General features: G+C 45.2%; 9 protein-coding genes, 1 long non-coding RNA gene and 3 pseudogenes across 45 annotated transcripts in view; 8 read left to right on the top strand and 5 right to left on the bottom strand.

Moving 5' to 3' along the window:
• The first annotated feature begins 13,715 nt into the window (after nucleotides 1-13,715).
• FMNL3 (formin like 3) lies at nucleotides 13,716-63,659 on the top strand. Of its 11 annotated transcripts, none has more exons than XM_081061411.1 (27): nucleotides 13,734-14,127; nucleotides 42,132-42,215; nucleotides 44,184-44,264; nucleotides 44,542-44,618; nucleotides 47,793-47,876; nucleotides 50,515-50,667; nucleotides 51,866-51,974; nucleotides 52,151-52,227; nucleotides 52,570-52,663; nucleotides 53,766-53,840; nucleotides 54,432-54,542; nucleotides 54,842-54,991; nucleotides 55,399-55,500; nucleotides 56,456-56,735; nucleotides 57,197-57,265; nucleotides 57,355-57,479; nucleotides 57,679-57,881; nucleotides 58,603-58,837; nucleotides 58,972-59,040; nucleotides 59,165-59,245; nucleotides 59,346-59,475; nucleotides 60,100-60,260; nucleotides 60,577-60,678; nucleotides 61,016-61,108; nucleotides 61,396-61,519; nucleotides 61,646-61,762; nucleotides 62,401-63,659. In XM_081061411.1, the coding sequence occupies exons 2-26, from the start codon at nucleotides 42,138-42,140 to the stop codon at nucleotides 61,735-61,737; spliced, it is 2,955 nt and encodes a 984-aa protein (XP_080917537.1). In that variant the 5' UTR covers nucleotides 13,734-14,127; nucleotides 42,132-42,137; the 3' UTR covers nucleotides 61,738-61,762; nucleotides 62,401-63,659. The 11 variants fall into 11 exon arrangements, with proteins under 11 accessions (XP_080917541.1, XP_080917537.1, XP_080917532.1 ...); XM_081061406.1 differs by having other exon boundaries at nucleotides 13,737-14,143; XM_081061409.1 differs by having other exon boundaries at nucleotides 13,765-14,143; nucleotides 54,845-54,991.
• Nucleotides 63,600-83,900, bottom strand: PRPF40B (pre-mRNA processing factor 40 homolog B). Of its 16 annotated transcripts, none has more exons than XM_081061421.1 (26): nucleotides 83,539-83,702; nucleotides 77,468-77,548; nucleotides 76,562-76,705; nucleotides 76,217-76,282; nucleotides 75,526-75,553; nucleotides 75,276-75,301; nucleotides 75,032-75,142; nucleotides 74,626-74,746; nucleotides 74,521-74,545; nucleotides 74,131-74,313; nucleotides 73,771-73,900; nucleotides 73,623-73,687; nucleotides 72,912-73,076; nucleotides 72,729-72,837; nucleotides 72,250-72,400; nucleotides 71,425-71,558; nucleotides 70,670-70,784; nucleotides 70,431-70,522; nucleotides 66,214-66,330; nucleotides 65,851-65,988; nucleotides 65,557-65,652; nucleotides 65,223-65,309; nucleotides 64,831-65,008; nucleotides 64,515-64,576; nucleotides 64,263-64,406; nucleotides 63,600-64,166 (listed from the first exon to the last, which is right to left on the bottom strand). In XM_081061421.1, exons 1-26 carry the CDS (start codon nucleotides 83,539-83,541, stop codon nucleotides 64,074-64,076), a joined length of 2,664 nt encoding a protein of 887 aa, XP_080917547.1. In that variant the 5' UTR covers nucleotides 83,542-83,702; the 3' UTR covers nucleotides 63,600-64,073. The 16 variants fall into 16 exon arrangements, with proteins under 16 accessions (XP_080917547.1, XP_080917548.1, XP_080917558.1 ...); XM_081061422.1 differs by having other exon boundaries at nucleotides 65,566-65,652; XM_081061432.1 differs by having other exon boundaries at nucleotides 70,431-70,784; nucleotides 83,539-83,729.
• A 7,189-nt stretch (nucleotides 83,901-91,089) lies between these two features.
• FAM186B (family with sequence similarity 186 member B) lies at nucleotides 91,090-104,750 on the top strand. The gene is made up of 8 exons (XM_081061433.1): nucleotides 91,090-91,308; nucleotides 92,178-92,403; nucleotides 94,814-94,996; nucleotides 97,047-98,709; nucleotides 99,137-99,329; nucleotides 100,766-100,944; nucleotides 101,674-101,859; nucleotides 104,485-104,750. The coding sequence occupies exons 1-8, from the start codon at nucleotides 91,213-91,215 to the stop codon at nucleotides 104,627-104,629; spliced, it is 2,871 nt and encodes a 956-aa protein (XP_080917559.1). The 5' UTR covers nucleotides 91,090-91,212; the 3' UTR covers nucleotides 104,630-104,750.
• LOC308502888 lies at nucleotides 95,747-116,578 on the bottom strand. Its single transcript, XR_013994105.1, has 3 exons — nucleotides 116,163-116,578; nucleotides 97,700-97,808; nucleotides 95,747-97,330 (listed from the first exon to the last, which is right to left on the bottom strand). It is a non-coding gene; the product is annotated as an uncharacterized lncRNA (long non-coding RNA).
• Nucleotides 116,579-116,855: 277 nt separating this feature from the next.
• On the top strand, nucleotides 116,856-125,582 carry MCRS1 (microspherule protein 1). Of its 2 annotated transcripts, XM_081061435.1 has the most exons (15): nucleotides 116,856-116,876; nucleotides 118,039-118,158; nucleotides 118,678-118,816; nucleotides 119,131-119,269; nucleotides 119,838-119,996; nucleotides 120,145-120,254; nucleotides 121,129-121,237; nucleotides 121,515-121,653; nucleotides 123,580-123,655; nucleotides 124,011-124,039; nucleotides 124,155-124,247; nucleotides 124,446-124,528; nucleotides 124,677-124,764; nucleotides 124,997-125,124; nucleotides 125,239-125,582. In XM_081061435.1, exons 2-15 carry the CDS (start codon nucleotides 118,149-118,151, stop codon nucleotides 125,323-125,325), a joined length of 1,389 nt encoding a protein of 462 aa, XP_080917561.1. In that variant the 5' UTR covers nucleotides 116,856-116,876; nucleotides 118,039-118,148; the 3' UTR covers nucleotides 125,326-125,582. The 2 variants fall into 2 exon arrangements, with proteins under 2 accessions (XP_080917561.1, XP_080917560.1); XM_081061434.1 differs by lacking the exon at nucleotides 116,856-116,876 and having other exon boundaries at nucleotides 118,039-118,488.
• Nucleotides 125,576-143,216, bottom strand: KCNH3 (potassium voltage-gated channel subfamily H member 3). Of its 5 annotated transcripts, none has more exons than XM_081061401.1 (15): nucleotides 143,082-143,216; nucleotides 141,041-141,274; nucleotides 140,435-140,569; nucleotides 139,364-139,497; nucleotides 138,678-138,921; nucleotides 138,152-138,309; nucleotides 137,862-138,069; nucleotides 133,692-133,964; nucleotides 133,230-133,429; nucleotides 132,641-132,890; nucleotides 129,206-129,423; nucleotides 128,168-128,499; nucleotides 127,716-127,822; nucleotides 126,614-126,690; nucleotides 125,576-126,515 (listed from the first exon to the last, which is right to left on the bottom strand). In XM_081061401.1, exons 2-15 carry the CDS (start codon nucleotides 141,168-141,170, stop codon nucleotides 125,919-125,921), a joined length of 3,063 nt encoding a protein of 1,020 aa, XP_080917527.1. In that variant the 5' UTR covers nucleotides 141,171-141,274; nucleotides 143,082-143,216; the 3' UTR covers nucleotides 125,576-125,918. The 5 variants fall into 5 exon arrangements, with proteins under 5 accessions (XP_080917527.1, XP_080917528.1, XP_080917529.1 ...); XM_081061402.1 differs by lacking the exon at nucleotides 143,082-143,216 and adding an exon at nucleotides 142,730-142,956; XM_081061403.1 differs by lacking the exon at nucleotides 143,082-143,216 and adding an exon at nucleotides 142,730-142,854 and having other exon boundaries at nucleotides 141,041-141,270.
• On the top strand, nucleotides 142,694-144,606 carry LOC308501879 (uncharacterized protein; the record flags this gene model as incomplete). The annotated part of the gene is made up of 3 exons (XM_081058963.1): nucleotides 142,694-143,243; nucleotides 143,963-144,051; nucleotides 144,301-144,606. The coding sequence occupies exons 1-3, from the start codon at nucleotides 142,832-142,834 to the stop codon at nucleotides 144,604-144,606; spliced, it is 807 nt and encodes a 268-aa protein (XP_080915089.1). The 5' UTR covers nucleotides 142,694-142,831.
• Nucleotides 144,607-150,031: 5,425 nt separating this feature from the next.
• SPATS2 (spermatogenesis associated serine rich 2) lies at nucleotides 150,032-250,168 on the bottom strand. 2 transcript variants are annotated; one of them, XM_081061034.1, is made up of 13 exons: nucleotides 249,855-250,156; nucleotides 199,943-200,208; nucleotides 187,162-187,241; nucleotides 183,852-183,960; nucleotides 182,682-182,731; nucleotides 174,761-175,022; nucleotides 173,415-173,582; nucleotides 170,874-171,009; nucleotides 161,146-161,204; nucleotides 157,532-157,641; nucleotides 154,761-154,863; nucleotides 153,216-153,430; nucleotides 150,032-152,168 (listed from the first exon to the last, which is right to left on the bottom strand). In XM_081061034.1, the coding sequence occupies exons 2-13, from the start codon at nucleotides 199,965-199,967 to the stop codon at nucleotides 151,857-151,859; spliced, it is 1,629 nt and encodes a 542-aa protein (XP_080917160.1). In that variant the 5' UTR covers nucleotides 199,968-200,208; nucleotides 249,855-250,156; the 3' UTR covers nucleotides 150,032-151,856. The 2 variants fall into 2 exon arrangements, with proteins under 2 accessions (XP_080917160.1, XP_080917161.1); XM_081061035.1 differs by having other exon boundaries at nucleotides 150,942-152,034; nucleotides 249,855-250,168.
• Nucleotides 178,532-178,920, top strand: LOC308502559 (large ribosomal subunit protein uL29-like; annotated as a pseudogene). The gene has a single exon. The product of its transcript is annotated as a large ribosomal subunit protein uL29-like (transcript).
• LOC308502318 (coiled-coil domain-containing protein 90B, mitochondrial-like) lies at nucleotides 224,475-225,238 on the top strand (annotated as a pseudogene). Its single transcript has one exon. The product of its transcript is annotated as a coiled-coil domain-containing protein 90B, mitochondrial-like (transcript).
• LOC308502428 (stathmin-2) lies at nucleotides 229,026-229,792 on the top strand. The gene has a single exon (XM_081060251.1). The coding sequence runs from the start codon at nucleotides 229,109-229,111 to the stop codon at nucleotides 229,646-229,648; it is 540 nt and encodes a 179-aa protein (XP_080916377.1). The 5' UTR covers nucleotides 229,026-229,108; the 3' UTR covers nucleotides 229,649-229,792.
• Nucleotides 250,169-258,657: 8,489 nt separating the features above from the next.
• Nucleotides 258,658-259,924, top strand: LOC308502770 (zinc finger CCCH domain-containing protein 15-like; annotated as a pseudogene). Its single transcript has one exon. The product of its transcript is annotated as a zinc finger CCCH domain-containing protein 15-like (transcript).
• A 3,583-nt stretch (nucleotides 259,925-263,507) lies between these two features.
• Nucleotides 263,508-263,831, bottom strand: part of DNAJC22 (DnaJ heat shock protein family (Hsp40) member C22) — a 3,225-nt gene continuing 2,901 nt past the window's right edge. The window contains exon 2 of one of the 2 annotated variants that reach the window (XM_081061036.1): nucleotides 263,508-263,831. This exon is cut by the window's right edge and continues 154 nt beyond it. In XM_081061036.1, the coding sequence (XP_080917162.1) occupies nucleotides 263,806-263,831 (26 nt within the window). In that variant the 3' untranslated portion in view covers nucleotides 263,508-263,805. The other variant, XM_081061037.1, reaches the window with a different exon arrangement.

Below are 263,831 nucleotides of genomic sequence, written 5' to 3'. Positions count from 1 at the left end.
GTTCCTTCCGTGAGGAATCTTACTCATCATTGGCTGACCAGCCATCTTTCTGGGGCCAAACAGGGAGACATAAAGTGCAAACACAAAGGTGAAGCAAAGTCCCTGAAAGGATCCGTCTCACAGACTCTCCTTTCTTTGGGGGCAAGTACAAGGAGACAAATGGTTAGGCTGCTGCGTGGCCACAACCTATAAATGTGTGTGAGTATTTAACATTCAGTGTAAGATTCAGGAGGACTATTCGGCAGTAAGAAAAGATGATATAGGAGCATTTGTGACAACATGGATGGATCTTGAGAGTATAATGCTAAGTGAAATAAATCAGATAGAAAAAGCAGAGAACCCTATGATTTCACTGATATGTGGTATATAAACCAAAAACAACAAAAGAACAAGACAAACAAATGAGAAAGAAAAACTCATAGACACAGACAATAATTTAGTGGTTACCAGAGGGTAAGAGGGTGGGGGGTAGGTGATGAGGGTAAGGGGGATCAAATATATGGTGATGGAAGAACTGACTCTGGATGGTGAACACACAATGGGATTTATAGATGATGTAATAAAGAATTGTACACCTGAAATCTATGTAAATTTACTAACAGTTGTCACCCCAATAAATTTAATAATAAAAAAAAAAAGATTCAGGAGGAGACTTTTTCACTTCCCAGATCTCATTTCCATATTGACATCTAAAGGACAGGAGTGAAGAAAATTGAGCTTCCCCTCCTCCAATCACAGGGCTATTATTACTGAAGAGTGACAGGAGGAAAAAAATGTACAACTTGCAGTATTTTTTAATATCAACTCAGCCCCTTTTAACTTTTCAGAGTGCAGTGACAACAACAACAAAAGTATTATTATATAGAAGAATGTTTTACTGTTTTCAAAGTCATGTTCCATCTCTTATTTCACTTTATCTGCATAACAACTCAGTGGAGAAGGTAATGCAGACATTATCAGTCCCATTTTACAGATGAGGAACCTGAAACTCAAATAGATTAAGTTCGTTTTCCTGAAGAGCTATCCTAGATGCTTCATTCTTGGAAGTAATTAGCTCTTTCCATATAACTGTGAAACTTCAGTCTGAATTTCAGATCCGATGCCTCAGAATTTCATATACTTCAGTATTTCTCAGCAGTCTAACGTCTACGCTCTTCTATCACCATTTCCAAGCTCCAAACACTTCGTCTGCTCTCCTTGTCCCGCCTCTGTCGTGTAGAGCAGGTTGAAAAGGCATCACACTTGTATAACCATTCACTTACTGCGCTGACTCCCTGTTTTCCTCTTCATAAGTGATGATCCAAATCTCGGATATATCTTTTTCCTATGATGGTTTTAAAATAGGTCCACAAATTCTCTGAGACTCCTCCCTTCAAGAGTTGGAGACTAATTCTCTTCCCCTTAAGTGTGAGGTGGGTTTCATGATTTGCTCCTAATAAGTAGAATAAAATGGAAAGGATGAAGCCCAGGGAGACTAGGTCAGAAAAACGCTGCCGCTTCCTCTCTGCTCTCTCGGATCACTCATGGCCAGCTGCCATGTAAGGAGGACGCTCAAACAGCCCTGTGGAAAGGTCCAGGTGCTGAGGAACTTTGCCAACAACTGGCAAGGAACAGAGGTATCCTGCCAACAGCCATGTGAGTGAAGCGTCTAAAAAGCAATCAGGCCGTCAGATGACTGCAGCCTCAGCCAATAGCTTTATTGCCACCTCCTAAGAGACCCCGAGTAAGAAGCATCCAGCTAAGCCTCTCCCAGATTTCTGATTCTCAGAAGCTGTAAGATAATAAATGCTTTTCTGTTGCTGTTCTTGTTTTTATTGTTGCTGTTTCAAGCCTTAAAGTTTTGGGGTAATTTGATGTGCAGAAATATATGACTAAAACTGTTACTCAGATTCCTCTCCTGATTCCGGCTGTGACAAATGTTAAGGGTTCCACAGCTTGAGCACATTAGGGCGCTAACCATTGGGGTAAAAAGGGGAACTAAATTACAAGAAGATTCCGTGGAAGAACTAGACACATGACTGGATTAGTGTTTTAAAACAATCATTCTAAGCTGATTTGTGGCAAATGAATTGTAAGAGAACAAGTGTGGCATCCGAGAAAGAAGTTGAGCTATTAGAACAAGTGAAAGAGAATGAGGGCTTAGGCTAGAATGGCAACTTGTGAGGGTGAAGCAAAGTAAATGGACACTTTAACTGTATGGGGATGTGTTGTGTTCTTTGTACAGGGAAGACTGGGGACAACCTGGCTTCAGTTTGAAATCACTTTCTTTGGGGCACCAATGACTTCTACTTGCTAAATCTAAAAATCCAATGGCCTTTTTCTAATCCTTTTTCTCCTTCATTCTACCATTTCCTTTGGCTCTACTGGCACCTTACTACCTGGTTTTCCTTCACCCTCTTGGACTGTTCTATCCCTGCCTTTCCTTCGGATTCCTCCCTGTCTATCAATAGCAATATGATCTCTCTTTTACTCAGGGTTAAAATTTGGAGTTATTCTCAACTCTTCTCTCTTTTCTTCAACATATATTTGTCATGTCCCTAATATGCACCAGCTTGTATGTTAAACATGAGAGATACGTGAATGCAAATAGGCATGGCCCCAGCTTTATGCAGTTTTTACTCTAGTGAGAAAGATAGACATCAAACAATCACATAAGTGAATATACACACAAGGAGTATAGGGTTTGTTTGTTTTCTCCCCCCAATCCAAATGTCTCTGCTTTACTCTAATTTTTAAATTATTTAAGAATAATGACATATAATAAACTGCACATATTTAAAGTGTACAATTTCACGAGTTTTGCCATGATACCATCATCATAATCAAGATAATGAATACATTCACGTCCCTTTGTAATCTCTTTTACCTTTACCCTCTATATCCCCAAGGCAACCATGGACCTGCTTTCCAGCACTATAGTTTGAATGTTCTAGAATTTTATATAAGTGAAATCATACAGTATGGGTTCTTTCTTTGTTTGGCTTATTTTACTCAGCATAAATTTGAGATTCATCCATTGTTGCACTATCATGGTTCATTTCTTTTTATTTCTGAGAAGTAAATCATCCATCCCCATTGTATGGATGATCATAATACATTTATCCATTCACCTGGTGATGAACTTCGGGATTGTTTCCAGTTTTTTGCTATTATAAAGTATTAAGAACATTTGTGTAGAAGTCTTTGTGGGCCCATATGTTCCTTTTTGGATAGATATTTAGGAATCGAATGACAGAACCACATGGTAGGTGTATGTTTAACATTTTGAGTAACTGCCAAACTGTTTCCCAAAGTGGTTGTACCTTTACACTCCCACCAGCAGTATATGAGAGATCCAGTTTCTCCACATCCTCACCAATACCCAGATCAGACTTTTCAATTTTAGGTGTGTAATGGTATTTCATGGTGGTTTCAGTTTGCATTTCCTTAATGACTAATGATGTTGAACATCTTTTCGTGTGTTTATTTATCATCCATACATCTTCTTTGGTGAACTATCTGTTCAAATCTTTTGGCTATTTTTAAATGGGGTTGCTTGTTATTATTCATCTTTGAGTGTTACTTATATGTCTGGATCCAAGTCTTTAGTCAGATATGTGATTTGCAATATTTTCTCCTAGTCGGTGGCTTGATTTTAGTTCTCTTAACAATGCCTTTCAAAGAGCATTAGTTTTTAATTTTGATGAAGTCCAATATATACATCTGTTCTTTTAAGGACTGTGGTTTTGGAATCATAGCTAAGAAATTTTGCGTCACCCCAGTCACAGAAAAGGGCAAACTGTAGCCTGAAGGAGCAGACTATAGAGACCAAGACCAACCAGGGCCCTGGGCAAGAGAGACAAGGGAGGAGGAAGAAACCCATTTGCAAATGATAGACTGCAAATGTAGATGTCAGACAAGCAGAGTGGCAGATCTGGTTAGTTAGCATTCAGCATATATTCCCGTCTCCTTCTAGTGTGCTTCCCTATGCTGAAGAGGCTGAAAAGCTAAGGATTATATTTCTTAGAATACCTTGCAGCCAGTCAGATATACTCAGGTGAGATTTAGAAGGCAGAAATGAGACAAAGGCTATTGTACTGCTACTTGGCTATTTCTCCTGGCAGGCAAGGTCACAGAGATATGATACATTTTTACAGCAGTAATCCAGTGACGTCTCTAGTTTTGCAAATATTGAGAGGTGGTTGCATCAGAGTGTTGCAGCAGCAATGTCCTGATCATAGTTTCCAGACTCTGGGTCAGAACTGTAGCTACTGGTTCTTAAACGCAGTCCTCAGTGAAGATATCAGGGGCCGCACCCTCCCTGACTGTGGCAGAGGTAGCAGCTTCCCTGGCAGAGCACTCTCCGTGCTCTGGAGGTCATTCCTGGAGTTTCAGCCCAGAGTGGGCCTCTGGACTTTCCATTTGGTTTTGTAAACATCTGTGTCCTTGTATCCTTAAACTACTTGGAAGTGTTTTTGTTTCCTGCATTGAGTCCTGAGTGATAAGAGCAGTCAGATTGAATCTGGGAGGAATGATAAAGAAGAAAAGGACTTCCACTGTGTGGGAAGAATGTGACAATATATGAAGTCATTTGTTAGTTCAACGAGCATGTACCAGACATGAAGGGGGTATTATTTCGAGATACTAGGAATATCTACTTGCCCTGAAGGAGTTTACACAATCTGATGATTTCATGGGATGACGATGCAGATATGTTGAGACTCTGTGCTCACAGACGTGGAAAAGACATGAAAGAGGTGATCTGTAAGCTTGGTTTTAGTGGATGAGTAGAAATTAGTCAGCAAAGAGGAAGGGGAAGGACATTCTATTTGTAATAGGGTAAATTATTACAAAAAACTTTTAAATAGCTCTGTTCACGTTTCTCCCGCCTTCCCAGGAAAGAGGAAGTGCGTGTTTCTGAAGACCTTAGAAGAGGAAGCTAGGGATAATGTAGGAGCTTCCTGGGTGGGGAGGGCACCGGTGGAGGCAGGAGTTTGAAAGTGTTTTGAATAAGGAGGTGGAAGCAGTTGACCTAAGAGAGATTCTGGGCTCCTCTAGAGACTAACGGGAAGGCATCCTCAAGCTGCCTTTAACTTTTCAGTCTTCTTTATTCCCTTACCTCTCATAAGAGAATTACAATGGCATAGGATTACCAGGCCAAGGCCAGGTTCAGTGCCAGGGTCACCACTTACTAGCAAATGGCCTTGGACATATTGTTTAACTTCTTTTAGTTTGTTTACTAACCTATATAATGAGAATGATAATATTTCCCTCCTACTGTTGTAAAGGTCAAATCAGATAACGGATGTGAAAAAAAGTGTAAATTATGAAGCACTGTAAAAATATTATCCACTAGATAATAATAAGTCACTATTATCCAATAGGTAACTAAGTCTTGTTGATTCTGTCTCAGATATATCTCTGTGATGGGCTGAATTGTGTCCTTCTCAAATTCATATGTTGAAACCCTAACCCCCAATGTGACTGTATTTAGTGACAGGGCCTCTAAGGAATTGATTAAGGTTAAAGAAGGTCATAAGTGTGGGACCCTAGTCTGATAATACTGATGTCCTTATAAGACAAGGAAGAGACTCTAGAGCCCTTGTCTTCCCAGTGTGCACAGAGGATATGTCCTGGAGGGCACAGGGAGAAGGTGGCCATCTATAAGCCAGGAAGAAAGGTCTCACCAGAAACCAACCCGGATGGTGCCTTGACCTTTAACTTCTAGCTTCCAGGACTGTGAGAACATAATTTCTGCTGTTTAAGACACCCAGTCTGTGGTATTTTATTATGTCAGCCCCAGCAGACTAATCATTCCCCCAACTTTACTTCTCTTCATCCCCCCCTACCCTGATTTGGTTCAAGCACTTATCTTCTCCATATCGTCTCTGCAGACCTACTTGTATTCTCAAATGCTGCTAAAGGAATCTTTCCAAAGAGCATAGTAAAAAACTGTCTAGGACATAGAGCTATTTACAGCAGAAAAGGGCAAACTTCTCAGCTGAGCGCGAGACTCCTCTTGAACTTGATTCAAACTGCCTTTCTAGCTTTGTCTCCTGTCCTTCCATGACACACTTTATGCTTCGGCCTAACTGAAATTCTTCCTGTTGTTCAGACATTCTACGCTCTTTTACAGTTCCCCGTTTCCACCTGTACTGTTCTTTCTACCCGAAATGCCTTTTGCCATTCCTGATCTTTCCATCACACTGTCTCACTTTTTCCTCTGGCACATCTCTTCATCCTTCAGTCCTGGTTCAAGTGTCATCTACTCCCTAGAGCCCTCCTTTACGGCTCCGTCCTCAGGTCTTTTGACAGCACTTTGTACACCCCTCTATTATGACACTTACCACACTGTTTTGTAAACATTATTTTGAGAGTCTTCCCTACTAGATAGTAAGCACCTAAAAGAAAGACACCTATTCATTATGGAATCTTCCTTTGTATTTGAAACAAAGGAGGTACTGGATATGTATGTCTTAAACAAACAAACAAAAATCCCGCAGTCCAGACAAGACGTACACAACAAATTAAACAACAACAGGCAGTAGAGGACCCATGAGTTATGTATCTGGGTATTCTCTACGGCACCTAGTACAAAGTCTTGTATGTAGTAGATTCTCAGTAAATGTTGTTAAATTAAGTTCTAAATGAAAAGTGAAGAAAATAAGAGTCATGATCATTTAAATATGGGAGAACTCCAGGACAGGTTTTTTCTTTTTTTAAATTTATTTATTGGGGAAGGGGAACAGGACTTTATTGGGGAACACTGTGTACTTCCAGGACGTTTTTCCAAGTCAAGTTGTTGTCCTTTCGATCTTAGTTGTGGAGGGTGCCGTTCAGCTTCAAGTTGTTGTCCTTTCAGTCTTAGTTGTGGAGGGCGCAGCTCAACTCCAGGTCCAGTTACCGGCAACCTTGTGGTTGAGAGGATGCGCTCCAACCAACTGAGCCATCCCGGAGGCAGCTCAGCTCAAGGTGCCGTGTTCAATCTTAGTTGCAGGGGCTCTGCCCACCATCCCTTGCGGGACTCGAGGAATCAAACTGGCAACCTTGTGGCTGAGAGCCCACTGGCCCATGTGGGAATCGAACCGGCAGCCTTCGGAGTTAGGAGCATGGAGCTTTAACCGCCTGACCCACCGGGCTGGCCCCCAGGATCGGTTTTAAAAGCTGATATCCACCAATATAACACCAATGATCCCATCTGGTGCCTTTAAACTTGGTTCATACTCCTCTTCCTCCTCTCTACTTTGCCTTCCCTGCTCCAGACTGTGAGGGCTTTTGAAGTTGCGAGGTCTCTTAGTCATCTTTGTAGCTTGTGTTTTTTATCTACTGGTCTCCAGCCAGATGCTTTACACATGATATGCATCCAATAAGTGTTTGTTGCATTTTGTTAAAAACTAAAGATTATGCTTAGCCTGGGTGGGATTTGAATCGGCTGCATAGAAGAAAGCAGAAGTCCAGGTCAGGGACCCAGCAGAAGTGTATTTGCTTCCTAGTGCTGTGCTAACAAATTACCACAAACTTGGTGGCATAAAACAACACAGATTTATTATCTTACAGTGCTAGAAGTTAGAAGCCTGAAAATTGGTCTTACAGGGCTAAAATTAAAGTGTAAACAAGGTTATGTTCCTGCTAAAGACTGTGGGGACAATCTGTTTCCCTGTCTTTTCCAGTTTCTAGAGGATGCTGCATTCCTAGGCTTGTGGCTCTGTATCACTGACCTCTGCTTCTGTTGTCACACCTCCTTCTCTCATTCTGACCCTTCTACCTCCCTTTTATAAGGACCCTTGTGATTACATTGAGCCCACCTGGATGTTCCAGGATAATCTTCCCATCTCAAGATCCTGAATCATATCTGCAAAGTTCCTTTTGCCATTTAAAATAACGTATTCACAGGTTCTGGGCATTAGGACAAGGGCACTTTGGAGAGCCACTATTCTGTCTACCCCTAGGAGCAAATCTGAAGACATAAGAATGCATACCTAATGGTTGGAGATGGACCCTTCGAGCTGAAGCAAAGTGTTCATGAAATATTAGAGCTGGGTAAAATAGGAACAGTAGATTAAAGAGGCACTGGGGTTTGTAGATTGAATACCAGTCTAAGTTTTGGCTTTATCCTGTATAAAGAAAGCTTTGAAGGTGGGTGAGCAGAGAGTCAACAATGAAAGCAGTAATCTAGAAGACTCCAGAAGACTCTAGATTATGGAAATCTGGTGGTAAAGCAAAATGAAAAATAAAAGATATGGGACCAAGAGACCACACAAGGCAAATACACTGCTGTTTACTGTCTTATCAAATTTCTTCTTTCTGCTAGATGTTCCTTGAGTGTCTATAATAAATAACTGATGAATTATTTCCCTTCATGGGTTCTCAATTTTTTGTCTAGTAGAAATCTTCAGTAATGTTATAACTCCTCTGCCCCAGAAGAATCTGCTATAGCAGTTGGGAAAGTGTGTGTTTGGAGTAGGGGGTAGGAAAAGATGTGAGATGGTTGGTTTGTCTAACTGATTTGGAAGAGGCTGAGCTTCTTGGGAGAGAGTTTCAATTGTCTGGAAAGACAAGGACTTCACTTTTTGGTTGTAAACAATAGAAACCCAACTCAGACTGACTTAGAAAAAAGTAGAATTTACCAGCTTTAAAAGCATTGATATGCTGATGATTTCCAAATCGACGTTGCTAGCCTGGATTTCCTGTCTCATATATATCCAATTACCTATTGGCTACCTCTACTTGGATGTCCAATCAGCAAGTCAAACTCAACATGGCCAAAACTGCGTTCCTGATTTTCCCTTTCTGTCTCTCCCTCAATAAATCTACTCTTCTCACAATCTTTCTCCATGTCAGTTAATGCAATTTCCACACTCCCAATTGCTCAGGCCAAATGCTTTGGTATGCTCTTTCATTCACCCTCCACATTCAAACTGGCAAGCAATTCTATTGGCAGTATTTTCAAATCTACCAACAATCTGGCCATCTGGGGGCTTCTGGTTCAAGACGGTGGCATAGGGAGGTCCTGAACTCCCCTCCTCCCATGGACACATTGAATTTATGCCTACAGACAGAGCAAATCCCCCTGAAGAAGAACTGCGAGGGGACTGAACAGCTTCTGCACAAATGAGAGACCACACAGGAACAGGCAGGACAGCTGGAGGCACAGCACTGCGGGAACGCCAACTCGACGTACCCCCCGCAGCTGCGAGATCACAGCGGGGCCCACACACTTTTGTCCGCCCTGGGGTACTGGGACACAACAGTGGTTTAAAGGACACGTGGGCTACATGGGAAGGAAATCCATTTACTAACCCTAGAGCATTTGCCAAGCCAGAGGAGAGCTTTGGGAACTCTCTCCAGGCTCCAAGGCATCAGAGCATCATTTGTGGCCTCGTCCCCTTGATCACAAGGCAGGTGCTGGATCCAGGTACTCTAACCACAGGCTAACGCCATCCCAGTGCGCCTCATGCCCTAAGCCCATAGCAGCTCCGCTGCTTCTCCCTTGGACTCCCTGAGGACTCCCTCGCCTGTTTTATCCACAGCTCTGGGTCTGTGTGGCTTTTCCGTGGGCCTCCCTGTGAGCTGCTCTAGCTCTAGCTTCCAGCCAGCCTGCCAAGGCACCCCTGCACCACTTGTCCCCAGAACTCTCCTCGGCTCTCACCTGCCCTAGCTACAGCTCCCAACCAAGTGTGGCTTGTCCCCTAGACTCCCTGAAGACCACCTCCACTTCAGCTGCTTAACCCTGGGAATCCGTGAAGCTCTCAGCTGCTCCAGGCTCAGTTCCAGGCCCCAGGGACTTCCCGAAGCCTGAGCCCAGTCCAGCTACAACTCCCACCAACCTGCCAAGGCGGTCCTTGGTGCAGCTTGCCGGTGGGACTTCCCTCCACCAGTGCCCACTCCAGCTATAGCTTCAGGCCCCAGTGAGGCTTGCCCCTAGAATGCCCTGCAGCCCATGCATGCTTCAGCTCCATGGTGTTTTGCCTAATTCACAGAAAAAAACACAGAGAGACAGCTAAAATGAGACAAAGAAATGTGTTCCACACGAAAGACCAGGACGAAACTCCAAAAAAATAACTAAATGAAACAGAGACAAGCAATCTGTCAGCTAGAGTTAAAAACATTGCTTATCAGGATGCTTAATGAACTTAGGGGAAGAATAGATACATTCTGAGAACTTCAACAAAGGCATGGAAAATATAAAAAAGAACTTGTCAGAATGGAAGAACACAATAACTAAAATGAAAACTACAACAGCAGATTAGTTGATGCAGAAGAATGAATTAGAGAGCTGGAAGACAGGGAAGAGGAAATCAGAAAAGCAAAAAGAAAAAAGAATTTAAAAAAATGAGAACAATTTAAGGGACTTCTGGGACAGCATCAAGTATACCAACATTCGAATCATAGGGGTCTCAGAAGGGGAAAAGAGAAAGAAAGGGACAGAAAACCCATTTAAAGAAATAATGACTGAAAACTTCCCCAACCTGGTGAAAGAAAGACATTCAGGTCCAGGAAGCACAGAGAGCCCCAAACAAGGTGAACCCAAGGAGGACCCCACCAAGACACATCATAATTAAAACACCAAAAGTTAAATCAACAAGAATTTGGTTTTTCACTTCCAAGTTGGAAATAAACAGACACAAATAAACAGCTATATTTTAAATGGGTAACAACCAGATTAAAGAAAATAAAAAGAAAGAATCCAAGTAAGTTAGCTATAGTATGTTTACTACCCTCAGTCTGAAGATCAAAGGACCAAAAGAACTGCAAAGAAAACTTAAATTTGACTTAATAGGTTAGTAGGTTTATTGTTAATAGTGGTGTGGGTATAGTAATTCTGAAACAAGTTTATGTGTATTGAGCAAAGGAGTAAATATATCTATCGATCTTATTAGGAACCAGGCTTTTCACAGTGAGAGAAAGGAGCTACAAATATAAAATGGTGAAAGGCAAGAATGATATGTAATGGCTATTTCTCCAGTCTGTCCACTGAAAGGACATGAGCAAAGACACCTCAGTGGCAATGAGCACACCTAGTTTCCAGATCTTGGGTTCTAATATCACTCCCCACTATAAAGAACCAGGGGTCCTTAGCAAAATGGCTGAGTCGAGGGCTGGCACTGGGAGAGTAATCCTGAATCATTTTGTGCCAGACTAAGAATGTGCTCAAAGAATGACAGGCACAGAAGCCAGCTTGAAGGAGCTCCCACGGGACAAATCTGGGATAATCTGAGCACCAAAATAAGTAATGATAGTGATGGATTATAACCCATTGAAAAAAATCAGAATCCTTGGATCCATAGTGACAGAAGTAAATAAATAAATAAGGGAGAAGGGAAGACCCTTACAGTAAAATGTTAATTAATAAATGCAGAAAGAATGATAGAGTTTATAAATCACCATTTGGCAATCATTATAATAATTTGATTCACACAAGAGCCATCAATATAAGGAACAGGATGTTCACATGGCTTCAGATAATGTCCCTACAGTCTAGTTATTAATTACAAAGAGGAAAATAGTAACTAAGTAGAGAAAATTGGAGGACATGTTCAGGACTTGGTGATCAAAGTTAATCACCAATATGGGAACAAGTCACAATTGCCTGCCACCTGACAGGATCAATGAGAAGACCATAGCATCACTTCTGGGTGTTCCTGCCACCTGTGCATAACTTGAATCTAATGAAGTATCAGATGAATCCAAATTGAGGAACATTCTACAAAATAACTGGGCCCATCTCTTCGAAATGTCAAAGTTGAGAAGGACAAAGAAAGACGGAATTAAGACCGATCCAGATGAAGGAAGGCTGAAGAGACATGACAACTGAAATGCAACAGGTGATCCTGGATTGGACCCTGGACTTGAAAAATTCTTAGTACAGAGGAAAAAAAGAAGAATCTGACTATTTCTCTCTGCCTGTACAGCTACTGTCCTACTCCAAACCACCATCATCTCTCACCTGTATTATTTTATTATAATAGCCTCCTCACTGGTCTCCCTGCCCAGGCCTCTATTTAGTTTGTTTTCAATGTAAGAGCCAGAACGAGCCTTTAAAACATAAATTAGATCATGTCACTCCTCTGCTCAAAATCCTCCAATGGCTACTTAACCTACTTAGAGAATAACCAAAGTCCTTACAGTATCCTACAATGCCATGCATAATATGTCTTCTGGTTACTTTTCTGACCTCATCTGTTACTACTCTGTCCCTTGCTCGTTACCCTCCAGCCACAATGGCCTCCTTGCTGTTTCTCTAACACATCAGCCATAGCATGCACTTGCCATTCCCTCTGCCTGGATCATTCTTCCCCCAGAGTCCACATGGCTTACTCCCTCACTTTCTTCAGATTTTTATCCAAATGTTATCTTATTAGTGAGGCCTTCTCTGATTACCCTATTTAAAATTTCAATTCCCCCACCTCTATTCCCTTTATTTTTATTAACGTTGATAACTAACATCTGTACATTTTACTTATTTAGTGTCCACTTCTTTTCCTACCCAGAATGTAAATTCCAGGAGGGCAAGATGTATGCGTCTTTGTATCTTCAATGCCTAAAACAATATTTCACACATGATGAGCTTTTCAGTAAATATTTGTTGGATAAGTGAATGAAAAGGTAAGGAGAGAACTTCGGGCATGGTTGGATTTCGATTTTCAGTCCATTACTAGAACTCTGTCTTTATCTCTTAGCTTTGCTTTCCTCTGCATTGGCTTCATTCTCAAGCAGGCTTGACTGTGTGATGGCACCACCGACACCAGCCGCTCCAGATTTACAGTCTAACAATTTAGCTGCTCTAATGGAAATAGAGTACCTCTTTCCTGATTGCTCCAACGAAAGCCTTAGAAATGAGTCATATTCTGGGCGTTGGTCAAGTGCCAGTCCCTAAAACAATCTCTGAAGGGAAAGGCAGAAAATCCTGTGACTGGTCAGGCCTGGGTCACGGGGGCTCCTTGGAATGGGAGTAAAGTTCAGCTCTACATGGACTGAGAATAGGGAAACGGTGGCTCCCTAAAAGGAAATGGGGTGCTATCACTTGAAGAAGGGATGGAGGCTAAGCTGGCAGAAACAACAGATGTCCATCACGATCATCAATGATTAGCCACCAGCAGACCTAGCCCAGAACAGCATTCTTCATCCTGCCCGTCCATTTTCACACCCAGACAGATCAGCCTCTGAACTTTAAAAGGTCCTCTCCCTCTAAGTGCCTTTCACCTGTCTCTGTCAGTTAAGGCCTTCCTCATTCCTCCACGCCAGGTTCAAACATGATCTCCCTTTTGATGACTCTTAACAGATGTAGTCTCTCTCCCTCTTCTGAGCGTCCTAGTAATTTCTACTTCTCTTGTAGTTATTTTTCACACTTTGCCCCATATTTGACTTATTGGTATACATTGTGAGCTCCTGGTGGGAAAGGGCCAGATCCATATTTCCTGGCAGTGCAAGCCGACAGCTCACACTCACCGCAAGCGCGGTGAAAAGATGCACACTAGGGCCGCCAGGGCGCGCCAGGCGCCAGGCGCGAGGCCGCCGGGGGCGGGAGGCGCGGTGATTGGTAGTTGTGGTCGTCAATCGGGCGTGGGAGGGGGCGGGACGGCCGCCCGGGAGGTTTGTGGGCGGGAGGCGGGGCCTGCATGAATGGGGAGCCCCGCGAGCGGGCTGCAGTCGGCGCAGGCGGGGGGAAGCGGGAGTCCCGGCGGGGAGTGGGAGGGAGGGAGGAAGCGAAGTGGGGGTGGGGGGAGAGGGAAAGAGAGCGCGGGGCGGGGAGGGGCAGTGCCGGGGCGGCGCGCGGAGAGCCGCGAGGCGCGGGCGTGAGCGAGAGCCGTGGCTGCCGTGCCGGTCGTTTCTGTGCCACTGGCCGCTGCGCCTCCTCCGCCGGCGCCGAGCGCCATCGCCTGCGGGACCCCCGAGGAGTCCCCGGCGCCCCCGACCGGGCGGAGGAGTCAGGACTGGGAAAGCCGGCGCTGAGAGAGGAGCCGGGTCCGAGCGGCCGAGCCTAAAGCCCCCGGGCGTGGCGGTGGGGGGCTGAGGCCCCCGAGGGGGCCCCGCGGCGATGGGCAACCTGGAGAGCGCCGAGGGGGGAGCAGGCGAACCGCCCTCTGTCTCCCTGCTGCCGCCGCCCGGCAAGATGCCGATGCCTGAGCCCTGTGAGCTGGAAGAGAGGTTCGCCCTGGTGCTGGTGAGAGCGGAGCCCAGTCTCTCCCCCCCCCGCCCCCCAGGTCCCAGGCTCCGTGGGGGGCTTGGCCTCAGTTCCCCCGCGCGGCCCACCCCTTCACTCAGGGCTTCCGACAGACCCCGGCCTCCAGTGCCTTTCCGGGAACCCCTGAGCGGACGCCGGCCGGCGGGACAGCCCTATCCGGGACCTCCCGGCCGACGCTTCAACCGCTGGACGCTTGGGAGGAAGGTCCCCCGCTCGGGAGCGCCCCGGGATCCAGACTTCTTCTCCCCATGCCCGCTTTCTGCTGCCCTGCTCACGTCTCCCCACTCCCCGACAGTCTCCCCGGGCCCCTAGAATTCTCATTCCTGAGCCTCGCGCCGGTGGGGGGAATTCGGAAGCTTGGGGCCGGCCCACTCCTCTGCCTCAGCCAGGGCTGACTGGGGAGACCGCCTCTCGTGTTAACATGCAGGCTTTCCAGGGAGTGGGTCCCACTCCCAGCCCCGACCAGATGTTTGGGGGAGCGAAGGGGGAATGGGGAGGGGGCCGGCAGCTCTTGGAGGGGGTGGAATAAAGAGTGATGCCATTCTACTTATTTTCAGAACGGCCCTGCAGGCATCCTGCAAAGTTATAGTGGGATTTGCCTAAAAGGGCTGAACATGTGGATAAGCCATTTCACTAGTGTATTTTTCCAATTGAAACAACACACAAACCAACCCGCCCTCCTCCCCTTTTATGTCAAGCCTTAGTGGCTGGTCGGTGTTCCTTGCTTGTGCCTTTTTTAAAAGTCGTTTGTAGGTAACCAAATGATCTGTACAGATGAGTTTTTACTGCTGACTTTGGGATTCTCCTTTGGCGTGGGAATTGGACTTTTGATGTCCGTGGCTGTGAATAGAGAGGGTCTGAGCTGATATCACTGGGATGGAGCCTAAGAATATGTTGGAGCTAAAAATGAAGCTTTGGAGAAAGAAAGTGAACTAAGTGATGGAATATTTGCTAACACAGTAACAGACTTGGGGAAATAGTTCCTAGTTCCTCAATGCTGCCATTATTGTTGGTATGGCCTGCAGGGCTGGCTTTGCCTTTGCCCACGAGGAGGGATAAGTTGTGGACTTAGCAGCCTTCTTGGATTTCATCTGCCTTGGAATAGGGAGATTAGATCTGTTGGCATCAGTGGAGCTGTCGAGAGATCCTGGCCTCTGATGGTGGAGAGCCTGACATCGGCCCACTGGTACCACAGCCAAAGCAGAGAGGATCCATGGGGGTCCAAGGGGAAGCAGTGTTACTGGCAGCTCTCTGCCCACCAGCGCAGCGAAGGACCAGAGCGATCTGGGCCACACATCCTGTGCCCCTCTGAATTTCCCCTAGCCTCCGCAGGGGGAATGGAGTGAGTCAGTGATTACTAATGTGCTGTGGCCATCTCAGAGGCTGAGGAGGAGAGCCTGGGATTCTGTGCTCTTGAGAACAAGAGCTCAACTGTTGGGAAAACGAGTGGGAGGGAATCTGCACTCCAGTGGGGGTATGAAAACCCCCAGTGAGCTGGCACAAGGTAGCGTCAGAAATTGGAGAGAAAGGGATGGTGGACTCGGGTGGCCTGGGGCGGGGGCTACCTTAGGTAAGGGCTGCCAGACCATTTGTTGTGAGAACTCATAACCGGAGTCGGTCATGTCTTCGTTGGAGCTTGGTTGATACATTTGTTTAGTTGGCGAATTGATGGCTTAATATCCATGAAATGCACGTGGTATCCCGATGACTAGCCAGAGCACCCAGAGAGCCTAGGTTAAGCAGGGGACCAGACCACCCACTTGCAAACCTTCCTTTCTATATAAAGTTTTGATTTGTTTCCTTGTGGCTTTTGTTTTGGTCTTGTTTCTGTGTGCCTGAGCTGCTGCTGCTGGGGGGTTGGAACAGGGCAGGCCAGGGCTAGTTAGCTGTCTTAGGAGAGAAGGGGATTTTACCTCAACTTTTCCAATACAGGGAAATCATGCTTTCTTGGGCATTTGAGTTCTTCTCTGGGGGCTCTTCAAGATCACTTTTCCTCTGGTCCTGAAATGTGCCCTTCCTGCTATCCTTTGGGAACTGTGCTGGCTGTTGGATGTTTGACCCTGGAACAGGCTCAGGTATATTTCTTGAACAGTCAGTGAGAAGCAGAGTGTAATAGAAAAAGCAAGGGCTCAGTCCTAGCCATTGCCTTAACCCCTCTGAGTGTCATCTATAAATGTTATAAATTTACTGATCTGTAAATTGGGGCTAGTAATACCTATCCTGATGGGACTGTGAGAATTAGGTGAGTCGTGTGTAAGGCGATTGGCACCCAATATAGTACTCAATATAGATTAGCTGCTTTCCTTGATTGTGTGAAGGAGTCAGACAAGTTGCTCCTTTTTCACCCATTTCTTTCCCAGATTGTCAGCTTCACTATAATTGGTTTGCTTTCAGAAAAAGCCAAATAGTGTTTGGGGGTTTTGTTGAGATGTCATGCAGGTGTCCTGGTTAAACATAGAGACTTTCAAGTCAAAATGGGCTCACATAGTGGCTTTCCACAGTGTCCAGTTAGAAAAGTGTTTGACCTCAAGCAAGTTATTTAATCTCTTTGAGTCCCAGTTTCCTCTTATAAATGGGGATAATAATAGCATTTGCCACATGAGGTTGTCGTGTGGACTTAATGAAACTGGAAATCAAGTACTTAGTTAGCGGAGTCTGGCTTCTACTATGTGCTCAGTAAATGGTAGCCTTTACATTTGTAGCTCTTAGCAATGACTCAGACCTGAGACCACTTGTTTTCCTAAAAAGGGATTTTAAGTTTTGAAATCTGATGAAATCAATTACCCCATTTTATATAGCCAGTCTCTGGGTTATGTCTGTTGCTGTCAGATGGAGGGCTTCCCCAGTTCCAATGTATCTATGGAAACCCCCTTGAAAAGCACCCGTGGTTGGGGAAGTTGTATCATTGCTGAGTCAAGACCACCGGCTCTGAGATTTCTGGTGCAGACACATGATCTGACCCATGGCCTGTCAGCCGAGGTTGGAGAGCTCGAGGTCTGGGGCCATGAGGTGATTTGTTCAGTACGTTGATCCCAAGAGTCCTAACCCAGCCCAGTGCCCTAATCCAGGGCTTCCCTCCTGGTGTGCTGGGATACGGATCCCCTCATCCCTGGGGGCAGCTGAGGTCGCTGATTAGTCCCCTCTGACTGGGATCTGCTTTCACCACACCCCATGTACTGTACAAATAGTATTATTTTCTAGGTGTGCCCTCATATGAAAAAGGTTCCGAAGCTACCGTTATGCTGTTTCCTTGGAATCCTTCCTTACCTCCCTGTCTGAGCCGCAGCTCCCATTCTGTTGAGTATTGAGACGTTTAGGGATGGACAGTTATTGGGGGTCCTCTTTATTAAAACCAGAATGAGAGCTGATTTCTGGTCTGATAAAGGCCCAGTCTGTGTTTTGGTCCTAACTAGGTTACTGTCTATGCTCAGTTACTCTGAAGCTAGCACTCCGGCCAGTACTAGCCTTTCCTTCGATAGAAAGGGGAAGCAGAGGACTTTCAGGGCTTTGAAAAGATAGCCGTCTGCCTTTGCTGTGTTTCCACCCTGATTTTTCTCTTTGCTGACTTATTGTAGACTTGAAATGGAGTCTGAAGGTTCTGATGCCAGAAAAAGCCCTGGCTATCCCTCAGGAGGAGGCTTTCAGGGCACGAGGGTGGGGTTGTGTGACAGGCTGTCCCTGCCTTGGCTCCTCCTCTCATATTTCCCTGGTGATGACTGATGACTTGGGGGTTTGCTGTAAGTGTAACATTGATGTAGGAGCTAAGCCGGCCTGGGTGCTAGTTGTCTTAGAGGCTTTGAGGGGCCTCCTTGGACACAGAAAGGGGCTGGGAAAAAGTTGGACTCAATATCAAGTTCCAAATAGCCATCGTGGAATTTTTTCTCTAGCTCTGGAGATTTTAGTGAATTAGTTCAGGCTGGAATAGCACTTGGGGGAAGGAAAGGGCCCTTGACAACAGCAGCTGGTCAGAGGAACCCACTCTTGTTCAGAGACCCCACTGAGAAGACTTTAGGCCACAGAGAGAGGATCCTCATTCCCTTGCCCGTCCCCTATGACCTTGCCTTAGACTGGGGCAGTGTGTATATGTGTGTGTGGGGATGGTCTGATGGAATGGACCCCTTGTCATTTGGGAATGTTTCCATTGCTCAGAGGGAGATTTAGGGTTTTTGTCCTTTCTCTCTTAAAGTAATACTCATTCTTTAATAAAAGTATGAGCGATTTAGAAAGAAGAAAAGATTGAAGATTTAGATTGAAGAACATCCATTGTTTTCTTTAGTTCTTTTACCAAATGGAGCCAATGTGTTTTAAAAATCCAGTTTTTAAAAATTTTATTAGTTTTCCCATGCTAATCATTGTAAGCATTTTAAAATGCTGTCCAGTGTATAATGGTCCATCAAGTAAATATACCGTTATTTACTTAACTACCCCCCACTGTTGCACATTTAGGTTGTTTGCTTCTGTTTGCTTAGGATAGAAACCCAAAATTGAACATGCCAGTTTGTAGGATACGTTTTTAGGTTCCTAAATACACATTTCCAAATGGTTTTCTAAAAAAAGGAGTAATGCATATGAGTATCCTCAAAGGGAGGGAGGAGGATTGAGAATAGCTTCTTTTCTACTGATGACGAAATAATACATGTTTATTAAGCAAATTTGGAAGTTAAACATAGAAAAATGTATAACATATATAGAAGCGTATAAAGAAGAGAATTAAAATCACCTTTAATCTATCTACTATTGACGTTTTGATATACATATATATTCTAACGGGATTATACGGTGCATATTGTTGCGTAAACTGATTTTTACTATTTTAAGCATTTTCTCATTTGTTTAAATATTCTTCAGTATCATGATTTCATGGCTGCATAGTACTCCATAATATATTTTATTACTGTCTTGTATTTCTCTTGCGCGCTCGCTACTATGAATAACTCTGTGATGAATATTCTGTGCATAACTATTTGTGTGTAGTTCTGATTATTTCCTTAGGATAAATGACTAGAAGTCAAGTTATCAGGTCAAAGGGTGTATGCTTTTCAAAGGCCTTTGAGAAATATGCCTTCTAAAAAAGTTGTACTAGTTGGCTTTTCCACCTGTCGTGTGTCTTCCTTTCTCTATAAGCTAACCATTACTGGAGGATTTAATTTTTTAAAAACCGTTGTCAATTTCCTGAATGAGACATGGTGTCTTGTTTTACTTTGCATTTCTTATGTAACTATTATGTAAGATTAAAATCATAATAAGATGGACACCGGTATATCCACTGTGTGTTCTTAAAATTACTTCCTGCCTCTTAAAATTTCTTCTCCCTGCTGTCTTTTCTGGAATGAAAAAGCCCTTCAGCTCAGGACTCGCTGGGTCTGTTTCTGCAGCTGGGACAGCCCAGGTGGCAGCCGCACCAGTGCTTCGTAGCCCTGTCTGCGGGGAAACAACTACAGCTGGTGAGAACAGGAACTGGTCGTGGTGGAAATAGCTAATCTTCAGTGAAGTGAGAAAAGAAGCCAAGGAGGAGAGGAAATGAGACCACAGAGCCTCCCCTGCCCCGAGGTGGCCTGGGAAGGCTGACGAAAGCCAGGGCCCTGATTCTGTGGTCAAGACTAGAACTGGCCTAGACCAGAACTGGCTGCAGGGGGCCCAGGGGACAGCAGCACTGGTTGCCCGAAATCCATATTATCTGGTCACCTTCATTCTGGGGAAACATTTCTCTCAAGTCTGAGCTGAGCTGAAGCAGTGCCAGGGAAAGGCCGGGGGTTCATTCCAGTTCGGAAGTGCACTTCAGAGAAGAGGAAGGACCTTTTTCTTTGAAGATAAGAGAGGGTGCTGTTGCCACACAGCTCCCCCACCCCACCCCGAATCCCTCTGGGCACTATAAGGCTCCCTCTTGGAATAGCACCAGATGGGAACTTAAGGGTTTTACGGTTGTCATCCGTGAAGAGAAGGGGGTTCCAGAATAGAGATGAACTAATTGGGTGGCTAGAATTCCCGAATTCCTGTTTCCAGTCTCTCTCTTGCCTCCATTGGCAGAATCACATCTTTTTATCTCTTTTCCTCCTGCATCGGAGAATAAGCACCTCCAAGAAAGAGGTGGAGGTGTCAGGCTGCCTCTCTGTCCTCGAGAGGCTCTGGTTGCTTTGCCGCCCGCCTTCCTCTCTACTTTTTTTCAACTTTCAGAATCCTCTTTCCAGATTCTCTTACCTTTTCTGTCTTCCATCACCTCACAACAGAGTTGTGGGGTGGGAGTTTGTGTGTTGGGTCGTAGAGGGTCTGGATTGGGTTTGTTGGGAGGAGTCTTCCCCGACCCCTAGCTTTACAAATGTGCATATTCGTCTCAGTTTATAAAGTATTTTGAGGTCCTTGAAAGGTGTTCTAAATAATGTTCAGCAACCGTGGTGCTACCAGCACCACGCTCTAACCGACTGAGCTAACTGGCCAGCCCCTCTTCCCCATTTCTTTTACCACCTTGCCACCTCAGCCAGCATTGTTGCCTGGGCTGGAATTGCTCTGGTGGCCTTGCCTAGGGTCCCTAAAAATATTAACAGGGAAGGTATGTATTGTCTTCCTCTCCTGCTTGCTCATTTCTGCTCGGCTCTAGACTAGAGAATATGACACCCTCCTTCAATTGCTCAGCCCCTGTCTAAGTAAGAGCTGAGGATGAGCTCGGTGTTTGGGTATTTTAGGAGATGGTTATCCTGTTTTAAGAACTACCTACAGCTTAGAGCAGAATTAGTTTCTGCTCAGTTTTTACCAGCTTCCTTGCTGCAGGGAGTTGAGGAGCCAATCACTAGATCTTCCGAGTGTTTGCCCTGCAACCTGGGGGGGGGGGGAGTCCGTTCTGGGTGGAAGTAGGTGGTCTGAGACTCTTGGCTGAGGATGGTTTGAAAGAAAGAGCATCAGTTTGGAGTCCAAAGACTTGGGCTCTGATCCAGCTTTGTAGCCTTTTCTTTTTTTCCAGACGAATGACCCTGGGCAAAACCTAGAACTTTTCTGAGCTAATTTCATCTTTTATGAAATGGGTGATGATAATACCTACCTTATAAGGTTTTGAGGACGTTCAAAGTAGACAACATAATGAAAATACTTTGTAATCTATCGAGGTTCTACAGGTACATGTTTGTGGCATATACGGTACCCACTACGCCACCTCTGTTCCCAGAAGGCAAAGTGGTTTTCAGCTGGGGGAGGTATTGTCCCAGCAGGGGGTTTGGGGAAACAAGTGCTGATGTTTTGCTTATCACACTGGCTGGGGACGCTCCTGGCACTTAGTGATATTAACCCGGGATATTAACCACCCTGAGGACGAAGGGCAGCCTCGCGCAATGAAGAGCCATCACAGAGCTCACAGCACTCCCGGTGAGAATCCTCCCCTACAGTCTGCACCTCCATTGCCTTGTGCCCCAGTTGGGGATGGAGCTTCAAGAGCAGTAACAGTGAAGGCAAAGCAGTAGTTTTTCGTGCCCTCTTGATTTTCCCATTTCCTCTTACACCTTCAGGCTAGCGATGGACCTCTTTTTATTACCTCTCTCTGTAGGTTTAATGCCTGATTCCCTTTGTTCTGTTGGTTCTAAAGCTTTTTTGTTAGATATTTTGTTCATGCTAAAAGGACTACGAGAAATACAACTTCTAAAAGATGCTTAATCCTTGATTATAAACATATATATAGATATGAAAATGCATAGAAAAATTTCTGGGACAATACAAATAAAACTGATAACAATAGGGACCCTAAAACTTATCAGGGAGCAGCGTGGGGTGTACATACTTCACTGCTGACTTTTGCCTGCCTACCTCCTGGTTAGCTCCTCAAACAGGGTGAAAGTTCTTTTAGTTTGGGAATAGGTTTGAGAAGACCTTTCAACAGTGCTTCTGAATCTGTTAGGTAACAGATGCTTTTTAAAATCTGATTAAACTTGTGACCCCTAATTCTCCCTCCCCCCACGCATATGTGCACACACATAGTATTTTGGGGGTTTAAAGCTCATTCTTGGATCTGCTGGCATCCCTGGCTTTGAGGCTAGAGGAATGGGAAGGTAGAGATGGTGAGGAGAAGCCACGGCAGGAGCTGCTTGATACAAACAGTGCTCTTGATGTTTCGTAGGAAGAAGGAGCCCTGGTTATCAGTTCAGATACAATGATGCCTCTTGGTGGTTCCGAAACAGAGAGCTTATTGAAACTTGGCTGATCCCCATTCAGGGGGAGATAGTCCAACTTCTGGACATTTTGATTTAACTTTGATGAAGGATGCTTTGTGGTGGGGTCTGCCCCTTTGAACTAGACCCTCAACCTCCAGGAACATCTAGGAGGGATGACAGGATGTGCTTTGACAAGCCAGGGGAACCAGTGGCATCCTTGCAGTGAGGCCCAAAGGTTAGGTCATATCCTGTGTTTGGAGGTATGGCCCGTTTAAAGCTGCAGCCTCATCAGGCCTAAGGGCTGTGGGAATATCCAGGCTTCCCAGGGCGTGCCTGAGAGGGGACTGCGAACATCCAGTCTCAAGCCCAGTCTCAAGCCGTTACTTCTCTGCTGAAATCCTCTCTCTGCCTTACAAAAGCCAAACAGCAACAACAACAACAACACCTGACACTTTTAACTGCTCAGAATATTTCATACTAACATTTTTGAAGCAAAATTCAAATCTTTGGGGGCCTTATTTATTATGAAACAAAGTTTTTTTCAGGACAACATTAAAAGAGTTTTTTGCTGGGTGGAGTCTCCCATCTCATTCTTTTAGGAATGGCTTAGTTTCTTGTCTCCACCAAATGCCTGGATTTAACTTGTTTACATTAAGGAAAGAGAACATTTGTTGAGTATATGCCACATGCTTTTATACTTAACTTGACAACACCTTAACCTAACTTGGAGAAGGTCTCAGCATAACTGTCACTTACTTAGAGAGGCTTTAAGCAAAACTTTTCGGTTAGATATTTTGTTCATGGTAAAAGGACTGCTAGAAATACAATTTCTGAAAGATACTTAATCCTTGATTATATATGTAGATTTGAAAATGCATAGAAAATTTTCTGGAAGGATATAAATAAAATGGATAACAATAGTTAGCTCTGGGGTGCAGGGAGGGAACCATAATGGGAGGAAAAGAGAGTCAAAGGGAATTTAGCTTTATACTGTTTATATTTTTTTTACAAGGAGAATGTGCTTATATGTTAGTTATATAATTAAAAGTTAAAGAAGAGAAAAACTTCGTAACCTCACTAGAAATCAAGGAAATGAACATTTAAATGATAAACTTTTTATACTGATTATCTGGGTGAAATTTTAAAGATTGACAATGTCCATGGTTGTCATTAATGGTACATTAATACACTATTAATGGTAGGGTAATTTGGTATCGACATTAGAAGGCATTTTATAGGGTCTATCAATTTCAAATGTGCACACTGCTTAACCCAGCCATCCTACTTCCAGCAAACTGCACTACAGAACTGTTTACATATGTCCATGAAGGCACACGGAAAGGATCCTCAGAGCTGCATTTTAAAAGTAAAAAACTGGAAATAACTTGATTGTCCTTTTCCTGCCCAAATCTCCTTCCTTTCCATTCATCTAGTTACTCAAAGCAAATACTGGGAGTTACCTTAATTTTTCTTTCTCCCTTCCCCATACTCAGTATGTCAGCAAGCCTTGACAATTCTATCTCCAAAAATATATCTTGATCTACCCATCTCTCTATCTCTACTGCCACGGCCTCTTGGAGCCGATATTCCAAACCAATATTGGCTCTTCCTTGTATTACATCCAACCAACTGGCCTCCAGTTCTCTCTACTGCCCCTTTCTCCATCCTCCCATCCATCCTCCACAAAGCAGCCAAATTTAACATATAAATCAAATAGCATCATCCCCCTGCCTAAAAACCTTTGGTGGCTTCCCTTTGTACTAAAAAAACAGCAAAGTTCTGACCTTGGCCCTTGGCTGCATCACGGGGCTCCTGCTGCCCTCTTCATCTTTACTTGCCCTCCTGTTTACCAAGCTCCACATTAGCTTTCAGTTCAGGACAAGCTCCTTTCTGTCTCAGGGACTTTGCACAAGCTGTTTCCCCTCCTAGAAGGCCCTTTCCCTGGGTCTTTAAATAGCTCGCTCCAGCTTATACTTCAGGTCTCAGTTTAAAAAATGCCACCTCTCAGAGAGATCTCCCTCCCTTCTTATTCTCTGTCTTAGCATTCTATTCATTTCTTTTGTATTTTTTATTTTGAAATTATTTGTTTGATTACTTGTTTATATTGTCTGTCTTCCCAGACTGTTGACTCCATGAGGGTGGAGACTTGACAAATGCTTATCACTGTACAGCCGAATACCTGGCACCGGGTAGGCACCCAATGAATGGCTGTGGCTGATGGGAATCTTGACGATATGTGTCTGTGTGTATAAATATAATCATCTGAAAAGGCAATTAAAAGAAGACTATATATAATGCTTTATAAGGCCACATGTGTTTATCTGTAAATGTATAGAAAAAAGGCCCAGAAGAATTAACACCAAGCTAGTAACTGTGGTGACCTATGGAGGGGGATGAATAGGGTTGGGGATTGAACCGTGACTCTTTTTTTTCCTTCAAGCTCTTGAGTTCATTGATTTATTTAAAAAAAATTTTTTTTTTTTTACAATATGTACTCATACATTTTATTCCTTCTGTAAGGGAAAAAGAGGAATAAAAATAGGAGAGGAGGACTCAGCTCTTATGGCCAAAAAGAAAGTTCCTCTTATTCTCTGCACTAAGGCAAAAGAAGAGAGCAAGAGGGAGAAAGGCCACCAGTGGACTCAGCAGCTGGCCACAGCCCTTTCCCTGCCCTGTGCTGAGCTTGGCACTCGTTCTCAGAGTAGAAAGAATCCTAAGGGGTGCTCTTCTGCCCTGAGGCTATATTTCAAATTCTTAAATGTAGACATGATCCCCCAGACAAGCCAGGCTGTGTATTTTTAGCCTCTTTCATTTCCGGGCCAGTGAGAGCTAACTGTACCTTTTGCCTTAGCAGAGCCGTAGCAGGTGAAGTCAGCAGAGAGAATACACATGAGCTCTGGGCTTTGAGGCGGCTAAGCTTCTCCAAGCCAAGTCAGTTCAGCAGCCCTGACCCCGTGGAAGCCACGTTCTCTAGATTCTTGTCTCCCCAGAATACGGATAGCTAATCATTTTAATAGCTGACATTTACTGAGTGCTAATCTCACACCAGGCACCATGCAAAGCTCTTTGTACACATTATCTCATTTAATTATCACAGCCCTGTGAAGTGGTTATTGTCATCTCCATTTTGTAGGTGTGGAAACTGAGGTCCAGGGAGCTCAAAGCGCCCCTTCAGGAGCACGCTGTTAGGTGGTGCTGTCAGGTGATGGGTGTCACACAGCTACAGGCACCGTAGGGCTGGAGAGTTAGCAAAGGGTCACTAATCAGGCAGTGCTCTAAGGAGGGCATGGACTGTAAGCTGGGGTTTTTTGTGTGTGTGTGTGTGTTTTTAATTTAACTTTTTTTTGTTGGGGAATATTGGGGGACTGTGTTTCTTTAGGGCTCATCATCTCCAAGTCGTCCTTCAATCTAGTTGTGGTCTTAAAGGTGACAGGTATGGATCCCAAGAAAGGCCGCTGTTGTAGGCCAGAGCATATGGGAGGGGATTACAGAGGAAGAATGAGCCAGCTGTACGTCGGGCAGCCAGGAACTCTGCCTGCTGCAATAGAGGAGTCCTGTTACAGACAGACAGGGGAGCTTGGATCAGAACGGACACTCAATTCTCAAGAGTTTTGTCTGAAAAGCCCCTGATTGTTAGAAAAGTCTGTGAGGGCCTTCCTGCCCGGCTTTCAGCAGGGAATAGAGATTAATTGGTAAATGGTTCCTGGCCATGCATGGGTTTGTTTGTTAATGTTGAATGATTGCAATATATGAGAAATAAATGCTTAATCCTTAAAGGTTAGAGAATCAGAATAATTTGCTTTAAGTAAAACTGGTTAGAAGATGACCCCACAGGTTACCTCGGAACTGCACAAGTCCAAAAATGTAGAAGCTTCCATTTCTAGTCACCAAGTTTTGGTCTAATCCTGTCCTTTGCCAAATCTGTCTTGCCTCGCGTTAGAGTAAAATGTCTTGTAGTAAATAATTTGTGTGATTAACAATTTGTTCGGGTAGCTGCTCAATATATTTCATTGCATACTAACAGTTCCAATGTTTGTGAGCAACTTCCTACCTGCCAGTGTTTTCTTGCACGCTGTATTGGGGGGATGGCCCCCTCGCCCAGTTAGTCATCCAGGCCAGACACCTGGGCGTCGCTCTGGGCTCCTTCTCCTCTCACCCGCCCCATATATACTATTACTGCTCTACTTGTCCTCATCACTTGCCCAGTCTGCTGTAATAGACACCTTAGTGGTCTCTCTACTCCAGTCTTGCAGACCCAGCCATCCCAATTCATGGTCATAGCCACATGTAAAGAGCTGGGGGTAGGGTTTTCTAGGAAGAGGGAACAACCCGTGTAAGCCTTGGGGTGGAAAAGAACTTTGCTCATTGGAGAAACTGAAGGAATGCCAGACTAGTTGACAAGGACGCTAAGGAGATGTCTGACAAAGCAGAAGAAAGGTGAGTGGGGCCCAGGCTACGCGGACCTCATCAGCCCTGGGACGGAGTTTGAATATCAGTGGTAGGGGGTTGACCTGCTCTGCTTTTTCGTTGTAAGAGCTCACTGTGGCTGCTTGTGGAGAGCCCTGCATCTGGCTGTGCTCTGGGCAGTCTGTTGGCCTGAGTGAGAGCAGGCTCCTCACTCTGCTCTGCCCAGCACAGCTGTCATGCCCTCTGCCCTTTCAGGTTTGACTGGTGCTCAGCCCTCACTCCTATACCCCCACTCAGGCTAGAAAGGGCAGTGCCACTGCTAGGCTAGTCCCAGTGTTTGGCGTGCCTCCCGGTGGCCTGAGCCTATAATTTGGTGGATTGGCTGGTTACAAAAATAAAAAGTGCGACCTATAACTAAAGCTGAGTGGATTCAGTAAAGAGGGAGCTTTTAATTTGCCGAGGTCCTGGACTGTATTTAACTGGAAGAGAAATGTGTCTCCTCCCTAGGCGCTGCTCCATTTTCTCCATTTAGTGCCTACTGGGGGCAGGTTAGGGTGTGTGAGCCTAGGGGTGAAGTGAGGGGGAGATATTTGGAAGCATGCTAGGGTCCGATGACAGGTTGGCTGGGGCTGCCCTGGGAGTCGGTGTTATTCAGTCTTCTTACATAGCCCACTGGGATGGAAGTAGAGTTTTTAAATGTTTGATTGCGTGATCACTCAGTTAGTCAACACAATTTTATTGAGTCTTCACTCTACATTTTAGACATTAGGGATCCCATAGTGAAAAAAGACAAAGAGACCTGCCCCGGAGAGTTCACGTTGTTGGGGAGAACAATAAACAAATATACAGGTGTGTAATATAATGTTAAGTAGCAGGAAGCGCCATGAAGGAAAAGAAGGGAAGGGATGATAGAGAGTAATGGGGGCAATATTTTAGATAAGGAGACAAGACAAATTTTGGAGTTGAGGTCCAAGAGAAAAGTGAAATAGTGAGGGGTAACTCTGTGGACTCTGGATCCTGGTCCCCAACGTTTCTCTGAGGAAGGGGCTCCCCATGGTGACCCAGCCAGTCTGGGCAGGGGTCAGATCAGTGCTCATGTGGGGGCCCAGGTGGGCCCCAGTCAGAGCCTGTGGTTGCCTCTTCCCGGCTCCACTTGTCAGAACTGTCTGCAGGGCTGGGCAGGGTGCTGATTAACTGTAAATAGATACTTGTGTTTCCAGAGCTCCTCAAGCCTGATTCTCTCAAGATTTCCTGAAGTCACTCTGTGTGTTCTTGGCTGGAGAAGGAAGTCTGGCCTGGGAAACTGCAGGGAGCGCAGGGATTCCTCCAGCCTGTGACTGGGTGCTCAGCCCGGCCTTTTGCAAGAGCTTTGGGGCTCCATGGATTGGCATTTGAATCCTGGCCATGCCGTTTATTAGCTCTGTGACCTTGGGCCAGGGCCTCAGTTTTTTTATCTGTATAATCAGGATAATACTACTTAGCTTCTAAGGATTTTGTGAGGGTTAAATAGCATATGTAAAGGATCTAGGGCAGAGTCTGGCAGAGTGGGTGCTCAATAAATTTTAAGTAGAAATTTTCTAAGACCACTAGTGAAATCAGGGATTTGATATTTAGGAGCCCACTGAGAATATTTAAGAAATGTAAATTACTGTTGTTGGGTAGAGACTGGTTCTTTGTACCTCAGAGTTGTAAAATCACTAACCTGCTCACCACACATCAGTGCCACCTTGCCATCCTACTTGATGATATTGGACTCGTCATGACCTCTCCATACATCTTAGGACTTCCAGGAACCGGTGTAGCCCTTGGCCTGCGCGTTTCATCTCTGGTACAGCCATAGAAGGATCGGACTGTAAGAGCCTCCTGGACTGGGGCATTTTCCAAGGCCAGCACAGCCAGCACAGGCCAGCCAAGGCTGAGACCTGTACTCCTGGAACTGCACGGAACTCTGGGCTGGTAGAGGCCCCTGATGCATGAGCTCGTTTGCAGATTGGAGGTCACACACTCCCCTCCGCTCAATGCCAGCCTTAGAGTGAGGCCCAGACAATGTCCTCGAATGGATGGATGACAGCTAGCGAACCGGGAAGGAGCATCTTTGTATGAACCTTCTGTGTCCGGAGTACGCTTGGGCCCCTTCTTTGGACAGACTTCTTGTTTGTGGTTGTGGTAGTTTGTTTTTACTTGCCGCTCAGCAGAATCAGCATCACGCAAGCACTCATTATCCTCTGGCCCTGGCAGTCAGGGCACTTGGTGAATCCCTTGTAAAGTGCTCAAGTCTGCACATTATTTTCTGATGCATCTGGCATGAGTTCCAGACTTATGGGCCAGTGGCAGTTATTAGTTACTCTTTGGGCTTGGCTAATTACCGCTGGCATCCTGGGTGACTAAGGAATTAGGAATCTTGTGCATTTATGGGGCAACAGGTCCTGGTGAGCTCCCAAAGCATTTATGTCATTTCCTCAGAATATCCTTGTTAAAAGCTGTGAGTCTCACCTCGGGAGTTGAGGGGTAGCCAGCTAGACAGTGTCTGGTGACATCTGGTTCTCAGTCGATTCCCTCCATGAATTGTAAAGAAACCACCTAGTACTTGTTGCCTGTAGATGCCCAAGGAAATGTCAGGATGGTGCCATAGCCTTGCAAAAGCAGTACCAGCTGCCTCTGGTTGTCTTAGAGGCAAGAGGGCAGAGAGCTTCCTCCAGCCTCACCCTAGGGCAGGCCAGGTGAGATTCGCATCAGTACCCTGCTAGTGTGGAGGGCCTCCGGGCGGAGTACTGAGAATGCTTACGGTGTCATCTTCCCTGCCTGGAGACTGCAGAGGGACCGACACCAGCTCTCACAGACTTGCCAAGTGCAGCCTGCTGTTCATTCACTCAACAAGCATTTATGGAGCACTTAGAATTGTGTTAAGTGCCAGAGAAGTAAAATGACTAAGATATTGTCTGCCCCAGGAGTTCAGCCCAGAGGGAGGCCAGCCCATGAAACATATCACTGCAATATACAGATTAGGAAGTTGAACGGGGAAGATCCGCAGAGGCTTGGGGAGCAGAGGGGAGAGGTGGAGCCAAGGGAATACTGCCTGTAGGAGGAAATCTCTGCTGGCTCCAGGGATAATTAGGAGTTGGAGAAGTGTGGGAGACGAAGCATTCCAGGTAGAGGGGCCAGCATGGGCCGTGACATGGGGGTGAGACAGAGAATGATGTGTTCAGAGAATCCTCATGCAGCTGCTTGGGGCTGTTAATGTGTGAGGTGGAAGGAAGGCAGAGAGTGGGGGGAGCAGAGGCTGGAGGGATAAGGAAGGAGGGCTGTGAACGCCACGTGGAAGGGACTGTGCTTCATGCTATTCATTGAGTGGTGTGGGCAGGTCAGTCTGGCAGCTGTGGGAGAGAATCAGAATTGGGGGTGGGCAGCTTGAGGGGGTGGGGGCTGGCAGTGTGATGCGAATGAGAGCCTCACCCAGGGCCGGTTTGCATGGTGGAAATGATGGGACAGTGGCAAGAAGTACTTAAGAAGATTACATTTTGAGGACTTGATGACTGATTACATTTGACATTGGGAAGGTAGAGATAAGGGGAAAAGGAGGAATTCAGAATGACTTCCAAATGTCTAGCTTGCTAAATTAGTTAGATGGAGGTCCCACTAGTTAAGAGAACACAGGAATAAAAACAATGGAGAAGGGTCAGTGACGAGGCCAGTTGGAGACGTGAGGTGGCAGAGCCTGTAGACGTCTGGACAGAAGCTCTGATGGGCGATTGGATAGTTAAAGCTAAAGCTCACAGAAGTCTGGGATACAAATACATATTTGAGAGTCACCGGTGTCTGCTGGTCGATTAAAATTGGAGGCGGAAAGATTCTCACGCCTTTCTCTATATTCCCATGGATAGCACAGCCCTTCAATGACTGGGAGGGACAACTCCCAGGACTGACGCAGGGCCACAGGGAGAGAAGCAGAGCTGTTGAGAACAGTAAATCAGCTGAGGAGGCCCAAAACAGACATTTGTAGCAGAATCAGGCCTCAGGTTTACAGAGCGCAGTTTTGGCTTGAGGAAGTTGCGAGATAGTGGGGAAGTGAGGGATTTGAGATAAGGTAGAACATGAAAGACAGTTTAGCAAAGTCTCCTCCAGAATGTTAGAGGAGTTCTCCCCGAGCACTCAGCAGAGTGCCTTAGTCAGTGACTCAATTCTGTCTCCCCAAGTCTGGTCCCAGCTTTTCTGTGAATACTCTGGGTGGCTGTTGGTGTCTCAGTCTTACCTGTCAAAGGGTGTGTGTACAATGGCTCGAACCAGAGAAGTAATAAACATATACATATATTTAACCGATACTGGTCACCTATCTCTATATACGTATGTGTTGTAAAGTATGTTTTGCCTATGTGCTTAAAAAGCTAACTGGAGTCGGCTGCAACTCCGGGAGTAGCTCCTCCAGTTACCATCACAGAGCCCGTCTCCTGTGCCAGGCACTGTGCAGAGTCCTTCCCATTCATTCATCCCTTCACTAAATTCTTGTAAGAGGTAGATATTATCACCCACATTTTATAGATGAAGAAACAGATTCAGAGAAGTTCAGTGATTTTCCCACAGTCTCATGAAAAGTACCAGGATTCAGATCTAGGTCATCCCTGATTCCAAAGCCCATGCCGTTATCTGTAGCATTCTGAATGTTTGAAATGCCATTCAGAGATGAGGGAATTGTCACCATGTGATGTCCAAGAGGACAGTTCCCTTGTCTCTTTGCTCTGCCTGGTCACCCTTTTTCTCTGAGACAGAAGCCTTGAACTTCAGGTGTCCGGCACACATGCTGTGTTCCGCTGGTTCCACCCCAGTTACATTGCACAGGGAAGTGCTGTTTAATGATCAGCCAAAGCCTGTCAGACAAATCCGGGTGGGCCTTCTACAGTCAGACATGGAAATTCGTTTTCTTTGTAAGCAAATGGCAGGACCTGGTAGAAAAAGCCACGTCCTGGCAAAAGTTATGTTAGAGGACACATATCTGGGTTTGTATTTGGGTTCTGCCACTCTACTGTGAGACCCCAAGCCACTTGGTCCGAGATTCTTAATTCTCTCCCCAGTTAAACAGGCATCCTAACATTTATCTCCGGTGGGTATTGAGAGCAGTGAGATCCTGTGAGAAAAGTGCCTGGTACGGAAGAGACGTTCAGTAATGTTTTCTTCCCCCTCCATGGCCCTGAGTGAATATGCCACTTCGGACACCAGACATTGTGAGAAGCAGAGAAGATACGGGGTCTCTTTGGTTCAGGAGGCGGGAAGTCTCAGAAGACTAACTCCAAAGAGGTGTTTTTGACTACTTGGGAAATCAGATGAGATGGGAAAAGGCTGGGACACTCAAAGATGGAGTTGGGGTGTATGCAGCTATGACCTCTGTTGTCAAGCTCTGGCTTTAAAACACGTGAGGGGGACAATGTCGTGAGGACAGCTCATGGATCAAGAGCAGGCTGGGGTCATTATGATTCCTCCCCAAAGAGGACAGGATCATTGAGGCTCAGGGTGGACCCCCATTTGCGAGCAATTGAAATAACCAGGAGATACGGAAGACTTACAGTGCCTCTCCCCAGCTGTTATGACTTGTGACAGATGTGTGCCTATTCTGGGCCTCAGTTTACCCTTCCATAAAGCAGGAGTCATGCCCCTCCCACATGTAGTCTGGAGGTAGGAAGGGATTCATTAAGTTTTATGGTTTGATAATAAGCTCATGGACTTATAGTGAGACTCCTGGAAAGCCAGAGCTGGGTGCCCAGTCGGTGCACTGGGTGCAATGGAGTGCTGCCCCCGCCAGCCTCTGCTGCTCACGTGAACAGCCACAGCGTCTGTGGAACTCCGTGTACCTGACATCCGGGTCCAGGAACAAGTGTGTTGTTCAAAGTCAACACGGAGCTTACGGTCTAGATCAGGAAATTGTACAGAATGTGAAAGGTGAATAACAACATGAGAGAGAAGTGAATCGTCCACAAAATGTTGTAATTAAAGGGTCTAGCACGGTGACCGAGCCAGAGTAGATGGTTATAAGCCATAGTTTCCCCTTTCTCTATACATACGCAAGAGCTACCACAAGGCAAAACAAGTCTTCCAGTTGGCACAGCGCGTGATACATCAAAGACACGAGTGATCGAATATGATGGTGAGCAGGAGGCGGTTCAGAGGAAGGAGTGTGAGGTTTGCGTTGTTTGCGGAGGTTTCACGAGGAAGGTGGAGTGCATTGGTCTGAAGGATGCGTACAATTTGAACAGACAGACTGGGGCTAATCGAACTCATTGTTTCAGAGGAGGCATTGTGTGGGGATACAAGCTCAACGTCAGGGTCAGACCTGGGTTCAAATCCCAGCTCGGCCACATACCGACTCTGTGACCCTGGGCAAGTTCCTCGGCCTTTCAAAACCTTTGTTTCCTCACCTATAAAGTGGAAATAATCATAGTCCCAGCTTCATGGGGTTGTTGTGAGAATTAAATAATATAATTCATATAGAGCTCTTACCATAGTTCTCTCAATAAATGGTAACTTTTGTCATTATTACTATTTTTGTTTTGGTGGCAGCAACACTATTATTCTACTCAGGCCCACCTCCTCGCCTTAGCTCCTAAGAGCTTTTGTCATCTGGCTGTTCCTTGCCTGCTGTAATGTCCTCATAGGACACTTTTCATTCCATTACCATGGATCACTTAGAGACTCCCGGGCCTTTTGTGGTGTTTTGTGCTTCCACATGTTTATAAATGCTGTTGCCTTACCTAGCTTATCACCCTCTCCCTCCTTCATTACCTTTACTTGACTCTCCTGCTTGATATTTAGGGTTATATCCTGTAGTGGTTCTTTCTGGGAAGCCTTCCCTGACCCCTCTGTCCAATTAGATGTCGCCTCCTGGAATGCCACCGTGCCACCTGGGTCTCTCACATGTGCTGTCTACCCTCGCCCCTGGTTTGCTTCTCTACCTTGCCTCCTGGGTATAAACTATTGGAATGTAGGGATCTTGCCCTATTTATTTTTACGTCTCCAGCTCCTAGCTTAGTGCTTGGCTTACAGTTGTTTTCCAGCTAAATGTTGAATTAAAAATTCAAACCAAAAAATTTTTTAAAAAAAATCTAGCATTATGTATAACATTTACTACCTAGGTTCTGATTTAAATGTGTTACATATATTAATTTAGTTATCATAGCAACCCTATGAACTAGGTACTGTTTCTACCTCCATTTATAGATGAGGAAACTGAAGCTCATAGAGGTTAAATAACTCTCCCAAGGCCACACAACTAGTAAGTGGTGGCCAGGATTCATAACAGGGCAGTGTGGCTCCTCATTCAGTGCTTTAACCACACTGTGAGATTTGTGATAGGATATTTATTGACCGTCCAATAAAAGGTAGAGACGTTAGCCATAAATCACAACTCCGTGAACGCATTTTAAAGGTGTTAGTAAATGTGTGGAGAGGCTTTTTGGGGGTAGAAGGGAGGTAGATCTTATCACTCTCATTTATGAAACATTTGCTAGAGAAGGTGGGATTTCACCTCTTGTGAACTGATGGAGGGGCATGGCAGGCAATTGGGCAGAAGATGATCTCCCCGGGGTATAATGGAGTAGAGAACTTAAGGACAGGAGGATAGAGGAGTATATTATGGGGAAATTCAACTTGCCCAATCGTTATTGAACACCTGCTACGGGGGTAAGTAAGCTGGTGGTGATCCCTGGGCCCTCTAGTCTCACAGGCTATAAGAAGATGAGTCTGGTTAAAGAGTAGTGGCTTAGATTTATGGTATGAAGTAAAGGACAGAGTTGACACTCAGAATGAGAAGTCTTGGAGTTTGCTGAGGGAGAAGCAGCATGTAAAGAAAGTGATTTGGGCTGTAGAACATACAGTCGATTAAAGGAGAGAGAGCCCAGAAATAGTAGGACAATGGTGAAAAGTTGGATCATCCCCTCTAAAAATAACCAGGAGCTGAACAAAAGACGTGGCGGTGGGAGAGGTAGTAGCAGGATCAGTTATTTAGTAAGCACCTGCACATGAGTCAAAGAGGGATGACCTCTATCCTCAAGGAGTTCATGTTCTAATTGTGAATAGAGGACGCACACACATGAAAAGACTCTGTATGGAACACATTCAATGCATGCTAAGGTCCATGATATCAGTGCAGTGACCAGGTTATTTTTTTTTCTTGTTGCTTCACCCACCTGGAATCCCATTTTCAGGGTTACCTCATGGTCCAGAATAGCTGCTGAAGTTCCAGCCATGACCTCTGCATTCCAACTAGCTAGAAGCAGAAAAGAGAAAAGGAAGGTATACTCCCTCCCTTTAATGACACTTCTCAGAGTTGTACACACTGCTTCTACTTGCATCCTATGTGGTCACATAGCCACACTTAAATGTCAGGGGAGATGAGAAATATATTAATTCTGGGCTGCCAAGTGCTCAACTGAATATTGGTGGAAGATGAAGAGGGGACGTTGGGGATAACAAGCAGGTCTCTGCATATCATTCTTCAATAGGACGATGCTTTGAAGCTCAGAAGAGGGGCTAATTATTTTAGGTTGGGTAGTCAGTCACAGACCTGTTGGATTTTGAGTTAGGTAATAAGAGGAAGGGATTCAGAAGATTGGGGAAACATTGGTTACAAGCAAATGCTATAAGAGTGGATGTTCCAGGAGGGAGAATTTCTCCAGAAGGGGATAAGGCTGATCAGAGATGCTGGGACCAGCCTGGGGAGAATCTTACCTCTGAAGCTCTTACTTTAAGATGCTAAGAACAGCAGGCCAAGGAGTTCATGTTTGTGTAAATGATAAGGAGTCAGAGAAGGTTTCTGAACTGAGAAGAAACATAATTTATATGCTGGGAAATTTAGAAATTTCATCCACGTACAGGTTGGGTGGTGGGTGGAGGCTGAAAATAGGGATGCCAGCTAGGAGGTTATCCCAGAGGGTCAGGCGTGACCAGTAAGGGCCCATCTGGTGGTGACAGTGGGAATGGAAGGGAAGGTATGTGAAGGAGATGCACTGGGTCTCAGTGAGTGAGTGGTCTGGAGAGAGCGGAAATTGCCCTTTATGGGATGTCACTCCAGGAATACTGTGTCCTCGGAGAGGTGGTGCTGCCTATTAGGGTTCCCCAGGCGGAGGGCAGAATATCATGAAGAGAAGAGAGGACCTTGGTTGGCTGCAGGGAGAATGTGAGGCTCTGCCCCAAGACTCCTTGGCTTTGGAACGCCGGCTGCCCCCAGCAGAATAGTTTCCATTCTGCGTAACTGGGGAGCGTGGGTCTGGCTCACCGCGAGGAGGGGCTGAGGAGCCAGCAGACAGATCAAGTTGCTGTGGCAGTGGCTTTTTTGCTAGGGCCTGGGGTCTCAGGGCTAATAAGAATTCTTCTATGTGAGATTGTGTACTTCTGGACTGTGTAGGCCAGAAAGGGGTGTCCTCAGCCATAATTGGGGGACCAGGTGACTAGCAGAGGTTACCTGACACCAGGTGTGAGGCTGACAGTATGGCAGAAGGTAGAGCAGGGCCTTTGCTGGCATTGGGACGTGGCCAACTTCCTTTGCCTTCTCGCAGTCCAATGGAGGAGTCCCCCAAGGTGAAGAACGGGCTTCTGGGGCAGTGGTATTTGGGCAAAGCCATCTCTGTATTTATTGATGCTGTCCTTCTGGGACCTCGCCTTCATCTGACTTCCCTGGTGTGAGTGGCAGAGCTCAGCCTGAGACATCTGGTGAACCCATCCCTTTTTCCTCCAGGCTGCTCAACGACCTGGCCTGTAACTGCTCAGCAAGTCATTTCTGGTTCTAGAGTCATCAGGGATCACAGAAGCACGTTCTCCAGACAGGGCTCCGAGCCTGTGAAAGCTGGCTTTTCTTTGGCAGCTTGTCCCCAAAGTGATAGCTTCAATTAAACAAAAATAGAAAGCCAGACTTAAGCCGCTACTGACGCTTAAGTCGTGGAGCGCTCACTTTTCTGATGTCTTTTGTCATGAGGTACCTCCAGCAGTTTTCCCATAAGTCTAAGAGGGCAGCTCAGGCCTAGAGCAAAATGTGTGTGTGGAGCGTTGTGTTGCACCCATGAGCTCTTGTGCACAGGGTGACAAATGGAGGGAGATGAGGGGCAGAGGGGGAGCTGCACTGTCGACTGTGGAGTTTGGAGCACCCGGGCTGGAGGCCTGCAGCTCGGGGAGGTGACTGCTGCCGCCCACCCTTTCCTATTGAACTCTCCAGTGTGTAGGGGGCTGGTTGAAGCGTTCACCCCCATCCATCATGGGGCGTGGTACCTCTCCCTCCAGCCAAGTGTCATGAACTGTTCCTGTGATTTCCTTTCTGCCACAGGATATGATTCTTCTCCCAGAACTTTTCACAGTTGTCTCAGGCTCATTCCAGGCTGTCTGTGTCAAGTTCTTTTCTCCAAACCTGAGCTCTGAAAAGGATGGGAGAGAGGCAGGCGAGGAGAGCAGTCTTGAGCTTCGTCCTGCGGGTTGGCAGCAAAGCCAGGCTCGGCCTTGGTCCGTGGGGGCTGCCGTGAGATCTGGCCACTGGTCCATTCCGCTTCCTCCCCTGCACTACGCCCACCAGTCACGGGGCTGAGGAAGAGTGTGGGTGTTTGGAGGGGCTGCTGTGCTTCCCATGTACGCACCTCTTAATTTTAGCTTTTGGATCTTTGCTCAAACTCTCTGATGTTTTGGTTTCCTTTTGATAGGATTGTAGTTTTGGGGGGGACTTAGGAGCGGTGCTGAAACGATGAGATAAACAAACAGTGCCGCGGAGGCAGCAGCAGCAGCGTAGGCAATGGGCTGGGCCTGCCTGCCATCTGGGCGGCTGGGTGGAGGAGGACTCCCGCCCTGCTCACTGGCCAGCTGGCTTGTGTTAAAGCGCTGGCTGAAAATAACTCTCATTGTCTGGGAGCTGCTACTGCGGCAGGGCCGGCTGTGGCCGCCAAGGGGCTGAGGCAGCAGGAGCTGGTACCTCCCACCTCCTTGGGCCCTTGCCCTTTGGGACCAGTGCCCAGCTGGCCACAGCTGTGCCTACTGCCCACCAGTAGAGACACGTGGAGGGCAGGCTGGGCTGCTCCTACCACTCTGTCCTTTTGTTGGCCGGGGATAGGCCTCCGTGTTGCCCTGGACTCCCAAACTTTGTGCCTCCTCACTACATTCCGATTCTGCCCATCTGTACAATGGGCTGATGTGTGAATGCTCGAGAGGCTTTGCTAGCAGCTGTGGCTGGGGCTCAGCAACATGTGGTACCCAGGACAGAGCCTCATTTCATCTCTGGGGCAGTTCTAGGTTCAGCTTCCTAGGCCTCCCCACCCCAGTGGACTGAGCCTGGGGGCTGGCGCTACCACACTTGGGGTACCACAGCCACAGGGGACTTGGTAAGAGGTAGTTCTGAGAGGGAAAACATTAAGAAAACCACCAACTCACATTCTGTATTTGCTCAAAATAAACATCCCCTGCTGGCCTTCCCTACAGCCTCCAGAATCCCCTTTGCAGGAAAGTTTCAGACATTTCGCTCCTTGCCTCTCAAAGGAGCTATGCCATTTTTGTCTTTCTTCCTAAGATTTCTCATGATTGACTGGGACCAACAGAAACAGCTGGGAGTTTCTGGTGGTTCCTATTTCTGTGTTGGGTTTTCCCCAGGCCTGGCCCAAGGAGACCGACAAATCAGGGGTGAGTCCCAAACCAAGGGCCCACAGCTGAAGGAAACCCCAACCCCACCGGCATTTCCCTCTCTGTAATGGGAAGGAAACGAGGAGGGGCTAACTGTCTGGGGGTGCAGAGCAGGAAAGGGAAGGGAACCTCTACGACCAGAGCTGCCTCCCTCCTCCTCCGCCTCACAGCGGGGACAGGGTCAGCTGGGGAGTAAAGAAGCCTTGCTCCTGCAGAACCCAGGAGGGGGTTGGCCGCTGAGCAGGGCACTGCCTGGCCTCAAACTGGCAGTCAACCAGAGTAACCTCTCTGGAGAAGCATCAGATCCTCCCCTTTGTGCTTTTTCACGTTACAGCTTTTTATTATTAGACTCCTCGCTGGTTCCGTCTGATTTAAGACTCAGTTCCAGAGTTGCTTTCCCTTTGCGTTCATCTTCCCCTTCTTGTCCCATCTCCCTGGGGTCTCCCTGTGCCTCCACAAGGATGGTGGTATTTCAGTGCCTCCTCATCTTAGAGGAGACCAGAGAGAGATCAAAGGAAGGGTAAAGGATTGCTTTGTCCTCCGAGTGAGGAGACGCAGTTGCTGAAGGAGGGACAGAGGCCGAGACAGACAGACAGACAGCCCAGAAGCCCGAGGGAGGGTCCCCATGTGTCACCACATTACACAGGCTTGTCAGGAGGAAGGGGAAGGGGGCTGCATTGAACACCCACAGTGTTCCAGACACATACAGACATAAAACGTGTATCGTTTAATCCTCCTAAAACCCAGGGAAGTAGCAAGATTATCTTCGTTGTACGGATTTGCTCACTGAGGTTCAGCATCTCTGAAGGGCCCAGAGCTGCCCTTGCACTGACTCTGCATTCAGGGCCCTCTGCTCTGAGACAGCTGCGCCTCCTTCCAGTTCAGCAAGAGTCTCAGCAAGGAGGCCACGAGAACTTAGCCCCGCTTCTGACTTCTGAGAGTCCGCAGTCCCTGTGGAACTGCTGAAGGAAAACGTCAAGGAAACAAACTTTTGACTGAGACCGGAACCTCGTCAGGTTTGCTCCCTGGCTGTCCCCGGAACTCAGGAAGTTGTCCTTCCTTAGGGCAGAGTGGCTTCCTCAGGACATTGGAGCCCTGCTGGACTCACGCACGTTATCGGGTGGAGGCAGAAGCCCCGACGCCCTTGTCTGGCAGGGAGAGAACTGGCCCAGCCTGGCCTTGGTCCTGCCCGCAGGGCCAGTGGTTCCCACCCCACAGCCAGCGACCAATTTCGTGGGGGAGTGCTGCAGGCTGGGGGAATTCCCCCTCCTCACCTTCCTCTGCATCACACTTCAGCCCCAAAGAAACAGAGGAGACTGGTACCACAGACTGGAAAGTGCCACCCAGAGCTCCAGACTGGAGGATGGGGGCCCGTACGCCAGAGCTGATTTGTGCTTCTGCTACCTTTTTCCTTCCTCTGGGGATCCTTTCTTCTGAGCATCTGAAGTGTGACCACGTCCCTGATAGGCCTCTTCCATGCTCTCAGCCTCGGGTTCTGAGAGGGGGTGACTTTGCTCTGTATTTGAAGCCCGAGACACCAAACGAACTGGTGAGGAAATGCGAGGCCACAGCAGCTGGCAGTGGGCGGCTGAGGGAAGAAGTTGGTGTAGACAGGAAGTGATGTCAGCTACAGTAGCACCGGGCGCCCCCCACATGCTCCCCACTGGCTTTCTTCCATCGGGGACAATAGAAAACTGTTTTCATGATACAAACTTGGGAGAAATGGGCCGATGACAGTGATGTGCTTAGGATGTGTTCAGAGTCAGAACCAGGCCCGAGGACTCTTTCTGCTCCTGTCTCACGTGGGTTCACCTGGCTGCGGCCTGGCCCTGGTTAGGAGGGAGACCTTGCTCCCGGCTCACCTTTGACCTTTGGGTCCCTGTTTGGTTGTGGCCTCCTGCCCCTGTCCTGCTATCCACACAGACATGCCAAGATTGGCCCTTAACAAAGGAGTTCCAGAGAGAACATTCAGGGTTGTATTGGTACCGCCTCCCCCACCCCCACCCCCACCATCCATATTATATCCGCAGTGGGAGGATTCAGTTGGGGAAGTTCAGGCAGATTCACGGGACAGCAGAAACCATGGGGAAGGAGGTGTGATGTTGTGGTGTCTTCCCCTTTTCTTCTCTGTCCTGCCCCACCTCTGTATTCCTAAATGCTACCATTTCTAAATGCTGACCAGAGATCCCAACCCTACTTCCTTTTTGAGCCATAGTGACCTTGTTTCCAGCCAGGAGCTGAGCCCATAGGCCAGACTGGGACGTCTTAACCATAGGTTTACCAGCAACTTCATCTCCACTAGGTGCCTTCAGTTTTAGACATTATTGGGGGTTAGAGACCATAGGAATAGACTGTCCTTTTAGGGACTAGATGAGTGTACAGCTGGTTTAATAACACGTGTGTAAATGAATGCATAATAGATATGTGTGATAGAAATAACGTTTAAGGATTTTCTTTCAGTTTCCTGAAAACTGAAGAGGTCCCACTCTCAAGATACTCCTGCTTCTTCTGGAGTAATGCAGGGCCTGTGTAACTCCTCAGTGCACACAATTCATGTCCCCAGGGAAGAGGGTGTCAGGGAGTGAGCAGAGGTAAACCAAGTGGTCATGCTTGGGTTACCGGAGCGTTAGAGCTGAACTTGGAGCAGTCGGTAAAGGAGAGAAAGATGAGAGGAAGGCGCTCCAGGTGGCCTGCAGTGGGCTGGGGAAGACGCCGGATTTGTGGCAAGTCATGCGGGTTATCAGACAGCTCTGATACTTCAGGTAGGAGATCGTGTTTGATTCAGGAGGAATGGGGGGTGGGCAGGTACGGTGATCTGCCTTTAGAGGCAAGGGACGTGACCTGCGGCAGGCAGCTGGACTGGTTAGCAGAGAGCTTGCTGGGATGGGGATAAAGGCCGCTGGCCTGGGTGCAGCCAGGTGGTGGATGCCTTGGGCTTCACTCACTCACCTGCACTTTTATTCATTTATTCAGCAGCGAACAAAATAAAATGATCCCTGGTCTGTCCTTCTGTATTCTAGGTTAGTGTCTCAACAAGGGGTCAGGACACTTTACTGTGTCTTCATTGGGAGGTGTGTGTGTGTGTCTATCTGTATGTGTCGTAAGTAACTTGCTACTGATAGTTAAAGTATTCAAGTTTTGTAAGTTACTTCCTAAAAATGTTCTGAGCAGTTATCTTTATGCTAATGTCCTTTTCATTCACTCGTGTTCTGATGGGGGCAAAGAGATAGCGCATCTACACGGGCTCTGGGTGGTTCAGGATTCTCCCCTGCTGGTGCATAGTACAGGAAGGCCACCCATCTCTCAGGCCACGGGGGAAAAGCAGATCAAAAGTTTCTGCTTTCAACTGGTGGCTTTCAAACTTTTCTGACCTGTCCCATGTGAAGAAACACATTTCACAGCATGACCCGTGTGTGTGTATATGTATACGCGTATACATAAACGTAATAAAAGAAACAGAGCTTTATGAAAGCTTCATTATTTATACTTTCTACTCACAATGAATCCTGGTGTCGTCTGTCCTATTCTATTTTAACCTGTTCATTTTCATTTAAAATGAAGACAATCTTGACTCACTAAATTGATTCCACGATGTATAGTTTAGAAAACATTGTTCAAGCAAACTGAACTAAATGTGAAGGGGAGGCAGGAGGTCGGCCCCGCCACTTCCTTACCAGTGACAGAGTGCCAGGGTGAACTGAAGGTCCCGGAGGGGAGACATGTGTGAAGTCTCGCTGTTCTCTCCTCCAGGTGGGGGGAGCGTCCAACCCCATTGACTCAGGTTCTCTCCTCAGAGCTCCATGAACCTGCCTCCCGACAAGGCCCGGCTTCTGCGGCAGTATGACAATGAGAAGAAGTGGGATCTGATCTGTGACCAGGTAAGGGGTGAGGGGCGAGGCTGGGAGGCGGGCATTGCGTCTTGGGCTGGTCGAGGCAACAGGCCAAAGGCAAGGACTGTCACCCTTGAGGAAGTTAGGTCTGGACTCGGCCTCAGTCCATGCTCAGGTCCTGCGCCAGGAGGACTGCTCACAGAGACAGGCTGGGAGGCTGAGTTCCCCTCTCGCTCCCGCAAAGAGTTGTCTTGATTTCTTCCCAATGGGTAGTAGCCTGAAGGAGGTTTGTATAGGTCTGGGGTGTAGGGTCAGCTGTGGCGGAGTTTGGTAGTTTTCCAGTAGAGCCTGTTTCTTCTGCCTTTCCCCAGAGTGAGGGCTGTGCCTGGCAAGGTACTAATCCAAAGGACTGTATGCCTCTCACTCTGCCCCAGAGGTGGCAAGTAGCAGGATTTTTCTCATGATTTACAGGCCTTTATGAATGAGACGGCTCTGTCCCCTAATCTTCTGTCCCCAGATCTCAGAACACGATGATTGGAAGCTCTTGCCACATGAATAGTATTTTGAACTGGAAGAGAATATAGAGATTATTACTTAGCTCAGAACCAAGAACTAACACCTACCACCTGGCCTTTTCCCCTGCAGACATTTGAAGGTCAAAGTCATGAGGCTGTGAACTCGGGCAGGCCTGCCTGTAGGGCTAGGAGCACTGGCTTCTACTGCCTCCTCTGGCACAGTGCACGCAGTGTGTTTGCCCAGCACTTTGCCAAGGAGCCTAGCATGAACCATTTTATTATTTCTTTTCAAGCACTGAACAAAATCATAATCGCCAACATTTACTGAGTGCTTATTATGGACCAAGCACTTTACATATATTTAAATTTCTCAATCCTCACAAAAACCCTGTGAGGAAGGCACTGTTATATTTTATACATGAAGAACCCTGGCAGATGATGGAGTCAGGGTGATGGAGCCAGGGTGATGGAGCCAAGGCTCAGACACGGTAACCATGAGGCTCCTGCCTCCCAATTCACGCCGCTCGCCCTAAGGTAGGAGTATGCCTCCGAGAGCCTCGTCCAGCTCTCTCCCTCTCCGGCCCATTTGCTTGTATTCTGCATTAAGAGGAGATAGTGAGCATGGTGAACATGGGCTTGAGATTGGAAGAACAGCAGCTCTTTGGTACTGAGTTTCTTTCATTGATAATCTCTCAGTCTTTTCTAGCTCACATAATTTCAGCTCATTCTCAACCCTTTTTTTTTTTCTTTCATTTTTGTTTTAGGTCTTATTTCCTAACATTGTATCATTCTCCTGGACCCTTTCCAGCCCCTTCACCCCCCACTCTTCAGATGTCTCAGTCGTGAATACCCTTTCTAGGATCAGAATGCCTAAGAGTTTTCCCTGAGTTTCCCCTGGGCCAGATGAGGGGGTTGGGCCCAAATGGGGAGGGCATGGTCCTGTGCCCTGTGTGGAAGCAGATGGAGGGATGACCTGGCTGGAAGCAGTCTTCAGCACTGAGGATGCTTTGGGTGTGGGGTCTGGGGCCTGGGCAAGGGGTAGAAAGTGTGTTGGCAGCCCTGAGCTGTGGCAATGCTGCAAAACCAGTCTAGCCCCAACTTCTGGATTCAGAGCTGAGAAAGTTGGACTCTACAAAGATTGGCTCCCCTTGCCTTGGTTGGCCAGGCAGTGAACATTTCCCAATCGTATCTTTATTATTTTGGGTGCTGTTCAGTGCAGCGAACTCTGCATCTTTGTAGCAAGAGCAGGCTCTTAATTCTGACATAGAAAGATCTAAGCTCAGGGAACACTAATTGGAGGAAGGGAAGATGGCAATAGCAGGGAAGCACCTGAGGATAAGTCAAGGAAGGGCATCTACTACAGTTAAGGGCCATGTCACAGGCCAGGTTACAGGTCTACGAGGCTGGGTCCCCTCATATTGAACACAAGGAGTGTTCTGCTCCCTCAGCATGCTCCCCGGGCTTCCAGGCATCTGTGTACACACGTGTGTTTCTCTTACAGGAACGATTCCAGGTGAAGAACCCTCCCCACACTTACATCCAGAAACTTCAGAGCTTCTTGGACCCCAGCGTAACTCGGAAGGTGAAGTGAGGCAGGAAGGCCCTGTCTTGCTGCCCTTTATAGTCCTGTGGGGTTTGGGGGCAAACCCTTTGACTTAGTGTGGGTCACGTGCTTCTGAGCAGTGGGGCTTGGCTGTCTAGGTTCTGCATCCACGGGCCTGGAGTGGCTGGCTGATGACAGAAGGCAGGCTCATAACTGCCCTCTTGTAGCCCTTCCTCTTCCTTTTCTGCCCCTTTGGTTTGTACTGTGAAGTCAGATTGGGGGCCTCCATCAGTGACAGAAAATTCCATGTTTACAGAAGTTTAGGAGGAGAGTGCAGGAGTCAACCAAAGTACTGAGGGAGCTGGAGATCTCGCTTCGTACCAACCACATTGGGTGAGTCAGATTTGGCTGTCAGAGCCTTTTCACCTGGTCCCTCAGGATCTGGTGTCTTCTGAGGATGGTTTGCCTGTTGTCTCCCTGCCAGGCGGCAGAGTGCCCCTTGAATGGCTTTGGTTCCCCAGCGCTCAGACTGTTCCTTTCCTGGCTTTTTTCCCCCACAGTTCTGCCAGCTGCTGACAAGCTCGGGGCCTCTCCTGGGGTCTTCCGCCTGTGGCTTTGAGTAGAAGACATTCCCATAGCAGCTGAGTCTGGAGTCTGCCTGTGGCCTGGTGCTGGGCCAGAAAGCCCAGAGAAAGCAGGGGGTGGGGGAGCACTTTGCACTGGGTAGCTGAGACCTCGTTTCTGGACTGTTTGGTGCCCAGAAGATTATTTGCTTCATTTTGAGACAATCTTTAAATGAGCAGAAATTTCTTGAAGTATCAGGAAAATAGATCTAAGGCAGTGGGGCCACGAGTTGAATGTGTTCTGTATGAATGGACCCTGGTACTGCCAACTAATCCATTGACAAGGCCCCTAGGAACTGTGTGAGTCTTTTTTTCTAGTCTCTGATGGGGAACCTGACTTGCTGAGCAGCAGAGGGCTAAGGCATGAGGTACAGTGAATGAGGGCAGTGGGCTCAGTTTTATAAAACCAAAACCAGACGCAGTGTCTCTCTCTCTTGAGAGAGAGAGAGACCATATATATATGTGTATATATATATACATATATATATACACACACACACACACACACATATATATATATATGTATACACATATATATATGGAGAGAGAGAGAGAGAGAGAGAGAGAGAACAGAGGACAGTGAGGGACTCGTGACACAGAGCGGCAGGCAGGGCTACGGTCCTGAACAAGGGGCCTGGTACAAATGTTGAGAGCTTACATGAGTGAGAAGTCGAGCCAGGGCTGGGGGTGGGGGTCGCTGGGCAGGTGCCAGCCCCAGGGTCCTGGGCTTCCTGAGAGCAGTGATGGAAAGAGCCAAATGACATCATCTGCCTTCCCCTCTGGTCCGTGTCAGCCACCCACTTGTCCACACCCAGGCTGAGCCCACCGGGTCTCTTGTAGAGGCTACCTGTATGTAGCCAGCTGCTGCAGCAGTCACAGGGTAAGTGGCCCAGGAACGAACAGGAAAGGGAGAGTTCCTGGCCTCGGTAGTTGTGCTTGCTGGCCAGAGTTGGCTTCTACGTCTCATCTATGAAGCAGGCATCAAAAGCCAACCCACTAGGAAATGTATAATGAAGCCTCCACCTTTATTTGGTGACGCCTCAGAGAAGGAAGAACAGGCAGGGCCTCTTCAGCTACCATGCGTGTGAGAGCAAGAGTGACACAGATGGCAGCTCAGAACATCACCCACTGCCCCCCTCCCCCTCCTCCTTCCTGTCTTTCTTATGAAGTCTTGCTGCACGGTGATGGGGGCCACAGAGCAGTGTGTGCCAGTCCCTTCTGCCCTCCCCTTCTACCTGGTGCCTGTCCTTCTGGCCACGGGCCAGGAGCTGGGGCCAGAGCAGCATGGTTCCCAGGCCTGGGGCCTCTCTGCAGTTGGCACACAAGTTAGAGGTCTGGAGCCGGTCCTTGGTTCCCAGGGAACAGCTTCGTGTCTGGCATTTTAGGAGCTCCTGTCATCTGAACTGTAGCTTCTCCGGGTAGTCATATAGGAGGGCCAGATCTTTCCGGGATTTCTGGGCAGGAAGAGTTTGTCAGGCTGTCCAGCTAGGGTGTGGGTGCTCCTGGGCGGTTGTAGCCCAGGGCAAGGTAGGGAGAGGAGGATCCTGCCTCAGTCAGAGCCTGATTAACCCAGTGCCTGTGGAAGCTGGGTGTGCAGGGGCAGCCCAATGGGAACGCAGACCCTGGAGCGGGGTGGGCTGGGAGGTGGGATTCCAGAATCTCTGCCACTCCCCCTCTCCTGGCTTTGTATTGGTTTCTCAGCCTTGCCTAAGTGCCCTTTAACCTCTCCTCAAAGTGTCAAGATCCCGAAAATAGCAGTGTAGACTCAGACAGGAAATGAGAAGGGGGTGGGGAGCTGGAGAGCAGACAGACAGGAAACGGGAGGCCTGTTGGCCCCCAGAGAGGAAGCTAACTTCAGGCAGCTCCAGTGTCAGTCAGCCTCAGCCAGAGCCTGCTGCCAGATCTCAGCCAGGCCTGGTGCTCTGGCCCAGACGCTCTGTAGATCGGGGTGTGGCCGGCAAACATGGCGCTGGTGTCCCAGCTGTGGGGGTGAAGTGGCCCTGCAGGGCTGTAGGGCACAGCTGGCCTATAAAGACTCCCAGACATTCCTAGGGAATAGAGCACTCAGGAGAGTCAGGGTTTCATCCTGAGAGCTTTATGTGTCTCTGTGCTGTGCTATATAACCTGTCCTATAACAGCCCTCCTGGGACACACTCTTCACTTCCCTTCCAGGGATATCTCAGCCCAAAAGGCCTGAAGGCAGAATAGTAGAACTGCTCTGGTCTGCCATCATCTTTAGGGAGTCCTGTTGTCTACCCTCTTGCCTTCCTGGCTGAACAGTCTCAACTCCTCAGCCTGGATGAGTGTTCACAGCCATTCTGGAGTTACTTGAGTTCCTGACTATTCCCCCATCCTTTTCCCATTCTGCCAAACAGAACTCCCTCATATCCCTCTTTGTTCAGTACTTTACAAAATACCTTTCCTTGAACTTGGTGGAGAACGCTTAGTCTCAATATGCCTCTGTTCCAGAGCTCTCTTTGATCCTTCCTGCCTGTCTTTTCACTGAGACTTTGGTCAAATCAGGGACCCGCTGGTCTCTGTCAGGCACAGCTCTGCAGTAAATGCTGTTGTTAACTCCCCCAATTCTTCCAACAAACATTGTGCAAAGACAGTGCACCCAGCCTGTGCTAGACACCAGGGACACAGAAAACGATTGAGCCAGGGCCCTGGTCCTTGAAGAAGGGGCGTACTGAAGGCTTGTTTGCCTGACGTGGTCTTAGAAAGCTTGTACCTTTCCCTACCCCTGGCTTCCCAGCCTAGGGGAGGTCTAGGCTGATGACATGGCCTGTGGGGGGGGGGTGTCTGCCGTGGGTTCTGATCTTCCGAATGTTCCCAGCCTGATGTTAAGTTTTGGGGGATCCATGAGGGACTATTGTTGGATCAGAGGCCATTTCCCCTCACCCCACTTTAACAGACCCCTCCACTATGTTTTCTTTATCTGCAGGTGGGTGCGGGAGTTTCTGAATGATGAAAACAAAGGCCTTGATGTGTTGGTGGATTACCTGTCCTTTGCCCAATGTTCTGTCATGTGAGTACCACCCTAGGATTGGGGGTGGGGACCCGTGTGGGAGGACAGAGGACACAGTCCCATTCTGATTAAATGAGGAAGGTGAGATTGCAATGGTGAAGATGGCAATGGGGATCCCAGGCCAGAAGGGAGCGGCCAAGAGAGTGGAGGGGAGTGGACGGGCAGCCAAGCGAAGACTGCCAGGTGGCTGCAGCAGAAGGTGTGTTTTAGGGAGCAGGAGGAGAGAGATGTGGAAAGGGAGCTCAGAATCGGAACCTAAAGTATCCAGACTCCAGGCTGGGAACAGTCCAAGGAAATGTCCTGGATTCTGGGAGATGCCCTGGTGGGGTTCATTCATTTGCTTTTGGAGAGCAGAGTCTTCAAGAAGCTCCTTTGAGTCACCAGTTGTAAGAAGATTACTCCAGGTCACCCCAGACTGAAAACGAAGCATTCAGGAGTCTTTTTCAAGCAGGTTGGGGGCTCAGAACTGAATTAGCACAGGTGAGAAGGTAGTGTGGGGCCGTGGAAGGAACAGGAGGCCTTTTAGTAAGACGGAGCTGGTTGTGGGTCTCCATTGTTTACCATCTGCGTTTACCAGCTCAGGCGAGTGCGCGTCTGCTTCTGTCAGGGGGGATCCACAGTCCAGTGTTGTTGTAAGGATTAGATGATACATGATCATGTGTATAAAGCACTTTGCAGTGTTTGGAGCACAGTCTATACTGTCACTGCTGCTTTATTGTTAATTGCTAATATTCAAGGTGCTGTACCCTATGTAATTACCCAAATATGTGCAAACGAGTCACAGTGATTATTCACTGGAAGACCAACACATTCAGACTAATACCCAAGATTTAAGGGTGACCAATAGCCCGGTTTGCCTGTGACTTGCCCCAGTTGAAGCCGTGAAAGTCCCCAGTCCTGGGGAATTCCTCACTCCGGGGACTCCGCCCTCGCCTCCACTTTCACTTTTCTTGCTACTGTCTTTGTCCCCTTGGCTATTCTCCTTTGTCATCCAGCAAGTCTTCTGTCTCATCTCCTCAGGGTTTCAAACTACTGCCTCTCCTAGGTTTGGCCTCTCTGTCACCTTTTCCAGGTCACCCTCTGTTAAAACCAAGCATTGCCCACTCCCCATTCCCATCCTGCAGCAGTAATGCCTCGTGACCCTCCTATCCCTTTAAAAAACACTCTTTTTATAGAAAGAAATGGAAAACATTTGCTGAAGTGATTAAAAAAAAACACACACACACACAAAACCAGAGCTTTTATAGTAAAAAGATGTAGATCATTTTTCCAAATAAGCCTATCTCGTTTGAAAAGCAAACAAACCCCAGCTGCTCTAAACCAAAATACACTGGGACCTCAGGATTGTAGTGTCCATGGTGGTGCCTCTGACTCTGTTTTTAAAAGACAGACGCAGGGCAGGCATGGGGAGGTGGAGGAGAGAGAGTGTAAAGTGCACGTACCAGTGTAGGGAAAGCTGTCAGTGACAGAGGAAGCCACTGCCAAGCTGCTTCCCTGTCAGCGAGACTCCTCTACTTGAAAGCCCCATGAAGCGTCTCCCGACCGTCAGGACGCCGAGCCCGCTCCTGCTTCCTTTGGAACATTCAGGCGTCTGTAGATGTCGCTTTCGATTTCAGCGAGCCTCGGCCTCTGTGCCACGATCCCAGGGCCGTGCATGGCTGAACAGAAGGCTCCTTGGGGAAGAGCCTGTAGAAGAGACTCGCTCAGTCCTCAGTGACCTGCGAGGGGCAGGGTGCGGAGGACAGGAAGGAGGAGTGGGCCTTCTTCTCAGAGCATGTATATCCTGATGTGGGGACATGGAAGGGAGAAGACCTCGTGACCTCGAGCTGTCCTCCTCGCCTGGCCACACTGCTGATGGTGGGAAACATCTGGTCCCAGAGCAGGAAGTGACAGAGAAACCCAACTCCTGTAGGGACTAACGACACCAGTCCACAGCTTACACCTAAGATTTCTTCCCCCAGGGAAGCTGAGGCCCAAGGAGCCTTTATTACCAGAAAAACCTAGAAGCCTCACGTAGAACCACAGAAAACCCTGTCATTCAAACCCAGTGATAGTATGGGGCCACGGTTTCCTCCTAAATATAGAAGACTTCCCCTCTCTGGTGCCAGGATCCCTATTCCTTTCCATCCTGACCTACCCTCGTAAGCCCAACCCAGAGCCAGGTGGACTCCCTCAGGCACTCAGAGGCTCCTTCAGCTGCTGTCATTGGACAACCAGCAAGCCCCTCAGTTGGCCTGTTCCCCACCACCCGTGGTAGGGCTGATTCTCTTTTGGGGCCACAGCTTCTCTGAGATGTCCCATCTGAGACTAGGGGTACAGAAAGTCTGCCAGCTCCTGTGTCCCTTGGGCCTATGCGGCAGTCACTTGTCCTGGAGTTGCCTGGCCAGACGGGGCGGCGGCTAGCCTCCATCAGCGTTTCGGCTCCTCAGACCCCCGATTGCTGCCTGTGCCTGCTCTGCCGTCCTGTGCCGGTGGCTCTCCTGACGGCGGTTGGGTCTCTGCGGCCCAATCCCACTTTCTCTTCTGGCTGCCTCGCTTCTTGTCGCCATAGGAGTCTACAGGGCAGGGAAGGGCTCGCCAGAGGGCTTGGCACTGAATTTGTCCTGTGTGTGCGCATGTGTGTCCTTTCCTGCTCCAGGTTTGACTTTGAGGGTCTGGAGAGTGGTGACGATGGTGCGTTTGACAAGCTCCGGTCCTGGAGCAGGTCCATCGAGGACCTGCAGCCACCCAGCGCCCTGTCAGCCCCCTTCACCAACAGCCTCGCTCGCTCTGCGCGCCAGTCTGTGCTCCGGTATGTGTGCTCTCGCTCCGCCCGCCTGCCTCCCCCAGCCCCCGTCCAGGTCCCGGGTAACTAAGCGGTGAGTGCTCACGCTCCACTCTTGCTTCCAGGCTCAGCTCTCTTGCCCTCTGCCTGCCAGTCTGTCTCTGGTCTGTCCTCTCTGTCTCCTTGACTCTGCCCAGCGATCTGTCCTGGGTAAGTACATCGCCCTCGGCTGTGCCCACCCCATCTGGGGTTCCAGCTCTCCCCTCCTCCCCCCCTCTCTGGGGGCCCCTCCATTCCTCATTCTCACTCTGCCATTCCTCCCGGCCTCTCAGGCAGGGCTTGTCCTCACCCAGCTCCCTCACCTTCACTGGGGGCTCCAGCCCTCCTGTCTGTTTCCCTCTGGCTCCGCACTCTGTCCCATCAGCTGCTCGGAGACCAGCTCCCACCCATCCTGCCCGCTGCTCACCTTCCCTTCACCTCTTCCTGTAGGCCTTTTCTCGCCAAGGCTGCAAGGTGTTCATTTGTCTGCAGTATCTTAAGAGCTGTCCTGCCGGGAGGCAGGTGGATGGACCTGAAGACTGAGCCCCTCCTACTCAGGAAGGCTTTCCTTTGGGTCCTGTGGCCCTTTCTGTGGTCTCTCTCTCTCGTGGCTGTGCTTTTTGCCTGGTCTCCTTTGGGTTTTGCCCTCTGACACTGCTCATCATTCTCGTCATGCATAAGCAGATACCATTGGTGCTTCCCCTTTTTCCATGAAACATCACTGGGGAGGGGGCAAAGTCAGATGTAGCCCCCCGTGCTCCTAAAGCCTTTGGGGTCTGTGCTGCCTTTTCTGGGACATAGAAGTATGATGGGAGCCAAAGGATCCTGCCCCAGGGAATGTGTGGAAGATTCAGCAACTGGAAGGAGGAGGAGGGAAGGTGCAAATGAACGTCTCCCTGGACCCATCTTCAGGACTAGGAAGGCTACACACCTACTGCTGTATTTTGGAGGACTGCTGGGCTAGGACGGTTTGGGCACAGATTATAGAGCTGGGCTCCTGGGTAGTTAGCAACCGAGGCCTGTTCTAGAAGGTGAGACAGCTGACGCCCTGCCCCCTGTCCCTGTCTCTCTGGGCTGGCGGTGCAAGGTCCTCTTTCTCCCTTTTCTGCTGCTGCGAAGGGACAGCCTGCTGTCTGGGTGACGGTGAGCACTCCTAGACCCTCGCCAACAGCCGCCTCTCCCCCAGGTACAGCACGCTTCCTGGGCGCAGGGCTCTGAAGAACTCGCGGCTGGTGAGCCAGAAGGATGACGTCCACGTCTGCATTCTGTGTCTCAGAGCCATCATGAACTATCAGGTAAGGGCAGCACCGGCCAGGGCGCTCCGCCTCTTCTGCCTCGTCTGCCAGACCAGGAGCGCTGGGAGGGCACCAGCTTTAAAAGACAGGCTTGCTGGTGGGACCCTGCGTCAAGGAGTCAAGGATGTGCCTTCCCCACCAGCAGTCTCCCTTCCTGTCTTTTCCCCTGGCTACAGTACGGATTCAACCTGGTCATGTCCCACCCCCACGCTGTCAACGAGATTGCTCTCAGTCTCAACAACAAGAATCCAAGGTGAGCCCCTCCCCTCCCCTTTCCTTCCCCCCTGCCCAGGACTCGGGACATGTGGGCTCCACTTATCCCCGACAAGAAGTCCTGCCAGGCCTTGGTGTGCTGTGGCCTGCGTCAGTGCCCTGCTTCGGCTGCCTCACCTCTGTTGGAGGAGGAGCAGCGTCCCTGGCTTCCCGCTGGTCGGCACAGCTTAATGAGGGAGCAAGCCTGCCTCCCCCTGTCCTCTTTCCCAAACCCAGCCTCTCGCCTCACCCCGGAGGCTGTCTCCTCTCTGAAAGGACTCACCCAGCTGTGGAAGTGAGCTGTGTGGCGTGAGGGTGTTAATCTTCCTTCTTCTCCCCTCAGGACCAAAGCCCTTGTCTTAGAGCTCCTGGCGGCTGTGTGTTTGGTGCGGGGCGGTCACGAAATCATTCTGGCTGCCTTTGACAATTTCAAAGAGGTCAGTCTCCTGCATTCGTGTGTGTGTGTGTGTGTGTGTGTGTGTGTGTGGTGGGAGCCAGGTAGGTAGGTACCCTTTCCCGTACCCTATACATCCCAGCGATTTTTAAACCCGAGTGCTTACCTAAGTAGCCTTCCACCCTACCCCCGCCCCCCCCCCTTTTTTTTTTAACAAAACCAGAACTTTAGTCTCACAAGATCGTGCGCCAGGAAAGTTTCTGATTGGCCAGCTGAGGACGCCCACGGCTATCTAGCGCTCTAGTCCCAGGGTCCTGACCTGGCCTGGCCTTAGAATACCTGAAGAGCTTGTGAAACAAACAGATCCCTGGGAGGCCTGGCTATCTGTGCTTTTACAGGCTCCCCAGGTGGGTCTGAGGCAGTGGACCCACTGGTGGAACCCATGGCAGATGTCTTTGCAGTGGGAGGAAAAAGCAAGCAAGGATCCTCCTGGGTTGATGGCTATTACTGGTGAGGGGAAAGGGAGCTTCTGCTTGGAATTTCCCCAACTCTGGGCCTGGCTCTGAAACCCCCATCTGCTTGAACATAGAATTCCTCGACACCCAGCCACAGCGACTGGTCCCACCCCTTCCTCCTCTGTGGGCCGCTTCCCTGACATCCATTGTTCCAGCCAGGAAATGGCTCTTCCTCCTTGAAGCCAGAGCTCGGAGTAATCTTGAGACCCCTCTCAGCACAGGGGCTTTCCTGCACCCTGGCCTCTCCCCCATGTGCCCACAAGGACCTCAGCCTCCTGTCTCAGCCATGGCCTCCAACCTTCCTCCTTGCTTCCTCCTTCCTTCAGTAACTTGGCCACAACAGACCCCATGTTTCTTCTTGGCCTACCCCCAGAGGGAACAAAAGCCGAAACTAAGGGCATGGGCTTTACTGAGCTCCCTCAGCAAGTTAGTGGGGGACCAGGGACCCAGGGCAGGTGCCAGATCCCAGGCTTTCTTCCGTCGTGTCCCGAATGGCCCATTGCATAGAGATAGCAGTGGTTAAACTCGGTCTGCACCAGTCCCTTTGCTGTGATGTTTCTGGGAGCCAGGGTTCAGGGCCTTGGGCTCTGCTTAGGACAGGTCCTTTCGCTGAGAAGTCTGCTTGTTCAGGTTTGCAAGGAGCTGCACCGCTTTGAGAAGCTGATGGAGTATTTCCGGAACGAGGACAGCAACATCGACTTCATGGTAAGGAGCTGGGCCGGGGTCAGGTGCACGCCTAGCAGGGCCGCCTGCTGCTTTCTCAGGGGCCAGGCTGACCGCGGATGTTGACACTCTGTGTAGAACCTAGAATGATTTTCTCTACCCAGGATGCCCCTGGTCCCTTCGCCCACCCCAGAGAGCTGTTAGAAAAGTCAGGACAATGTCATTTGGGTGTCTCAGGTCTGCCTCCTTTCCCACTTTTGCAGGCCTTCCCGTCCCTGAGAACTGCGTTCCCTTTGCTGAGATCTCCCTCCCGCTTCTCTGTCCTTCAGTCTAGTGTCTTCAGCTAAGCAGGGCTGTCTCACGGACCCCCTGCTGGGTGCAGAGGAAACCAGAGATCTGTACCGTCCTTTACATCTGTTTCCCATGTAATCCACTTGTCTTCGTACACTGAATATTAAGTTTGACACTTTTTTTAGTTAAAATACTCTTTCACTCCCAGAAAGACTGACCTTTTATATTCACTGCTTTTGATTACGCCCCTAACGATGCTGGTTCTAACCACCGCCTGCCCTCCCTGTTTCTCGCTCTCTCCTGCGTCCTTGTGTCTGCCCATCGGGGCCACTCCTTCCCCAGGTGGCCTGCATGCAGTTTATCAACATTGTGGTGCACTCAGTGGAGGATATGAACTTCCGGGTCCACCTGCAGTACGAGTTCACTAAGCTGGGGCTGGAGGACTTCTTGCAGGTGAGCTGGGCTCGAGTCTGCACAGGGCGAGGCACGTCGGGGCAGAGGGCCAGCTTAGCCATGTTACCAGGGTGTCGCTGTTACATGCTCCCGGAACCCCGCCTGTCTCCTGTGGCCAGGGACTTAGGCCCTCCCGCCCACGGAGGGCGCCCCAGTCAGGCAGCTCCATGGGGCAAGAATCTGGCACGGCCACAGGAGCACCTGGGTCTCCTGCTCCAGGACGCAGCCATGGAGGGCGCTGAGAACTGTCTTGCTCAGGAGACTCCCCAACCACTTACTACTCACCCTGCTCTCCCTAGAAGTCAAGGCACACAGAGAGCGAGAAGCTGCAGGTGCAGATCCAGGCGTACCTAGACAACGTGTTTGACGTGGGGGGTTTGTTGGAGGACGCCGAGACCAAAAATGTGGCCCTGGAGAAGGTGGAAGAACTGGAGGAGCATGTGTCCCACGTAGGTGGCCGTCCTGTGCCCCCAGAACCACTGCTGAGGGCGGGCGGGGTGGGGACATCTGAGTTCCGGAATCCTGAGCTTGCTCACTTGCCTCCAGATTGAGGCCAGGGCCATCTTAGCACACACCGGGGCTTTGGGCACCCTCTGGCTGAGGCACTGGATTGTCCCCAGATCAGAACTCACGCTCACCTGAGGACTGGGCGTGAGGTGGCCTCTGGCTCGGGAGAGGCAGATGTGACCCTTTGCCTTGTACTGTTTCACGTGGTCTGAGACCCTGGGCTCCCAGGAGCAATGCAGGGAAGCCACGAGGCCAGGCTGCCTTTGAGGCCCAGGTCCTGATTGGAGTTAGGTTGTGCTGTGTGCCCAGACTTTAGAGCCAGCCCCGAACCTGCCCTCCCATCCTGCAGCTCACGGAGAAGCTTCTGGACCTCGAGAACGAGAACATGATGCGGGTGGCAGAGCTAGAGAAGCAGCTGCTGCAGCGGGAGAAGGAACTAGAGAGCATCAAGGTACCCAGTCACTAGGGGAAGGGAGTTCCTGGCTGGTACTGGACGCCACGGCGTAGGGATCTTTGTTTTTCTTTCCCGACTCATGTCAGGTCCTCGAGAATCCAGATCTTGATTCATGACCTTGAGACACTCGGATGAGGGTGGGCTGATGATTTCACCCCGTGTTTTGGTTGGAGAAGGAAGCTGAAGCCCGAGTAGGCTAGACACACACAAAAGAGGGTGGGAGCAGACCGGGTAGCAGGGGTGCGTCTGGGCTCTCCTCCTACCAGCCCAGCCGCTGCTTTCCCTCCCTGCACCCCCAGTGCTTTCCCCAGCCCTGCGTCATGAGCAGGCTCAGAGGAGCCCAGGTCCTGGGGCTCTTATTAGGATACCTGCCAGGTCTCCTAAATCGGGAGAGCAGGGGTCCTCATATTTCAGTGTCTTCTCTGTCCCCTCAGCTAACTTTCAGTTTATAAAAATCAATGCTCCAACCAACCTTTTCTTCCAGAGGAATAGTGATGCTGGCTCTGTTGAGCTCAGTATGTATCTGCTGAGCCCCTACTAAGAGTGGGAAGTGTATCGGGAGTATGGAGGGAGGACAGGGAGATGGCTCAGGCAGGGTCTTGTCCGCAGGGGCTCCCAATAGAGCGAGTACACGAGGCCAAAGGGAATGAGCAGTGACCAGCACAGCGCTGAGCCGCAGAGCAGGCCTCAGTTACCCAGGGGCACCTTCTCCCTGGTCCTTCGGGGACCAGTGAGACTACCGCTGGAGCGAAGGACACCACAGGGCGCTTGTGCCCACCTTTTGTTCTGCTGCATTCATTTCCCCTGGTTCTCACCAGGGCCTCTCCGTGCTGCCCCTGGGCACCCTCCCAGAAACCCTAGCTGGGAAACCCTTGGGTGGGCAGTCTCACTCCTGGGGCAGTGACTGCTGCGCCCTCAGCTCTCTCTTCTGGACTGTGCGTCCGCCCAACAGGAGACGTATGAGAACACCAGCCACCAGGTGCACACCTTGCGGAGGCTCATTAAAGAGAAGGAGGAGGCCTTCCAGCGCCGATGCCACTTGGAGCCCAGTGCCCGCGGCCTGGAGTCTGTGGGCAGTGAGGCCCTGGCCCGGCTGGGCCCTGCGGAGCTGAGCGAGGGCGCGCCGCGCTCGGACCTGGACCTGCTGGCGCCAGCCCCGCCCCCGGAGGAGGCCCTCCCTCTGCCTCCGCCGCCCGCTCCTCCCTTGCCCCCGCCCCCTCCCCCGTTACCAGGTAAGGAGGACCCCGGGAGGGGCGGGGCAGCCTCACTGTGGGGCCAGACTAAACCCCAGGCTGCAGTCTCTTCTTCAGGGAGAAACTGGGGGCGTGGCTGGAAGGATGTAAAGGCAGGTGGGACAGGGCTGAGGAGGGCCTAGAATCTGAGGGAGGCTCCGTTACTAAAGGAAAGGATGTCTAAAGGCAGACATGGGTCTGTTGTAAGGATCACAAAGCTGCTATTCCTGATTCCTCGGAAGACAGCCAAGGAGAGGGCTTAGAGCAAAGCAGAAGACAGGGGGTCAGACTAGCAAGACCTGCCCCAGTCAGAGCTAAGACCCCTGGGAGCCACTTGAGCAGGGAGTTCATGTAGCTGCCTTCCCCGAGAGTCTAACTTAGGCCAGGGTGGGCGGGCAGACGGACGGGGACCTCTGCAAATCTCCTGGCCCCTGGGCCATTACACCGTTCTTCTTCCCCAGACAAATGTCCCCCAGCCCCACCTCTCCCTGGCGCTGCTCCCTCTGTGGTGTTGACAGTAGGCCTGTCAGGTGAGTGTCCCCAGGGCTCCGGGCAGGGCTCAGTGGACCAAGGGAGTGAATCCTTGGTCCCTGTCTTACTGACCCTCCTTCCACATTAGCCATTCGCATCAAGAAGCCTATCAAGACCAAGTTCCGGCTGCCTGTCTTCAACTGGACGGCACTGAAGCCCAACCAGATCAGCGGCACTGTCTTCAGTGAACTTGATGACGAGAAGATCTTGGAGGTAGCAGGGCCCGGGGCCCTGAAGGGGAAGTGGGGGGCTGGGAATCATGTTGCCCTTTGAACCCAATCTCCTGGCCTTGGAAAAGCCCTCCGACTCAGCCCTCCGTGACGCAGGCTGAGCCCATGCTGCTGGGAGGGCTGCCAGGGCTCCTCCAGTCGTAAGAGGCCACAGCCTTTTCCTTCTCATGAACCTCTGCCAGGACCTGGACCTGGACAAATTTGAAGAACTGTTCAAGACGAAAGCCCAGGGCCCTGCCCTTGACCTCATCTGCTCCAAGAACAAGACAGCGCAAAAGGCCGCCAGCAAGGTGACCCTGTTGGAAGCCAATCGTGCCAAGAACCTGGCCATCACCCTACGCAAGGCTGGCCGCTCCGCTGAGGAGATCTGCAGGGCTATCCACACGTGAGGCTCCCACTGACCTGGCCCTGGCCCCCAGCCAGTTGTTAACCCAGTTCTCTACCTGGGAGCCTAGCCTTCCCTGGATTTCAGGACCTTGGCAGAACTGCCTCACACCCCTCAGTCATCCAGACTTGGCCAGAACGTAACTGCATCTGTGCTGGGTGCCAGGCACTGTGTGAGATGCTGGGGATTCAGCCCAGACCTTCACTCAAGGAACTCCCAGTGCAATGGAACAGTCCAGTAACATTGGGTGATAACCACCAACATGACAGAGGTATAGGCAGCTTTGGGAGAATAGGGAGCGCCAGGTAGCTGGGCTGGGAAATCAGGGAAGGCTTCCCAGAGGAGGTGTTTCATCTACAGCCTGAAAGAAGTGTATGAAGTCCAGTTCAGGGTCTGGAGGGAGAAGCATGGTGCCTTGGGTACTGAAAATTGGCTGTGGCTTTAGTGTAACGATGGGAGTGGGAGAGATAGGGTAGAAAGATGGGCAGAAATCTTACAGGCTGAGCCTCCTAAGCCATGCTCAGGTGTTAAGGCTTCTCCCTAGGAATGGAGAGAGGATATTGAAGGGTTTCTAAGGAACGTCCTCTTAGGACGGTCCTCTGCCTCTGACTGTGTCCTGCTCACAGACTCCACCCTCCGTCTTTGCAGGAGCTGGAGAATGAAGGGATGATGGATAATGTGGGCAAATGTGAAACCTGAGGGGTTCCTCCCTCCTACACAGGTTCGACCTCCAGACACTACCGGTGGACTTCGTGGAGTGCCTGATGCGCTTCCTGCCCACGGAGGCAGAGGTGAAGCTGCTGCGGCAGTATGAGCGGGAGCGGCAGCCCCTGGAGGAGCTGGCAGCCGAGGACCGTTTCATGCTGCTCTTCAGCAAGGTGGAGCGGCTGACCCAGCGAATGGCTGGCATGGCTTTCCTGGGCAACTTCCAGGACAACCTGCAGATGCTCACGCCGGTAGGACCCCCAGCCACGTCCCAGCTCCCTCTGCGCTGTCCACCGGCTAGTCGTCACTTCCCGTCGTCCCGGCCCCTCGCGGACTTTGCCCCGTCCCAGCCTGGGGTCACTCAGCTCTTCTTCCTGCTTTTCAGCAACTCAATGCCATCATCGCAGCCTCCGCCTCTGTAAAGTCCTCACAGAAGCTGAAGCAGATGTTAGAGGTGGGGAGAGGTTGTGATGGGGTGGCCGGTGGGGCCCCGGTCCTGGGTGGGGGCCTGGAGTACACAGAGAAGAGGAAGGGGCCCTCAGGGCTTGGCCTGAGGTCCCCGCACGTCTTTCGGACAGATCATCCTTGCGCTGGGGAACTACATGAACAGCAGCAAGCGGGGAGCTGTGTACGGCTTCAAGCTCCAGAGCCTGGATCTGGTAAGATGGTGGGGGCACCACGGGGCCAGGACGCCCGAGGGGCAGCGGCTGTGGAGCCAGGGTGTCAGCCTTGTCGCGTTGTCCCCTGCCCGTCTCTCAGCTGCTGGACACCAAATCCACTGACAGGAAGATGACACTGCTGCATTTCATTGCCTTGACGGTGAAGGAGAAATACCCAGACCTGGCGAACTTCTGGCACGAGCTGCACTTTGTGGAGAAGGCTGCAGCAGGTGAGGGGGTCTGAGCCAGCGAGCCTGCCGCCGTCAGCCCAGGACAATCCCAGGAGGCTCTGAGCAGAAGGAACGCTCGGTCCCTTTGTTTCTGGCTTTTGTTTTCTTTTCTCTGACCACTTCAAAGTATTCCGCTGGGGCCATGGGCAGGGGCCACCTCAGAGGGAGCCTTCCTGCAGCCACCAGGCCAGGCTTTCCCGCCTGGATGCGGTGGCAGCAGGTGGCTCTCACTCCCAAAGCCTTCAGGCTGGTCCCCGAGACTGCATTTCTCTATGATGGATGGGAAGTGCTTAGAAAAACCATAAAGCCCCCTCAGACGCAAGGGAGCTGTTATTTCGGCCCCATTCGTGAAAACTGGGGCAGGCCTGAGGCAGCTGTGTGTTGGAGACCAGCATCTCTCTGGCTTGCTTGCCGTTGCTACCTTGCTGTTTGGGGTCGTGAGCTCCCAGCCTCCACTCCTCTTCCTTGCCCGTGAGAGCCCCCCTAGTGTCTACCTGGAAGGGTCAGGAAGCCGGAGCATGAGAACCTGAGGGGCTTCTCCTGAGCCTGTGCTGTAGCCCTGGGCTGGGAGGTGGGCATGTCAGGCCCTTGGGCGGGCCTCAGCCTGGGCTCTGGTGACCACAGTGTCCCTGGAGAACGTGCTGCTAGATGTGAAGGAGCTGGGCCGGGGCATGGAGCTGATTCGACGGGAGTGCAGCATACATGACAACAGTGTCCTTCGGAACTTCCTCAGCACCAATGAAGGCAAACTGGACAAGCTCCAGCGCGATGCCAAGACGGCTGAAGTGAGCGCAGGGTGGAGGCAGGCGGGGCAGCCAGGGCCAAGGCACTGGGCCCCCCTAGCTGGGCTTAGTTCTGGTTCTTGGATCAAAGAACTTTTATCAAGCGACTGGCTTGGCTGGCTTCATGTGGGGGGAAGAGGGCACAGGGAGAGGCAGCTCCAGCTGCTTCTGGAGACACAAACTCTAGGAAGCTGTGGGAGCCCAGGTTCTTTTCCAGGCCGCAGGGTTGGGCACTGCTTTCTTTGGGCCTCCTGTCCCTGGTGGGGAGCTGGCTGCTCCTTCCCCACCAGGCTGACCCCTCCTGCCCACCCTTCCCCAGGAGGCCTACAATGCAGTTGTACGCTACTTCGGTGAGAGTCCCAAGACCACGCCTCCTTCTGTATTCTTCCCAGTATTTGTCCGATTCATTCGTTCTTACAAGGTGAGCAGGAGAGAGGCTTTGAAAGAAAAGACAGAGAAAACTGGTGTATGGGGAAAGAGGGCTGGGCTTCAAGTCTGGGCCTTTTCCGTCTCCTCCTCTGAGTCCTGGGAGGGAGCGAGGGAAGCTGGCCACAGGCCTCTTAGCTGTGAACTGGTGGGCAGGGTGGGGGCCCAGGCCCTTCCTGTCATTGTTTGGGGCAGGAAGTGCCCCTCCAGGGTGGCCACCTGGGGTTGCTGGTCCCACTGCCACCCACTCTCCACCCTCAGTGTCAGCCCCTCCCCTCACAGCCTGTGTGAGCCTCACCCCCGCTCCCCACCCCCACCACCACGGTTCTTAGGAAGCAGAACAGGAGAATGAAGCCCGCAAGAAGCAGGAGGAAGTAATGCGGGAGAAGCAGCTGGCTCAGGAAGCCAAGAAACTGGATGCCAAGGTGGGTGGGACGAGCTCAGGGCCCGGAGGAGACCAGGGGGAGGATTGGGGTGGAGCAAATGGAGGGGGAGGAGATGGAAAACTGGAGTCCAGACCACCCAGAGGGCCTGGGGCTGGCGTCCAATGGGATGGGGAGAGGGGCTTTGGGGGGGGGGTTCTCAGGCAGGGATGGGGGCTGGGCTGCAACGCATGGTTCAGGACACGCTGACTGCACCTCGGGGCAGGAGGGGCAGGAGCGTCCCCTGGTAGGTTAGTGGTGACACCTGCCCTTCAAATGCTTGCCTCTAGACCCCATCCCAGCGGAACAAGTGGCAACAGCAGGAGCTAATTGCAGAGTTGAGGCGGCGCCAGGCCAAGGAGCACCGGCCTGTGTACGAGGGGAAGGATGGGACTATTGAGGACATCATCACAGGTGGGGCCCTTTTCCTTCCTGGGGCCTGGGCACGGGGTCCAGCTCCGCCAACCAACTGTGCACCCTGGACCCTCCTCCCACCCCACCCCCACGGGGCCTGACCACGGTGTCTCTCTCCTGGGCCAGTGCTGAAGAGTGTCCCTTTCACGGCCCGCACTGCCAAGCGGGGCTCACGCTTCTTCTGCGATGCAGCCCACCATGATGAGTCAAACTGTTAGCCCCCAAGGCTGGGGCCCTTGACAGGTACTGGGCAGCACAGCTGCCCTCTGCATGCCCCCCTCCCAGAATGCTCCTGCTGAGGCCCCCGGGCAGCCCCCTCTGCATGGCGTGGTACCGTTCTCTGGCTGCCTCCTGGTGACGGGGACACAGACTTGCCTCCCGCATGCCCCATGCTCTGAGAAGCGTGGCTTATGTCCTGCATGTGCCCTCAGGGAAGTGGTGTCTCTCCCTGTCCTAGCTTCTAATGCTGTCCTAGCTTCTACTAAGGGATAGAAGACGCAGGGAGCTCCCAGAGTGGCTGGGACCAGGCCACGGCCTCTGATGGCTTGAGCCTTCGGCTCCGTTGCTGGGCCAGGCGTCGTGTTCTTGCTTCTCCTTGCGGCCCCTCCTCATGAGAGCTCTGGCCGTGGCTTCTACCACAGGGGCATCCGATTCGCTGGACCCATTTCCCACTAGCTAGTCCATGTGGAGTCTCTTCCCAAATTCTGGCTCTTGCGGAGGCGACCTTATTTCTGCCACTGCCCAGTGGCCTCCAGTCACCCTCACCAGAACCTCTGAAAACAGAGCCCCAAGCAGCTTGTGGGCTGCTCCTGAACGGGCTGTCCCACCCGGGTGGGCCTCGCCTGGCTGCCTGCCTGTTCACGGGCCTGTCTCCCCCACAGGCCTCCACTGCCAGCCCATTGTCGTTCGCCACCTAGCCAGGAGTGCCACACCACCCAGTGGCCCCCCTCGGGCTCCAGGCCCCCACTGAGACCCTCCAGGAGGCAGAAGCACTTCTACCCTGAGTCTTGCCAGTGGACCTGGAGCCCTGGAATCCGCCAAGGGCCCAGCAGAGGGCTATGCTGCTCCCAACCCAGTGTCTACCCAGCTGTCGAAGCTGCATCTCGCCTGCCGCCAACTGGGCACCAGGTCTTTTGGGGCCTGGCATGGCCCTGGTGCCTGCAGTACTGCACTTTGCCCCCAAGGTCTTCAACTTCATTTCCCAAAGGGTCACCAAGGGTCAGCCCAGGGTGGAGAAACCATTTCCAGCTTTAGCCTACATTGGGGCATCTAGGCCCCTCTGTCATTAGAGCCAGAGGGACGAGAGAAAGCAACTCTCCCTTGTTTTTCTCCCTTCCTTTTCACAGCCCTATGGTCAACTGCGGTCTAGGAATGTCCCGACTTGGGGAGCCCTGGGACCCTGCCAATCTCAGATCATCTTTTACCAGGAGCAAGGCCCTCGTAAGCCTGTGCCTCTTGCTCAGCCGTGCCCTGGTCATAAGGGTAGAGGAGAGATGCCACGCTCGCTGCCCTTTCCATTCCAGCTGACTCTGTCCTTGCCGAGGTGGGCAAAGGGGTTTTCTCTGCCCCAGCCCTAAGACAGCTAGAGAAAGGGTGTGCCAACAGCATCTTCACCTCCTTTCCTCAGCTTTTATTTTGGGGGGCGGGGACATGGTGGTCTTAGTTGGCTATTTTCTCAGTCCCCTGGAAGTTTCTTAGGTCCTGGAAGGGAATGCAGGAGCCCAATCGTTTTTGTACATGTACCATCTCCCTACTCTCTTGTACATAAACCCTAGCCCTTCTTTCAACAAAGGCTTGAAGCACCAGGCCTCTGTCTTCTCTTTCTGAGTGTGGAGGGTTAGGGTGGCCATTTAGCCTCATCGGAGCCACAGGGATAGAAAGGAGGCTGGGCAGAGCTGCCATCTGCTTGGGGGAGGTGAGCGCAGAAGCCTGGAGAAGGGAACCAGGCTGGGTGCCCTCCAACCACACAAAGGGAGGCAGGCCTGCCACGAGACGCTGGTGCCCTCTGCTGGCCATGGGGGGACCTGCCTAGTCCCCAGCGGGTCCCAGTTGCAAATGGGGAAGACAAAAGAGCCACTGGTCATGTTATAAATATTGTTATTTAAAAAACAAAAACAAAATAAAACACACATCCACTGGGTCCCAGGGTTGGAGGAAGGAGTGGTTGAGCCCTAGGGCCCAGGCAGGCAGAAGCAGGCACCGATGCTAGAGGGTAGGACCCCACCCTCTGCCACCCAGGTTGTGTCCACCAGCCTGTCCCTCTTCCCTGGAGGCCCCTTGTCACATTTTTCCTACTGGCACCACCCACCCCGCGTGCCATACACCACCAAGCTCTGGTCTGGGGCTGAGGGCAAGGACTGCGCTACTTGTCCGGGAAGTGGGGGGCCCTTCAACACCACCAGCAACCTGGGGAGGTACCAGCAGTGGTGTGTCGGGGGTGGGGTTACTTGAGAAAAGGTGGATGCACACCAGCCTAAGGAAGGCGTCTGGCAGACGGTGAGGGTGTCGTGGAGCCACAGCCTCACACAGACCCGAGGCTGCGCAGCTTGTGGGGTCACTGGTGGTCATCTAGCTGCTGCAGGAGTGTCCGCCGCCGCCTTTCCAGCTCACCCTCGCTCAGCTCGCTTTCTGACGTGTCCCAGCCCGTCTGGAACAAAGGCACAGCTCACCCAGCGCCTCCCCTGAGGGCTGCGGACGCCCGGACAGAGCACTACGTGGGCCGGGCCGTGGACCTGCCTCTCACCTTCTCCTTCTTGATTCCAAAACCTGGGGAGCGGTTAGGGAGCTCGACCAGCCGGAGCTCCCTGTCCTTGTCCTGTTCCGGCTCTTTTTCCTCACTCTCCTTGCCAGGTTTCTCCTCAGGGTCTGTCTCGCTCTCAGGACTGTTCTGTAAGACCCCAGAGCCGCCTCAGTTCCTGTGAAGGGCAGCCCGGAGGCGGGTGGAAGAGGTCTCACACAATAGCCGGGCCGTGGGCAGAAGCTCTTCTTTACGCACCGACTTGTGTCTTCTCTTCTTAGTTTTCTTTTTTGGTTTCTTGGCTTTCCGAAGGCCATGATCTGGAGATAGAGAACCCCCCCGTCTAAGTGCCATGGGAGAAGGCAGGACTCACCCTTTCCTCTGCCACAGTCCATCCGTCTGTCTGCTCACTCCTGAGACGGGCCTGCCTGAGGTCTCAGTCGTTTTCCTCCCTTCTCCCTGGGCAGGCATGGGAATTTCTTCCTACCCTCCCTCTCCACTCTCCCCTCTGGGACGGGGGCTCCCCAGGGCTTCCTCTTGGTCTGAGTCAACTTCTCTAGCTCTCAACTCTTACCTGATCCAAGGAGAAGGCGGGAGGATGGGGAGCTCCGTCCTCCAAGGGCAGTACCCCCACTTTCAACTGACTCAAGTGAGGAAGAGGGCTCAGAGCCAGACTCAGAAGGGTTCCGCCGCCTCCGTTTGGGGGGCCGGAGAGACGGTGGAGGCAATTCCTCCTCTTCTGACTCAGAGCCCTGGGCAGATAAGCAGAAACATGTCAGCATGGAGGTTCCCTGGCCTTCAGACGCCCTCAAGTCTGGGAGTTGGGGGCAAAGAGCAGGATCCAGGGCCAAAGGAATCCTTAAATCTCCTTCCACGGGAGGTGATGTCGGGAAAAAGTAAGAAAAGTAGTTCTGATTTCCCCAAGACAGTCCAGCCTCACCCACCTCCCTCTACCTGCCAACTCACTGAGGGCGAGTGGGAACGCTTGCGATGGTGCTTCTTGCCCTTTCTGCCGTGCTTTCGGCCTTTGGTGTGAAGGTGCTGGCATTCAGTCTGGTACGGGCAAAGCGAGGGGTGAGGAAGGCACCAGGGTTAGACTCAGCAAGGGCCCTGCAACCTAAGAGCTGTTTCGCCTCCGAGGCTCAAGACTTAGGCCTACCCAGGGCATCTAGGAGCCGCCCCCCTTAAGTTGCCCAGAAAGGAGAGCTGCAGGGCTGGAAAACGGTGCGGCTGGCCTTGGGTGTTCGAGCGCCCGGCTCTGCCTCGCCGCGGGCCTTTAAGCGGACCAGGTGTGCCTCACCTCTAGTACCTGCAGGAACTCCCGGAAGAGCCGGATCCGTTCCGACTCCAGGGTGATCTGCTCAAAGGCTGAGTCGCACACAAAGCGCTCACGGACCTTGAACGGGAGAGCACGGCTGATGAGACCGGCCCCGGCACGGCCTGGGCGCCGCCGTGAGCGCAGGGCAGGGCTAGGGCGGAGGAAGGAAGGGAGCCGGAGCCGAAGCCAGCTGTGCGGACCGGGGTGAGCCACCAGTGGTGGAGCAGCAAGGCTGCCCTCAGGACGGGCGGCGTGGCGCCCGGCTGCAGCCCTGACCTCTTCCCAGGCGGTGCCCAGCTCCAGGGCCGGCACGGCCTGCCTCAGCATGCTTCGAAAGGCAGCCTCCCTGCGCCGCAGCCTGCGTGCCTCCTCCTTCTCCCGCTCTCGCTCCCGCGCCTCTGCTTTCTCCAGCAGCTGAGGGCAGAAAGCACACAGAACAGGGTCAACCAGGAGGGTGGGTGCCCGGGCCCCTCTCAGGTATACTTTAGGAGGTGGGAAGTTGGGGTCTGGGCTCCTACCATCATCCCCTGAACTGGGGGTGGTTATACGGGGACAGTGAGCGAGAAGGAATGGAACAAGACACAGGGGTGAGTCTGAGCAGGCGCCCTGGCTGCAGCCCCGCCCCGCCTGACCCCTCACACTATTGAAGGTCAGCTTGATGTTGCCTGCGTCCAGCGCGGCAGCCCTCTTGTCAAAGCTTATGACGTGGGCGAAGTCCTCAAAGGCTGTGTTCACGTCCACACAGAAGCCCCGGTCCTGTGGGCACAGCAGCGCATGAAGCCAGGGGCACCTCCAGGGCAGGCATAGGGGTCCGACTGCGGGATGCTCACGAAGTCCCCTCCCCAGGAGACGCACGGACTGGGGTGCGCTCAGAGTCCTGTCCCGAGTCCTCACCTTCCGATGATTAAGCCTCTGGGCCTACCCTGGTGTCACAGTTGCTGGAGGGTTGGATCACACAGGGAGGGCGGGGAGGGGTGTGTGTGTGTGTGTGTGATGTCTGCTGATCGATGCCTGACTTTTTCACAATTAGTTCTTTGTTCCTTTGGCTTCAAGCCTGGGCCCCTGCTGGACCCTTCTGCTGCTCAGTCACTTCCTTGCACGCTCAGCCAGCCTCTGCTGGTCCCTCCCTTTGGCTGTATTATTGAGTGCTTACTATGTACCAGCTACCACGCTGAGTGCTTCACACACATTATCTCATTGAATCCTCACCTGTCAAAATTGAAACACAAATTCTAGTCTCCTACTTTTACGTGGAAGAGAAAAACCACGGTTTGGAGAAACTAGAGAACTTGCCCAGTCTCACAGCTCATTAGCAGACGGCTGAGCGAGAACTCTACCCCAGCTCTTTTGAACGCCAAAGCCCGTACTTAGAGGCACTACACCCACAGGTGACATGGTCCACGGGAGAAACAGGCCAACCAGGTGCACAACCCCCAAACAATATTAAAAACACCTCACATTCTCCAAGCACCATAGGCCAGGCTCTGTACTTCTCCTTTCATCCGCACAAACCCCAATGAAGCAGAGCTTTAGGCAAGTTATCTCACTCGGCCAAGACAACTCGGTGGGAAGTGGAGCCGCTGGAGTTCGCAGCCTGGCTTTCCAGTCCGCCGGGGCATGGGCCCAGCCTCTCCCTCTCCCTCAACACAGCTGGAACTGGTTCCAGCCTTCCTGCTGAGAGCAAAGGCATGCTCTTGCTCCTGCGTAGAGGACTTCCTCAACCCACGCTCTCCAGCCCTTCTCAAACATATCAATCTCTTGTGGGGAAGTGAAGCTTCAATCTCATCTCTTCACTGGCTCCTTCCATTAAGCACATACCTCACTTAACCTGGAACTTCCTTGCCACCCTGCTCTTACCTTCCTTAAGCTCACAACCTCTGCCTCTTTTCCTTTGCTTCAAAATCTTTAAATGCAGCACAAAGAAAAATGAATATTGAGTCTATCATAAGCAAGACACTACCAAATGTTATTAAATTCTCACAACCTTGCACATAAGTTATCCCCATTTTACAGATGAGGAAAGTGAGGCTCAGAGCCACTGGTTGGGAGGTCTCTACCAATAAATAGCCAGGAGTTATCTGACTCTAAAGCGTGTGCTGCACCCACCCTACCCTCTTCATGGACACTATTCCCCCAAAGGTTGCTCATGTCCCAATAGGGCCCCTTCTCGGTCCTCGCTCAGCTCACCTGGTTCTCAGCACCTCTGCTATTCATGTCTTCACTGCTCCCCTCACCAGGGTCCCCTCCTGTCTCTCTGACCTCTTTTACTATCTCTCTTATATGCACTTGTGCCCTGAACAGCACTTAGTCTTTGCAATCTGCACTGTCCCTAGGAATTTCATTTCCTACCTCTCATGTTCAGACCCATACTAGACTGGATATTTAATAGACACTTCAATTCAGCAGATCCCCCCAAACAATCATTTCCCGTGAGCACCTCTCCCCAGTCCCACGCCCCCATGGATCTCCCAGGCCCAGATCTTCTGTCTGCCAGCGCTTCCAAGTCCGGGGCTCTTGGCATTATCCTGTGGGATGAGAGACACCAGCGCAGCCCGCCTGACTGGGGTGCCATGGGAACTCCCGGCTCACCGGCCTTCCGCAGGCAGGAGCCCAAGCAGGGGAACTGTCTAAGGAAGCTTCTTTCTCTGGAGGAGTGAAGAGACAGGACTCGGCGAGGACAGGCCTCCTGCAGGCCCGTCGGCAGTACCAGCCCCTCGCTGGCTAAAAGTCAGATGTCCAATAAAATTTAGCTCTCCTGGGATTAGATATGTCTACTTTGTATGATTAGTCTATTGAATATATGCTACATACTTTATTCCTCCCTGCTCCAGGTTGTTTCTGAGAATAATTCCCCCAATGGAATTCCTGTTTTCTCCAGCCCAGTTCTTCCTGCTTAATTGTCACCAATGGCGCCATCATCCCCTCCTACCAACTCCAACTCACTTCTTCCTTTCCCTCAATCACACACACACACACACACACACCCCTGTCAATGAGTGACTATCGTGCTGGTTTAAAACTTCCTTTTAACAGCAGAAACATTTCTGTCAATAAAAATATCATGCAGAACCTCGAAGTAGAGAAGATAAGCAAGCTGCTGTACTTGCGAACAGGAAGGAGCGTAACTCCCTCCTGCTCGTCCGAAGGCACCGCTGAGGAAACCTAGGGAGTCTCAGAAACAGCTGGGACGCCACAGCTCTTTCCTCATCTGCCACCCCCGTGCCCAGCCCATGCTCACGTCCCACCTGGTTCACTGCACAGCCTCCTGACTGGCCTCCCTCCCCACCTCCCACACCTCTGACCCAGCCTCAAGAGGCCAGGGCCACTCAGACTTTTCTACCAAATGGCCCCCCAACGGGGCACAGGTCTGGGAGGGAGTCAGAACAGGATGACTCAAGCTCAACATTTATTTGAATTACTTGCCACTATCGCTGTCCGTAGTATTGAGGCTGCAGGTACTAACCACCTAGTATCACCTGCTCCTCAGTATGCGGTACCACTCCACACGCTCACCAGGGCTTTTCCAAGACGTCATCTGATCATTTCATTCCCCAGCTCCCCATTACTTACAAGATAAAAATTCAACCTGCTTGTTTTCGCATTCAAGGAATTTTACACACAGGGCTCTACTTCCAAACTGGGACATGTGGTTCCAGAGAACAGAGGAAGCCACAGGACAGACAATACATGTCTTACCTGAGGTCAGTAATTTTAAAATATTAAGTTTGTGTTAGGCAGAGAAGTAACATGGTATTAGAATACAACACCTGCGTGAATTTGTAGGGCAGAACACAGGACTTCAAAGAAATGCTGTGTGTGCAGTGGGGTGTTTCTAGCTTTCTTCTCAGACCCCTCTCGCCTTACAGGCGCCACGTTATTACTACCCCTCTCCGTAAGCAGGCACACTTTGGTGGAAAACTCTCATTTTTCAGACGAGGAAACTGCGGCTCAGATAGGTTAAACACAGTGTGCTCAAGGTCACACCACCAGTACGTGGTTAAGCTCTTTTAGCCCAGGCAGTCTGCCTCCATGGTCCTGCTCCTCACAAATGTGCATACCGCCTCCTCAAATGCATTAGAATGTTCTTCCCTTCCTCAAAGAAATAAGCTTTCTGTTTTTTTCATCTGAAACACAAGTCCATCGCTCCCTTTTCCATCTTTGATAGGCATGGAGATTGAGAACTACTTCTCCAGTGTAAGGAAAGCAACATGCAGTGCGACTGCGATGGTAAATGGCAGCTGAACTCACTGCCACCACAGGGAAGTGATAAGAAGTAGTGAAGATAAGAATGACGTGCCTCTTCTAAAATGCAGTGGCATCTCAGGGGGGGTGTCCCTGAATGCCTTGCAAAACCAGCCCAGTGCTTCTAGATAATCCAAATTCCCAAGAGAAGCTGTAGATCCAGATTTTTATGTGCTATCTCCTGATCTTAAAATGTGACAAAAATTCCAAACTTTTCTAAAACGCTGTACGGATCAGGAGGAACATATCTGTGAGCTACCAGTTTAAGATTAGCTATGCTCCTGGCTCCTCGAACCTGCCATTCCCTGTCCCACCCCACTTTCGCTCCTGTAGTCCCCTGTGCCCAGGACCTCCACCAACTCAAATGTCAATTCTTCTGATTCTCGTCTTTGTAATAACACTTGCCCCTCTGTGTAACAATTGTGACGTCTACCTTCCTATTAGGCTGCGAGCTCCTTATGAGCAGAAATGGTATCTTATTCATTTCTGTGTCCCCAGTGCAGGTAAAGTATCACAGCAGGTATCTGCTGAAGTGAGCTGCAATGCTCCTGCCAAACTGGGGAGTACGCTCTGTCCCCAGCCTGCATCCATTCACAAGCCCACGTCTCCCTCACCTTAAGGATGTCCTTAATGATCTTCTTCTCATCATGGAATCGTGCCTTCAACTCCTCCACATAGAACTTGAACAAGTCCAGAGGGGTGGAGCCTGTGGGGGAGGGAGGGAGGGGGGCCTGGCGGGCGGCAGCTTCCCAAGGCCTGGGGGTGGGGTCGAGGACAGGACCCAGGAGTGGGAGTGCAGAGAGCCCAGCAGGGCAGGAAGCCAGGCCAGAGAAGGGGAGCCCGGCTGCCTTACCCGGCTGGCCCAGCATGTTGGCAAAGCGGACATCAGTGCTGACTGCTGGGTACAGCTCCATCCAGGTGGACATAGAGTGCAGCTGCCCTGTCTCGTGCAGCTCGTCCAGGAAGGTCTGAGCAGGGAGAGTCCAGTGATAGGGAGAGTGAGACAGGGAGGGAGGCAGAGCCAAAGACTGGGGAGGAAAAGAGGAACGGCAGGAGGGGCAGGGACAATCCAGATTGAGGAAATGCAGGCCAGGGAGACAGAGATGAAGAGATACAGATGGGGAAGCAGAGAGCAATGCGAAAGGAAAGAATGTAAATACAGAGAGGGACAGACTAAAACACGAGAGTGAGCCAGGCTGGGAGGCAAAGAACAGAAACTTGCCTGCAGCACAACCTTCCCATGACTTGGTTTCAACTTCCCCATGTGTTACGGTTAAGTAACCCTCACTACTACCACCTCCAAGCTGGCAAAAAGCTATGCCTGTCTGGCTCCCCACCAAAGAGACATAAACTTGGCCCAGCTGCCAGGCTGTGCCTTTAGGGTGCTCTCTGCTGGCAGTTTCTGGGTGGCACACACATCTCGTCTCCCTCGAGGAGCAGGGCTGAGTTGAGGGGACATGGCAGGGGCAGACAGCGGGCACCAAGAGGCCTGGTGGGGCTGGGGCAGGGCTGGGCACAGAGAAACAGTGGGCCTGGCGGAGGAGGCAGGGCACAGTGGGAGGCCACGATGCAGGCAGAGCTGAGCTCTGATCGGGGTGGCAAACATACCTGGAAGGCCTCCCGGTTCTTGCGTTGCTGGCGCCGCTCCCGGAGGCGGGCCCGCTCCCGCTCTTCCTCCTCCTCCCTCTCTAAAGCTCGGATGTGCTCCTCGAAGCAGATCAGTGCGTCTTCCTTGTCCATGTCTAACCGCAGGGAGGAGATTCAGTGGGCACCGCCCCAGGGGACACCCTCAACCCCAGCACCCCCACTGCTTCAAGGATGCTGTCCCCGTAGGTACCGGGGAGAGCCAGGATGACAGAGGGCTCTGTGGCAGACGCCACCGGAATGGGGTTCTTGGGGAGGGATCACTAATTAATTGTATGAAAAAAAATTAGGCAAGAATTTAGCTCTTATACATTTAGTTACTGGAAGTCATCATGTTTATGAAATCAGTTCTCTTGAGATCTGAGGTTTCATGGTTTATGGAACCAGGAACCAAATGAGCTTTGATGCAACTTCAGAAGGTGAATTTCTGATGTAGCCAGTCATCACCGGGCAGAAACAGCATATGGTAACATGCGTGACCAGTTTGTGCCAACACTGCCATGACAATCTAAGACAATCTTCACATCAGCTATAAAAACCATCATCTCCAGGCCTTCTGATTCCTACCCCACAGCTCTTCCTCCGAGGACACATCATCTCCAGGTCAACAGTGGACCCCATGGGGGAGAGAGTGTCCCGAGCATTCCGGCCGCTCCCGAGTCCAGAGACGGACAGGGACTCCTGGCCGTCCAGGAGGGCAGGAGGTGCAGGGGAGCTGTGTGCGGCGGCCCTGGAGGCCCGTCAGTGAGCAAGGGGAAGGGACAGGTGGGAGTGGGGCCCCAGGCTTACTCTGAAGCTGATGGTCCTGAGCAAAGCTGGGGTTGTCCATGAGGTACTGCTGGGCCTGGGACCACGTGGTCTGGAAGGTGACGCTGCTCATCCCATCCAGGATACCCTTCAGGGCCTGGATGTTGCGGCGCCGGAGCTGCTTGGCCTGTTCCTGGGGAGCCACAGGATGGGGTGAGGCAGGGCAGCCAAAAGTGCCCAAGTGGGCCTGGCCAGAGAGGACTGGGGAAAGGCAGGCAGCTAGGGGACCCCAGGAGGGCCAGGCACAAGGCCTTCATGTCCCCAGCAAGGGGAAGGAGCACAGGGGACTCCTTCCTGCTGCCACGCCCAGGGTTGGAGGCCCAGAGCGGAGGTAAAGATGTGTAAGTGCCGCACCAGCTTCCAAGTAAGAAGCGGGGACCCCGGGGCATTTGGAGAAATGAACGGCCAGGGTCTGTAAGGAAGCAAAAACTGGAAGTCTGAGACTTCCCAGTGACTGTTACCTTCTCCTTCTTGGCCAGGAAGAAGAGGACGTCATCATAAACCTCTTTTCGATCCCTCTCGGGGACCACCGCCCAGACCTCCAGCTCCCCAAAGGTCTGTTCTGCCCGCCTGTGGAGCATATGGACTGTGGGTAGGCAGGCCGAGCAGAGAGACCCCGGGCCACCCCAGCCCAGGTCCCTGACCGGTAGCGGGTGGTGGAGGTCATGCGCTCGTGCTGCTCCAGGAAGTGCTGCAAGGTCTGCTTGGCCTCCTTGGCCCTTAGCCGGGCCTCTTCCTTCTCCTCCTTCTCCCGCTGCGCCTTGTACGCATTGAATGCCTGCTTTTTCTCACTCAGTTTGGGCAAGGCACTGGGGTGGGAGTTGGGGGGAGGGGGGAACAGAGGAGTCAGCCTGAATCACCCTGCAGAGCCCACAAAGCAGGATCATGGCACACGGGGGACAGGTCTCCACAGCACTGAGAGAGGGGTCCATGCATGGGCACAGCAGGCTGCAGGGGCTCCAGGGTACAAGGAGGCAAGACAGGTCTCTGAGAGGTGGGAGGGGGAGAGGCAGTGAGGGGAAGCGATGGGCTCCAGGACGCTGCTACTGCTTGGCCCTTGCGCTTTGGGGTACGCAAACTGCAGTTGGGGCTCTGCCCTATCCTGCCCCTTTTCCCCCATTAACTCAATTCAAATCAATTCAATTCAACAAGCATTTATTGAATGTTTCACGTCTGATTCCTCCCCTTCCTCTTGGAGGACCTCCGTAGCTTCTCTTCCCCTCAAACCCTCCCGTCTACCATGCTCCTGACTCTGGCCCCTTGGGGCCTCTGAGCTAGGGCTTCTCAGGGAGTCGCTCGCCCAGTCGCTCTATGAACGGGCTCTAGAGGGCCTGGCTCCCTCTGCCCAGGCCTACCTGTACCGGGGGTCGGTAACCACCATCTTCATGGCCTGTTCCCATGAGGCGTTGGAGGGGACAGCCTGGAATGGAGCAGGTGGGGGTCAAGAGGCCTGGCCCCCTCCAGCCCCCTCCAGGCCTGCCCTGGGAGCGCCCCCCTCAGCACCTTGTCCCTCAGCAGCTCCTTAAAGGCCTGCTTTGCCTTCTCACGGTTGCTCCAACTGAGGCCAGACCGCTCTGGTTCTGGCTTTGCCTCCTCTTCCTCCTGCTGTAGTGGCTGCTGCTGTCCAGCAGAACTGGGAGGCACAGGGGGCTCAGAACCCGCACCCTGTCCCCGGAGGCTGCAGTGCCCTGCATGATCCGCAGCAAACCCCCTCCTGCCTCCCCAGAGCAGCCCTCTTCTGCCCTTGAGGTCATGTCCAAACCTCCACACCCTTCCTGACAGGCCTAGTGGAAGTCAAGGGTTGAACCAGGCTGGGAGCCTGCCTAAGGCCAGCATCCAGAAGGCCGTGTGGGGGGCCCTCACCTGCTGGGGCCCTCCTCCGGCTGCTGCAGGAAGCCCTGCTCCAGGGGCTGGGCCGCGTCTGACACATCACAATCTTCACTCCCACCTGGCTCGGGTTCTAGGAGGCCCATGGGCATGGGGGTGGGGCCAGGAGGCGCAGGTGGGGGGTCGGGCTGTGGCTGAGGAGGCGGCTGCTGCTGTTTCCTGCAGGTGAGCCAGAAGGGCAGTGTCCAGAAGTAGAGCAGGGACAGAGGTGATCAGGGGCCGGAGAAGGATGCACCAGAGCAGACCACTCCGCAAGGAGACTGAGAGCTGGCTCTTCCTCCCGCGGAGCAGAGGTCATGGGGATGGAGTCCACTCCCGCCCCTCAGGTAGCCCCGAGTACAGACAGACAGGCGGCAAGTCACTCACCCTACGGCCTCTTGTTTGACTAGAGCTGCAATGGGAAAGGGAACAGGGTCACAAGCTAGCAAGGGCCCCTCCCAGAGCCCCTGCCTGAGCCCACCCCGTCCTCACCCTCCAGGTCAGCCAGGTCCTTGGGCCGGGTCCAGCGGGACTCCTTACTCTGGTTGTTATAGTAGTAAGGTTTGCCTGTGTCTGACTTATACTCTTTCCAGGGACACTGGGACAGCAGCAACTGCAAGAGAATGGGTCAGAGGACATCAGTGGGCTGGGTATGCCCTCCAGCCACAGTTGGGGGGCTACGGGGACCCAGGGAATAGGGGACACAGCGGTTTTTAGCTACCACCTGGCCTGGCTCAACATGGGGAAAGGTGGACTTCCTAAGCTCCTAGGGAGATTGAGGTGCTCAGGGATCTCGGGCTCAGAGAAAGCACAGTGTGTACGGTCAGAGACTCGGGAGAGCAAGCACTTGGAAGGGTCGGGGCAGCTGACAGAAGGGCCAGAAAGCCCCGCTCAGGACCTCCGCCTTGGACTTGAGCACGCTGGGCTTCTCCCACACGGACTGCTTGTCGTCAGCATTGTAGTAGTAGATGCGCCCATCAGGGGCCACATGCTCACTCCACAGGGCCCTCTGGGGGAGGGGGGCACAGAATGGTGGTCAAGACCCCTTTCCCAAAGGTTCTTCTCCGCACCCCAAAGATTGAACCATTAGCCCCCCACTTTCAGCCTTTCTACCCAGAGACCCCTGAGCTGGAAGAACTCACCGGAGGGCCTGTCCCAGGCACAGCAGCTAGAAAAAAAGCCAAAGGAAAGACGCTAAGTCCTTGCACCAACACCCCTCTCATCCCCACCTATTCCTCCCTTACTCCAACCCCAATATGTACCCCCTAGTCCCATCAAAATCCCAGGCCCCCTGGCATCCCAACAGGCATGATCCAGGGTGGGCTCTAGTCCCCTCTCCCCTATACCCCCCAACCTCCGAGCCTGGGGGGAACAGACCCCCAGAAGACTCACAGCTGGCGGTGTCCGCACCCGGAGCCGTCTGCCGAAGAAAGAGGAGGGGGAAGGGTTGGGGCCAAGCCCAGTGGCCCCCAGGACCCAGGCCATGGGGGACAGAGAAGCAGGCCAGGCCAGGATCCATGTGTCCTGCTCCCAGGGATCTCTGCTCCCTAACAAGCTTCCCCCACCCTTTAGGGCCGTGGCTCTAAGACCCCAAGGGAACTCGCACAACAGCTCCTTTCTTCGTTTTCCTCAAGCCAGAGTGTTTTGTTGAGCCCACCTCGGAGGCCCACGCCTTCCACAGTGGATGCCCAATTCTATGTCCTACCCAGACTCTACTACACCGTGCAGCGGCACAAGAAGGTGCTGGTGTTTCCTCCAGAGACAATGAAGATGTGAAGAGGGACCGTATTTACGTGTGCAGAGAGCTAGCTCTGTGAGGGTGAGCAGTAGCTGGCATGAGTGTGTCCCTTGAGGGAGATGGGCACAGTGGTGAGTAACAAGAGAATTTATACGCCTTTGGGAACGAGTGAGAAACGAGAAGAGCTGAGTACATGGCTGAGAGGAGGACTGTGTGGAGAGTGCTGCCAGGGACCCAGGTACATCCGATGAAAAGAGGCAAAGCATGGAGCCAAGTCCCTGAACTCCAAGTCACATCCGGAGTGCTGCAGGTCAGAGCCTGCTTCCTGCCGGCCCCAGTGCTTACCGCTGCGGTGACGGGCACCGCTGGCATCAGCATTCCCGGCATCATGGGAGGTACCATCCCGGGGATCTATGGATACAAAGAAGACAAAGAAGACAAAGAAGCACAGGCTGAGCAGGGTCCTGAGCAAGACGGCTGGGGCTGTGACCCTCACACGGACACCTTCTCAGGCAACCCCGAGGGATTCTGGGGTTTCCTCCAGTCATTCCGCAGACGAACCCACATGGGCCTGGCCTGAAGCTCCTTCCTTCCCTCCCCCGTTTCTGAAGTCCAGACGCCCACTCTCATCTCCACCCCCAGCTAAACTGACAGGGTTCTCTGAGGCCCTGGTGCAAGGGAGAGGATTACCTGTGTGATTGGTGGTGGCGCCCCCATGGGTGGCAGCATTGGGGGCATGATGCCCGGGGGGATGGGGGGGATGGCTGGTGGTCTCTGACTCATGGGAGGTAGTCCCATTGGAGGAAAGGGTGGGGGGATTCCTGGAGGGGGCATCTGCAAATGAGGAAAAAAAAGACATACTAGCCAAGAAGACACAGCCTGGGACCTGGCAGGAAACATCCACTTGTCTCCCACCTGAGCCTTCCACCTTAGCTCTGAGGCAATTCCACGGCTTTAGTTTGAGATGCACAAAGCATGACACTGCCTCCTTCCTCACCACTGGGATAGACTGATAACTGGGGGTGGTGAGGGGGTGGGGTGGGGGTCCTCTGGGTCTAACAAGCAAGCACACAGCTTCTTGAGAGGTAGAGAGGGAAGAGGGAAAAGGGAAGTGTAACCACCAGACAGCGGCTGGAAGGCTTCAGCTCTTCAGCAACTCTCCCCAAAGAGGCCCGAAGGCAGGTGTCCAGGTACCCAATCCGCAGTCCCCTGCGTCCCACCCCTTTTTCTCCAACTTGATGACCACCAGCTGCTAGTCCAGCTGACTTGCGTGGCATATGTAAATACAGATAAGGAGTAGTGAAAGAGAAAGACAGTCCCACCCCGCCCTTACAACTAGTGGGGTCTTCTCCCTTCCACTTCCATTCTACCCCAGCCCGTGTGTCCCAAGGACAAAAAGTCAAAGAGGGAACTGTTAACGTTATGGATGGAGAGGGGAACCCCAGCTTCTCCTACCCCAATACTCCAGCAAGACCGTCCCTCTTCCAAGGGCAGCAGAGGGCGTTTTTACACAAAAACCGTGCAGCAGTGCTAGGGACTGGGGAGCTAGGGGTATAGGCTGGAAAAGCCAAGCCCAGGGAAAGACACAAAACTTACGAAGGGTGGTGGCATCATGGGGGGCCCCGGTGGGAAGGGGGCAGGCGCTGCTGGGGGCCGGGGACCAGAATCGGGAACCGACTGTTGAGGGAGAGAAAAGTCATAGGACCCAGGATGGGCAAGGATGGGCTTTTGCAAAAGGTACGCATAGGGGTGAGGGTGAAAAAGGAGAACAAAGTTCCGAGGAAGGGTCTCCAAGCCCAATTTCCTGCTCACCCCCAGCTCTGAGCCCTGGGTAGGTCTGCTCTTCTCTTCCACCAGCACAGAGCCAGCTGGCCGTGCCTCTTCGACGTCAACTTTATTTTAGAAGTTTCCATTTTGCCAAAGCCACAGAAAAGATGGAGGAAGCTGTGCTACAAGCACAGATCTGGCTCTGCCTAATGCTTTTCATCCCCTCTCCTGCTTGTGGGCAAGGTTGTGCCTCCTCAAACCAGTTAAACAGAGGCCTCTCATTCCCATAGTAACCAGGAAGGCAGTGGCCTCTTTTCCTGTTCCCCCACCTGAATTCACTCAGGTACAGAGACTCAATCCCAAAGCCCTCTAAACACAGTCACTCGTCCTTCATAAATACTAGTCTCCCTAACTCTCCTCTCTGCACTCCCAGCGCCCTCCCCTAACTGGCCTCATCTTTAGTTCCTTGCTCTCTGACCTTTTCCACTTCCAATTACCTAGCTCACTCTTTAGCTCTGTTCCTCCTCCCCTCCAGATCCTGAACTCCTCTCTCTCTGGGTGAAGCTTTATCAGCCTAGGTCTCCACATTCTACACCTAATGGGATGCTGGCCGCATCCCATCCTTTAGTTCTTAGCTTAAATATCGCTTGCTCTAAGAAGCCTTCCTGACTCTACCTAAAGCAGGTCCTTCCTATTCATTCTCTGTCTGGTCCCCTTTTTAGTTTCCTCATGCACACAACTTTGTAATTACGTTTCCCCTTAACAGAGTGTAATAACATTCCATGAGGATTGGGATCATATCTAGCTTGTTGACAGCTGGATTCCTGGCACCTGCCAGTATCTGGCACATGATGGGTACTCAATAAGTATTGAATGAATGAATGAAAAATGAAGGTACAAATACACTTTATATAGAAATTTCCAATTCGAAAAGTTTACCCTGTAGATAAAGCCCCATATGGCCAAAATGATGTCTGTACAAGATTTCGAGTTCAGTATTATTTGTAAAAACATAAGATTAGAATCAGCCTAAATATCCATCAGTAAGAAACTATGAATTTATACACAAACACAAAGTGAAACACTATGCGGTTATAAAAAAGAATGAAGACGCTCACCGTCTTGATATGAAACAACCTCAAAGATAAATTAACAAGTAGGAAAAAATGCAAAGTGCTGTCAAGTTTTATCACTGTATGAAAATCATAGACAAATGATACACAAGAAATCGGTGGAAGGGGAACTGAGGTGGAAAGGAGACTTCTCACTAATATGCCTTTTTGTAACTTTTGAATATGTGCCCATCTGACTATATTACCCATTCAAAAAAATTTTTTAACTGAACTGAGGTGTGGGGATGCAGCTACAAGGCTCTGCCCTTCCCCCTTTGCTTAAAAGGTGAGGGGTGGTTGAGAAGAGGCCCAGGGAAAGGTGGTAGCTGGCTGAGGAGCCACCTCGCTACTGCCTGATTTCCCGTCCTCAATAATCCTTACGTTGAGAAGGCTCAGCATTTAAAAATGCTTTCTAGCCTCTGCCTTCAGCAAGATCTGTGCTACCTCTCTTCCCAACCATCTTGTCCTAAGGAGAGAAGGAGATAAGACAAACCACTCCCACTTGAATCACCCTGACTCAGTGTTCAACTCCTCTAGCCTTGTATCACACCTGCTCCTGTCCCCGAAACTTTCCTCGGCGTGGGAAGTCGGAAACTAATCAATATGGGGGAAATCCAATTCTCTATACCACACTTTCCCACCTCAAGCTGCCTTAAGATCCTCTCTCTCCTCCCACATGCTACGTATGTAACCATCTTTGGGTCCTACCGGGCTCCAGGTGGCCCATGTCAGAGAATGGTGCACCATCCACACAGTTGTCCAAGACAAAAACATGAGTCATTCTCCACAACTTCCCTCTTCCTTGTCAATACGTCACTGAGTCCTGTTAATGTTGCCTCCTAAAGAGTTCTTGAATCCATCTACTCCTATTTCCTCCTCCACGCCCACCAACTCCTTTCATCTGATCTCTCCACATCCACTCCAAACGGCAGCCGTAACAAGCTCACCAAAACGCACCTAAGACCATGTTACTTCCCTGCTTAAAACTTGTCAATGGCATTCCCACTGCTCTTAGGGTAAAGACCAAAACCCGCGAGGGCCTGGGATGCTGGGTCTCACCTTCTTTCAGTTCTCCACCTCAACATCCCCTTTTGCCTGGGGTAATTTTCCTCCCAACCCACACCTCACCCACATATCCTTCACATCTAGCAGTCATCATTTCCTCAGGAAAGCCTCCCTCCCAACCCAGGGGACCAGCCAGTGCCCTCCTCTACATGCTTGTACACCACGTACCTTTCCCTTCAGAAACTGTCCATTGGAATTTTACAGTTATTTGTACAGTTCTGATTGTACTAATATGTGGCACTAATAAAAACAAATGCTGCCAATTAAATCATGATACTCCACTGATTTTAAGATAAATCTTGACTTCAGAAATGTTAAATAGTGAGTCTCAGAATCAATGAAATCACTATTGCCTCCACTAGGCTGAAAACTCTAAGGGGCAGGGGCTTTGCTTTTGCTCACCCCGATATCCTATCCCCACTATATTTTCCTAACCTGCTACTAGCACACAGTAGGTGCTAACAAATATTTGTTCACTTAATGACTGAGTGGTCTTGACAGGCCTCACAAAACAAAGCTACTGGTAAGGCCTGGTAGTTATTCAGGGAATACAGGATGTCAGAGATGGAGGGGACTCTGGCAACCACCCAGTGTAGCCCCCTTTTTTTCAGATGAGAAAACTAAGGGGGAATAATGGGTCCAAGATCCTACGGCTGGTTAGGGGCAAAGTCAGGACTGGATCTAATCTGCCCTCCAGCCCTACCCCTTGAAAGCAGTCCTTGCATGTGAAGCACGTCTGTTTTTTCACTCCAGTATGTCCCCTGCTTTCAATGCCATGGATTCCCTGCAATCCATGGTTAAATCAGCAAGGATCCAACATTTTCTTCCTTGAGAACCAGTGGTGGCCCCCTATTGCCCACTCTATAGAATCTCTCATCTAACATTCAAAATTCAAAGCCTTTCAACAAGGCCCATGCCACAACTCTTCTTGGCTCCTGACTCAATGGCTTCCCTCCTCTTTGCACATAGATTACTCCATGTGTTTTTTACTCCACTTTGTCTCTCCCTTTGTTTACAATGATCCAATATTCACCTCTTTCAGGTTACCTTTATGACTATCCTCTATAGATACACACTCCTACCTGTGTTCCCTCAGGATAAATGCCACACTACTTTGCAACAAGTGACCTGCTCCTCTAGATGTTTGCTGGGTGTTTCACGTGGGACTGCCTGTCTCCTCACTCCGACATTCAGGGACTGAGTTTTCTTTTAAGTCTCCTCTGAGTGTCTAGGCAAGGCCCTGCACACAAAATACTGTCATGAAACGCAGACTCATCCTTAACCTTATTAGATGTTTGCATACTAGAATATACTAAAGGAGGCAAACGTGTGCATGTGTGCACATTTGCCCAGGTACTTTTGTATAAATTATCTGGGTAAAGACTGCGATGAGACAGAGAGGCAGCTTGGCAGAGATCTATGTAGCCGGGGAAAAGGAACTGGAATCAAATACTGGCTTGGGAAAACCTAAACAATAAAAAAACTAACTGTATACGACCATCTTTAACTTGGAATGGAAACCCCTGGCAAGGATTTAGATACTGGTATGCTTTGGACAGAGGGCAGAGCAATGGAATGAACATAAATTTCTATGGAACTTCCAAAGCCCTCCTTTCCCTAAGCCTCCCCTGAGCGGTGCATATACTTTCTTTCCTGAAACACCTCTTCCCCTATTTCACTTGCTGTAGTGCCTGTACAACTTTGGATCTTATTATACTTCTGGGTGAGAATCTCAAGAAGTAGCTCGTGTGAGAAGGATATAGGAAAGAGGCCTGAAAAAGAAGCAGATCCTGTACCTTCCCTGGAACAAAAATGCATTTGTGGGATAGGAGAGAAGATGAAGAGAGAAGATCATCTGATCTTCATGTGTGGACCAGCGGAAGGACCCCCAAGATGCAATCAATTCTTTTCAGCCTCCATATCTAAGGGGCATCTCAGAATTGAAGATGCAGAAGAAAGAACAAAAGGAAAAAAGGACAAAAATGGTGAAACAGAAGAGAATGGAAAGAGTGAATGATAAGAGCTAACAGCTAATATTTATTGAGTGCTTATCATGAGCCAGATACCATGACACTCATTTACTCCTCGCAACCATCTTAGAGGTTATTATCCCCATTTTATCAATAAACCAACTGAGGTTCAAAGAAATTAAGTAACTTGACCAAGGTTCTAAGAGATTAAATGGCCAAGGCAGGTTTAGAATCCAAGCAGTCTGACCCCAAAGCCTGTGCTTTCAATCCACAAAGTTTCCTTGCAGCAAGGATGATGGTACCACAGGTGTTTCTCACACTTAAATTCATTCCTGTTTCCTTGTCACCCCAATCCTCACACAATCCTGAAATCTTTAGACAGAAAGGCGATCCCCAGGTTGACCTGGTCTGACTCACTCCTTGAGGAGACTTGTGTTGGTAAATGAAGGCTGGAAGGCATGTCTGTCAGAAAGAGGTAGCCATTGCCAAAAAGAATCATGGAGGCTGAGACCAGCTAATTATCCTGTGGACTATCGACCTGCTGCCCTTCTTCAGCTACCCCACACAGCACCGACCCTCCCTCCCTGTTTTCAAGACCATCCTAGCCCCCACTCTCTTGTACCAGCCTTATTATTCCTCCTGCTCCCCAAAGGAACTATCTTCCTAGAAAATATCTTCCGTTGCTTCTCTGGGCTCCTGCCATCTTATTCTCCCTCTGAAGAACAGAATGTTACTTCTGGTCTTCATCTTTATTGGGTTAGGTTTCAACCTCCTCCTCCTCCACTTAAGAGTTCTTCCATCCCTCCAACGGGATTCCAGAGGCCCTGGTTGGCCTGTCCCGGCCTTGCAGGCTTTGTGCCTACCCTCCCCCCACATCCCTAGGGATTTTCTGCACCAGCCCAAGGTCTCATCTTCAACCCCCCTTTTTTTTTTTTTTTTTTTTTTGCTTCCCCGCGTTCTAGAACCCGTTGTCTTGAACTCTCTCAAGCACCACTCCATTTTGGAGCTGGAAGGGATCTGGGTTATCATTCTTATGCATTCTCTCCTTTTTCAAGTAATCGATGGGACATCTGAGGCCCAAAGGCAGGTAGTGACTTGCCCAAGGTCACACAAAGTTGTTACATAGTTTGAGGACCGCAGAGCCAGGGTTGGGACCAAGTGCCCTCTGCTCTCCCATTTCTTGGGCTGTCCAGCACTGGGTGGGGGCCGGAAGCCTCTCTTTCCTCAGGAGACAGTGCCCCCTCCTCCTCTCAGGAGACAATGCGGGGGAAGTGAAGGAGGAGGTCTCCAAGAGGTCTTAAGGGGCATCCACGGCTTCCAAAGGGAACAAGCACTGGGGGAGGGGCATGTCGCACGCCAAATATCCCAGGAGGGGAAACTGTGGCCCCCAGCTCTCCCTTAGTCCCGTGGTTCCCACATCTCCTGCCCCCTCTTCTTTCCCGACCTTTTTCCACAAACCCACCCTTCACTTCTTCCCCTTCTTCTCCACACCCAGTCCCGCAACTCTCATTCCCTTCAACACCACCCCACCCCCCGCCATCCTCCATCATGGCCTCCCCCACCCTTTCTCCCCAAATCCCCGCCCCATCCCCCCTCCTGGGCTCCTCTCCCTAACCGCTCATGCCCCTCGCCCTCCCCGCCCCGGGGTCCCGGGTACGCCCGGCGACCTCCCCGGCCCCCCGGCCCCGGCCCGGGCCGCGGGGGGCGCTGTGGGACCGCCCCGGGCCCCTCCACCCCCGCGCGGGGACGTTACCATGCCAGAACCTCGGAGCAGCTGGGCCGGCTCGGCCCACCCGCCAGTAAAAGCCACTCTGATTGGCCGAGCCGCAGCCGGGAGGGCGGGGCCAGTGGGGGGTCGCACCCCTTGGTGGCCGGGGCTCCGGTCGTTCCCGTCAACCAGCCGGGCCCACACCGGGCCGGATCGCCCGGGTCCGGCCCCGCCCCCGGCGCGGAGACCCAGGCCCCGCCCCTGCGCCGCCGGGTCCAGGGCCCGCCCACCGGGGGGCGGGGCGCACCTACTTAGGGCTCTGACCGACGGCCCCGGCGGCAGACGCCGGGCGGCACAAAGCAGCCACGTCGTGCGTCCCTGGCCGGCTCTTCGTGAACCTGCAACTCTCTTGTCTTCGCGCCCTTCCCGCCGGCCGCCTCCAGACCTTTGCCAGCAGTTTCCCGGCTTTCGCGGCTCGGCTGGCGCGTCCGCCCCTCACAGCTCTCAGCGGCTGGGTCCCATGCGCTCGCTCCCACGACCAGGGGCTGCACTGAAGTATTCGAGTACAGGGGTATCTTTGCACGTAGCAAAGCGTGTTTTTTCATTCGATGCGTAGTTATTTTTAGCGCTTTTTAATTAATGCATCCAACAATTATTGGTTGAGCACCTGTTATGTGCCAGGAACTGTTCCAGGTACTGGGCATACAACAACCGAAAGAAAAAATATCCCCGAAATCCCTGCTCTCATGGGACCTACGTGTGCTTCTCACGTTACCCTGAAGTTAACTTATTTTTGAGATTTGGAGCAAGGACCCCATCTTTTATAGGTATTAAAGATGTGAGATGTGTTGTTTAGATAAGGAATTATATGTAACTCAAAGCAATTTTTAATGAATACGCTGACGCTCAGGGCCAGTAACTGACAAGGCCCCAAGCATACAGATGCAGAAAGGATCCAACACTTTCCCTCCAAAGCCTGGAAAAAGATGCTTCCGTTTTCCTTTATCCATCAACACTTAGCTGAGCCTTTACTCTGTGCTGGGTACTGTGCTAGGTTCTAGAAATACGAAGAATTCTGAGCCGCGTGTCTGCTTGCAAGGCGCTTAGAGTCTAGACTGGGAGAGGTAGGGAAAAAACCAATACGAAGTAGAAGTCCTAAATTAAGGGTCACAGATGGGAGGAGAGGAAGAGGGATTCATTCTTGGGGGCCACAGTAGAGGGAAACTTCATTGTAGTTTTTTTTTTTTCCATTGTAGTTTTCATCACAATACCTAGACAGCCTCATATGAGGCTGTGGCTTTCAAACTTCATTACTGAGACCTCCAGGCATAGCAGAAGTGGTTTAGGGGTTTAAAGTTTTTCTTTTTTCAATGAGGTATTTCTTGGAATACAGAGACGCCTATTTTAAAGAGTCAAATACTTGTATAAGATTTGTTAAAAACAGCAGAGCCCTGCCTCCATCATCTCTCCCTTGTGGGAGGCAGCCATTTTCAGCTCTTTCAAGAGGTTTCTTCATATCTCTGGCCCTCCTGCAGCTGCGTCCCCCCCCCCAGGGCCTGAGGAGTCCAAGGGGATCTGCCCATCCAAAGACCACTTACCCCTTAGAGGCATTCTGAATACCAGGGACCCTGGAATTCCATGTCCGGCTTGCTTCCTGGGCATGAAGCAGCTTCTTCCTTGGATCTCTCCTCCCCAGGGAGACCTTGCTGATGGTGTGGGCATCCCTAGGACTGAGGGGTAGCCATGGGGCAGCTTTTTGCAGCAAGAGGTGTGAGCCAGCAGTGGCATCCACAGGACATATTTTACAAATAAACCTCTCTCAATGCAGGACAGAGGCAAAGGCAGAAGGGAAGGCCGTGTGTGTTGGGGGGGGAGTGTGGGGGGAAGGGGCGGAAGCTGCTATTTTCTAGTGTTAGAACTCTGAGGATTCTAAAAATTCTAATTTAGAACCTGGTTTTCCACATCCCTTGGACTCCTCAGCCCCTGGAGAGGGACGCAGCTGCAGGAGGGCCAGAGATATGAAGAAACCTCTTGAAAGAGCTGAAAATGGCTGCCTCCCACAAGGGAGAGATGATGGAGGCAGGGCTCTGCTGTTTTTAACAAATCTTATACAAGTATTTGACTCTTTAAAATAGGCGTCTCTGTATTCCAAGAAATACCTCATTGAAAAAAGAAAAACTTTAAACCCCTAAACCACTTCTGCTATGCCTGGAGATCTCAGTAATGAAGTTTGAAAACCACAGCCTCATATGAGGCTGTCTAGGTATTGTGATGAAAACTACAATGAAGTTTCCCTCTACTGTGGTCCCCAGAATGAATCCTTCCCTCCCATGCCCCTCTCATCTGGTTTTTCAGGTCCTTATGAAGGTATATTTGTAAAATGAGGAGTTTAGCAGGTATTTTATTTAACAATTTGTTCGCTTACTTTATCACATTAAAATATTTAGTATATGAGTCTCCATTATAGTCTTGCATCAGCCCCCACAAATAATGGGGGCAGATTTGAGGATTTAACTCTTTTTCCCTTCCTCTCTCCCCACCACTTATACCTCATTCTTAGTTCCCATCTGCCAAATTTAATTAGATAATTTTTGTTAGTTCAATTTTTAGTTCTTACAACACTGTGACTACATCTGCCATTCAGAGTTGAGCCATGTAGAAAGCTGATTATTCTTCCTTTGCTGCATAACTTTTTTCTTTTTCCTGGAATTGATAATTATTTTTTTCATTTGTTTAGTTTTCTATGTATTTGTCACAAAATCTGCCTCAAAATCTTCCCCTTGTTGGCTAAATCTCCTCTCAGAATATCTAAATACAGCAGATACTCTATCAAGTTCACCTTTTTTTCCCCTGAATGTCCAACATTAATTAGGTTTTATTAATTCTAGACAGTATGGACAATGTATTAATATACTTATTTAAATGACTAACTAATCAGGACTCTTAACTCTTAAACATTATGACTCATTTCTCTGAAATATGTGAAGAGCTATGCATTGACAAAAAGAATTTTTCTTTATCATGGGGAAGTATCACTAATGTGTGTTAATAGGAATTATATATTATTGAATTGGATTCAATACATACTCATTCATAAAGCAAAATCACAGGCCCCATAACTTGAAAGGAAAATATCCGCTAAGAATTTAACAGGCAGGGTTTTTTTTTTTAAAGTTATTAGGATTTCCCTTCGACCATGTTTAAGAAGTAACTAATTCCTGACAGTGCTTATTAACACAGTTTATACCTTCCACAAGATGGATATATTTCTTGTTATTATTTAAGTGGGAAGTACTAGCAAGTCTAACTTTAATCTCAATGACTTACATTTTCACTGTGTGCTTTTTCCTCTTCTCACCATACACATTACTTCCAATTGGATCTCAGTTGAAAAGGAGAACATATCAGTGGTATCAATATTCATCGTGATGGCGAGAGGGGTCTAATCACAGGTTTCCATCATGATCACCAGCTTCATCAGGCAGAGACACTGTCATCACAGGAGATGATATGAGAGGAAAACAAGATGACCCTGGGCTCTGTGGGAGGGACAGGACAACGACCTGGGAGGTGCCAGAGATACAAAGGGAGAGACCAAGCTGCAGGGCCCCAGGGCGAGGACCGCAGGGACAGCCAGCATCCTCCTGGTGCAGAATCTCCACCAGCCCCACCCCCCTGCCAAGCCCTCCCTCCCAGGGCTGGAACTCAGGTTCACCACCTTCTGCAGGAGCCTCTGACCTGCTCTAATCTGAGTGTTGATCCTTGCTGCACACCTGGCAACCTGGCATCTCCTTTCTCATCCCCCTGGGCATTTTCTTTGCCTCCTTTGTTGGGTCTTTTATTTGCCATAGTCCATGTCTTTCTCTTTCTTGACTTATTCCCTATTTTTGGAGACCATCTTCTAGAAACTTCCTGAGAAAGGAGGTAAATTGTCTCTAAACTTTGCATATTTGACATTGCCATTTTTCTACTCTGACCTGGATTGATTGACTGGGAATAGAATTTCTTGGGAATTATGAAGACCTTGTGACATTACCGTTTAGCTTTCATCATTGTGCTTTAGACGTCTGAAGCCTTTTAACTCCTTATCCCTCGTGACTTTCTCCCCCTCTCTGAACCTCTCCTTGTCTCCCGTGTTCTGAAATGACAGTGATATGTCTTGGTGAGAGGTTGTTTGTTGTGCTGGCTACTCAATGCCCCCTCACTTCTGGGAAATAATCTTGAATCATCCCATTGATGATTTCTTCCCTTCTGTTTTCTGTTTTCTTTTTTGGAACTCCTGTAATTCAAACAATGGATCTGCTGGACTGGTCCTTCTAATTTATTTTTCTCTCCTACTTTCCATCTTTTTACTTTGCCTTCTTGGAGATTTCCTCAGTTTTATCTTCCCATTCTTCTCTTGAGAAAACGTCTACTGAGTTTTTCAATATTTTAAAGATTTTTATTATTCTCACATTGTTTTTATTCTCTGAATATTCTTTTTGTAGCATCTTTTTTTTTCAGAGTTGCAGTAGCTTATCTTATCTCTGAAGCTATTAATGATAGTTTTGTTTACATTTTCTTCTTTCTGCATAATCTCTGTTTGCTCTACATTTCTTTTTCTGTTGTTTTGGTCTCTTTCATGTTAGAGTCTTTTCTTGCAGATTTTATAATACTTAGTTTTATGTTCACATTTAAGGATGGGTTACCAAAAAGCCGATTGGAAGCGTTTGTGCTGTGTGGGCTCAGGTACATGAGTGGGACTTGTTGGCCATAAGTTTCACTGCAGGGAACTTCTGATGTTTAGGGACCTCCTTCTCAGGGTGGTAAGCCATCTGCCACAACCAATTCTGTTTTGCCATATGGTTGCCCCACTGCTACCTAAGGATCCATCCTTTTCTAAGTCAGGAACCACTCATCCACATACTTTTCAGCTTCCTAAAGTATTTAGCTCTTGTCTCCTGTCCTGTTCCCCTGTCCTTGTGGATTTATGCCTTAAAAAAAAAAATCCCTTGCAATAATTTTAGTATATTTTCAGTAGAATAAAATTAGATACATGTGTTCACTCTACCATTTTTACCCAGAAACTTTATATATATTTTAACTGTTTTTGAAACAGTTTAAAAATATATACACTCAAATCTCCTACATATCAAAGTTTTTGGTTCATCAGACAGACTTGTTGACATTGAATGAGCGATATCATGAAGTTGAACTTATAAATATATTCTAATAAGATATTGTTTTTATCTGTTTTAGTGAGGTTCTATAAAAAGCTTTGCTTGGAAAGGGGGTTGGCTACATTTTTTCAAAAAGTTTATAAACCTCTCTCCTGGGCTAGTGATCACCTCAGTGTGGCCTGGAACTGTGGTGAAAGTGTAGTTACTGGCCACAGAGCTGCATGGGAGAGGAACTTGCAAGAGGGATCATCCTAACCTCAAAGAGAAAGGGAATGAAAGTAGAGAAGAGTTGCCACCTGAGAAAGAAGAAAGGATTATTTCCTTACACCCTCCAATACTCTCCTGACTAATTTCACAGTCTTGGGCATTATAAAACATTAGTTTTTAAAATTGGCTTTATTGAGGTATAATGTACATATAATAAAATTCACCAATTTTAAGTGTACAATACTATGCATTTTCACAAATGTATATTGTCATATAACCACTACATAATCATGACAGAAAACATTTCCTTCACTCAGGAACTTTCTTTGTGCCCTTTTGCATTCTGTCTCTTCCTCCTCATACGGTTCCTGGCATTTACTGATCTGTTTTCTGTCATTATAGCTTTGCCTTTCTAGAATTTCATATAAGTGGAATCATACATTTGTAGTAGTTTGTGTCTGGCTTCTTTCACGTAGTATAATGCTGTTGAGATTATCCAAGTTGTTGCATGTTATCAGTTCATTCCTTTTTAATATAAAGTAGTATATTTCATTGCATGGACATACTACAATTTGTTTATCCATTCACCAGTTGATGGACATTTAGGTTGTTTGCAGGTTCGTGCTATAACAAATAGAGCTGCTTATGAATATTTCTGTATAGGTCTTTGTGTGGCCATGTTTTCATTACTTAGGAGTGGGATTTCTGGATTGTATGGTAACTATATACTTAACTTTAAAAAAAACTGCCAAACTTTTTTCCAAAGTGCTCTATCATTTTACATTCTCACCAGTAATATATGAGGTTTTACTTTCCCAACATCCTCCTCAACACTTAGGATTGTCACACTTTTTAGTATATGTGCTGTCGAAGCGAGCACAAGTCACACTTTTTATTGTCTGACTCATCTTTGCCAGATTTTGTATCTCATTGTGGTTTTAACTTGCTTTTCCCTAAGAACTAATGATGTTGAGAATCTTTTCATGTGCTTTTTTACCATTTGTGTATCTTCTTATACCCATTTTAAAAACTGGATTATTTTTCTTTTTGTTATTGAGTTGTAGTGGTTCTTTATATATGCTGGACACATCCTTTATCGAACATATATTTTGCAAATATTTTTTTTTCCAATCAGAGGCTTCCATTTCATTTCATGTCCATGTTTGTAAAGGATACTGGGTTTTTTTTCCCTTATATATTTTTGTCTGGTTTTGGTAGCAAGGTAATGCTAACCTCATAAAATAAGAAGTGTTCCTTCCTGTTCTTTACCGTTCATTCACTTACTCAGTTTCTTTCATTGCTTCATTCAGTCAACAAACACTGGTAACATTCTGTGCGCCAGGCATGGGGCTAGGTGTTAGAAATACTGAAAACAAGTGAGGCCTAGATCTCTCTGAGGTGCTCATACCCTGGTTTATGTATAGTTGTCTATTTATATATACGTCTGGCAGTGAATGGTCCTTTAATCCCTTATGATTTCAGAGCATGTTGTAGTTTATAAATAACTTATTCATCCTTAGAAACATGTGCAAGTTATGGCTCAGTGGAGTTAGGAGATTTACTTAGTTACAGAGCTGGGAGGTACAGAGTAGAAACTTAAACCTGGTTTCCTGACTCCCAATCTAGGGTCCTTCCCTCTTTTTTTTTTTTTTTTTTTTAATCCCTTTCTCCTTCCCTACTCCCTCCCTGATCCCTGGTGCAAATACAAACGTATTTCCATTAGTTACTGATTGGCTCTAATTTATTAAAAAGTTCTCATTGGGAAAATAACTTTTTCTGATTGTTTTTTCCTATTTTGGCCATTAACATTTAGTATGGGAGCAAAACATTTAATGTTTTTTAAAAAGCAACATGTTAATATATGCTGTGTTTCCCAGAAAGTAAGACCTAGCCAGACCATCAGCTCTAATGCATCTTTTGGAGCAAAAATTAATATAAGACCCGGTTTTTAAATAATTTTTATTATATTAAAATATAATATAATAAGACTGGGTCTTATTAAAATAAAATATAATATATAAATATAATATAATGTAATATAATACTGGGTCTTATATTAATTTTTGCTCCAAAGGATGCATTAGAGTGTCAGGGAAACATGGTATTAGAAACATATACACATATATTCATGCAGATAGATGATAGGGAGTCATTCTTCCAACCAAACTGATGATGTCACTGGAGAAGAGAAGGTCAGTTGGAACCTGCCGTCTGGCAGTTACAGGGAGCTGTGGCTAGGCATAGGGTACTCAGGAGCTGCCCCAGAGCACTTAGCCCCAAAGCAGCCAACACTACATGTCCTGGCTTGTGTACTAGAGAAACAGGACATCTTTGTGACTGACAGTGATCCAAAATGGAGAAAGACAAGCCCCCACAGTTGGTGACCCCCACATCAGTGACAGCCATCATCTCGAGGATTGAGGCTGCCAAGCTAACTCGGGCTCAGGAGGTAATCCCTGAGATGAGGGGGTTTGATGTGGACGTTGGGGACTGATCCCAGATTTGGGTAAGATTCCAGCTCTGGACCCTCGGGGTTCCTGGGATCCTCAGTAAGCCAGGTTTGCAGATAGATTGGTGAAAAATATCCACCTCCTAGACTTGGCTTCTGCAGGGCGAGCTGGAGTCAAAGCACCACCCAACTCCCTCACCCCCTCCCTTGCTGTCCCCCCAAGGTTGGGCAGGACCCAGGAAGAGAATAGCCCACAGAAACCCCAGGATGACCCTGACACACAGAGGAGTGGATCCTAGCAGGGTAGGAGGAAGGGCCCAGAGTTCATGATTTGGGAGTGTGTTCTTCACAACCTATCAGAATTCCCCAAGCTGAGTCCTAGAAGCTCACAGGGAAATGGCCAAAGGCTGGAATCACCCTGCTCTTGAGCCTCTAGTGCATTTTTTTATGGGAGACTCTGATCCTGAGGGTTTCTTGGGGCCTCATTTTTCCCGTCTGTTGCCTGTGCCTCCTTGTGAGGAGAGATGTCCAAAAGTCCCCAGCAAATTCTGAAATTCTGAAGACACGTTTGCTGTGGATTTTCAGTATTCCTTCCCTGACCTGATCTTAATCATTAAAATGACAGTAATAAGAGCTACTTATTTTTCATTTTATGTGCCAGGCACTATCCCAAGTGCTTTACAAATATTAATTCATTTAATCTTTACAAAACCCTGTGACACAGGTACTATAGTGATCCCCATTTTACAAATAAGAAAACTGAGACCCCAAGAGGTTACATGACTTGTCTGAGATCACTCTACTAGGACACGGCATCTGGCTCCAGAGCTCACACCTCTAAATATTACCATCTGCTATCTTCCATACAGGATATTTCTTCCCAGCTCTCAGATATCTTGGACAATGTCAATTGTGTCATCAACCGCTTCCAGGAAGAACTGGGATATGATTTAAAAGAAAAGGCAAAATCTCACCAGATGGAGCAAAAGGGCAAGAACAGATTCATCTTGCGAGAGAAAATTGCCTCCTTCTCCAAAGATGCTAAGACTAAAGAGAAGCACTTGTACGAAATTCTCCACTGGCTGGGTGACTGGGGTGAGTCTGCAGGCTGGGTGCTGTCCTGAGGGCAGGTGCCTTTCCCACATCCTCACCAATAGTTAGCTCTCATGTTTTTCATAATAGCCATTCTAAAAGGTATGAAGTAATATCTCATTGTGATTTTGATTTGCATTTCCCTGATTAGTGATGTTGAACACCCTTTCATGTACTTTTTGGCCATTTGTATATCTTCTTTAGAAAAATGTCCATTCAGATCCTTTGCCATTTATAAATTGGATTGGCTTTTACTATTGAGACATGAGTTTCTTATATATTTTGGATGTTAGCCCCTTATCAGATACATGGTTTGCAAATATTTTCTCCCATTCTGTAGATTGCCTTTGCATTTTGCTGATTTCTTTCACTGCAGGAATTTTTTAGTATGATGTCATCCCACTTGTTTTTGTTGTTGTTGTCGTCCAAAAAACATCAGCAAGACCAATGTCAAGCTTTTTTCCTATGTTTTCCTCTGGGAGTTTTATGGTTTCAGGTCTTACATTTAAGTCTTCAATCCATTTCAAGTTAATTTTTGTGAGTGGTGTTAAGATCAGGGTTCAATTTCATTCTTTTGCATGCGAATGTCTAGATTTACCAATACTGCTTATTGAAGTGACTATCCTTTACCAATGTGTATTCTTGGCTCCCTCGTCAAATATTAGTTGAATATATATGCATGGGTTTATTTCTGGGCTCTTGATTCTATTCCATGGGTCTGTATGTCTGTTTTTATGCCAGTACCATACTGTTTTGATTACTATAGTTTTGTAATATAGTTTGAAATCAGGTAGTGAGGTGTTTTGTTTTTCTTTCTCAAGATTGCTTTGACTATTTGGGGTCTTGTATGGTTCTATATAAATTTGAGAATTTTTTTTGTATTTCTGTGAAAAATGCCAATGGTGTATTTCATTGAAGCTATACGTGGTTTTGAGTAGTATGGACATTTTAACAATATTAATTCTTCCAATCCATGAACATTGGGTATCTTTTCATTTACATGTGTCTTCAATTTCTTTCATCAGTGTCTTATAATTTCCCGTGTAGAGATCCTTCACCTCCCTGGTTAAATTTATTCCTAAGTATTTTATTGTTTTTGATGCTATTGTGAGTGAGGTTGTTTTCTTTATTTCTTTTTCAGATAGTTCATTGTTAGTGTATAGAAATGCAACTGATCTCTATATGTTGATTTTGTGTCCTGCAACTTTACTGAATTTGTTTATTAGTCCTCATAGTTTTTTGGTGGAACACGCTAACTATTTTATAGAGGAACCCAAGGGTGATATTCACAGCACTGAATGACCCTTACTGCGTGGTTACTGGTCCAAACAACACTGATGCCAGCTGTAAGAAACTGGTATATTGGGGCCGGCCAGGTGGTTCAGGCGGTTGGCACCCCATGCTCCTAACTCAAAAGGCTGCCGGTTCGATTCCCACATGGGCCAGTGGGCTCTCAACCACAAGGTTGCCGGTTCGATTCCTCGAGTCCCACAAGGGATGGTGGGCAGCGTCCCCTGCAACTAAGATTGAACACGGCACCTTGAGCTGAGCTGCGCTGAGCTCCCGGATGGCTCAGTTGGTTGGAGCGCATCCTCTCAACCACAAGTCGATCCTCTCATCCGGCGGTTCGACTCCCACAAGGGATGGTGGGCTGCGCCCCCTGCAACTAGCAACGGCAACTGGACCTGGAGCTGAGCTGCGCCCTCCACAACTAAGACTGAAAGGACAACAGCTTGACTTGGGAAAAAGTCCTGGAAGTACACTCTGTTCCCCAATAAAGTCCTGTTCCCCTTCCCCAATAAAATTAAAAAAAAAAAAGAAACTGGTATAGCCATGTGGGTGTGGACGAGCTGCATGTCGCCCTGGAGCCAGGTGCCACCCCCATTACGATCAGCTATCCTATCACGAGACCTCAGTCTGCTGTGAGGTGTGGTGGATACTGCAATGTTGGAGGAAGGTGCTATAGGGATGTACCCCAGCCCCCTCACACTGCCCTGCCCCTGATGAGCTCTCGGTTTAATAGTCCTTCAGCTGCCCCCAAGAACTAAGCAGGGCTGTTGATTCCACTAAATTCATTTAATTGTCCAGATATTGGACTAGGCTATGGAGATAGAGCAATAATAAGGCAGACACATCCCTGGCCTTAATGTACAACAATACTATTTAACGTCTATTACATATTTTCAACATGGCAGGACTCATGTTGATCATTTCACATGTATTATCTCATTCGATCTTCACTCAATCCTTTTACAAGCAAGGATACAGAGGTTCAAGGGAATAAGTGGCCCAATATCACATAGCTAGCAGGAAGTGAAACCAGTCTGGCCTCAAGGACTGCTGGTATCACCCTTGTGCTATAGGGCTGCTTAGGGGCTCCTTAGAAGCCTAACCCCCTCCCTTCCCTCTCCAGGTGACAGTCTGACATATGAGATCAGGAACAGGAAGAGTGAGGAGGAAGAGGAAGGCCTGGATGAATGGATTGAGGTGATGGAGAAGGTGTTACCTCTCTCCCTCATCACCACCAAAGGAGGCATCGAGTCTCTCATTTCCCTTTGCTCCACTCTCATTGAAGGACAAAAGAAAAGCATACAAAGTAGGTTCCAGGAGTACCTGGGTGGGAGGCTGGGTGGGGTGGATGCCATCTCGGGGTAAGAAGGCACACACCAGAATCTGTGGGGGTTTTTCTGACTCTCCTCCATAACAAAAGCTGTACCTGAGATGGATGGGCAGTGGTGAGGGGTTTGGGTGTTGATCCCAAGCTGGGCACTGAGCAGTTCTGAGTTGTCCCTCAGGACTGGAGGAAGGCGTGATGTGGACACAGCTTCCTGTAGGTGCTCCCTGTAGGAGCTTGTCGCTAGAGTCCGGAGAATATCTTTTCTTACTCCAAACCCAGCTACAGAGACAAAAGTCTGGTGAGACTCAGCCAAAGGTTCCAGAACATTCTCAGTTGTGGCTTCTCCAGAAGTGGTCAGTCAAGAACAAGGTTCAACCTTGAAATTTTACTCCTATCAGCACTAGAAGGGACCTGCAATGATCTAACTCTTATATTTTGTAGATGAGAACGTTGAAGTTCAAAGAAGAGGAGGGACCACAAAGAAAGCTTGTGGCAAAACCAGGCCCCATGCTTAGAATTTCTGGCTTCTTAATCTTACTCAAAAGCATGGGCTTTAGAGTCAGACAGACCTGAGTTTGAATCCCATATGCCATTTTTTGGCTGTGTGGCTTTGGGCAGGTTACTTCAGCTTTCTGATCCTCACTTTACTCATACACAAAATGAGGACACTGCCCTCTTGCAGGGTTCCACTTGGTACAAGACATCTGGCAAAACACGTAGAACACGCTTAGGGCTTAATAAACAATATTTACCAGTAGCATTTTATCACTGACTCTCATGGCCAGGTTCCTTGTCATCAAGCAAGGTCCATAGTTGGGGGAGGGAGGGAGCAGGGAAAGGTGGATGAAAAGGAGACACACTCTCCTACACTCCTTACCATATTCTCCAAATATAGTTGTTTGTACACTTGACTTATTTCCTTGCTAGATTATAAACTCGAGGACAAAGGTTGTGTCTTATTCATTTCTTTTTAGGGATTAGTTATTGAGCACTTACTAGGTACCTGATACTGTGCTCGGCACGAAACATGATTTAAGTTAAGTACTATGAAGTATATACTATGATTATCCCCATTTTTCAGAAACAGAGGCACTGAGTAGTTAGGAAACTTGCCTAAAGCAAGTGGTAAGTAAGGATGGGATCAGCCCAAGTTACCTGATTCCAGAATGCAAGCTCTGAACCACTAAGGCCATACAGCCTCTCTGACAATATTAGATTGATGCTAGCTTGACTTCAATGTCATTTCATTGATATATTTCCTTTAGCCCACATCCAAAGTTAGCCAATGTTTTTTCTGCCAGTGATGTTCATTGAATGAGCAAATGAAACGAATGGGTGTTCCAAGAGAATCACTCCAGCAGCCTTACACATGGCAGATGTGACCCGGCCCTGACGCGCCGAGGTCTATGAATTGGTTTGAACACAGAGTGTACAATCTGTGTTTATGTGCATTTTCCTGGGGAGAAGGTCTCCTGCTTTCATCAAAGTATCAAAGGAGTTTATAACCCCCCCAAATGGGAAAGGACATTAGTCATTAAAAACAAAAACATGTGGACAGCTACAGGACCATGTGATAAATTCTCTACAAACACGGTCCAGTGACAACAAGAAAGGGAAATAAAGCTTCCCTGGTGATCTGGAATCTAAGTACCAGGTAGGCTTGTAGAGTTTGGATAATTGGCACACACAGATATTGAGGCTGGGCAGTAGCGTGATTAGAAAAACAACTCTGCTCTAGGGAAATATGGAAGATCAAGAGTACGTGGAATTGAGTTGAACTGGATGGAATAGTTCCAGTTCTGGTGCTATGGAGCTGGCAGGCCCTGACAGGTAAGTCCTCGGCAAGCTCTGAGCCTAGTAGAGCACTCTCCTGCCTTTTCCCCTGGCCCCCCGCACAGCCTCAGCTCCTTGTTCTTGCCAAAGCCCTAAGGCAGTTGGATGGGAATTTGGCCAAGCAGGGTCTGGAGAAGCAGTATAACCCTTGGGACCCATGGGAGCTTGTTGCCTTTGTTCTCTCTCCTTCTTCTAGGGTCCAAACATACCTTTTGGCAAGGCTGGCAGGAAGAAAGCCCACAAAAATCTGCATCCTTCCCTGAGCCACTGAGCCCAGAGCAGATGGTCCAGGACAAGAATACGACCTGCACCAGGGTCTCTGAGGTGATGTCCATGCTGCAGGAGCTCCTGGACTCTCCCATGTTCAACCAAGGGGAGGTCAGGGCCATCAGGTACATGTCCACTGTGGTGGAGAACCTCAACAAGGCCTTGATCCTCCAGCACCAGGAGAACAGGAGCCTGGAGACCAAATACAGGCACCTGAAAATAGAGATGTGCAAAGAAATCCGCAGCCAGAGGTTATACTCCCAGCAGTCCCTCCGAGTCCTTGAGAGTAAGCGGGATGCCCTACTAAAGCAGGTGGAAATTCTAGGGGGAAAGTACCACGACCTTCTCCTGATAAAGCATGCCTTAGAGTTCCAGCTAAAGAAGGCTCAGTCTGCTAGAGGTCAAGCAGATGACTCGGCCAAGATTTTCGTTGACTCCCCGACCCCCCCTGAGGAAGGGACCCTCCCAGAGAAAGAACCAGGCGTGGAGGAAATCCGACAGGAACCCAAGAAGGAGGAGCAGTTGTTTTCACCACGTCCCACGGCCATGGCCAGGGACCGTGGTGCTACGTCTTCCACATACCCGTCACCTTCCACCATGACCATGCAATGGAGGATCGCAGATGTGTACAGCAGCAAGGGTGCTGAAAGTCTTCAGCCTGTGTTGCCATCCTCGGTGGATCACAAGTTTCCTAAGAAATGGGAAATAACGGTGGCAGAGCGCCCAGGCCACATAGTCAAAGACCAGAAGGATTTCTTCCAGGAAGCAGCCCAGGAGAAAGAAGGACTGCCAATGAATTCCCATTTTAGGGATCAGCTGTCCCCAGAGAGCTCCCAGAAGGTGGCCTTGGAGAGCAAGGTGCAGCGCTGGGAAGAGGAGCTCAGCTGGGAGCGGCGGAGGCAGCAGTGGCTGGAGGAGGAGGAGGTTTGGCTGCAGCGGCAGAAGACGTGGGCCCTGCTGGAGCAGGAGCACCAGCAGAAGCTGCGGCAGTGGGAGATGCAGGAGGTGGCAAAGGAGCAGCAGCAGAGATTGGTCCAGCCGGAAAAGGGGCCAGGGGGCCCCCAGAGGGAGCCAGAGCCGAGGGAGGATACCGACAGGACGACCTTCATGACCTCCAGGCAATGGAGACACTTGGAGAAGGCATGGCTGACACCTCCCCCAAGCCGGGCCCAATCTGCACGCCAAGGCAGGAGCCCACACTTGCCCAGGTCCCCTAATATCCAGCAGCCTACCCCTAGAACTCAGAGGATCACGATTTCAGCTGATTTTACCCAGAAACCATGGACCCGCCGCATTCTCACAAAGCCCAAGAAATCAGCCTCTGCTCCTGTCACAGGGGAATCCATCTGCAAGGTGGCCCAGCCGCCTTTGCATATATCGCCGATAACTCTGAAGGGGAAGGTGTACCACATGGACATGGAGGCCCAGAGGAAGAATCTGCAGCTCCTGAGTGAGGGTGCAGAGTGGGGGCTGCCCCACTACCTGCGCAGCAGGGCCCTGGAGCTCACCGCCACCACCATGGGGCTGAGCGTGCTCAGACTGCAGGGCCTGTGCCATAAGTATATCGTCTACAGACACTTCCAGAGCCTCCGGTAGGTCCTCCCTGGCACACACCCGGTGTGTGGGCAGAGCCAAAACCCAAGGGGAGAGGAGGAGCATGGGGTAAGGGGGGCCGGGGAGAAGCACCCGAGGCCTTGGGCAACCCTGAAGGAGTGGGCGGTGGGGTGCTTACCCATTGCTCGCCCTGTAGTGGGCTTTTCCTTACTTCTTCCTCCCTCCTTCCCCTCCTGCCCGTCACCCACCTACTATGCTCCCCGCTGTGCTTACTTTCTTCCTGTTTCCAGCCCAGCCCCGAGGCTCCACACCTGACACTTCTCTGCTCCCTGCCTTCCCTGGCTCTCACCAACCTCCACTTCTCTTCTTGCTCCTGGGAATTACAAATGGGGAGTCATGTCTGGTTAACAGACGTGGGGGGAGGAAGAGGCCCTTCACCCACCGAATGACTCCTTCTCTCCCCAGACAAGAAGTGATCAAGCACATACAAGCCATGCGAGAAACGGGGGCTCCCTACGAGCCCCAGAAACTCTACATCTTCCTGGAGCACACTGACCGTCTGCGGGATCTCCGTCTGCAGGCCTTGACGGACAGGCAGAAGGATCTGGAGGAGAAGCGCCAAAAGTGCCTGAGCAGCATGGTCACCATGTTCCCCAAGGTGGGCCACCTGCCTGGTGACCTTCTCGGGGGTCAGCACAGCCAGTAGAGGTGGGGCCAGGAAATGAGCCGGCAGGAACGTGGAAGTGACCGGATGTGGGGGCAGATGGTAAATAAGAGAAGCCAACACCTCTGAACCAGGAAGAGGTGAAGACAGGAGGTGGCTTGAGTGTAAGGAACGGCAGCTTCCCAATATCCATCTATGGTGCCAGCACTAGAGATGGACCTTCAGAAAGAGCTAGGGAAGAAAAGACTCTTCTGGAGGGGGAAGGTAGCCGGGCCCTGCAATCCCAGCTTTACGGAGATTCTCCCTCCTGTAGGGTCTCTGCCCTTTTCCTGAAGGTTCTGGTTGCTCTCCAGCTTGGTCACAGCTGTCCTCTTTACCTTCATGCTGGGGACATGCTTTCCTTCTCTCTGGGGACAGCTCCCCTGCTTTCCAGATGCCAGGTTTCCCTTGTTTTAATGAATCACCTCCTCCAGTCACTTCCTGACAAACGGTACCTCACAGACCTTGATTGTCTGGAAACATCTTTACTTAGTATCTACACTCTTAATTTGCAGTTAGCCTGGATATGGAAGGCGAGGTTAGAATTCATTTTCCTTCACGATTCTGAAGACACTGCTCATCGTCATCTAGGTGTTGGCATTGCTATTGCGAGTCCAAAGTCATTCTGAGTCCCAGTTCCTTGAGTATGACCTATTTTTAATCTCTGAGGGCTGTCTTCAGTTTCCTCTACTCCTTCCCCCATTATTGGGGCAGAGAAGCATCCAGTGCTGACCTGGTCCCCAGAGGGTTAGCCCATGGCTTGTAGGGACTGGGGAATCCCACAGTACTGACCCAGAGCCTGCTGGGATCTCCCCTAGGGTTGGGCCAGGAGGTAACCCCCTGAGTTCTGGACAGAGTGGCTTCAGTCTGGGGGAAGCAGTGTGCTGAGGGTCTCTGTGCAAGTGCCAGGAGCGGGCAGTTGGAAGTGCCTCAGCCATGGAGCTATCTCCCAACTCAGTTCCCTATCACCTTACACTAGTCCTCATCATCTCCCGTACGTGCCACAGGGACCATAGGACAGTTCTTCAGGTGGTTATGAGGGTTCCCCCAGCTCCTTGCCCAGTACCAGGTTGGGGCTGGATGAAAGCATTCCAGGCACAACCTGGTCCCATGTCATGAATCCTGCCAGTGCTCGCAGGAGTTCCAGCTGCTGTGGCTTCCTTTGGTTTTTTTTGTCCTTGCTGTTTTGCCTATTGTCCAGATTTTCCACAGCAAAGGAGATAATAGGAGCAAATAACAATTCAAAGAAATTCGAGACCTTGGAGTCCCAGGCGTTTCTAACTGGAAGGATTCCCTCGGTCTGCTCAGCCCTGAGTTAGACAATGCTTCCTCTTGCCCTAGAGAGGAGATAACTTCCTGTCTCCCTGACGCTGTTCTGCCGGTTCCTCTAGCTCCAGCTGGAGTGGAACATTCACCTGAACACCCCTGTGCTCACCTCTCCAAAGCCAAGGAAAAGCAAGCTGTCCTCATCCTTATTCCGGCGGGTCCACTCCAGCGGCCCCTCCTGCAAGCAGCCCCCAGAGAATCTTCCGTCCAAGTACCAGGAACGTGTGCCCCTGTGGATGGCCCGGTAGGTGCAAGAAACCAAGGGGGCAGCCAAATGGATGAGTGGTGGGCAGGGAGCAGGGGGGTCGGTTGGGGAGGATGGCAGCTATTTGAGGGCACAGACAAAGCTCACCCCATGAGTGACAAGGCACCCGTCGTCTTAGCTGCCCTGCCCAGCTCTGGCCATTGGCCCAGAGGAGGGTGTGCATGTATGTGGTGGTGTGGGGGCTTCAGGGGCCAGCCTGACCAGGTATGTTCCAAACCATGCAACTGAAAGACTCTGGGGACCCACAGCTGACAGCTCATAATCATTTCTATCTTGAGCATTGGTCCGGCACCTCCCATTGGTCCATCCATACAAACAAGCCTGACCATTCCCACTGTGTGACCCCTGGCTCAAAAAGAGACACTATGAGCCTCTGGGAAGCTGAAAAGACCCACATCCACACCCACCCAAGTATGGCCCAGTTCAGGACATGTGCCTGGGGAACCTCTTCCAGCAGCTCCTCAGCAAGAAGAGCCCCAGAAAGGGGAGACTTAGAGTTAAGGGGGCAAAGATAACAAGGAAGGTGGTGACAACTACTTGAGAAAGGAAGAAAACAAGGCCCAGTGTCTTGGGCCTTGTGGCCCTGGAGAGCTTGTTGCTGCTTCTCAATCCCACTCTCTCACTCTCACCCTCCTTCTTTCCTTCCTTTCTTCCCTCCCTCCCTCCCGCCATCTAACTCTTGGTCTCTTTTTACATTTTCCACCTTAGCCAACAAGGAAACCAGATGGAGACCGTCTGGAAGACTGATGTGGCTTCCTCTAGTCACCCAATAGAAAAGAAGACCCCCACCAGCCTGTCCTGGGACCAGCTAGGGGGGTGCCCAGATATTCCCCGGCTGTTGGAACTGGATGTGCATTCCTGCTACCATAAAAGCTTGATGTCCCTCAAGGCCCGGTGAGGCACAAGGCTGGGAGGTTAATCTGATTCAGGGAGACGTGCCCTCCAGGCCAGAGGAGAGTGCACTCTGTGTCTGTCCAGTGGCCCAAGAGATCTCTTTCTCACCATTAACAATGACCCCCTTTATTGTGCCACATAGTATCGGCCACCAGCTTGCATCCCCTCGCCAATCCCAATCTAGTTCTCTCAAGGACTTTCCACGGTGTCTCAGAAGGTCACACAGAAGTCTTCCCTTCCCACTTGTTTCCTGAGCTGCACGGGAATCGCTCAAGAGGTGTATCACGCCCTAGGTGTGAGGGTTGTTCTCAAAGAAAACCAGGTTCAGAATAATAGATGAGGGAGACCAAGAGGGGCCTTCGCACTGTCATTTCCTTCAGGCCTTCAGGAACCGTCCTTGGGGAGAGCAGCTGAGGGGAGGGAGGCAGGACTCTGGGCCAACAAGCGGCTTTTCTGGTTGGGAGGGTTCGCCTCTCCTTTGCCTCTCTTGGCTTGAAGATATCACTATCGATGACTCAAGGCTCTTTCAAGGAGCTTTCCTAGATGCTCGCTCCCACTGCCTCGCGTGGCCCTGGCCCTGCCCCAGTTAAAGATCTCTGACAGGGAGAGGGCACGGATGCCCGCCAGCCTTAGACCTAACCAGAAGCAAGCGCTGTCAGAGGCTGGTGCCACCTCACACAGGTGAGACAGGCTAGCAGGGAGCATCGAAGACGCTGCTCCTTGGTTACGCTTCTGCTCTGAAGTGGGCCTGGGAGTCCCAGTTGGACATTAGCATTATAGTCTGCCAAGTACATAGATACCTGGTTTTCAATGTCTGGAGAGGTTCCAAGGCTGTGCGTGCGTGTGTGCATGTGTGTGTGTGTGTTAGTTGTTGTGAGCTGACTTGGATATAGCATACACAATTAATTGAAAACAACCAAAACAACAACGTGGCAGAATTCAGTAACCCAGAAGTCAACTGGGGCCCCGTGCCCCTGAGATTTGGCTACATTTGCCCAAGGCGCCCCCACAGTGGTGTCTCTCCTCTCGGAGTTCCTTCTTGTCTCCGTCTGCATCCCTAACAGTGCCTGGGCTCTACTTGGCATCTGTTTGAATCTGAGGCCCCCAACCCCTTGGTTCTTCCTACCCACATAAGTATGTGCGCATAAATATCAAGTGTACACATTCCACTTGACCCCAAGCATTTCATGTTAGTAACTTTCTGAAAGTGTAAGGGGGTGATGGGGAAATGGACTCTCAGTGAACCTCTTTTCTTCCACTCTTTCTTTGGTATAACATGCAGAATTCAAACACTCCTGCCTGACCCACGCAGAGCTGTTCCACCCACACCCGGACCTCCACTGGGATCTCAGCTTCAGGCTTAAGCACTTATCAAAATATTGTTCTCAGCACAGACAGCTTCTCCTTTCCAGGGGAATTTAGGTGAATACAATTTTCTTCCCTTTTTTCTAACTCTATACAAGTTTATTCCCTTTATCTCACTACCAGGTGTAGAGGCAAAGTCCTCGTTCTTCTGCCGTCTTTATCCACATCCCAGGTTGGCACCGTCTACCTGCGTGTCAGGCTGGTCCTTGGCGTTTCAGTGTGGGGGCTCCCTGAGTTGTCCTGGGATCCCGGTACCGTGGCAGGAGAAGTTCTCTGCCACTGCCCAGGCTGCTGCTGCCTCGGGCGGTTGGGGGGTGGTCACGCTGCTTTCCTTTTGCGTGCTCTGTGTGTGCCCCTCTGGAGACACACTCTGCTTCCACTCCCAAAAGTGCACCTTCTCTTCGGCCGCCTGCCCACGATGAATCCTCAGGGTGACCCGCTGTGTGGTCCCAGGTCACTCACCTCTTTGTAATCCTGCCCACCTCACCTGCTGCCCCGCCTGCGCTGTCCAGGTCACAGCACTGTCTAGTTTCATAACTAGGACCGACCTCGTGCCGACTGCCCCATTCTCCTGGTGTACCTGGCAGTGACAGCCTGTCGCGTCTCAGGCCTGCCGGGCGGCTTTCAGTATGTGGGGAGGGCTGTCCATTTTCCCTCTGTGGTTTGGGACACGGGGAAGACTGTGTCCCTCACAAACCAGCAGACCTTCCCCTGCTTCAAGATCTTTTCCTGCTTTGCCTTACAAGCGTCTCCCTGGGGCTCTCTGTCTGACAGGTAAGATAGCCCTGTGTGTGCACACATCAAACGCTGTCTGCAGTTGCAGAAGAAGCTTCACCTTCCCTCTAACTGGCCCCCTTGCTCAGGGTCTTCCTGCACAGCTAACATTCACAGGGGTGCACATGCGTGCGCCGAGATGCAGGCTTACATCGACGTCCAACACGCTGGTTTCTGGGCAGATTAGATGGGGGTGGAGAGGAAGGAACGTGGGTGGCTAGGAAGGAACAGGGAAGAGTGAGGGGAGGGAAGAGGGAAGCCGTCTGTGAGGTAAAACGAGGCGGATTCACCAGAAAAGAAGCAGAGCCCCTGGGATGTGGCAGAAATGAGTGTTAGGCAGTGCCATGTCTGGGTCAACTCTGGGCCCAGCCCTGACTGATGTCCCAGAGACAACCTGGGAGGCTCGCAGGTGAGTGGGGTGGGCACCCACATCCTGGGGCCTTGTCTCAGCTACTCCCCGACTTATAACTGCATTAACTCTTTCAGTGCCTCAGCAACCCAAAGAAAGGAATGCCGGGAACCCTCAGAAGAGTCAGCTGAACTTGTTCATAAAAAGTCAAGCGAGTCCCTTCCTGGAACCCTAAAAAGCCAAAAGGATCGAGACAATCACAGTCCCCACTCCATCCCTTAGGCAGTGAGTCTCAAACGTTAGGGTGACTCAAATCCCACGAGAACTTGTTCCAAATGCAGACTCTCAGGTGGTGTTTTGAAACAAACACCATGGGTGTTGCTAAGTAGTCCTAGAACTTTGAGAAACTCTCCTTCCTTCCTCCAGCCCCCAAACTGTATATTTTTAATAAAATAGAGGTGTGTGTATTTTTACAATTTTCTTTCTCATTGCTGATCCCACACCTCCCCAACTCACTTTTGGAACCAGGTCTATGACCACCCCGGCCAATGACTGAACACGATTCAGAGAAGATTCTCCAAGTGTTCTCTGTACTTAGGGAGCCAACAAGCAGAGACAGCTAAGATTAGTGCTTGGCACGTGGCAGGAGTCAGTAATGCTTCCATTAATCACGCAGAAATACTGATGGTTAGCACAGACGCACAGAAGATAAAAACAAAAGGAGATGCCGAATACGAGTCAGAGCTAAGTATCACGGGGTGGGAGGCAGAGGCCAGCGAATCTCTGAGGAGTGACAGCAAAAGTGATGCAGGTTAGCTAGCATGTCCCTAGGTAGACTGGGAGGTCCCTGGTGGAATAAACAAAGACAGCCTTATCCTAGAACTCCAGGTTTTGAAATCACTCCTTTGCTCCAGGACAAAATGTAACAAGGCCTTGAGGTTAATCATAAAATTCCTTTTGGCCTGACAAACGGAGCAGATCTGATAGATAAGAGTGGGTTACTTTGCTAATTCCTTTAGGATGGGCAAGCAGAACAAACCTGGTAGACGAATTTCATTAGAAGGCACCAGTTCCCTTCTTCAAACAGTTCCCTTCTCCAAACAGCTCCCCTTCCCCAAACAGGCAAAGGGAAGGCACAAAAGTAAGAGCTTTTGCCTCAGTCACGGGGAACCCCCTTTAGGGAGCTCTGACTCTTTGCTTTCAATAAACTATCCTCTTTTTAAAACTCTTTGCCTCTCCTGGGTCCGTGTTTCCATTCTTCGGTCTCACGAGACTCGATCCCGGCCTACACCCAGAAACTGCTGGCAGATCCAACATCACCTACATCACTTGGGGACTCACGGGAAAAATATTCCTCCATCAAAAGTGGCAGAAACCGAGACACAGTTTCCAAATCTAGATGGTCTGGGCTAAGGAGGCCATCTCTCTGGCAACTGCCTGTCAGTTCAGTGAAGACACTACTTTTGTTAGTTCATTCAGCTACGGAGCACCACCTCACCCTCGCTTTTCCTCACAGGCAGCCATGTGCCTGTCTCTCACTTGGCCTTGCGCCTCCCACTCCTGCTCCACTTACCCAGCCAGACCTGGCCCAGGGACCAGGCATAACCAAACGTGACCTAGGAAATGACCCTATTCTCAGAGAACCCACAATCCAGTGATTATGTTTTTCAGGAATGGTGCCCATCTTTGCTTCCAGTTAAGGCTGAGAGTCTGGAAGGAAGAAAAGGATGTGGGATGCAAACAGCTGGCTCTTGTATGATGTCAGAGTAGGATGGGATTTCTGAGCCACAGCTTAACATATTGCAAGAAAGCCTGATAGGCATTCCTCATGCAGGGCACACATACACCAGCTGTGGCAGCCAAGGGCCAAGGGCTGTTTCTAGCCTTTCAGATCCCAGGCTTATTCTTTTTTGGAGGCCTCACACCAGTTGTATCCAACCTATTAAAATGTCCTCATAGTAAACGTATCGCTTTAAATATTTTGAAAGGATTTTTATAACTCTGCTTTGGAAATTTACTGGCTATGAATAAATTTTTTTAATGTATAGTTGGCTGTGACTTCTCAGCAATCATCAGGCGTAGAGATGAAATCAAACAAGTTTTGTAAATGTAATGGGAATATTTGAATATTAAATTTGACAATGTAATGAAACTGACAAAACTTGTATAAACATTTAATTATATATACGTATTTTTTACATTTTTTGTATTCTGGCGCCAATAACATTTTTAAACATTTCAGATGCTCTTGGCACTGTGCTTAAGTAAAGTTCCTAGTGGCTAAAGCTGCTCTGGTGATGGAAGACTTGGACTTTTTGGACGTCCTCGAGCAAGTTCTCTGGCAAACAAGCAGAGATGGGGAACCACCACTAAAGTATGAAGGGGATCTGAGGGAAGGGTCTACGTTAGCTCTGACTGTTACCTTTAAGGAAGCATGAGTGAAGTGGAAGTAACACAAACCTTTTGTAAACAGTCTAGCCAAAGAGCCAAGGAGAGGAAAGTCATGTGGAGTCTGGTGTGTCCCACGGACTAGGGAGGCCAACTTGGAAAAAGTCAGAAAGAGGATGAGCATGACTCCATGAATGGAGGAGTCATCTCAGAAAGAGAATATGAGCATGACTAAGATGTAACTATCAAAAAGGGGCTTTGAAATAGCTATATTTAGTATGTGAAAAGATCCAGTCTAGTGGAAAAGATGGACAACATGCATGAACTGGTGGGGAATTTGAACAGACGATAGGAAATTGTAAAAAAGAAATGGAAAAATGGAAATGCTAGAAGTGAAAACCTTAATATCAAAGATGAATACAGTTCAACACTTTTATCAGCAAACTGGACAAAAGCAGAGGGGGGGAAAAATCATGACCTTGAAGCTAGGTCGATAGAAATTAATCAAACTATAACAAGAAGAATAAAAGCAAATATGTAAACAATCGAGCAAACCCAAAACTAAGCAAGATGTGTGGGACAATGACAAATGGCCTAACACACATGTAACTGAAGTCCCAGAAGAAGAAGGATGACAGAAGTGGGCAGAAGAAATACTTCAAGAATCACTGACAATTTCCCAAATTAATGAACGACAACAAACCACAGATCCAAGAAGCTCAGAGAACTCCAAACAGGATACATACAAAGAAAAACATACCTAAGCATATCATAGTCTGAAACCAAAGGACTGAAACCAAAGGTAGAACATCTTGAAAACAGCTAGAAAGGGGGAAAAAAATACACAGAAATAAGTAACAAAGCAGTCTTCTCATCAGAAACTTTGTCAGTCAGACGGTTCCTGAGGCCCTGCCGTACCCATGCCTTACAGGTCCACAATATAACCCAGTAGCATTCGACACTTGATCTTAGCCAAAAGGCCCAGTAGCATTCTAGAACATTTCCCCTTTTGGGGCTGATATTAATTTAGGCAGGTTTCTGTTACCTGCAAAAACAATTGTCTGGAGCTGAGCAGTGACCTACAGGGCATGGGCTGTCCAGTTCTCCACAGTGCAGCTCTCCCTCTCGGGTCACACCCGCCCCTCCTCTCTTTACACACACCCAGCCCTGAGGCTGGTGGCTGCATCACCCCCAAAGGCTATCTATTGGCTATGACTTGAGAGGAGGCAGAGTCAGTGGAGGCTAGATATACTAGTCGACTGATCTAAATGCCCCTCATGATAGGTCCTGGGCTCTGACTGTTGCACCGAATTCTTTCTTTCCGTAAAGGTGACCAGCCCAGAACAACCAAAGCCTGAGTCCAGCTGGCACACCTGGCAGGGCTCTGCTGAGAAATGGCAATTGCCATTTGGTGGCAATGTCCGTGAGGGGAGGCAGTTGTCAATAATTTAGGGTCGAGAAGATTCAGATTTCCTCTCCCACAATCCCTGTTCTGAGTCCCTGGTAGGTCTTTGTCGCCACCCTTTCTGGAAGGTAGTTCCTTTACTGCAGGAGCCACAAGGAGGCAACAAAGAGCTTTTTTGAGGGACTCCGCCAGCCGGGAGAGGGAGAAAGCCTGAATTAAAAGCATGGGAACTGCTGAAAGATAGACACAACTGAAGCTGGGCGGGATTCATCTGAGAAGGTGCCTGGCTGAGCATGGAGAGCAGGGATGGCAAAGGTAGAGGGAAGAGACAATGGATTCCTGGCCCATCCCTTGGACATCTGGATTCTGCAGACAGTTCTTAGCGGCGGAGTCTTTTCTCCCTCAGCCTAAGGGCCACTTCTTCTTCACTTGACCACCCACCCCCAGCAGGGTCTTCGATTCTGCAGGTGAGAGATCTGTCCTTGCAAATTATTTTTCAAGTAACTATTTTTTTAGGAACTCCACAAGGAGAGTTTCCGGTAGACTTTCTCAAACGTGTATCATGTCCTTATTTATCCATCCATCCATCCATCCATCCATCCATCCATCCATCCATCCATCCATCCAACAAATATCTATTGGGCACTGATGCAAGGCACTGTTCTGAGTGTTAGAGATATAATATCGAAGAGGATAGGGTTTTTCATTTTTAAAAGTGCTTTCACAGAGCTTATATTCTATTGGGGAGAAACAGACAATAAACAAAAAAATGAGTAAAAAACACAGAGTCAGATGGTAAAAGATGCCATGGAGAAGCACACATTTCAAAAGAAGGGTAAGGTACCAGAATGTAGGGGTTACAGTTAAAATAGGTCATGTCAGGTTTTAGTGAGATGACACTTGAATAAGACTGGAAGGAGGTGAGGAAGCAAGCCCTGGGGGAAGAGCGTGCCGAGCAGAGCGGACAGTACGAGGAGGGAGTATGCCCGGCACATTCAAGGAATAGCGAAGTCTCCAGTGTGGCTGCCACCGGGTGAGTGAGCAGAAGAGAAGGAGGGATGCTAGAGAAGTGATCGGGAGACAGACCACTGAAAGACTTACAAGCCACTGGGAAGACTTTTTGCTCTGCTCTGAATGAACAGGAGCCATTCTTACTCTGAATGAAATGGGAACCATTGTAGAATTTTGAGCAGAGATGTGACATCATCTGACCTACACTTCAAAAGCATCACTCTAGCTACAGTGATGAGAACAGAATGAAGGTTGGGAGGGGGAAACAGGGAGACCAGTTGGAAGCTATTATAATTCCCATCCCAATCAGGACAACTTAGTAAAAGAACTCAAATGCTAACTCCCCCTACCATGAAGACTGTCCTAATCCTCCCTAAGAACCCCATTCTCCTGGGGGCTCTCTCCATCCATTGTTCATGCATCTCTTCCAGCGCTGGTCAGTCTTGCCTTTGTTCTGGAACTACTGATGGGCCTGTCCTCAGCTCCACCATACTTCAGACTCTTTTAAGAGCAGATGCTCAGTTGTTTTCACAGCTGTAGCTGCCCCGGCACAGAGTGCTACACACATAGTAGAAACCAAGTCAGACTTTCCCCTAAGGAATAAGTGATCCCATCGGTCCTTAGTTAAGCTGCCTTGCTCTTGCTTCTGAGGCTTTCTCCAGGCTGTTACTGGTTCCCCTCATGTTCCCCACGTCAGCCTCTGGTCCGGGAGGAGTTCACTGTCTTCTGCCTGTGTACTCCAGGGGGCGCTTCAGTGCCTCATGCCACAGGATATCCCCAGAGGATTTTATCCTCCCCTACCACTCTGAACATCAGCCATACGATGATGGGTCCCACATTTATCCCTAATTCCAATCTCTCTCCTGAGTCATAGAATTGTATGTCAAAAAACCCAACTGAGCATCGGTTGCCCACTGGCACCTCCAACTCAATTTATCCAAATAAAACTCATCACTGTTCCTTCTCACCCAAACGAGCTTCTCCACTTGTGCTATTTTCGGTGCACTAACCATCACTGTCCATCTACCGCCACACCAGAGTGTCATGTGCCTGATTTCTTGCACCCTCGTATCTAATCAATCACCAAGCTCTATCCAGTTTACATCTTACGTGTCTTCTCCTTGGTGACTACCCTAATTTAGACTACTGACTGACCACCCTATCTCTAGTTTTACTCTTTTAATCTATATTCTGTATTAGGCCAAAGAGGTCTTTCTAAAATCCAGATCTAATACCATACCCTGCTTGAAAATTCTTTTGTGGTTCTTCATGAGTTTAAATCATGGCCTATAAAGATTTTTGTGACAGCTCCTCAGCCTGGCTGTATATTCCATTGTATGGATGGACTGTAATTTATTTAATTAGTCTTCTGGTAACAGACGTTTGAGTTGTTTGTAAACTTTTGCTACTATAAGCAATGCTGTACTTGATAACTTTGTGTATAGTTTATTGTAAGTGCAAATATATTGGATCAGAAATTATATGCATTTGTAATTTTGACAAGTATTGACAATTTACAGTTCTACCAGTAACATATAAAAGGGCCTATGTCCCCACAACCAGGCCAGGGGTCTACTGTCAAACATTTGGGATTTTTGCCAATCTATAGGTGAAAAATGATATCTAAATGTAGTTTCAATTTTCTTGTGAGTGAGGCTGAGTAGTTTTTCATATGTGTAAGAGTCATTTGTCTTTCCTTTTATGTTAACCATCCCATTTTCTTATTGGATTTTTCTTCTTTTTCATATTGATTTGAAGGGATTTTGTATGTATGAGGCAAATTAGTCCCTTTGTCTATGATACGAGTTGCAAATATTTCCCCCAGTTTGCCATTTGTCTTTGTTTATGGTGTTTTTTGCTCTGCAGAAATTATAGATTTTTATGTTGACAGAATATGTTTTTATGCTTTGGGAAATTTTATGCTATTCTGAAAAATACTTTCTCCACTATGACATTATAAATTTATGGTTTTACTTTTACATTTATTTAAACACAATTGATTCATATGGATTTATTTTAGTGTAAGGACTAGAAATACTACATATTTTTTTTAAGGCGGCTACACAATTGCCTCAATACCCCTTACTGTATAACTCATCTTTTCCCTACTGATAGACAATGCCATCTTTATCATACACTAACATTTTAAATGTCTTGGGTCTAATTCTGGACTCTCTTTTGTTCTCTTGACCAAATTGCCTATGCAAGCACCAGTGTCCCCTGGATTTTACTATTTTAATTCTTGTAGTTTTTTTTTTTTTTTAAAGATTTTATTGGGAAAGGGGAACAGGACTTTATTGGGGAACAGTGTGTACTTCCAGGACTTTTTTCCAAGTCAAGTTGTTGTCCTTTCAATCTTAGTTGTGGAGGGTGCCGTTCAGCTTCAAGTTGTTGTCCTTTCAGTCTTAGTTGCAGGGGGCACAGCCCACCATCCCTTGTGGGACTCCAGGAGTTGAACTGGCAACCTTGTGGTTGAGAGCCCACTGGCCCATGTGGGAATTGAACCAGCAGCCTTCGGAGTTAGGAGCATGGAACTCTAACCACCTGAGCCACTGGGCCGGCCCCCGATTCTTGTAGTTTTTAATGGTTTAATATCTGGTAGAGCTATTTTCCTCATTAACCTTCTTTTTTAGAATGTTCATGGCTATTCCTCATGCAAAAATTTCCATATGAACTTTATATTCAGATTATATAGTATTAGTATTTTTATTAGATTATATTAAATTTACAGATTTATGGAGAGTTGACATCTTTATGCTAGCAAGTCTTTCTACCCCAAAATAGAGCATTCCTTTCCATGTACTCAAGCCTCCTTTTGTGTCCTACAATATAGCATTTTAATTTGGGGCACCTAGATCTAGCATATTTATTGTTAAGGTTACTCTTAGTTTACTTTATTGTTGGTGTCATAAATGATAAATTTTATTCCCCTATACTTTCTAACTGGCTGTTGTTCATTGGCTTTTTGTATACTAATTTGTGTCCACTTGGCTAAAATGTCTCATTTGTATTATTTTTTCAGTTGATATCCTTGGATTTTTCAGGTAGGCTGTATATTCCATTGTATGGATGGACTGCAATTTATTTAATTAGTCTTCTGGTAACAGACGTTTGAGTTGTTTGTACACTTTTGCTACTATAAGCAATGTTATTAATAATGATTAATAATAATATCATTAATAATGATAACTTTACCTCTTCTTTTCCAGTTTTTATATCATTCCTTTCTCTTCTGTAATTAAGTAGACTAACACTTTCAAAGCAATGTGAAATAAAATGAGTCACAGGGGCCATCCTTGTGGAATACCTAACTTTAATGGAAATAATTTAGGTGTCATTAGGTGTGATTCTAGCTTTTAGACTGAGATGTGTACATTTTGTCATGTTAAAGAGGTCGGGTATTTCATAAAGTCTGTCTGTGATTCTCTTCCCTAGGGATGGGTATTTCCGAGGGTGTCAGTGTGTGTATAAGACTCTTCCTTTGCAGACAGTATCTCCTCAGAGGAAAAAAAAAGGTGTAAAGATATCAAATAGAGTATTATGCTGACTTAAAATGCTTTGTGAATCCGAAGGTAACTTTGTACTGGTCAACAGCTTTATTAAACTTGACTTCTTAGAGTTGATTCAACAGCAGATAGATCCTGTGTCCTCTGACTAGGTATCCAGAAGGTAAAAGCCTTAGGTGAGAGGGAAACAGGTCCTGCTCTAGGACGGGAGTGGAGAAGGGCTGTGCTATCCAAGTCTGTCCGGGTCCTAGCCTCTGAGCACTTGGCAGGAGACGCTGAGACCCCAGCCAAGCACAGTACCAACCAGCCAAGCACAGTACCAACAGCTAACACTTTTTTCGTCAATTGCTATATACTACCCATTTGGGAAAGTAGTGTGATTTACTCCTCAGAACCATCCTATCAAGTGGGTACAATTATTTCCTCACAGATGATCAAACTGAGGCAAAGAAAGGTAACTTGTTCAAGGTCAAAAGCTGGGAGGTGAGATGCTGAGGTTTGAAATCTGGCAGTTTGACTCTAGAGCCTGTCTTCTTAACCACCATGTTGTAATCTCGGAGGAGGACACTGAGGCCCTGAGCAGATGAGCCGAGTCCTAAAGAAATCATGAATGTGGCCTCCACTGTAAGCCAAATCTATCCCAGAGTGTAAGGACTGTGAAAGACTACTCTGGAGCCAAGGGACAGTTACTGGAGGTGGGGTGGCTGGTACTGTTGCTAGCTTTCCTTTTTATTCACACTCTTTTTATTCCTTTGCTGGCTCTTCCTCTACTGTAACTGAAATGGTAGAGTGCCCCAGGCATTGGTCTTGGACCTTCTTCCTTCTTGATTTACACTCTCACCCTGGGCACTGGTACCAGATCTTCATGGTAATGGTTCCCTAATGTGTATCTCCAGGCCACGCCTCTCTCTACCTCATAGGCATGTCAAACCTAACATGTCTAAACAGAACTCTCTGCATCTGCCTCCATACAAACCTGCTCTTCCCAGACTTCTCCTTTTCAGTAAGTTTATTTAACACATTTACTCAACAAATATTTATTAAGCACCTACTAAAGCAGTGAACACAACAGACAAAAATCCCATCATAGAGCTTACATTCTACTGCTGGGTGACATACAATACACAGGAAAAAAAATAAATTACATTATACATTAGAGGAGCTAAGGAGAAACCCAAAGGGCTAAGGAGAAACCCAAAGCACGTAAGGGGTAAAGAGTACAGGAGACGGGGACTAAATTTTTTTCTTTAAAGATTTTATTGGGGAAGGGAAACAGGACTTTATTGGGGAACAGTGTATACTTCCAGGACTTTTTTCCAAGTCAAGTTGTTGTCCTTTCAATCTTAGTTGTGGAGGGTGCCATTCAACTTCAAGTTTTTGTCCTTTCAGTCTTAGTTGTGGTTGTGAAGGGTGCAGCTCAGCTCCAGGTCCAGTTGCCGTGCCAGTTGCAGGGGGCACAGCCCACCATCCCTTGCAGAAGTCAAACCGGCAACCTTGTGGTTGAGAGGACGCGCTCCAACCAACTGAGCCATCAAGGAGCTCAGCGGCAGCTCAGCTCAAGGTGCCGTGTTCAATCTTAGTTGTAGGAGGCGCTGCCCACCATCCCTTGAGGGAGTCGAGGAATCGAACTGGCAACCTTGTGGTTGAGAGGACGCGCTCCAACCAACTGAGCCATCTGGGAGGCAGCTCAGCTCTGGGTGCCGTGGTCAATCTTAGTTGCAGGAGGCACTGCCCACCATCCCTTGCGGGAGTCAAGGAATTGAACTGGCAACCTTGTGGTTGAGAGCCCACTGGCCCATGTGGGAATGGAACCGGCAGCCTTCAGAATTAGGAGCACGGAGCTCCAACTGCCTGAGCCACCGGGGCCGGCCCCGGGACTAAAATTTTTAAAAGGGCAAGTGAGAGGAGCAGGAGATGAGGTCAGAGCAGTAATAGGGGTTAGACCATGAGCTTTTAAAGAAAATGGAGGATTTTGAACAGACTTGACATGAGTGGATTTCCATTTTAATAGGAAATCTCTATTAAATACTCTGACTGCTATGAAGAAATTGGAAGAAGGGCAGTAAAGATGAAAGCTGGGAGACTCATCAGAGAGCTCTTGCAACGGTCCAGATGAAAGATGATAGATCTAGGGGGGCTGGGATCAGGAGACAGTGGGGAAACTGGTGTGACAGGACCAGATTCTGGATATATTCTAAAGGGGGGTTGGGGGAGTTCTAGCATCCACCCAGTTTCTCAGGCCAAAAATCTAGGTCTCATCCTTGATTCTTCTCTTTTCTTCATATCCCATATCCAATCCATTAGCAAGTCTGTGGTTCTACCTCCAAAATATACATCCAAGTCACTGTTTCTGTCCATCTTCACTGCCACCACAACCCAGCTAAACGACCTTGGATGACCTCTCTCCTGGATTGCTGCAATGGCCTCTTACCTGATCTCTGTGCCTCCTTTTTGACCCCTACAAGTCAATCTCCACAGCCAGCCAGAGGGTTCATTCTAAAAATTAAATAACATCACAGGACGGATCCCTTTGCTTGCAATCAATCCTTTATGAGCTTTCCAATGCATTAAAAATAAAGGCCAGGGGATGGCCGGATGGCTCAGTTGGTTAGAGAGCGAGCTCTAAACGACAGCGTTGCCAGTTCGATTCCCACATGGGCCAGTGAGCTGTACCTTCCACAACTAGATTGCAGGACGGCGACTTGGAGCTGATGGGCCCTGGAGGAAACACACTGTTCCCCAATATTCCCCAATTAAAAAAAAAGAATAAAAGCCAAAATTCATACCATGAACTATAAGGGCTAATGTAACTCGCTCCTGATGACCTCTCTGTTCTCATCTCCATCCTTTTTTCTTGCTCATACTGCTCTAGCTACAACTGGGCTCCTGCCTGTTCCTCAAACTCACCAAACTCTTTTCTGCTTTAGAGCTATCCTTTCCCCTCTAAGTCAACTTACCCCAGCTTCTTCCATGACGAGTCCCTTATCAACTGTCAAATCTCAGCTCAGCTGTCACCCCCTTAGAGACCTCCCTGGTAGCTGTCATCTAGTGTAGATACTGTACACTATGCACATAGCCCACCAGACCTCGTATCAGGAAACACACAATCTTTCAGGGTTAATGAGGGGGGGACATTTGCAGCAGAGGGCTACATACCCTGCCAGGGCTAGGAGGGCCAGTCCCCCATCTGACACTTGAATTCCCGGGGCCATGTCCAGGTGACATGTACTCGCAACTCCACTGAAGGGACCGCGTTGGCTGCTGGACAGCTTGGGCAGTGGATCTTCCTTATTCTGAGCTGCAGTGGGTTTCTCTGGAACTACTACACTTTTGTGCCCTCCCATAAAACACATAACAAACAGAAACCCTCTTTTAGAGGACAGTCCTTGGTGTTTCCCAGGACGACTCTTACACCCTCAAACTCCCGACTTTCCCGGGATTTCCCACCCCAAGAGTCCATCCAGCGCACTCCCCTCTGAAGGTGCTTCCGTTGGTTTTCTCTTACCTCCCAGAACCCACAATGTCTCCAGCTGTCCAGGTGGGATTGGGTCGACGTGGGTCGACGGGACCAACTTAGCACCGCTCCTTCTCCCAGGGCCTGTACCTTCTAGGGACGCGGCCCACGACCCTCCATCCGTTCCGTAGACATCAACCTCCCTTCTCCTGTACACATCTCTCCGGTGAGCCAACATCATCCCCCCGTCTCGTGCCTAGCACAGGGCCTGACACAGAATCGTTTCTCTTAAAACCGCTGGTGGAACCAAACAATGCATAACTGGTCCTGGGAGACTATCAAAGACTCCTCCTATTCCTTTTGCTCCTTCGGAAGCCGAATCGCGTCCGCCGCCCGGGCCCGCCCTGCCCAGCGTCGTCCCACTTGGCCCTCGGTCTCGCTCCTCAGTCTATCCTGACCCAAGTCTCGCCCTTCCCTTTAATCGCTTCCCCCAACTGGGTAACTGCTCTGAGGTCTATACTCCCTGATGTTTCCCTACGTGTTGTCCCACTTGGGGAGGCCTTTAATTTCGCCTGCAGCAAAACAGTCACAACTTCGCAGCCATGGCCACGCCCACTTCCCTTACGTTTCCGGACGAACCGGAAGGGATTGCGCAGCCACTAGTTCGTAGACCCGGAATTAGAGGTACCTCACGGAAGCTGGCTTTGGCCCTGCGGCTGCTGCTGTCGCCGCGGAGAAATTGTTGGAGCCGGCAGCGTAGGAATGGTGAGACCTCGCGGTTCGCCTCGGAGGGTTCTGAGCGGAGTTGGGGGTCAAATAGAGTTTCCCAGAGAGCCGCCGGCCACGACCCTCACCGAGGTTTGCGGCCCCGCCCCGGTAGCGCCCCGAAAATCTGCGCATGCGTGATATGGACCGGGCCAGAAGCTGGGCCGAGATGTTACGCATGCGCTAAGGTGGCGCGCCGAAGGTGGAGTTAGAATTGGCGGCGGATTGGTCCCACCTGTCCCGCCACCAGCCCTTGGGGCCTAAACCAAGGCTGCGAGAGCATCGGGGTTTATTCGGTGCTTTGCTTTTGAGTTGCAGGGCTGACTTCATCCCCGCTCTCTCCCGAGCCCGTGAAACAGACCTGGACCAATCCCCCACCTTGGGGGTGCACTCGGGGGAGCGTGCGGGCGGAGGGCGCAGACGCTGCCTGTCTGTCCTTGGCATCGGGGCCCTTCGCCTCTCCCGGGGGTCAGGATTCCCAGCTGTACCTTCTGGGGCGGCACGACGCGCACACCGGGGGCCAGGGCTGCGCGCAGAGCCTCCCTGAGCAGAGGGCCGCCCCGCCAGCGGCGGGCCCCGGGGGTTCCCAATAACTGAGTTCTCGAGAATTGAGGGGCCCCACCGCCTTGCCCCGCGGTTGATTCAGGCAGTCCCCAAACCGTTTATTTTAGCTCCCACGAGGTACTTACTACTCACGAAATCTTCAGCTAAAGACGCAAATGGAAAAAGAAAAAAGATGGATTGGTGGAATTCTATTCTTTTTCCTTCGTTGACCTGGGAGGGAAAGGGGTGGTGCTGCTGATATGAGTGGCCAGCTGACAAGAAGGAAAGTGAGCCGAGAATCCCTTGTTTCCTGCTAGTTTATATCAAGGCCCTTAAGCTAGGGGCTGTGAGTAGCATTAGTGGGGTCCGTGAACCCCCTGAATAGTATGTGTGTGTACATTTTTCTGGAGTCCATACCTTTTATCATATTCTCAAATGTCAGTGGTCTTCAAAAGGCCACTGGTTTGTGAGGGTTATATTGGCAGAATAGAGGCCTGGGTCTTCTCATTGTGTCTTCCACCCCTAGCTTTTGGGGCCCTGGGAGACCTGTTGCAGTAGAGGAGGTGAGGCTGGCCGGTTGGAATCCTGAGCCTCAGGAAGCCTCGTTTCTCCTTTGCAGAGTCTCCTCTCGGCCTCTAAGCTCACCTGGTCAGAATCCTTGGATGAACCTGTGGGACCCTTCCTCCTAGCCCTGTGGTTTGGCACCAGTGGCTTTGGGACTGTAAAAGGATGGACAAAGGTAGTATGAGTCCGGGCCAGCTTTCCAAATGTTTGGGCGCCAAGCATCTGCAGATTCCACCCCATGCCTGGCACATGTCCTTTGGTCCTGGCTGGGCATTGCCACCTCCCCCTGGGCCAGCACCACTCACGTGCCTCTCGGCAGAGGCCACAATTGACTGACTTGCTGTTGAGTTGCCGCTCTTTGGCATGGCTGCATTTTGATGGCAGAGGGAACAGTTATACCCAGAGCCCGGTGTGCTGGCATCACCAGTCTGACCTGAGCACCATGTGCTGCACGACATGACACGTGGCACCAGGAGAACTGCCCAGCGTGGAAGGTCTGGGCCAGGTCTGAGCCCAGATGGGATCTGGATGGCCAGGGAACTCCCATTGTAAAACCTCAAGTGTCGAGGAAGGATGGGGAGGGTCTGGGAGCGCTGGCAGAGGAAGGGGGGACTGAGAAGGGGACCCATGAGCAAATGCTCAAGGCTTTGCTAGACACTCAGGAGGCCTGAGTTCACCACTTCTCTTTTTCTAGATTCTCAGGGGCTGCTAGATTCATCCCTGATGGCATCAGGCACTGCCAGCCGCTCAGAGGATGAGGAGTCGCTGGCAGGGCAGAAGCGGGCCTCCTCGCAGGCCTTGGGCACCATCCCTAAACGGAGAAGCTCCTCCAGGTAGTAAGGGTTCTGTGGGGGATGATTACCTGAGACGCACAGGGGCCTAAGCGTTGGCAGAGCCTTGTGCTTTTCCCTACTAAACCCCCGACTGAGGGTCTTCGGGGGACTGAGGGAGATCTTAGGTCTTCCACGTGTGGAGTCTTTGTGGTACAATGCCTTGTTGTCTCGGGGTGGGGCATAGCAGGTCCTTGCCCCATCCACGGAGCCAGAGCTGTCAGCATCCTGCTGGGAACCTGCTCTGTCCTGGAGGCTGGGTGTGTGCGTGGGTGCGGGGACGGGCCAGGGGTTGCTCACTTGGTGGACCTCCACAGGTTCATCAAGAGGAAGAAGTTTGATGATGAGTTGGTGGAGAGCAGCCTGGCCAAGTCCTCTACCCGGGCAAAGGGGGCCAGTGGGGTGGAACCAGGGCGCTGTTCTGGGAGTGAACCCTCCTCCAGTGAGAAGAAGAAGGTGAAGGACTGGGAGATACTGGGCGGGGGGTGGAGGGGATGGAATCCAGCACCAGAGTTTGTGTTTCCCCACAGCCTTTGCCAGCTGGGAAGAGTCCTGCAGAGGAGGCTTATGAGAGAACCAAACTGCCCCAGCCCAACCTCAGATGCCTCCCTAGGATCCCATCCCTCCCCACTCCCCCTTACTTGCTGCACCCCCACCCTGTCAATGCATCCTGTATCACATTCTGTGTGGGAGGCATGTAGCGTGCATCTATTCTGGGAGCAGACAGCCTGTTCCCAGCATTGCTGGATGTAAAAATAACCCCCAGGTGGCATTGCTCTGGCCCCAGACACTGTACCAGCAAAAGTGTTTTCCTGGTATCCATCCCCCCCCCCCACTCTGGCATCGGGGGTGCCACCAGCAAAGAGAAGACCCCAAATGGTCAAGGACCATGTAGAAGTGCTTTGGTGGGGGCGGGGGTTAGAAAGCTGAGCTCCCTGCCTGTGCTGCTTATTGTTGGCTGGGGCTGGGGCCCCCGCGGCCCTGAGGCCGGCTTGGAGCTCACGGTGCTCCTGTCCTCCGCCAGGTGTCCAAGGCCCCCAGCACTCCTGTGCCGCCCAGCCCAGCCCCAGCGCCCGGACTCACCAAGCGTGTGAAGAAGAGCAAACAGCCACTCCAGGTGACCAAGGACCTGGGCCGCTGGAAGCCTGCGGATGACCTCCTGCTCATCAATGCTGTGTTGCAGGTAGTGCGTCCCATCGCAGGTTTCGTGTCCTTCTCCCCACAGCCTCCAGTTCCCAGCCCCCCAGGTGGCCCAGCAGTGTCCTCTGGGTGGCAAGGGAAGGGTTCTTTCGAGCTCTAAGTCTGAAGGAAACCTCTCTGGGGCCTCCCAGACCAATGACCTGACAGCTGTCCACCTGGGTGTGAAGTTCAGCTGCCGCTTCACCCTCCGAGAAGTCCAGGAGCGCTGGTACGCCCTGCTCTACGACCCTGTCATCTCCAAGTGAGTGGGGCCCCAGCCATGGGGGGTCTGGGCATGCCAGAACTCGGCTCCTGGAATAGAGGGAATTGTGTAAGGGCCCAAGGAGGGGGCTCCTGGGACCTTGCATCCTCTGGGCTGAAACCAGACCTGCCAGGCTTCAGAGGAAAGCTTCTTCCTGCTGCCAATCCTGCTAGCCCTGGCCTGACGCCAGAAGCAAGGACTCTGGAAGCTGAGGAGGTAGCATAGGAGAAAACACCCCAAGGAGGGCCAGGAGCCCTGGTTCCCCCATTGTGTGCGTTGTGGTTTGGGGAAGGTCACCTCCCAACCTTTCCACACTGACATCCCACGATGACTTCCAGCTCCAACAGCCTGAGTCCAAATAAACCTGTGCGTACACGCACCACAGTCTTCCTCCTCAGTCACGTTGTTTAATGTCATCCGAATCTGGTGGGATGCTTAACGCCTGTCTTCTACTCCAGCCCCTGGCACTGCTTAAGCTGTAGCCATGGCCTTGATACACCAGGAAACAGGCAGGGCTCAGCTTGGGGAAGGGGGTGCTGGGCAAAGGCTAGTAGGTGGCAGCTTTGGCCAAGTAAGGACAGAGGTCTTGGGGAGGGGGCCACAGTTGGTCTCAGGATGTCCCTCACCACTGGCCTCTAGGGGGCTGTGCCTTTGAGTCTCTTCACGGGGTTTGAACAAGAAATTTCAGTTTCCTGAGTTGCCTCTTCATGCTTTTGACCAACCCATGAGGCCACAGGTGCCAGCTCAGCCTTGGGCTCTTTCTGTTGAGGACCTGACTTCTCATCCTGCATCTCAAAGACCTGCATGCTTTGGAGGTGTAGGAACCCCAGGTTGCTTGACAACCCTCCCTTGACCTTGTCTCTTCCCTGCCCAGGCTAGCCTGCCAGGCCATGAGGCAGCTGCACCCAGAGGCCATTGCTGCCATCCAGAGCAAGGCCCTGTTTAGCAAGGCTGAGGAACAGCTGCTGAGCAAAGTGGGATCGGTAAGGTTGAGGGCTGGGCAGGGTAGGAGTCAGACTACCTGGAAAACTGCGCTGTCAGAGACCCCACTGCATGGAAACATGCCCGGGCAGATACACACACATCCGCAGGGGCCCTGGGACAGGGTCCTCAGGAAGAGCCCAGCCTGGCTCCCTGGGCAGCGATAGATGTCGCTTCTTCCAGTTCCCGGTGGGGATGGACGGGGCAGGGGTGGGGGTGGTAAGGCAGAGGCAGAATTGAGAAAACCGAGGCGCCCAAAGCATGCTTCTCGCCCTCCAGACCAGCCAGCCCACCTTGGAGACCTTCCAGGACCTGTTGCACAGACACCCCGCTGCCTTCTACCTGGCGCGCACTGCCAAGGCTCTGCAGGCCCACTGGCAGCTCATGAAGCAGTATTACCTTCTGGAGGACCAGACAGGTAACGCCCGGCTGGCAGAGTGCGTGCAGGTGTGTGAGTGTGACATGGGCTGGGCACAGCTGCCCTCAAGGGCCCTGTAACCTCATCCGCAGTGGCCCCCCATGTCTCGGTCACTTGTCGTTAAAGCAAAATCCACTTCCTTCCAGAAGGAGGGGAAGTAGTTTCCCACCCAAGAGATGACCTTCTCTAAGCCTTCCTGCCCTTGCCTTTCTCCATCTCCTTCTCACTGCCTTTCCTCCGACCAGCACTCATTGCTGTCAGGCTGCTTTCCGGCCTTTCAGAACTCCCTCGGGGCTCCACACCGTCCTTCATCTGTCTTCTTCCCCAGGGGCCAGGATGCTCCCTGCTCCATCTCTCCCCTCATCGCAAATCTCTTCACTGTCCTAGTGACAGATGAGGAAAGCAGTCTCATTAAACTGCAGGAAACTCTTCCGTGGGCTTTGGGCTTCAGGGTCAGACTTGCGTCATTTAGCACGCCCTGCTCTAGCTTCCCACACGGGACTGCCCGTTGCCTGCTACGTCGTTGTCCACACTGTTCTGAAAAGCAAGCTTCGGCCATGCCCATTACCTTGTGACTTTGGCCGTGCCGCTCAGTTACTAAAAGATATTCCCACAAGAGGATTTTAGGAAATCATGGGGCAGGGGTGGAATCTTCCATCCTGAGGATGTCTGGATTTAGTGCCCCGCAGGCAGCCCACTTTCCCCCGCAGCTTCCAAATCTCTGCTGCTTCCTGAAGCTCAGATACCGCTGAATTCCCACAGAGAGAACGGACACTGGGGAAAGTTGATTTTTGCTGCTGTAGCTAGCTCCTTCATCGCTGTTTGGAAGTAATTTTGTGTAAATGTACTTGTTAACTTAAAGGTTTAATTTTTCTTTTCAAGAGTCGTCTTATGTGGGGATTTGATTTCTCCTTTGCTGTTTAGAGCCAGGAGCCCCTCAGAACAGGGAATGTACATTGCTTAACCATCAAGTCAGTTGAATATTAGATCGGTGGGATTTCAGGCAGCCGTCGTGGGGGAGGGAACGTGTATGTGGCAGGCAGGACACCCCACGTATTGTCAGAACTCCTCAATCAACAGTCTCACAGCCACTAACTCGTGGGAGCTACTATGAAGGAGACACTGTAGTTCTGGGAGCTGCTGGCCTTAAGACAGAAGTTCTCAGACCGTGGAGGCCCCAGTTTCTTTTACGTTTTGACTAGACAAAAACTGAAAAACTTTATGAAACAATATTTATCCTGAACATAGCTGATGGAGTCTGATATTAATTATCCTATTTAATTGATTTTGGGGGGAAAATTTTGCAACTAATGTCATGACCCTTTGACATATCATGACCCACAGTTTGAAAAACACAGGCTTACAGTGACCAGCTATCTTCGGCACATCCTTTCTAAGTGGAATCTGACTGGCATGTGCCTCTCAGCCCCTCACTGACGGTGGCAGAAAAATGTTCAAGAGCATGGGATGTTTTTGCTGTTTGAGTTTGGAATCTGGGAAGCAGCAGAGCTTGAATCTTGGCTCTGTCTGAAACTAGAGTCACGTAGTTGGACTCCCTCTCCGGTGTCCGTCTCCTCGTCTGTAAAATGGAGCTAATAGCAGTGCCTTCCCTACTTAGTTCAAGGCTGTGTAAGTGGGAACCCTTCATATACCAAAAAGCCCATATGAAAGGCCAATCTGAATTCCCTTCCCTTTCTAGAACCACCTCTGCCCTCTGTTCACCCCAGGCGTGCTTTGTGCCAAATCAGCATGCAGCCTAATGTGGCATGCGTTCTGTTACCTGCATCGGGTTTACTTCTGTGCATTTCAGCACGAAGCGGATCCCATGGGCTCCGTCTTTAGTTTGTCCCGAGTTCAGGGGTGTGCTTGGCAGCGTGGGGGTGAGTAGGAACATCGGCGCTGACCCTCCCTCCGTCCTTTGTTCAGTGCAGCCGCTGCCTAAGGGGGACCAAGTGCTGAACTTCTCCGATGCAGAGGACCTGATTGATGACAGCAAGCTCAAGTGAGTGTTGGGGGCCACAGACAGTGCAGAGAGCTGAGTGTCCCCCGGGGCAGAGGGCCCGGGCCACTCGTCCCTACCTCTCCTGCTGCAGAGGACAGAGCCCAGCCCAGTCTCAGCCTCAAATTCCAGTTGTCGCTATTGACAACTGTCTCCCTGCTGAGCTTCCCATCCCCCCCCGTGTGCCTTACCCCACGCCACCCCCACCCCTGGGAAGGAGGCTAAGCAGAGGCAAGAGCAGCAGCCTGCTGGGCCACTCAGCTAAGGGGCCGAGGGAGGCCCTAACGAGCAGAGGAGCGCCTGATGGTAATGGCAGGCGAGCTGAAAGTGGAGCTTCAATTGTCCTCTTACCCCCTAGAGACATGCGAGATGAGGTCCTGGAACATGGTGAGTGTGCCGTGGTGGGGACCGTGGGGGTGGAAGCGCCTGCCGGAACAGAGAGGACTAGTGCGGGTGCTGGTGACCTTGGAGCGTCCCTTCTTACCACCCAACCTCACCCCAGAGCTGACAGTGGCTGACCGGCGCCAGAAGCGAGAGATTCGGCAGCTGGAACAGGAGCTGCATAAGTGGCAGGTGCTAGTAGATAGCATCACAGGTGAGGGGGCCCGGGGACCAGCGGGAGCACGTTTCAACCCTCTTTGCCCCACCCTGAGCTCCTGTGATGGTCTGGCTGGGTGCACCCTCGTTTCCGAGCTTCGACTCCTGTCCCTCAGTAGACCTTGCACTGGCTCCCCTCCTTCTGCCCTGTACCCCTCGGGTGTGCTGTCCCCCACACGAGCTGCTCCTCCCCCAGGCATGAGCTCTCCGGACTTCGACAACCAGACGCTGGCAGTGCTGCGGGGCCGCATGGTGCGGTACCTGATGCGCTCGCGAGAGGTGAGGCAGGCCCAGCCATCCCTCCTCCGTCAGTCTTCCCCTCACTGCCCTTTCTGTGGCTGCTGCCTGATTTCTCATCGTGCCCTGGCCTGTGTGGACCCCTCCCCCAGTCCTCAGGTGCCAGCGCTTACCTGCCCCATTTCCCCAGATCACCCTGGGCAGAGCCACCAAGGACAACCAGATTGACGTGGACCTGTCTCTGGAAGGGCCAGCCTGGAAAATCTCCCGAAAGCAAGGTACCAGCAGGAAGCAGTGAGCATGTCCCTCCCGGCCTCTCACTGCCCTCCCGAGCCCCGGGGCTTATTCTCCGTGGGAGCTCTCATGGGCCAGCTGGCGCTGATGAGCTGGCATTTCCGGACCTCAAACTTGGGCGTACTGGGTGCCCAGGAAGCAGAGAGGGTACATGGGGGCTTTGGGCTCCCTGGCCGTCTCCCATCCCATCATCCCTTTTCCTCTCCATTCCCATAGGTGTCATCAAGCTGAAAAACAATGGTGACTTCTTCATTGCCAATGAGGGTCGGCGGCCCATCTACATCGATGGACGGCCTGTGCTGTGTGGCTCCAAATGGCGCCTCAGCAACAACTCCGTGGTGGAGGTGAGCTGGGAAGGAGGTGGAGAAGCCGCATGAGACCTGGGGCGTGGTGAGCTGCAGTGCGGGCCTGGTCCCCAGCCCCACTCTCCTCAGCCACCCCTGTCCCCTCCTGCCCAGATTGCCAGCCTGCGATTCGTGTTCCTCATCAACCAGGACCTCATTGCCCTTATCCGAGCAGAGGCTGCCAAGATCGCGCCACAGTGAGGGTGTTGGCAGAACCCACGGGCTGTAGCCTCAGTTTCCCCTGCCATTCTAGCTCCCTGGAGCTGGGAACTCAGGCTCCTGGAAAGGGAGTGGGCTAGGATCCTGCGGCTTCCTTAGAGCCAGAGCCCCTCCCCTTCTCCTCTGCAAACCACCCTCCCCTCTTCCCCTATCTTCACCCCTTTATCTCCAGCTGATTAACTTCAGACTGTTCCTTTATTATTTTTCTTTTGTAAATAAAAATCACTGAGTTCCAAAGTAGTTTCTTTTATTGTTATTTTTTAAATAAAAAATGTGGGGACAGGTAAGGCAGGGGCACATGCAGGGGATGGCAGAACCCCTCCTTGGCCTCAGGCTGAGGAGGGGCCCCACAAGTAGGGGCCCGGAGATCCCTAGCCTGGGGCCTGCCCCTGAGGCTACAGCCCCCCCTCCATGGGAGCCCAGGGCCAGGCCGGCCTTGGCTTTCAGGCTCCCTGCCCTGAGCCAGTGGGCAGCTGGGTGTCCCAGGGGGTGGCTGCCGCCCTTCCTCCTCCCTGAGGTTGGGCAGAGCAGCAGATGGCAGCATGTCTAGCAACACTGAGTTCTGGGGCTGGCAGTCAGACCCCTGTGCCTTCTTCCTGGGTCCACTGGACCGTGCCAGAGCCATGGCAGCCAATAAGCACCATCTCCAGGCTATGGGGTTCCCAGGGCAAAGTCAGGCCCCCTGACCCTGGTGGAGGCTCTCCAGTGCTGGCAGCCTCAGCCTGGCTCACCGGCTCGGGGGGCCCAGTCCTCACCCCGTCCTCAGGAGGTGGTGAGCCGGGGGTGCTGGCCTCAGGGCAGAGTTCTCCTGAGCCTGGAGGCTCTGAGTCAGAGGTGGAGATCCAGAAAGCTGTGGCTCGAGGCCAGGGGGAGCTCTGAGATGCTGGGGGACCCCAAGGCCAGGGTGCCACGACAGGAGGGGGCCCTGGACGAGGGTGGGGCCAGGTCCCACTCAACACAGAGCCAGCTGGGTGCTGCTGGCAGTAGGAGGACGCCCCAGTGTCTACACACAGAGGCTGCAGGAGCCCAGAGGTGCTGGCTGGGCATGGCTCCTCTCCTGACACCCGAGGGCACGGGCCCTCCCCATGAGGTGCCAGGATGAGCTGCACGGCCTGGCGCAGAGACTGGAGTCCCTCCCGCATCTGCAGGACCTGCTCAGACAACTCCATCACCTACAGGGAGGGAGGAGGCGAGGGCAGGGTGGAGCCAGGACCTTACGCAACAGCAGAGCCCCTCTCCTCTCCCTGCCTCCCCCGTGCCCCTCACCTACCGCCTGCCGAAGCTTGTCCAGTGTGTCTGTGTTCCTCGCCTCGCTGGGCCCAAGGGGGACAGTGAGCAGGCCATTCTCTGTGGACAGTAAGATGGGGTTACTAGCCTGGGCGAGTGAGGAGACAATGCAGAGTTCAGGCATGTGCCCCAGTTAGCACAGACCACATTGGTTTGGCAGGGCCTGACGCCAGGAAGGGCCACTTCCAGTCTTGCCCAAGTTGCTGAATTCTGCCTGTCATGCAGGGTCTCTGGTCCCGCTCCCTGCATAAGAACGCAGGATATGGCGAGGCCAAAAAGGAACACCCACAGAGCCATGGGTAGGGGAGTCATATCACTATAGTCTCGCTGGCGGCTGGGCTGGAGACACAGGAAGCAGGAGCCCCACGATCCGCAACCTGCCGACTGCTTTCCTGCCAGCCAACCTCCCTCACTAACTGCAATCCGCGCTTGTTAGCTCAGCCACGGCAGTTGTATCAGTGGCTAATGGCTAACTGGTTACAGCTGGTGGCCAACTAGTCACAGCTGATGGCCACCTACTACCTGAGCCAGCACTTTTCCACGTGGAAACTGTTCTCTGGGACGCTGTCCCCTCATGCCCAAACTGCCAGGGGGCCTCGAGCACGCTGTCCCACTTTCCCCTTTGGGAAGCTGCTTTCTGTGGCTGTCTCTTGTTCTGTCCTCCAGGGACACAGACACTCCCAGGAGCTCATTGCCTGGTCTATTCCCAGGGCTGCCTGGCTTGGCTGGGGGCCGTTTTCAACTAGGCATCGTCAGCCTCTGTCCTCCCTGTGAGCCAGACGTGCTAAGGGTCTTAGCTACATTATCTTATCTGACATGCACAGCAACCATTTTACAGACCGGAAGCTGGGCAAAATCCAAAGTCACTGCTAGAGAGCCGACAGCAGAGATCCAATCCCTGTTCCCAGCTACTTTCCAACACCAAGACGCTAGTATGCACCCCCAAACTCCCTGCCCATACCATGCAGGTAGGTTAGGGCAAAAGAGCTTCCAGGCAAGTCTGTACCCCGCCAGTTTCTCAGAGGCTCACAGGGTAAAGGGGCTGCCCTGCTGACCGCCCCCTGGACCCGAGACCCACCCAGTACCTGGTCCAGGGGAGGAGCTGCTGCTGCATTCCGGGCCAGACTGTCCTACACGGAACGAGAACTTGGGCTGGTCAGAGCCACAGCCGTCCTCAATGCCATCTACTACCCTGTGGACACAGGTACCAGGACAATAAGTCAATGGACAGTTAGCCACCGCAGTGTTTCCCAGTGTCCTCACACAGAGACTGCAGGAGCTGGGCCAGGGGGTTTGGGGCCCCAAGAGAAAGGTGACATAAGGTCCCTTTCCCTAGGAGCCTGCAGTTTCACTGGGAATCCAAGCTTGAAACAGCAAGGGAGTTCTGAGCAATTTTGGCCATGCAGGGAGGGAATGGAGGGGTGGGGCAGTAGGGAGATAAAGAAATCAAGGAAGGCTTCCTGGAGGAGGTGAGGAGGGATTAGGATGGAAGGGTGGGCACCTAGGGCAGGGGAGTGCCTAGACAGGGCCTGCTCACCTTGGGCTCAGATCCGGGGGCACATTCCATGGCATGGGGGGCAGCCGCAGCCCCTCTAAGCTCTGGGGGCGAGCAGGGGGGCCAGCCTCAGCCTGTGAAGCCCCTGCCCTCCCCGATCGCCCTCTGCCCCCTAGCCGGGGCCGGGGCTCAGTTCGACGTGGCGATAGGAGCTTGGCGGCTAAGGAAGAGGAGGTGCAGCCAGGGGACAGCAGGGGGCTGGAGGGCTCGTCAGCTGGGGCTGGTGAGGCTGCAGGGCCCTGTTCCCCATCTGTCTCCTTCTCCTCCAGCGTGGACATGAGGGTGTTGTCGCCGCTCAGGGAGCTGGTGTCTGCCTGTGAGGAGTTGGGGAAAGGGAACTGACTGGACAGCCCTTACTATGCCCCCGCTTCATGTCCCTAGAAGAGCCATTTTTGTTAAACAGGACGCCTACTCTCGCCCTGCAGAGGAAGCGGCTCAGAAGGGGCAGGGGGCTGAAGGCTGCTTTTCTGCTGCCACCACAAAGCCACCAAGCTCTGGAGACATTTGTTGCCCCTCAAAATTCTAACTATGTGGCTTGTTCCCTCAGGCTGAGTTACCCAAGAGAACACAGTACTCAAAACGGGTTTGGAATTGGTGACATGAGCCAGGAAAATTCAAAAGCCCGTCAGAGCAGCCCTGTTTCACTGTGAAGAACTGGGGGAGATGCAGGGCTCTCTTCAGAGGTGGCCTGGATGGCTGTGCACGGCTCTGCCCACCCTGCCCCATGCGCACCATCCCTCATCTTCAGCTTCTCCTTTTGTGGTACCAGTGGACTTGGCTCTGGACGGGACGGGCTGTCTCACACGGGCCAGGGAGACCCGGGAAGGGTAGCGGAGCGTGGCCTATGGACAGTGTAGGTATGAAGGGACAAGGAGAGTGCGTGTAGATCCCCCACCAGGCACAGGGGGTGTTCACCCAGGCCCTGTGCTCACACAGCACCTCCACAAACCCCAGCCTCTGCCCACCTCACCAGGCTCCCTGGCAGCCAGCCGCCTTCATGCACGTACCCAGCATCCTCACCTCCGCGGGGCCTCTTCCAGCACCCAGGTTGTAGCTGAGCTCCCCTCGGAGGCCTCGGCTGAAACACGGGGCAAACTCAGGGTACAGGGCCAGGCTCTCGTGCAACCCGGCCAGCTGCAGACACTGCAGGACACAGTACGTCAGCCCTTTCACGTCGGCATTGGCCTTGACCACCTGCTCGCGCCGGGGTAGCTCACAGCCGATCAGATCACCCTTCCCTGGGGAGAGGAAGCAGAGGTCAGAGGTCTCCCTGCCCTTCAGCCATTAGAGAGGGTGGCTGAGCTTTCCTTACGGGCTGCGTGGGGCCTGAAAGCCAGGGCAGGAAGGAGCCGACGCCTGGGCCCTGGCAGGCCCTGCTGCTGCCTCACTGGCCCCTCAGATAGGGTTGGGGTGAGCTCATGTGGGATCAAAGCCACAATGCAGAAACACATCTGAACTTTAGCTCTGAGACGAATGGCAGTCACCAATTCTAGTGACTCCCAGCCTGCCTGGGGTTCAGCATCCTCCAGAAAAATTAACCAGTCAGACTCCCAGGCCCTATCCCTACCTACAGAATCAGAATATCGACGAGAGACCCACAGCCGAGGTTTTCCAACCTCCAGGTGATTCAGATGTAGCTTCTCCGGGAACAGTGTGTGGAATCAGCAGGTTAGTACCCTGTGTGGCACAGGGAGAATGTCAGGCGGCCACGTTACTACAGCTCCCTGAGCCCAGGGGCCTCGTCTCTGCAACAGATCCTGTATTAACTGTCGCGCTTTCTTGATTTTACCAGCAGGCATCAATGGAGGGTTTCCGCACCACCCAGCGGAGACTGCCACCTGGCTGACGGAGATTGTAAAACAGCATCAATTTAGAGTGCAGTACCAGTCTACGTCCCAATCTCAGGGATGTTAAATGGCGGGGGGGAAATGTGTGTCTTAGAATCCATTGAGTACGGTGTCCCCAAGTTAGTGGAGGTAAAGTCGCCTGACACATAGGCGACCAACCGAAGTTCATTTCCTTCCCTCCCCTCCTCACAAGAGTCCCCTATAGATCCTTCCCGACAGGGACGGGGTGCCAGCGGGACTCACGGCCCTCACAAGCCAGCTCAACCCGTGGCCAGAGAGTTCACAAGATTGGAAAGCGTTTCCTTATCCTTAAGGAAGGGGATGGATCACTGCCACCCCCACCGTGGGCTGCCTCATGCTGCCAGCAGAACTCTAAATGTTCATGGACTTTTGCTCAAACTCAAGAGTAGAATGCATCACTGTTAAATCTTATTTTTTTGGTTTCAGGCCATCCTTCTGGTTCCTTCTGAGAGCTGTTTGGATCTCGCTGTGATCATCTGATGAATGAGCTCTTTCTTATATGTGTTGTCTGGAAATAGAATAAGTGTGTATTTCTTGTCTTCATCCAAGAAGTGAGATAAAAATGAGAATCAGGATAGGACCAAGGACAGAGTTCAGTGCCACTGGTCTCAGGGGCCAAAGACCACCCTCCAGGCTGGCATCTCAGCCTGACACTCCAGCTCAGATCGTCACGTCCCGTAAGTTCCTCCCAGCACCAGCCCACATCTTTTCCTCTTGCCTCCTTCCTCCCCCAGCACCGACTTTGCAGACACTTAGCTGTTAGTTCATACACAGAGGGAGGAGCTAGAATCAACACTGCTAGGCACAGTGAGCCTGAGCTGCCAAGAGCAAGCAGGAGGTACCTGGGTGTTAAACTAAGGAGGCAGGTGGGGCATGGGGTGAAGGCAAAGCAGAAAACCAGGTCATGGGGAACCAGGCATTCCCGAGGCACCCAGCGCCGACAGGTCAACAGAGGAACACTTCATCCAGAACATATGAGCAAGGACAGGACAGATCAAAGGTAGCATTAAGTCCTGGAGCTGGGGACATCCTGGAGGCAAAGACCCAGGACACAGGAGGTGGCCTTCCGTGAGGCTGTCTTAATACTGAATGTGGCTCTTCTGAAACCTGGTGCCTGGCATCAGTGAAGAGAAGCTCTTGCAGGACCCATGCCAGCTCCCAGCCACACTGCTTCCTTGGCTCCAAGCTGAAACCATCTGTTTAATCATCTACTTGACAATCTTGCTTTGGAGTGACCAGTCTGCAATTGTCAAAATCTGTCTTTTTGTTCTTCTAATCTCTCCAGTTCCCATAATTTCTAAAGGATTGCCAGCCATACGTGAGTGGCCATAACTCCACGTGCTCTGAGTTCTGGCATAAACTGCATCTTGGCCCAGAAGCCAAACTCATGAATGACGTAAAGGGAAGGACGTAGCAGCCTCTCGCCTCTTTCAGCTCCAAAACCTTCTGATGGTATTTCTCCTGTTTCCTGTTAGAACATCCTCCTCCTCAAGGGAAAAGGGATGGACAGACAGTAGCTGCTGGGCATCTGGTCTTTCCAGTTCTCCAGCTTTAGAGAAATACCTCAGCCTTTCTGGGCGTCACCTGTCCCCACAGTTGAGTCTACAGGCCTTTGGCTGCCTGAGCCTTCAGCTGTGGTCAGGACGCCGCCTCCTTACCATTTAGTCCTGTTCCGTACGCAAGGCACTCGATTACCCAACCAGATCACAGAGCTCCCACATTTCAGGGCCACTGCTGACGCCTCCCACAGCCCGAGCACCCTGCAGCCCCGCGTTTCCCAGATGTGCTGCACGTCCAGGAATCCTGAAACAAAGCCCTTACTGTAGCGCATGAGCAGAGACCTGGGAGCACAGGTGTGAAGACGGAGGTTTCGAGCCAGGCAAACCAGCCTAGCAATTCATGAACCTCTGGGAGCCTCCTGTCTCCTCTGCATCACAGGAATAGCAATAGTTTCTCACTCTGGGTTTTGAGGTTTGCTTGAGATGAAGGTGTAAGGGCACCGGGCTGGCCCTGCTGTGAGACCCTGAGGCTGGCACTATTGTGATGCCGATTCCATATCTGCAACCTCTTCTTGTCTACGGAATCGTTCTTTACCTTCACCTCTTTCTTTGGCCAAGAAGGGAGTACACACACTGAAACTGAGCTCTGATGTCCCTGGGCCTGCTGTCATCTGCCCCGGGGAAAGCAGCATCTCCCCCCTCTGCAGCCCCCGTGGTGGGGGGGAGCCCCACAGGGATAACTTCTATTCCTGCCTTTTCCAGCCGGTCTGAACACTCTCTCCAGCACTTCCATCCTCAGCATTTGAATTTCCTCGACAGGAAGCGCTGCTCCGTCCCCTCATAGACTAAGGCGGATCCTCCACTCTCTCTGGCCTCCCACACCCTCAAGATCGTTTCTACCCCCTCGTGTTGCCATCTTGTGATCACTGGGCCCACTCTGAGCTTCGCCAGGGGCTTCCCGCCTCCTCCCGACACCATCCTGGCTGTTTCTCCCCAGGTGGTCTTGCCTGGGTTCCCTCTCTGGGCTTTCTGCAGATGGGGCCATCTGCCTCCCACAAGCCCCTACACCTTCTTCCCCCCTCACAAACCTAGGATGGCGAGCACGGTGCCACCCTTGAGCACCTCCATGGAGCCGGAGCAGACGAAGTAGAGGGCCTGGAGGGCATCGCCTTGGTGGATGAGGTACTCGCCGGGCGTGCAGAAAGCAGGCCGCAGGGCCAGGGACAGAGCCCGCAGGCAGCCGCGGCTCGCAGCCTCAAACAGGGGCAGCTGCAGGACCTCCTTGTGCAGATGCATGGCAATGTCTGCGCGAAGCTCGTCCGGGAGGCTCTGCAGCAGCTGCGGGTGGAGAGCGGGGCTGGGCTTGAGGTGGCCGAAGGGGGGGGGGGCGGTCTCCAACCAGCCCACAGGGTCCAATCAGCAAGGGGGCGCTCTGCCTCCCTCCCAACCCCTGTAGCCCCTCCATGAGTAGCCCAGCTTTCCTCCTCCAGACCCCACAAGGGCGGAGAGGGGCCTCTGAGCCCTCTGTCCGGGCTGCTGTTCCCCCAGGGGAGAACGGAGGCAGGGGGCCGGGATCCCGCACTCCTTGCCCCTTGGCCCACTCCTGAGAACGGCCGGCCAAGTGCACGCCCCTTGAGGGGCACGGGCTGGAAGGGCCGGCCCTGCAGGCCCGCGCACCTCTGTGGTGTCGATGCCGTTGTTCACGGCCCAGGTCGCCTGGAAGTACTCGAGCATGCGCTGCTTGAGGGGCTTGGGAATGCGGTGGATGCGAATGTAGTCGCGCAGGTCACGGGTGCGGCTGTGGTACAGAAAGCGGCGGGCGTACATGCGCTGGATGATGGCCGTCACGTTCCCAAACACCACCGCGTGCATCAGGGCTGGGGAGGGCGGCGAGAGGGGGTCACCTCCAGGACTGGCCCGGGCCGGCCTGACACCATGCCGGACACCTCTGTCCTATCGCCCCCACTACCCCTCCCACCCCCACACTCCTGGGCAAGGCACGTGGGCTCCGCCGCCCGTCTCCAGTTCCTTGGGCCCTCTAAAGCCGACCCTCCAGGAAGAACTTCGGGACCCTGGCAGAGGGGGGGGCACGGCGGGGGCAGGAGTCTGGGAGGGGGCCCAGGGAGTGGCAGGCCTCACCACCAATGAGCATGGTGCAGATGGAGAAGATCTTCTCCGTGTCGGTGTTGGCGGACACATTGCCGAAGCCCACGCTGGTGAGGCTGCTGAGCGCGAAGTAGAGGGAGGTGATGTAGGCGCTGCGCAGCGACGGGCCGCCCAGGAGTTCCAGCCCCGTCCTGTTGGCCTCGCTGCTACAGTTGTCACTCTGGCCAGAGCTGTTCCCCACCGCTGGGCTCTGGCCCACCAGGTAGTAGGGCGTCTCCAATCGGCGGGCCAACTCCTGCAGCCAGCCTGGGGAGGGGGCAGGTCGGCCTGAGTCAGCAGGACAGCACTGCCACACGGTGCAGGTGTGCCTGCGGGTACCCCCGGGGTGGGGGACATGTGGATACAGGTCTACCCCCAGGGCTTCCCACCACTTTCCTTCTCTGCCCACCTAGCACTCCCCTCTCCACCTCAGCCCTCAGCAAGACATGAGAACAAGGCTGAGGCTGTCATCTCCCTAGCCGGCCGTCCCATCAGCTGACTACGGAGCAAGAGCACTGTGCCCTTTTCCCAGCAGCTGGCACTAATCCCAGAAATCCCAGACAGGGTCTTTGGGGCCACATGGGTGAGGCCACCTCCTCTGCTCTGTCCACCAGACTCCTCTTGCTCTTTCTTTGAGCTCGCCTGCTCCAGAAAGCTGCCTCCCATTCGGCCTCACCCCCGCCAGCCACACACCACCAATCTCACACACACGTTCTCAAGCACAGCAATGTGGCTGTGCACATACACACCATCGAGGCTACACATGCGTTCCACACTCACGAAGACAAGGACACACATGCGTGAGCACATTCACAGGTGCATGGCTGTGGTTACTCACACAGCAAAGGCCTGTGCACACTCAGGAGCTAGACAAGGCTACACAGGTGCTTGCACACGCACACACTTGCATGGACACAAGCACACAGGCCATAGATAGGCAGGTACCTGTGCACACACACAGCCCCACAGCACACTTGCAGACACAGGCCATCCTGGGCCACCAGGTGGAGGCCACAGATTACTCATCTTCCCACCAACCCCACATTTCCTGAGCTGCCTGCAGTCACTGAGCCTAGCTGGGGGGGTTGTGGGAGTTTTAGGGTATTGTATGGGGGGCCCTAGGGGCCCCAGCAGAGCTGGGGGCCATGGGGAGCAAGACAGAAAATAGATTGGCTGACCAAGAACGGAGATGCAGAGAGTAAGTGCAGATATGGGCTCAGGATCACAGGCTGCAGTGGGATCCCCCCTCCACATTTGCTCTGCCCCTCCCTGCTCCCTGCTCCATCCTCTCAACACCTTACATCAGGCATGACACACTGTCCCGTGACCCCGACTCCCCTCTCACCCATTCATTCATTCCGGAACCTGATGGACATGGGTCAGGAGCTGGGGGAACCTACAGGAAGGAGCTTACTGCAGGGTAGGAGTTACGCCTCCGAGATACACAAGGCCTGAGTGCCACATGATAAAGCTCAAACCAATATGCAATAGGCTAGAGCTAGAAGGCTTCCTGGAAGAGGGGACATTTGTGCTTGGTCTCAGATGATGGATCAAGTTTTGATACAAAGAAACTGAGAGGGGTCATTCCTGATCTAGGGGAAGGCACGAGCCAAACCTCGAGATGGAAATACAGGCAAGCACACCTGCTTAGCTAGAATGGGGAATGGGGGTTCACACTGGGGCATCAAATTCCAGGTTATGAATTTGGAGGGCTGTGATAAGGCCTGAGCCAAGGGGAGGATTCCCCCTGCTGTTACTTGCGGTGTTCTGTGAGAATGCAGGGAGTATGCAAAACTTTTTTTTTCTTTTTTTGGTGTATTGTTTTTCTTTTTTTATTATTTTATTTTATTTTTTTTTAATTTACTGGGGTAAAAACTTTTCAGTCATTAGTTGGGCCCCTTAAGTGAAACCAGTTGGCAGGTGAGGAGGGTAGGGGCCATCTGGGGGGAGAAGCAGGAGGATGAGGGGAGGGTGGCAGAGGGACCTCTCCTGTCTTCCCCGGGGTAGCGGCTGCTGCTCCTGGAGCTGGTGGAGGGATGGTGTCTGTGTGTGGGGAGGGTCAGGCTGGCAGAAGCTGTTCTGGAGGCTGGTGGCTTTCATACTGTGAAATGCCCTGAGCAATTTCCCTCAGGATTTAGGACAATCTTTTGAAAATCCACTAGGCTCATGGGAATCTGGGGCAGGAACTGTGTCTACACCATGGGCAGTGGAACAGGCAAACCAAGACTAGGACACAGCGGGAAGGTGCTGCCTCCCACAGACAGAGCCGGGCCAGCAGGGAGTGCCACTCTCCCCCAACAGACATCCTTCCAGGGCTGGACATCGGGAGACCCAACCCAGATGGAAGGCTAGTTTCCCGGGAAAGAGAAGGGGGGAACGATGACGTGAAGGACTTGGAAACTCCTTAAATATGAACTAGTACCAGACCCAAAGAGAACAGCACTCTAGGACTTAGGGTTTAAGGGTGCAAGAATTACCATGTGTAATTCTGCAAAATAGTCAGCCAACCCCCCACATTCCCATGCTCTCCCTGTGGGGCCCAGAGCCCTCTGGGAGCCCAAGGTGATCCTAATGTCAGTTCCACAGCCCCTGTGAAGTGGCCAGAACACAGCAGCCACATGGAATTAAGACTCAAGGTGTGTGGGTCCTGCTTCGGGTTGGGGGAATGGACCCAGGAATTTGGTGCCTCAGCCTGCTTTGGGGTCAGAGCTTTCTGTCACCATCATACTATGTTTGCTGGGTGGCTGTCTGAGCCCAGAGCAGTCTCCCCCACAGCCTCCCTGGCTGAAGGGCAGGCACCCAGAAGCTGCCCCTGCCAGGAACGTGTGTGTGCTCAGCGACTAGAGCACTTGGGGAATATCAGGTGGGCCCTCTGTGCTACACACCGGTCTCTGTGGGTTTGGCAAAGGAGAGAGGATTCATCCCTGGGAGCCTCCTCATCCTGGGACCTGATCAGAGCAGGTTTCTAAGGCTGACCTGGACCCCGCCAAGGAGCAGACAGTCAGGAGAGGCCGTCTGAGCAGCTGGTCTCTTGCCCACTGACTGGAAATCGGTGCTACAGGCCAGCTACCAAGTAGTTACCAGAGGCCTGGAGGGCACAGGAAGAAGCTGTGCTGACTTTTGGAGCTGCGCATACGCAGAGTTAAGAAATGGCTGGAACAGAGTGAGTTCGAGAGAGAAAGGATGGTGGTTGAGATGTTTACATAATGGTACCAGTGGAACCGCCAAGGGAGAACAAGGTGAGGGGGGAGGCGAGATCTGAGGAAAGCTTGGAGCTGGGAGGGGCTGAGGCAGGAGGAGGCCCCGCCCAGAGCAGAGGCAGAACATTTCCAAGGAGTGTGGCAGGCAGGGCCAGGTGCTACAGGGACTTCAAGGGGACGAGGGTTTGGGCCCCAGAAGGACACTGTGACCTGATGAGTGACATTTTGGAATGAGAGGTGGAGGTGGAAGCCCTGCTAGCAGGAGTGAAGGTGTGAGTGGGAGGTAAGCAGAGGGAGGAGTTGTGAAAGTGGAGGTGAAATGAAGGAGACTGAAGACACTGGTGGGACACAGAAAAAGGCTGCATTTTCGGCTGGAGGAGGGCTGAGGAGCAGCAGAGAGATGCGGCCTGCAGGTGACAAGAGTGGGGAAGGGGGCTTAGGAGCCAAGGTGGTGGGGCGTGAGCCTCAGAGAGGGTAGTGACAACGTGCCAGGCATCAGAGCAACCCTGCAGGTAGGGCTCCCTGCACGACTGTCTCCTGAGAGGGGTGGGGAAGGGGCTCAAAGAATGTGAAAAGTTTGGCCACAAGGTCAATAATGGGTGAACAGGACTCCCCCAGGCAGCCCACCACCTTTTTCCACAATGCTCTGCTGCTGGAGAACAGGCCTACTGTGAGGTGGTGGCTGTCACACTCACACCTGTGTGCGCGCGCGCACACACACACATGCACGTGTGTGCACCAGCCCCCATATTCTTCTCACAAACATGTCTACTTGCACGCACGTTCCTGTGACACACGTAGGTGCACACACATGCACACTTGCACATATTTCTGACACTTGTATCGGCTCACAAACATGCCTTGACACACACGTCCACTGCCATTTCCCTGACCCACGCACACTCGAGTGGACATACTCCCAGGCAGGTCGGTACGCACACCCTCCCCGTGGACCCTCCAGTACCAATCTCCGGCAGCTCCGAGGCGCTGCTCTCAATCTCCCGCTGGCCAATGTAGAACCAGACGCAGGCCACCCAGTGGGCGAGCAGGGCGAACACGGCCATGAGCAGGGTCAGCACCACGGCGCTGTACTGTGAGTAGCGGTCCAGCCGGGGCAGCAGGCGCAGGAGGCGCAGCAGCCGCACCGTCTTCAGTAAGTGGGCTCCAAAGTACTGAGGTGGGGAGGGCAGGAGGTCACCCCGGGGCCGGCCCGGCTGGCCCGCCCCAAAGCCCACCCTGCCCAGCCACACTGACCACATTGACCTTGAAGGCATGTAGCAGGTCGAAGGGCAGAGCCGCGATAACATCTAGCAGGAACCAAGTGGTAACGTAGTGTAGGCAAATAGACTTGGGGGCAAACACGACCTGGCCCGACTTGGACACGAACGTGGTACGGAAATTCAGCACGATGTCTGCGGAACGTCCGGGTGCGAGTTGGCACAGGGTGGGGGAGGAGCTACTCTTTACTGGGCACCTGCTCAGCATCCGACACTGTCCTAGGCTCTTGGCCTGCAGTAACTCTCAAAGGTGGACATTGCTACGCCTATTTGATGGAGGGAGAAACTGAGGCTTGGAGATGATGTGACTGGCTTAGGGTCACATAACCCATAAGTGGTAGAGACATGTTTGGAACCTAGGTGTGATTTCAAAGCCCACCGGTTATAAATAGGAGGAGGGCAAGGGGGACACTTGTGAGGCGCTGGAGCCAAACAGACCATCCTCATCAAAGCCTGAGGGGAACCTGGCACCGGGTGGGGTGGGAGGCACAGAGGGCACCTACCAAGAATGAAGAGGACCTCCACGGCTAGGTCACAGACGCTGGGGGGGCCACGGGCGGCGCTGGGCTCCCGGGCGGTGCTCACACACACGCTGTAGGGCACGGTGACAGCCACATAGAGGGTGGCGAGCAGGATGAAGCCATCCCAAGTGGCCCTCAACGCCCCACAGTGCAGCAGGATGAATGGTGACTTCCGGATAGCAGCCACTTTGTACTCAGGCAAATTTGGCTTCTCCCCAAACACCCCCTGAGTGAGGCAGGGCAAGTCCAGGCAAGGAGGATAGGAAATTGGTACAGGCTGAGTTTGGATTGGGTCCAGGACACGCATCCACCTCCTTTCCCTCCCTGCATTCTGAAAGCAACCTCTGATGTAGGCATTAGAGTCCCCACGTTATGGATCAGAAGACTAAGGATCAGGGAGGTCCAGTGACTTAGCTGAGGTCACACAGGAGGAGCCAGGACTGAGCCAAGGCCCACCTGACCCCAGGGCTAAGACTCTCCTCTGTACTTTTGATGGATCAGGTATGTGACAGTCCTTCCCTCAGTCACAAGACCCAAAGTGCTGGCGGGGCCTGTGTGTGGGCACCCCAGACAGTCTCTCTGTGGTGGGCTCAGTTCCCCCCTCCATCTCCTTAGCCTTCCCTTACCCTGCCCCAACCCTCAGACACACACCCTAGTGCTCAATCCACCTTATTGAGCTTGTGCTTGCCCTTGGGCTGCTTCTGCAGGTGCCCAGACAGGTGGTAGAGTACAGCTCGGCTCCGCCGCCGGTTGGCATTGAAGCCTTTGGCTCTTGCCCGGCCATATCGGCGCCGGCCACCACCTGCAAAACAAGAGGGGCCGATGAGGATGACGGCGGGAAGGTCCTGGGTGTAGGACACCAGTTGCTGGTCCAGGGATGGGTGTGGCTCATTGACTAGTTAGGTAGCCTCGTTAGAGTTGGGGACTCTGGCATTCCTCGCTTCCTAGGGTCATTTGCCACCCCCGGCAACGGGCAATCCTATGGGTGCTTACTGATACTACTCCCAGTGCCTTCTTCAAGGAGAAGGAGGTCTGGACCAAGGCAAGGCAGGAGAGGATCTCCACAGGGAAAGGCCTAGGAATGGAGGGGAGAGGTGATTCCCAAGGGTGGGGGGAGTGCAGAGCGAGCTGAAGGCCATAAGGCAGAGTTGTAGGAGCTCAGAGAAGGAGCCCAGGGTCCAGGTGCAAGGACCACTGAGAACTTAAATTGTGGAGAGGGCTACCCATGGCTGGGGTGAGGGAGTGGGGGATGGAGAGTACCCAGCATCCCCAAATGACAAAGAAGCCTTGGAGCAGGTTCAGATGAGAGCTTGGTGAGCTGCCCAAGGGCCTTCCCCAGCCCTGAGAGGATACCAAAGGGGCAAGACCCCAAAGACTTAAAAGAGGGCTTTGGCCACGGCTCCCCAGTCAGTTTTTTTGAGAGGAAAAGGCACAGGGGTGAGGGGTAGGGAGAAGCTGTGCTCAGCCCCCCCAATTGATCAGAAAATGAAACTTCACAGGCAGTGGAGTTTGCTTTCAGTTTCTCAGTAAAGTTGACTTCAAAACTCCAACTGTGTCTCCACCCCTCTATTTGGAAACAAGCTTTCCATACCTGAGTATGTGGAGAGGAGAGCAGCACAGGCCTTGCAGCCAGCAGAATGGGAGTGAATGAGTGCAAGTGGGTGGGTGGGGGCACCCACGAGCCCAGACCTGAGGTACCCAGCCACAGCAGCTAAATCAACGGCCCCACGAGTACCCACCTGTCTCCTTCCATTTCTCCGGGCCCCCTCGGTTCTTGGTGTCACTGATGTCCTTGTGAGAGACCAGGAAGAGGGCCACCTCCCCTTTCTCATTCTTGATGGGTATCACATCCAGGAGACACCAGAATGGGAGCCCTGGTCACAAAGACAGACTCAGCCCAGCTCCCATTCTCCACTCTGCCCAAGGTGACGGGGGCTCCACGGACTCCCCTGGCTGAGACACAGGCAGGGTCCCGCGAGAGGAGCAGCAGCCCGCTCTACTTAGAGGAGGGCTTGATGGAACAGGATGGGGAAAGGCACGGGAGAGGAAGGATGCCTGTCAGACAGATGTGTTCGTAGAGCTGTCCTATTGACATGGGGACATTTACCTGCTGGGGTGAGAAGCTCAAGATGGGAAACTGAGTGGAGGCGGAGGCTGGGGTGAGGATGGGAGAGAAGAGGCCCAGGGCCAGGGGTGGGGTGGAGGAAGAAGAGGTGGGTATGGGGGAAGGTGGGATGAGATGGGGAGATGGCGATAATCAAAATGGAAAGGAGGGACAAAGGGTGGGGTGGGTGCCAGGCTGGGGGTGCCTGAGAGGTGAGGAGGCTGGCCAGGTGGCCCCTCACCACTCTTCCGGTACAGGATCAGCTCCGCCTTGAACTCTCTGTGCTCATCCAGGGCCTTGCGGATTTGTTGGCGCACGAGCTCGCTGGTGTCTGGCCCATAGAGGAAGGAGCAGGCACAGCCCCGCTGCATGACCTCAGCCCGGGAGAAACCCGTGAGGTCACAGAAGCCATCAGAGCAGTAGACCACAGGGAAGAGCCCTGTCACCTGGGCGTTGCCCAGCACAAAGTTACTGTCTGCAAGAAAGCAGACATGGAGGCATGGGGTAAAGGAGCCCAGAATCCAACCGCTCCTCCTCTCCGAAATGCCTGCAACCAAAAGTGGGCTTTACAAAAATCCAGGAATCGTGTGTGTGTGCACTCGTGCATGTGTGTTCACGTGTGGGTGGGGAAGTGGACAAAGTGAGGGCAGGAGCTGTTTATGAAGAGGAATGAGTATGTCACTGCCCCATTCCCAGCAGTATCTGTATTCAAGAATCAGCATGTGTGAACAGAGGTTGGTGAATGAAGCCCTGTGTGGGCATTGTGTCCAGAGCAGTTTGGGGTAAGGGGTGGTTTTGGGGATGCCCAAAGGAGGACCACAGCACAAGCTCCAGGCCAGCTTCAGCCCCACCCTACCTTTGTCAGGCTCACTCACCAGCTAGGTACCCAAGTTGGCTGTCTGGCTCCTCCCACTGGGACCCACCTGGATTGGGAGGCAGTCCAGGCCACCATCCATTCTGTACTCTCTGTTTGAGCCCCAGCTAGGTGACCTGGCTTAGGAATTAGTGAATGTGATTGAGAATGGGGGTGTTAGAATGGTAGCTGAACACCTAGCTTGGAGCCAGGAACGTACTGGGGAGAGAGGGGCGCTGAATCAGCAGGCTGCAGGAGCCAAGCATACAGCAAAGCAGATGGAGAAGCCTGTGGGGGTGGGGGGGCTCAGTGATGGGCTCCCACCCGCTTCCTATCAGGAACCAGAGACCATGGAGGCAGCTAGGCAGAGGGCTGGGAAGCCCCACTGAGGACGAGTGTAAAGGAGGAGGAGGAAGAGGGGGCTTTCACGACTTTCCCTGTTCTCAGAGCCTCGGGAACCAACAGTCCAGAAGCGCTGGTCGCCTTCTCCAAACTTCCCCAGACATGGTGGGCGTCCCCAAACCTATGTTTTTGGCGCTAGCTAGCGGACTCCATGGGTTTACCTGGTGGGTTCAGGCAGTGAGGTGAGCTTGGCCAAACAGTGCGCTCCAGCGTCCCGCCTACTCTACCTCCGTTTGCAAATCTCTTTTCTAAATCTGTTTTTTGAGCCTTCTAGGCTGTCCCCGAGCACGACGCCCCTGCCTCACCCCTCACCCCACTAATTCGAGGGTAGCCGGTGGTAGAGCGCCAGACGCTGGGTTGGGATAGGTTAGACTGACTAGGTCGGGGTTCGGGCCCCAGCGAACAGACGGCATCCCAGGTCCGGCATCCCACGTCCCAAACCCGGAGACCTGTAGCCGTTTTGCCTGGCCTGGGACATTGTTGACTGAACTTTTGGGGGGAACAGCGTCTAGAAAACAGGTGTCTTACGTGGTCCCAGCCAAAAGTGGGGCGCGGGAGTAAGGAGGGAGGGTGAGAGCAGGAGGGCAGCAGGCCGAGATGTGGGGTGCAAGACCCGCGGGAACCCTGGCAAGGGACAGTGCGTCCCGGAGCCACTGGGATAAAGGTCGGACTCACGCGTGCCGTCGAAGCGCGTGGCGATGGTGTCCAGGAACGTGTTCTGCGGCGCCAGGAGTCCCCGCATGGCCGGCATCTTAGGCGGCCCTGGCCGCCCGCCCCATGCCTCCGGGGCGCGGGGTCTCAGAGCCGGGGAAGGGAGCCCAGCTCGGCCGCCCCCCGCCGGGCCCCGCGCCCCCTAGCGCACCCGTCGGGGGGAAGTGCCCACCCCGGGCTCGCAGGCCCAGTCAGCCGCCCGCGCGCGAGGGGGCGTCCCCGCCGTCGGGGCCGGGAGCATGGCGCGCGGCCCCTGGCGCTCCGGCCGCCCACGAATCCCGGGCTCCCGGCTCCGCGCCCAATGCGCTCTCTGCACCTTCCGCTCGCGGCGGCGGCAACAGCGGCTCCCTTTTCGGCTGTGGATATGCTCCTGCTCGGGCTCCTCTGGGCGCCGGGTCCCCGCAGCTTCCTCCGTCTGTCGGGGAGAAGCAGCAGCTTCCTTCCCTCCCTCCCTCCGGCGCCCGCAGCCTGCAAGGAGGTAACCATGGAGACCGGGCACACCCAAGCAGGGCCGCCTCCTTAAAGCGACAGGCCTCCCACAGAGGTATCCCCCACCCCTCCGGACCTCGGTGGGGCCGAGGAGGCGGCGGCCCTCCTACCACTGCCACCCGGGACTCCCCAAGCCCTCCCCTCTGCCAGGTCCCGCTCCGGCTACTTAGCCGCAGGGGCGAGGCGTCTTTCTCTGCAGCAGGGGGTTCTCAGAGAGCTTCACAGCCTCTCCTCCCCAGGAGGAGCCTGAGGAGAACTCCGGGCAGGGGGTGTATGTTTCAGAGGATGCTTTTCCCGAGGAAAATGTAATGGGAACGGAGCCTGGGCATCTAGCGGAGGTGGTGAGGGCCCGGTAGTTGGCGGAGGTTGGGGCCCCTAGAGAGGCTCCAACGGTACGGGGGAAGTATAGAAGGGGGTTCGGGGCGGGGCGGTCTGAACACCGCTTCGGGGCATCTGAGCCTTTCTCAGACTCAGCTTGACCCCTGGAAAATGGATTAAGCGATCACTAGGAGGAGCCTCTGCAGCTAGGAGCAGTCGGGAAATGGGAGGGTGGGTAGCCCTGGAAGGGAGGTTCAGACGCTACCCTCGTGTGCCCCGGGGATGGGAAGGGAGTGTGTGGGGGGGAGAGCAGGGGGAAGGCTACACCTTTGTGTTGTCTCTACATTTCTATTATTCGTCCCCTTTTGCCGCTCCCTGGGTGCGCTAAAGGATCAGGTTGCAAATACAGCGAACAGGTAGACGTCAGCCTCTGCGAAGAACTTCCTAACCTTGTGCGCGTGGGTCCTGGCGAGCGGGAGGTGAGGAGGATCCAGCCTCCGCTCTCGGTCCCCCTTCGGTCCTTGAGAATTACGCTCTGAGCTGAAGGGGGGGCTGCCGGGGGTTGGGGTGAGGTGGCTGCAGGGACCCCCTCCGGCGAGGGGCGGGTGAGGGAGGGCTGGGCGGGCGGAGCGGAGCCGGACCCTGGCGGCCGTCTCCTGCTCGTCTTTGGCGCTGCGTCGGTGCCCCCGGCCTCGCGCTGCCAGCGCCGATCCTCCTCCCTCCCACAGTTTGCCAGCGAGCGCGACTACCGCCCGCGCCCAGAGGAGCCGCCGGGGCCAAAACAGCAATTTGTTCCCAAACGAGTGAAGCGGGAGGCTCAGCACCCCCACTCTCTGGGAAACACAGCCATAGTCACCAGCATCGGAAAGGAGTGCCCCCCGCTCCACCCACCGCTCATCCGCGACAACAGCCAAAGCCCAGGCACCTGTATTAAAATGGACTGGTGCTTTGGGAGGAAAGGGAGGAAGCATCCTCCTTCCCAGTCCTCCGACTCCGGGAATCTCACTCCCAGGAAGAAGGAGACTAAGAAGTAGGCAGACAATGCTCCCCACCTCCACCCCACCCCCGCCAGGGTCCTGGGCTGCACAGTAACTCCGCCCCTAGTCGCTCATCTAAGCCCCGCAAACGACTTTCAGGCACCCTACTCTGGAGCGGGTGCAATTTAGGAGTCAGCTCACTTTGAAGACAGGAGGAGGCTGTGGTTGAAAGCACCCGCCAACTTGGGAAACAGGCTACCTAGGTCTGAATATAGCTCTGCCACTTGCTGCTGTGTGATTTTCCTTCTGTGGCTCAATTTTCTTATTTGTGAAATGGGGATAACTACTTCAGAGAGTTGTTAGCATTAAGGGATATAGAACAATGTGTGACATTTGCATCATGTAAATGTTTATTATCTGATTTTGAATTGTATAGGAGCCCTGTGAATTCGGCAGAGTAGAGGCTACTTACACTCCATTTCACAAATGAGGAAGCAGAGGTAGAGATATATAGTTTTTACCAACTTGGTTATCTTGAGCAAGTCTTTATATCTTATTTATTTGTCAATTACAGTTGACATTATTTTATAATTTCAGGTGTACAGCATACTGGTTAGACATTTATATAATTTATGAAATGATCCCGATTAGTCTAGTACCTGGCATTATACAGTTACTACAATATTATTGAATATATTCCTTATGCTATACCCGACTTTTTAACAACTAATTTGTATTTCTTCATCCCTTCACCTTTTTCACCCAGTCCCCCAACCCCCTTCCCATCCAGTAATCATCATTTTGTTCTCTGTATACAGATGAGTCTGTTTCTGGTTTTTGTTGTTCTTTAGATCTCTTTTTACCTAGTACTTCAGGTCTTCTTGCCTTCTCCTTACACCTCCTCCCCTTCTCCCCAAACATACACAAGGAGCAGGGACCCCTGTTCAGGATAGTAGGATGGGGGTTCGGGAGGGGTTGAAAAGTGAACAGAACTGGGAAATCAGGGAGCCCTGGCCTGGCTATAATCTCCTTTTGCTCTGCCCTTCCCCCAACTCTTGACTCATCAGCCACAGTTGGGAGTCACAGGGAGGGGAAAGTTGAGGGAGAGCCCAGTTCAGAGACAGCTCAAAGCCATTGTCAACAAGAAGAAACTCAGGAGGCTTGTTTTGGAGCTGCCGTGGGAGGCCTGTGGGAGTATTATCTACAAAGGGAACAAGGAGAGAAGGGAAGAGCAAAGCAAGGAAAAAGCGCTCAAGACACAAAAGATGGATAAAGCCTCCAATCCCCTAGCACAGGCGGAGTCAGTTGCTGTGTGGTGGGTGAGAACAGGTGGCTGTCGAGGAAAAGAGCCCAGGGGCCCCTCCCCTCCCATCCCCTCTTCCCACTCTCTCCACCCTCCTTTCTGGAGGTCCCCAGGTCAAGCTCTGCTTCCATGGTTTGAGTTGTATGGTGGGAAAATCTCAGGCTTTCAAGTCAGACTAGTCTGGGTTAGAGTTTAACTCTGCCACTGACCAGCTGGGTGACCTTCGGCAGGGATGGGGGGGAGGTGTTAATCGAAGGAACATCAGTTCATTTGTGAAATGACCCTTTCTCAAAGGATTGTTGAGACCATGTGATGAGCTTAGTCAAGCGGTGGCAATTGTTTAGCGATCCCCTGAGCACTTGCTCAGGCCTTGAGTGCTAGGACCAGGGAAATGAGTTCAGGATTGAAACCTCACTGAAGGTTCTCCTTCCTCACCAAAAAAACACAACTAAACGTTTTGGAATACTTTGAGGCCTGCAGTATTTGGCCAGCCTTTGGCTGTCTCATTCTAGGCCATTCCTTTTCTTTTGGTGGATAATCCTAGTTAGTGTGAGGAAACCACAATAAACTTTCAAACAAGGGAATCCTGGGAGGTACATGGGTTTATTAACAGATGAAAAACTGTTTTATGTCTCATGGCTAGTAGTGGAGGAACTGGGTCTGAACCAAGATTTGACTAGGTTGGTAGCAGTTTGCTACTGTGGCACACAACTGGGGTGCTTTGTCCTGTGCTTTGGTAAGCAGCCTAGGAAAAGGGGACAGTATGGTCATTTTGATGAGTGGTCACATAGTGACCTGTAGCGAGTGCCCGTTGTCAACAGCCACCGGGACTTCACAGCTGGACTGCAGGCCCCGCCCGCCTGCCACAGGGCAGCCTACCACAGTCCTGCCTGGAGCCAGCAAGGGAGTGAATCAGCAATCTCCATCTCCATCTGTGTTCTAGCAGCACCAGAAAACGGGTTTGTTTGAAACCAAGTTACAGAGAAAGCCTAACTGGGTTAAGTTGAAGAGACATAAAAAGGAGACCTGACTTTTCTGAGGAATTGGAGTGGGTGGTATTTGTTTCTGCTGTTTTGACGGCAGTGAAGGGGCAGGAGGGCTGGAGAACAGTTGTGCTGGTGGTAGTGATGGTCGGTGAGTTTCCTCACCCAGAAACATCTTCAGATAGTGTTTCTTCTTTGGTAAGGAGTAGCAACACAGGTAATAAAACTCCCTCACCACCTGTATGGAAATAACAGCCCCTGGGAAACCCTGGCCCCCACTTCACTCCTGCATGCGGCTGCGCTGGTGACTGTTTACCCAGGTGAGTGCCATCAGTATCTGGCCTTCCCCAACCAGGGAGCTCAGACACGGGATGAGGGTGTGTTTTTCTGACAGGTATGGCCAACAGACAAGAGGGGCACCATGCTGGGGGGATATGCACTCAAAAACTACAAAAGGGATAGGATGATTGAATTATTTCTTTGGTTAAAAAGGTCTGTATGGCTGGACATAAGGGATGTCTTTCATGTACTTTTTAACAGGGCAGGAGGAAGAGAGAGAAAAGCAAAGGAGTTATGGTGAGTGAACATGCAACTTGTCATCGGTTAGCTCAGACAGTGGGGTACTGCTCTGCAGACTCTGGCTAAATCCTCCTCCAGGAAGAAGCTGCCACTGTCTCTACTTTACAGTTCAGGAAGTGGTTCAAAGATGTTATTTGCCCAAGGTTAGCCACTCATACAGCTACTAAGTTGTGAAGCCATAATTAAAATCCAAGTGTGTGTCTCAAAAGTCCAGGGTCTTTTCTCTCTCCCACGCTACCCAACCACCAGGCATGATTTCCAAGAGTTGAAGGAAGAGCTAAGAGCTCTGTTTCTTTAACCTGCAAAGTGGTTGAAGAGCTGGAACTACTCATCTTTGCCTCAGAACTCAGCACAGTGTCCAGCACAGTAAGTGGCTCAGTGTTTGAAGGAAATAATGTGCTCAAGTGGCGACCAGAAGCCAAGCAACCAGAAGCCAAGCTTGACTGATTTTACAGAATGTCTGGCCGCCAGAATTATGGTCGGTACTCTGAACTGGTTAAAACAGAGACAAAATAGCTCCTTGTACCAGTTGGTGACCTCCACACACACCGTTTTGGACCCATTTCTTCCATGAAGCACTCACAAGACTGTACCTGCCAAAGGATATAACCCTCACCAGGTGGGACAAGAAGGTGGGCTGGATCCTATGAATCAGGCAAGACAAACCCTCAGTTTGTTAGGTCAAATGGCAGAATTTCCAGGGGCAACAAGTCATTATTCTACTGACCTCCCAAAGTATAAGTTAGTTCACAGATTGAGAATCATGCATTCTGGCTTTTCCAGGTCACTCCAACCTAAAACAGTTTATCCTGTCTTCCCCCATACATACATTCATATTTACAAGACTATACCCTGGTTTGGGATTCTGAAATATAAGGTCACCCTATTTATAAACCACTGAACAAATACGTAATCAGCCCTTGTATAGTTGTAGTTTAAGTATGGGACCCAGCCCTTAAAGTGGTGCTTTCTCCATCTTACTCACAGGAGACAGTGTGGCTTTCATACGACATTATTACCTTGTATTATTCTACCTATATGTCTCAGTTGCTCCAACTAGTTTATCAGCCCCCTGAAGGGCTGTGTTTTAGTTATCTTTCTCTCTCTGTAGCTTCCAGCTCAACAACTATTCAAAGCACCTCCAAACATTGTTGGTGAGTGTAAATCCATGCATCTTTAAGAGTACTTTGTCAATAACTATGTGATCCAGCAATTCTACTCCTAGGAATTCATCCTAAAGATACACTCTCACAAATGAGGAATGACATATGTATTATGAGATGCTCATTTCAGTAATACTTATAATAGCAAAAAACTGAAAACCATCATTAGGGACTGGTTAAACTAATTATGATAAATATATACAATGGGATCTATAGAACGAACGAGGTATATATTTATACATACCAACACGCGGAGAGGTCTAAGTGGTATACATCCTTATGATGTATGTGTGCCAGTATACCAAATTCCTAGAGGGAATCACAAGGAACTTAAAGAGTGTTTGCCTCAGGGGGAGGAGACAAATGGTCTAGAGTGGGATGAAGGCTTCTTTTTCATCATATGTGCTTTTAAACTGTTTATTTTTTTAATATATATATATATATATATATTATTTTTCCCTTAAAACAAAAACTAGTTATAAAAAGTGAGAACAAGTGGAAAAAGCAAGTTGATTAGGAGTATGCATAATAATTTCCATTTATATGAAAGAAAGAAAAAATATATTTGCATGTTTCAATTTAGAAAATTTGTGGAAAGATATATAAGAAACTTATCAGTGGGACAAGGTCAGGGAGGATTTTTTTACTTTCCATTATGCATCCTTTTGTACCTCTTTAAAAAAACTCATCTGTATTACTTTTTTAAAAAGTGAATTTTAAGAACTGCCATAAGTAAGAGGCCTAGTAGGAAATATCTGATGTTCATAATGAAGCCATGCTAATTTAAATGTTCTCTCTCACGTGGCACATAACTGCCAGAGCTAAATAACCTGAGGTTTCAAGTCCTACCTCTAAGCTGGAGAAGGGCAGGACATTTATCTTTAAGAGGAACTGAAAGGGAAGGAAAAATGATGAATATGTAGGATCTCTCTGAACAGCCGGTGGGAGCTGCCAAGGTTTCGGAGCCTCCATTCTCTTGGGAAGCCTAGAGCTATTCTGGGGAGCAAGGAATGGGCTGCACTATTCAAACGTACGATAAACCTAACTTCTTTTCGTTTAAGAAAGTCAAATGGCAGATATAGGAGCAGAATATCTATAACATGAGATCCTAAATGAATTAAGGTTTAGACATATCATTTAAATAAAGAATTATAGAATGCATATAGTATGATGCCTTTTTTATAAAATCAGAACGAAAAATAAAAAAACCTATATATCCATGTGTATATGCACATAGGTATATGCTTTGAAAAAGGTCTACAAGGGTATACACCAAATTATTAATAGTTATTACCCCTGTGGAACAGAATGGGAAGGTGGAAAACTTTAACTTTTTCCTTTTACATTTCTGTATTATTTGATATTTTAAATACTTTTTTTTAAATTAACAAAATGTAGAAAAATCATCATTTTCAAACTTTTTACGGTTATAGAAAAAATCTTCAAATATTTTTCTATAAGGAGATTTTAATTTTGATTTCAAGGCAATTGTGACAAACAGTGGCTTCCCATCTGTCTGAGTGGTTAAATACCGTCTTGCCTAGATACAGGGATAGACCTCATAATCCCTTCAAGGTTGCTTCAATCTCTAGATTTCCTATAAAGTAAGGTAAGCAATTAATCAGAAAAACAGGCCTTTTTCCTGACATCTAGTAGGCTGATGATGTTGTTGGACAAATTCCCAAAAATGAGGTGATCAGCCTTTTAGAAAATGGCTTCCCAGCACTCCTTGACTACTGTTTTCATTACTAAAAGTCAGTCTCTCTCTCTCTCTCTCTCTCAATCTGTTCAACCAACCTGAACCCTGGCAGCTCAGCTTCAGCCAAAGAGCCAGGGGAAGCCCTGAGGCAGCTAAATTCTGCACCACTGCCACTTCCAGTTTCAGCTTCAGACTTGGGAGGACAAATGCTGGAGAAATAAATAGTTCTGCTGTTATTAAACCATAGATTCTGGGGGTGGGTGGGGCGGGGTGGAGGGGTCTGGCACCAATGCCACCTGCTATATGCAAGAGCCCAATTATACTGTTACATTCACTACTCCTGTCAAGGGACAGGCAGTGGAGGAGAGGGGTGCTGTATAACCTTTGGTTGCCTGGGAGAGCCGTTGGCAGCTGTGGTTTTTCTAAACTGGTAAGCTCTCCTTTAGAAAGTCACCATTCCCTATCCTACGAATCTTTCCCACAGGAATAGCTGCATACGCTCATCCTGGCTTTCACATTTTAATTTGGTTCTGAAGTTAAGCAGTGGACAAACGACTTAGCAATCAGACACCCTCATTTAAGCCCCAAATGTTCAAGAGACTTCTACCCCATGAGGTCCAAAGGAAAACAGATAATGAAGTCACTTGCTGCTGGAAAACAAATGTGGGAACATTTATGCAGTTGTTTTTATTTATTCAACTATAAAGATTGCAGCAATTTTTTGATGGGTAACAGATTAACACTAATTATACTGCTATAAATTTGTTCAGGATCAGACTAGGATTCAGGAAAAAGGGAGAATAACAACAAAAATCTTCAAACATTGAAATAAAGAAATACTTCCCCCCTCTTTAAACTTTAATTAAATGCTACTTTCCCACGGACTTCCCTTGACTGGTTTGCAGTCTAAGGTAATAGGAAACAAGGCTTTAGGCATTTTGAAAAAACAGCAGGTTAAGCTATGGGGCCAAGCAGGAGACTGAAACCCTGACCCAAGTGTCAATCTCAGGCACGTTCTAGAAGGAAAGGCAGATTCTCAAATATTTTCTAGTGTTCTTTTCTTTCCACCAGTTAAATTTCCCCTTCTCTGGCTAACTCAGTGCAGCACATATCCTCTCATTGCCTCTCCTGATTACACTGTTGTTTAGAGGGAACCTGACAGGCATGTGTGGCGTGTGCCAGGAAAGGCAACAGGGCTAACTCTGATCCATCTCTCTCCGAGAGCCTGAGCAGTAGGGGTTGCTGAGAAAGGCCTCTTCAGACAACCGAAAGGCCTGCTGCCCTGGGAAGAATACTGCTTACCCTTGGGAAACCTGGCAACAGTTGCCTATGATTCCTGGTAGAAATGGCCAATCAGAATCAACCAATATCAGTGGGAAAGGTCAAGGGAAACCACAGCTTCCCCTCCAAAACTGGTAAAGAGGAAATAAGGAGAGAAGAAACCAAAAATATATAGAATGGCATAAAAAGTGATATATGTAAACTTCTTTTTGTTATTAAATCTAACTATAAGTTTCCTAAAGTCCAGTTACCAAGTTGAATTGTGTGGGATAGAGGAGAGAAGCCAATGGGAATTTCCCTTAAGAGTTCACAGCTTCAGAATGAGAGGTTCTGGGTTTGCGCTGGGGGAGCCCCTTTTTGAATGAGGGCTTGGGTGGGCTGGGATCCATGCCGGCTCCAGTTCCGATGGTCCCTGAAGACGGAGCCTGGCCCCATTCACTAGTGTTTCCCGGTGCCTGGGGTGGCACACTCTGATACCTGGAACCAGATGAATACCATGAGCTATTTCTGTAATGACCCACACTGTCATGTCGCCATTGGTTCGTGGGGTCATTGGACTTTTGGCCTTGTGGCTTGTAGCCTTGTCCTCCTCGTCTGTTCCCTGGCAATACCTAAGGATAAAAGAATACGGTGTTCAAAGAACTTTGGCATTCCGGTACCCCATCAGTTCCAGTTCAGTGTATAGGAGTATTCTGACAGCATAACTGTGGTATTCCATGCCTGGGACTCAGTTGTCTCTCGAGATTCACAGAATTCTGTCAGCCAATTCAACCTAGCCACTACATCCAAAATAATACATCTTTCATTATTTTCTTCCCTGCCTTTCATCCCTAGGCTCTTCTCCACTGAATTGTTTACTTTTCTTTCACTGGGAACAAGCTGAAGAAGGAAGAAATAACATTCTTTGGGCTGTTACAAGCCCTTAACTGGGCAATATCTTATCACATGTCTGAACCTTGCAGATCATAAGCCATTTGTAAAGATAATGAACATTTGGAATAAAATAAACATCATTATGATCTGCTTTGCAATATATATCATGAACCACACATTAAATCATACTGCTGTGACATGCAGTACAATTTCACATTACAACCCAGAAAGCTGATGGCATAGGATTTTTGTCCTCCAATTCCAATGTAATACAGAATTACTGAAGAATTACTGACAGCATTGCCTTGAATTACTCTTGTGTATCTTTTTCAAACCAAGGAAAAGAAACTAAGGATAATCTTCAACTTTCTAGTGTTCGCTTCACTGCACCAGGTTCGCTGTCTCTCCTGACATAGTCTTGTCTACGTTGTGCTTCCAGGGAGGTGCTGCTTCAGGCACTCTCTGGGCACCTGCCCGGTGGTGCTTGTCTACCTGGAGATGTGTGCACAACGCCCAGTGTGACTAATCTTACGACAGCTAGGATCACTGCCAACATCAAGCAAGTCAGCAGTCTTGGCAACAGGAAATCTAAACTGGCTGGTAATGTGGAACATACACACCAAATGCTTTCTTTCTCTGGCACTAACTAGGGCTGGAGGGATTCAAAATAGGTGTGGAAGAGGAATAAAGAGACGAAGGAAATGTACTGAGCCGTCAGTCAGCATTCAAATTGTCACAATCTGATGGCGTTCTTCCTAACTAGCTCAGTGTGGAAGCCAGGTTACCTTTCGATGAGGCTGGTAAGGCCGGCCACTGGAGTTTGCTGTCGCTGCAGGAGTCTCTCCGGGTGCCGAGTTTTTCTTGTTAGCACTTGTAAGGCTGGTAGCAGAGGCACAGGTGGAAGAGGAAGCAGCAGAGGCATCACACGAACTACTCAAGGACACAGATGTAACTGAGCTACATCGGGACCGGGCTGAATAGCTGTTCTTTGGATGGGACACTGAAACAGAAATATGAGAAATGTGTAGTCATAGGAAGAAAGAGCATGAAGGGTAAGGTTTTCCCTATTTCTCTATTTCCCTATGTCAGCAATTTAAGGTAAAGAACTGTCTACTTGAGTAATCCTAAAGAGAAGCTTATAAAATGGGTAGTAACAAGAAAGAAAATTTTCCTTCTGCCCTCTTCCTTCACTCCCTCCAACCCCACGCTGCTTTGTAAAGGAACTCTTAGAGACAGGACAACAGTTTAAGATCAGAGTGACCCATCCCCTTACCTACTAATGGCTTCTTGGCATGTCCTACTACCTAAATTCCTGCCTATGGCTCCAGCAGCTGACTAAGCCTAGGAACAATAATATGGGCCATATGTTCGGTTTCCTATGCAAGGAACAGACTTTGCAAAAAAAGAAAAAGGTAAAGAGCTAAATCTTTTTCATTTGAATGATGCATGGTATGATCAAGGTTAATTGATATGTATAGAACTAGTCTTTACAACAAACATGTATCTTCCTAAGATTCGTTCTGAAAAAATAACCCCAAACTCAAAATACTAATCTAGCTGAAAAATATTAACATTTTCAATTCAAATTTTCAGAATTCAATGGTTTAACACTGCCCCCTAGATTTTTTCCTTGGCTTTAAGCCCGAACTAATGTTGAGTTCACAATCACTGCCTAGGTCCAACATTTCAATTTTATACTGAGATGGAAAGAACAAAGCAGCTAAGCTTAGGGTTTGACTGGTATCGCAACAAACTGTCACCTTAGAGGCACACCACCCCCTTTTAAAAATTATTTTTATTTTTTGATTACAGTTGACAGTATTATTTTATATTAGTTTCAGGTGAACAGCTTAATGGACAGACATTTATATAATCTATGAAGTGACCCCCCGAACCCACCCCCTTTTGAAGCTATTATTCAAGCACCTGTATGTGCCAAGCAGAGCAGGTTTTGCTAGCTCCACTTTGGAGAGGAGTAAAATGAAGTTCCAAGAGGTCAGTGAGTCAAGGACTCAAACTTGGTTTGACTCCAGCGTCCCATGTTCTCTACACTACATATTGTACACCTCTCAACTCAAAAGAGAATGATGAAAAACTATTACTGCAAATTTAGGGAGCTAGGAAAAAACCCATCTTAAGAGCTCAAAACATATGCATCCACTGACTTCTTAAGGATCTCAGAGTTACTTTTCATAAAAACAAGAAAACAAAAACACAAGAGACATGAAGGAAGAATCAGTGGAGGAGCCAACTAGCAATTCAGTCTCTAATTAGTAGAGGGTGGTCTTCTCATCACCATCTCTAGTGCCCCAAATCCCTCACCATCTCACCTTGTCCAAATGAATCAATGCTCTTCTTTAGGGTCTCTACGTCACAGGTGAACCGGGCTACTCGTCCCAGATCCTCATCATATTTGCGTTCACTAACAAAGTGCTGGAGAAAGGGTAAAGAAAAGCCTCCAGGTGAGACAAACAGTATACATGAAATCTGTAGTTTGCTATGTATGGATGAAACAATTATTTTCCACGGTCTTCTTTTTACTGCTTCGAAATTTGCTAAATAGCCATAATATTACCAATGCTGCGTGACTGACAAAATTCAGTCATTTTCTTAAGAGCCCAAAGAAAAGTCTATTAGGGAGCTTTACAAAATGCTACATAATGGTCAAAGCCCACTAAGTATCATCAAAAAAACTGTAGAGAGAAAGGAGCAAGAATTTATAGTAGAGGGCCATCTTTCCACTATTGGCTACTTTCCACATCGTTCCATTTTATACAGAAGCAGAGGCAGCAAAAATGCTCATAAGTTACAACAATGATTCCATTTAAATAGATGGTTTGATATTCATTAATAGGAACTTCCTTAGGAAATCCACTTCACATCTTTATAAAGTAGGATTTATTAGTCCTTGAAATAGGAACGATTTCTTGAGATGGAAAATCATTCATGTGAAAAGTCAACTTTACAAATGAGAAGTTTATGCTGCAAATAATTTAAACCTTTTAAGCAGACTGAGCTGAGAAGTAATCAACCCCTTGGGTCAAAAACTATACTACAGAAATTGTGGGACTACAAACATGTCAGAAATAAAGTATTTCTAGGGGTCCATTTCAATAAGCAATTTCCAAGGTAGCCTGGAATCATTTTTTCAGATGAAAAGAAGATGAAAAAGTTAAAGGCCTGGATATAATCTCAAAGAATCGAACTCCTCCTCAGAGAAGTCCTCTAACTGGGGATTTCTGGATTTTAAGGGGTAGAATTGAATGCGTCAGAATCCTCAAGATGCATCTAGAAGCAATGAAAGGGAAAGGAAAAATAAAAATTACCTCTGGGCCTTGAAGCCATAAAGCCCCAGAGTATATTGTGGCTTAGGAAAGTACAAGAACCTCTGTAACAAAGCCTTCAGACATGTACTATTAGTCTGGGATTAATTCTGAAACAAATTCTAGAGTGTGTTGAGCCAAAGACATAACAGGAATGACGAAAATAAAATGATCTGGAAATAAGACATTTAAATTGCATAGCACCCACTTCAGTACACTGAAAACGTGGAGAGAAACAGATCCTTAGTCAGCCTGCAGAAATATTTCTAGCAGCTTTTCAACCACGTGGGAAGGGGAACAGATGAAGCCTTGTAAGAGCCAGAATTCTTATTTAATTCCAAAGGGGTTTCTGGCTTCTCCCAGATAGTTGAATGAGACTGACTAGAATCAATGTGAAGACTTTCTATAAAATTCAGTACTATAGTTTTAGTTAATCAGAAAATGGTAATTTAAAATTTGCATTGTTTTGCTATTCCACCCCAATAAAGTCTAAAGGGAAGGAGTGAGAGAAAAATAATGATCTAGGTTTGTGTGAAAGCCTGGGTCAGAACAATAACAAGAAATCTGTAAGGGATCAGATGATTTTCCATCTATGTTTTTATTTTACAAAGGCTGTTATATAGCCTCCTCAGTAAATATTCCTCTTAAATATGGCAATAAATCTCACATATAAAAAGAACAGAGGTTAAGGGTTCAGGAGTAGGGAGGTGAACTTCCCTTGTTCATGTAGTTCAGTTTATAAACAATTCTTTAGAATACCAGTGTCTACAACTACTCATGACTCTCTCAGATTCCCATGCTTCGTCTCAGAAACACTGTTCTTTAGATAAGAATTTAAAATGTGTGAGTGTTAAATCCAAGTAATCTTTATAAATAGATCACAATATGATCAACAACTCAAATTGTTCATTTTTCTCTATAAAATCAGAATCAACCAACCATTTAAATATTTACTGAACACCTACTATGTGCCAGGGTACTATGCTAGGCATGGATACACGGCAGTTGCTGCCATTGTAAAGTTCACAATCTAGTAGGAAAGACTTAATTAAATATACATGGAATGTAAGTGCTATGAGGTCACAAAATAGGGGGATATAAAAGGAAAATCGGAAAGAATGAGTAGGTTGTGAGTGATTGTATGTGCTGGGAGTGGCAGGGAGGGAAAAGAGTATTTTGGACATATAGAAAAGCATGTGCAGTAGCCCTCTAGCAGGAGGGAACAGAATACGTCTGTGGAAGGGACAAGTTAATATAGCTGGAGTACACAGAACAGGGGGGCATGGTGTGAAATGAAGGTGGTGCAGAACCTTACATCCCGTGTTAAGGATTACAGTCTTTCTCCTAAAAGCAATGGAAAGTTTGAAGCAGGTTACTCTACTATGAGGAACTGATTTGGAGGGGTTGGGAGGGTGGGGTAATGGCAAAGCAGAATCAGTGAAGAGGCTGTTACAGAAGTCCAAGCAAGAGATAATAGTAACTTGATCATGATGGTGGTGGTGGAGCTATAGAGAAAAGGTCTGATCTGAGATTCAGTAGGAAGTCAATAGACAAGGTCTGCTGAAAGATTTCATGTGGGAAAAGAGAAACTTCCTAAGGTTTCCAGCCTGGACAACTGGATAGGTGACAGTACCACTTACAGAGAAAGGGAACCAGGTGGAGGACCAGGTTTCGGAAGATCATGAGTTCAACAATCAGACATGGCCATGAATTATGGAGATTTGCTACTTCAGTCCCCAAGGGTAAGAAGAAAGGCAGGAAAGAGAAGGAAGTTTTACCTTGATATCAGCTCTGAGCTCAATCAATTGCTCCTCTGACATTCGAACAGCCACATCAGTCATCTTCTTTAGAAGTTCGGCTTTCTTTTGTCGGCTGAGCAAAATTTCCACTGTAAAGGAAAAAGGAGTATAACTCTTATGTTATGCTCAACGGATGAAGAACTGGAAGTATAGGCCTTGCAGTATGTATGTGGACAGCCAAAGGCTTAGCTGCCCACCCACCCAGAAAATGAAAATACCAAAGGTCCAGTTTTCACCTTCTTGTAGGACTCTGAAGGCAGTTAAATGATACACTCTTTATGAATCATAAAGATATAGAAATCATTTGTCATTTCTTTCTCCTCTACCCAGTCAAAAACATTTTTTATCAAGAGTATGTAAATTAAATCAGAAATATGCACACATGGTAAAAAATAAATTCACCTAGAATAAATGAGTGTGAAGTGAAGTGTCTCTCCCTCCCACCTTCTGACTTTGTGGGCCCCTCCCCAAAGGAAACCACTGTTAACAATATCTTATGTATGCTTCCAAATATGTTCTATGCCTGCACATATCTCTCTCTCCCTACACTTGGGAGTATATCATATACATGATCCTTCCTTTACCTGAGCTATCTTTACTTAATACACCTTGAAATTCAATTCCTATTGACATATTGGATGGTCCTTACTGTTTAACAGCCACTTGGTATTCTACTGTGTGGATATACCACGATTATTTTACCAAGTTCCTTGATGGATAGGTACGTTCTTTATAGCCTTTTAAGAAGCATCTTCTTTGGCATGCTCCCAGATGTATAACTCAAATATGACTATGGAGGGCAACAAACAATTTTAAAAAAGTTCTCAGAGTCGAGAGTCAGGGGCCACAGAGGACATGGGCAAAAGAAATCCTCTTAGGAAGCAGAACTAGGGACTGCCAGATGAGCCAAGGGGACTTCTGTTCCATCAGGGCAAGGACTCTGCTATTTCTGTCCAGTGAGATTTGATCACTGCTTTTCCAAGTGGGAAGTTTTACTATAATTCTCTCTTCTTTCTCTATCTATGGAAGAGGGATATTTAACTTTTAGTTTATGGGACCCCAGACCATACTACACTATATCCAGACCTGTTGGAAGTTCTGAAATTCCCTATAAGTCCTGGACTTTGAGCTGGATATATTAACTAAGACTTTGGAAGTGACGCTATTGAGGAGAAGGTGAGTGTGTTCTCATTTTGGAAAAAGAAGGATGTTGGGTAACTGAGGGGAAGACTGTAGCAAAGACTGTTAGCAATGGCATATCCATGCTCTCTTCTTCTTCCTACCAGAAGTCCAGTGTTGGGTATCAATCTGCTTAAGTGAAAATCTACATTTCCTGGCTTTGCTACAGATAAGACAGTCATGTGATACAGCCTGGCCATTGAGATCTAAGCACAACTCACAGGGCGAGGTTTACAGCAAAGCTCTTTAAAGGAGTCTTAGCTGGCATGTAACATTTTGCCCCTCCTCAACCGAAGCCTTAGGAAGTGTCTTTGATCATAAACACACTCCAAGGATTGCTAGGTAGAAGGATAGAGAAGCCTGGGTCCCTGGTGTTATTTTGGAGATGCCCTTCAACCCTGGATCACTTACCTCTGGACTTTCCATTTCATGAGAGAAAAATAAACTCACATTTATTTAGGCCACTCTGTTGCATGCATGCAAACTCAATTCAGAATCCTGTAACCCACTGTGAAATTAGCCAAATTTTTGTCAGAAAAAAAGACCTGAACCTCCTTAGCTAGTTTACTTAGCCTGATTGCCACATATATGCCACCCACGGTTGCCCATACCCACGTCAGGTTAATCAGTAAGGGCACATTTTCCCAATAAGTTAAGAACGTGTCTACAAAAGTTTCTCAACACCAAGGCCCAACAGCTACAAATGATCTATTGGTCTGGTTCCCAAGATAAAACCTATTTGCCATTTGTATCAAATTCACTTTCTCTCAGCTAAAGCATTCTAGGATTCTAAGACAAAATTATAGATCTCAATATGGAGAAAATGTGTCAAGTAAAGATTTCTACACATCAGATTAACTCAAAGAACCTAATTATATAACTTCGGGCAAGTCACATTTTTCCCCAAAGAACTCGTTTATTCATTTATAAAATTAAAACAAACAAACCAAAAAAGGGAACCCTAACCACCTCATAAAGTTGACATGAAGATCACAAATGAATGCATGAAGAAACTGTGAAGTACTATGAATGTATAAATTAATAAAACTACTATGTAAAAAATGAAAAAACACCTTCTTGACAGTACTGGTAAATGAGTGATTACATTAGTGTCATCGAGAACCAGGATTTTTTGCATGGGAGAAAGAAGATACAGATATAAAATTGATGAAGTTAAGTAAAACTGTAGCTCTGAATTTGATAAAAGAAAATTGGCCCACGGATTGATAATTGATTGAAACTGGGTGATGGGCGTTAATTACATTAACTTTCCCATTTGAAATATGTTAAAAGTAAGGACTATGTCTTCTTACTAGATCTATGTTATCTGAACCTTCATCCTCAAAAAGAACACACAGGTACATAAATGGACTAAAACTGGGACATTTAGAAATTTCAGGATATACCACTCAATTTAAATGAAATCTTACCTCTGAAAAATAGTGAATAGCATCTCTGCTATATATTGTACATTTCAGATTAAAATGGATCAAAACTGACCTCAGCTCAGTGCTTCAAATTTGCCTCCTCTGGCTCATGACCATAGACTCAAATGATTTAATTGTGAGCCATCATCTCAAACTCATTTCCATTCTTACCAGTTTGAGAGCAGGTTAAAAGAAACAACCTTCCTAATTGCAAGTTTGGCATTCAATGCATGAAGGTAACATATACTGCTGAAAAGCCCCAAACAAATGCCACTGTATAAGCTACAATTGACATTCCCTTCTTTTCATATAGCTGTATCTCTTTAACCTAATACTTAATAGAAATTACAAAAAAAACAGACACCTGGTTCTTCTGTATAAAACATCACAAGTTACCTACGTTAGACTCTATTCCTCCACGATCAATTTTAGTAAGCTTTCAAGGAACCCTCGCCAAGGTATCTTGAATCCTCAATCCATTGACGTTTCCCCTACCCAATGATAACAGATACTGAGTGAAGGTTGTTCTACAAACTGAGAGAACAAAGAAAGTTCTGAGATAGGAAATAACATGAATATATACACTAAATTGCAGACAACCTGGTGAAATCTCCGATTATGCCAAAGGAATTCTTTAATCACTGGGAAAATAAATAAATACGTAAAGCAAAACAAACCCCACGCACCCATAGGAGACTTTACTTCCCTAAATCGACGTGGTGACGGCAGATAACCATGATGCAGTCTCTTACACATGGAATTCTATATTCAAAATAGTAAAATTTGGAAATACTTTTTTAAAACAGGCTCTTGTAAACTTGTTTTGCCCGAAAAAAATTCATATGCCAGTGCAGTACAACTGTTCAAGACTGTTTAAATCCATAAACTCTTGTTGTAGCATTTATATTGAGTAGTATGGAGATTGTTTTGGGGGTTGAGGCAGGTATCTACGAGCAGGTAAGAGCTCTAATTAAAGATCAATCTTACTTGCTTCAGCTTTCACTTTGTCCATTTCAGCAAGCAATGCCACTTCTCGATCCATTAAACTAGGAAGGGATGACAAAGGAAAACAAGGTTTGATTAGAAACTTGAAACAGAGAAGTGGCACACTGTAATAGTGGAGAAAGACTTACGGAGTTTGTTCACTAAAAGCATGTTACAAAGTAAACACTGCATGGACCACAAGAAAATTCTGTCTTACTTCAGGAAAGAATATTTTAAGGAATCCAACACACACACACCTAATTTCCTTTTATTTCGATATATTACAGTACACCAGTAGGTGGCAGTAGCAAGCTACAAAACACATTTCTTGGTAAATTGTGCTTAAAGCAAAAGTCCTTATGGAAATGACATATTTCCACATATGAACTCACATATTTTTTATATTTTGATCTATAAAATTGGACAGCTTTGATTCCAATGAATTTACCAGGCAATACCCCTGCTAGGGCATGGTAAATTTATACATGATTAGTATTTGTATACCTTCAACATTTTGCCACAGTTGCACCAAGTTTATTGGCAATTTAGTCTTCAGAATGCAGAGTAGTCAAACACACACACACACACACACACACACACACACACACACACACACACAGTGCTTGTTTCGGGTAAACATTTAGTAGTAATACAGAAAATACAGAATCAAAGTTTTCTGGCAGGCTTTTCACAGAAAAAGAACATTAAATGGACAATTAGCATTCTATTCTCTCCACTGCAAATGTAAATGGCACGTAAAGCTTTTCTATGTCCTTATAAAACAGCCCCAATAGTAAGTGGATTGCCCTAGTATTCAACCAGTGAATGCAAATAATTTTCATTACCATGTCAGTTTTGCTTAGTGCTGGGGAAAAAAACCTAAAATTTTAATACCTGCACAAACATTAAATGTTTTAACTTGCTTCAAATTTAGAATCCATTCTGATTTCTCCTTTTGAATGGGAATATAGCTACAGAGTTAATAAAAGTTCTACTCTTCTTTCTTATTGTAAAACCAATCATACACACACAAATATACTAATTCAATTTAGCTCAATGTGTACTTCTGTCAGCACAAGGTAGTTCATGCGGAGATTACAGTACGAGATATACAAAAAAGTGTAAGGTTTGATAATCATTATGCATGATGTTAAAAAATAGATTCGTAACGAAACAAATTTGGTTGGCATATTAACCCAAAAGCACCAGACTGGAGAGAAGGCACAACCATCGTAGCAATACTTTGTTAGGAAAGCATTTCCCAAATCTTGGCAATATTTTGCTCCAAGAACTCTGGCAGCATTTGCAATACCTAAAAGGCAAAACAAAAGCACAACAGAGACAAGAGCTGTAGGGCCTCAAGTTTGACATGACTTGTTCTGTTGTGTTGCTGAATCACCTTAAGATGCAGACACCGTATGACAAATTTATCTGACAAAGCTTATAAACTATTTATTAAAAGACTTCAGCAAACATGTAAGCCTTTTGTAGCTTACAATCTTCATTATCAAAAGTAGAATGTCGCATGACCTTGCTTTGGGCAAAGAAAAAAATTCTGCACAATCAGACTTTTTTGTGGTAATATCGGGTACTTTTTTTTCCTGTGAGAATGACTAGCACCCATTTAAACAAACTTAGCCGCTTGACTGACTCATTGGTGATCGTAAGAAATTCTTAGGGCAGCGCATGGACAAACATACAACCACTCCATTAAAAATTAGTTTATGTTTTCATGCCACAAAACACTGAACAGCAGTAAATACTTCTGTTTCTTTTTGTTTGTCGTTTTTATTGCAATCTATAGACAATATCTATTGTTTTATTGTTGCAATCTATAGACAATATCTATTGAAAGGTCCTGTGATATCAGCCAACCATTAAACAGAGGAATCTATTCGTTAACTGAAGCTGTTGGGATATTTTCTCAGAGAAAAGCTTGATGAATATTAACCATTTTCCCTTAAATTTTCACAAGTCTTTAAAATACAAAAATGAATAAATGCTGACATACATACGGTGTTAAGTGCTTGACATTAAACTTTGGATTGCTGAGGTGTCCACTTCAAAGACATCCATCTCAAATAAACATATTGCCAGCTACACAACTATATAAAAAGCCAGGTCACCCTACCCATGAAGATCCCCTTTTAGAAAGCCCTGGGTGACGTAGATAACTGACCACTTGAGTGACCCTACTTTTCTTTTCTGCACTTCAATTCACATTCTTATGTTTTAAATTCACCAATAAAGAGTAAACCTACAAAACTCCATGTATTCCTCCCTTGACCCCAACAAAAGCGGAATCCCAGGTGTTATCTCCCCTTCTCCCCTGCCACCCCCTGACCTTGCTGTGTGGCCCTGGGAGAGCTGTGTACCCTCCAGAACCTGTGAGTAATACATCTTGTTTTTCAAAGTTCCCTGATGTTATTACTGCGGTGCATCTCGCATTTATAATAAGAACCACAAGGGCTGGTCCAGTCACACACTGGTTCATGTGGGAAATCATCACAGTAGCCGGGGCCCAGCCAAGTGCCCCTGAGCATTCCCAGCTGACAGTATCACAATGGAAGGCTGAGACCAACACAAAACAATATAATAACATAACATATTATGGTTGTGTAGAATGACCATCTTTTTAGGTCATTCATATACTAAGTAAGCATTTTGGGGTGATGTGCCATGATGTCTGCAACTTCCAAATGGTTCCACCTAAACACACACACGGAGCAAATAACATTGATCTATGTACTATCCTTTAACTTTGCTTTTGGAAAGTTTTCATAATAAAAAGTTGGGGAGATATATGCACTAAAAATAGAAATGGGAAGAGTTCAAAAGTGGAAAGTAGTCTAAGCATAAAATAAATAGCAGAGGCATTTTTTACAATTAAAAACAATAATTTACTGAGCTACAACTTTCTAACAATGAAGAAACTCAAGCTACAGTTTCCCATCTGTTCCTAAGCTACATGGTGCTCCCAGTATGGATCTGGGCCAAGAGATTCAAAAGTACCTGTGTTTTGAGGTGACAGTTTTTAGATGCCATAACAGCAAGCAAAGCGTCCCCTCAGAGAGTGAAGAAAGGCTCATTCAGACCGTCAAACTTTCTGCTGCCTTGCTCACTCGTCCACGGGGGTACTCAGCTTGCAACTATTGTCTTAAGGCTTTCCTGAATGGAAACACACCATCATATGCATCTGACACACTGGGTTCTGAAACTAATGAAATTCAGCTAAATATTGCAGGGATTCCGTTTAGAAAGACACTAGGTTTTATTAAACCCAAGCCTTATACAGTGTAGAGAATTTCCAAATCCTTTCTTCAATTATGAAAGATGGTTTTAAATGATTGTTCACTGTTACTAAGGAAAAGGACTGGTAAATGTCTGAATGTTCTGTATTTCCTTCCCTCCTTACCTGGACTTTTTACCTTCACATTTGCTCAACTTATTCTAAAGCTTTTGTGCAATGTAGTTGCTCAGAAGTTGTTTCTGTAGCATTACCATTCATATCTCTAAGATACACTGTGCCTATCCCTTTAATTAATATATTTAACATGTAGCTAATTCTAGCTATTGCCTTTAATGACAAAGAATTGTTAACTATCATTTGTTTACGGTTGTTGCATTAGAAAACAGTGTTATAATGGAAACACAACTCTGGTAATTCCACAGCCAATTATTTCAAGGGACAATACTCTGAACCATTCAACAATGTTCTTAGAAAACATTTGTACTTGATTTTAATTGTTGAAAACCTAAAACCTGTTTGTTCTAATTCCATTAGGCACTCAAAGCAGAAATCTAAGCAAAGACAATGCAAACACCTTCATTTCTCTAAAGACACTTTCCTCTTCTCGTATAAAACAACCAATTGTCAGTAGATTTTATTAGCAGAGAATGATGCTTCGTATCTTTTACCTAACTCCATACTCCCAGCACTGGCCTTATTGCAGTATTTTACATATATCTGAGCTCAAAATAAAAACAAAATACACCAGTTAGGTAACCAGGTCATCATACTGAGCTGAAGAACTGGGGTAAAACGAATTGAAACAAAAGAAAACAACAAAAAAAAAACTAGCTTACTAAATCAAATTTGGATCATGTGAAAATTTTGATGGTTTCCTCTTTGTCAGGAGTCCTCTACAAAGTATGTGGACATGTGACTTCATATTTCAAGAGTCTAAAGTAGCTTTTAAGAAGTTAGAATGTGAATATAAGCTGTACTTGTGAGACAGGTCCTCAATGGATGGTCTTTCTGTTCTTTTGCAGTGGTCAAAAACATCTCAATTTTAAATAATAGATACCATGATACCAATACTCAATCATATTTTACAGTATGTTTAGGGAAAAAGAAGCAGCAGCAATCTAGACTACCAGGGAGTATACTGTCCAAGCTTCTAGTTGGTACGAAAAGATTGTCAGTGTTAAGCCACATAGTGAGCGGCTGACAAGATCTACATTTGAATCTGTGATTTGTGAGTTTTTTTTAATCCTCCCTCTGGAATTACTATTGCAATGTCTAAAGGGAGACGTGTGGACTAGGAAAGCAGAGACTGAAGAGTAAAGGCAAACAGATACCTGATAAGACACAGAAAAAGAAAACTGGAAAAATGTCACTTAACATCAAGTATGACTTTGGACAAATTATTTTTTTCTGTGCCCATTTTTCTTTTCTGTAAAATGAGTGTAATACTACAAGTGATATTGTTATATACATTAGAGATATTGTGCATAAAAGCTTCTGACATACAATAATAGCTCAATAAGTGGCAACAGCAATTATTACTCTAATTGTCTGTACTCATCTTGATTTTTCTGTTTTAACAGAGTATCTATTTAGTAAAATGCCTTCATATTAACTTTGATAAATCTTATACATTCCAGATCCACTGCCTAGAAATTGTTAAATCAACATGCACACACACTAACACAGTGCAGTAATACAGATGTAAATCAAAAATAACTTTAAATGAAAAGAATACAAAATTACACTCTCACTATGACTACAACTAGTAAGACTACGTGTGCAGGTAGATAAGGGACATGAGGGAACACAGAAAATAAATTGTGTGAAGATGGTAGAGTTACATGACTTTCATTTCTATTTTAAAAAAACTATTGTTATAATTATGGGAAATATAGTAAGAGTTCTGAAATAATGGAAGCTTTAAAAAACATACGCAAAATTCAGATTCTTTCATCAAATGCTCTCATTCTACCTCGGTCTCTGACTTCATCCCTCACTACTTTCAAGTACAGCGGTACCTCAGTTTTCGAATGTAATCCACAAGTTCTGAAACGTTCGAAAACAGCCAACAGTGAGGCCTTAGGATTTTGCACTCAGTGGAAACCGTGTGACGGACGTGTTTGACCTGTGAGTCGTGTTCGAAAACCGAAGCATTTACTTCTGGGTTTACGGCGTTCATAAACCAAAATGTTCGTCAATGGAGACGTTCGAAAACCAAGGTACCACTATATATGTTACCCCCTTACTTTAGTTACACTACGTAGAGTCCCTACATGTCCTTTCTATGCCTTGCTTATATCATATTTCCTAAATGCAGTGTTCTATCCTCATCCATTCTGCCAATGTAAATTCCACGCTGTTTTCAAAGTTTGATAATGATTCATTTCCTCCAAGAAATTTTTTTTTTGCAGGGGGCGCTGCTCACCATCCCTTGCGGGACTCGAGGAATCGAACTGGCAACCTTGTGGTTGAGAGCCCACTGGACCATGTGGGAATTGAACCAGCAGCCTTCAGAGTTAGGAGCTCGGAGCTCTAACCACCTGAGCCACCGGGCCAGCCCCCAAGAAATGTTTTCTAATGACTCCACTCCATAGTGACCTTCCCCGTAACCTTCATACCTTTCCCACAACTAAGATCTGACCTAAAGAATATCTGAATCACAAGTCACTCCAAGTTGTGACTTAAGAGAGTGATTTAGGACCTTCTGAATTACAAAACAAAAAGAACACTGAATATCTGGATGGAAAATTCCTTCTTACAGTTTTATTTTGAACTGAAAAATACTTATAAAGGTTTCCATAGACTCAGTCAAAATCCTGGTCCTCCTCTTCTGTTCCACAATGACCAAATTCCTTAGTCCTTAAATTCTCCTACAGTGGGGTTTCTCTGCTACATAGCCCTTAAGCTAAAGAGGAAATAACATATGTGACATGGACCAATAGTCTCCAGCCTTCTTCCAAGCTTTAGTAGGGAAGTGAGCCATCAATGATGGATGGGAGGAAGATCATAAGATTACTGGGAATTAGAATACATAGATTCCAATATTGAGTCTGAAGTCGGCAACTTACAATGTCATGTTAAGTAAATAACTTAACCTAAGGCTCATCCCTCTTAATAATAAAGTAGAATAAAAAATTCCTACTTTACAAGACAGAAATCGGGCTAAATAAATCAGATCATATGATTGAATATGTTTGGCAAACTGTAATCTTCACATATTATTAGCTATTTTCACAGATGGTTAAAGAGTTAAGTTTTTAAATCGAAGAACACAGAGGCCCATGGAGGTAAGGACTAGTAGAAATAAGGTATCAATGTCCTAAACATGAAAAAAAACGGAGAATAATTTAAAACTATAAACTGATATGTACATTTTTTATAATACATTACACTAGCCCATTCCTTTATTTCTATGCTTTTAAGACATTTTTAAAAGTACTCTGGTTCATAAAATGATTCCAGCATCTCTATACAGACTTTAAATTTAAAGATCTAAAAGGCCTTTGGTAAGACTACTGGTAGCTTAATATAAGAAAAAAAGAGCTCAAATAAAAGTAATTTTTCTAAGGTCAAGAAGGAATCAGCTAGGAAATTTTTCAAAATCTTAAGCACAGATTCACATTGACTTTATGTGTTGTATAATCTCAAATCTCTTGACAGTCTTTTTCTCTTACCCATTTTCTCCTTTTGTAAGTAGCTTTTAACTTTCAATAAAACAGAAATTTTTATTTAAAAGGCAAGCTGAGAGTATATCCTATTTTTCACCAACACATTATATGACAACTTATATATTAATCATATTAATATATTAATTAACAAGAAAAGTAAACTTGGGTTCAGAGATGATTATTACTGAATCACCAATATGGACAGACTTAAAATCTGTTACATACTAGAAATCTTCTGATTTTTATCTTCCCACAGGTATGTGTCAGCTTTCATTTGGCCTCAAAGTGAAAGCAGTTATCCATATAATTCCCCTAGTGCCACATCAGGGGTAATTTAATCTTATTGTTGCATATTTATTAGAACGTTATACTTTGCTTTTATACTATAATCAACACACACACACAGAAATGGCTTCTAAGAGACATTAACTTCAAGCTCTGGTTCGGTGCCAAATGAAGTTACCTCACCTGCCAATTATGTCTTGAGGTAACAACTACAAGGGACACTGAAAGAAGGTAGTTTAAAAACCCAATTGGCCAGAGAGAAGGATTTTATACCAGCAGGAAAGAGCAGGTAATCTCTTTCCTCAAGTTAAATTGACCTGGTTGCTATGTCTACTAATCAATCCTAAATACACAGTTCCCAGGCAGGAAACCATTTCATCTGTCATTTATTGAAGGAGGCTCCCCCTGGTGGGGTTCCAAGTCAACAGGAACTCACAAATCCCTCTCCCGGAACTGTGCTTCCTTGTTCAGGTTGGTTCTGAATGGAATCAGATCCTGTGGCTAAGTAACCAATAAGCTAAACAATCATAGAGACCAGAGGCTTATCAAGGCAAAGTTGTAATGACCTACTCTTAGTTCTTTAGTCTTTTCCAAATGAGCCAACAATACCTGATATTATTATAATCCAGGGTAAAGGGCATATTGCTTCCTCCCAGTGTAGAAAGAGAAATCAGTTACCTAGAAAATTTTCCAGAAGTTAGAACTTAATTTAAGGTAAGTTTGGGAGAATTAGTTGGATTTAGAGAGCATATTAGGCTGGGAAAGTGGCATTAGCTAGTATATATAAGAGGAAATGTGCATGTTAACTTTTGAAACAATGACTAATCTGGCTGGAGCAAAAATGTTTGTAAGAAAAACAGAAGATATGACATTACGTTTCTCGCTATAAAACCAGAAAGGGGAAACTTGGAATTCAGGACAAAGCATGAGACTAGTAGATGAATTATCTATCCTAAAAGTACTTTTTGGTTATAATAATTTAATGGAAGATTTACACTCTGCAAATGATAAATACAGGGGTCAGTAACTTTCTGGAGGCTTTATTCTACATCTTTGTTAATTCACTCCCTCCTTCAACTCCAGAGAACAGGAGGACTGAGACTCCCTCTCTCTCTTGTCTGCTGAGGCATAAAGTACCCAGACTAAGTTTGTGAATAGAGGCACAGTGGAATATGTGCCTATGGGAGTGTTCTTATTCATGAACACTTCCTCTCATTTTTCGGATCCAGGCAAGTTTTACAAATAACAGAGGGGACAGTCCTGTATCCCAAAACATCAACCTAGCTGCCTGTCTTCCCATCATTTTACTTAGTTTGTTCCTTAAGTTTTTTCCGTTTTCAAAAAAACGTCCCTTAAAAATGCGACCACTCCCCAGAAATTAGTTATGGTTTAAATATCAGTTAACACCTAATATCTAACAGTTAAAACTGCTTTCGTATTCTAGAAAACATTAGAGTATACTTCTCCCCCCAAAAGACTTTATACTCACATACATTTGAGAAACAGCATAGTATAGCTCCCTCTTACAGATTTACAATGCACACTAGCATTTTAAAGGCACTGAAAAGTCCAAAAGTAAAATTTTTAAAAAAGTATTTTCAAGCTTCTTTAACTACCAAACTGTATATTCCCTACAGAATACATATTAGTATACTTGAAGATATGAGTGTCTTTAGAACAGTTTTAAAACACAGAATTAAAACAAATCAATGACTGATAGTAGGGCATAGAAGAGACTATTAGGGTGGGGTGCTTTAGGAAGGATGAAAGAAGGTAGGAAAACAAAGACAGATTTTTTTTCTACTTTATAATTTTGTTCAAAAATATCATGCTGCTGGTTACAGATTCCTGGTTAAAAGACCGACTTTAAAGTAAAGATGCATGATCTACTCTATACCGTGTTTTCCTGAAAATAAGACCTCGCTGGACAATCAGCTCTAATGAGTCTTTTGGAGCAAAAATTAATATAAGACCCGGTCTTACTTTACTGTAAGACGCATTAGAGCCAGTGGCCAGCGTGAGTGGCTGGCAGCCGGCGAGAGCTGCTGTGAGCGGCAGACCGACGACTGGCGACTGGCTGCCTCAGCCGGGGGAGCGCAAGGCTCATAACACCAGCATGGGCCAGGGAGCTGTGTCCTACACAACTAGACTGAGAAACCTGCTTGAACCAGAGTGGGGGGTGGTGGAAGAAAGGGGTGGGGGGAAAAGATGCATTAGAGTTGATTGTCTGGCTAGGTCTTATTTTCGGGGAAACACAGTCATTATTTATCCCTTTCCAAACAATATCAACATCAGGCTCATTTCTAGAGAATCATGAGTTCTCTGTCCCATGCATTCTCACACTGTGACCAAAAGAAGTAGAACGAAGCAGAAAGCTATTATCTCTCATAGGATTTTTAAGTCTCTCCCCACTATGTAAAGTAGTTACAGTAGTTAAGGAGTCAGGAAGTAAAGAACTTGACGAATGGCTGACCATTTTTATTAATGATCATTGTTATGCTACTGATATCAAATGCAACTTAACTTACCAGCTCTGCAATTCTGCAAAAGCTTGTTTCATTTTCTTAATGGAAGCATCCATCTCTTCTTTAACTACAACTCGATACCGTGCAAGAGACACTGTGCAGCGCTGGAGGTCTTTCACAGATTTTTCAATATTGGAACCTTGGAAAGAACCCCCAAAATTAATAAAGTATAGGAAACTTGAAAGATGTATCTGAACTCCTAAGCATGTAAAGTAACAAACATGTGGACTAAGAGTGTTTCCTAAATGGCCACCCTCCTCAAAAAAAAACACTGATGCTTTCATAGATTTAAAAAAATAAGTATCCTGGCCAAGGTGGAGTACTAGGAATTGGATTTACCCTCCTGCCTTAAACAAGCCCCCTCCCACACACACGCACACAATCTGAAACAATGGTTTTCAGACAATGGACAATATGCAGTACTTTTTCACTGAGAACATAGAAACAGAAGTGAGGCTATGATTGCCCCAACTTACTGCCTCAAGTTTCCAGACTGCAATGCAAGGAGGAGAAATCCTAAACTGAGCCTGGCAGTCTCCCTGAATTGAGGGGACAGCATTGAGAATTCAAGGAGGCCAAAGTCAGAATTCTCAGGGCAGAGTACTGGAGAGAGGTAGGTACACAGTAATGAGAGAGTTGTACAGAGATGTACAAAGGATTCTGAATGGATGAGTGTGAGGAAACCACCCAAGACAGGGAAAAGAAGCACTGGAAAGGGGCAGGTGGAACAATCAATCCCCAGACCTCACCCAGGCAAGAATAGTTCATGTTCATCCAGCCACACGGGGCACTAGGCAGAGCGCCTAGAACGGTATACCGCCTCAGTAATGAGACAAAATTAGCTCTAAAATAAAGGCTGCTGTAGTTCTACCTAACAAAGCTTAAAAGTAAGTCTCAAACTGTTTCCAAGTAACAGTCCCAGAAACAAATCACAAGAATATTTTTAAATATACAAAAATATCTAGCAATCAACAAAGCAAAATTCACAAAGTCTGGCATCCAATAAAAAATTACTGGGCATATAAAAGGCAGAAAAATATGACCCATAATGAAAAGTCAATGAAAAGAAATGATACAGATGCAGAATGATACAGAAATGACACAGATGCAGAATCAAACAGATTAAACATCAAAACAGCTAATGTAATCAGATATCATACATTCAAGAAGGTAGAAGAAAGCATGTTAAGGAGAGACATGGAAGATATTTTTAAAGCTCCCCTCCCCATGAACCTCTACAAATGCAAAAAAAAAGGTCTAAGATGAAAAATACACTGGGTAGGATTAATAGAAGATTAGAAACTGTTTAAAAAAATGAATGAATTTGAAGACAGCAATTTTAGAAACTAGTCAAAATGAAACAGAGAGGGAAAAAAGACTAAAAAAAACTATTTGAACAGGTACCAAATTTTCAAAACTCTGTAAATGACAGAATTCAGAATATATTTTACCATGTAGACATCACAAAACTGAAAAGTTCTCGGTAGTACAGTTTGAAGCATTTATATGTGGATAAGCCAACTTTGGAGATAAAGATAAAATATAGTATTTATCTACCCAACACATTTTAATCAGTTTCTTAAGAGTTCTATTAACCTTTCTACATGTAACAGTTTCAAAGTTATATATACACTGATAGTTGGAATCACAGATCTAAAAAGTTTATAATGTGCCCAGAAGAGATTTTTCATTTTTTATTTAAATTCTTCATCATCTCAATTTGATTTAAAATCTACCTAAAAGCTTTCAAGGCTTGTGCCTTTATTTTGCTTGACTGAATATTCTCACACTTGCTTTTCTGCAACCAAACTGAGGGTTATGCTAAAAAGATGAAAAAGGAGAGCTTCACTAATTAAATTTAGCTCATGTGGAATAAATAATTCAATAAAGAGCTACCGGTTACAAGTGTCTTTTACAGTCTATGTTTCATTTGTTTAGTGGAGTGGACCACCATGCTTAGATGTATGACACTCAAAAGGGCTATTATCTCTGTTTATTTACTGATTATTTAAAATGACTATTATAGTTAAATTTTAAAAAAGCAAAGAGCTACCACCAGTCAATTCTAAGTACTTAAGAGAAAATGATCCTGTTTAAAGCTAGAGTCTGACGGATTTTAGTAAGAGCATTAAGTTGTGAAGATAAATGAAAATATTTCTTTCAAATGTCACGTCAGAGATGGCAGAGCTTTTTAGTGTTGAGTCAACCAGGAGATAAAAATGGGGGAAACAGCACAAACAGTTGCAGTAAAGCAAATAAAAAAACAGACTAATGGTAGCATAAAAGTCATTCTGGCACTAGAGTTTGACACTCATTCGCAAAGAGAATCCCAGATACTGTAAGAAGATTGTATAGCATCTGAACTACTATCACACTACAACTGTGTACAGAGACAGGGGAAGAGCTGAGTAGTCACTGCCTGGAGATCAGTAAAAGAATTACCTCCTGACCTCAGACCTATTCTATGGGAACAATAGATAATTTATCCTCCTTAGCCAAAAACAAAGATTTTTTTTTTCTCTGAAAGGTAGGCTTCTAGCTTACCTAGCTTTTTGTTGGTAGAGGAGCGTGGAACATCTTCCATGCCCAGATTTGAAAACTGAGGTTTTGAGAGAGATTTAGCAGCATTCCTATTTTGTTGAGAATTCTGAGTAGAGTGCATAGTCAAAGACTTGGACTCAAAATCAGAGACACCATTTTCCAGCATGGATCCTGTAAGAGAAACATGAGTATTTTAGCAAAATGTAAGGGTAAATCAATCAAGCAGTCTTACGTGTACACAAAGAAAAAGGGTAAAAATGTTTTAAGCAAAACTATGCTTCTTAAATGGCTATAAACAAAATCAACTGAGCAGAACCAGTGAGACGAGGCTATCAGGAGCATCTGGCTCAGCTCTAGGCAGCATCGCGAATGAAGAAAAGGAGTCTGTGTTACCCATCTCAAGATACGCTAGCTTGTTCCTTGTACCTTGGTAGCTTCCTTGTAACTCTGGGCACAAGGAAGTTAACAGAGTCAACATGACCAACTTCTGGTAACTTCTGTAAGTTACACTGGGGAAGAAAGAGTTTTACACTGTCCTGGGGAAGGAAGAGTTTTAAAAGCTTTAGGGAATAGAAAGGGCAAAGAGTTAGGACATGAGAGGAGAAATAGCTCCAAAAAAAAGGAAGCCACTGTCTTTGGTTTGTTTGAGGTCACTGTAGGTGCTATATTTTTCTCTAAATCTTTTTGTGTGTGTGCAAACTAATCAATAAAAGAACATCTAAAAGTTCAGCATAATTCTTCAATTGGCATTGCATTTATGAAGCCAGCAGCAACAGAGCAAGGGGAACTGGATTAATGAACAAGTAATTTAAAAAACTATTTTAAAAAGAGATATTCCCACTCTCTTCCCAGCTCTCATCAAAATGGTTAATAAAAAAATGTACAAGATATGTGAATTTACAACTAACATTAATCTTAACTTTTTATTAGAAAAACAGATGTGGGATTATAAAAACTAATAGTCTACTTCTCATGAAAACCATGGGATTACAGTTATTATATATCCCTCACTGTGTTAGATCTTAGAATAATAATATCAAAACCAACTCATTATAATCAAGTGTGCAATTTTTAAAAATCTTAAAGTCACTTCCTATAGTCTCTAAGACTAAGGGATTAAGTTAGATTTCCCACAAGACTGCTTTAGACTAAAATTAAAATATGAGACAACAGAACAAGAATTGTATTCTTCTAGGTCTCTGATAATTTCAAAATATGACTCTTCCACATGAGGTAACAAAAACTAAAAAGTAAAAGACTAACTAGATTTAATTGACCGCTTTCTCAACTAGGCAGCCCCGGTCATTTTCAATAGAATGCAACTTTTCAAAGACCTGTTTTAAACTCACCTGCTCTGTCCAGCATACGTGGCATGGCAGACTCAGGGTCCTCTAATTCTCTGGCATCTACTGACAGTGTCTCCATACCTTCACTGAGTGAGTCCACAGACTCAGTATCATTGATGGCACCGTTGACATGGTAACCATTAATACCACCTTTCTCTGAAGAAGGTGCAGATTGTTCCTCTTGAATGGAAACCGATTTACTGGAATCTGGTATACTGCTACTTGCTTCTGCTGCAGGTTTTGGTTTGCTTTTCTTCTTTTTGTTCTAATGGTTGTTAAAGATTTGAGAGAAAAAAAAGAAGAAGAAAGAAATAGAATGCCCTCTCCCCCCAGAGGTAACTGTAGTTACCCAAAGGCAATGTTACTAATTTCTCATATGCTCTTCCAGAAATTGAACACATTTCTGTATATGTTGAACCACTGACTAAAATAACTATGTAAAATACTTTGGATAAACTCAGACACATAAATATAAGAAATCTGTGCATGGCAAAACCCACCATAAGCAAAATCAAAAGATAAATTACAAAATGTGAAAAAATATGTGCAACTTATACACAAAGAGCTAAATATATAGAGAGCTCTAACATAAAACAAATAAAACAATAACCCAATAGAAAAATTATATAGGATATAAACATATGAAATGAAATGCAACCTCAGTCTAGCAAGAGACATAAATTAAAACTGCATTGCAGAGGATTCTAGGCAGATGGCAGAGGAGGAAGCCTCAGGAAACTGCCTTCCCACCTGGCCTACCATAAATGTGCTCAGAACACTTACATTAGCCTACAGCTGGGCAAAAGCATCTAACACGATGAATACACTGTAGAGTATCTATCAGTTGTTCACCCTCATGATCACGTACGTGTTGACTGGGAGCTGCGACTGCCCAGTACCGTGTGAGAGTATCACACCACATATTGCTACCATGGGGAAGATCAAAATTCGAAGTATGGTTTCTACTGAATACTACTGCTGTTGCAATAGTAACATCACCAAGTCAAAAAACCATAAGTCAATAAGTTGGGAACTGTCTGTACAACATACCAAAGCTTATGGGATACAGTGAAAGTGGTGTTAAGGGGGAAATTTATAGCTATAAACGCCTACATTACAAACAAGGAAGATCTCAAACGAACAACCTACCTTTACAACTTAAGGAATTAGAAAAATAAGAACAAACGAAACTCTAAACTAGGAGAAGGAAGGAAATAATAAAGAGTAGAACAGAGATAAATGAAATAGAGAACAGAGAAGCAATAGAGAAAAATCAATGAAACCAAAAGCTGGTTCTTCAAAAAGATCAACAAAATTGACAAACCTTTGCCTACGTAGACTAAGACAAAAAGAGAGAAGACTCAAATTACTAAAACAGTAGTAGGACATTACCAATTCTAAAGAAATGAAGACTTTGTAAGAGAGTACTATGCCGAGAGAGTATGCCAAAAAAACTGGATAACCTTGATGAAATGGACAAATTCCTAGAAACACAAAATCTACCAAGACTAAATCATGAATAGAAAATCTTAATAGACCTCTAACTAATAAGGAAATTGAATCGGTAACAAAAAATCTGCCAACAAAGAAAAGTCCTGGACTCAACAGCTTCACTAGTGAATTCTACCACACATTAACAGAAGAGCTTGGGTGGCTGATTAGCTCAGTTGGTTAGAGCGTGGTGCTAATAACACCAAGGTTGCCAGTTTGATCCCCACATGGGCCACTGTGAGCCCTTCTTAAAAAAAACAACAAAGAACAAAAAGACACATCCATACCAATTCTTCTCAAACTTTTTGAAAAAATTAAAGAGGAGGGAACACTTCCTATCCTAACTCATTCTATAAGGCCAGCATTACCCTGATACCTAAACCAGACAAAGGCACTATAAAAAAACTACAGACCAATATCCCTTATGAACACTGATGCAAAAATCCTCAACAAAATACTACCAAACCAAATTCAGCCGCATATTAAAAGGATTACACACCACGACCAAGTGGCATTCATTCCTGAAATGCTAGAATGTATCAACATAAGAAAATCAATCAATGCGATACACTGCAATAACAGAATGAAGGAAAAAACAAAGAAACCACACGATCATACTAGTTGATGCAAAAAAAAATTAAAAATATGACAAAATTCAACACCCTTTCATGTAAAAACACTCAAAAAACTGGAAGTAGAAGGAAACAACCTCAACATAATAAAAGCCACGTATGAAAAACCCACAGAGAATAATGGTGAAAGATTAAACGCTTTTCTTCAGAGATCAGGAACAAGGCCTGGATGCCCCCGTTGCCACTTCTATTCAACTTAGTATGGAAAGTTCCAGCCAGAGCAATTAGGCAAAAACAAAACAAAACAAAAAAAACGAAGAAGTAAAAGACATCCAAATTGGAAAGGAAAAAGTAAAATTATCTGTTTGCAGATGACATGATCTTTTTTTTGTTTTGTTTTTTTTTGTTTTTTTTTGACATGATCTTATATGTAGAAAATTCTAAAGATTACACACACACACACACACACAGTTAAAACTAATAAACAAATTCAGTAAAGTAGCAGGATATAAAGTTAATACACAAAAATCAGTTGCATTTCTATACATGAACAATCTGATTGATAAGGTAAATTACAAAACAATTCCATTTATTATAGCATCAAAAAGAATACAATATTTAGGAATTAAATTTACCATTGTACAATGAAAATTATAAAACACTGCTGACAGAAATTAAAGACATAAATAAACAAACACATTCCATATTCACGAATTGCAAGACTTATGGTTAAAAATGTCAGAATCTAAACAGATTTAGTAATCCCTATCAAAATTCCAATGATATTTTAGGTAGAAATAGAAAAACCTATCCTAAAGTTCATATGGAAATCTCAAGGGACCCCAAATGGCCGAACAACCTCAGGAAAAAAAAAAAATTGGAGAACTCACACCCAAATTTCAAAATTTAATACAAAGCTACAGTAATCAAAACAGTGTGGTACCGGCATAAAGACAGACATACATACCAATGAAATAGAATAGAGCCCAGAAATAAACTCACATATATGGTAAAATGATTTTTGACAAGGATGTCAACACCATTCAATGGGGAAAGGACAGTCTTTTCAACAAATGAAAATGTAACAACTAATTTCAACAAATGGTGCTTGTGAAAATTGGATATTCATATGCAAAAGAATAAAGTTAGACCCTTACCTAATGCTATATACAAAAATTAACTCAAAATGAATCAAAGACCTAAATGTAAGACGTAAAACACTAAAAGTATTAGAAGAAAATGTAGGACAAAAGTGTTACCACATTGAATTTGGCAATGATTTCTTGGATATGATACCAAAGGCACAGGTAACAAAAGAAAAAACAGACAACTTGGACTTCATGAAAATTTAGGAAAAAACTGTGCATCAAGAGACACTGTATCAACAGGGTAAAACGACAACGCACAGAATGGGAGAAAATACTTGCAAATCATATATCTGATAAGGGATTAATATCCAGAATATATAGAGCATTCCTAAACTCAATGACAAAAAAACAATCCAATTAAAAAACTGGCAAAGGACTTCAATAGACACTTCTCCAAAGAAGATACACAAACAACCAACAGACACATGAGAAGATGCTCGCCATCACTAATCATTAGGAAAATGCAAGTCAAAACTAAAATGAGATACTATCTCACATTCATCAGGATGGCTACTTTCAAAAAAACAAAATGGGAGGAGGCGGCTGCAGTGGGCTGTGCGGCCATGGCCCAGATTAAGGCTGGAGACCGCAGCGAGGAGGAGCAGCTGCTGAAACAGCTGGACGACCTGAAGGTGGAGCTGTCCCAGCTGAGCGAGGCCCAAGTGACAGGCAGCACGGCTTCAAGCTCTCCAAGATCTCAGTTGCTCGCAAACCCATCGTCGATGTTCTCACCGTCATTAACCAGACTCAGAAAGAGAACCTCAGGAAATTCTATGAGGGCAAGAAGTACAAGCCCCTGGATCTGCCACCCAAGAAAACGTGTGCCATGCCACTGGCTCAACAAGCATGAACAGAGAACCTGAAGACCAAGAAGCAACAGCAGAAGAAATGGTTACACCCACTGTGGAAGTATGTGGTCAGGCCTGAGCATCACGGTGTCGATAAAGCATAAACTAGCTGATGAGAGAAAAAAAAGCAGAAAACAAGAGCTGGCAAGGATGTGGATAAATTGGAACTCGTGTGCACTGTTGGTGGGAATCTAAAATGGTACAGCTGCTATGGAAAACAGTATGGCAGTTCCTAAAAATAGAAATTACCCTATGATCCAGCAATTCCACTTCTGAGTATGTACCCAAAGAATTGAAAGCAGTGTCTTGAAGACATATTTGTACACCCATTTCACAGCAACATTATTCACAATAGCTGAAAAATGGAAACAATGCAAGTGTCTCTCAATGGATGAACGGATAAGCAAAATGTGGTATACATACAATGGAATATTATTCAGTCTGTAAAACAAAGGAAATTCTGCAATATACTACAACATGGATGGAATCTTGAGAATGTTATGCTAACTGAAATATGCCAGTCACAAAAAGACAAATATTGTATGATTCCACTTACATGAGGTACTTAAGGTAGTCAAATCATAGAAAAGAGTAAAATGGTGGTTGCCAGGGAAGTGGGAAATGAAAAGTTACTTTTTAATAAAGCATAGAGTTTCAGTTTTATAAGATGAAAAGAGATCTAGAGATGCATATTTGAAAAATGCTATGAGAGTAGATCTTAAAAGTTCTCATGACAAGAAAAATATTTTTGTAACCATGTATGGTCACAGATGTTAACTAGACTATTGTGGCATCACTTCACAATACAAATATCAAATCATTATGTTGTACACCTGAAACTAATATAATGTTAGATGTGTCAATTATCCTCAATAAAAAAAGAAATAAAATTGATAAGGGGGAAGGTGAGGGGATTAGAAAGTATAATCAGTAACCACAAGATTGCCACGGGGATACAAAAGTCAATTTGGGGAATGTAATCAATAATGTTGTAAAGATTTTGTAGGGTATCCGATGGACACTTGTCCCATTAGGGAGACCACCTCAGGGATGATGTAGATGCCTGATCACTGCACTGTACACTTGAAGCTGAAGCTGAACAATAATGAATGTCAACTACAATTTCATTACATATATATATGTGTGTGTGTGTATATATATATTTACAAGAAGTGGAGTACAGCATTAGGAATAGAGACAGTGAAACGTAATGGCTCTGTGTGATGTCAGAGGGGTAGTAGATTAGGGGAGGGGGATTATCACTTTGTGAGCGATATAAATGATAAATGTCTAACTATTACATTGTTTTGTACACCTGAAATTAATTAAAAAAAAAAAAACTAAATTAAAAAAATAACATTAGGTGCCAATAAATCTGAAAAAAAAGATGGAGGACAGTTTTATCAAAAAAAAAAAAAAAGGAAAGAAAAGAAAAGAAATAAAATACACAGCCTTCATTGGCAAATATTGGCTTAGAATAGAAGCCAAAAAAACCCCACAAAAAACAAAAACAAAAGTTCTGGAAATGAACAGTGGTGATGGTTGCACAACATTATGAATGTATTTAATACCACTAAACTACACACTTAAAAACAGCTAAGATAGTAAGTGTGATGTGTATTTTAGCACAATAAAAACATTGGGGGAAAAACACTGCACTGCAGTATCATTTTTTTGTCTACTGAATTAGCAAAGGTCAAAAAGTTTGATTAACACTGTGGAGCTGACAGGGTTGAGGGTATGGAGAAACAGGCATTCTCTGGTTATTGTGGGAGTGCAAAGTGGCACTCTCCATGGCAATCTGGTAATACTTACCAAAATTACAAAAATGCATGTACTCTTTTGACCTCATAATTCCACTTCCAGGAATTTATCCTGGGTCAACACATATGCAAAATGATATATGTACAAGGTTATTCACTGAAATAGTCTTAGTAATAGCAAAGGACTCGAAACAACCTAAATGTTGATCAATAAAAGGACTAGTTTAATAAGTTATGTTACATCCAAATAGTAGGATGACTATACATCCATAAAAAATAAGAAAGCTCTTCATATACTGACATGGAATAAGTTCCAAGAAATATTACATGAAAAAAATAGCAGGCAAAGAAAAGAATATATATTCATGTTTGCCCACGTATGCATAAAACATCCTGGAAGATAAATAAGAAATTGATAATACTGTTTACCTATGGGGTGGGAAACCAAATGGCTGGGGACTAGGGACAGGATAAAGACATTTCAGTGCACTAACTTCTGTAGCTTTGAATTTGGAGCCACATGAATATATTACCCAGGCAAATAGTAAAATTAAAACAAACAAAAACAGTCCTTTACCTTTTTTTTTTTTTTGTCAAACCACAGCTCTCTAGCAGTATTTAATTCTATGCTAAGGCTAGACTGACATGACTGAATCAATTTTTCACCAAACCCTTCTCACGGCCCTCTCTAACAGGAGCACTACTGAAACTCGGTAATTTTCTCCTCCCCTCAGCTCTCATCTTCCTCTTAAATACTTTCTCCCATGTGAAATGGCTAAGTTTCCATATCACTATCCCACGTGTATGATAACCATCCCAGTCATTGCTCATGGTCACATCCTATTGAACTAATCCCAACACTTAACTGAACTGGATTTGCGCATTTGGATCTGCCAAACTGAAGCCATTTTTCTTTCTCCAAAGTTTAAGAAATGTATGTGTCTCCATCACATACTCTTCCAGCTTCATGCATATCTTACACCACTAATAACTTATTATCCTGGGTCAATAAATTAATAAACTGGTGTCCTCCAGAGCACACCGAGCTATTTATGTTAGGTGAAAGCCATGGGAAGAAGTTAAGCAAATATTCAAAGCTGCAGGTATGAAGAACTTCAGGGAAATCTGTAGTAGTATTAGGTTCTCCTTGGGAAAAATCCTCAAGGGTCACTGGGGCCAAGCCTGGTTTGGTCAAGACGTAACAGAACTCCTAATGAAGTGATGTAGAGTCATCAAGACAGCATTCCACAACTGCAGCACTAACCTAACACAGGAAAAGACCCCAAGGAGATTTCAAAGAGATACCTGATTAAAATACATACTTCAAACATTTCTTAAAGAAACTAGACTTAGGGTACAGAGCTGTGGTTAGCATTTTCAGACCAGCTACGGCAATATCCTTTGGGGAAAGCATTTTGCTTTCAAGTGGCTAAGGAGTAGGAAATGAGAACTAATGTTAGACACTAGGAACTTGTATTTGTTAATATTGTTTTCCTGTTTTAGAGATGAACAAACTAAGGCACACAGAAGTTCAACAATACTCCTAGGTCACAAAGCCCGTAAGTAGTGGAAGATGACATAAATCCAGTTCTGGCTGACTCCATAGCCCAAGTGCTTTCTACCTCCCTCAACTGGAACGTTGGACCCCTCTGCATAGCCAGTAGGAGCAAAGCCCCTCTTTGGGCTTTAAGCCAAAGCTCATTAATATCAGAGACTACAACACAGTTGTCTGACCTAAAAATCTGAACTATTTTAACTGATCTATTATATGAATGTGGTTGAAAACCACTGGACTAAGATCACTTTCTCTAGAGGAGCTCTGTTTTCCTTGGCACACTCTCGTTTCATTCCTGCCTAATATTAATGTACCCTCAGCAATTGCACCATGGCAGTCAGTCATTCTATTTCCTGCCTTAAATCACATGGGAGACATGGTGGGGAACTCTATGTACACAGCTGTGTTTCAATGTCATAGAAGACTTTTTTTAACCAGGTGAACTAAAGATGCATCTGTAAATCTTTTCTTTCAAATATTTTTTCAGAGCCTAAATTTTATAATATAAGTATCAATTATCATGCTTTTAAATTTAATTCATTTTTACCTTTTTCTTGCCTGTTACTGTCCATTCTTTGAGTACTTCATTGGCACTACCTGTAAGAGAAACCAATTACAGATTTTCTCTCCTACCACGTGCATGGTCACGCAGGAATTCGTGTCCTTGCATTTTGCAATTCCTGAAGAATTTCAAAAGTTCCTAACAGGAAAAGTTAATGTTCAAGTCTCTGAGCTAATGTAATGAAATAATCATATCATGCTTACCTTTTGGAATACCTGCCCATTTAGATCCTTCTTCTCCATGTACTTTTTTCAGTAAGTTCTTCTAAGAAGAGACTAATGCAGCCTGACCATTTAAAAATTCTTTTATCTACCGGTATATAGCTTAGACCAGACAAAGGTGAGTGGTGTCAGCCCCAATATGCCATCCCCTCTCCTCCAGTTTACACACTACCTTGGCTGCGCTGTTTTAGACACCGCTGTATACTACCCTAGACCCAAACACTAACACAGAGAAAACAGATGACGATGGAGAATAACCTTACAGTATTTAGACCTGTTTATTCTATACTGGCAGAAAATCAGAAAATAGGAAAACCTAATCTGATATAGCTGTTCAATGATGCAATAGTTTCAGGCAAAGTTTTTCTCAAACAAGTTATGTGGGAAGAAGTTTGTAAACACTCCTCCATTCTATAAATTTGAAGGCTTGGCTAAGCCCATTGTTCTTTCATATGTTAGATACGGAACTCAAACCCATACATTTGAATCATTTGCCAGAGCCAAACTAAATGGTATTGGAGCCTGGAAGAGAATGCAGAGTCCTTGAGTTTGCCATCTATTGCTGGGTCACTGGATTACTGCCTTGTCATTAAGAGTTTTCAAAATGCTTATTCAACCCAAATCCAATCAAGTCCCTTATCCCACTGACCACCTGATTTCTTAAATACCATTAGAGAACATTTTGAGTAAAATGATGGACTTTTCTTAGTGTGCCCTTTATTCCAGATATCTTACAGCTTATAAATGAAGTCCATCTCGGGCTGAAAGAGGTATCTTTAAGAGATATCTTTTTAAAAGGGCATGGTATATTATGTTACCATGGGGCCTGTTATATCATATATGAAATGCCAGGTTGCTGAATGAATGTTATAGAAGTCTGAAGCAATTTCTATTTGAACAAATACAAACTTACAAAAATCTGAGCTAGAATTACCTTCCATAAATGCTTGCACTGTTTTGTCCACACAATTATCAAAGTGCTGCAAAACCAGGATGATTTCATTGTTGCTCTTATTGGGAACTATTGCACGCACTGCATTTATCTGGAAAAAATGACAGGGTCATTTAATTTTAACATCAGTAGGTCAGCTGGCAATTGAGGCCTATCACCGAGAATAACGCAGAGTGACATTTCATTTTTAATAGTATGCATCACTCTTTAGTGTCAATGAGAGTACATACAACCATCTCACTGGGAATGATTAATAGAGAAGTGATTTAACAACACATAAAAATTAATTTCAAAACTTAAAAAAGCAGAACATTTCTAGAAATAGAAGGTATTGTGCCAGATTTTATTTCAAGAAAGGGTGGTTTAATTTAGATATCAGGAATTAATTTAGCATCAATTTTTAGCATACAGGTAAAAAGTTTAATGAACTACCACCAACAACTGAGATTTTTTTACAGCATTTTTCAAAACATTTTTACTTCATATCATTTAATTGTGTAACACAATAAAGATAATTTAAATTACTATTATTTCAGGCATACAAAACATAACGAATACTCACTACATGACAGCCAGTTTAATAAAATAAAATAGATGCAACTGAAGCCCCCATAAGTCCATCATAGATTCCATTTCCCTTTTCCACAGAAATTTCTACCTTCAATGTGGTGTTATTTTGATACATGTTTTTGCACTTTTATGTAATGTAATCTATCCACATATAATATACACTATTGTTTTGCATAAATTTTATCATATTGTACATGTCTATATTCAATTTGCTTAATTCATGTAACAGTTTTTCAGTTTTCACTTTGATAAATATATCTCAATTAACTGCTACATTGCATTTCCATTGTATAAACAAAGCCAATTTATTCATCGCCTGTTGATAGACACTTACATTGTTGCCAATGTTTGACTATTAACAAAAAGGACTTAATGAACATTCCTATGCTTATTTGCTGCTGAATCCTCAGTGCCTAAAACAATGTTTAGCACACTGTAACAAAAAAACCATCAGGTCTTCTGTGAACAATGAGATAATGTCTCTTATTGTATTTATAAACACTAGTAGAATTCCTGAATAGGAGGGCATCTACAAATTAATTAGATAATGACAAGTTGGTCTTTAAAATAAATATGCCAATTTGTCAGATTTATTCCTAAGGTATTTTATAATTTTTGAGATTAAAAATAATATAATTTGTATTAACTGCATATTCTGTTTTAATTTTTGTATCTCAATTTTATATCCAGCAACCTTGATGAACTCTTTATTATTCCTAATAATTTGTTGCTTTCTTGGTGTTTCTATGTAGATAATTGTATTGTCTATAAATAACAGCAGTGTTTTTTCTTCCTTTCCAATCCTTGTAATTTTCATTTCTTGTCTTATTGCACAATGTAAAACTTGTTATTTCTCCAAAAAAGACCTGGTTCTTTTTGGTAGGGAGTGGTAGATGGAAACCAAGATCTAAGAGGTAGGTGTGCTTACTGCTACTGGAGAATCATTATTTCTAGGTCCTTTCGGTGGGCAGAGCTAGGAGATTTTGTTTTTTATAACACAAGTTCATACTGACATCTTCAATTCAAATATGTTAAAAGATTTTTTTCTTATATGATTTTAAACATGTATCTCTTTCCCCTAAACTAAGTTTAGTTCCTAAAACTGTTAAATGATTTACTGATTTGTTTTAGTCTATAATATTCATAAAATAATGTTATTAATAACACCATGATATATTACTACTGATGATAAAACACTGAATAAAATTTAAGATTTATTTGCAATTCTTTTTGTCCTTTAAATATATCCCTCATGTACAGGAAGAATACTGTGTTCGAAAGTCAGTGGGAAGATTTGTTCTAGTTCACCCTTTCCCTGAAGGTAAAATATTTTTAGGATTTCAATCTTATATAAGATCTCAGCTCCTACTCCTAACCCAGGACAAGCCTTGAGAATTAGGGCCCTGTGTGGTAAAGCCCATTTGTTATTGAGACTGGTAAAACACATCAGTGATCTAACTCAGGCTTACCACTCTGGTTTTTAGTTTCCTCTATAGATATCTTGACCCCTAGGGATTTCCTTGCTTCTTGTGTTCAGCTATGCATTTAAAATGATGTATGTTATTTTTCATTCTGTATTTCTAGGTATTTTATATTAAAAATGTTTTCAGGTTACCTAGTAAGCAATACTGCTTGAAAAGGAAGCCCTTTTATAGATGAGAAGGTATCTTGTCCAAGTAATAAGTAGTCTGTATTAGAACCTAAGAGTTTTTTAGTACACTTGCTTTTATATCATTCTATGCTTTTTCTGTTTCAGGCTTAATTAAACAATGATAAAGTTTAAAACCATACAAGTTGGAAGCTATAATCTATAACCTAAAGAGGGATAATTTGTAATACACATTTTTGAGATGAACAACAACTTAGCAAATGGACTTTAGGCAAAACTTACATTTTCAGTGATAAAGCTAAGATACTGATAACTTAAAATGTGAACGTGTTGGGCGGCCGGAGGGCTCAGTGGTTAGAGGGGGAGCTCTGAACAACAGGGTTGCCGATTCGATTCCCAAATGGACCAGTGAGCTGCGCCCTCCACAACTAGATTAAGGACATTGACTTGTAGCTGATGGGCCCTGGAGAAACACACCATTCCCCAATACTCCCCAATAAAATTTATTTTTAAAAAAATGTGAACGTGTTTATATTCTTGAACCTATATACATCTATGATTCCATAATCAACAATACACTTTTTTTAATAAGACAATTTTTTTTAAAAAAAAAAGCACATAAAGCTTTTATGATTTTCTCAGTATAGCTCATTAAGAGTTATATTACTAAAAAAAAAAAAAAAAAAAAAAAACACTGGTTTTCCTCCAAAGGAATGTTACTTGGAAGATCTATTTCTCTTCTTGTTCCAAAGTCTCCTGGACTTAAAAATACTCTTCAAGTGAATGGGAAGAACCTACACATATTGTTCCTTTAAAAATGTTGCCAAATGAGATACACACTTAGCCATATAAACATTCTTTGTTATAATATTAATTACTTAATATTGTCTTCAAGAGAATTTAGGGTGAATAGATATGGAGATATGCCAAAAAAATCATGTTTGTACTTAATAGGCTCTGATTCCTCAAAACCTTCCTGTATACTCTCTGATATAGTGGCATTATGTTTTGTTCTTAAAATTTCTCTTAATGAATTTGTGTAGCCACCGATTGTATTAGTACCTAAATTTTACTATGACATTCAAGTTTACTATCTACAGTAACTAATCATACCTTCTCTTTCATGTTCTCAAAAGCTCCTCCCTGGGCCAGTACAGTATTGGACTGCAAATCAAAAATGAATCCTGATGAATCTGAAAGAATGAGAAGGAAAAACTATATTCAACAAGATCCAAAACTAATATGTGATACATCCCCCAAATAGACGAGCTAACACCAGCTACTGCTTTTCCTCTCATAAACAATTAACAACTTATTACTATTCTGCAAATTCTATTAAATAGATAACTGATAACTACATTTGAGTTAAAATTATAAAGAAAATGATTTTAACAGAAACTGTCACAGCTTGAGAAAAACACTAAATACATCAACTGTGTTAGACTGTCCAGTAATCTTGATATCTTTGTTAGCTACCCTAATTTAAAAGGTCTTCTAAAAATGTTGCAAGTAAATGGCTCCCCAAAGTAAAATTTAACACTAATGAATATAAAAATGTGAGTGAGGATGACAGTTTCTGCAGCATTAATAATAATGATAATAATAATACATAAAATTTCCATCTTTTAGACTGCACCACATACATCATGTTTTTAAACTATGAACTCCATGAATACATTCATGTATGTGTCCCAAACATAATGCTTGAGGAGGCAATGCACCTGAGTTTACATTACCAGCACAACATGGGAAAACTGAGTTTAATGTGATTGAGTAAGAGTTTGGCTTCCCTGAACTTGAAAAGGCTATCTGCAAATTTAATCAGTTTCTTTACCTGTGCCTATGTGATCAATAAATTACCTCAGCTTTAACACCTGACAACTTTGTTTTAATCTAATGAGATGCAATCCCAGGAAACGGTTAGAGTGCTTCTTAAATTCTGATATGTATTCTTATCTGGGGAATCTTAAGTTAAAATGTAGGTTCTGATATAGTAGTCTAGGCTATGGTTGAGATTTTTTACTTCCAGGTGTTATCAATATTACTGACCCATGAACCACACTTGGGAGTAGCTTGGGGGTTAGAATTTCAAGAAAGAAAAGGGGAAATTTTTGAGAAAAGAGGTTGCTATGGTCTGAATGTTTGTGTGTCCTCCCCACCCCCAAATTCATATGTCAAAATCCTAAAGTAATGGTGCTAGCAGTTGGGGTCTCTGGAAGGTAAATTAATCATGAGAGTGAGCCCTTATGAATGGAATTAGTGCTTTTTCAAAAGCGATTCCAGGGCTCCCTAGCCCGTCACCATGTGAAGACACAATGAGAAGCGTGCAGGCCAGAAGAGGGCCTACCCGACCATGCTGGCCCCTGACCTTAGACTTCCAGCCTCCACAACTGGGGGAAATTAGTTTCTGTTGCTTATAAGCCACCCAGTTTGTGGCAGCTTGTCATAGCAACACGAATGGACAGGGGTTAAAAAATACAGCAATATTCTAGGAAGTTTTCCAAATTCCGTTGCTATTATTACAGATGTGTTTTAATTAAAGCCTCTTTTACAACTCACTCTTTATCCTGAGTTTTCAAATACCTCCTAGTTGCTATGGAAGACTGATACTTCATGAATTAGAATGGTAACACATTTTGGTACTAAAACTAGAAAAGAAGATATGAATAGAGCTTATGTCATTCCTACAGAAACTATGCTTGCCAATTACCAATGAACCATGAATTCATTTAGATTTAACCTCTGTAATACTGGCAGTTTTGAGACTGTTACCAAATGAAAAATCAGGTTGCACTCACACAAACTCAATATTTAAGCCTGAGTTTTCTAGATGACTACATAATATGGTTAACTCTCAATTACCTTTAATAATTGAAAAAAGACACAGTATATAAAGAAGAAAATGCTATACAGCCAAAATATTATCCAGCAACCATCTTAAAATTGCTATAGGTTAGCCAAATGACACAACTTGAATGTGTTAAGTACTCTCTTCCAAAGACAGATTAATGAGCAGTGAGATGACACAAAGGAATTCAATAATCTTATTAGAGATTCAAATTACCAATCTCTTTTAGAGAAAAGAAAGGACACAAAGTAAAGCAGCATTTTGGGGTCTGTATTTAAATGAACTATTAGTATTAGCTTCTTATCACCCAACAGTTTTCTGTTTTTGTTTTTCCCCTTTAATAACACACTGTTATTGAAACAAAGTGCAAGGAAAACAGGGTAATTCTGCAAACACCTTCAGTTACTGATCCCCCCCAAAATTAGCATAAGTATTATTAAGGTTTATCTGGCATACCATTAGGATAATGATTAAAAATATATAAAGCAGCTATTTCAGTCAGGATCTCAGCAGGAAACAAATGGCACGCTCAAATTAGGAAATCTGAGCAGAGATTAAAAGACTATTTTTGAAGGTGCTAGTAGGGGGTAGGGAGACCGCAAGATGTAGTGCAGTACACCTTGGCTAATAATAGCAATGTACGCTTCTACCCTGAGGTTTTAAAGAGGTGTAAGGAGACAGCGAGTAGTGGAACCCAGAGACAGAGGGCTTTTTCCTTTCTTTCCTTTTTTTTGGAGTTAACTATTTATTTATTTATTTTTAATTAAAATTTATTGGGGTGACAATGGTCAACAAAACTACATAATTTCAAGTGTACAATTCTGTATTACATCATCTATATATCCCATTGTGTGTTCACCATCCAGAGTCAGTTCTCCTCCCATCACCATATAATTGACCCCATTTACCCTCATCTACCATCCTTCTCCCCTCCTCACCCTCTGGTAACCACTAAACTATTGTCTGTGTCTATGAGTTTTTGTCTCATTCCTTTGTTGTTTTCAGTTTTATATCCCACATATCAGTGAAGTCATATGGTTCTCAACTTTTTCTGTCTGACTTATTTCACTTAGCATAATAATCTCAAGATCCATCCACGTTGTCACAAATGGTACTATTTCATCTTTTCTTATGGCAAAGTAGTATTTCATTGTGTATATATACCACATCTTCTTTATCCGTTCATCTATTGAAGGACACTGGTTGTTTCCATGTCTTGGCCATTGTAAATAATGCTGCAATGAACATCAGAGTACTTATATCTTTACAGATTAAGTGTTTTCTTTTTTGAGGAATCTCCATACTGTTTGCTATAGTGGTTGCACCAGTCTGCATTCCCACCAACAGTGTATGAGGGTTCCTTTTTCTCCACAGCCTCTCCAACACTTGTTATTATTTGTCTTGCTGATGATAGCCATTCTGACTGGGGTGAAGTATCTCATTGTGGTTTTGATTTGCATTTCCCTAATAGCTAGTGAAGTTGAGCATTTTTTCATATATCTGCTGGCCATTTGTATGTTTTCTTGGGAGAAGTTTCTGTTCACATCCTCTGCCTATTTTTTAATTGGATTGTTTGTCTTATGTTGTTGAGTTGTATGAGTTCCTTATAAATTTTGGATATTAGCCCCTTATTGGAAGTGTTGTTTACAAATATCTTCTCCCATTCAGTTGGTTGCCTCTTTGTTTTGTTGATGGTTTCCTTTGATATACAGAAGCTTTTTAGTTTGATATAGTCCCATTCATTTTAGTTATTATTTCCCTTGAGTTTGAGGTCAAATTCATAAAATCCTCTTTGAACCCAAGGGCTGTAAGTTTAGTACCTATGCTTTCTTCAATGCAGTTTATTGTTTCAGGTGTTATGATTAGGTCTTTGATGCATTTTGAGTTAATTTTGGTACATGGTGACAGACTGAAGTCTAGTTTCATTCTTTTGCACGTGGCTTTCCAATTTTCCCAGCACCACTTATTGAAGAGGTTTCCTTTTCTCCATTTTATGCTTTTGGCTCCTTTACTGAAAATTATCTGTCCATATTTATGTGGGTTTATTTTGGGGTTTTCAATTCTTTTCCATTTGTCTGTGTCTGTTTTTCTGCCAATACCATGCTGTTTTGATTATTGTTGCGACAGATGGCTTTTTTATCTTTGTTTCAGCTGGTGTGGAGAAGGCCATAGAACAGCAGCTATGACCTTTGGTCAAAGGACAAGGTAAGCCCTCAGTGACCCCTAGGGGAATGACATGGGGGAATAAATACCCCTACTTCACTTTTTCCCTTGCCTCTCATCTCCTGCCTTTGTTGCCCAATGGCCAAACCAAACCAGAAGCCAGAGGGCAAAGAGAACCATTGAGGTCAGCCTCCCAGGGCACAAACGCCAATTTTGTATTTATGTTCTAGATCATGAGTTCATCAAAAAGGGAAAGCAATAATTTAACATAATGTCTATTCACCAGCTAATATGCCTCTTAAACCAACAACTCAAGTAGATTCAAAACTTTGCTTCAATGAACTAGAGCTTAAGTGCCTCTCAGCATTATAGAAAGTTATTTTTAATTCCCATCAACAATATTGATTTAACAATTCTCTTATTTTTGCATGCAGAGAAAGCCTAAGATTTATTTAATTCTACTGGTAGGAAATAAGGTAGGATCTCATCCTTTGATATTTATCCTATGATAGAAGAGCATGTATGCTCTATCAGAAATAAATTTTCAAAGAAAAACAATGTGGTTAAATACTATTCTCAGGCCAGATTCATAAAGTATACGAGGAACCCTTGAGATTGAGCTTTCTTATTATCATTTATTTCACTCTATCAGGAACCAACTCAGAAGTTTCTTGGAATTATTTCAAATAGCACACATTTAGGAACATTTTGAAAAAAGTATGTTATTTACAGTATCACTGATATATTTGTAAATACTGAATGAAGACTTTGTTGCTATCGTTTTTGCTGGCTTCAAAAATCAGGCAAAAGTTGGTTTAGGCATTGAGGATGACACAGATATGTCTGAATCTGATTATCTCATGTATCAAACCAACTTTGAACAAGTTTTTGGTTAATTGTAGTATAATTAACATTTATATAACATTATATTAGCTTCAGATGTATAGCATACGTTATTTAGTATTTGTATATATTGTGAAATGATCACCACAAGTCTAGTTAACATCCGTCACAATATATAGTTACAAATTTTTTTTCTTGTGCTGAGAACTTTTAAGATTTACTGTCTTAGCTACTTTCAACTATGCAATATAGTATAATTAACTACAGTCACCATGCTATACATTACTACCCCAAGACTTATTTTATTGGAAATTGTGCGTTTTGAACCCCAATTCCCCATTCCACCTCTGGTTTTCTCTGTATCTATGACCTTGATTTGTTTCTTCTTTTTTTTTTTTTTTTTTTTTTTTTAGATTCCATATATAATTGAGATCTTACAGCATCTGTCTTTCTCTGGTTTATTTCACATAGCATAATGCTCTCAAGGTCCATCCACGTTGTCACAAATGGCAAGATTTCCTTCTTTTTTTATAGCTGATTAATATTCCTCTTCCTCTGTGTGTGTGTGTGTGTGTGTGTGTGTGTGTGTACACACATATACATTTTCTTTATCCATTCATCCATCGATGGACATTTAGGTTGTTTCCGTATCTTGGCTACTGTAAATAGTGCTGCAATGAACATGGAGGTGCAGATATCTTTCTGAGTTAGTGTTTTCGTTTTCCTCAAACACCCAAATTGCTGGATCATACAGTTTATTTTTAATTTTCTGAGGAACCTCCATACTGTTTTCCATTGTGGCTGCACCAATTTACATTGCACCAGTGCAAGGTTCCCTTTTCTCCATATCTTCTTCAACACTTGTTTGTTGTCTAACAGCCATTCTAACAGGTGTGAGGTTATATTTCATTGTGGTTGATTTACATTTCTCTGATAATTAGTGATGTTGAGTACCTTTTCATATACCTGTTGGCTATTTGTACTATGTATTCTTTGGAATTTAACAAGTATCTTAACAAATTTTAAAACATAATCACCCACCAAATATACTAGGTCACAAGTTGCCATTATTTTAACAGTACCTTGGTATATCACCTTTCTTCTAAGGATCTCAGATTTTTGTTATAGCTCACTAATATTCTTTACGCATACATAAAACAAGTTAACAAAATTACTCACATTTCACCATGGCTAAAGAGAGGCTGAGGAAAGATCCAATTAAATGCAGGTAAGCTGTGATGTGAGGAAGCCTAGACATAATCTAACAAGTGTGACAATCACTTGTCATATTTTCTCAAACTGTATCAACTTCCTCTTAAAAATTAAAAAGTAAATTCAAGAGCAGAGGTTAAGTGCCAATTCTTGCAGAAGTGGTATCTCATGAACAATTTAAACAATCTGAAGTTCTCCTTTAGACTAAACACAGTCAATACTCAACCACCTCAAAGAAAATAACCAGTCTCTTGAAATTATTTTTTCTCATACCAATATGTAGAATAACCCACATATAAATCACCAATAAAATGTCAAGTGGAGTTCAGTTTCTTCATGTGTACTAGTCGCCAATATGGGAATGGGAGTTATATTGTACAAATGTGAGTGCAAGGCAAATAAAGTTACTGTCACAGACACTACTAGCTAAAGAAAGCCTAGAGTGTATTCACAACTTCAAAACTAAATATACCACCAAGTTCAGTTTCCTAGACAGTAATATTCTCTTCTGCCAATTTACCACCTAAGCTTGGAAGAACGATGACTGTTTTAGTAAGGAACAAGATATATCTATATCTATGTCTATCTATATATTTTTTTTTTCTTAAAAAGGGAGAGAATATGTAAATAATGGGGAATCTGGCTTGGAAGGGGAGCAAATCGGAGATGGAAATTTTTGAAAGAGAGCTATGTCAAAATGCCATTTTGTAAGACTTCCAGTCTGCTGTAAGTAATTCTACTATAGCATACTGATGTGGCCTACTGAAATGCTAACACTTTTGTATATTTAGTTCTTCAACAGTTATTTAAGAAACCTCATCCTTGGCTGCCAATGGCCAAACACAAATCCTCTCGGTAGGTTGTAAGGATATAGACTTACAGACTCATCAACTGGTCTTCCTAGGCCTCTCAGATGGCTACGGTGGCTCACGTGTTCAAAAAAATCCACACTTCAACTACCAACCTGCTAAGGTCGGTCTTTCAAGAAAAAAAGCAGCCTTTTCTTTCTTCTTCTTTTTTTTTTAAAGCAGCCTTTTTCCCCCTGTTATTTCTGCTTTCATTTGTCATATAATATTAACAACTGATTAATTTTTTTCTTTACTTTGCTCCTTTGAGTGCTTTTTCATCTACATTCTGAAGGATGTTGGGCCTCTTCTTGTAAGATAATAAGCACTTACACCAGGAAATTTCCAAACTTCTAGAATGAGTTCTGTTTTTTCCAGGTAGCACTTGATGGAAAAATCAGGATTTTTATTAAAGACACAGACAAGCAATTAAATCCTCTATTACTCTGACTAATAGATTTTCCCAGGTTTCCAGCAGGTGCAACAGAATAAGCTTAAATTTTGTAAGTTTCAAGAATTTTTGAGGGTTTCATTGTTTAAAAAGTGTGCTGGTTCCAATAATAATTCTGTCCATTTTTCCACAAATGGTGACTGGATAGGAAACTCAGTTCACCTTTCCAAAACCATCTTAGTAACATACTCTAGAAAATAGCCAGGAGGCAACAATATTGATTTTAATACCCAACTTCTTTGTCTCAATGCCATCTTGCATTAGTCTGGAATTAGTTCTCCCACTAATGAAATGAAATACATAGTTTTTGAAAATATTCTTTCCTGGGCGGCTGGGTGGCTCAGTTGGTTAGAGCAAGCGCTCTGAACAATAGGGTTGCGGGTTCGATCCCCACATGGGCCAGTGAGCTGTGCCCTCCACAACTAGATTGAAGAACAACTACTTGGAGCTGCTGGGCCCTGGAGAAACACACTGTCCCCCAATGTTCCCCAATGAAATGTATTAAAAAAATATTCTTTCCTACTCCTTACTATACTTCAGATTCTCAGGAATTCTACCAGCTGTCCTAGGAAAGAAACTCAATTTCATAAGTCAAAAAAATTAAAAGCATTTAAGAACTGTGATTTAAAAAAAAAAAAAAAGAACTCAAACCTTCAATTACTGAAATCAGTACACATTCTCTGCTAACTTTTTATTCAATAAACTTTGTATGTCGTCCTAGTGATTACATGAATTCAAATAGTTACTTAGAAAATTATGAAACCACATGATGGTTACTTTGATATCTGTTTACAGCCAACATTCAGCCTTTTTAAAGGAATGGGGCACTAAAGTAGAATAAAAATTAAAATATTTAGTTAAGTTTGTCTTTATTTCCAAGTAGTGAGGATTGACGTGAGTTTTACCTTTCTACTTGCTAATCTCTTCCTTTTGCGAAAGGTAAAAATAAATTGTGATGTGGCTAAAAGATGGACAGCCTGTAAAAACAGGGAGAAAAAAGAAATCAAGGAACCTGGATAATCTAAAAACCAGAAAATCAGTCTGCAAATAAATCAGGTCTTATAAAATGCCTCTGTGTTAGCTCGTCAATTAAGTCTGAAGAAAAACGTACTTTCAGCTACGAAGGGCCTATTTTCAGTCTCTTAGAAGTCACACCCTCATTTTTAGACTTCACTAACATTTCTCTATTTAATGGGATCTCTATTTTATGGGATCATTATTCTTGGATGTTACTGCAATATATGCCATACTCCTGGGCTTAGATGGAGCAGGAGAATTGATTGCACATCCTTTTTTTTTTTCTTTTTTAATTATTTCCTACTTCTCACTGTCCTTCAGATTTTTAAGAATTCTACCAGCTATCCCAGGAAAGAAACTCAATTTCGTAAGTCAAAAAAACTAAAACATTTAAGAACTGTGATATTTAAAATCAAACAAATCCTCAATTATTAAGGTCAGTATAAACTAACTGGTAGAATTCCTGAGAATCTGAAGAAGAGTGAGGAAGAGGAAATCACGTTTTTAAAATTGTACATTAGATGTGAAAGATATTTTTTGTCATTGTAAAAGACTGCTTTGGATGTTCCTTCTAGCCCTGTCAAATAGTCAGTGTCTTCCTTCTTCACCCCATCCCATTGCCTTGCTTCAAAGCACAGAAATGACCAAGTCAATTCTAATCACATGCTTCTCTCTCCAACAGAACCACCTTTCTCATAAAACCATAGCACTGCAAAATCTGTCACTCTTCACTCATTAACCTCATGCAAATAAGAATTAAATCTGTTAGCTTCTTTCTGAAACTGACTTACGGATCAATCATCTACTTTGATTATAAATATTTCTATTTCCAAATAGTTGTTACAATCATCATAAGGTGAACACTAGCTTTTAAGTTAATACTTGCGAAGGTAAAAAAGTCACTACTTAAATAACATACTTGTTTAAAGCCCATTCTTTCCTAATGAAATGTCTTAAAAATTTTTTATTGTGAAACATAACATTTACACTGCACACAATCATAAAATACTATAGCTTGATAATTTATCACAAAACAAACACCCAAATACTACTACCCAACTTAAGAAATAAAACACTTCTAGTACCCCAGAAGTCTTCCTCATGTCCCCCTCAATCATTATGTCCTTCCATTTGCCAAAGGTAACCCACTCTCCAAATTTCCTTTCTTTATAGTTGATATCACCTAAGAACACCTACCTAAGTCTTATGGTATAGTTTAACTTTTGTCTATAAAAGAAGTAACTCCATATGTATTTTATTTTTGGTGCACAGATTGTTTTGTTCAACACTGTGCTTGTAAGATTCATCATGCATGTTCTTACAAGTAAATGTAGTTTGTTCATTTTCTTTGCTGAATAATATTTCATTATATGATTATGCCATTGTTTATTTCTCTATTCTGACAGAGACGGACAATTGGGTTGCTTCTAGTTTCTGGCCAATACAAACAATGATGTTTTGAATACTCTTGTACAAATCTTCTAGTGTGCTTGGGAATGCATTTCTGCTGAGTATACCCAGGAATAGAACCTAGTCATAGGGTATGCATATCTTCAACTTTAGTACATAATTTTAGCCATTCTAGTACAAGATTAGTAGTATCTCATTATCATTTCAATTTGCATTTCACTCATTTCTAAAGAGACTGAGTGCCTTTACATATGTTAACCATTTTGATATTGTCTTGCCTCTGGCATGTCTACTCTTGCCCAGTTTTTTTTTGAGGCAGAATTGTCTTTTTTTATTGATCTGTAGTAGTTCTTATTTAAACATGATGCAAATTTCTCCTCCCATTCTGTGACTTGCCTTTTCACTCTCTTAACTACAATATTTTGATGATCAGAAGTTCTTAATTTTAAAGTAATAATACATTGACATTAATTCCTTTTCTTTATGATTAGTGCTTTTAATGTCTATTTTAAAAGTCTTTCCTTGAGATGATGTCAGAAACTTGCTTCAAAATAATCCACTGGGGGATGGGTTGAAGTACAGACAAAAAATATTGGCCATGTGTTAATTATTGGACCTGGTTATGGGTATAGGGTAGTTCTTGATGTAATACAGAATTGTACACCTGAAATCTATGTAACTTTACTAACAATTGTCATCCCAATAAATTAAAATAAATAAATATTTCAATAATAAAAATTTAAAATAAATGTTATTTAAAACTCCTGGAACGAAAAAGTGATTATATCAAGGTTGTAGGATACAAGGTTAATATACAAAAGTCTATCACTTTCCCATAAAACAGCAATGAACAAGTGGAATTTGAAGTAAAAAAACACCATTTACATTAGCACCCCCAAAAATGAAATACTTGAGCATAAATCTAACAAAGTATGTGTAACACCTATATGAGGAAAACTACAAAACTCTGAGGAAAAAAAATAAAAGAACTAAATAGAGAGACATTCTATGTTAGTGGACAGGAAGACTCAATATCGTCAAGATGTCAGTTCTTGCCAGCTTGGTCTACAGATTAAAAGCAATCCCAATCAAAATCCCAGCAATTTATTTCGTGGATATTGACAAACTTATTCTAAAGGTAATACGGAGAGGCAAAAGACTCAGAATGACCAACACAATATTGAAGGAGAACAATGTTGAAGAACTGACACTACCTGACTTCAAAAATACTGTAAAGCTACTAATCAAGCTTTTTTATAGCTCTGGCAAAACACAGACATGAAATAAACTAGCTTTTCAAAGGTCAAAGCAATTTGCTGAAGATAACTTTTTTTAGAAAAAATGAAATGCTAACCTTTTTAGATGAAATTATTTTAAAGTCTGGAATCCTATATTTACTACAGTATTTCTCATTTGCATGAGAAAAACAGATACTGTTTCAAGTATTGCTGGGAAAAAAGCAAACTGAATTATGATGACTAAGAAGAAAAAAGGTTATAAAAACTTTCAGTTATTAGTCTTTTCAACGAGGAGGCCGAGCAGCCGCCCCAGCAGGCGCAGAGACACAGATCTTGTGAAGCCCCAGACCGGCAAGACCATCACACTCGAGGTCGAGCCCAGTGACACTACTGAGAATGTCAAAGCTCAAACCCCAGACCAGGAGGGCATCCCGCCTGAGCAGCAGCGCCTGATTTTTGCGGGCAAACAGCTGGAGGATGGCAGCACTCTCAGACACTAACACCCAGAAAGAGTCCACCGTGCACTTGGTGCTTCCTCTGCTGGGCGGCACCTTCGAGCCTGTGCCTTCCCTCCGCCAGCTCGCCCAGAAGTACAATTGCAACAAGGTGATGCCGCAAGTGTTACACCCGCCTGCATCCCTGCGCTATGGACTGCCGACTGCCGCAGGAAGAGTGGCCACAGCAACAACCTACACCCCAAGAAGGCCAAATACAGCCCTCCACCGCCTCCTCAGCCCACAGGGAAGCCCCCTGCCCGAACCCCTTGGTCCTGGGGCTTCAGTCAAGTTTCCCTTTCGTTGAAACAAAACAGAACAAAAAACTTTCAGTTGATGAATCTCATTCAATAGAACATTACAGCTTCTTTAGTAATCTGACCGTTCCTTAGAGCCCACATTTTCTTTATAGAGATGTACTATCTACAGTGAAACTACAGTTGTCAAACCCACAAGGAGCCTTGCTTTATCGTTTTCTTAGGATGAGGTTTTTGAACTCCAAGTCAAAATTAAGTTTAAAAGCATTCCCTCCATATTTAACATGAGACCTACACCTAGAGCTTTGTTTTGAATTAAAGAACATTAACTTTAAATTGAAAATTATATTGAATGAGGTGGGGAGGGGAAAGCCAGAGTAGATATGGTCATTCGTCTCACAAATATATTCCAGTTCTGTATAATAGTTCTAGTGTTATTATTAAATTTGTCCCTCTAAGTTTTTGCAGAAAGCTGGCAAAGTGATTTGATAGAGTCTTTGTTGTCCTTCCCTCTTTATAACTATTTTTGGTATTTCTTTACTCTTTGAACCTTATATATTACTTTAGACAAGAAGCTAGAATAATAATCCCAGAAAGAAAGCTAAAGAAGGTATCAAAAACTAGAAGCATTTACTCTTGCTTCATTTCCCGTCTCCAATGAAACATCAACTCACAGGACATAGAATATCCTGCAGTAAATTATTTCCTACCACTCCCCATAACATACGTTCACTCTCCAAAAAGTGCATTTTCAAGATGCATTTGGCTTTCCTGCAAGTATATTCCAATTTATTAGGTTTATAAGACTAGAAGAGTAACTTTTATATGAATTAGTTTCCAAACTAGTAATACACAAAGCTATAATGTAACATCCACAGATACTTTAATAATTAAGGAGACAACAGATAAAGTTGTGAATGTTTTGTACTCTTCTAAAATTAACTGCTGTCATGACAAAAAGTTATAACTATCAGTAGTACTGCACTGGGTGAGGGAAACTATAACCATTCAAAACACATTAAGAGAATGTTTTTTTTTAATATAGATATAAATGGTGATCATTACTCCAAAACTATGCTTTTAACCGTTTATGCCCACATATGAGTATAATCTTACCCTTCTGGTTTTGTTTCCGAGACATTGCAGTTTCTTTGATCTCGAAAGATACAGAAGAAAAATATTCTTTTGCCTTGTCTGGGTTCTGATTGAAGTTATCTCTGATTTAAAGGTAGGCAAGAGAAGTCTGTAGTTAGAGGTGATAAATACAAAATCCTGGTTATTCAAAATTCTGCTCTCTAGCTGGTGATCTCCTTTTCTTCTCTATCAACTTCACATCAGGAAGTATCATTGCAGACATTCACGTCTCTTTCTCCAGGGAGATTCTGGAGGAAAAACACACACACACATATTCACTGTTCAGTAATAGCTATCTGTACGAAAATTCTAAGAGATATCCACAGGTTTTATTTTGTATTTTTTAAACAAAACTAGTCACTAAAAGTACTCTGAAAATAATATAGCTGTAAATAGCAATATTTTGTTGCTTTAGAAACTTCAATCTCAGAATCAAATCATCTTAGTTCAGAAAGCATGTTTTCTTAGTCATGTTTTTAGTATCTACCTCAAATATCTTATCCCCATCTCTGCTTCATGAACTAAAATATTACCTCTTACCACTCCGTAAGATCATTCTTACTAACAGCTTTTCCTGCCCAAATCAAGGGTCTTTTCTCTTCCTCTAGAATTTCCTATATCTAATATCTCCTCAGGTTCCCCAGCTCAAATACAGCTGCAAGAAACTTGGGGAGGGCACAAAGGAATTTTAGTAAGGAAATCGGAAACATCAAAATTTGGATTAGTCGATACTGCAGGAAGCTTCTGTAAGTTGTAAAGATACAAATAATATTTTTTCCATATTATTAAACATTTAAAAAATACACACTAAAGATTTCTGGGTAAAGAAAGCATGATGAGGAGCACAGAACTCTTATACCCAGACACCTGATAGGAAAAACATTTTACAAAATGCAATCCAAGAAGGAAATGAGAGTAACTTTATATGAAATACTTTCCAATGTGGAAGGAGGAAAATGAAGAGACAAGTAGATAGCCCTGGGAAATTTTTTTTTTTTAAATCTACCAAGAGTTAGAGCCTCTACAAAGCACTATGAGAACTAAGATAGGGAAGAGTGAACTTCTGGGGCTTACCATCTTCCAGAGTATTGAGCCAAATTGGGAGAATCAGCCAAAGCCTATGGAAATACATGGGATTTACCACTGGATAGAGTGTGCCTGATAGAAAACATTTTATGAAATTTTAGAAGAATGAAATTCAGATCTTTAAGACAAAAAGATCTGACTAGAGACAGATATATCATTATGATAAAAGGGTCAGGACATCCCTTCTCTGGAGGGAGGGTATCCTCTGAGAATGAACATGAAAGAACTTTCTGAGGGGTAAAATGTTTTATATTTTGATTTGGATGGTACTTACATGGGTATTTACACATGTAAAAATTAACTGAGTTGTACTCTTAAGATTTGTGCATTTTACTGTACATGTAACTCAAAAACTTTAAAATTTTTTCTGTAAAAACTAAGGAGGGGCCGGCCCGGTGGCTCAGGCGGTTAGAGCTCCGTGCTCCTAACTCCGAAGGCTGCTGGTTCGATTCCCACATGGGCCAGTGGACTCTCAACCACAAGGTTGCCAGTTCGATTTCTCAAATCCTGCAAGGGATGGTGGGCAGCGCCCCCTGCAACTAAGCTTGAACATGGCACCTTGAGCTGAGCTGCCTCCCAGATGGCTCAGTTGGTTGGAGAGAGTCCTCTCAACCACAAGGTTGCCGGTTCGACTCTTGCAAGGGATGGTGGGCTCCACCTCCTGCAACTAGCAATGGCCACTGGACCTGGAGCTGAGATGCGCCCTCCACAACGAAGGCTGAAAGGACAACAACTTGACTTGGAAAAAAAGTCCTGAAAGTACACACTGTTCCCCAATAAAGTCCTGTTCCCCTTAAAAAAAATAAATCTAAAGAGAAAAAAAAACACCAAAGGATATTCTCGACCAAGCCACTCCTTTATACATAAGAAACCATTCAGTCAAGCATTTTTCCAAAATGGGAACAAAACGTACAGGTATATGTAATACCTCTTTGCATTGATTAAACTAAAGCCTGAAGTGTGGGAAAACTAGTTATCAATAGATGGACGTATTAAAAAGGAAATAAAAAGGATTAAATCTGTTTATATTAATTTATTGCTGCTTATTAAGTAGCAAAGCAAATTCAAAATGGTCAAACTGGGAATAGTTACTTCCATGAGCTAGAGCTTAAAGCTAAGAAAACAATAAAACAATGAATCTGATTTCATCTTCAGTTAGTTTTGCTCCAAAGAAGTCCATGGTCGTAAACCTCACCCGTCACACCAGGTTTACAAACATATGCTGCTGGTTCCTAGGCACCCTGAGACTATTATTTTATTTATCGTTAATTGTTATATTTATTTTTCATTTCAAATCACAACAAAAGAGGCATAAGGTTTTTCTATACATATCAGAATGGGTTAAAAAGGGACGAGAAAAAGAGAAAGTAAAGGGAGGATCCCAGGAGTTGTGGGAAATAGGAAAGGGAGAGTTATTGTTTAATGAATACAACGTTTTTGTTGGGGATGATGAAACAATTTGGGTAGAGAGTGGAGATAGTTACACAACACTGTGAATGTATTTAATGCCTCTGATTTATACACTTATGAATGGTTAAAATGATAAATATTGTGTTATGTAGATAATTTTTTCATTTCAGGAATAGACCTTTTATAGCCAAAATAATCTTGAAAAAGATTAACAAAGTTGGAAGCCTCACACCTTCTAATTTCAAAACATATTACAATGCTACAGTAATAAAAATGTGTGGTATTGGCATAAAGATAGGCATTTAGACCAATGGAACAGAATAGGGAGCCCAGAAATAAACTCTCGCATATATGGTCGTGATTTTTGACAAGGGCACCAAGACCACTCAATGGGGAAAGAAGTCTCTTCAACAAATGGTGTTGGGAAAACGGGCTGTCCACATGCAAAAGAATGAAATTGGACCCTTTCCTTACATCATATACAAAAATTAACTCAAAATGGTTTAAAAACCTAAAACTAAAAGAAAACATAGAAAAAGAGCTTCATTGCATTGGATCTGGCAATGATTTCTTAGCTATGACAACAAAAGCACAAAGAAAGCAAATATAGACAAATGGCACTCTCAAGAGGGTACAGTTTTCAAGTCTTGGGGTATAAAACTTTTCACATTGCCATGCATTATAATGACTTGACATGCTAACAAATAATTAATTGGGCTATACCTAAAGGTACTTATAGTTATTTTTAAATTTAAAATACAGATTGTTACAAAATCTACCTATATCAATGGAACCAGGGAAAGAGGAGGCATGGATGAGGAGGGAAGAAAACATAAGAAAACTAAATTCTCATCTTCCATAATAGGGTTGCCCCTGAAAAGATGAAAATATCAGTCAGTACTGCCTTGTTATTCAGAAATACGGAGAAGAATACCATAAGAAATGTTTATGATTACCCCTGGAAAGCTAGAATAGGGAATGGGGGGAACGGACACTAAAGACTATTTTTTAAAGTTATTATAAGCCTCATGATACTGTTTGACTTCTTATACCATATATGTGTATATTTAAACTAAAAAATACTTTAACCTATTTTATGCACATTAAAACTAAGACACCAGTTTTTATCCTCAGACTGGCAAATATCCAAAATGGTTATTACATACACCGGTAGTGAGATTGTGGAAAACAGGTTCCCCCACATCTAAGTGAGAATGTAAATTTGTACTATACCTGTAGAAGACAACTAGACATTAGTTATCAAACTTAAAAATGCATATACTATTAAACTCAGCAAGGTAATTTCTAGGAATTTACACTACAAGCATATCTGCAAATGTGTGAACTGATGGCTCAAAGTTACCCAATGCAACATTATTTTTAAGAGGATTGGAAACAACTTACTTATCCATCAATAGGACACTAATTTAATAACTTATGGTTCATCCATACAAGAAAATACTATGCAAATGTTTTTGAGAAGAGAGAAAGTTCTTTATATGTTGATATAGTAAGATATATTGTTAAATGAATATGATGGGGGAGAAGAATATATTTATACATACATATTATATATCTGAAAGGATAACAAACTAGCAATAATGATGATACATTGAGCAATGGAAACTGAAAAATAAATGGAAACAGGTAAGAAAAACTATTCAATCTACCTTTTTTTTTGACACTGGAACTGCATAAGCATCTGTTTGAAAAAATTTTAATACTCTTTTTAAAGACCCCTTCCCAGTAAATTAAATCAACGCTGAAAACCCTCCATTGAATCTAAATATTCCAATTCAGAAACCCAATCAACAGGTTCAAAAAAATGTGTCAATAATAACCTACAAACGCTAACTCTCTAGACCTATAGAACAACTGAAAACAAGAAAATGGGAAGTTACAAACAAAAATATTTACAAATATTACAAATATCTTTTTCTGCTTTTTAAAGGGTTTTGGATGTGAGAAAGTAACCAAGACTTCTTATTCTACAATATCATCAGTATGCCAATAAATATTCTCACTAGCTTTATAAAGAAAGGAATAGGAAAAAGGAGAGAGACCCAAATTAATGCATTGATATATTCTGAAAAACAATTGGGAACAAAAAAGATTATTTCCTTAGGTCAAAAGGTGAATGTGAGACATTTTCAAAATCTGTTTTCTCAACAAATGTCTTTACTCATTGGCATTAACTTTTTGATCCATATGCCACTTTTAAGCAAAAATTTCTCCCGTAATTACAAGGACTGATCACCATAAACTTACTTGGAAAAAGTAGTTTTCTTTTCACTTAGAAAAATCAATAAATTCTTTTTTATTAATAAAAACCTCAACTTGAAACAACATAGAATTGGAATTGGAACAAAATAGAATTTCTGGAAATTTAAAATACATTCTAAGTAGAAAATCAGAAACCATGTGATACCACAACTCCTCTTTACTACTATGAAAAGACACAGGACCGTCCAAATTGTTTAACATTAGTCATCAGTGGCAGCTGTAAGTGTGGAAGAGATGGGGCTCAGAAGGAGCAGAGGAGGAATACGTATTTGTTTGTCTTTTCCTATTTCACTGCTAGCTGGGTGGTTAGAGCTGTCTGGATGTCCGCTCCTCTTCATGCAGGTGACTATAGCCCAAATCCAATCAAGCCAAATTATCCTCAGCAACATAAATTCTTCAATAATCATTTTAAACAATACTGATCATTTCATCCCCTCCCCGTACACACACACACATATATAAACTCCATTCCTCCCATCTCCTCAAAGCACAGATGTACAAGCAGGGCAAGGGAATAGAGGCAGCTATTAGGCAAAAACAAAACAAGGCAATTAAGAGCAACTTTATTCATCATTTCTAACCCATAAAAGTAGATTCCATGTATGTAGAAAGTGATTTCTAATACCCGTTAACTAAAAAAAAATTATTAACTGATCAATTAGTATGTGTTTAATGTGAATTTACTATGTGCCAATACTTGTGATAAACAATTATGAAATATGGGGCCGGTCCGGTGGCTCAGGCGGTTGGAGCTCCGTGCTCCTAACTCCGAAGGCTGTCGGTTGGATTCCCACATGGGCCAGTGGGCTCTCAACCACAAGGTTGCCAGTTCGTTTCTTCTTTGAGTCCCACAATGGATGGTGGGCAGCGCCCCCTGCAACTAAGATTGAACACGGCACCTTGAGCTGAGCTGCTGCTGAGCTCCCGGATGGCTCAGTTGGTTGGAGCGCATCCTCTCAACCACAAGGCTGCCGGTTCGACACGAGGAATGGCACCTGGACCTGGAGCTGAGCTGCGCCCTCCACAACTAAGACTGAAAGGACAACAGCTTGAAACTGAACGGCACCCTCCACAACTAAGATTGAAAGGAAAACTTGACTTAGAAAAAAGTCTTGGAAGTACACACTGTTCCCCAATAAAGTCCTGCTCCCCTTCCCCAATGAAAATAAAAATAAATTATGAAATATGGACTATTATTCAACCTTAAAAAGGAAGGAAATTCTGACCTATGCTAAAACATGGATAAACCTTAAGGACATTATGCTAAATGAAATAAGCCAGACACAAAAGACAAACACTGTATGATTCCACTTATATGAGGTACATAGAGACAAAGTAGAATGGTAGTTGCTAGGAGATGTGGGGAGAGTAGAATGAGAAATCAGTGTTTAATGGGTACAGACAGAGTCTCAGGTTGGGAAGATGATATGGTTCTGGAGATGAATAGTAGTGATGATTGCACAACAGTGTTAAAAGTACTTAATGTCACTGAACTGTACACTTTAAAATAGTTAAAATGGTCAGTTTCATGTTATGTGTATTTTAAACTAATTTAAAAATTTTTTAATGTAGTAAGATAAAAAGCATAAAAAAAAGAAAAAAGAAATAAAGCACAAATACAATATCAGGAATTTTAAAAAAAGAATCAGTGTAGCTCTTACAGACAACTTTATGTAAATACATTTGAAAATTTAGAGAACAAATTTCCTGAAAAACACAAGTTACCAAATAGACACACACAAAATTAGAAAATCTAAAGACTAAAGACATCCTTTTACTTCTTAACATGACAATTTACCTGATATTCTCCATTCCCTTTACCATGCGCTGACCATTTGTGCTCTCACCACACTACACGGAGTCTGATGTATTTGTTCTCAAACCTACTCAATGCCAGTTGTGCCCGTAATTACAAATACATAATTATAATGAAATACTAAGTACATTAAAGAACTATGAATGTAAAAGAAGTTGCTATTTCTTTAAAAACTATGACATATAAATCATTTGAAAAACTGTTCTCAATTTAAGCGTGGTGAAACACATAAATAAGCTTGGGGAAAAATTAAAAACTAAGATGAGTCTATATTCATTGCTTCAAGTCTCTAAGAGTTCTCACTCCACTTAGATAAACTGTAATTGGAAGTTGCAAGCACTGCATCCCAGGGTGTAATTAATGCCGAAAAGATGAAGAATGCTAATCAGCCAACTCATACTTAATGCATCATAAGGTTGGTGCATAAATATACATTTACTTGTTTTGAGCAAAAATAAAATGCTTATGGTATGTATGTGTCATTTTTATTTCCTGCTTTAACCAACTTTTCCAATGAACAGTAAACTGTATAAGATAGAATAACAATGGATAAGAGGACTTCTACAAAAATCAAAGAAAACTTGCTCTAATAATTTTTGGCAAATTAATGCTATCTACTAGACAGATGAAGTGAAAATATTAACTGTCAACAAGTCTACTTATTAAAATGGCAAAAAAGAAATCCAACTGACCAAAGCTGCGACTGTAGTATTTAAAAGAATATGATTCTCTCGTGCCGTATGAGGTATTATCATTAACCAAAAGGGCAGCATGGTGACCCTGTCATCGTCTGGTTAATATGGAGGTCTTAGAAGAAGATGGCCGCTGAAAGGCCTACATGGGGCTCAAGAACCAAGGTCTGAGTATCACTGTACTGGAAAAACAATCGTCTGAGTTCTCTTGATAGGAAAAAGCAGAAAAGATGCTTTTGCTAATAAATTCGCCATGAGAGTTAAACTCTCTAAAACATACTATTTAAAATTTATTTCTAGGACTTGATACCAACCATAGGTTTCTCAGAAAACAACAATATTCATGTTATATACATGAGCGTCCAGTTAGATTGAATTCAGGTATAAAAGTTTCTTATCAGATTTCTTTAAACCCATTGATTGAAAACATTAGAGAGCTCTCAGTGACAGAACTTTAAACCTTCTTATTTCATTCATTATTCAACTATTAATAATATTCATTGAAAGCCTACTACATTCTAAGCCTTATGTGAGCTTGAGTGGGCGGCTGCCACTGTTTCAGATTCAGAAGAGAATAGTATATTAGAATACAGGAGTTTAATGTGAGGACAGGTGATGAAAAAGTGGAGGCCAAACCCCTTAACTATTCAATTGAGAAGTTTGACATTAAAGAAATTAAAGAAATAGGGTATTAGTCAGAGTTCTAGCAAGGCCAAGCAAAAGGGGTTTTATCCCCATAATAGGTGTATTTCATTTGAATACTCTTTCAAAAAGGAGAAGGAAAGATTAAACATACTACAGAGGATAATAGTTGCAGAAATAAAGGAAAGGCAAGCTAGAAAGGTAATCAAAGATAAAATTAACCTACATTCAGATTCAGTTAATCTTTATTTAATGCCAGGAAATGTACTAAGTAATTTCATACACATTATCTTATCGATCCTCACAACAACCCTGTGAGGTAAAAGACACATACTTCTGAAACAAGACAAGAAGAAATACAGAGATAAAAGAGGGAAATGAGGGAGGTCATACCAAATGCCTGCAATTGTTTTGGTAATGGAAACAGGACAGAAAGCAGGAAAGCTTGAGGGTTTGAGAGGAATAGATAAGAAAACGCGAACATTTACTGCCTGCCGTGTACCAGGCACTATGACATCCTTTATATACAGATTTCATGTAATCCTGTTTGGTATTTATTATTCACTTAATTAAAGAACTTGAGATTGTGAGAATTTCCCAAGATCAAATAACTGGTAAGAGCTAGTAAGTGGTGGGGTAGCGATTCAAACCCAGGTCTATGAGTCTACAAATTAAATTTTTCCACTATACCACACTAGCGCTTCAAAATCAGGGCTGTGCAAGGGAAGAAATATAAGGGGAAAAACAGATCATAATGCAGCAAAGGTACAGTTAAAATGCGACAGCATGAATTTGGAGTAGATAATGCCAACTCTGTGCCCTCTGCTCTATGGGTTCAACTACCCACATAAAAAGTATTTAACATTGGGAAGTTGCTCAAGTTCTAACAAGTTAGTATGTACTTTTAAGGACTAAAATAGGGCAGGAGAGTTTCACCTACCTTCAAATTATTACTACTGTTCTTTACTAGTTAAATTTCTACAAAATTAGTAGGCTGTCAGTAGTCTTACAGAACTTGTTTCCTAACCATTTGAAACTAGTTTAAGTATTTGTCCAAACTTCAACACCAATCTGAGGAAGTGTTCTATGTGAGTTAAAATGTCAGAAAATATCCAGCTAAGAATAGCTTAACTTTCTTTCACTTTGAAAACTGATTTTATTTACAAGAAAACAGCAAGGCCCTAAGACTAAAAGACATTATACTGTTGTCAAAAACCAGAATACAGACTCATTTCTTTTGTCCTTTTATGATATGGGGGAAATTGTGAAAAACTTTCAAATGGTCCAAAAAGATTACTGGGCATCTTCAATGAAAAACTAGGCATTTGTAATGCAGACCCTTCCTAGTTTTCTGATTCTATAGGGTTTGTATCTTTTATGATCTTTGAGCTATTTTATAACTGTAAATTGCAGATAACTGATAGCAATGCAAAGAATTCTTGTCCATACACAAGCAAATGATTCTGTCCAGTGGAGGGAGAAATGATTTCCCACGTCAAGGGGAAAAGGCCAGCTTTGCATCAATCTGTAAACACATTTCATCATTCTTGATATTATAGACAGATGGTACTTTGAATTCTCCTTTGAACTACTTCTAACATCTTACTGGTTCTCTCATTAATTAACAAGTTGATAACATCCTTCACATGTGTTCATTTTATGTTCGTATGAAAATCAGGATTTTGCCTTTTTAAGAATCTTTTAACAATGAATTTCGACAACATGTAGTAGATACCATGGAAAATGAAAATTTTAATGAAAAAGCTCAGGGGAAGGAAATATCCTTTTCCATTCATGTATATATTTAAGGAAGGCGAGACAAAACTTTCTCTTATCTCTTTCCAGTTCCAAAATTTTTAAGACTCTACGAGACACAGTCATTGTTAAAGCTGGTAGTTCTTGAAAGAGCCCATAACTCACAAAAGAATTCTTTCAAATGATATTTCCAGCTGCTTTTTTTCCCCTGATGCATAGTAAATAAAACAGTCTCAAGAACAAAAGCTTCATCATTTCAGAAATGCTTAGAATCTTTTATCTGAATGATTTTTGTTAATTACAGTCACCAATAAAATAGATGGTACATTTTCATATTGAAATAAAAATTTACATTTGACAAATGCTTTTTCTAATCCAAAAGACTTTTTGTCAGTCAACCTCTATACAATCATAAAAATATTAACATCTGTTATTTTCAAAATAATAGTTGTCTTCTATTGCATGTCAGGTGGAAAGGACAGAATGATTAAATATTTTTAATAAACTTGATTCAAATATATACATACAGCTTAAAGAATCCCAAACCAGAAATCAATACACAAACTAAACATAAAATCAACAACATATTTTCAATTCATTAATACAGGGCTGGGAAAGAGCGTGTCAATGCTCAGATCTGGCTTTCTAAGGCCCAAATTTAAAATATCTCTAAAACCACTAGTCTCTATGGAATTACTGCTTTCACAAAGCAGCTTTTCTCCTCTCTTAGGATCAAACTAATCCCCTGACACTTTGATGAAAGAAAAAAAAAAATCAAGTTCCACCAAAAATCTTTACACTCAGCATTCATTCAGATCCTTTCAAACCATTCTCACGGCTTAGAACATGCCAGAAAAAATATTGCTCTAGTAAGTAATTATTTTGCCCAAAATTGAACAGAGCAATTTAGATCAGATAATCTGCTTGTCCATGTCATTCATAAATCCATGCTACTATAATTCCTTTTTTTACTATATAATTTTCATTAGGGACAATGCTTATTTACATCTTATAACTAAATGTGATGAAAAAGTGAGCTAAAACAATGTAGTTGAAAAATAACTATTCTTGAAATGCTACTATAATTCTTAAACTGAATGCATAATGCATGCAGCATATCATACATTAAATATTCTAAAAGATACATTTTCATCTAGTTGAAATTAGTTAAGTAATACTAGCAGATTTAAAAACATGAAAAGTTAACTCTTCTTTCTCTCCACCTCTACTCCTTCCAAATCAACAGGAACCTTTCAGGTAGTAATGTGTGTCAACTGAAAGGAAAGAGAATGCAGATAAACAAAACTGAAAAAGGTACAGAATGCTAATTCCAAAAGGATACGTTACCACTTCCAAGTTGCAACTGAAGTTAAAGACCTGTAGTGAGAAGTCTTCACCATTTTCAATAGTTCAAGATGGATATGCATTATCCTCCTCCTTGGGAATGTAACTCATTCCAGAACTTACTTCACTGACTCTTCTTGAGGTTCTTGTACCACTACAAGTTATTAGCATGTGTTTGCAGGATTCTATCAAAGCTTTGTAACAGTATTTTTCAAATACCAAGCTAAAAAACATAACTGAACCATTTAAAATAAAAGTTAATAGGCTTTTCCCTCTACTCCCAATTTAACAATGTATAGATCTGGATACCAAAAACAATAACACAGGTAAATAATTCAATACAGGCATTTGTTCTTTCCAGAAGTGGGAAGAGTATATAGCAGACAGCTATTTCTGTAACAACTTTCTATTTACTAAGCTATCTTCTTTTTCTTTTAATTTCAGATCATCAGAGAACTTGAGTGAATCTCTCATGGTGTACAAATCTAGAGAGAAAGGCAAAAAAAGAAGCAAAATGGAAAGAAAAAGAAAACAAAATGGAAAGAACACAAAAATATTCACATTGCCTGTTTGACCATAAACAAAGCAAAACATATTCACTGCCACCTTCTTTTATACAGAGAGAAAAAGAAAAAGAAAAAGAAACCACAATCGCCTCTACAAAATACGTATCATAAAATACCAATGTTTCTGAATATTTCACTTCCAGAGCCGGATCACTACATAAGGTGAGCAAAGTCTTTTCAGCCGAGGTCAGGCAGTGGAGCCATTCTAGAGACCATTCCCTAATGCTATTCAAAATCTCTTATTACCCACTTTACCACCTGCTCTAGAGTCCCCAAATTTAAAATTATTTCTATCACCCAACCCCTTTTCAAAATTTCCCTTAGAAGTATCCTTACAGGCATAAAAAAAGCTAGTCAATTAATTCAACTGAAAGTGTAAATGACAAACAGGCACATATACTTTTGAACCTTTGCAAAAATGTTACTCATCAATTCAAACAAATCTATAAATGGTAAAATTTTTATTGAGAGATTTTTTTTTCTTTGTTTCTTTTTTCTCTTTTGGGATGGAAGCACCATTATGCCTACTCTCATACAAAAGGGAAAAAAATGTCAAGTCCAAAGCTCTCAGGTCCTATATCTCTACTGAAGTAAAGAGGTGTTTGCTACTGTGAAGTCTCCTTCCACAGCTCTTAACAAATCCATTCCTGAACATTAAATGAAGGAAGGCAATCTCCTACCTCCACCCCCACGAACTGGGAAGAGAAAGCCTGCCCTAACAAAGCAGGAATCACTACATTCTACCAGTAGCTTCCGAAACTTTTTGAAATGTGTGAGGGCATTTGGCATTTTAAAACATGTTTGCAAATTCTTTGATCCAACTCCCATCAAAAGGTAGAGTCTGGGCGGCTGGTTAGGTCAGTTGGTTAGAGTGCGGTGCTCTTAACAAGGTTGCCAGGTTCAATCCCCACATGGGCCAGTGAGCTACGCCCTCCACAACTAGATTGAAACAACTACTTGACTTAGAGCTGATGGGTCCTGGAAAAACACTTAAATAAATAAAAAGTTAAAAGGTAGAGTCTAATTCTCTTCCCCATGAAGAGACTGAAGCAGAAGGGTCACTGAGCAACATCAGAAGTTGGGTCATAAAAGGAATAAAACTTCTGCCTGGTGCTCTCCCAAGACAGGCAACTTTGCAGTCCCACATCACCACGTAAGATATCCAGCTACCTTAATGCTCTCATGCTGGAGAGACTATGGGATGAGGCCTCATAGGGTTAGAGACGTCTAAGGACTGCTAGCTTTTTGAGTCTTCCCAGCCCAGCCATTAGACATGGGAATAAGGAATCCTTGAAGATGACTCCAGGCCCAGCTATCACCTGCCTCCAACTGCTATTAAGAGACTTTGGTGAGGAAGCCTTTTAAGTGATTCCAGCTCCAGGTATCATCTGACTACACCATTGTGAGAAACTCTGAGAAAGAATTGCCTTGCCAAGCTCAAACACCAGAACCATAAAAGATAAGAGGGACTGCTTTTTTACACCACTAATTTTGGCAGGTGTGTTACAACAGATAACCAAGACAGATTTTGGTGTAGGAAATGGGTTGTTTCCATTTATGTGTGTGTGTGTGTGTGTGTGTGTGTGTGTGTGTGTGTGTGAAAATGTTTGGCTTTGGAAATGGATGGCAGGAGAAGGTAAGAAGGGCCTTGAAAGTGTCAGTAAAAGCCTAAAGGGTTTTAAGGACACTGTTAGAAAAAGCCTCAAGGAATTTGTCAATAAAGATTTAAAACAGCCAACTACAGATTTTTCCGGTCAGGATGGTAAAGGAGGTAAACCCTGTGCTTACTTCCTCTCCCAACTATATTAAAATTACAACTAAACTACAGAATCACCACCATTGAGAATCACCTGAAGTCTAGCTGAACCAAAGCCCTATGACTAAGAATATACAGAAGAAGCCACCTCGAGATGGGCAGGATGGGCAGAGATGCAGAATGGACTGGTCCCACACCCATATGTGACCATTAAAAATTGGGAGGGATATCTCGGCTGCAGATGTCCCCCCTAGAGGAGCGAGGGGTCCCGTGCCACACCAGGCTCACCAGCCCAAGGTTTCAGTGCCAGGGAGAGAAGTCCCCATAACTTCTGGTTGTGAAAACCACCAGAGATCTTGACTGAGTGAGACTAGGGCAGCCGCACTCTCAGGCAACAATCTTAAAGAGCCGGTGCATGGACTTACTCGCTGCTGGACTCACTCACTCTGAACTCCAACACTGGAGCAACAGCTGGAAAGGCGCCAGAAACACATGGGGGAGGAACTGAGTTGTCTGGCTCTGGGGAGAGAGCTGAAGGGTCAGCTTTCTCCCTGACAGAAGAGCTGACGGAGGCCACTGTGTCTTTGTTGAGCCCTCCCCGCTTCTGACATGCAGGCATCCGCCATATCTGAGTCTCCATCAGCCTGGCTAACACCATTCATTTGCCCCACGCTGGAAATTCTGAGACCCCACCCCACCTAACTTTCAGGCACACCCAAGCCGCTTCCAGTGGCTTTCCATACAAACCGCCTTCCTTGACTCATGCTGCAGACTTTCCTAAATTCTTTCAAAGGTTCACAAAACCCAAACAAGCAGCATCTGGATTCGGCATGTCGCAAACCTCTGGCTGAGTAGCCCTAAGCCCAGTACTAGCAACAGCCAGCCTTGGTTGGCGGCATGGCCTCTCCAGGTACCTCCAACTACAGCACAGATGGTAGCCATCTACAGATTGCTTTCGCAGCTCATGCCAGGTAACCCCGGGAAGGGTGCAGGCTGCAGCTGAATTTGGCCTCCAGCAGGTCCTCTCCCAGGAGGCCCTGGGGCTGGCATGCCCAGCGGCCACCTTCAGATTGAGCTGGAGCATCACCTGGCTGCCTCCAAGGATGACACTCCCAAAAGACAGACTGGGCAAAGCCCTGCTAAAGTGAATCCTGCTCTATAGGGTTAGCCCATGCACCACAACTCCTCCACTGTAGTGATGGCCAGTCCTCACAACCAATCATCCCAAAGGTCAATCCCTCCCATTGATGTGCAAACAGCAACCAAAGCTCAATTACAACAGGAGGACGCACACAACCCATACAAGGGACACACCTGGAGCGCCCAGCTCTAGTGAACAGGAAGACCAAGCTACTGGGCCCCACAGGACATCAACTAGATAGGGTCACTCTACTAGACTGGGAGGCAGAGCAGCTCTACCTAATACATAAAAACAAACACAGGAAGGCAGCCAAAATGGGGAGACAAAGAAACATGTCCCAAATGAAAGAACAGCACAAAGCTCCAGAAAAAGAACTAAACAAAACGGAGACAAGCAATCTAATAGATGCAGAGTTCAAAAGATGCTCAAGGATGCTCAATGATCTCAGGGAGAACTTCAACAAAGAGACAAGAAACATAATAATGGAAATACATTAAAAAGAACCAGTCAGAAATAGAGAATACAATAACTGAAATGAGAATACATTCGAGGAAATCAATAGATTAGATGAAGCAGAGTATCGAATCAGTGATTTAGAAGATAAGGTTAACAGAAAACATCCAATCAGAACAGCAAAAAGAAAAAACAATCCAAAAAATTAGGATACTTTAAGGGGCCTCTGGGACAACATCAAGTGCCCCAGCATTTGCATCACTGGGGTACCAGAAGTAGAGAGAGAACAAGGAATTGAAAACCTATTTGAAGAAAATGATGGAAAACTTCCCTAATCTGGCAAAGGAAATAGATATTCAAGTCTAGGAAACACAGAGAGTGCCAAACAATACGAACCCAAAGAGGCCCACACCAAGACACATCATAATTAAAATGACAAACGTTAAAGACAAAGAAAGAATCTTAAAAGCAGTAAAAAAGTAGTTAGTTATGTACAAGGGAGCTCCCATAAGACTGTCTACTTATTTCTCAACAGAAAGTTTGCAGGCCAGAAGGGACTGGCACAAAATAGTCAAAGTGATGAAAAGCAAGAACCTACAAACGAGATGACCCAGCAAAGCTATCATGTAGAATTGAAGGACAGATAAAGAGCTTCCCAGACAAGAAAAAGCTAAATGAGTTCATCATCACCAAACCAGTATTACAAGGAAATCTTAGAGAGCCTGCTTTAAGATGAAAAACAAAAACAAAACAAAAAACCATCAAAAATATAAATAATAACATGGCAATAACCATATATCTATCAAAAATTACTTTCAGTGTAAATGTATTAACTGCTCCAATCAAAAGACACAGGGTGGCTGAATGGATAAGAAAACAAGACCCGGGCGGGCCTGGTGGCTCAGGCGGTTGGAGCTCCATGCTCCTAACATAGAAGGATGCCGGTTCAATTCCCACATGGGCCAGTGGGCTCTCAACCACAAGGCTGTCAGTTCGACTCCTTGACTTCCGCAACGAATGGTGGGCTGTGCCTCCTGCAACTAACAACGGCAACCGGACCTGGAGCTGAGCTGCGCCCTCCACAACTAAGATTGAAAGGACAACAACTTGACTTGGAAAAAGTCCTGGAAGTACACACTGTTCCCCAAAAAAGTCCTGTTCCCCTTCCCCAATAAAATCTTTTTTAAAAAGAAAAGAAAAAAGACCCATACATATACTGCCTACAAGATACTAACTTCAGATCAAAAGACACATGTATAGACTGAAAGTAAAGGGATGGGAAAAGATATTTCATGAAAGTGAAAAGGAAAAAAAATACTGGGGTAGCAATACTTATACCAAACAGAATAGACTTTATAACAAGGGCTGTAACAAGAGACAAAGAAGGACCTAGTAATCCCACTTCTGAGTCTTAATCTGAAGAAACCCAAAATGCTAATTCAAGGGGACATGTGTATACGTATGTTCATTGCAGCATTATTTACAATAGCCAAGATCTGAAGACAACCTAGCCGTCCATTGAATGGAAAGAAGAGGTGTTACATATATACAATGGAATACTACCCAGCCATAAAAAAAGAATGAAATCTTGCCATCTGCAACAACAACATGGATGGACCTAAAAGGTATTGTGTTGAGTGTAGTAAGTCAGAGAAAAACAATTGTCTTATGATTTCACTTATAAGTGGAATCTAAACAACAAAATAAATAAATGAAACAGAAACAAACTCATAGATACAGAGTTCATTTTGATGGTTGCCACATGGAAGGAGAGTTGGCGGTGGGTGAAAAAGGGTAAGGGATTAAGAAGTACAAATTAATTGTCACACAGTAGCTGGGGATGTAGGGTATAGCATAAGGAATGTAGTCAATAATATTGTAATAACTATGTATGGTGTCAGATGAGTACTAGATTTATCGGGGTGATAGATGGGGGGTTTTGAGGGACAGGGTGAAAAAAGTGAAGGAAGAAATACAAATTGGTAGTTACAAAACAGTCATGAGGATGTAAAGCAAAGCATAGTGAATATAATCAATAATATGGTAGTAACTATGAATAGTTCCAGGTGGGTACCAGACTAGTCAGGGGAATCACTTCTTAAATTATACAAATGTCTAACAAATATACTGTACACTTGAAATTAACATAAAATATTGAATGTCAACTGTAATTGAAAAATTAAAAAAGAGGAGAGAAAGATTAAGGGGAATAAGAGGTCCAAATTTCCAGGTATAAAACAAGTAAATAATGGGGATGTAATGTACAGCATAGGGAATACAGTCAATAATATTGTGATAGTGTGGTACGGGGTCAGATGATTGCTGGACTTATCATGGTGATCACTTCTTTAGGTGTATAAATGTTGAATAACTATGGTATACCCCTGAAAGTAATATAACATTGTATATTAGCTATATTTTAATAAATATCTTTTAAAAAATAAAAAAATGAATAAATAAAACAGCCAATTATAATCTATTAGTAAAATTCAACCTGCTTCCTGTTTTTGTAACTAAAGTTTTATTGGAACACAGCCAGACCCATTCATTTACATATTGTCTGAGGCTACTTTCTCACTACAAGAGCAGAGTTGAACAGGTGTGCCAGAGATCATATGGCCCAAAAAGCCTAAAATATTTGCTATCTGGCCCTGGACAGAAAAGGGTTGCTGATCCTAGGCTTAAAAGAAAGTGAGGAAAGTGTTCATTGGAAGCTGAAGGAAAGGAGAATCTTACTAGATGATGGGAAAATTTAGCAAAGCTGTCACCTGCGGTAATATGGAAAATAGAAAATATAACCAATGAAATGATGGATTTGGGTAGGAAGACTTCCAGGCAGAATGTCAAAAGTGTCAACTAGTTGTTTGTCTTTTGTTTGTTTTACATATGTATCATAAAGTGCAGGAAGAGAGAGATGAGAAAAAGGAATTCTATAATTTTCAAGCAGAATATAGAGTAAATAACAAAAAGACCTGTTTCTTATTCCCAGCTTCCCCATATAACAAATGTTTCTCAAATTAAGAAATACCCTCTGGGCAAAGATCAAATCCAAGGCAGTGTCAGGGAAACGTGGCCTAAAAATTAAACTTTTGTTTATACTAAGGGTTAGCAAACTTTTTCTGTAAAAGGGTCAGATGAATATTTTAGGTTTTGAGGGCCATTTACAGCCTCTGTTGAAAATTGTTTTGTTTTGTTTTGTTTTTTTACAACCCTTTAAACACAAATGCTGAAACAAATCTTAGCTCAGTGGCCAGTTTGCCTACCCTCAGTTTAGACTCCAAAGAGATTGAAGGTGGTGCCTCACAGATCTTTTCAAACAAAAGGCCTTCTAAGAATCTTAAAGGCATTGACCCACAAAAGCCTTAAAGGGAGTTGATAGGGTTCAGGACACGCTACCCCAAAATATAGCACATTGGCATACTGAATATTTTAAACTGAACGAGCTTGAGAAAAGGGCATAGCGGGAAGGTCACTCTGACCTTCCTCTGCCCTTCTCCCCTGAAGCAAGTCACAAAACCTTCAAGCGAGATGTGCTCTCCTCCCTCCCTCTACAGGGGAAATGGAGCATCCTTATCTCAAACATCAAAGGACACAGAGAAGAATCCTCACAAACTGGCCTTGCTCAGTTGCCCTAGTTTATACTCACCTCATACTCCTTAACCTATCAAATTCCTTCATGACTGTCCACTCTTCGTCAAATCCAGCACAAAAGTACTCAGGTTTAAACATTTCTTCAGGTCTTCATTTACTTATGAAGGCTCCATGTCACATAAAACACATTAATTTGTATACTTTCTCCTCTGTCTTTTTTTATCAGTTTAATTTTCAGACCCAGCCAGGTACCTAAAAGGTCGAGGAAAACATTTTCCTCCTCTACAGAGCCTGAGGTGCAGAGGCCTTATATTAGTGTGTAACGTGTGGCTTTTGTCTAACAGTGAATCCCTCCAAAAGATTCACAGGGAATTTTATGTTCAGAAACACTATTATCTTGGAGTAAAAACGACAGAGACAGTACAAAATGCAAAGAGGCTTTTGGTACACCCCACACACTCAAACCTCTATGAGCAGGAAACAGGTTAAGAAAATTACTCAGCAGCAAACACTAGATACATTTTATCGAAAAGAATAATTCAGAGGGAAAAACTCAGAGCTGTGGAGAATGGTTCCTAGGCAGTAGGGCTGATCAAAGAACTGGTAATATGTTCCTGGTTGGACTTCAGAATTGCTTTGGACCAGTGACTATTGTGTTCCTTACATTTTTCTTTATTTTTGAACAGGAATGTCGTTATCTTATGCCTGTCCACTGTTGCATATTGGGGCTGGGTAGGGAGGAGATAATGCACATATTTAGTTTACAAGTCTTTAAAGTGAAAGCAATGGTATTCAAGGAGCTATACCAAAGGAACCACATCCGAATAGCCTTATCTGCACCTGGATATGATTTAGATGACAAGCTCTGGACCCCAAGCCTGAGTCTGATGCTGTACTAGATAAGCCTCTGGGGGACTTGAGTATGTTTTGCGAGTAGGAGGAATGTAAATAATTTGTGGCCAAAGGGAAAACTGTGGTGACTGAAATATGTCTGCATGCTCTTCACACACTGCTCAGCCAGAGGGGGCTTCTAGTTCCCTTCACTTCAAATAGGCGTTGGCCTTAGTGACTCACTCCTAATGAACAAAATGCAGTGTGAATGACACTGATTCTGAATTTACATCATAAAAGACAATACAGCTCTTTTCTGGCTCCCTTACCCCACACATGTGCTTTTGGAGCCCTAAGCCTCCATTTAAGAAGTCTGGCTACCATGAAGCCCCTATGCTGGAGAAACTACACAGAAATAGAGAGAGAGATTCAAGAAGCCCCAGCTATTCCAGCAACTAGCTATTTGGACTTCCATGCTCAAGTGCCAGACATGTGAGTTCGGAAGGAAGCCTCTGTGGTAGACAACTCCAGGCCCGTGTGATTACAAGTGCATGACAGAACTCATGTGAGAATCACCTAGCTGAGCCCAGCCAACACCCAGAAGCATGAGTTTTATCCTGTTTGGAGTGGTTTTGTTCCTTAGCAATAGATAATGACAACAACACGCCTGAAGCCCCTAGCCTGAAATGCTGGGAGATCAAACTTTGCCTGCCTTTCTATATTACCAACCAAATAATATCAAACAGTATCGTTATGCTCACCTGGCTCCTTCTTCCCCCAGCTGACATACTTGACTTAGGCATAGTAAAAAATATTTTCATGATTGATTTAACATGTATACAATTACATTGCAACAATTATTGTGTTTCAAATTATATACCAGTCTAGGTGTTATTTGAAATAATTTTTATTTACACACACACACACAAAATGATTTACTGCTTACTAGCATGTAATTTCTTATGTTACAAATATTCTTTAATAACTAAGTAATTTGAGACATGGAATCATACTACCTCTTCTGCGACAAAACACTAATTTATAGTGTTTTTAAATGTGTGTACCCAGACAGCAGAACTAGAATCATCGTCACTAAGAGATAATAACCGCTATTTCTAAGGTCTCTTCAATTTTTTTTTTAACTTTCATTTTAATTTTAAGTGCGTTTTTCCAGGATCCATCAGCTCCAAGTCAAGTAGTTGTTTCAATGGAGTTGTGGAGGGCGCAGCTCACAGTGGCCCGTGTGGGGATCAAACCAGCAACCTTGTTAAGAGCACCGCACTGTAACCAACTGAGCTAACCGGCCGCCCCGAGGTCTTTTCATTTTTAAACACCATGACCTAAGTTCAGAGAAAGTAAATCTTTTGCATCTGAAGATACACCATTCAATGTGTTTTAGATCACTGGCAGGGAATTTAATGTTCTAGCTCTTAGAAGAAAACAAGGAATCTGATGTTCACAGATTATAAATATAGTTAATTTAAGCTCAATTTCCGTAGAGAAGCTGGAACAGCTGAGCTAAGAACTAATTGGCCCCAGCAGAATAGCAGAAGGTACTCTGGAATAGGAAGAACAAAGAGGTCTGAGGTCAAGATAACTCACTCTGAAAATGTAATTACTTTCTCCATTGTATAAGCACTTCCAACTAAACATTTTAAGGAAAAAAAGCTTTAATACTCTATGCTAGGAAATAACTAAGACATCCTAAATTATTCAGCAGCAGTTTAATTAACCTTCTTTCACTTTTTCCTAGACTGTCAAATGTTTGATTTTTTAGAAGAAAAAATCAAATATAATCATAATCAGTTTGAGAACAAATTTTAAAGAATAAAATGTGTTCTGTTTTGTGTGTGATCTTTTGAACATTGAGTAAACACACACACACACACACATTTCCAAGTAAACTAAAAGAGGTCAGTGTGCAAAAGTCTATTCAATCCATAATAAGGCTGATTTTAAGTAGTAGTCTAGGTTCTGTGTCCTGATAGCAGAGAGCCATCCAAAGGCAGAAAAAAAGGTTCTCTCTTACTCAGAGGGCAAAAAGTTTAGGCCCTATACAAATTTTGAAATAAGGTCACTTCCCACAGAGAATCCACAACTACCTAAATCATCCTTCCTCATTCGAAAGTCCCATCAGGCCAACAACAAAACTAACTTTGGGTGGCTGCTGGACATGTAACTCTCCTCCCTGTTCTCTTCGCCTGGCTAACTCCAACTCAACTTTCCAGTCTCTGTTCAAATGTCACTAACTCCAGAACCTGCACTCTTCCCCTCCCACCCGTCTGAGACGAATTCAATGCTTTCACTACAGGCTTCCAAAGATCCCTAACTACTCCTATCATAGCATTCACATTAAATTATAACTTGTTTGTCTTTCCTGCTAGATTGTAAAATCCATGTAAGCAGGAACCTGTCTAGTTGCTCAACATGATATTGTGAGATCTAGCCCAGTGCCTGACACATGGTAGGTTCTAGTAAATATTCCATGAAATGCATGCATCTAGTAATAGCTGAGTCTCCCATCCAGCAACAGCTCTTTCAGAACCTGTCAGGACACAGGTCCTTGGGCAGGTTCCCTCCTTCCAAACAATACTTTACTCTCCCCTCCCAGGACACAGGTCAAACTCTTTCCCTCTTCTAACTCCTCTATGTCCTTGGCCATATTTAATATTTAAGGAATCTAAAGCCAGCTCTCCCTGAAACCTCTTCCCTTTCCAATCCTAAAGCTAAGCCTCCCCAATACCTTATTGTAATTTGCTGTCATTTCCCCAGCAAGCGATTAACAGCATCACTGACCAGTTTCCAGGATATTTAAGATATTTAAGAGCAGGGTACTGAACACGTCTAGATGTTCTACTCTAAGTTTGCAGGAAGAAAGGGGAGAAAATAGAGGCAGGGCAGGTAAACAACTGGGAATAGAACAGGGAATTCTAGTTTTTGAATAGCTGGATTAACAGCATTTTACTGCAGACCACTTGGACTCCAGAAGAAGAGCGAGAAACGGGCTCCCGTGCCTCTGCCTTTCCTGCAGCCTCTACAAGCACACCAGCAGGAGGAGTAAAGGAACCCCTTTTCTCTGTAGCTTCTGCCAGTACCTCTATCACTCATCTGCTTACACTACAATCTGCACTGAGACACCACGACTAATCTCATTATTATCTCTATCCCTCTTTGTCCCAGAAACCCCAGGACTCTGGGGTCATTCCAAATCCTCTAAACTCTCATCCCCATATGGCTAAGTGTATCCATGAATTGCCTCCCTCTCCCACTCCTCAGTTCCTGAAATCTTTCCACTATATCCTCTAAGACTTATCAGCAAAATCCCCTGTGTCTTCAACTTGTCTGAATGATCCCTCCACCTTTTTGCTCTAATTAAAATCTAATTGCTCTGAGGCCACTGCTCTCTACACAGTCCTATCAGTAGTTTTCGCTCCCACTTATACAACTGGGCCTGGGGGTAAAAGAGATAGGTACTCACCTTATACTTCATTTCTGCTTCCAGATTATTCCCCTCTGTTCCTTCCTAAAAAGCTCTGTTAGACAATACCACCACCTCCTCCACTCCACTTTGTTACATTCATCTGGATATGCCTGGATCACTTCTCAAGCCTCAGAGATTTGAGTTACTACCTCACTGGGCTGTCATAATTCCAGGTGATTTCAATGGGAACCTCGCTTACTGTTGTGATACTCAGACCTCTCAGTTCCTTGACTTCCTTGTATGCAATGATTTGTCCTCCACCCTAAATTAGTCACGCACTCTCTTAGTCAGTACCCTAGAACTTGTCAATACAGTAACTATAGTCCCTTCACAACCTCTACTTCATCTGCACGCCACTCACCAATCACCACTTCCTATCTTTGGCACCCCAACTCCAACAAGACTTTGACCCCAACAGGACTGACAAGCCATTGATTGATCCCACTCCCCTCTCATGTCCTCATTTCCCACCTAAGCTTAGAGTTCAAGGTCCATCATTACACTCTTGCCCCTTCCCTCACTTCATTATGCTTTCCTGGCAAAACACAACTCCCTGTCAAACAACTAAACCCTTTAGGGCATTAAAGGGAAAACTGGAAATTTGAAAACTGATAGGATATTTTATATTAAGGAATTGCTAAAAATTTTTTGGTATGGTAATGGTAGTTTTTGGTAAGCATCCATATCTCTTAGAGATAAAATATGAAATATTTATGCATAAAATATCATGTCTGGGACTGCTTCAAAATAATACGGAAGGGGGCAGCCAGATGGCTCATTTGGTTAGAGCGCGAGCTCTCAACAAGGTTGCTGGTTCAATTCCTGCATGGGATGGTGGGCTGCGCCCCCTGCAACTAAAGATTGAAAATGGCAACTGGACTTGGAGCTGAGCTGCGCCCTCCACAGCTAGATTGAAGGACAGCGACTTGGAGCTGATGGGCCCTGGAGAAACACACTGTTCCCAATATTCCCCAATAAAAAATAATAATAATAATAATAATAATATGGAAGGGTGGATGTAGGTCAGGGTAAAGATAAAACAAGCTTTGCTATTAGTTAATATTTGTTGAAGCTGTGTAATGTATACATATACTTCTATATATTTAAAATTTTCCCTAAAAAACATGTTAAAAATAAAAAATACAACTGTCTCTCTATGCAGTGCCTGCACCGTGCAGTTAAACATGGCTTTGAAAAGAAACACACACGCACACATCCATACTAAAGTCTCATTTAAAAGTCACAATCAGTAACTTCAAATGGTCTCTTACCTCAGCATGACAATCCTACAACTTTTGCCTTATCCATTCATTCTCCCACTCCCGTATAGGTCCATTTCATGTCATTTCCTCTCTTCTCAAGCCATCGATACCTCTCCTCCACCGTCACTCTCAGCTGCCGTCTTTCCTTCCATTTTCTCAGTGAAATAGGAAGCAATCGTCCCCACTCCCAGCATCGGTTTCCATTTGCCTTGTCTTCCCTCCTGGTCATTTCTGTCGATGAACTGACTGCTCCTGTCCGAGGCCAATGCCTCCCCGTGGATACCAAATCCCAAGCCCTGTCGCCCCGCCATTACCCATTCTCACTGCTGCATCACCACTGTTTCCCTCTCTACTGCATCTTGCGCATCAGCACTATTTAAACACACTCTTGGGAAAACTGAGGATATGTGGAGAGGCAGGGCTTGGTGTCTCCTGCTATCTGAAAGCAGAGGGGAATGCAGGGCTTTAATCCCCTGTGGGCATTTCTCACTGGCCTTGTGGAGAGACTCCTTAACCATCACAACCAAGGAAGGATTTGACATGAGGCGAGTGAACGTAACTCCTTTAGAACAAAGGAAATTAACTTTTGATACCCATGCATTGGTTGGGGACTTGGAAACTCATGGATTTGACAAAGCACAAGCAGAAACAATTGTATCGGCATTAACCACTTTATCAAATGTCAGCTTGGATGCTATCTATAAGGAGATGGTCACTCAAGCTCAAAGGAAATAACAGTACAACAGCTAATGGCTCATTTGGACGCCATCAGAAAAGATATGGTCATCCTAGAGAAAAGTGAATTTGCAAATCTGAGGGCAGAGAATGAGAAAATGAAAATTGAATTAGAACAAGTTAAACCACAACTGATAAACGAAACTAGTTGAACCAGAGCAGATAATAAACTGGACATCAACCTAGAAAGGAGCAGAGTAACAGATATGTTTACAGATCAAGAAAAGAAACTTATGGAAGCAACCACAGAATTTACCAGAAAGGATACCAAAATCAAAAGTATTATTTCAGAGACCAGTAATAAAATTGACACTGAAATTGCATCTTTAAAAACACTAATAGAATCCAGCAAGCTTGAGACAATTCGTTATCTTGCAGCCTCAGTGTCTGCTTGCCGGGCAATAGCACTGGAATTTTATAGAATCTGGAAGTAGCAGTGAAATGACTATATTGTGCCCCTGCTGCTGCTGTCGACTGCTTAGAAGCTTCACCAGGATAGATTTACTTTGAACATTGAAAGTTGCAGCAAAACTTAATACAAGATTATTCAAAGTACGTGTAGACTAAAAAGAAATGTTTTAGAATGAGAAGGTGTATTTTGTCTGTTTATGTGTCTTCATTATGTTGAAAAGCTGCCATTCAAAACCTGATTAATTTTGTCTTTATCCTTTTGATTCATTCTCATTTTGATAGTTCATAGAAACTGAACCAGAGTTTTCTTGTGTTTGCCTTAACAACTGTGTAAATCATATAGGATTTCTTTGGTATCTGCTGCCCAAATACTTTGTTACTATATTCAACTTTCCTGACAACTACTGCATAATTACCTTTTCAAATAAAAACAGCAAAGTTGTTTGGATTTTAAAAGTGACTTACCATATAGCTGGAGACTGTTTTGGGTTTTTTTGCAATGAACAATAAAAACAATAAATTTTAAATTAAAAAAATAAACACACTCTTATTTCTCCCATTTTTACTTTTTTATCGAGGTATAATTGATATAACATATTAGTTTCAAGTGTATAATTATTTCTCCTATTTTAAAAGGCCAACTCTTAACTCCAATTTCCCCTCAAGTTAGCTATATACCCATCTGTCTGTTCTCCATGACAGCAAAACTCCTAGAAGAAGCTATGTTCACTGTCTCCAAATTCCTTTCCTTTCTCTTTCAAGATCACCCTCTTAGGCTTTTGCTTCCTGGTTTTTCTAAGGAAGCTTCTCCTCCTGTCAAGATCAGCAATAACTTCCAAATTGCTAAATACGATGGTCAATGTTTAGTCATCATCTTATTTGCATATCTGCAACACCCAGCACACCATATGTATTTTTACTTTATCTCAACATTCCTCTCCCCAGAAGGGAAGCTCAGTGAGGACAGGGGGGCTGGTTTTGCTCACAGCTATATCTCTAGCACCTCGAAGAGCAGTGTCTGGCACATGGTACCACATTTCCCTGATTCAAGATGCCTTTTTATTTCATATTTTAATATTTCTGAAATTTAGACGCAATGGATGACATCTTACAAATTGTTATTTGTTTCTTCCAAGTACATATGACACTACCAACCTGAAACAATATTTAATTAAAGTCCCTGCTTGAGATTTTTATATCACAGAGGTACTATGAATTCAGACTGAGAACCAGTTCAAATTCCCAAGGAAGTTTTTACCCCTCCTACACAACGCTGGGGTTGAGACTTGCTGTCCCTTTCTGTGTGGTAGGTTTAGTTCTCATTTACATTCTCATGTAGTTTCCCAGCTCTATGGGGTCTCATAGACTACCCATCATGGGCCTATTTCTCTTTTTTCAGTAGCATATAGAATAATGGTGCATCTTACAACTGATGGTACAAAAATAGCAATACGAGCATGTTATTTAGAGAAATGGAGATAAATATCAAAAAGTGTTAACTGAAAAAGCTCAAGTGCCTCTGAGTAAAGAGAAATAAAGGGGAAAAGGTGCGTTTTTCTTTTTTAACAAACGTTACAGAGCTATTTGATTTTATAAACTATGTACACGTATAGCTTTGATAAAAAGGAACCCTAAATAAAACAATTAAATGATCTCTGACAAAAACAAAGGGGAGAGAAAAATGTATGTGGACATGGGGAAAACGCAGGAGTCAGAAGGTAGGAAGTCCTTGAGTCTATCTAGCGAGAGCAAAATCAAGAGGAAGGACAAAAACAAAGGGGAAAAAATCCAAAACCACTTTGCAGGAACTGGAGACAAACATGCTGTAACGGTCTCAGATACAAAAAGTCAAAACTGTCAGATTGCTTTAATTGAAATTGTAAGGAATAGTACAGAAATAGACCTTCTCAACTGAGCTCCATGTTACCTAATGTACCTCTCCACCAGAATGTACAAGAAACTCAAACTGAAGATGTCTCTAGTAAAACGAACTGCTTAACACAAATCATTTTCTAAAAATTAAGGGCAGGAGGGTGGGTTTTGTATATTTACATATAAAGGATTAAGTATGTGTGAGAGATAAAAAGAATATCCATACTCCAACTAAATCTACCAACAATCAATAAAATTATATCCAAATTTTCCACGTTAAAAAAAATTAACATGTCTCAGTTAAATTCATCCACTCCCAACCTGCTCTTCTTACAACGCTTACTTGTGTTACTCAGTCTCCCAAACAAGAAACCCAGGAAGTGATGCTAGATTCTTCCCCTTATTTCCCCATCTTAATCTAACACACCTAACATTTTTAAATTCTTTTGAATTTATCTTCTCCATTCCAACTACCTTATATCAGGACTTAATCTCTTCTTTACAGCAATAACTTTATAATGTTCCAACCATCCTCTATGTAATTGCTGAAGCAATCCTTCTAAATTGAATGTAAGCCTGCTTATGTCACTCTCCTGCTTAAAACCCTCCAAAGTCTAAAGTTAAAGCTCCTCAGCATTGCAAATAAAATTCTTTATTAATTGACCCAGTCTGGCTTCCACCCTTATTTAAAACCACTTAATCTCATTCATACATTCATTCAGTCACCAAATATTTAACACACCAGATTCTGTACTAGGCACTGGGAAATACTCTAATAAACAAAATAAAATATCCTACACTCATAGCTTACAGTCAAATGCAGGAAATTGCTCAAATATATTCATCCACTTAAATATTTTTTGAATGTCTACTTGTACTATTTCACTGGAAATAACAGTGTTGAGCAAGACAAAGTCCCTACCGTCAGACAGATTATATTCTAGTGAGACGTTGTGATAAATACCATGAAAATAAAGCTCCGGATGCTATGAGATACACAGGGACAGGGAAACCTAAACCAATCTGAAGTGTCAAGAAAGACTTCTCTCAGGAAGTGATAATGAGATACGATATCAAAGATGAGCAGGCAACGACAAGAGCAGTGGTGGCGAAGAACATTCCCGACAGAGGGAATAGCAAGTACAAAGGCCGTGAGGTGAGTGGGAGACCAGGGCCCTAGGAAAAATTAAAAGCCAGAGTAACTAGACAGTAGAAATGGTGCCAAAGGAAGCTGACAACATAGGCACTAAAATCTACATCAAATAAATGATGACTGTGTTGGAAATGGATTATTAGGGGTATAAGAGTGGAATTTGGGGAGCCCATTTAAAAGGCTATTACAGTAGTCCAAAGTTGAAGCCAAATGATAAATAGGAATATCTGAATCAGACAGAGCATAATGCCTAGGAGTTGCAGAGGAGTCTAGGCCATAGGCCCTGTGCCAAGCCCACAACAAGTAGGAACCAGGTATAAATTCAAGAAACACAAAGGACTACTCTATACATGAAACAAGATATAGAAACACTGAGCTCACTAACTGAGAAAAAAGCAAACACTGTATTGCGCCTAGAGATGGAAAAAGTAACCCAGAAGAAAATCAGACTCCCGACCTATACCATTCACAGATGTGGAGTCTAAATTCACCGTACACGTGTAGTGCAGGGACCCCAAGCTGGCACTTCATCATAAATAAGGTTCAGAGCTAAAGAATGAAATAGGACCACACACAGCAGAAGCAAATGAGCAACTACACAGTAGACATGCTTCCACAATCTGAGGCACACAGGACTTAAATTCGGGGTTTAAAGAAAAAACAAAGAAGCAAAGCTCACATTGAAATCAGCTGATGCAGCAATCAGAGACTAGAGAATACAAAGTAATACGACACTCTAAAAAAGACACTCTAAAGGAGGGTTTAAAAACAAGATGGGGAGTGCCTTAGTCAGTCTCCTGTCGCCGCCTCCGCCGCCGAGCCGGGCCCTTCGCACCTCCGCGCCTCTCCGCACCCGCGCGTCCCCACGATGGCTAAGACGGCAATGGCCTACAAGGAAAAAATGAAGGAGCTGTCCATGCTGTCACTGATCTGCTCCTGCTTCTACCCGGAACCTCGCAACATCAACACCTACACTTACGATGATATGGAAGTGAAGCAAATCAACAAACGTGCCTCTGGCCAGGCTTTTGAGCTGATCTTAAAGCCACCATCTCCCATCTCAGAAGCCCCACGAACTTTAGCTTCTCCAAAGAAGAAAGACCTGTCCTTGGAGGAGATCCAGAAAAAGCTGGAGGCCGCAGAGGAAAGAAGAAAGTCTCAGGAGGCCCAGGTGCTGAAACAGTTGGCGGAGAAGAGGGAGCACGAGCGAGAAGTCCTGCAGAAGGCTTTGGAGGAAAACAACAACTTCAGCAAAATGGCGGAGGAAAAGCTGATCCTGAAAATGGAACAAATTAAGGAAAACCGTGAGGCGAATCTAGCTGCTATTATCGAACGTCTGCAGGAAAAGGAGAGGCATGCTGCGGAGGTACGCAGGAACAAGGAACTCCAGGTGGAACTGTCTGGCTAAAGTGATGACGGGTACGCGCGCCCCACCTCTAGTAAATCCCCCTGCCTATATGATCATGGATCACGCGGTATCAGTATGGGAAATGTATGACATGGCTTAAAAAGAACTCACTATAAACACACACACACACTCACACACACACACAAAACAGAAACAAAAATAAAAATAAAAATAAAAAAAAAAAAAAAAAGATGGGATTCCCTCTAAGATCAGAAACAAGACAAGGGTATCTACTCTTACTATTTCTCTTCAATATTGTACAAGAGGTTCCAGCCAGTGCAATAAGGCAAGAAAAAGAAAAAGAAGGTCTCCAGTTTGAAAAGAAAGAAGTAAAACTATCTTTATTCATAGATGACATAATTATATGTGTGAAAAATCTGATGAAATCTACAAAAAAGAAAGCTATTAGAATAAGAGAATTTAGGGAGGTTGCAAAATACAAGATCAATATACAAAGATCAATTGTATTTCTATATACTAGTAATAAACAACCAGAAATTGAAATTAAAAACACAATAGCATCAAAACATATAAAATTCTTATGGATAAATCTAGTAAAAGATATGAAAGATCTGTACACAACGTTGTGGAGAGAAACTAAAGACCTGAATATGGAGACAGATACATCTGTTCATGGGTTGGAAGGTGTGATATTGTTATGATGTCAATTCTCCCCAAATTGATTTAATAGATTTAATGCAATCTCAACCAAAGTCCCATCAGACTCTTTTGTAAAAACAGACAAACTAGTTTGTAAAATCCATACAAAGTTACAAAATCCATACAAAGTTACAAAGGTCCTAGAATAGCCCAAACTTTGAAAAAGAAGTTGGAGGGCTAACACTACTTGATTTCAAGACGTATCACAAGTCTATACTAACCAGGACAATGCGGCAGCAGCACAGAGATCAATGGAACAGAAGGTCCAGGAATAGGTCCACACATACAGACCACTGATTTTCAACAAAGATAAAAGGCAATTCAGTCTTTCAACAAATGGTACTGAACAACTGGACATCCATACGCAAAAAATAACTTTCATCACAGTTTGGCATTATATACAAAAATTAATTCAAATGGATCACAGATATAAATGTAAAACCTAAAACTATAAACTTCCTAGAAGGAAAAAGAGGAAAAACTTTGTGATCTTGGGTTAGGCAAAGATTTCTTAGATTTGACACCAAAAGCACAAAACTTTTGTTCTTTTGAAGACATTGTTGTGAGAAAAAACAAGGCACAGACTGAGAGAACATATCTGCAAATCATGTAACTGATGAAGAACTCGCATCCAGAATTTATAAAGAACTCTCAAAACAATAATAAGCAAACCAATAAATTTTTTTAATGGACAAATAAAACACTGCACCTAAGAAGCAAATAAGCACATGAAAAATTGCTCAACTTCCTTAGTCACTACGGAAATACATATTAAAACTATCAGTTACCACTATGTACCTATTAAAATGGCTAACGTTTTTAAAAAATAAAAAGACTGACCATATCAAGTACTGGCAAGGTTGTGAAGCAACTGGAACTCTCATATACTGATAGGCATGTAAAAATGACAGAACCTCCTTGGAAAGCACTTCGACAGTTCCTTAAAAAGTTAAACTTATACTTACCATATGATTCTGCCATTCTACTCCTAGTATCTATCCAAGAGAAAAGAAACATTTGTCCATACAAAGTCATGCACACAAATGTACATAGCAGCATGACGCGTACTGATGAAAACCTGCTGACAATCCAAAAGTCCATGAGCCATTGCAGAGCGCGTAAGAAACTGTGATAAATCCACACAATAGAATACTACTCAGCAATAAAAAGAAATGAACTATTGACACACCCTAACCAAAAACATGGGTTAATCTCAAAATAATTATTCTGAGTGAAAGAAGCCAGACCTCCCCCAAAATTAGCATATACAGTATGATTCCATCTATATAAAACAGAAAATACAACCTAATCTAGTGACAGAAAGCAGATTAGTGGTTGCTTTGTGGGAGTGAGGGAAGTGGCAGAGGAGAAGACACGACAAAGGAAACGAGGAAACTTGGGGGTGATGGATATGTTCAGTATCATAACCCATTTCAAGGATATATGTCAAAATTTATCAAATTGTCCACTGTAAATACGTGAAGTTTATTCTATGTTAATTACAACTCAATGAAGTTGTTTTATAATAAACAAGGCAGGGAGAGCCACAGATTACCATGTTTCCCCGACAATAAGACCTAACCGGACAATCAGCTCTAATGCGTCGTTTGGAGCAAAAATTAATATAAGACCCAGTCTTATTTTACTGTAAGACCGGGTCTTTAATATAACATAACATAACACCCAGTGTTATATTAATTTTTGCTCCAAAAGACACATTAGAGCTGATTGTCCGGCTAGGTCTTATTTTCAGGGAAACACGGTAGGATATTATCTGCAATGCATACAATTGACAAAGGATTAGTAACCAAACGTATCAAGAATACCTATAAATCAATTTAAAGCAAAAACAAAACAGCTTACTAGAAAAATAAACCATAGTAATGAATAATTCACACAGAAGAAACAAATGACAATAAACTAATTAAAATATGCTTAAACTCACTAACAATGGAGGAAATGCAAATTAAAACATTAAAATAGTATGCTCATAAGATCAGCAAAATAGTATGCTCATAAGATCAGCAAAAATTGTAAAGAACCAATAAAACTAAGGATTAGCATAGAACAAAATGAATTCTTATATGCTATTGATGGGTGTATATATTGAAACAACCTCTCTGGAAAGCAATCTGATGATACCTTGTAAAACTGGACATACACATACACATACCCTAAGATATATATATACACATATATATCTTGTAAAACTGGACATACACATACCCTAAAAACTCTACCCCACTTACTACACAAGAAAACATGTAGAAGGTTCACAACAACATTGTTTGTAGTGGTTAAAAATTGCTAACAATCTAAATGGTATTAACAGGTAAATGAATTTTTAAACACTTCGCCATACAACCAAACACTTACAGAAAGCTTAAAATAAGCTAGAGCTACATGTATTAACAAGGGAAAAGTCTCAAAAACCAAGCTGAGCAAGAAAAGCAAATTGTCAAAAGATAAGCACAATATGATGCTGCTTTTATGAAGTTTAAAAATTAAAACACCATTTTCGTTCTAATCTGTCACAGATTAGATACATCACTATCTTACAAACCACTAAAGAAAACTCTCTGACAATTAAACTGTAATCAATTGTAAAACACATCATAAATTCAGAGATTAAATGGAGGGTGGAGGAGATATGCATCTTCAAACCAATGAAATACTCCATCAATGTAGTTTGTGTATACATTGTAAATATATATCTATGTACTATATATATATATATCTACATATATATATATATATATATATATAGAGAGAGAGAGAGAGAGAGAGAGAGAGAGAGAGAGAGAGAGGGAATTTTCAAAGCATTCTAGGGCTTAATTGTCACTTGAATATGTTATAGTGGAGGAGTGCAATGTAACTGCCATGTTTTCTTTTTGAAAAATCTGATGACTGAATTGTGGTCTCTAAATACCATTTCCCAATAAAAGAAACCAGGGCTCCTTAGAGAAATGGCTGATTCCAGGCTTATGAAAGGAAATAAACAGAGAAGCCTGGGGTATTTCCTTGCATCTGAAAATAAGAAAGATATCAAAGACTACTGGAGTCTGATTAAGGACACAGGAGCCTACTTAAATGGGCTCCCACTAGACTAACATGGGGCAATATGAACACCAATGAGAATAATGTCTACAGTGCCTGAAACACATTAAATAAGTAAAAATCCATTAATTTATAGTCACACTATAACAAACAAAAAAAACCTCATTGCTCACTTTTGGAGGTTAGGAGGGCACTAACACATTCCATTATTCTAAATATTGATGAAGAGAAAGAACCAAAGCATTTATTCTGCCTCTCATGTATAAATCTTATTTCAGAGTAATCAAAAAGTTAATGAAAGAAAATTTTTCTTTATAGAAGAATCCAAGTAATAAACACAGAAGAAAAATACCTTTAGAAAATCACTATTTTGTAAGACATAATGAAAGAATGAATCTAGGCAACAACTATCAATGTCTGCTAAAACCATTAGATGAAAGGTTCATGAAGAACTTCTAGAAAAGGATGGATCATATTGACAGTAGCCAAACTAATCAAAAGAAGGGAATGGGAAGGACAGGTGAAACTAAACTCATGGAAAAAATACTGATAATTGCTGAAGCTAGATGAGGGTACATGGGAGTTCATTGTATTATTCTTTGCACATGTAGGGAATGATCAAAATTTCTACAATTTAAGAAAGTCAATTTTAAAAAGCTATGAAGCAATTTGACATAATTAAGATGAGACAAAGCATTGTGGTAAGTACACAGGTGTTTCTATATTATAGTAGTCCCCTTTGATCCACCGGGGGATGGGAAGGGGGGGGTGTCCGTTCCTAGACCACCAGTGGATGCCTGAAATCGTGGACAGGATCAAACCCCATAAATACTATGTATTTTCCTATACATACATACCTATGATAAAGTTTAATTTATAAATTAGGCAATTTCATGGATACAAGATTTGTTTTTATCATAAATCTTAGACTCTCAGCATACAATTTTTTTTCTTTCCTTAAATCAAGAACTTTCACCTTTTCACTTAAAGGAAGCATAAATTTTATGGCTTCTCTTGGGCATATATGAATTGTTAGCATCACTATTCTTGCACTTTGAGGCCAGTAAAATAAGGGTGACTTGAACACAAGTACTGTGATACCTCAACAGTCGATCTGATAATCCAGACAGCTACTAAGTGACTACACGAGGGTAGAGTACACAGCGTGGATCCACTAGACAAAAGGGATGATTCACGTCCTGGACTGGAGGCAGCTGAGGGCTCAGGATGTCATCATGCTACTCAGAACAGCACACAATTTAAAACTTATGAATTGTTTATTTCTGGAACGTTCCATTTAATATTTTCGGACCATGGTTGACCAAGGATAACGGAAACCACAGAAAGCGAAACCAGGGATAAGGGGGTACTACCATATTCTCCATTTTTATCTGTTCATTTTGCAACAACACGGATGAACCTGGAGGACATTATGCTAAGTGAAATAAGCCAGACACAGAAAGAAAAAACCTGCATGATCTCACTTATTGTAAAATCTAAAAAAGTCAAATACATAGAAGCACAGAGTAGAATGGTGGTTGGTTACCAGGGGCAGAGAGTTGCGGGAAATGGGGAGATGTGGGTCAAAAGGCACAAAGTTGCAGTTATGTAGGATGAATAAGTCTAGCGATCTATTACAGCCCAGCATGATGATTATAGTTAATACTCTGCTGAATGCTGGGAAGCTAAGACAGTAGATTTCAGGTACTTGCATCACACACAACAAAAGGTTAACTATGTGAGAAAATATTACTTACCCTATTAAAATCATTTCACTGTGTATATGTATATCAAAACATCATGCTGTACACTTTAAATATATACAATTTTTATTTTAAAAACTAAATAAAAATTATAAATGCCTTTCCCCAGAATCTAGGACTCCTCACCTTTCCTTCCCTCCCAACACTTACACCCTGACCTCCAGTTACCTGCCTGCTGTCTACCTGGCCTAATCTCTTCACATTCTGTATCTCTGTTTATCCCCCGACTTCCCATATTCAAGCCCCACATAGCTCTACACATCCCAGCTCTGTCCCCATGTGCCACACACCTCTCTCCAAATTTTGAACCCCTTCCACATTGCCCTACATTTCCAACCTCTACTCTGAACACTCCCTTCAACTTCCTATTCTAATTGAAACCTGCTTTTCCTCTGAGGCCATACATCTCTCGCAGCTCTTAAGTAGTGAAAGCTATCTTTCCCCACCCCTCACACCACTGAACCATTACCTCCTTGCTCCCCACTGATGATTCAAATCAGTTTCTTTCCTTCTTCCCTAAAAAAAAAAAACCTCTACTTGAATATCATGTGAAAACTCTTGTTACCCATTACCTGGCTGTGATGGCTAATTTTATGTGTCAACTTCACTCAATGAGTTGCCCAGATAGTTGGCTAAATGTTATGTCTGGATATGTCTGTGAGGGTGTGTTCTGATGAGATTAGCAGCTGACTCAGCAGACAGTAAAGTAGATGGCCCTCCCCAATGTGGGTGAGAATCATCCAATCCACCGAGGGCCTGAACAAAACAAAAAAGCAGAGGAAGGGAAAATTCATCCTTTCTTCTCTCCCTTCTCTCCTCCTTCCCCACTCTCTCTTTCTCTCTCCCTCTCATTGACTGTTGAGTTGAGCTATCAGTCTCCTGCCCTTGGACTGGGCTTTACACCATCAGTGTTCTTTTTGTCAGGACTTCGTCTTGGACTGGAATTTATACTACCACCAACTTTCCTGGATCTCCAGCTTGCAGATGGAAGATCACGGAAATTCTCAAGCCCCATAATCTTGTGAGCCAATTCCTATAGTAAATCTCATTCTAGACAGATACAGATGCAGATATAGGTGCAGATGTAGATACACAGATATAGATATGAGAGAGAGAGGGAGAAGGAGGGAGCGATTGAGATAGAAATATCCTATTGGTTCTTTTTCTCTAATACTGTGATTTTCTGACTTTCTACAACCCTGCTCTTGTTTTAAGTCGCAGTGGTTTCACACTGATGATCTTTCTAACACCCCTCTCTCTGAACTCCTGTCTCATATCTCTGGATTCCTTGCCTCCAGTGACTCTGTCCTTACCCATGCATCCCATAATGCCTCCACGGTATCAATTTTTGTATCCCACTGACTGACCACAATTTACTCTCTTTAGCTCCATCTCTCACATACCCAAATTCCAACATCTTGTGATCCCACCAGGACCTTCAATTCATTGATTCTACCACCTTTTCACCATCTCTCAGCCACTTCACATCCTTACTTTGTTTAAATTCCACATATATTTTGATAATCACTCCCTTGCATATATCCTCTATTCCTTAACCTGCTCATGTTTTGTTCTATTATCTTGGTAAAACCTTTCTCTGGTTAAATCCACTCCAAACATACACCCCTGCAGCTGAATGTGGCTGAAGGAAAAAATATACACGTATTGACCAATCTCACTTAAAATGCATGACCACAAACCTCTAGGGGCCCTTAATGCCACCTGGCAATCACACAATGTTCCTGCTGCAGCCATTCGCACACTCTGCTGAACAATTTCACACCTTCTCTCTCCACAAACCTCCATCAATCACGTCCTCCCCACCCTCACTCTCAACTGAGCACTTGGATTCCTCATTCACTGAGAATATGAAATCAGAAGAAAACTTTCACTAATTCCTACTGCCAAATCAATCCACCTACTTGATGGCTGGGTTTGAGACATACTTTGAAGATGAAATCAACAAGAATTGGAGAGGCATCTGATGTGAGGTATGAGGAAGAGAAAGGAACCAAAGATGAGTTTTAAGTCTACTCAAACACTACTTTCTCAACAAGGCTTTCCCTTACTGCTCTCTCATCACTCACACACACACACACACACACACACACACACACTCTCTCTCTCTCTCTCTCTCTCTCTCTCTCTCTCTCTCTCTCTCTCATATGCTCACACTTCCTATCTCCTTTCCTGTTTTTTAGGGGATTTTTTTTCAATACCAGTTATCACCAACTAAAATACTGACCATTTTACTCCTTTTTTTAATATCTGCCTTCCCCTACTAGAATATAAGCTGCATGCAGGCAAGGATTTTTATGCTTACTCAATTCTGTGTATCACACAGATAGCAAGCACTCAATAAACTTTGTTAAAAAAATAAAATGTTTCTGACATGAGCAAATGGATGGATAGTGGTGTTATTTACACAGAAAAAGAATATTCTTATAGTGAGAAGAATCAGTCTCTGTACAAAAAACGCTTATAATCCAATGAGTGAAAGATACTGAAACAAACATTCGTAACACATTAGGATTCTATGATTTGTTAACTCTATGATGAAAGCAAAAAACAAGACTACTCTATGATCCCATTTCATACTCGTGTGTGAGTGTGCATATGCACACAACACATACATATATGTTTCTACAGTATACAGAAAAAGTTCTGGAAGGAAACATATCAAACTGTTAACTTCTAGGGTAAGAACAGTACTATGCATAGGAAATGAGACTAAAAAGCGGGTAAAGAAAGAGACGTTCACATTTCACTTTATACATGCTTTACAATAAGCATGTTACTTTTGTAATTTAAAAAAGAGAAGGAAAACGTTTTCTTCCCAGAAGAAAAAAATACATATATTTAATAAAGAGGATTAATATCCAGAATACAAAAACTTCTATAAAACAAAAACCCAGGTTAAAAATGGGCAAAGTAGAGGCATCCGGTTAGCTCAGTTAAAGCGCAGTACTCTTAACAAGGTTGCCGGTTGGATCCCCACATGAGCCACTGTGAGCTGCGCCTTCCACAACTATATTAGAAACAACTACTTGACTTGGAGCTGATGGATCCTGGAAAAACACACTTACATAAATGTTTAAAAATGGGCAAAGTATACAAAAAGGCAATTCATAAAGAAATACAGTCAATACACATATAAAACACACTCAACCTCTTGTTCAACCAGGAGAAATAACTGTTTTAATTCATCAGATAATAGCCAATGTTTAAGTGTCTAAGTTCATTATCCACAAATATTGGTAGGAGTATAAACTGGTAAAGGTTTTTTTTGAAGTAATTTAATGAGCAACAAAGTAAATGTTATAACCCAAAGAATAAAATAAATGTCCATGAGTCTATAATAATGTAAATAAATTATTAAATAAATAAATGGGAGACAAAAGAACAAGTCTCCTTACAGAAAATGTCTAATAAATACAGAATGAGAGAAATGGAAAATAACCATTAGAATGTCACAGTAATAACTGCTGCAGGCAAGATCCACTGATGGATGCTAAAATTAACAGGTGGTATTTTTAAATGAGAAACAGTGTATCTGCATACCCTTAAGGTATCTCCCTAAAATATTTATATATTACTATGAAGGTTTAAACATGTGTCCAAACTTTTTGATACTTCTCCCTCCAGGAGGAGGAAGTTAATTCCCCTCCCAAGGTGTGTGGGCTGGACTCAGGGACTCGGTTTTAACAAATAGAGTATGGAAGGAGAAAAGCAGGAACTGTACAGTAAAGAAACCTGGCAGACACCGCCTCCATCAAATCACCAAGGTTAACAGCCCCCGTAATTAGACATGTTGCTATCTACCCAGATATGAGTCAATGAGAAGGGCATATGACCTCTGTGGTCTTCCTCCCCAAAACCCACAACCTCTGTTTGATTACAAGAAAACATCAGACAAACCCATATTAAGGATATTCTACAAAATACCTGACCAGTACCCTTCAAAAGTGTCAAGGTAGCGAAAATGACAAGAAAACACTGAGAAACTGTCACAGATTAGAGGACACTAAAAAGAGGAGATGGGGATGGACGGGTGGCTCAGTTGGTTAGGGCACGAGCTCTGGACAACAGGGTTGCCGGTGCAATTCCCACATGGGCCAGTGAGTTGCACCCTCCATGACTAGAATGAAGACAACAAGCTGCCACTGAGCTCCCTGCAGCGGATGGCTCAGTTGATTAGAGCGCGAGCTCTCAACCACAAGGTTGCCGGTTGGACTCCCACACGGGATGGTGGGCTGTGCCCCCTGCAACTAAGATTGAACAACGGCAACTGGACTTGGAGCTTATGGGTCCTGGGAATAACACACTGTTCCCCAATAAAGTCCTGTTCCCCTTCCCCAATAAAATCTTTGAGAAAAAAAAAGACAAGATGGCTAACTGCAATGTGGCATCCTGAATTGAATTCTATAAATCTTTAGGACAGTAGTGGAAAAACTGGGGAAAAAAGGCTATAGTTTAATACTATTGTACCAATGTTAACTTCTTAGTTTCAATAACAAGTACTATGGTTATGAAAGATGTTAACACTAGGGGAAGCTGGGGGAAGAGCATATGGGAACTCTTCTTCTGCATATCTAAAATTATTTCAAAATAAAAAGATTTTTTTAAAAGCAATTTGGTAGTATTCAGCAAAAGATTTAGAAGAGTATACACTTTCATCCAGCAATTCACTTCTAGCAACCTAGAGAAAAGCTCACATATATCCAACAAGAAGCATATAAAAAAGCAATAAAAAAGCATATAAAAAATCCAAATGAAGCATTGTTAGAAACTACACTGGGTATATGTCCCCATTAATTGGGAAATGGTTAAGTAAACTGGTATATGCATATTATTGCACAAATATCATGCAGAGATTAAAAGAATAAAATGGATCGGTACATACTAGTGTGAAAAAATCTCCAAGACCTATTAAGAAGTTATAGAATACATAAAATCATAAAAACATACAAAAAATGTTTTATATAAATATGTAAATGTAACTGGAACAATCCAAAAGGGCTTATAACCTATGGATTACTTATGGGGAGAGAGAGCAGGATTACCTATGGGGAGAGAGAGCAATGTTATTGAGAGGAGTTATTTATTGTTATGTATGAGACGGACAAGGGTTAAGGGCCACGGACCTTTCACTTTTCACTTTCTATATTTCTATAATGCTTGAATTTTTTTGACATTTATAAATTACTTTGCAATAAAAAATAAGCAGAGGGGGTGGCTGGTTAGCTCAGTTGGTTAGAGTGTGATGCTTTTAACAACAAGGTTGCCGGTTCTGATCCCCACATGGGCCACTGGGAGCTGCACCTTCCTTAAAAAAAAAAAAAAAAAAATTAAAATAAGGAAAAAAATAAGCATTTCATACACTATAAAAATTCATGTATCAACAGAGAATAACTGGAAAAATATAAAAGAGAAAGTACTGTCAGTGATTGCCTTTGGAGAACTAGGAAAATTGTTTTCACCACTTACTCCTGTATTGTTCAATTTTTTGAACATGCACTGCTTTAAACAATTCTAATGTGTATTTTTAAAAAGTACACTATCATAAGTACTATTATGAAAGTATGTAACAGATGCAAAAGCCAAAAAGAAGGAGTGTTTGGTCGACCTGAGAGACTTCAGGAAGGGGAATCAGCAACAGACTTAGAAGGTATTGCAGGCAGTGTAGGCATATGAAATGAAGCTGGGGAGGAGGGGGGTTCAGGAGGGATTTGAATAATCACCAATCCCTGAAAGCATACACTTCCCAACCCTTTGTTTCCTTTTCCAAGAAAACAACCAAATTTAGACTTGCATACAGTTTTCTCTATATTCTGCTTAGAGCTACTGCCTCACTCCAAATCATGACATAATGATATGAGTATGTCTACCTATAAACCTGGCAAAATATATTCATTAGTTCAAGATGGTATAATCCTGACTAGAGAGTAAAACTCTAAATTAATAATTACTTTGATCTCCTATTCTCATCTATCTTCTTTTGACCAGCCCATATAGGCAAGTTGTAATAAGCATAAAAACATGACAATACATCAATTGCATACCAGTAAACATAAGTGACTCAGTTTTCAAAAAATTTTGATTGCGGTATTTATAATAAATGTCTCATAACAGAGTAGAATAAAGAAAAACAAGCTAAATCTCAGCTATAACTAGATGGCACTACAGCAGGTCCTCAAATAATGTCATTTAGTTATAACATTAATGAGATGGCATAGCAACTTAACTCTTGTCTGTATCTATTAGCTTACAGTAAAAGTGGTTTTGTTACACATCATTTCACTTAAAGTCACAGAACTTATCAACAACATGAAGTGAGGACTTATGTACTGATTTCTGCCACAAAGATAAACTGACTTTTGTTAATGTGTTTCTAATTTCTTGATTTTGGGGGCATCAACAAAAAAGCAAAGTACCAACACTGACACAGTCACAACTTTACTCACAGCACAGGACAGGTTTTGTTGCCTCTCCACTGCTACCTAGAAAAACCGGGCAGTTTTTCAGCCTGACAATTCAGGCAACATGTACGAAAAATAAAAATAATTGTAACTATACTATTAGCTAATAATTATTGAGTGCATACTGTGTGCATTCACTGAGCTAAATATTTTATAGCCATTAAAGTTTAATGATCTTAACAAAAAAGATAATCGAATTAAAAAACGGGCAAAGGACTTAGACATTTCTCCAAAGAAGATACACAAATGACCAACAAATGCAGGAAAAGATGATCAACATCACTAGTTACTGAGAAAATACAAATCAAATTCACAATGAAATAGCACTTTACAACTACTACGATGGCTACAATAAAAAAAAAAAAACACAAAGAAAAATAAGTGTTGGCAAGGATGTGGAGAAATTGGAACCCCAGCAATTCCATTCTCAGGAATAGACCCAACACAACTGAAACCAGGCATTCAAACAAATACTGGTACATTATTCACAATAGCCAAAGTGTGGAAATGACACAACTCTCCATCAACAGATAGACGGATAAACAAAATGTGATTTATCCATACAATGGATTGGTATTCTGCTATAAAAAAGATGAAGTACTGACACCTGCTACAACATGAACCCCAAAACCCTACGCTGAGTAAGAGAAGCCAGACACAAAAGGTCACATATTCTATGATTCCACGTATTTGAAATATCCAAAATAGGTACATTCAGAGAGACAGAAAGCAGATTGTGGTTAGCAAGAGACAGGAGGAGGGGAGAATGAGTGACTGCTTCATGGGTGCAAGGTCTCCTCTAGGAGTGATGCAAAAGTTCTAGAACTAGATGGAGTGATGGTTGTACAACATTGTGAATGCACTAACCACCACTGAACTGTATACTTTAAAAGGGTTAATTCTGTTATGTGAATTTAACCTCAAAAAAAATAAATTTGACAGTCATGACAACTCTGTGGTAAGGATTACTACACCAATTTTGCAGATTCAGATACTCAGACTCACAGAAATTAAATGACTTGACCAAGTCCACAAAGGGAGTAGGTAGAAGAGCAGAGATTCAAAGCCAGATCTATAAACCAGATTTGAGCTTTCTTTTGGTGAAAGAATGTAGGACCTTCATAGCCCCTCTCCCCAACAATTTTATGCCCAGCTATTTATAATCCAACTTATTAGCAACTCCTACGTGACTAACAGGTTTGCGCTCTTAACTAACATGTTATACAGCTTCCCTATTTTAATAAGAAATTAGAAGAAAAATATTACAATATGAGAATATTATAAATATACTATCAGTGTTAGCCTGATCATAACTAACACCATTCAGTAAATCCACATTTCAGGCATCAAAAGTTCAGCGGCCAAAAAGTTTAATAATATACTTGGGGCTATTTCACAGTGGGAATGATTAGCCAGTAGAATGTGAAAGAATGGTATGTTCTCAGCTTTATTGCCCTATCAAAAATGTAATTGTGTAAAAATTGAATATAATTATACTGAATCTTACTTAAACGTTAAGATTTCAGGTAACAATCAGGTGAAGGTACCACATATCCCTCCTTTTTCAGGAGCTTTTCTACTTCATCAAATTAGACACCCAGACACAAATTTAGTCATCACGGTTGTTGCATTGTTTCCTGTGTTCCCAAATTACATGACATCACATAATAATACCTTGTAGTCTAACTGATAGGATCATCACATTCTAGGCACACAGACCAATAACAAATGTTAAATATTCACTTGTGAAAGACCAACATAAAATACAACCTTTGAGTAGTGGCAGAGGTGAAAAAGATTACCCAACTAAGCCTTGTTTAAAGCACTGTCCACTTAACAAGGAATTAGAAAACCATCTCAAGAAACCTACTGGGTACTGACTAATAAGATATAACAACACATAAATTTTCTGTCTAAGCTAAATGGCTTAGTCTGGGTGGTTCTGTACCAGTCACCATTCAGGTACAACATTTTAGCTTCCTGTCATTCCATCTTCTAGACAAGTTTCAGTGTTTTCATCAATTATCAGGGAGCTTCTTATGATGAGACCTGGTACTGAGGGCTTGTACCACATATGCAGATAAGCTATGAAGGCAATTTACTGTAAAAATGCAAAAGGATAACCAAACAAAGCGGAAGCGGAAGACTCACTTCTACCACACACTCATGCACATTTTCAATCAATGTAACAGAAGATAACCAGGAAGAGCCAGCAGTGAGCTGACCATACTGGCACGCTGTAATCAGAGACCACGTGGGTAACTGAAAGAGAAGTATTGCTGTACTACTGGCAGTAGCCTTAAAACAACAGCAAACCATCTACTACTGGATCATATGTACTCAAGAGAGGAAAGACTGCAGGTTTTACAAAGTGGTCTTTTCAGTCTTATACAGGTCAACAGGAAGTAACACCATCGGCTGCGTCTTCAAGTACAGACATCTTCACGTATCTATCATGACTTGTTTATAGTCATGTAACGGCCTCATCACATACCTCCTGCTCCTCAGTCCCAATACCCTTTAGCCAACTCTAAAGAACACACACACACTCCACAACTAGTAATTATGTCATTTTGCTAATTAAGTAACGTAAAAATCCTCCTTACTAGCAATCCGAGGTTATTATTTAGGGCTGGAACTAGTAAGAATTCGTATGTCACCCCTAACCACAAATTAGTTATGACTGCAGAAGTTGCCTTTAGCTAGTGGCTATATCCTCAGACTACCCTGCAAAATACCCTGCAGACTATTTTAAGGGCCTGGCACTACTGCAGAATCTGTGTAGATAATGATGCGTATTTCAGAAAGCCACCCCTACAGGCCACCACAGTAGATTTGAACATGGAGACTAAATGTTGGCCTCTGACCAATGCTTGATATCCAGTAACCTAAAGAAAAGATATTTACAAACTTGAAATCTTTAGAAGTATTTCAGAACCAGCAGACCACCTCCAAGGCAAGATGTGTGCTCACTAAGTCTCCTATGAGGCTCCCAGAAAATTGCACATGAGCCTAAGTCCCTTTGTAACCTAATAATCTCAAGAAGCAAGATGCAGGGATAATTAACCTTGTGACATTTGGAAAAAATGAAATGGGAGATTAGACTCATCCTAAGAGGCAGGTCACTGTCAGTCTGCAGCTATTTCACCCTACTGCATTTGGTACTATGTGACAACTCTCTCTCACGTATGAAGGGAGGGAAAGAAAATGGGAGTCAAACAAGCGACTTCAGCCAATTTTACTTCCTGTATTATAGCCACCTTATTGACATATTTAAAGCACATAGCAGGCACTCAAACTTTTGTCAATGAATGAAGGGATACCAAAGGTTAGCAGTAACCAGCAGCTCATACATGTAAAACATTTTTAAATGAAAAAAGTACCCTGAATTTCAATCCAAGGCAGCAAAGTAAACTGAAAATGCTCTACTATGTTATTGACTCATTTTTCAGATGCAGTTACAGATAATGTTCCTAAGATGATTACCCACATTTATAGGCATGACTGGAAAGACCTGCATGTAACAAATGGTTCCTTCCACACTGGACACATTTCACACTTTAGAACAGAAACTCCCATTTTCTTCATCACCTGAAATCTCTAAAAGTTTTTCGAAAGTACTTTTATTGATAAGTTGAAATGCATTTTAATATGCTTGCCACATGTCATGATACATAAATATGAGTATGCAGAAGCTAAAAGAGAACAATGAAAACTGGATAAATCACTTCCTTTTGAATAATTTCCAGTACAAATGTCCTGTGAACAGTACAGGAAAAGTTAGAGGAAACATTATCCCTCAAACATAAGGCCAAGTGCTACCTTCAGGTGAACACATAATAAAACCACCATTTACAAGTAACAAAGCTTCCTCAAAAAAATTAAACATAGAATTACCATATGACCCAGAAGTCTCACTTCTGGGTATATACCCAAAAGAACTAAAAGCAAGGATTCATCAGATATTTGTACACCAATGTTTACAGCAGAATTATTCTCAATTGCCAAAAGATGGAAACAACCCAAGTGTCTATTGACAGATGAATGGCTCAATAAGGTGTGGCATACACATACAATGGAATGCTATTCAGTCCTCAAAAGGAATGAAATTCTGACCCAGGCTAAAACACTGATGAACCTTGAAGACATTGTGTTAAGGAAATAAGCCAGACACAATGAACAAATACTATGATTCCATTTGTATGAGGTATCTGGAGTAGTCACATTCATAAAGACAGAAAGAAGAATGGTGGTTGCCAGGGGTTGGGGGGAAGACAGGAATGGGGAGTTCCTGTTCAATAGATAGAGTTGAGGTTTGGGAAGATAAAAATGTTCTGGAGATGGATGGTGGTGATGGTTGCACAGCAATGCGAATGTACTTACACCACTGGATTGTACATTTAAAAATGGCTTAAATGGTAACTTTTTAAAAATATTTTATTGGGGAAGGGGAACAGGATCTTATTGGGGAACAGTGTGTACTTCCAGGACTTTTTTCCAAGTCAAGTTGTTGTCCTTTCAGTCTTAGTTGTGGAGGGCGCAGCTCAGCTCCAGGTCCAGTTGCCGTTGCTAGTTGCAGGGGGCACAGCCCACCATCCCTTGCGGGGGTTGAACCGGCAACCTTGTGGTTGAGAGGACGCGCTCCAACCAACTGAGCCATCTGGCCATCTGGTAGCTCAGTGGCAGCTCAGCTCAAGGTCCCGTGTTCAATCTTTGTTGCAGGGGGCACTGCCCACCATCCCTTGTGGGACTCGAGGAATCGAACTAGCAATCTTGTGGTTGACAGCCCACTGGGCCATGTGGGAATCGAACTGGCAGCCTTTGGAGTTAGGAGCACGGAGCTCTAACCGCCTGAGCCACCAGGCCGGCCCTTAAATGGTAACTTTTATGTTATGCTTATTTTACCACAACTTTTTTAAAGTAACCAAACAAGAATGATGGTCAAACTTTTGTGGCAATATCAAGAGAAGTGGTAACAGTCTGTAACAGGCATGCTTCACTGTCATCCCCCAGAGCCTAGAAAGGCAAGTCCTCAGAATAGAAGGATGGACATGCCACGTTCATGTTGCTACAGATATACACCAAGTAATCGAAGCTGAATTATATTCTATAAGAGTTAATTTGCTAAATAATAAATGGGCTCTTCTTCCCAACAAGTAAATCAGGAGAAAAAAAAAACCAACAAAGCTTTTCCTTCCAGTCTCCAATGGAAGCAGCAAGATTGAAATAACCACTTTTATTTCTAACAGAAGCACAGTGGATCCTGAGGAGTGACTTTTAAGTTCCCCACTTTAATATGATGGCTCTAGAGTGGGAACCTGCAAGCAGAAATCAAAATAATAATAATAATAATAATAATAATAATAATAATAATTAGAGGGGCGGCCAGATGGTTCAGTTGGTTAGAGCGCGAGCTCTGAACAACAAAGTTGCCAGTCAACAGGGTTGCCGGGCCAGAGTGGCCCAACATGGGCCATTGAGCTGCATCCTCCACAACTAGACTGAAGACAACTAGTTGCTGCTGAGCTTCTGGGGGCGGCCGGATGGCTCAGTTGGTTAGAGCGCAAGCTCTCAACAGCAAGGTTGCCGGTTCAATTCCTGCATGGGATGGTGGGCTGCGCCCCCTGCAACAAAAGATGGAAAAACGGCAACTGGACTTGGAGCTGAACTGTGCCCTCCACAACTAGATTGAAGGACAATGACTTGGAGCTGCTGGGCTCTGGAGAAACACACTGTCCCCCCAATATTCCCCAATAAAATTTTAATAATAATAACTATTACTATTATTAACTTTCTTCACTGCCATTAAGTGACTTTGTACAAGTTTCTTAACCTTTCTGAGCCTCATTTGAAAAATGGGGATAATGCTTACACCTACCTTATAAGGACTGTTTGAAGATCTTATAAGATAATACACATATAACACAGTGAGTTCAGCGACTAGAATACATAAATATTCAACAAATACAAATTCTCTCCCCTCATGCCATTCACTAATCAGTAACTGCAGCCCTTTGCTACTCCTGGATCAGCCTCCAGGGGCTGTGCTGATGTTTTAGCCTAACCTATGGCTCCTCCCTCAGACCCCAGCTGTTTCTCTCAGTTCTAGCTGTTTCGCTCTGAGTTTCTAAGAGGATCCTGTCTATATTTAGAGATAATACCAGTACCAACTGTGGTCTCGACAGGTGCTTGGGGGGCACTTGAGCACTCAGCAGTTTCCTATTGTTTTCCAGAGTGAACTTGTTGTGGCTCCACAACTGGCTGTCTTGACTTCTACAAGGAAGAGAGTGCCACGTATGCACAGTACTTCAGCAATACACTAGACTAAACAGAAAATAAAGTGTGCTCACAGGACAAACCCTTAACAAGATGTTTTAGCCCTATTATCAGGACCCCAGAAGATTTGTTAAATCACAGGAGCAGTAAACATTCAATGAACTCTACAGATGTAGCCCACTAACCTAATCTTCATCTAAATCACTATTATCACAGCAGACTGTGATAATAGTTGGTTGAAGTTTCAACCAATTCATGCTGCTTGTACTACAACCAATACTGGAGGACCGAAAGAACAGGAAGAACCACCAGGCAGACTTTAAAAAGGCCTCCAGCGGAGCGGTGTCTGAATTCAGCTTTATTTACTAGCTCTGTGACCTCAGTAAGTTATTTCATCTCTTAATTTATAAAGTAGGAAATAATTGTAAGGGTTAGATTAAATGAGATACTGCATGCAAAACAAATCTCAGCACCTTGCCTAGCCCACTGAAAGAGGTCAATAAACAGCCACATTACTAATGAGGACATTGCACTCAGTTCTTGCTTTGTTCCGTTTTTATAATATATAAGAAAAGCGACAATTTTGAAAAATATTTTTGGACCTTTATCAAGTGGCCTAATGTTACTATTTGAAACCTAGCTGAAAAATATAAACTGATGAATTCCAAGAAATCTTAAATGAGTCAGCAAAACTTAATGCCCAATAAATAAAAAGCTATTTATGAACACATAATGGTAACTAATTTCAAAATCAGCAATCTTGTATCTCATACCATTAAAAACTTAGTCTAGAAATCCAAGTATCAAGGAAATGCAAAGATCATAACCCCAGAAATACTTTCCCACAATATTTTCCAATCACCTTAATTCAAACTGGAAGGTATGAGGCAGCCTGATAATTTGAAACCGGCATCGAGAATTTCTTGAGGCAGCACCCAAATTCTCTCCCACGAGCATAAAATCAGTAGCAGATGGTACATGAACATTTCTCAGTGAAAAACTGCAATTCTAAAAAGTACAGCTAACTTCGATTTTATCAAGGCTATTCATCACCTTTTGGTCTAAGTGAAAAACAAACTCTTGGTTCTCCCCCAAACACCCTGAACTCTGCATTATCACTGACAAGACCCCTATTTTTGGTAATCTGTCCTCTCCTGCTTCATTAACTTCAGGTAAATTATGTTCAGTAACCTGGTGAACAAAGGAGAAATAAGTATTATAGGCATGCTTTTTCATTGAAACGGACTATAAATGATAACCAAATTAGGAAAAGGCAGCTTGTACTCCTACAAGGAAGACAGTGCCGAGGAACAAGCCTAAAATCTACCTCCTAAAAGAACCCAATCATCGTGGATGAATTCGGAGAAAGATGCCACTCTAGTCCACCTACTCGGTACTCACTGGATCTACCCTTCTGCTTTAATTCCAGCCCAAACCACATCTATTTTATTTCTCTGCCCCTCTTTACCTTTATTTTCCATTCCCTTCCCCCCCCAATTCCAAGAATGCCCTTCTATCTCTTATTTTTAAATCCCACTTTGCCCCCAAATCTTAAGGACCTCGGGCACCCGCGCAGATGACCTTACGCATCCCCACTGCATTCCCAATTCATTGTACTTACCCCAGATGACCCATTCTTTCATTCTTTTCCATCATCTCTCGTTGTTTCTTAAAATCCAACACCCCACACACGGTCACACCAGAGTCCCCCCTCACTCCATTGTTTCCCCGGCCTATGCCTCTGGAAACACCTCAACTCGGACCCGTGGGCTTCGGCCCGCCCTACTGACCCCAGAAACCTTTCTCCATCTGGCACTCCACGTCCCGAAGGGCTCACATCTCCCTGCTTTCCGTACCCCAACCCCCCACAGCGACCCCTTCCCCCGTGCCCTCCCGAAAGCCCGTTCTGTGCACCTCTGCGCTCCCTTTATCCCCCCAACAACCCCCGCCACCCAGCACCCTCAGCCTCACCTACGCCGGGCCCCCGCAGTCGCCGCGTCCCTCCAGTTCCGGGCTCTGCGTCCCGGACGCTCCGGGGTCTGAGAAGAGGAAAGGAGCTCCGCCGCCTCCTTCTCGTTTTCTCGAGCCGCCGCCGCCGCCGCCGCCGCGCTCCGCCCACAGCTCTCCCAGAGCCGGACGCCGCCCCGCCCCCACCGCGCCTAACCCCGCTTCCCCTCTCCGCCGGCCCGCGGGCTGGGAATCGCGGCCGCGGCCGGGGGCCGGAGCGCCAGCCCGTCCACACCGACGCCGCCGGGGCTCGTGCTGTTCGCCCCGCCCCGGAGCCTGCACGGGCGCGTGCGCGCCAGCTAACCAGCGCACAGGGCGCGTGCTCGCGCCGGCGACAGCCCGGCACGCCGAGCTCGCGGCGGTTGCGGCCAACCGGCGCGCGAGGGAGACTCGGCCGCGAGAGGCGGCCCGCGCGCCCGGGTCCTGAGGGTGGAGGGGCGCGGAGGGGGAGGTGGACTCGGGTGGGTCGGGTTACCGCTCCTCTGGTGACCGGGTCCCTCGCGCCTCGCGCCGCCCGCTGGGTCGCGCGTCTGAGTTAAGGGAGCTCCGGGGTCGCCGGGGACTGGGATAACGAGGACGGGGAGGGGTTGGAAGAGTGGGTCGGGAACAAACTAGACAGAAGTGGGGACGGGAGGGACGCGGCTTCGCGTCCACGTGCGGAACGGCCCGTGCCCAGAGAAAGCGGACGGCGTGGGGAGGAGCGCGCGCTGGGAGTGCAGGGCTCGAACTGGAACTGGCGGAAAGAGCCGAAACTCCCCCGGAGGTGGCCGAAGGCGGGCGCCCCGAGGGGAACCGCGCGAGGGACTGGGCTTGCTAGATCCCGGCCGGGAAGCGGTCCTTCAGGACACCCTCCCTTTAGCCGCTCACGTCTCTGCCCCGAGAACTTAAATCCTCTTTCCCCTTCCCCTCCTTCCCGACCCAAGGTTTACTCGGAAGGGCCATTTCAGAGATGCGGGCTGCGGGGACATCCGGACTTGGCGGCCTCTCAGCCTCCTGGGAGGCCATAGAGGCCCGTCGTGGATCCGGGGGAGGAGGCGCTGCTCCGGCCTGGCGCAGGATAACCCGGGGAGCGAATTGAGGGTTCTCTGGGCCACGTCCGCCCGACACGCGGCCGCAGTCCGATGCTGAGTCGGTTTTCTGATCTGCTCAGCTGTCTGCATCCCTCTCTGCGGCTGTGCTCAGTCACACCACCCTTCGAATCTTTCTGTTGAATACTCCTCTGTCTTTGTGGTCAGATTTCCAACCTCCCCCAGGGGGTTGGGGGGCACAATCTCCTCTAATGTTTGTGCACCTTTCTAGCCAGTGTGCATGTGTGAAGCACTCCACTGTCAACTGGTCAGCCATCTGTTAGGAGTGGCCACAAACTGGGAATTTAGACAATCAGCATTGAAAAGATTTATCAGAATCCTCCCTTATGTTTTTTATCTTTCATGGCCAAAGCATAATGGGCTCTGAACAAACCCTAGAGCATATAAGGGTGTGTATAGCCACAGGCACAATGTAGTTTTGGTTTCCACGTGTTTGTCATTGCAGTGGTAGTACACATAATGGAGTAGTATAGAAAATGTCTATGAAGTCATCTGGTCCTTTGGTTTTTAATTTTGCATGGGGTGGGGGTAGGGTCAAAAATCTGGAGCCCATGACCCCTAGTTAATAATGCCTAATCGAATCCAACCATATCATTTACAGATATAAAGAAGCAGAAGAGTAGGTCATCCAGCACTACACCAAGTGTTGCTTACTATTGAATCTTCTTTCAAATAGGACACCAGCCAAATATCTGCTCTCTTTTCATTCACTAAATTGATGTAAGTACCCAATGAGTGGTAGGCATTGTTCTACACATTGGGTCACTTACAAAGAATGAAACAAGATCATTATCCCAAAGGAGAGTATCCAGTTGTAAAGGAGGATATAAGCTATTAAATAATTAACTATAATAGCATGTGATAAGTGCTGAAACACAAAGGTGCAAAGTGGAAGGAGTGACTAACTGTTCCACAATTTCCCTTCCTTTCCATACACAGGTGGAACCAGATGATACAACCCTGGTTAATAGAAAACTTCATACTGAAGAATGGAACCTGAACCAATGGCATGCAAGATCTTGTTCCATAATGACTGATTTCACCTGCTAAAAGTCACTCCAGGGCCTTTTGCTGCTGCAAAAGCGATATAGTTTCTTTGGGAGGAAAACATAGTCCCCATTCTTGGAAACCTTATGGTCTATTTAGGTAAGTCATGATGCCTCTCCTAAGAGAGCCCTGGTCTAATGTGAGAGAGTTTTTACTTGTGGATATCCCACTCAGAGTAAAGGGAGGTGGATTAAGGGGCATGCCTAGGCCCAGTCTAGGAGAGCTGTAAAACATCATTGGAAATCTAATGAGATGAACAATATCATGTTTAACAGATCTCTAAGGGAGAGTTCTGAGTGTGGTTGAGAGGAACATTTTGCTCAGTCCGTGGGGTGGCAGTCCGGACAAGTTTCTCACAAATTTTACTCAAGAAATAACCCTACAGGGGCAGCCGGATGGCTCAGTTGGTTAGAGCATGAGCGCTTAACAACAAGGTTGCCAGTTCAATTTCCACATGAGATGGTGGGCTGTGGCTCCTGCAACTAATATTGAAAATGGCCACTTGACTTGAGCTGAGCTGTGCCATCCACAACTGGATTGAAGGATGGCGACTTGACTTGGATCTGATAGGCCATGAAGAAATACACTGTTCCCCAATAAAAAATAAATAAGAAAATAAAAAACAAGAAATAACCCTACAAGGAAGGTGGGTCACATAGAGCATATGTCTTGCTGAGTGGGTTTTGCAGGTACCCCTACTGCATGGCCCACCTTTGTCCTTTCTCCTTGTAGCACTCAGCCTCTCTAAAAGTACACTGAACAAATGTTTTCAAAAATACCTCTTGGACCTGGGTACAAAGATTAATTTAGTCCTTGTTCTTTATATTACCTATACATTTTCCATTTTGTATGCTATACTTCCTAATAAAACAAAGTGATCATTGCCTGCTTTGACATAATTGCAAATTGTCTAAAGTCTGTCTGTAAATTACATTGGAGGAAAAGAAATGCTGGAATATTGAACATGTAATTCTTGTGACCTATTCTGAAGAAAGCAAACAACAACAACAACAAAAAACCCCACCAAATTTCTGAAATGATTAGAGTAACTGCTAAGGATTACAAAAGAAGATCATTTTGAAATAATATCCATATGTCTCAGTTCAGCCTTAAGGGAATTAATTTATCCCAGGTTACCTAATGATCCAGTGGGAAACTAGAACTAAAAATAAATCATGACATAATCTTCACCGTGGCAGATATAGTCTGTAGATATTAACCTGACCTAATTTGATATGTTTCATACAGACCCTAGAGATGAGAACTTTTCTTGTATTTTTGTTTTGAGTTGATATTTTGTATCTGAAGTAAATGATTTCCAGATTCCATGTTTTTATTAGGAAGAAAAAGAGGCTGAAGTTAAACTATAGTCTAAGAGGCATAAAAATTTTACTCATAATCTTGGAGACTTGATAATCAGTGACTATAACTGAAGAATGTGAGTTTTTAAAGTCTCTGTTGACTAAAGCTACAAGCCACACTAGGCATGAAGACTAGCAGAAAATATCTCATAAGGTGTACTTTTCCCTTGGCTTGGACTACCCCTAATATCTAAGATATTCATGTTGGCAGTCCAAACTGTGTATCTTAGAAAATTAGTTTCATGAAATATTAAATAGATGTTATCTGAAAAAAACTATTGCAACTCCAAATAAGTTTGGGAAACCCTGGGTAACATCAAGTTAAACTGGTTGCTTTACTTCTCAGAGCATTTACTACTTTAATGTGATTTGCTAATATTGAAGAGAATATGCTATATAGTATGGAGCTTCCCCCAAAGAAACTTTTTTCTCCCAATAATCTTCTGTACAAGATTAATGTTTCTTTGAACATCCATTCTATAAAGTTCTATTAAAGGTTTTTGACTCGGTTGGCATTTCCCATTTTACAGATAACAAAACTGAGGTCCAAAGACATGGATAAGATATCTAAATTCAGTTGTGTATCAGATGTTTAGAGCTAGAAAAGGCGTTAAATTATCAAAGGTTAAATTGTGGCAGTGTCAAAACCAAAACTCAGATTTTAAGCACTGAGTTTCATTAACTTGAATTTGATCTTTAGTGAATTTGTTTTTATATTTAAGACATATAACTAATACTGCTTTACTGTAAGTTCATTTACGGAATTTCAGAACGCTCTTTCATTTATACAGATTGTCATGATTTTACAAAAATTAATAATGTCTATCCTCTGTAAATGTTTTATGGTTTATAAAGCGCTCTCAACACATTGTCTCATTTGATTGTTTCAACATCCCTGTGATGTAGGCATCATTATCCTCATGTGACAAATGAGGAAACTAAGGCTCTAAATTATTAAATAATAAGTTACCACATTTAGTAAATGTCCTATTGGTTGCACTGGGAGAAGACTGTCCCTGCCTACAAGGAGCTTTGACACAGTTGAGACAAGACTTCCAAACATGAGACAGAAGGATTACATGGCAACATGTAAGAAAATGCTAGATAGAATGACACAGACTAGACAGAATGCTGAAGGAATTCAAGGGGAAAGGTTACTGGATATGGAATTAATCAGTGAACGCATCGTTTAGGGATAAACCTTAAGTTGGATCATAAAAGAAGTATAAAGATTTCGATGAGCCGAAAGCAAAAAGAATTATAGGAAAGGAGTGACATCAGCAAAGGCATTAACGTGAGAACAAGAAACACACTGATTGAAAAGAATTAGAGTTTGAAGGGAGATAGATGCGAAAGGATCAGTCTCTTCACTATGCAAAAACAGTCAACTCACTATTAGGCAATGAGTTTCCAGTCCACAAATATAAAAATAATGGCACCACTTGCCTGGACTAAGCAGTTAATTGCTTTCCAACCCAAGTTATATAGAAAAGCAGTAAACGTACACTGCTGTGGACCGTAGGAGTGAAAAGGAGAAAGAAGCAAGAGAAGCCAAGTCCAAACTGGTGGTTATGGATGAGGAAGGAGGTGGGGGAGTAACATAAGCCTCACTGGCAGTCAGACTTGTAAATGGGAAGCACATGAATAGAAGACATTTATATTCCCCCAAGACTCCTCCTATTCTTTTCTTGATACTAATTCATCTGTAATGTGCCTGACCTCTTGATGCTATGAAAAAAAAAATGCCCTTTCAGGTGGTGCTTGCAAAGCTAGGTTCACATGCTAACTCAGTCATTGCCCAGCAGAAGATGTTCCCTGCAACTTTTCTCAGCCCAAAAATGGGACTAAAGTCTGGTACAGAATTAGTTAAAATGAGTCCCTTCCAATTTTCCCACATAAGGCACTACTTTGTTCTGTTGAAACTTGTCAGTGAGGTTTAAATCCAGAACATTCAAGGTCTTGCTTAAAGTTATGATTTGCAAATAAGCAGATGGACTATGGAAAGGGTGGATGAGAGGTAGGGAGAAAGAAGACAGCTGGGAGGGAAAAGAAAAGGAAAATTAAAAGAGCAACAAACTATTGAAATGAAACCTCATTTAGCTGGAACCCTACTTTTGTTGTTCAAAACCCACCTTAGCAAAACAAACAAACAAACCCAGCTTGTTGAACAAGTTTCAATCCCTTGCAGTGACTAAGAGATAGAGATGGCAAGGAACATGAAGAGAAACAAAAAGTCAGCTTGTCAGGGTATGAACTTCAAAAGCCAAAGCAGTGGCCTGAAATGTGTGTTCAAGCAAAGCTCTAACATGAAATACACTGCCCCAGAATCCCCTAGGAGTTGAAATGACAATTAGAAAACATGTTTCAGTTGGAGCTTACCCTGAATAATACAAATTCAACCTCACAGTTGCTGTCTCCTTCCCCACAAAAGGGGAGGACTGAACTCTCCTTTTTCAAGGAACCTGCTATAGAGGTGCTGTTACCTAAAATATATATATATATTTATATATATGTGTGTATATATATATATATATATATATATATATATATATATATATATATATATATATATTTAGGTATATATATATATCTTTGAGACAGCCTTAAGGCGCCATCTGCAGTTCTTAGCTAAGACTGCAATAAACCCATACCTCCTGCTAGCTTGTTAGGACCACTCACTGTTAAAGAAGAAAGAAAACAAAGAAATACTAAATTCTAGTCAGGGAGTCCTCAAAAGCCCCTGGGTCATAGAGTAAATGCAAACATAGCTTTAAGACACAGTGCCTAGGAAAAGATCTAAGGGCCTTATTAGCCATAAGCTCAGTGAGCAACCAAAAAAAAGCTAATAAATTCTTAGGCTGCTTGATTTAAAAGATGATATACTGTCCAGACCTTGAGAACTTAATAACCCACAGTACCCTGTTCTGTCTGAACACATCTGAGAATTGCATTTAGTTCTGGGCACCACAATTTAAGAGCAATATTGACAAGAGCCATAAAAATGTTCATACCTTTTGACCCAGTAATCCCACCCATGGGAATTTATTCTGAAATAATTCGAGAGACTAGATGAATTAGAAGCATGAAGATATTGATGCAGCATTCTTTATAACAACAAAAATATGTATTAATGCCCTAAATGTCCCCTAAACAATGGAATATTATACAGCATTAAAATATAATGACATTATTTGGGGAAAAAAACAATGTGAGAATGCATGCTACGACATGGATGAATCCTGAAAATAAGTGAAAGAAGCCAGACACAAAAGGAGACATTGTATGATTCCATTTATATAAAATGTCCAGGATAGGCAAATCTATAGAGACAGAAAGTAGATTAGTAGTTGCCAGGAGCTGGAGGGAGGAGAGAATGGAGAGTGATTGTTAATGGATATGGAGTTTCTTTTTGGGGTGGTAAAAACATTCTGGAATTAGACAGTGTTGATGTTTGCACAACCTTATGAATATGCTAAAAACCACTACACTGTATACTTTAAAATGGTGAACTTTATGGCATGTGAATTACATCTCAGTAAAATACATGCATATGAAGATTTCATAGTTTATATATATATATATATATATATATATATATATATATATATATATATATGCTCAAGATTTCATGAGGGGCAAAAAACAGTATAAAATAATATCCCTGATATGATCCAGTCATGAAAAATTAATTATGTAAATTTATGGATGAGGACTAGAAGAGAACATAAATAAATGAAAATACTTTGATAAAGGTGAATTTTTTTTGGTGGGGGGTTGGGGAATAGTAGCTGTTATATTGTTCTTTGAGCAATTAAATATTTTCTTTTCTTCCCAAGACAGTGTCCACAAGAGTGTAGACAGGTGATAAACCAAACCATTTAACACAAGCCTGCGCTGAAAAGAAGAACCCAGAAGGCAGTGTTGAAAGCAATCTTAGAGGTCATCTGAGTTCAACTTCCTCACACTACAAGGAAAAAACTGAGGCCCAAAGTGGTGAAGTGGCTCATCCAAAATCAGCTGACTTGTCATGCAAGAGGCGGAAGTCACCCCCATCTGGAAGAAGTCAACCCATCTCCTCATTTCTCCATTCATGCTTTTTCTACAGTGCTTCCTTAATCAAGAGGATGTTTAATCTAGAAAAGGGAAGAGACTTAGTGCGATATGAGATGAAGAGTGGGTTCCCACCAGGAGGTGGTCTTTTGTTGGTTTGTGTTCTTTTTCTTTCCCCACTTTTTCTGCTTCCCCGCCACTCGGGTTCAAGCCGTTGAGCAGTGGGAAGTTGGCATGGGCTGCTGTGAGCAGCCAACCGTGCAAGGCTCATAACACCAGCTTGGGCCAGGGAGCTGTGTCCTACACAACTAGACTGAGAAACAACAACTTGTACTGGAGTGGGGACGGGGAGACAGAAAAAGAAAAAGTTGGATGAAAATGACCTGAACTTTTGGCCAACAATTCATGGCACTTGCAATGTACCAGCTCCCACGTCACTGTCTGTGAAGGAGTTTTTAGCCAGTAAACAAATAACTGTATTGGAACACCCTCCCTACTCACCTGATTTGGCCCCCAATGACTTCTTCTTTACATGAAGATAAAGGAAATACTGAAAGGAAGACATTTTGATGACATTCAGGACACCAAAGGTAATACAGCTCTGATGGTCATTCCAGAAAAAGTTCCAAAATTGCTTTGAAGGGTGATCTAGATGCTATCATTGGTGCATAACTTCCCAAGGGGAGAACTTCGAAGGTGACCAGAGTGATATTCAGCAATAAGGTTGGTAGCACTTTTTCTAGGATAAGTTCGCGAGCTTAATTGTCAGACCTCATATACAAATATCAAATCATTATGTTGTAACTTGAAACTAATATAATGTTATATGATAATTATACCTCAATTTTAAAAAATGGCAATGGAAATAAAATGTCATGGCTGATAGCACAAATTTATGTCACAATAGTCAGAAATAAAACCCCAGCTTAGCCACTTAAATGTCATTGGGTAAATTACTGAATCTTCCTATGACTGTCTACTAATCCAGATAGTGGAAATAATAACCTCTGAGGAGTTGATGGAATCACTTGATTGACATCACCATATGTATTGTGCTTAACAAGTTGCCTAGAATCTAGAAATAGTTCAATAAAAGATCATTAGCCTTAAAAAAAAAAGAATCTGGGGTGGCAGTGTCTTCCTCCTTTTCCTGCCACAGAACCAGATACCCTAACAGGGTCCAGCTGTGCTTAAGTCTGGCTGGTGCCACCTGCCTCCGCGATGCCCCCCAAGAAACAGGCGTAGGTCAGGGGCAGCAAAAAGGCAGAGCAGAAAAAGGAGAAGATCATCAAAGACAAAACTTTTGGTCCAAAGAATAAAAAAGGAGCAAAGCAACAGAAGTTTATCAAGGCTGTCACTCATCAACTTAAATGTGGTCAACAAAATCCACATCAGGTAGCACAAAGTGAAACTGAAAAGATATTAAAGAAAGATGATAAGAAGAATTACAAGAGCTAAATGAGCTGTTCAAACCTGTAGTTGCTACTCAAAAAATAAGTAAAGGTGCAGATCCCAAATCCATGGTATGTGCATTCTTCAAGCAAGGACAATGTACTAAAAGAGATAAGTATAAATTCTCTCATGACCTGACTCTGGAGAGAAAGTGTGAAAAGCGAAGTGTTTACATTAATGCAAGAGATGAAGAACTTGAAAAAGATACTATGGATAATTGAGACAAGAAAAAACTGGAAGAAGTAATGAACAAGAAACACAGTGAGGCAGAAAAGAAAAAACCAAAAACTCAAATAGTGTGCAAGCATTTCCTTGAAGCTATTGAAAACAACAAATATGGCTGGTTTGGGGTATGCCCTGGAGAAGGTGATATTTGCATGTAGCATCATGCACTTCCTCCTGGATTTGTGTCGAAAAAAGATAAAAAGAAAGAAGAGAAAGAAGATGAAATTTTATTAGAAGATCTCATTGAAAGAGAGTGTTCTGCCCTAGGTCCGAATGTTACCAAATTTACTCTAGATTCTTTTCTTGCCTGGAAGAAAAGGAAAAGACGAGAAAAGATTGATAAACTTGAGCAAGATATGGGAAGAAGAACAGTGGACTTCAAAGCAGGGAAAGCATTAGAGTGATCAGTGGTCGTGAGGTGTTTGAATTCTGCCTGGACTGGTTGATGAGGAGGAGGAGCAGAAAGCAGACGACACCCGTTATACCCAGGGGACAGGTGGTGAGGAGGTGATGATTCAGTGAGTGTAAATGACGCAGACTTAAGCCTGTACATCCCAAGAAATTAGATGAGACAGGTATTACTGTGGCTAATCTTGAAAGATTCAGCACACATACTTCAGAAAAAAATGAAAACAAATTAAGTGACGCTTCCAGGGGTAGGGCTGAAAATGGTGAAAGAAGTGATTTAGAAGAGGACAGCAAAGGGGAGGGACAAGAAAATGGAGCCATTGATGTTGTTCCTGTTGATGAAAATCTTCTTACTGGGGAAGATTTGGATGAACTGGAAGAAGAATTAAACACACTTGATTGAGAAGAATGACACCAAACAAATCAATGAAAAATTTAAGCTGGCTCGGCATGAGTTGAAATTGTCTACATTAGTTTTTTTCCACCTAGAATTCTTCCACCGGATGTTTATTTCCCACGCTGATATTCTGGAGGGCTCACTGTCCTTCAAAAAAGGAATATTTTCTCTAGGTCTTGTCTTCTGACTTTGGCTACATCTCATAGTAGTAAGTTCAGAGTAGTTCATGATAAATTGAAAATATAATGGTCACTGCAGAAAATGATTGATTGTGTAACTGTCCACTTAAGTAGGAAGTGTATCTGCTTTTCCAGCTTTTGATTTTCATGTGTTGTTACAAGAAAAACATAAATGTAAATTTAAAATAGCCTTCTTTAATTCAGTTTTGAATGAATGATTTTATTTCTTGTGTATGTATATGTTTAAAGGACTGCCTAAAATATGAGTGTTGTACTTCATAAAGGAAACAGCATATGCAGATTCAGTATTGTATCTTTTTGAACAATTAGATGGACATTTAAAATGAAACTTCTTTAATCTGACAGGATCAGCTGCAATGCTGTGTTAAACTGTTTTAAACTTTTTCCTCTTTTTTGCCAATAAAATTGTAAATAAACACCATCATACATTAAAAAAAAAAAAAAAAAGTCTGGGCCAGGACAAGAAGGAAGATGAAATCTAAACATGGTTTAATCAATCTTTCCTATTAAGAGGTAATAAACATGCTTTCACCTCTTTCTCACTTCTTACCGAGTGCCCCAGCTCCTACCCACAAAACTCTTTCCTGTGGAAAACTTAATACCAATCCACACTAAAGTGACCAATGGGGGTAAGAGTTGGGCAGCAGACCACCCATATTATGTAGCACTTCATAAAATATAAATTCTTCTGCTTTTCTGCATAGAAGGACTGAGACTCCAGATATCAGGGAACAGTCTCCCTAATTGAAATGAATCTGCCAAAGGATAACAACAGTTGTACAAGGAGAATGTGCAGGTGAAAAGGGCCATCTTACAAGCAGTTTCCCATCTCCTTCCCGTGAAATTCATCTCACCCTCGGAGTTGTCTCATTCTCAGGCCTTCTGCCATCACAACTGGCTCAGATGAGCTCTGCCCCAATTTAAAACTAAAGCGCAAGAAGGGCCAAACCCAAACTACTTCCCTAGTTCCCCATAAATAGCCAAAAAAGGCTATTTTTCTCAATTATAAATTTTTCTCAATTATAAAACAAGACAGAGTCTAGAGAAGAGTGAGGGGGGAGAGGGACCACTAGTAATTCTACCACCACAACACAACGCAGCATTCTTTTTTACTTCTTTCTGATGGTTATGTGTAAGCATTCATACAGTGATTTACAGGAAAACAAAGGAATTTTTTTAAAAAAATACAAAATAGACTCAGAAAATTCAGCCTTTCAGGTAGAACCTTCATTCTATACTAGTTAACTCATTAGACACTCAAGTCCTATCTCCTTACATAGGCTGAAAAGAGGAAAGGGAGTTATTAGTTATGTTTGCTCACTGTACATATGCTATCTTTTTTACCACAGCAACCCTTTAAAAGTACATACTATTATCTCAATTTTAGAGGAAACTAAAGCTAAAGAAACCCAAAATCATAAGATCACACACAGCAGCTAGAAAATCATGGACCAGATTCAAATCCTCATCCTAATCCTTCTGACTCTAAAACCCATGCTCAATCAAAAGTCAAGTCATAGACTAGGGGAAAATATCTACAATACATAAAACAAAGGGTTAAGGTTTCTAACAAGCAAAGATACCAACAAAATAGATTTCATGAAGACAAATAGGAACACAATTTTAAAAAAATAGGCAGGTGATGAGATCAGGCAATTCACTGAAGAGGAAATACAAGTGCTCAATAAACATTTCAAAAGATGCTGAACTTCCCTAGGAGTCAGGGCGACAGCAAATTAAAGTAAGCAGATAATATTGCTCACCCATCAACTTGGCAAAAATTTAAGAGTGATAACAAATCCATGTCAGTCACAAAGAAAGGGCCATTTTCTTACTCTGTTGTATGTGAATTGTTACAATCTTTTCCAGAAGTAACCAGATACAACATAAATAAAAAATGTAAATATATATTGTTTGACCCTACATTAGCACTTATTGGAATCTAGCCTTTAAAAAACAAAGAAGCACCAGTACACATATTTAAGAATAGTTATTGTAGCCTTGCTCATATTGGAAAAATAGAAACTGCTCATCAATAGTTCCCATTAGAATAAATTAAAATATACCCACATTTTTGTAACAAAAACTAATACAAAATTTGAGGACATAAAATACTTTTCCAAATCAAGTAAAGTCCTTACTCACTCTTTTGCTTTTTTACCTTATAGACTACGTTTTTTGTTTGTTTGTTTGTTTTTTAGACTATGTTTTAATATACTTATATTTTGCAATGTAGCTTTACATATCATGTTATTAAGTTACTAATAAGTAGCTTATGAAATGCCTCATTAAAATTCCATGTGATAATTTGACAAATTGTGTTTATCAAAGGAAATGTAGATCATTTTTTGGCAATTTTAAAAAGGTATGAAAGTTAATTTGGTCTTCAAGTCATGGTATATAAATTAATTGGCAAAAAATTAAAGTTTTTTATATATGAATGCAAAATAAAAAGTCTACAAATTTCATTGTTCTCAATTGATCCAAACTTTTTTTAAATTTGCAGACTACTAGCCAAAACAATTCTACTTTTTAAAACTATATACACTGCTCAGAGTTAACTTCCAGAAAAAAAGTATGACACACACACATGCACACAAAGAAGAGCAAGAAAGCTGGAGAAAAGGTACGAGTATATAATTTTAAAATTGTGTGCCTGCTTTCCAGTCTTCTTCTGCATCCTAGACTTTTTCTTCCACATTTGGCTAGTTACTTGGAAATTAAATAAGCCTCCCTTGAGATTCTCAAACTACTGGTTTCCTTGGATTTTGCCCAAGTCCCCATAAGGGCATATGAGATATAAAATCATGACTTTTCCATGAGTCCCCATAAAACAATGTCATCTGTCCCTTCTCCAATATGCCAATGCACTCTATTTACACCTCTTACGACATTTAGTTTAAAACACTGAACGAGATGGACTTTGATATCTGTGTGCCTGTGTTGTTATCCCTCACCAGACTGTAAGCTCCCAGGGTGTTGTAGCTCAGAATCAGATCCCAAGTTTTGGGAAGATAAGAAAAGTCAACCAATCCAACCATCCATGTAAGGTTTGAGTGTTCTCCAAAATACTCCAAGCAGAAGAGCGTCTGATGGGAGATTACCCCCTATTCCCATAGCAGCTTGTTCCTTCTTGGGAAAAGTGTAGCTCCTAGAAAGTTCTCCTATAAATGGAATTTAAATATTTTTCTGAAATGTTGAAATTTAACACCAATCTTACCTCTCAGTAATCCACAGAATAGATCAAGTCCCTCTTGTCACATGACAGCTTGTGCAATATTAGAACCTTCATATTTTTCCTTCAATTTCCTAAACCAGTACTTTGCACATTAAAAAAAAAAAGTTAAATAACCTTCCTCCCTCACTCATCAATGTACCAGGGGTGGGATAAGGTGGTATATTCCATAAGAGATATTTTATTGGTTTTATAATGTGTCTTTCATTGTACTACATGGTTTCAAGAAAAAACAGTCAGGAATACAATAGCCAAGGACTCCGAAACTCAATACATAAATACATTCTTCCACCACAATAGCTTTCTCACACCTTTAAGGTTTACACTTCTGCACTACAAGCAGACAGTTTCTTTAATGCTGTTGGGTGCCTTGCGTGGGCAAAGCTGGGCTGGGACAAGCTGTCCAGTTCTGCCAGGAAGATCGATCCTTAAGGGGAAGTGTCTTCCCACCTTCAGGATCCCCTGGGCTTCCTAGGCT

This window comes from Rhinolophus hipposideros (genome assembly GCF_964194185.1).
Source record: "Rhinolophus hipposideros genome assembly, chromosome: 9".
Classification (NCBI taxonomy): domain Eukaryota; kingdom Metazoa; phylum Chordata; class Mammalia; order Chiroptera; family Rhinolophidae; genus Rhinolophus; species Rhinolophus hipposideros.
The sequence above is the reverse complement of the archived record's forward strand: the minus strand, read 5'-3'. Positions and strand labels throughout refer to the sequence as shown.

What these genes read in the sequence shown, in the direction of transcription:
- FMNL3 (XM_081061406.1), top strand. Translation starts at nt 14,018, where the DNA reads ATGGGCAACCTGGAGAGCGCCGAGGGGGGAGCAGGCGAACCGCCCTCT. An exon ending in ATGACGAGAAGATCTTGGAG is followed by an intron (nt 57,480 to 57,678) that starts GTAGCAGGGCCC and finishes AACCTCTGCCAG; the next exon opens with GACCTGGACCTGGACAAATT. An exon ending in GATTCATTCGTTCTTACAAG is followed by an intron (nt 60,679 to 61,015) that starts GTGAGCAGGAGA and finishes CACGGTTCTTAG; the next exon opens with GAAGCAGAACAGGAGAATGA.
- PRPF40B (XM_081061425.1), bottom strand. An exon ending in AGGAGCTGCTGAGGGACAAG is followed by an intron (nt 73,688 to 73,770) that starts GTGCTGAGGGGG and finishes GCTCCATTCCAG; the next exon opens with GCTGTCCCCTCCAACGCCTC. An exon ending in TCAAGCTGACCTTCAATAGT is followed by an intron (nt 65,989 to 66,213) that starts GTGAGGGGTCAG and finishes TTCTGCCCTCAG; the next exon opens with CTGCTGGAGAAAGCAGAGGC.
- FAM186B (XM_081061433.1), top strand. Translation starts at nt 91,213, where the DNA reads ATGGAGAAAGACAAGCCCCCACAGTTGGTGACCCCCACATCAGTGACA. An exon ending in AGCTAACTCGGGCTCAGGAG is followed by an intron (nt 91,309 to 92,177) that starts GTAATCCCTGAG and finishes TCTTCCATACAG; the next exon opens with GATATTTCTTCCCAGCTCTC. An exon ending in CCACTGGCTGGGTGACTGGG is followed by an intron (nt 92,404 to 94,813) that starts GTGAGTCTGCAG and finishes TTCCCTCTCCAG; the next exon opens with GTGACAGTCTGACATATGAG.
- MCRS1 (XM_081061434.1), top strand. Translation starts at nt 118,440, where the DNA reads ATGACACGTGGCACCAGGAGAACTGCCCAGCGTGGAAGGTCTGGGCCA. An exon ending in TACGACCCTGTCATCTCCAA is followed by an intron (nt 120,255 to 121,128) that starts GTGAGTGGGGCC and finishes TTCCCTGCCCAG; the next exon opens with GCTAGCCTGCCAGGCCATGA. An exon ending in AGATGAGGTCCTGGAACATG is followed by an intron (nt 124,040 to 124,154) that starts GTGAGTGTGCCG and finishes ACCTCACCCCAG; the next exon opens with AGCTGACAGTGGCTGACCGG.
- KCNH3 (XM_081061402.1), bottom strand. Translation starts at nt 142,805, where the DNA reads ATGCCGGCCATGCGGGGACTCCTGGCGCCGCAGAACACGTTCCTGGAC. An exon ending in ATGCCTTCAAGGTCAATGTG is followed by an intron (nt 138,070 to 138,151) that starts GTCAGTGTGGCT and finishes TCCCCACCTCAG; the next exon opens with TACTTTGGAGCCCACTTACT. An exon ending in CAGCTCCTCCCCTGGACCAG is followed by an intron (nt 126,691 to 127,715) that starts GTACTGGGTGGG and finishes TACTGTCCACAG; the next exon opens with AGAATGGCCTGCTCACTGTC.
- SPATS2 (XM_081061034.1), bottom strand. Translation starts at nt 199,967, where the DNA reads ATGTCTCGGAAACAAAACCAGAAGG. An exon ending in TTGAGAACATGAAAGAGAAG is followed by an intron (nt 183,961 to 187,161) that starts GTATGATTAGTT and finishes CATTTTTTCCAG; the next exon opens with ATAAATGCAGTGCGTGCAAT. An exon ending in CTCTACCAACAAAAAGCTAG is followed by an intron (nt 171,010 to 173,414) that starts GTAAGCTAGAAG and finishes GTTCTTTCCAAG; the next exon opens with GTTCCAATATTGAAAAATCT.
- LOC308502428 (XM_081060251.1), top strand. Translation starts at nt 229,109, where the DNA reads ATGGCTAAGACGGCAATGGCCTACAAGGAAAAAATGAAGGAGCTGTCC.